This window comes from Lagenorhynchus albirostris, chromosome 14 (assembly GCF_949774975.1).
Source record: "Lagenorhynchus albirostris chromosome 14, mLagAlb1.1, whole genome shotgun sequence".
NCBI classification, from domain to species: domain Eukaryota; kingdom Metazoa; phylum Chordata; class Mammalia; order Artiodactyla; family Delphinidae; genus Lagenorhynchus; species Lagenorhynchus albirostris.
Window position 1 is genome coordinate 82,241,487 of NC_083108.1, and position 288,358 is coordinate 82,529,844.

A 288,358-nucleotide genomic window follows, 5' to 3' on the forward strand; every position below is an offset into this window, starting at 1 on the left:
TAACGGTATAAAAGACGGATTGTCAGTCCTAATTTTTGTGAAAGAACTCTCTAGAATTACAGTTTGATGGTGTCTTTTAGGCACCAAGGTAAATTTTCTTTCTTAATATAAAGCTGCTGGTTCCAGTGTCATGTTACCAGAGCAGTTGCTCTGTTTTGTTTGTTAAGCTGTTTGGTAGAACTATTATGTGTACAGTTTTTAAGACATAACTTCATGCCCTTGATAGCAAGCATCCAGGGGAAGAATGCTCAGTTGTCTGGATGATGCTAAGTTAACCTGTTTATTTTCCTAACGCGAAAAGTCACGACTGCCACGTCTTCCGGTTTTCATTCAGGTGTGCATCCTAAAATAGAAATCCAAGGGATTTCTTCAGAAAAATAGAGTTTGCTTTCGGCCTGCAAGGGGGAAGGAGGTCCTCGTGGTGATGTGATTGTGCTGAGTTAAGGGGGTTTGATGGGGGTCACGCTGAGCCCGTGGCCTGGCAGCTTATCGCGGCTAGGACGTTGAGGGGACTCACCTTTCACTGAGTGCCACTCTGTCCTCATTTCTGGAATGGGTATTTTATAACAACATTCTGATCTGAATTTTCATTCTGCAGCAGTTTAATAAGGCGTAGACTATAGGATAGGTAACTCTTATGTTTACGAATTAAAAATTCAGACACTTTAGGGCCTGATTCATTTTGGAAAACAGAAATAAAAATAACTTCAACTGTTCTGCAGTCTGCATTTAAAAACAACTTTATTAAAAATTTAAAAGCCAGGTTTGCTTGCATGCCATCTGGTATATCTCCAGCAGGGTTATTAAGAAATCTTATTCAAGATGATGAAAATAAGACAGGTCGGAGTAGTAATTTTCCAACAGCCAGGCCAATGATGCTGAACTTTGGTTTAGAATTTTAAGAAATACTTAGAACATTCTGCCTGTTCCTTGATGGGAAAATCCAATAAGAAGGCTAGGTTCTTAGGGTCAGCCCAGTAATCTCTAGGGGCTCAGTGAGGGAAAACGACTGAACAAGTTAAAGAACCACAGATGTATGAAGGGACACATTTGCATCTTCCTATCAGTATTGAACTTCCCTTTATTAATGAAAAATAAATTTATCTCTATTTTTGAAACGTGGGTGTTTTGCTTTATTATGCTTTGGATTGGCTACAGAGCTGAAGAGCTCGGCTTCTCCTACTCTGTAGCCAGTGTCCCTTCTTGGGGCTCCCCCTTCCCTGATCCTGGTACACCGGAAGGAGCTTGCCCCTTCTTGGGAATCTTCGCTGTATATTTGCTCTTCCGACGCCCTTTGATCCATAGCGACCCGAGGGCTCAGACTATAGTGCTTTTGCCTCGCGTCCAACTTTGCCTCTACCACCTCCGAGATACCGTGACTTTGTCACGTATCTTGCCACTGTTTCCTTATCGACAAAGCGGGCAGGACAGTCCCAGACGCCGTGGCGGTTAAGAATCACAGGAGGCCTTGCGCATGCAGCACTTAAAAGGATCCTGGCGCACCTCCAGGTCTGCAGTCGGCTGCCTTCCTACACGTCTTTCCGTCCCCGGGGCTTGCGTGCGGCCGTCCAGCTCATCTCGGTCCTCCCAGGAGGAAGGGGGCGCCCAACCGGGGGAAGAGCCCCGACCCTCCTCCGCGCGCAGGCTGGGGCGCCACGGCCCCTCCCCAGGGGCTCCGCGCCACCCTCCCGAGTCCCGCTTCGCGCCTCTGAGAGCGCGGGGCCCGGGTGCAGGGGCGCCCGGGGACCGTGGGGCCCCGTGCCCGCGGCGGCCGTTGCCGGGGCGCCCGTTGCTAGGGGCGCCGTTACCACAGACGCCTGCCCGGCGCTACACTCCCTGAGCCCGGTGCTGCCGGTTCTGCGGCGCCATGGACGACCTACGGGTGCTGTGGATGCGTGACCGAGTGTACACCGCCTTCGGCATCACAGACCCCCAGATCTTCGAGGAGTTGCTGAACCGCAACGACGGCGAGGTCGAGGACCTCATCCTGCACTTCCTCAACCAGACCAGCGACGAGGAGGGCGCCTCGACTCTCTTCTTCTACCGCAAGGTGGTGCCCGAGGAAGTGGAGGTGGAGATCGGTGAGCCCCGCGGCCGCCCTCTCGCCGCGCCCCCTCCTGCCCCGTTCCCCACCTCACCACCGCGGGGACTGCAGACCCCCGCCCAGCCCGCTCTTGGCCTCACGTGCAGTCCGCAGATGCTTATTGTCGCCCACCGTGTGCGGGCACAGTCCAGGCACTGGGCGAACTGGACAAGCCCACTTGGAAGGTCAGACCTTGAGTGAATAATCGCAACGAACACTCATTTAGCGCTCACTCTGTGCCAGGTACAGTTCCAAACGCGCATATCAGCTGCTAATCCCATGAAGTGGGTGTATTGTTATCCCATTTTACAGATGAGCAAGCTGTGGCACAGAGAGGGTTAACTAGCTCATCCACACAGGTCACATAGTAAAGACTCAGAAGAATATGTGTCGCTGTCCAATGACGTCTCATAGACGGATAGAGAAATGGCCCAGGGGCTGAGAGGGTCAGTTCATCCTCACTCTCTCAGATGGTGACAGGGTCTCCTAGAGGTGGAGAAGCATGCTCCCCTTCCTATCTTCCCAGGCTCCCGACGTGCTACTGTAAAGTAACACCAAAACAATTTTTTTAAAACAATTTAAAAAATTACATTAGATTTAAACGTTTATGTTGAACAATTTAGCATTTTAAATAAAAATAATGACAGTGACTGATGCCCAGAACCTTCTGTGGAGGTGGCCGGTCCAGCCCAGGGACACAGAGACAGCCTGGGGTGGGGGGAGAGGGAGACAGGACAGAGTGCAGGGGACACTCAGAAAGGAGATTGAGAGACACAAGTTCTCTCCCAGTAGGAACACCAGTGTCAGCGCAGCTGTCATGGACCGGGTTTGTGTGATGTGTCCCATCAATGTCAGTCTCCTGTGCTAGTGTCACATCTTCACGAGGCTTCTGGATCCCCTCCAGGACCTTTCACAGGGTGGGATGGCAGAGCCAGGCAGAAGTTTTTTTTCTTAAAAGGCTGTAGGCACATTTATTTTAAATGTACATTCTTTGCACAAAATAATACACATATTCACTGTAGAAAAATCCAAGCCCATAAACAAACAATAACAAATTGCAAATGACACCCAGAGAGATGACCCTTGTAACATTTGGAATCTAACTCTATCCCCACCTCCCTTCCCCGGAAGACCTTTGGACCTGGATGTTACATTATAATAGGACCTTGAATTTAGACTCTCATGATCACCAAGTGAAATTCTGATACACTAACAGGATTGACTTTTACATTGTACCATATTTCAGTAACCCTGATTTTGTATACTTGAACATATAATATATATATATATATATATATATATATATATATATATATACCAAGACCCTAAGAAATGAATGCAACTTGGACTTCTTGTGACCTCTGAGGGCTTCTGTTAATAGTTCGTGGCTGTTTTCTGTGCTGTGTATACTACCACATGTTCAGCCCAGTGTCTCCTGGCAGGATGCCCCTGTTCTCTGTGAAAGGAGATTTTAGTCTCACTTCCGAGGGTCCCCTTGCTTAATTCCTCCAAAGCGTCCTCGGAAATCCCCCGAGCACTATGTCTGTTTCTGGTCTGTCTCTAACCCCCACCCCTCAGCCCACCCCAACGTTCTTCCCCTCCTTTTCTGGGTCTTCTCACTGTCATCACATCTTGAGAGTGGCAATGTATTCCCTGCTGAGGATGCCGTCCCCAGAAACTCAAAGCTACTGCTCCTGGGGGCACTAGAATGGTGTTGAGTGTTGGGGGTTGGGTTCTGGACAGAGGTGGGGAGACGGGACCTCCTCCCCAGCTCTGGGTTTCAAGTTGTCACTCACCCTCTGCTTATTAAGCCTGCAGACTCACAAAGACCCTTGGTCAGTTTTATTGGATCCTTTATGGGGTCTCTGGTTTGTCCAGAGGACCTGGAGTGGGGTCAATGCATGTCCTTCATCCCTCTTTTCTCTCTATTTCTGCCTCTCCCCTGGTCAAGACTTCTCTCTGCTCCTAGTTAAAAATTATTTGAATGGAGACAGATGCTGGCAGGGTGGTCTTGAGGAAAGAGAGGTGTCTAGACCAGCAGCAGCTAGTCCAAGATGCTGTTCTAATAGCTAAGCATGTGTTGTTTCTTGAAATAACAAAATGGAACCATCCTGTCCATATCACTTGATAACTTGCTTACATTTTTACACAGTAATTTTTAGAAATTGCAAAATTACACAGTATTAAGTATTACACGGTATTAAGTAATTAATACTTACTTCCAGTAAGTATTACTGAAAGATGTTCTCTTAAAAATTCACATAACATAGAATTTAGAAACACAGAAAATAAAAAGTGAAAAAATAATCCTTCACTCTTCCCTCAGCCCTGTTCCCATTCCTATAGGCAACCACTAGTGGTAGTTTGGTGTATATCCTGCCAGAGCTCTTCTCAGATCTATCTGTCTGTCTATCTATCTATCATCATTTATATCTTTCCAGATAATGGTATGTATATAATGATAATATGTAGATATATATAGAGAGTTCCTGAAATCATAAATAAGATCACTCTTTATGTAGTATGTTGTGACTGGTCCTCCCTCAAAGATATCTTGCAGGATTTTTCATGTCAGTACCTATAGATCTATATAACTTTATAGATGTACCGTATTTTATTTATCCATTCCCTAATGAACGGACATTTATCTTTCCACAGTGTTTTATTTTACACACGTCACGATGTGCGTCTACCTTTGTACTCTTGCGGTATTTTGTGGGAGAGATTTCCAAAAGTGGAACTGTGGGCTTGGCGGGTGTGTGCATTTACAGTTTGGATGGGTCCTGCCAAACTGCTCTCTAGAGCAGTTTGGCCCTCCCACTCCACACCTGGCAACGGTGATGAGGTGTCCGTTTGCCAACATCCTTGCCAACATTGGGTATTATCGTTAAAATTTTTGCCAACCCCACAGATGAAAGGTGGATGCACTTCCTCGTTCTCATGTACATTTGTATCATAATTAGTGGAGTTGAGCCTCTTTTTTTATGCATGATGGTCATTTATATTTCTTTGGGGTGCTTGTAACTATGTGATCATCCTGTGTCCTTCATCTCATGGAGAATTTGCACAGATCTTTCTTTCATGTCCCTTAAGGCTGTTTCCAGTAACTGGGAGTTTCTGTGGGACTGTGTGTTGGTTCGCAAACCACCCCCATACACGGAGGGCAAGGAGAGACCAGAGAAAGAGGCAGCCAGCCACTCCGGATCAGTAGGTGGCGGTCTAGGGCGTGGCTGGCCGAGATCACTGCCCTCCCGCCGGCATCTAAGAGTTTATAGAGAGGCCTTCCCGGGGTTCAGGCACCCACACTGTCTGGCAGTCTCAGCCACACCTGATCTCTCCAGGTGCATTCTTGAAATGGCTTCCACGGTGGGCATGGTGGGCAGGGTGGACATCCCCAGGACAGGGCAGGGGCAAGGGGCCTCCGATTGCCCGGGGTCAGCTCGCAGGTCGGGCAGCGGTCCTGTCTTCTCGATGACCTCCTCCAGCCGACTGTAATAGGCACGACTCTCCCGGGGCCACGGACCAACCCTCAGTGCCAAGGAGAGCAGTGGAACAATTATGTTTTTTTTTGTTTCTTTTGCTTTATGTGGCTATAAAGACGGCGAGTTTCCTGGCCCGTCTGAGGAGGAAGAAGAGGAAGAAGAGACCCAGTCGGCGGATAGAGCATCAGGTCTGGAATTGGGGGTGAGCGGCACCGCGGGGAGGGGTCCGCGTGCCCAGACGAGAATCAGTTTCTGCTTTTTACTTTTGTGAAGCTGCGACTTGGTAAGAAGTACAAGGAGAAAGTGCTGGGTGTGCATAGGTTCATTATTAACTACCTGGGGCTGCCATAACCAAGGACCACAGACTGGGGGGCTTAGAACAACAGCACTGCCTTGAAGGAGGCAGTGCCCGAGGCTACAAGTTCAAAATCAAGGTGTGGGCAGGCCCTGGGGCCGGATCCTTCCTGGCCTTTCCCAGTTTCTGGTGGCTGTAGGCTTCCTTGATGTTCCTTGGCTTGTAGACACATCCCTCCAATCTATGCCTCTGTCGTCACATGGCTGTCTGCCCTGTGTGTGTGTGTGTGTGTGTGTGTGTGTGTGTGTATGTGTGCGTGCGCATGTGTGTATGCATGTGTGTGTATATGCACGCGTGTGTGTACATGCACGCATGTGTACGTGTGTATTTGCGTGTGAATTTGTGTGTATACATGTGTGTATACATGTGTATGTGTTTTTATATTGTGTGTGTGTGTGTGTGTGTGTGTGTGTGTGTGTGTGTGTGAATCACCTCCTTTCTCTCATAACAGCACCAGTCATTGGAGTCAGGGACCCCCCTCTCCACTATGACCTGTTGACGAAAATAATAAACACTCAATAATAAGAATAGAAAAGATTTTTATTCGAGCCAAACTGAGGACTACGGCCTGGGGGCCAGCTTCCCATGTTACTCTGAGAAGCTGCTCTGGAGAAGCAGGGTTTTCAGCACAGTTTTATATCTTGTCAGAACAAAGAACATTAAACAAGTCAGGAAACCTTTCTTCAAGGTTTCAAAAAACAAACAAACGAAACAACAGACCAGCACGTACATGCACAGCACATACAGCAAGGCCTTGGCACCTGGGAAAGGAGTCGTATTATCAAGGGAGGACCAGCATTGGTGTCCCAGGAAGGGAGGCTTTTAATCTTTATTTTTTATTTATTAAAAAAAAATTTTTATTGGGGTATAATTGATTTACAATGTCGTGTTAGTTTCTGCTGTACAGCAAAGTTAATCTGTTATACAAACACGTATATCCACTCCTTTTTAGATTCTTTTCCCCTATAGGCCATTACAGAGTATTGAGTCGAGTTCCCTGTGCTCTACAGCAGGTCCTTATGAGTTATCTGTTTTATGTATAGTAGTGTGTATGTGTCAATCCCAGTCTCCCAGTTTATCCCTCCCTCCCTCATGCCCCCGGTAACCATACGTTTATTTTCTACATCTGAAACTCTATAATCTTTATTTTCAACGTGGACATTCTTTACTTCTGGTCAGTGCGCCCTTTTCTTTAATAATTAAAGCAGATGTACAATGTCGGTCTGATAGGCCACATACAAGCTATTTAAATTAGCATCAAATCCAAGTGAACTCATGTAGAAGCCAGAACGACTTCTCTGTATCTCAATATGTGAACGTTTCTTTTATCAGACCTCATCTCAACTAATTATATCTGCAAAGACACCGCTTCCAAATACGGTCACATTCTGAGGTTCTGGGTGGACACGAATCGGGGCGGGGGGGTGGCACTCTTCCACGCAGAACAGCACATAACATAAAAACACCCAGGCTTGTACGGCAGTGTCTCCGACAGCTCAGCCGAGAGCGCACGGTGTGGGCTACGTAGAGGAGGCTGCCGCTGTACCAGCTACAGGTGCCATTTCTTGGGGCGAATCAGAGGCGCGAGTCAAGGCTTTTGCTGCTAAGGAATTGAAATGTCTACATTAGAGAGGTTGCTGTGACACTCCTGGCTGGGCCGCGACACTCGGTCCCCTGCAGGCTTTGAGTTACTTTCCTGTAGTGATGAAGCAGCCGTGGCTACCTGCGTTGGCCCTGGGCTGCGTTCTCAACCAGGGGTGATTTTGGCCCCCAGGGGCCTTTGGTGATGTCTGGAGACATTTTTGGTTGTCACAACTGGAGGGCAGGGGCTTCTGGCATCTCATGGGTTGAGGCCAGGGATGCTGCCAAACGTCCTACGATGCTCAGGTCTGGCCCTACAACACAGGATGATCCAGCCCCAAGTGCCGGAAGTGCTGAGATTGAAACCCTGCTCCAGACCATCACGTCGCCAGCAGAGCTAAACAGCCCCCTTTCTCCCGTAACTCACCTTCACTTACAACAGCAGAAGCTGTGGGTTAGGTACCGCACTTTACCAAGATCCTGAGTATTTGAAAACCAGAGGGGAAAGAGGATTGGGGCGATGTGCAGTGTTTCCTATAGTCATCTTAGTTTTTTCAGAAGAATTTATTTTTAACCACAAAATAATCCCCTCCCTAGTAAAGATTGGGGGAGGGGAGAGAGAGAACTACAGGTTTAGAAATACAGACCATCCATTGTTTTTTTTTTTTTTTTTGCGGTACGCGGGCCTCTCACTGCTGTGGTCCCGGACGCGCAGGCTCAGCGGCCATGGCTCACGGGCCCAGCCGCTCCGCGGCATGTGGGATCTTCCCGGACCGGGGCACGAACCCGCGTCCCCTGCATCGGCAGGCGGACTCTCAGCCACTGCGCCACCAGGGAAGCCTGACCATCCATTCTTACTGAGACTTGTCTAGTTTGGATTTTGCTAAGACAGATGGTGGTCATGAGGGCCACAGCCATGTTTACTGATGGCTTCCTGCCTTGGTGCCAATAAATCCGTGATCAGGAAAGACTTGGAAAAGAGGAGGCTGCTTGAGGAAAAGGTCAGGAAACTCTTCTCTGACACAGCAAATTAACGTTCCTTCCAAGTGTATTTTTTTCTTTTTTCTTTTTATCGTGGTAAAACGCATGTAACGTGAAATACCATTTTAACCATTTCTAAGCATACAGCTCGGTGGCATTGAGTACACTCATCAGTGTAGTTTTGAGTCCAGGCTGTTGCTCTTGCTGTAATAAGGCTGCTTCTCCCGGCCGCAGACTGTTTCCTCTGCCAGCCAGCGTGCCCGACACTCAGCCAACCTATAATCGAGTCCTCCTGAGTCTGACCCAGTAGATGTTATTGTCCCAGTTTATGGATGAGAAAACCCGTTGCAGAGCGGATTCCGACCCCACGTGTTGATTTGATTCCAGGATCTCACTGACTTTGTCCAGTGCCTTCCGAAGGAAGAGCCACACAGTTGGGGAAAGCTCCCCCTTCTCTGCAGGCTTCGTCAGCAGCTCTCAGGGCTGTGCCTGGCCGGCTGTGAGGTTTCCAGGTCCACATCGATAACCGTAGACTTGCAAGGTGTACATACGTTCATTTTATTTAGATTACTTTTCTTTCCATCCCCCATCCGTTTCAAGTTTTATAGTGAAAAAGGAGTAGATGCTAACATGTTAACTCTAAGTCTCATCCTAAGGATAAACCCCCCCTTCTAAGTAAAAATCTCAGAGAAGTCACTCATTGGACCCTGTAGCTGGAACACGCACACACACGCACACATGCACACACGCACATGTTAAATTTCCGACTGAGGACCCTTCAAAACTGCAGCACCACTCTCCTAATGATAACGTAAGTCAAGGCTTCAGTAGGATTCGTTTGTGAGAAATGTACATTCAGCTTTTTGATAACACGCCGACTGAATGAAATATGCTGTTGTCCAAGATGCAGGTCTGGTCTTGACGGTAGGAAACCTCATTTTCCAAGTATTTCATCTCACGCATTGAATCATGTTTTGCAGCTAAGAATTTGCAGCTGAGAACGTATTCCGTACCTCAGCCTTCCACCGGCCTAGAGGATGAAGAAATGGACCCAGAGAGGGTAGAGAACCCCCATGTCAAAGTACGCACGGCTCTTTCTCCTCTTGGGTGGGGTAATGGGAATTTCACGCCCTCGGATGAGTCTGGGTAACCGCCACAGCTCATACAAGGAGTGTATTGCATTGGAGTGGAGATGATAGAATCCTGTGTCTGGGGGTCCCCGAGATCACCCTCGGATTGAATGATTTGCCACAATGACTCACAGGACCCAGGAAGGCTTTTATACTCATGGTTATAGTTTATTTCAGTGAAAGGATGCAGATGAGTATCAACAGAGAACAAGGCACACAGGGCAGAGTCCAGGAGAAAATAGGCACAAGTTGTCCTTTCCAAGTGGGGCTTCAGGGACAGCATTCATTCTCGCAGGAGTCATGTGTGACAACACGCAGGACATTGTGCCAATCAGGGGGGCTCACCCAAGCCTTGGTGTTCAGGGTTTTTATGGGGGTCAATCACGTAGGTGTGAAGTGCCCACAGTTAGTCTGCAGTGCCCCCCGGCTGCCCCAGAGGACAAACGGATGCGGTGTGACCCGGGGCCCCAGGCAAACAAAGACGGGCATTCAGCATAAATCACGTTGTTAGTATAAACTCTGCAGCATGAGCCAAGGCCCCAGGTATACAGAGATGCTCAGATCAGCCAGGATGTTCCAAAAGCTTAGAGGTTGTCACCCAGGAGCTGGTTCCGGGCTAGTCTTGAGAACCGTTGGAATGTGCAGGGTTTGGACAGCCCAGGCCTGCTGAGTTAACCATTTACTGCACAGATCCCAGGGAGGGAGCATAACGTTAGGATGTAGACATTTGGCCTGAGCCGTGCTAAATGCAATTAGGTTCAGCTGCTCTGTGAATATGCCTCCCCACAAAATACCCGAATTCAGAACAGGTTTGTTGCAATTTGTGGCCCAGAAAAGCTCGATCTGGACATTTCCCAGGTCACTTTATTCAAGTGTAGCTGCAGTGGCCGGTGGGTGAAAGAGTCAGGCTTAGAGTTCAGCATCTGGGTGAATTTCAGCTCCTGTGTGTGGTCTGCTGGGAAATGAGCTCAGCAGTGCGTGGAGTGGAGAGCTCAGGTGTACGTGAATATTAGGGGATTTGGATGCACGGTTGTATCTCCTCATGACTTTTTTGTTCCCCGTGTTTCAGAAAACTGTTAAGCAAACCGTGGAAAAGACATATCTCCATGTTCTTTGTACTCCTGTTCCTGAGGAGTTTCTGAACGAGAATGTGGTATATTTTCTCAGAAATACAAAAGGTATCTTTCCAGCATGAGTGTGTGTGAGTGTGGGTGTGCGTGCATGTGCGTGTGTATATGTCTGAGACTCTTTAATTTTTACATGTCCTTGAGAAGATAGATTTTTTTTTTTTTTTTTTTTTTTGCGGTACACGGGCCTCTCACTGCTATGGCCTCTCCCGTTGCGGAGCACAGGCTCTGGACGTGCAGGCTCAGCGGCCATGGCTCATGGGCCCAGCCGCTCCGCGGCATGTAGGATCTTCCCGGACCAGGGCATGAACCCGTGTCCCCTGCATCGGCAGGTGGACTCTCAACCACTGCGCCACCAGGGAAGCCCGAGAAGATAGCTTTTTTATCAGTACTGTCAATCCTCATTGTTCACGGATTCCATATTTGCAAATTCACCGACTCACTCAAAATTTTTATAACTCCCAATCAGTATTTCGATGCTTTCATGGTCATTTAAGGACACATACAGAGTGGGGAAAATTTGGGTCACCCAACACTCATGGACCCAGCTGAGGTCAGGCAAGGCCGTGCACTGCCTTCTTATTTCATTGAATGCTATAAACAAGTGTCTTTATCGTGCTCTGTTTAGTACCACAGTTTTCTAATTTTTGTGGGGGTTTTGGGTGATTTCGCTGTTTAAAGTGTCCCCAAGGGGGGGAAAAATGTCCCCAAGGAAGGTGCTGAAGCGCTGGCTAGTGCTCAGAGAACAGGAAGGCTGTGATGTGCCTGGCAGAGAAAACTCGTGTGTTAACGTAAGCTTCGTTCAGACGTAAGTGATGGTGCTGTTGGCCATGAGTTCAATGTTAGTGAATCAACAGTAATGTTAAATAAGTTGTCTTTAAACGGAAACACACATAAGGAAGGTTATATACAGGCAGACCTCATTTTATTGCGCTTCGCAGATACTGCATTTTTTTTTTTTTTTTTACAAACTGAAGGTTGGTGGCAACCCTGTGTGCAGCAAGTCCATCAGGGCCATTTTTCCAACGGTATTTGCTCACTTTATGTCTCTGTGTCACATTTTGGTGATTCTTTCAATATTTCAAACTTTTTCGTTATTTATTATATTCGTGATGGTGATCTGTGATCAGTGATCTTTGAAGTTACTCCTAGGATGCACTGAAGGCTCAGACGATGGTTAGCATTTTTTAGCAATAAAGTTTTTCTTTTCTTTCATTTTTGGCTGTGCCACACGGCATGTGGCATTGTAGTTCCCTGACCAGGGATCAAACCCGTGCCCCCTGCAGTGGAAGCGCGGAACCCTCACCACTGGACCGCCAGGGAATTCCCAGCAATAAAGTATTTTTAAATTAAGGTATATACATTGTTTTTTTTAGACATAATGCTATTGCACAGTTAATAGACTACAGCATAGTGTAAACATACTTTTGCACTGGGAAACCAAAAAATCCGTGTGACTCGCTTTATTGCGATATTTGCTTTACTGTGATCTGGAATTGAAACCACAGTACCTCCGAGGTCTGCTTATATTGATGGTTGATGAAAATGTGACCAGAGGTTCACAGGAACCTAGACCCATATTTCCTGTAGGAACAATGGCTCAGCATCCACTAATTCTGTGTTCGTGGTGACCTCATAGAACATAAGTACTGCAAATAATGAGAATTGACTGTATTGATGTCATCTTAGTTCTATTTATAACAATTAGAGGAAGATTCAAAATGACGTCACCCTGAGTTATAAGACGAGTTTTGGTGGGCTTTCTCCACGTTGCTGTGTGATTTTATTTTATTTCATTTTTTTTAATGTTTTGGCTGTGCCTCGTGGCAGGTGGGATCTTAACTCTCCGACCAGGGATCGAATCTGCACCCCCTGCATTGCAAGCCCAGTCTTAACCACTGGACCGCCAGGGAAGTCCCGGCTGTGTGATTTTATTTTATTTATTTTTTTACATCTTTATTGGAGTATAATTGCTTTAAAATGTGTGTTAGTTTCTGCTTTATAACAAAGTGAATCAGTTATACATATACATGTGTTCCCATATCTCTTCCCTCGGCTGTGTGATTTTAGACAGAGGTGCCACTCAGAAGCCAAGTTCATCCTTCAGGGTAACTTCTTGGCTGGATGTTCCCGCTGTGCATTCCCACTGCACTGCCCAAGTGATTGTTCTCTGGTCTCTTCTGACCCTTTGCTCTTCCTCTTGCCGTATTCCATCCAGGCTGACTCTCCGCTCTCTCTGACTGTGCTTCCCCCATTTCTTCTGCCGTTGCCTCTACCTCCCAACCTGTGCATAGCATACCCTAAATTCTAGAACAAACATTCTGTTGCTTTTCTTTTCCTTTTTTGAACTTTGATGGCCCTTTGGATCACGACCTCACCGCTAAGCTCTGAGCTTCTGTAATTCGTTCTTCCCAAGTGAGTGGGAATAAGAAGAAAGATGACAGATAGAGGCTCAGTATTAAACAGCTACTTCCGTTACAGTTCTTGTCTGGGGAGGGGCCAATCTCAGCTCAGTGTTTCCCTTTTTTATTTTTTAATTTTTTTTGCGGTACACGGGCCTCTCACTGCTGTGGCCTCTCCCATTGCAGAGCACAGGCTCTGGACGCGCAGGCTCAGCGGCCATGGCTCACGGGCCCAGCCGCTCCGCGGCATGTGGGATCTTCCCAGACTGGGGCACGAACCTGTGTCCCCTGCATCAGCAGGCGGACTCTCAACCACTGCACCACCAGGGAAGCCCTCCCTTTTTAAAATTTATTTATTTATTTATTTTTGGCTGCACTGGGTCTTCGTTGCTGTGCGTGGGCTTTCTCTAGTTGTGGTGAGCAGGGGCTACACTTCGTTGCGGTGCGCGGGCTTCTCATTGCGGTGGCTTCTCTTGTTGCGGAGCACGGGCTCTAGGTGTATGGGGTTCAGTAGTTGTGGCACAGGGACTTAGCTGCTCCGCGGCATGTGGGATCTTCCTGGACCACGAATCCGTGTCTCCTGCATTGGCAGGCGGATTCTTAACCACTGCGCCACCAGGGGAGCCCAATGCTTCCCTTTTAACAGTAATCACAACCCAATACAGTAAGTCCCCTACATACGAATGAGTTCCGTTCTGAGAGCACGTTCGTAAGTCCGGTTGGTTCGTAAGTCCAACAAGGTTAGCCTAGGTACCCAACTAACACGATTGGCTGTATAATACTGCACTGTAATAGGTTTATAATACTTTTCACGCAAATAATACATAAACAAACACAAAAAATAAAGAAAGCAGTTTTAATCTGTACCCTTGAAAAGTACCGTAGTGCCCTACAACAGCTGGCATCCAGGGGCTGGCATCGAGTGAACAGGCAGGAAGAGCTACTGACTGGAGGAGGGAGGGGGGTGGGAGATGGTAGAGCTGAAGGATCGTCAGCAAGAGGGGACGGAGGGCGAGCTGCAATGTCACTCACGCCTGACGCTGATGGCACTGGTTCCGGTTCCTTGCTGGAACCAGATGCACGTTCGCACCTTTGAAAATTCTCCACCTGAAGGTTCGTATGTAGGGGGACTTACTGTAACAACAATAATCAGCTTTGGGCGGGGCGGGAACGGCATTTACCCCGACTTTATTACTGTTTACTCTCATCATATTTTTTTTACAGTTATCTTTCACTGATGTCAAGCTTTCTTTCTTTTTTCATACTTAGTTTTTACAGTTTCCCTTTAAGTAAATTTATTTCAGTAAAGAAGCATCTGATAGAAACCTATTAGGCAAAGAAGAGTGCGCGTCTACACAGATGCTGGGAAAGGCATGTAGACTGAAGCTTGTGAAATAATTGCAGTTGATATGTTTGCTGTGTTTCCCAGTTAGATTGAGAGAAGGGTCCAAGGGACCTTTAAAGTGTCTACCGAAATAATTGCAGTTGATATGTTTGCTGTGTTTCCCAGTTAGATTGAGAGAAGGGTCCGAGGGACCTTTAAAGTGTCTACCGAGCTGACTGGTGCTGACTGATTTTTTGATCAGGGGGCCAGTGGGGAGACGGGGAGGAAGGGAGTGCACATCAAAGAAAACCTGGCCGAGAGGTAGACTGTTCCCAAACTTGTCTTTTAAAACCACATGACTTGGGAATTCCCTGGTGGTCCAGTGGTTAGGACTCTGTGCTCTCACTGCCGGGGCCCGGGTTTGACCCCTGGTCGGGGAGCTAAGGTCCTGCAAGCTGTGCGGTGTGGCCAAAAAATAAAGAAAAAAACAACAAAAAGACCCCCCAAAAGCCCGTGACTTGAAAGGTACTTTCGTGATGAATTGGGGAGGCATGGCTGGGAGTGGGGAGACAGAGCAAGCAAGGAGCCCAAGAAACGTTTCTAGAAAATCCAAAGTGTTTCTATCCTTGTTCAGCTGTAGACGCTCCAACTAGATCAGCTCATGTGTGTGGCTCCTGGGTGTTGCTTTTGTGAACCTCTGAACCACAGCGCGACCCTCAGCATGTATTTGTTTCTCAATGAGCGCGTATCCTGACCTGTGCCTGGAACATTCCTTTGTAGTTACTTGTGAAGGAGGAGCTGGTTCCTGTACACTTGGAAATGTTATCTGTGTCCACTTCCCTCCTCATTTCATTCCCCAAATCTGTTCCTGTTTAGAGACCATCTCTGAGGCGACAGACATGAAGGAAGCTATGGAAATTATGCCCCAAACACTGGAGTATGGAATTATAAATTCACATGTGCTTGGTCTCCTGAAGGATATTATATGTCAGGTAAGTACGGACGGAAAAAAGAATCTCAGCACTGTTTAAGAGTAAGGCCATCTAATTCATTGATTCCACAAAGAGGTGGTCAGCAGCTCTTAGATTCCAGGTGCTGTCATGGGCCCTGAGGACAGTGGAGCAGTGAGCAGGACAGATGACAGCCCTGTGCTATGGGAGGTTATACTGGGGGAAGGACACCAAACACCAACACATAAACTGGAAAATATCAGGTAGTGACAGGTGGCATTAGGAAAATAAACCCTAGTAATGTGATAGAAATGACCTGTTCATGCGTGTGTGCATGCGTGTGTGTGTATGTGTGTGTGTGTGTGTGTGTGTGTGTGTGTGTGTGTGTGCAGGGGGTGGTGGTAAGGGACGACCTTGCTGGGGAGGTGACATCGGAGCTTTCTTTATAGACAACCAATAAAATAGCCCATAAGCAGCCTTGTTCACTAATGATAAGTTATTAGGGATATGTAATAGGGTGGGACTGAGGTGGTCAGGAAAGACCCCTCTGAGGAAGTGGCATTGAATTGAGGGGGGAATGAGGTGAAGGCATCAAACGTGAGGATCTGCAGGAAGAGCATCCTGGGCAGAGAAAACAGCACAGGCAAAGGTCCTGAGGCAGGAGCAGACTTAGCTTGCTCCAGACACAGAAGGATAACCAGTGCAGCTGGAGAGTAGTGAGGGAAGTTTGGAGAGGAAGGTAGGTTTGAAGCATGGCAATAAAATGATCTGGCTTGCATTTTTCTTCTGGCTGTTGTGTGAACAACATATGCAGCGGCAAGAGCGTATGGGACCAGTAGACCTAATAGCAGGCCGTGGAAATGTCCAAGTGGTGGATGATGGTTGTTTAGCCTCCGGAATTCAATCAGGGGAGGGAGCGGGAAGCAAACAGCATCAAGAATATGTTGGGGGGCTTCCCTGGTGGCGCAGTGGTTGAGAGTCCACCTGCCGATGCCGGGGACATGGGATCGTGCCCCGGTCCGGGAAGATCCCACATGCCGTGGAGCGGCTGGGCCTGTGAGCCATGGCCGCTGAGCCTGTGCGTCCGGAGACTGTGCTCCGCAACGGGAGAAGCCACAGCAGTGAGAGGCCCGCGTACCACAAAGAAGAAAAAAAATATGTTGGGCATGGAGCCAACAGGACTTGCTGATGACTTGGATATGGAAGTTTAGGAAAAGAGCATCCAGAATGATTCCTAGGATTTGTGTTTGAACAAGCAGGGAGATTTGGGGGTCATTACTGAGATGGGGGGGTGGAGGAATCTGGAGGAAAACCCCAGAACTCTATTTTGCACATGTTAAGCTTGAGATGCCTCCTAGACATCCAAGTTGAGGTGTGCAGCAGGACGTATAAGTCTGGAGCTCAGGGGAGAGCTCAAGGGGTTCTTCCAGAAATATTTATTGAGCATTTACTGTATTCTATAGCAGTAATCAACACAGTCAAGGTCTGTGCCTCACAGACCTTACATCCTAGTCAGGAAGATTTACGTTAAACAAGATCAATGAGAAAATATACAGTGTGTTAGATAGTGACAGGAGTTCAGGAGAAAGATGAAGCTGGGAAGGGGCTTAGGAAATGTTGGCAGGTGGTAAAAGTAGGGCTTTTGAAATTTTGGATAGGGTGGCCAAGGAAGACCTCAATGTTGTCTTTTGCTGGGACTGTTGCAGTTGGCTCCTGATAGATTTCCCAGTTTCTGCTTTTGCTCCTACACTATACTCTCCACATGCCAACCAGAGAGATCCTTTACAAAATGGGAGCCACTGACATGGTGTCAAGCCAAGGGACTGGATGAAACAACCAAGGGAGAGGATATAGAAGGAGGAGAATGAGATGAGAGGGAAACTAGGGGGCAGGATGATAGGGGGCCAATTTATTATTTTTGAAAATTGGGCAAATAAAGGGAAGGCTCTAACCATTTATTCTGCCTTCTCTATATGAACCGGATAATCAAATAGTAGATAAGAGAAGTGTCTCTTTATAAAAGCATTTCAGCTATTTAAAAAAGAAAGTTTAGAATGAGACTCTTTCAGTAGTGCAGCTCTCAGTGTGTTGAAGGATCTAGGTATTGAACATCAATGGACGCTAAAATCAAAAAAAAGAAAAAAAGGAAGAGAGAGGACTTCCTTGGCAATCCAGTGGTTAGGACTCTGCACTTCCACTGCAGGGGGCACAGGTTCGATCCCTGGTTGGGGAACTAAGATCCTGCATGCCTCATTGGGTGGCCAAAAAACCCCCCAAAACCAAAAAAACAACCCCCCCAAAAGAGAGAAAAACCAAACATTAATTATTTGTCTCCTGATAGAAGAAACACCAATAGTCTTGGCAAAGGGATTCTGAGCCAGTCTCTGGATCCAGCTGCCAATTTGCAGGAAAAGACAAGAGGAGCTTGTTGAGTTCTACCATGAGTGTGCAGTCAGCAAAATCCAAGCTGGGAGACTCAAAACATTCTGGGTTCTTCAATAAATTGGAAGTACATGTAGATTAAAAGAATCTTAAAAGACGTGTCAAATTTTAAGAAAAATGGGCAAAACTAAAAATCAAAACCCAGCCCAATCAACCAACCCACCAAACAAACAAAGAAGCCAACCAACCTGTGGGCATTTGTACATCACTTTCTATGTGAGGGTAAGTTATGTAATTGTATTCAAGTGATTTCATAAATTCATGCTTCTGTCAACTGAATTTCCCAAAGACCGCGTGCTCAGTATCTTCTTTATTTTCACCTTCACACAAACTTGGAGCTTAGCTGATGGGTTAACACACAGTTCTCGCTTCCCTGTGCCATAGTTTCTAACTCAGCTGCCCTGTGGCTGGCGGCAGCTAAAGAAATACAGTATTATCTTCTGGGTAGTCACATCAGGCTTGGTTCAAACTCTTTACCCTTGGGCCATTCTCAGTCAAATATAATTTCTCTTTCTTTAGGTCTGTGCTCCGGGCTGGAGTAGTTCACTTTGTCACTGTATTGTTACTTTCTATTATCGCGTATTCAAAGCCAGAGGCAACTTAAGTGCATGAATTGTTGAATATGACGTGTGATTTGCTTCTTTTTAAAAAATTTTTTATTACAGTATAGTTGATTTACAGTGTTGCGTTAGTCTGCTGTACAGCACAGTGACTCGGTTATACATATACATGTATCTACTCCTTTAGATTCTTTTCTCATATAGGTCATTACAGAGTATTGAGAAGAGTTCCTCCCTGTGCTATACAGTAGGTCCTTATTAGTTACCTATTTTATATAGAGTAATGTGTATATGTCAATCCCAATCTCCCAATTTATCCCTCCTCCCTCTGCTTTCTCCCCTGGTAACCATAAGTTTGTTTTCTACATCGGTGACTCTATTTCTGTTTTGTAAATAAGTTCATTTGTACTCAACCATAAAAAAGGACGAAATAATGCCATTTGCAGCAACATGGATGGATTGAGGAATTGTCATACTGAGTGAAATAAGTCAGACAGAGAAAGACAAATACCACATGATATCGCTTATACGTGGAATCTAAAAAAATGGTACAAATGATTTGATTCGTAAACTCGGCTTTTCAGGTTTTCTTGCCAGCCTTGTCCTTCAGTCAGCACAAGGATGCGAGCCTGGGATTCACCTCTGGAGAAGTCTTGGACTCCTCTGAGTACGACATAGACCTACCTAGCATGCCCGGGGAAGCAGTAGAATATCACAGCATTCAATTAATACGGGATGAATTTTTAATGAACATCCAGAAATTTGCAAGTAATATTCAAAGAACAATGCAGCAACTTGAAGGTAAGGCTTTATTTTTCTCCTCCTTAGTTAAGCAGGATACGTTTACTTTAAGTAGAATTTTAGAGTTCAGGAGGTTTTTTTTATTGTTTTAATTTATGATCGTTCTTGTTTACCTGCTCGTGATATGAAAGACACCAAGCTGGACATTGTAAGAAACACAAAGAGGAATGAAGAATGACGAATCCTTGTCCTCAAGGATCTTATAATCCGGTGCCCAAAGAACTATGGCAGAATAAGGAGCTTGAGAGAGATATTAGGGTCTTTAGGGCTTGGAAGAGTGAGACCATATTGGAGAAGTGGTGGGGGAATCAAAGAGGACTTCCTGAAGGAGGCAGCATTTGACCTCATCTGAAAGGATGAGCAAGGCATTGGAGTAGGTGGAGTTGGGGAGCAAGGGCATTTTGGGCAGGGAGAATGATGGACCTTTGGTGGTTCTTTTTCCATTCATTTTGCTAAGTACTCTATGAGATTCAGTTTGCTAAGCATTCTGTATTTTCAGTCTGAAGACCTAGCCTTTCAGTATGAAAAATTCTCTTGATAATTTCCTCCACTATTTGTCTTTGTTTTCTCTTGTTAATATTCCTGTTGGATATGTGCTGTTGATTCTGTTTCCTATCTTTTCACTTGCATTTTCCATCTCTTTGTCTGTGTATTCTACTTTCCTGAAGAGTTCCTTAGCTTTTACCTTCACAAATTTTGATTAGGCTTTTCACATCAGCTATCGTCTTTTTAATTTTTAAGACCTCTTATTCTGTGATTGTACCTTTTCCATACATTCCAAACTTCTGTTCTAGTTTGCTGGATGCCATGTTGTCTCAAATCTCTGAGACTAATAGTTGGGATTAAAACATTTTTTTTGTCCTTTACATTCTGTCAGTTTCCTCTGGAGTCATTGTTTCTGATTTATTCTTGGACTGTCTGTTTCATGCTGGAGGCTTTCTCGAATATCTGTTGAGCTCTGGTTGTTTGTTCAATTTTTAATTTAATTTTATTTTATTTTATTTGGCTGCATTGGGTCTTAGTTGCAACACGCGGGATCTCCATTGCGGCACACGGGATCTTTCGTTGTGGCGTGTGGGCTCTCTAGTTGTGGTACGCAGGCTCCAGAGCATGCAGGCTCAGTAGTTAAAGCATGTGGGCTCTCTAGTTGTGGCGCATGGGCTGTATAGGGCGCAGGCTCAGTAGTTGCGGCACGTGGGATCTTAGTTCCCTGACCAGGGATCAAACCTGCATCGGAGGGTGGATTCTTACCCACTGGACCACCAGGGAAGTCCCTGTTTGTTCAATTTTTAAATTGACATCACTTAGGTTGTAAACTCAGGACCATCTTAAATAGCTAAATCATTTTGATCGAGCTTAACACTGGAGCAGTGATCTAATTATCTAAAGTGTTTTAGTTACATTCTAATGAAAGAGAATGAGATATAGAAATATTAGGACAGGGAAGTACCAGGCCATATACTGATGTCTGGAGAGACGAGCCAGCTGATTAACTGGAACATACATTGTCTGTAATCATTTTCCCCAAACTAGTGGCTGACTGACCATTTTTATTCTACTAGGTGAGATCAAGTTAGAAATGCCAAGCATCAGTGTAGAGGGAGAGGTGTCTGACCTGGCAGCTGACCCAGAAACCGTGGAAATTTTGGAGCAGTGCGTGATAAACTGGTTGAATCAGATATCGGTAGCTCTTGAGGTCCAGATAAAAAAGACGCCTCAGGTAATGTGTGCAATGCTTTTGACGATCCCTGATCCAGTTCATGTTTGCCATCCCGAGAACGAGCCAGGAGTCTGCGGATCTGAGCGATCTAGCCTCTTTTCTTACTGTTTTGTGACCTCCTTAAAAATACCAAAGTAAACATACCCAAGATGTCATTCTTGGGCTTTCTGACGTTAGTGTGCTAATAGATGACTCTCTGCTGTTGATAAAGATAATACTGTGTATGGGTCAGGATGTTTGGGCTAAAAATAAGAAAAAACAAACCAACCAGGAAACCCAACTCAGCTGGCTTAAATAAGAGAGAGGATTTGCTGGCTCCCGTAACTGAAAAGTCTAGAGGCAATGCTGGATTCAGGTATGGTTTGATCATGACTCTGGCACTCTAGCTGTGTTGCTCTGTTAATTTCTTGGTTCCAAACTCCTCTCTGAGGGGGCTTCCTCCTCAGACTGGTTTCCTTCATGGTGGCAACTGGTAATAGTTTCTGACCCCACATCCACATACCACCTTGTCCAGAGAAAGACAGAGTGTCTACCATTCCCGACTGGAGTCCTGAGGTTTCACTCTGATTGGATCATCCTAGGTCAGGTGCCCACCCCCGAAGTCCTTGTATGGATTAGCCCCTAACTAGAGCGTTTGGGAGGAGAGGCCTGGATGCTGGAGGAGCAACCACAGGTGTGGACTCCCCACTAATGATGATGCTGTTTGTGTGCTCCTGTCATCTCTCAGGGTAATGGTCCTCTGGCCGAAATTGAATTCTGGCGAGAAAGAAATGCCACCCTAAGTGCACTCCATGAACAAACAAAGCTTCCAGTAGTCAGAAAAGTCTTGGATGTGATCAAGGAATCCAATTCTATGCTTGTGGCCAACCTGCAGCCTGTCTTAACTGAATTGTTCAAGTTGCACATGGAGGCCTCAGACAATGTGCGGTTTCTTTCCACAGTGGAACGTCATTTCAAAGTATGCCGGGTGCACTGCACTTTGGAAAGTCAGCTCTGTAAACTAGATTTCACACGGATTTAACTTCCTTTTGTTTGTTCAGCATTTAAAAAATTGTAGTAAAATATATATAACGTGATATTTATTATTCAGCCACTTGTAAGAGTTCAGTAGCATTAAATACATAACTGGGTACCCCTTATCACTATCTATGTGCAGAACTTTTTCACCATCCCCAACATAAACTCAGCATCCCTTTAAACAACTCCGACTTCCGCCAGCCCTTGGTAACCTCTTTTCTAATTTCTGTCTCTCTGAATTTGCCTGTTCTAGGTATTTCATAGAAATGGAATCATACCATCTTTGCCCCTCTGTGTCTGGTTTATTTCACTCAACATAATGTTTTCAAGATTCATCCATGCTGTAGTTATATGTCAGAATCTCATTGCTTTTTAGGGCTCAATAACATTCCATTGTATGTATACACCACATTTTGTTTGTCCATTCTTCTGTTGATGGACATTTGGGTTATTTCCACCTTTTGGCTATTGTGAATAATGCTGCTATGAATATGGGTATACAGATATTTGTTTGAGTCTGTGCTTTCAGTTCGTTTGGGCATATACCCAAGAGTAGAATTGCTGGGACATCTGGTGATTCTATGTTTAACTGTCTGATAATTCTGTGTTTAACCATCTATGAAGATTCTATGTTTAACTCTTTTCCTCAGTGGCTGCACCATTTTACATTCCCACCAGCAGTGCGCAAGTGTAATTTCCTTTTTCGGGATTCCCCTCCCCTCTGATTTATCATACACAGTACCATATTCCAAGGCCAGGAGTCGTTACTCTTGTCCCAATAATGAGACCAGTAAAAGTCCTGTTTGTGTTGCTGAGGGGTTAATATGTGTGTGGTGAAGCGCTGTAGAGGTACAGGCCCAGGTCCCGAGTATCCCACATCTGCATACGTGACCTCTCTGAGCCTGTTTCTTTCTCTGGAAAACTGGGATCATGAGAGAACCTACCTCAAATGGTTGCTGGAAGGTTCAAATGAACTTATGACTGCAAAGCACTCAGCACGTCAAGAGTAGTATCGGGGAAGCAACTGTCCAACAACTGTATGAGTGGTCCACGGATAAGGATCTATGTGGTCCTGTATAAGTGGTACAACAAGTGATCAAATCTGAGGGCTTGAGGTCCAAGTGGAATCTGCCATGGAGTTGATGTTAGTGGCAACATCATCTCCTTCTCTGAGATTTATTTATCGTCTCTGCAAAATGAGTGGCTTGCAGAGATCAGTGAGAGTCAAGCTTACATCACTCATGCATCACTTTTGTAATTTTTCCATCCCTCTGTGCATCTGAAACTTACTTTTCTGTAAGTTGACTTTTTAAAAATATGTATTTTATTTATTTACTTATTTTGGCTGTGCCAGGTCTTAGCTGTGGCATGAGAACTCTTAGTTGTGGCAGGCATGTGGGATCTAGTTCCCCGACCAGGGATCGAACCCGGGCCCCCTGCATTGGGAGCATGGACTCTCACCCACTGGACCACCAGGGAAGTCCCTCTTTAAGTTGACTTTAAATTTGTACGTGTGTGTGTGTGTGTAATTTAGCCTCAAACAATCATACCTGTGCAGTCATGGGTTTGATATACCAGTTGTTTCTAATACGCAGTAAAATAAGTATATATATATATATATATATGTATATTTATTTAAAATTTTTTTTCTTGTGTCATTTGACTTTTGATATGGTTTGTGATATTTAAAAATTTTTTTTTAAAAATTAATAATTTTATTTTTGGCTGCATTGGGTCTTCTCTGGTTGCGGTGAGCGGGGGCTACTCTTTGCTGCAGTGCACAGGCCTCTGCCTCTCATTACGGTGGCTTCTCTTCTTGCGGAGCATGGGCTCTAGGCGTGCGGGCTTCAGTAGTTGTGGCACGCAGGCTCAGTAGTTGTGGCTCGCAGGCCCAGTTGCTCCGAGGCATGTTGGATCTTCCCGGACCAGGGATTGAACCTGCGTCCCCTGCATTGGCAGGCGGATTCCTAACCACTGCGCCACCAGGGTAGTCTCCATATTTTTTAAAAGTTTTGAGTGCTGTCAAAATCATCTCCCTTCCTGCTGGGGGACACATACCCTGGAAAACACTGGCACCTCTAGAATGCCAGCTTTGATTCATTCAGTGGCACTCTTGCCACTAAATATAGTATAATTATATATGTATATAATATGTATATACACACCATACTTCATATACGTGTCTGCAAATTGCTTTATTAACTTTAATTGTAAATCTTATCTTTCCATGTCAGCACCTACAGACCTATTTCAAACTTCTTTTCTTTGTTAAACATTTTATCCCATAATGAGGACTTTTTTAAAATTAAGAAGAATGTCCTACACTGTTGGTGGGAATGTAAGTTGGTGTAGCCACTGTGGAAAACAGTATGGAGGTTCCTCAGAAAACTAAAAATAGAGCTACCGTATGATCCAGCAGTCCCACTCCTGGGCATATATCCAGACAAAACTATAATTCAAAAAGATACATGCACCCCTGTGTTCATAGCAGCACTATTCACAACAGCCAAGACATGGAAACAACCTAAGTGTCCATCGACAGATGAATGGCTAAAGAAAATGTGGTACATATACACAATGGAGTCCTACTCAGCCATAAAAAGGAATGAAATAATGCCATTTGTAGCAACATGGATGCAACTAGAGATTATCATACTAAGTGAAGTAAATCAGAAAGAGAAAGACAAATGCCACGATATCACTTATATGTGGAATCTAAAATATGACACAAATGAACTTATCTATGAAACAAACAAAATCAGGGACATAGAGAACAGACTGGTGGTTGCCAAGGGGGAGAGGGTAAGAGTGGGAGTTTGGGATTAGCAGATGCAAACTGTGTGTATACAGAATGGATAAACAACAAGGTCCTACTGTACAGCACAGGGAACGCTATTCAATATCCTGTGATAAACCAGAATGGAAAAGCATATGAAAAAGGATGCAAAAAAAATTTTTTTTAAGTTGAGAGACCTTAAACAGAAGCCCATTTTTTCCTGAAAGTACTAAAACCCAGAAATACCCTTGCGTTTAATTAAAATACCTTTTAAATACAAAAGAAAAGAAAAAAAAAGAAAGAAAAAAGAAGAGGGGAATTTCCTGCACACTACTTGCTTTCTTACACGGTTGGCCCCAAGGCGAAGGTGGCTTGCTTTGCTCTCTCTCTTACATGTGCCTCTCCGGCTAGAACATAACGCATGGATCCAGCTTTCACGTTGTCTTGGAAACAATCCCCTCCATGATGAGTGCCCTGAGGATGGTGTGGATCATCTCCCGACACTACAATAAAGACGAGAGGATGATTCCGCTCATGGAGCGCATTGCCTGGGAAATCGCGGAGAGAGTCTGCAAAGTGGTGAATCTTCGGACTTTGTTCAGGTAGGAAGGAAAGGCACTGTGTTTTTCTTAAGATCTGAAACCACTTTGTCGAAACATAATTCACACACCATACAAGTCACCTGTTTAAAAAGTACAATTTAATGCTTTTAGTATATTCACAGAGATGTGCGTCCCTAGCCATCCATGATTTTAGAATATTTTCTTTATCCCAGAAAGAAATCTTGTCCCCTTGAGCCTCACTCCCACCCTCCCCAGCCCCCCAGCCCTGGGCAACCACTGATCTACTCTCTGTCTCTGTGGATTCGCCTCTTCTGAACATTCATGCACATGGAATCCTACAACACGTGGTCTTTTATGACCGGCCCCTCCCCCTCAGCATCATGTTTTCAAGGTTCATTCATGGTGTAGTTTGCATCGGTGTTTCATTCCTTTTTATGGCCAAATAATACTCCACGGTGTGGATTACTCAGGACCGTCTTCCTTGGTTATCCTCGGAGAGACCGAGGCAGATCGTCCAAGGGAACCTTACTCCTGGACCCCAGACCCCCTCAGGTGGAACAGCCTCTGAAGATCAAATGTGGAAGGAGACACAGATCATTTTTTTACCTTCTTTTTTTTTTTTCTGGTCGGGCTGCTCGACATGCAGGATCTTAGTTCCTCAACCAGCGAACGAACCCGTGCCCCCTACAGTGGAAGCATGGAGTCCTAACCACTGGACCACCAGGGAATTCCCTTTTTTTTTTTTTTTTTAACTTTCTTGAAAAACAATCTATATAAGTGAAATAGGTACCAAAATCTCAGCATTATCATTTTACTCCGCTGTTGCTTCCGGCTTAGGACCCAGGGCCACCTGCTCCCCTTCCAGCTCAAACAGAAAGCTTACCAGGCTTTGCACACTGCAGTTTGGGGCAGCTGCATCAAAGGTCAGCCTGGGCCGCGGCTTGGAATCCTGCCTGCAACCCCACCAATCACATCCCTGCCAGTTTCATCAGAACAGCAGCTCACCCGGGAAGGTTTCTGCAGTGAGACCATGACATCAGAGGGGCTCCGCTCCTTGCTTAGAATTGTCCCCCTAGAAGCCTGCTTCCCCCGGGGAGCGGGGAGCGTGGCTCAGATCCCCTACGGCTCAGACCCTCCTGCCCATCACAGCATCTCTTTGCTTCCCAGAGAAAACCGAGCGAGTGCGCAACACAAAATCTTGGAGGCCAGAAACACCCTCAACATGTGGAAAAAGGCCTATTTCGACGTCCGGGCCAAGATCGAGGCTTCGGGGAGAGAGGCTCGGTGGGAGTTTGATCGGAAGCGGCTGTTCGAGAGAACAGATTACATGGCCGCCATCTGCCAGGATCTCTACGACGTCCTGCAGGTGGGGTGGGGGGCTTGGTGGTGGCGTCCTCTTCAATGCATGCAAAGGTGGTTAGAGCTGGGATTTGCCCGATGGAAGGCAGTTTGGCTTTTTGACAGTGGGCCTCTCCGTGTCAGGTGGGAGGCAGAGAGGGTCTGGCCAGGAGAAAAGCCTGCAGAGCAGACAGCATGTGCCGGAATGTCCCAGAGCACACCTGACCTTTGCAGCTCTCCCTGGAGTTTTGTGACAGCCCTCTTTCTCCCCCTGCTTTTGGTTTCCTTTCCTTTTCTTTTCTTTTTTGGCTGCACTGCAAGGCTTGCGGGATCTTAGTTCCCCGACAAGGGATTGAACCCGGGGCCACGGCAGTGAAAGCGCCGGGTCCTAACCCCTGGACTGCCAGGGAATTCCCTTGGTTTTCTTTATCTTTTAATTAAAAAAAAATTGAAATATAGTTGATGTACAATGTTCTATAAGTTACAGGTGTACAGTATAGTGATTCACAGTGTTTAAAGGTTACACTCCATTTATAATTATGAAATATTGGCTATATTCCCCATGTTGTACAATATATCCCTGTAGCTTTTTTTTTTTATTATTATTTTTTTTGTGGTACGCGGGCCTCTCACTGCTGTGGCCTCTCCCGTTGCGGAGCACAGGCCCCGGACGCGCAGGCTCAGCGGCCATGGCTCACGGGTCCAGCCACTCCGCCGCATGTGGGAACTTCCCGGACCGGGGCACGAACCCGTGTCCCCTGCATCGGCGGGCGGACTCTCAATCACTGCACCACCAGGGAAGCCCCTTGTAGCTTCTTTTAAACCTAACAGTTTGTACCTCTTACTCCCCACCTCTAGTAACAGCTAGTTTGTTCTCTGTGAGTCTGTTTCTTTTTTGTTATATAGTCACTAGTTTGTGGTATATTTTAGGTTCCACATGTAAATGATTATCATGTAGTATTTGTCTTTCTCTGTCTGATTTCATTTAGCAGAATACCCTCCAAGTCCATCCATGTGGCTGCAAATGGCAAAATTTCATTCTTTTTTAGGGCTGAGTAGTATTCCATTGTATATATATGTACCACATCTTCTTTTTTTTTTTTTTTTGCGGTACGCGGGCCTCTCACTGTTGTGGCCTCTCCCGTTGCGGAGCACAGGCTCCGGACGCGCAGGCTCAGCGGCCATGGCTCACGGGCCCAGCTGCTCCATGGCACGTGGGATCTTCCCGGACCGGGGCACGAACCTGTGTCGCCTGCATCGGCAGGTGGACTCTCAACTGCTGCGCCACCAGGGAAGCCCCCACATCTTCTTTATCCATTCCTCTGTCGATAGACATTTAGGTTGCTTCCATGTCTTGGTTTTCTTTTGACTCTGGCCACGCCTTCTCAGTGTCTTCTGCAAAATCTTCCCCCTCTGTCTTTCCGTTAAATGTTGGAATTCCTCAAAGGCGGTCAGAGACCTTCTCTCCGCTGAAGCCATGCCATCCCTGCCATGGCCACAATGACTGCCCGTCTATCTGCCAGGTCCATCCATTCATTTATTCTCTAAATATTTATCAGGCACTCACAACGTGCCATGCACTTGTCCTTGCTGCTAGAGAAATGATGAGCAAAGACCAGGGCCAGCTCTGTGACCGCAGTGCCCAGTGCAAACAGAAATGTTGACTCCTTATTCAATAAGCAGGAAAAAAATGCTGTTAAAAGTCTTAAAATATAAAACCTTTTCCTTCTGACATGTCTCGCCTTGGCATGGCCTTGTTTGTTGGTTTGTTACGACTGTAGCAAAGTAAAGAAAAGAAAGTAAAAGAAAATTAAACGTTTAAATTATTTGCATGAATTTTACGGTTCTTCTTTATATTGTGCAGTGTCAGCTTAACAGGCAAAGAGAAGGGTATTTGTCTGGTGTGTGGAATCACTGAAATAACACAGTTTGTATTTTGCAGCTCTTTCTTTTTTTAAAATAAATTTATTTATTTATTTCTGTTTGGCTGCATTGTGTCTTTGTTGTGGTGCACGTGCTTCTCATTGCGGTGGCTTCTCTTGTCACGGAGCACGAGCTCTAGGTGTGTGGGCTTCAGTAGTTGCGGCATGCGGGCTCTAGAGCGCAGGCTCAGTAGTTGTGGCACACGGGCTTAGTTGCTCCGCGGCGTGTGGGATCTTCCCGGACTAGGGCTCGAACCCATTGGCAGGCGGATTCTTAACCACTGCGCCACCAGGGAAGTCCCTATTTCGCAGCTCTTAAGTGCAGATGTAAATGCTTCATGTGACTAACTTGGCTGGTTTCATTTCACTTCTTGATGTGTGCAGTTCCACCAGCGTTCTCTGCTTCAGCTCACTGATGGGGAAGGAAGGCTGAGAGGAAAAGGAGTTGTGGGTTTTCCTATCTCCATCATTCCTTCTGTGTCGTCATTTTCAGCGTGAATAGTTGGCCGATGCGGTGAAGTACAGGGGTGAGGAGCAATATGGTAGGTAGGGTTCCTTGGTCGGGTATGTTTCTTAGCCTTTTTTTTCTGCGTTGGAAGCGAGCTCTGTTTTGAAAGGAGAAGGTGGCCTCTCTGAGCTGTTGGTGTCCTCCTTTACTCACTGTAGCTGCCACACGCTGACTGGTACTCGTTCTGAGTCTCCCTGAACTCTCGTGCATTGTGGCTCCACCGGGATTCTCTGCTCATGGGACCTCACACGCTGCATGTCAGTGGGATGTTGTGAACAGCACACACGCAGACTTCATTTATCGCCTCTGCTCACACGTGTGCCCGATTGTCCCCTGAGACTTCATTTACAAAACACAAGTTCAGAGATAAAATGACTGAGAATTTCAAGACGGTAACAGCAGAGCCTTAAACCCAGCACGGGACCCTCTGGAGCCTGGGGCCCTGTGCGCCTGCCCGGGTCCCACACCTATGAAGCCAGCCCCGTCTGTACGTAGTCTATGGCTCATGGAGCTTACAGTCCAGTAGAAGAGAAACATGGTAGACAATAATCGCACAGATGCATAGCTACAGCTGAGGTGAGTGCTAGGAAAGAAGACTAGAGGGGGCTGTGGAAGTGTGCACAGGGGCATGGCCTGTTCTAAAGGGTCGGACTCGATGAAGGCATATTTAATAATGAGTAGTAGGTATCTGGCATTTCACACTGCAGGTGCAAAGGCCCTGAGACAGAAAGGAACGTGGGATTGAACGAGGCCCGGGGTGGCTGCCAGGCGGCAGGGGGATAGCAGTATGGGAGGACATGGAAGCAGTAGGTAGGGGCCTGAGCATGCAGACTTTGTAAGCTGTGTCAGGCCATCTGGAACAGGTCCTTTGTGCAGTGGGCATAGTACCAAAGGGATTAGGCTTTGGTACTCCAAAGGGAGGAGGCTACCTGTGTGACCAGATTCTTGCCCTCAGGTAAACCTAGATATGCAACCCGCTGGTCGTTAGAGCAAAAGCATAAGAAAGCCAAGTGGTGACCTCCTCATGTTTTGTTTGATCGGACAGGTCAGGGAGGAATTCCACAACATATTTGGTTCAGAGCTAAAAGCAGTGACTGGGGATCCCAAGCGCATCGACGATGTGCTGTGCAGGGTGGACAGCCTGGTCACCCCCATGGAAAGCCTGACCTTTGACCCCTTCAGCATCAAGTGCTCCCAGGACTGGAAATACGTGATGGACGACTTCAAGATCGAAGTCCTGGTAAGTAACACATCCTTCGATTCGATTTTGGAAGTGGATACCATGTTTTCTCCATGTTAAATCTGTTGGGTTATTTAGTTATGTTTAGCGTTTTTGGTTTTTTTTAAAAAAAAAATCATAAAAAGGGATACCTGCTTTTTGGTGAAAAATGGAAACAATGCAGAAGAGCATAAGGTAAAAACGAATATTTCTCAGTGTCCTCTGTCCCCACCCCTACTCCCCAGGTGGAATAAGTTTGAAGCGAGCTAGACACCCTAGAATGGCTACCAAGGTGGGTTGGGTGTATAACTGGAGAGGATGTAGAGCGGCCGGGGTGAAGAATGGGACTTAATTTAGTAAGCAGTAGGGAGCCATTGAAGGTTGTTCTCCAAGGCAGGGATGTCATCAGACTTATACCGAAGAGGGTTTTTCTGGCTGCACCGTAGGTGGATCAGAGCTAGGGAAGGAGAGGAGGTGGGGAGGTGGTATAAGAGCTTGTGGCCCTAGGTGTGTGTGAGTCAGGGCCGGTCAGAGAGAATACGACCTCCCTGCATACGGCACAGACAGGATGGCCCACCACACTCACCTTTTCGGCCTCCTGTGCGGTACACCATCAGTAGCATCCCCATTTTATGTTTCAAGTAAGTGTTTTGATAACCCCGGAGCATCTTTCATATTGTAACTGAAAGTGGGATCCCCTGCTCACTGTGCAAAAGCCGATAAAGAGGCAAGGTTGGTGGAAAGGAAAGTTTGCTTTATTTTGGCTGCCGGCGACCAGGGGTGGGGGCGGACTCCTGTCCAAAGGCCAACTCCCCCCGACTGAGGGTCAGTGGGCAAGAGCTTTTATAGATGGAGGAGGGGGCTACGTGCAGAAACAGCACAGTCAGCCCTGGCAGGCAGCTTTTTAAATTTTATTTATTTTTATTTTAAAATTTATTTATTTAATTTAATTTTATTTTTGAGTCTTCGTTGCTGCGCGCGGGCTTTCTCTCGTTGCGGTGCGTGGGCTTCTCATTGCAGTGGCTTCTCCTGTTGTGGAGCACGGGCTCTAGGCGCGGGGGCTTCAGTAGTTGTGGCTTGCGGGCTCAGTAGTTGTGGCTCATGGGCTCTAGGGCTCAGGCTCTGTCGTTGTGGCGCACGGGCTTAGTTGCTCCACGGCATGTGGGATCTTCCCGGACCAGGGCTCAAACCCGTGTCCCCTGCATTGGCAGGCAGATTCCTAAGCACTGCACCATCAGGGAAGCCCTAACACAGTTTTAAATAACTTTTGGTTACATTAATGTTCAGCATTTAATCATTATGTCTATGCAGATATTTTCACTGCTGAGCCAAGAAGCCCATCATAACCATGCAACCTGTCTTTTCTTTTTTAATGTTTATTTGTTTATTTTTATTTTTAAAATTTTTATTTATTTATTTTGTTTTTGGCTGTGTTGGGTCTTCGTTGCTGCGCGTGGACTTTCTCTAGTTGCGGTGAAAGGGAGCTCCTCTTCATTGTGGTGCTCAGGCTTCTCACTGCAGTGGCTTCTCTTGTTGCGGAGCACAGGCTCAAGTGCATGGGCTTCAGTAGTTGTGGCACACGGGCTTAGTTGCTCCTCAGCATGTGGGATCTTCCCGGACCAGGGATCAAACCCATGTCCCCTGCATTGGCAGGTGGATTCTTAACCACTGCGCCACTAGGGAAGTCCCACCATACAACCTTTCTTGTCCAACCCTTCATTTTTCCTGGAGTTAATCATTGCTTTTATTTGCATTTGCTTGGTTAGTTACATATACACTGTTAATTTTTCCAACTGCCCTAACATCTTTTTCACACACCTATCAATAGTGGGTTCCATCTGCTGAGACATATCGGTGCTATTATTTTTCTAGAGACCTTTCTTCCAGAGCTTGCTGTCTTTCTGCTCCAGTCTAGATTGTTTGCTCCTCAGACCTGTTGTGAAGCAGTTGCCCTAGGACTTCCTATCTTCTGTCATCTGTGTTGGATCCTACTTTCTAGAGTTCACAGCTTCCCCTCTCCTTGTTTGCTCTGTTGTTTTGCTGGAGTGCATTTTTTAGTAGCTTTCTGAGAAAGGTTTCATGGGACATGCATTTTTTTTTGAGCCTTGCATGTGTGAATTCTGAAATAGTAGGTATAGAGTTCAAGGTAGAAAATAACTTTTCTTCAGAAATTTGAAGATGTTCTTTATCGGTTTCTAGTTTCCAGTGTTATTAGAAGTCTGATATCACTCTGATTTAATTTTTCTAGAATTAACCTTCCACTCTGCATAGGGTGGGCTGGGGATGGAGATATAGAGTATGTGTACTGAGTGGCCTGGCTGTGTGGGGTGGAGAAGGGATCCTCTGTTTGCCCCTCCCCTTCCTGGTGCCTGGTGCCTTCCAATGCTCAGCCTCCCAGAGGTTTCCATGGGACAAACAGGTACCCCCCGCCTCCCCCACCCATTGCCAGTGTTAGGTAGTAATTCTCTGCCTTCTGTAAAGTTAGTTACTCTCCTTCCAAAAATTCCTGAACTATCTCCTCTCCCGTTTCTTTGTCTATATGAGTTAATACTTTAAAGATTCCCTTTTCTATCATTTTGAACTAGTGGAGGAGAGAGAGCAGAAAACCAATGCAGCCGGTCGGCCATTTTTTTCTTTTAATATTTATTTATTTAGGTTACGCTGGGTCTTAGTTGTGGCATGGGGGATCTTCACTGCGGCATGCGGACTTCTTAGTTGTGTCATGCATGCTTCTTAGTTGTGGCATGTGAACCCTTAGTTGAGGCATGCAAACTCCTGGCTGTGGCATGCATGCGGGATCTAGTTCCCCGACCAGGGATCGAACCTGGGCCCGCTGCATTGGGAGCACGGAGTCTCACCCACTGGACCACCAGGGAAGCCCCCAGTCTGCCATTTTTAACTAGATCTCAGCTTCCACCAAAGCACAATGGAAATCCTTCTCAAGGCACTGATTTGGTATTTTGTGAGGTAATTTGTTATTTTTGCGGGGTAATTACAGGGTCATAAGGGTTTTTTTCTGGGCTTTTTTTGTTTGTTTGCTTGGCAGGTTATTGAGAAAGAAGCAAAAAATTTTATTGACGAATCTTTTAAGACTCTTCGATCAGCTGAAGCAGCATTTGACATGCTTTTAAAATTTAAGCATATTCGTTCACGGGAGGCCATTAATCGACAAATGATGAGGAAATTTAATGATATTCTTGCACAGTACTGTAAAGAGGTAACTGAAAAATCTATGGCTGCTGTAGCAGTAAAAATACACTTGGCAAAATGTAAACAGTTGGATCACACTGTTGTCTTTCTCATCTAAATTCAGAGAAACTGTACTTTTCCCAAATAAGCATGTCGTATAACCGAAACGAAGTGGGTTTGTTTGTTTAGTGGAGAAATTCAGTAAGAATTTATGAAGTACAATATTGTATGCCTCACGTTGTGATGGACCCTGAGTGAGTTAGTCATAGGCATAATCACAGTAACAACAGTGTAGTAGTCACAGCTACCCATGTGTGAAGGTCACGGGTGTGTTCACATACACATTCCTGTTGTAAGGACGCTTGTTATACAATGGACCCACCCAGATAATCCGGGATAATCTCTTTATTTTAAGGTCAGCTGACTGGCCACCTTAACTCCATCTGCTACCTAATTCCTCTTTGTCAGGAATGGATCAGGACCGTTAATGGGGCAGGTATCGTTTTGCCTCTGACACCTAATTACTCACATAAGAGTGCGAAATACTTATTTTAAAATGCAAGCCCAGACCATATGATCCAGCAATCCCATTTTGTGTATATACCCAAAAGAATTGAAAGCAGAGTCTCGAAGAGATATTTGATTATCAATGTTCGTAGCAGCACTATTCACAACGGCAAAAAGCTGGACATCACCCAAGGGTCCATCGATAGATGAATGGGTAAACAGAATGTGGTCTATCCCTACAATGGAATATTATACAGCTTTAAAAAGGAAGGAAATTCTGCCATATGCTACACCATGGATGAACCTTGAGGGCTTTGTGTTAATTGAAAGAAGCCAATCATAAAAAGACAAATACTCTATGATTCTACTTATATGAGGTACTTAGAGCAAAGTCATAGAGACAGAAAGTAGAAAGGTTGTTCCTAGGGGCTGAGGGAGGGAGGAATGGGGAGTTACTGTGTTTAATGTGTACCCGGAGTTTCAGGTTTACAAGATGAAAGAAGTTGTGGAGGTGGATGATGGTGCTGCATGCACGACAACATGAATGTAGTTAATTCCACGGAAATGTCCACTGAAAAATGGTTAGGATGATACATTTTATGTCATGCATATTGTACCACAATTTAAAAAATATTACGTGATAGATAATTATAAAACCTCAGTGGCACCTGCACACACACACACACACACACACACACAATGCAGGTCTGGCCACCAATCATGTCTAGAACAGATTTCAGAATTTCCAATAGGTTGGTCAAATGATTGTACACAGTCTATAAGTATAAGGCAGTTTGGATCATTGCATGTTTTTTTTTTTTTTTTGGTACACGGGCCTCTCACCGTTGTGGCCTCTCCCCTTGCGGAGCACAGGCTCCGGACACGCAGGCCCAGCGGCCATGGTTCACGGGCCCAGCTGCTCCGCGGCATGTGGGATCTTCCCCGACCGGGGCACGAACCCGTGTCCCCTGCATCGGCAGGTGAACTCTCAACCACTGCGCCACCAGGGAAGCCCGGATCATTGCATGTTTTAAACCAAACAAAAAAATTCCTACAGAGTATAGGAAAACGTAGTAAATAATAGGTAGTAAAAACCCTATTCTGTACCTCAGACTATTTCTTGACGTTCCATGTTCATTTCTTTAAAGATACAAATCTCAAGTTCAGTCTTTTCTTGGCTCACAGACTGATGCTTATCACTTACAGAATACGTTTGATTGCTTTGCAGATTGACATTGTTAACAAAATCTTTGTTCAGAACCTTGACAACCCACCGCTGTATAAGAATCACCCGCCCGTCGCAGGTGCCATCTACTGGGAACGGTCCCTGTTCTTCCGGATTAAGCACACCATCCTCAGATTTCAAGAAGTAGAGGAGATCTTGGACAGTGATAGAGGACGAGAAGTACGTTGCTTCTGCTGGAAATGTCCCCTTTTGTATTTCATGGTTCAATTCTAGATGGGCGGCCTCCCTGGGCGCTGATCCTTCAGTCCAGGTGGCTGCCAGCACGGAGTGGGCTACGCAGAGTTGCCTGCGTAAAAACAGCTCAATTTCAAACCCATGTCTGCAATTTAGAAGGTCTTTTCTGTGGTCCCTGGGGACCACATCTCCATACCTACCTGTGACATCTTCCAGGTGGCAGTCACATGACTTCCCCTTGACCTTGATCTTCAGCCTCTCCAGAGGGTGACCAGCAACTTTCCGATAATACTCTCCCTCCCCCACCCATGCATTTTTGTCTGTTATATCACAGGGGGTGGGAAACCTTTTCTTTTATGGTCCAAGAGTAAGTATTTTAGGCATTTGAGGGTCGGATGGCCCCTGTTGCAACTACTCAACTCTGCCTTTGTAGCAAGAAAGTGACCATCGATAACACGTAAACAAACAGGTGTGACTGTGTTCCAATAAAACATCACTATGGACGCTGAAATTTGAATTTCGTATGCTTGTTACACGTCATGAAGCACTGTTGTTCTTTTTGAGTTCCTTCATTCTTAGCTCCTGGGCTGCAGCAAACCCACGGGCTGAGGTCTGTGAGCCCAGTTAATCAGCCTGGATTTCAAGCCCTACCATGGCAGACCACCCCTCCAACGTTTGTGCAAATCTGCCTGCTTTCTTTTGCAAAATGTGTTAACTCATAATTTTTTTTTTAAAGAGAGACAAAAAAAATGTTATTTTCAATGACAAAATGACCGTTGCCTGACTTCTTTGGTAGGTAAAGCAAAAATATCTGGAAGTGGGTAGGACAATGAAAGGCTACGAAGATGAAAAGTATAAGCAGTGGAAAGAGACGACAGAACAGGTCCTGCCGACTCTCATGAGGAAGAGTCTGCTCACTAAGGTGTGTCTTTCTAGATCCGCGTCCTAGATTCCGGGGCGGCCTCGTAATGTGGTGGTGACTACTATTTCCTTGAGATCTGATGTGTTGACTCTCATGAAGTTGCGAGGTATTTCCAAAATCAAAGGCACAGAAGGGCAGAGGCTGACCCGGGAGAAGAAGAGAGGCAGAAAGAGAATAGATGGAGGAAGCAAAATGTCACCGTCAGGGAACACGCTGGGGTTAGGCAGCCCTCCTGACTCCTTGGGCAAGTGGCTTAACTCTGAGCTCCAGTGACCCAGTTTGTAAAATGAGTTGGATCAGAAACATGCAAAGTATTAGTTGAACCGTATATGAAACAGCTGACAGTTGATCATTTTTAACCTACAGGAAAATGTCACTTCCCATGATTCAGCCGCATCTTTAGCACAGGGTCCGGCACATAGCAATTGCTCAGTAAATAAACACTAGCTAGGAGGTTCAAGGGAAGACCTGGGCCTGGCAGTTTTCGGTCTTCGGTACTAAAAGGAGTGAAGAGGCCAGGTAGGGCCTGTCAGGAACTGGACACCTTGTGTCCTATTCAAAAGGGGCAGCTGCTACCCAGCTTCAGTCTGTTCTTTGCCATTTATCATCAGCTTTTCCAATTTTTCAAGGGAAACCAGATTTCTGGATTTTTACCTTCCGTTGCCCAAATTTCGAACGTGGGTGACTAAATCGAATTCTTTAAAAACTCTGTTCACCAAACAAAATATGAATTCTAGCTAGTTCTGGCCAGCTCCCCAGTCTGTCAGGGCAGGCCATTGATCTTTTTCAAATTCACGTTTAACTTGGGTTGCGTTGATCTAATTGCTTCTTGGACCGCCCTTCCCACGATGTTTTGTAAAAACACCGTCTCTCCCACAGACTTCTGCTGCTGGTGATGAAGCCCAGAACTCTGACAGGGGGCTTGGTTTTGCAATCAACTTTTCACCTGCTCTCAGGGAGATTATTAATGAAGCAAAGTACCTGGAACAGCTGGGGTTCCCTGTCCCGGAATTAGCAAAGAGTGTTGCCCTCCAGGAAGACAAATTTCTTAGGTAAGAAGATTCTTCTCTTAAAACAACAGTAAACATTTTTTGTCTTGGGACCCCTTTGCGCTCTTCAAAATTATTGAAAACACGCCCCCTACCCATGCCAGAGCTTTCATTTTTGTGGATTTTATAACCGCCAATATTTGCCAATTAGAAATAAAAACTAAGAAATGTTTAAAATATGTGTTTATTCATTCATCTAAAAATAACAACGATAAATCTATTTCATGTTAACCTAAATAACATTTTCACTTTTTCATTTTTTAAATTAATTTTTACTGGGGTATAGTTGATTTACAGTGTTGTGTTAGTTTCAGGGGTACAGCGAAGTGAATCAGTTCCACATATACATATATCCACTCTTCTTTAGATTCTTTTCCCATGTAGGTCATTACAGAGTATTGAGTAGAGTTCCCTGTAAGTAACATTTTTAAATAAAAAGTAACCAATATTTTCCAAAAAGAAAGTTAGTGGGAAGAGTGGCATTCTTTAAAATTTTTAGTCTGGTTAATGGTCTTTTGTATCCTACCTGTAAGGTTATTAATCTTTTTATGAGCTCCATTGTATTTTTCTCACGTCAGTGACTTTCCTGTAATGTGCAGGTACACGGATGGGATACAACGTATGTTGGATCATTATCACGTGCTCATTGGAACCTTAAATGAGGCAGAGGCTCTTCTCCTTGACGACCGTTCCCAGGAATTAGTAAGAGTGTTTAGGTCTGGATATAAGAGGTTAAACTGGAACTCACTAGGTAATATAATTCATCTATCTATTGCCTTTTAGACTTTGGGATATAAAAAATCATTCTTTTAGATTGTCTTAGTTGAATTATAATTTTTCTATATATGTAGATATGGTTAACAAATACGTTTTCAGCATCAGTAAAGTACACTTTGTGGAACATGGAATCCATCTCAAGGCTTTAGTTAGGGGTGAAGGTGAGTAGACAGGGTGCCGTTTTGACATTCGACTGACCCAGAGCTTTCTCCTCCAAAAATAAAGTGACTTTTACTTTTTTCCCTTAAAACTGAAATTTTTTTTAAACAAATTAATTAATTAATTTATTTTTGGCTGCATTGGGTCTTCGTTGCTGCACGCAGGCGTTCTCTAGTTGCAGCGAGCGGGGGCTACTCTTCATCGCAGTGCGCGGGCTTCTCACTGCGGTGGCTTCTCTTGTTGCAGAGCACAGGCTCTAGGTGCACGGGCTTAAGTAGTTGTGGCACGCGGGCTCAGTAGTTGTGGCTCGCGGGCTCTAGAGCGCAGGCTCAGCAGTTGTGGCACATGGGCTTAGTTGCTCCACGGCATGTGGGATCTTCCCAGGCCAGCGCTTGAACCCGTGTCCCTTGCATTGGCAGGCGGATTCTTAACCACTGAGCCACCAGGGAAGCCCTAAAATTGAAATTTTAATTTCGAGATAATTACAGAGTCACACACAGTTGCAAGAATTAATACAGACAGATCCTGGGTACCCTTTGCCTGGTTTTCCGCCAACAGCAACTTCTGCAAAACTGTAGTGCAAACCACAGCCCAGATTTTTACATCGATATAGTCAAGACACAGAACATTTCCACACCACAGTGATTCCTCATGTCGCCCTTTTAAAGTCACACCCACTTCCCTCCTATCCCCATCCTCTACTGAACCCCTGGCAGCCACTAATCTGTTTCCTGTTTCTATAATTTTGTCATTTTAAGAGTGTTACATAAAATATTATATGACCCTTTTGGTGTTGGCTTTTCTCACCCAGCACAATTCTCTGGAGATTTTTCCAAGTTCTTGCCTGTTTCAACAGTTCGTTCTTTTTTATCAGTGAATAAAAAGCAGTATGGTATCAATGTTTGTTTCACCATTCACCTAGATATCCTAGAGAATATATAGGTTGTTTCCAGGTTTAACTATTACGAATATACATTTGTGCTGTAGAATCACTTGTGTACAGGGTTTTATGTGAACATGAGTCTTCATTTCTCTGGGATAAATGCCCAGGGTTGTGTGGTACTTGTGTGTTTAGTCTTTTTTATTTTTTAATTAAAAAAACTGAAGAATAGTTGATGTACAATGTTATATAAGTTATATATACAGTATAGTATACAGTATAGTGATTCACAATTTTTAAATGTTATACTCCATTTATAGTTATTATAAAATATTGGCTGTGTTCCCTGTGTTGTAGAATATATCCTTGTAGCTTATTTTATACATAATAGTTGGTACCTCTTGATCCCCTACCTATATTGCCCCTCCCCATTTCCCTATCCCTCTGGTAACTACTAGGTTGTTCTCTATATCTGTGAGTCTGCTTCTTTTTTGTTATATTCATTAGTTGTTTGTTTAGTCTTTTTTTTTTTTTAATGTCATAGTGTTGTCCAGAGTGGCTGTACCATTTTACATTCTCACCAGCAATATTCATTTCACTGTCTCTAGATCTTGGCCAGCCTTTGGTATTGTCACTATTTTTAAAAATTTAGCCATCTGATAGCTGTGTAATGATAGCTCATTGTGGTTTTGATTTGCATTTTTCTGTAATGGCTAATGATGTGTTTGTTTGCCTTTATATATCCTCTCTGGTGTAATGTCTTTTTTTTGTTCTTTTGCCCATTTTCTAATTGTATCACTTGCTTTTTTACTGTTGATCTTTGAGAGTTCTTTATATATTGTAGATACTAGTCCTTTATTGGATATGTGGTTTGGAAATACTTTCTCCCACTCTGTAGCTTGTCTTTTCATTCTCCTAATAGCATCTTTTGCAGAGCTATTTTGATGAAGTCCTATTTATCAGTTTTTCCTTTTATGGATCATGATTTTGGTGTCAAGTCTAGGGACTCTTTGCCTAGCCCTAGATCCCAAAAGTTTTCTATTTTTTCTAAATATTTTATAATTTTATGTTTTACAGTTAAGACTGTGATCAATCTTGATTTTTTTTTTTTTTTGGTACAAAGTGAGAGACTTAAGTTGCGGTTCATTTTTTTTCCCAACTGTTGTAGCATTGTTTGTTGGAAAGGCTAACTTTTTCCATAAAATCACTTTTACACCTTTGTCAAAAACTAGTTGAGTGTATTTGTATGGGTCTATTTCTGGGTTCTCTATTCTGTTCCATTGATCTATGTGTCTGTCCCTCTGCCAATATCACAGAGCCTTGAAGCCTTAATTATTGTGGCTAGAGAGTAAGTCTTAAAATTGGGTAGACTGGTAACCACTGATCTTTTTATTGTCTCTATAGTTTTGCCTTTTCCAGAATGTCATATAATTAGAATCATACAGTGTGCAGCCTTTTCAGATTGGCTTCTTTCACTTAGCAATAAAATTTAAGTTTCCTCCGTATAATTGTGCATTTCTTTTTATTACCAAATAATATTCCATTGTGTGGCTGTACTGTAGTTTATCTGTTCACCTGTTGAAGAACATCTTGGTTGCTTCCACATTTTGGCAATTATGAATAAAGCTAAAAATGTTCATGTGCAGGTTTTTGTGTAGTGATTTCTTCTCTTTGTTCTTATTTTTTTTGTTTGTTTTAAAATTACAGATTCAGTTTCCTTAATAGTTATAGGACTATTCAAGTGATTATTTCCTATTGGGTGAGTTGTGTAGCTTGTGCTTTTCAAAGAAGTGGTGCATTTCATCTAAGTTGTCAGATTTATTGTGCAGAGTTGTTCTTGTTGCTCCCTTATTATCTTTTTAAAGACTGTACATCTTTAGTGATCCTTCCTATTTAATTCTGGATATGGTTAATTTGTGTCTTCTCTTTTTTTCTTTTCAGTCCTGCTAGAGACTAGTCAGTTTTACTGGAGCTCTTTGTTTCATTGATTTTATCTGTTGTTTTTCTGTGTTTAATTTGACTGATTTCTGCTTATCTTTATTATTTCCTTCTGCTTGCTTTGGATTTATCTTACTCTTCTTTTTCAAGGTTCTTGAGGTGGGAACTTAGATCACTGATTTGAGATCTTTCCTCTTTTCTAATGTATGCATTTGGTGCTATTAATTTCCCTGTCAGCACTGCTTTAGCTGTGTCCCACAGATTCTGATAGTTGTATTTTAAGTTTTATTCAATTAAGTGTATTTGAGAAATTTCCCTTGAGACTTCCTCCATGACTCAGGGATTATTTAAAAGTGTGTTGTTTAGTTTCAGAGTGTTTGGAGATGTCCCCTGTTATCTTTCTGTCATTGTTTTGTAATTTGAGTCTGCTGCGGTTGGAGAACATACTCAGTATAATTTCAGTTCTTTTAAATTTGTTGAGGTTTGTTTTACAGCTCAGGATATAGTCTATCTTGTTTTATGTTCTGTGGCCACTTGAAAAGAATATGTATTCTACTTTGCTGAGTAGAACGTTCTATAAATGTTGATTAACCTTGTTGGTTCATGATGTTGTTGAGTTTTGCTATATCCTTGTTGATATTCTGTCTAGTTGTTCTGTCAACGACTGAGAGAGGAATGTTGACATGTCCAATTATAATCATGGATTTACGTATTTCTTTTTTCAGGTCTATCATTTTTTACTTCACATATTTTACAATTCTGTTGTTTTGATGCATACAAGTTTAGGATTGCTATGTCTTCTTATGAATTAAACCCTTTAATCATTATATAATATTCAACTCTCTCTGATAATTTTCTTTGTTCTAAAGTCTTCTTTACCTAATATTAATATATCCATTCTGGTTTTCCTTTGATTAATGTTTGCACAGTATATGTTTTTCCATCCTTTACTTTCAACTTGCTGATAGAATTGTATTTGAAATGAGTTTTTTGTAGACAACATATAGTTGGGTCATGTTTTTAACCTACTCTGTCTTGGTGCATTTAGACCATTTACATTTCATGTAATTATTGGTTTGTTAGGGCTTAAGTCTGTCAGTCTTTTTGTTTTCTGCTTGTTCTTTTTGTTTCTCTGTTTTTCTTTTACTTGCCTTTCCATGGGCCACTTGAACACTTTCTCGAATTCCATTTTGATTTATCTGTAGTGTTCTTACAGCATTTTTTTAGTGGTTGCTCTAGGTTACATATACATAACTTTACAGTTTACTGGTTTGAGTGAAGTATAGAAATCTATAGAATTTTACCAGTTTGAGTGAAGTATAGAAACCTTAACTCCCCTTACCCTCTCCCACTTATGGTATAATTATCTAAATATTTCTTCTAAATACATTTTGGACCACAACAGACAGTGTTATAATTTTTGCTGCAACCATCAAACCTAAGTTAGGAAGCTCAAGAAGAGAAGGAAAAAGCTATTGTGTTTTCCTCTATTTTTACCTACTGTGCTCGTTCTTCCTCCCTGATGCTCCCAGGGTCTTTCTCTCACTGGGTCCTTTCTGTTTACAGAACTCCCTGTGGCCATCCTTACACCCTATGCTGTAGCAGCATAGGTCTGCTGGTGACGTAATCGCCTAGTTTCCCTTCTGAGAATATCTTGATTTCCCCTTTGTTACTGTCAGGTGGAAGTAGAAATCCAGGTTCCCTAGTCAGCCTTCACTGACAGTCGAGGGGAAGCTCCACATGACTGCTGGGAGGGGTGGGGGTCCCAGCCCCCCGGCAGTCTCCACTGACACTGTGGGGTGGCAGGGGGCGGTGCTCGTGGCTGGACCGTGGAGGTGAAAGTCCCATCTACCTCCATGGCCTCCTCTGATGCCAGCACGGCAGGCATAAGGGGACAGGGGCTTGGGGCACCTCATTATAACATTCTGAGGGTGGAAGTCTAGGCCCCCTCCACCTGGCCCTTCTGGCATGGGTGAGGGCAGGGTCACATTTTTATCTGTGGTGTTTGGCTGGAGCAGAGCAGTTATTGTCTAAAATTTTGTCTTGCTAGGGTGTCCCTCTCCTGGTCCTTTGGTCAGAGAAAACAGGATTTTCTTGAGGCCTTTTTTGGGTGCATGTGTGTCTGTACCCATGGGCACTTATGGGTCGCCGGCTCCTTCAGCTCCAGGTCTGGGATACAGATCCCAGGGCCCTCATCACCACATCATTCCTCGGATCCTGGGGTCCCTGCTGGTTGGCTGTCTCTCCCCCTTTCAGCGTCTTATATTTGTTTTATGGCTAATGTGCAGGGTTCTTAGTTGTATTTAGCAGGAGTAATAAGGAAAAGTACATACTTCTTCTTCCTTTACTTTTAAAAATAAACAAGGCATTTATGCTATTTTTTTTCCTTCTTCCTCTTTCCCTTCCGTTGCTCCAAATCTTCTCCCCGTTTTTCGTTGTCATTTCCTTTTCTCCCCTTCCTCCCTTCTCCTTTGTACAGAGAACATGTGTGTTTGGACTGTGGCTTCCAGCGTGAAACCTCTGGATTAAAAGTCCAGCTTCTACCCATGTGACTCAACTTCTTGGAGGCTCCGTTTCCTCATCTCTAAAATGGGCATAATCTTAGTACCCAATTCATAGGGCTGTTGTAAGGATTCGATCATGTAATCGACGTCACATGCTTAGGCCACCGCCCAACTGATCATAAGTGCTTAACTTGGGTTTACTATTCACATTCTTGCTGTTTACTTTTCTAAGCAACAGGCCAGAGGGTTGCCTAACTGTAGGCAGGGTTGCATGTAGTGGAGGGTTTGTGTTGCCATGGCAATGAGAAGGCAAGAGGGTTGTACCTCCTCTTTCTCCCCACCACGCTTCAGATACGATGATGCTAAAAAGCAAACAGAAGAAATGTATCGTTTGCTTGATCCTGAGCACTGGCTCCTTGTTCCAGTCCCCAGGGACCATGTGGATCTCTGTCACCTCAAAAACCCAAGGGGATGGAAGGAGCACGATCCTTCCTGTGAAGGGATGTTGGCGGGAGGGATATGGAAAGGAAGAGTTGAAAGCCAGCTATCTTTCTTTTGTTCTTTGTCTTTTTCTCCAAAGGTATTGCTGACTACATAACTCGGTGCAAACAGGCCGTTGGGAAATTTGAGTCCCTCATCCACCAGATTCATAAGAATGCAGATGACATTTCTTCCAGACTTACCTTAATAGAATCCATAAATCTCTTTAAGTATCCAGCACCTAAAAGTGAGGAAGAACTCCCAGGTAGATCTGACTTCTTGTTTCTTTGATTATGGAAGGAATGGAAAAACCTCTTGGGTATGATTGTGCGCGCGCACACACACACACACACACACACACACACACAGAGTTTATTCCACAAATGGAATAAAAACATGCCTCATAATCTCAGGCATTTACTTGAAAAGATCATGGGTAATTCTTAGTTTTTGCTGTGTTTTATGTATTGCTTACATAGTTTTACAAATTCCTAAGTCTATGAAAATCAGTAGTACTTTTGTCAATAACTTTGTAACAGTACGGTGAACTGTGTTTTATGGGCTCACATTTACTTGTTCAAACAGGGTATTTTAAGCTGTCTTGGACTAATCACCAAGGAGTTCAGGATTAGTTAACAAGCAATTTAAGACAAGCAAGATCGCCCAAAGGCAAAGCATGTACAAGTGGCATTCATTCCCATGTTGTCATGTATTTTTTGCTTTGGATGTGTCTCGCTTCAGGTGGTGTTGATTTATTTTCTGCTTTTGATCAAGATTGGAGGCTGCTTTCATATTTGCAAGATATACAGCTAATGTTTGGGTTGCTTCTTGAGTAATGTCCCTTCCCGTGTTTGTGAAGAGCTGTAACAGGTGTCTTCCACTGCAGGCATGAAGGAATTCTTTGAGCACATTGAACAAGAAAGGGCCAAAGATGTGGACCACATGGTCAGGTGGTATCTTGCCATTGGGCCTCTACTGACCAGAGTCGAGGGGCTGGTTATCCACACCAACACGGGCAAGGCCCCCAAGCTGGCCTCCTACTACGAATACTGGGAAAACAGAATTTATGAGGTCTTGACAAAGCTCATCCTGAAGTAAGTTAATGTTCATATTGCATGTTTTTGGTTTTTTTTTTTTGCGGTACGCGGGCCTCTCAGTGTTGTGGCCTCTCCCGTTGCGGAGCACAGGCTCCGGACGTGCAGGCTCAGCGGCCATGGCTCACGGGCCCAGCTGCTCCGCGGCATGTGGGATCCTCCTGGACCAGGGCACGAACCCATGTCCCCTGCATTGGCAGGCGTACTCTCAACCACTGCGCCACCAGGGAAGCCCAGCAGGAGGGTTCTTAACCACTGCGCCACCAGGGACGTCCCAACAAATAACCTTTAAAAGAAAATAATATGAAATTCTGGTGAATAAGAGGTTCATTATGGGCGGAATTGTAATTTGTGGTGATACTATAGTACAAAGTGTCATATTGGCTCATCTTCTTGTTAGGTCCCTCAACATCCAGAAAAGGAAATTATCCCTCTCCCCACTGTCTGAAAGACATACACATGTTTGTGTTCAACTGGCAACAGAGAATTGCTGTCACTCAGTATTTAACAAAATCCCAGATGACACCTTCACTTACACTGAGAGAGGCTGATTTGAAGGATATATGATGCATGAACTCTTCCCGAAGGTCTAAAGTAACCCCTGGCCAGAATGGGCATCACGTATGTGTAGAATGCTTATTGTGTGTGCTAGCCTCAGACACATGGAGGCTGTCCCTTCCCTCCTGGAGCTCCACAGCTCTGCAGCTCAGACTGGCCGAGAGCTAAGTGCCTGGACTTCACATTGGCTTAGGGTCCTTCTAAAAAACCGGCCTATGAAATTCATCACTGTTGCTATTACCTCCATATTGACAAGGGTGGTGTTCATTTTATCATGTGTTTTCTTTTTTTTTAATAAATTTATTTATTTTTATTTTTGGCTGTTTTGGGTCTTTGTTGCTGCGCACAGGCTTTCTCTAGTTGCATTGAGCAGGGGCTACTCTTCGTTGTGGTACGCAGGCTTCTCATTGTGATGGCTTCTTTTGTTGCGGAGCATGGGCTCTAGGCGCGCAGGCTTCAGTAGTTGTGGCACGTGGGCTCAGTAGTTGTGGCTCATGGGCTCAAGAGTGCAGGCTCAGTAGTTGTGGCACACAGGCTTAGTTGCACTGTGGCATGTGGGATCTTTCCGGCCCAGGGCTCAAACCTGTGTCCCTTGCATTGGCAGGCAGATTCTTAACCACTGAGTCACCAGGGAAGTCCCGTATGTTTTTTTTATGAAGAACCCCAGAAGAAGTTTCTCTAATTTCTCTTCTGATCTTAGCCTCCTGAAAAAGTATATTTCCTCTTCTCTTTCCTCTTTCATTTTTTGTTGTTTTTAAAAAACTTCTTCATTATGATTTTAAAATTTTTGTTATTATTATTATTCAATTTAAAAAATTAAAAAAAATTGTTTTGTCTGCGCCACACAGCATGCAAGATCTTAGTTCCCTGACCAGGGCTCGAACCCATGTCCCCTACATTGGCAGGTGGATTCTTAACTGTTGCACCACCAGGGGAGTACCCTGGATGCAGTTTGACAAACTTCACTTCATTGATCCTTTAAATAAATCTGTTTTCTACATATTTCATTTGCTTTTTAATGTTGCTTCTAACTTTGACTCTTAAAGCAGCCCCTTAGGAGTTCCTGGGAGGTCGAGTGGTTAGGACTCCACGCTTTCACTGGCAAGGGCCCCGGTTCGATCCCTGGTTGGGGAACTAAGATCCCACAAGCCGCCTGGCACAGCCGGAAAAAAAAACCAGCAGCCCCTCGTACAGGGCTACCTCCTGAGTTTTCTCTTTCTAATACACTACGTTTTCCCTTGATCCATTCATCCATTTACCCATCAATCCATCTATTCACTCATTCATTCATTCCAAGGTTTATTAGAGCCTGGACTGGACCAGGCACTGGACCAGATAAAGCCCCTCTTTTTCTGGAGCTTCTCCATCCTCATAGGAGAGAGATGCAAGACTCAAGGAAATAAATATTCTCTGTGAAAGAAATAAAGCAGAATAATGTTCCAGGGAGAGACTGGAAGGGCTGTTGTGATTGGGTGGTCAAGAAAGGCCACGGAGAGGCCATGCTGTAGCGGAGCCCTGAAGCTAAGGAGCAAAGCTGGAAGGGGAGGAGCTTCCTGGGGGAAGACAAAGGCCAGTGTACAGACCTGGAGGCCACGTGGGAGGAACAGAAGGAAGGAATAAAGAGAGTGAAGGGAGTGCGTAGGAGAGGAAGCTGAGCAGGCGGGGACCAGATCGTGAAGAGCCTGGAAGCAGCTTGCATTTATTCTCAGAGAGAGAAGAGTTGCATGGTTTTTTTTGGTTTTGTTTTTTTTTTTTGCAGTACACGGGCCTCTCACTGTTGTGGCCTCTCCCGTTGCGGAGCACAGGCTCCAGACGTGCAGGCTCAGCGGCCATGGCTCACGGGCCCAGCCGCTCCGCGGCATGTGGGATCTTCCCGGACTGGGGCACAAACCCGTGTCCCCTGCATCGGCAGGCGGACTCTCAACCACTGTGCCACCAGGGAAACCCGAGTTGCATGTTTTATATGCTCTCTGGCTGTAGGAATCACTGAATTGGGGATGGGGGGAAGAGGAAGACTGGTTTGCAGGCTAATGAAGTGTCCATCCCTGTGTTGTCCCTGGTGTAATCCTGGAAAGGACAGAGTCTGGTGGGCCAGGCGGAGTGGGGACATGAGTGTTCATTTTTCCTGAACCAGAGTCAAACAGCTTTTTGGAGTTACCATTACTAAGTATCTTCCAACTAATAGGTATTCTAACTTCCCCAAAGTAGAAATGAACTATTTGTAAAATTTGGGCCATAAAAAGGGTACATAATGAAACTCATCCCACACTGTCCATTACAGCCATAGAATGTGTTATTCCTTGTCGCAGGCTTTTTATAGGTGGCGGCTGGGACTCTAGCCATTTTCACCCGCTGTCGGATATCTTTCACGCTGCTGAGTACTGAGTCTGTTTTATTAACCCCTCCTAGGAATTTGCAGTCTTTTAATTCTTTAATCCTTGGAAACGTCCCTTTGTTCCAAATGGAAACCATTTTGACAGCGCCCGAGATCATCCTGCACCCCAGCGCAAGCGAGATTGACAAGATGTGCGTCCACTGTGTCCGAAGTTGTGTGGAGGTGACCAAGGTAGGATCGGAACTGTGTGTTGTTTCCTGGTTGACCCCTTGTCACAGAGGGCTGGGCCTGCCAGCTGCGGACAGCAGGGGTCCCAGGAGGTCAAGAACACAGGCTCCACCCTGTCCTTTGTCCAGACCACTTTAGTCTCTTCCTGGCTCCTCCTCTGTAAATCTCTGAAGTTTGGGGGTGTCCCAAGGCTTGATGCCGGCTCCCTTCTCACCTCTCTTTATCTTCTTTGTGCATCCTCATGACCGGTCCCGTGGCCGTTATTACCAACCCTATGGAGGCAAGCCCACCACATTTCCATCTCCAACCCAGAATTCTCTACTACACAACACATGTTTCTAGTCGCCGACCGGCTGTCTCCCCTTGAACCTTAGACCTGGCGAGTACAAGATGGAATTCTTGGCTTTCCAACGTGCAGCCTGGTCCTGCCCCCATTTTCCCTACTTCAGGCAACGGCGCCAACATCCACCCAAGGGGTTGAGTCAAAACCCTGGGAGCCATCCTTGATCCCTCTTTTCTCCCGTCCACCCATATCCAGCCCGTCGGTAAGTCTGGTTGACTCGCTCCCCCAAACACGCCTCTGATCTCCCCGCTTCTCTCCTTTTCCACGTTACCAGTCCATCCCAAGTTCATCGTCCCTCACTTGAACTATTGCAGTAATGTTTCCACAGGTGGTCAGGATTATCCTTTAAAAACGTGAATCGTTTCATGTCATCCGTGTATAAAAGCCCCCGATGACTTCACGTTGCACTTAGAACATAATCCAAACTCCTCATTCTGGTCTATGAGCCCCTCTGCAATCTAGCACCTGCCTACCTTTCTGATCAGCTCCTACCTGTTCACACCCCACTGTGCCCCAGCCTAATGCACCTCCAGCAGGTAACACCACTTCCTCCTTGAAATAGTGGCACCCCTGTTCCCTCTGCCTGGAACCTTCTGCCTCCCAGACCTTGACCTGCTGGCCCCTTCTGGTCCTTCTCTATTACATCACCCTACTCCATCTTCTTCCTAGCCCATATTACCATCTGACCTTTTCTTATTTATTTACTTGCTCGTTCATGCATTGACTAGCTCATGCCACTAGAATGCAAGTTCCACAACACCATGAACTTTGTGTGTCTGTTCACTCTGGAGTCCCTAGCACCTCGCACAGCGCCTAGCACATAATTGTCACTCAGTCAGTGCTTGTCAAATGACTGTCAGTTGGCAAATAACTCAAAGTTTACGTCTTACCAACATGGGGAAAATAGGGCCATCTTTGTGCATAAGAGATGTCACACCCCCTCAAGACACTAATATCTTTCTTTTCACTTGGTTTGTTCAGAAAGTCAAACATATCTCAGGCATTTAAAAAAAATTTTTTTAAATTAATTAATTAATTTATTTTTGGCTGCACTGGGTCTTCGTTGCTGTGCGTGGACTTTTATCTAATTGCGGCGAGCGGGGGCTACTCTTCATTGCGGTGTGTGGGCTTCTCATTGCGGTGGCTTCTCTTGTTGCGGAACACGGCCTCTAGGCGCGCGGGCTTCCGTAGTTGTGGCACGTGGGCTCAGTAGATGTGGCTCGCGGGCTCTAGAGCTCAGGCTCAGTAGTTGTGGCGCACGGGCTTTGTTGTTCTGTGGCATGTGGGGTCTTCCCAGACCAGGGCTCAAACCCGTGTCCCCTGCATTGGCAGGCAGATTCTTAACCACTGCGCCACCAGGGAAGCCCTCAGGCATGTTTTTTAGCGTAAAACTAAGTGTAGATATTACAAATAGGGAATTTCATTTCACTATACTTGGAAATTAATGAATAAATTGCACATGTTTTATAATCTATGCAAATACGTCATTTATTAAACCTCGGTCATATACATTCTCTTAACTTTTAGGTGTTACATTACCAAGTCTTTGAACAGGAAAACAAAACAATCTCCAAGGGATAAATAAATAGGAGAGACTCTTTGTGAAACATTATGGATGTTAATCCTAGTTTTTCTTGCCAATTTATTCCCACCCCTGCCATAGATGGGCTTGAGGCTTTGTGGTGAAGACTGTTATTTTATCTTCATAAATGCTTTCTTTTATTTATTTTTATTATATTTTTATCAGTGCTTTGTTTTAAATGAAAAGAATTTTTACCTGTCCTCTTGGAAAGTGTTGGAAATGCCTTTCATTAACAAACATCTCTGCAGATAAACACTTACGGCGAAGGTGACTTAAGTCGGCCTGACTGCACTATTTGAGCTTCAGGGTTCATATTTCATGACTGAAAACAATGAGCAAAAGTTTTAAACTAGGACCGAATTACCTCATCTATTAAGTGGAAATGATAATACGATCCATGTTCTAGAGTGGGTTGGGAGAATTAAATGGCATAGCACGTAGAGCACTTGACACAGCACTTGGCAATTAGCTCTCAATAAACGTTAGCTATCAGTTTTGGTATTAGTGTTACAGCGAGCAGTAGAATTAGTAATTGTTGTTATTCCCATTCTACAGGTGGCCAGACTACGGTTCAGAGATGTTATGTATAACCACCCATGGTTTGCTTGAAGGAAGAGGGGCTCTTGACTGTACAGCAGGGAGACGTCCAATGACAGATTTGTGCTGGGACACTGGAAACTAATGTGGTTTTATACACCCGAACTTGGCTGTGCTCAGGCACATGTCTGATGATTGGCTGGCTGTTGCCTGGGGAGCCTCGGTTCTCCTGGGGCTCCATCATCACGTAGGCTAGCTGAAGCTCGTGCATCTGGTGGCTGCAAGGTTTCAAGAGCATGAGAGTAGAAGCTGCTCGACTACTTGAGCCCCGGGCTTGGACCTTGCATAATGCCACTTCCCCTATCTGTTGGTCAAGTCACAGGCTAGCCCAGAGTGGGAAAATAGGTACTCCCAATAGACCATTTTGTCAACAGACAGAATCTCTTGATGGAAGGAACAAAGGATTGTGGTGATTTTTTGCAACCTAGCACAGCTTATCAATAATAAAGTGAGATCCCTTACTAGCAAGACTTATTACTGAACATGATATGTACATAGGAAGCAAAATAGATACTGAAGGACTGTCTTTTTTCCCCCAATTCTTATTTTGCCAGAATTTTGTTCGCTGGATGAATGGCAGCTGCATAGAATGCCCCCCTCAGAAGGGAGAGGAAGAAGAACTTGTTACAATCAACTTTTACAATGATATTTCTCAGAACCCTCAGATAATTGAGCAGGCCGTTATGATCCCCCAGAACATCCACAGGATTCTGATCAATCTTATGAAGTACCTGCAGAAATGGAAGCGGTACCGACCGCTCTGGAAACTGGACAAAGCCATCGTGATGGAGAAGTTTGCTGCCAGGAAGCCCCCTTGTGTTGCCTATGATGAGAAGTTGCAGTTCTATTCCAGGATCGCCTCTGAAGTGATGCATCACCCCTTGATCAAGGATGAGCACTGCATCCGCCTTCAGCTTGGACCCCTGGCGAACACTGTACAGGAAAATGCCAAGTCCTGGGTGGTTTCACTTGGGAAGCTCCTTAATGAGTCAGCCAGAGAGGAGCTCCATAATCTGCACGAAGAGATAGAGGTAGTAGGGCCCCGGGTTTCATGATCTGGGCTTCATTCAGCGCTATATTTTTTTCCTCTATGCTTATTCAGTGTCACTTTGAACTCTCTTTTATAGTTCCTGACCAAAAACCTGAAGAAGAGCCCCAGTACCCTTGAAGATCTCAAGTTTGTCCTTGGAACAATCGCAGAAATTAAAAGTAAATCTTTAGTGATGGAACTAAGATACCGGGATGTCCAGGAGAGGTACCGCACCATGGCGATGTACAGTCTCTCTGTAAGTGAACTCTTTCCTTTTCTCCCTCCCTTCCTTCCTTCCTTCCTTCCTTCCTTCCTTCCTTCCTTCCTTCCTTCCTTCCTTCCTTCCTTCCTTCTCCTTCCTCCCTCCCTCCCTCCCTCCCTCTCTTCCTTCCTTTGTGTGTTTTTATTTATTTATTTATTTATTTAAAAATTTTTTTGGCTGCACTGTGCGGCATGTGGGATCTTAGTTCCCTGACCAGGGATCGAACCTGTGCTCCCTGCAGTGGAAGCGTGTAGTCCCAACCACTGGACTGCCAGGGAAGTTCCTATTTTATTTATTTATTTTTTTTGCGGTACGCGGGCCTCTCACTGTTGTGGCCTCTCCCGTTGCGGAGCACAGGCTCCGGACGCGCAGGCTCAGCGGCCATGGCTCACGGGCCCAGCCGCTCTGCGGCATGTGGGATCTTCCCGGACCGGGGCACAAACCCGTGTCCCCTGCATCGGCAGGCGGACTCTCAACCACTGCGCCGCCAGGGAAGCCCTATTTTATTTTTTAAAAATACAACATGATTATATTTCAATACACAACCAAAATGCAAAACACCATATTAAATTGATGGCAGTAAAATATGGTATTTCATTTGTATTGCATGACAAATGGTTAACATCCTTAGTCATAAATGAGTTCTTACAAACCAGTAACAGACACTGATATACCAAGGGAAATGAAAAAAAAAACGGAAGAAAATGAAATAACACAAGTGACTAGTAAGGATTAAGCATCTATGAAGATGACTGAGCTGAACAATAACAGAAGAAAAGCCATTTCTTTGTAATATCATATTACCAAAGATTAAAAATCTAACATTTATACAGTTTTAGGAAACAGACCCACATAAACACTGGGGGACAAGATTGATGAGGTCCCATCTATATATTAATAGTAGGGGAAATCTAGTTTGAACTCAAACTATAAATTTTGGATAGCCTTAGTCCTAGCAGTTCCAATTCACTGGAATTATTTCAATAAATTAGTTGGATAAATTTACATTTTATATATAAACCATGTTTACTACATAGAAAATTTGTAGTATATAGACCCACCAAAAATGACTTGCATATTAATTTTTTTCTCAATACACCCAAAAGGATATGCACAAAATTTCTTTAATAGTTGTTTTTATTTTATTTTAAGTGAACTCTTTTCTGAAGCTTTTTATGGTTGGGTTGAATTCTAAGGCCCTTTTCAGAAAGACTTCTCAAATATACAATAAAGTCAATTGTTTATGACTTTAAGTAATAAAATTTAAATGTAAAGCATGGTTATTTAGAATAATGACAACTTAAGAGATTATTTCTCGATCTTGCATGGATCAAATAGTGTTTTTTGTCGACTGGTCTGTAACTGCACACTATTTTGGTTTTTCCCTCTTTCTTTCTTTTTTTTTTTTTTTTTTGCGGTACGCGGGCCTCTCACTGTTGTGGCCTCTCCCATTGCGGAGCACAGGCTCTGGAAGCGCAGGCTCAGCGGCCATGGCTCACGGGCCTAGCAGCTCTGTGGCATGTGGGATCTTCCCGGACCGGGGCACGAACCCGTGTCCCCTGCATCGGCAGGCGGACTCTCAACCACTGCGCCGCCAGGGAAGCCCCTCTTTTTTTTATGTTAATTTTCTTTTATAAATAAATGGCTGTTGCAAAAATGATAAGGGGGAAGAAGAGAGATAAGACGATAAAAGAAACTGGTAGAAGATAATAATTCAATTGTCTTTATTTAGGGTTGTTAAATGTGTGTTTCAAAGACCTTTAGAAAGTCTGTGGATGAGTTTGAGGGTATCTGGGATCTCCTTGAAATTGTATGCAAAATTTTGCGTGCTCTGCATCACATGATACCTAGAAAAGAATCCACTGGAAAAACAAAGTAGAAGGGAGAAACAAAGAGCTGTTATAAGCCTGAATTTGCATAAAATTTGTATTTCAGAATTTACACTGCTTGAGTGCTTTAATCACCTTCACTGAGCATTAGCCTTGGCTGAAAGCTAGAGATCGTCTCATCAGAAAATGCACAGTAGTGGCGATCATTTTGTAGTGTATAGAAATAACGAATCCCTATGTTGTGCACCTGGAATTAACATAGTATTGTCAATTATACTTCAATAAAAAAATAATAAAAATGAAAAAAGAGAAACTTTTCCTTAAAAACTATCTGTTTACCCTGAGATACAGTTTATATAACAAGGGCAGGTTATTTACCCTGTAATTACATGTTTTCAGAATAATAAATTAGTTCTCTAGCATCCTCCAAAGGTAAAAAGAAAAATGCACAGTATGCAAAATTTATATTTTTATAATTAAAATAAAGTCAAAATTTTCAGTTCTGTCTTTTGTTTTCTTTATCAAGTAACATTATTTAGAATTCTATGTCTTAGAACTCCATTACTGTCTGCTTATACTGTCTGTGTATCTCTTGGTTTCCTTCAAGTCATTTGTATCCTTATTGTCCTGTTATTTCTGATTGAGTTCTGGACATCATATATGACAAATTGTAGGGAGAATTGGAGGCTCCAGATGATGTTATGTTTCATCATAGGAGATTTAGTTTTGCTTATGACAACACAGCTGGGTGTGTTAACAGCTCAAGATAACCTTATTTTAATCAGAGATGAGGTTGATTTGAAGCTCGGTTTTACTTTATGAAGGGTTTTTCTCTCTAGGTTATTTCTCTCTCTTTCTGCCTATGTCATCTATCTCTTTTAAAAAATTATTTTCTCCTGATTTTATTTTTATTATAAATATCTAATTTGTATAATTCAACCAGCATTTGTTCAAATGACCTAGCCTGCCATTACGCAGAAGCAGAAGTCCTGGAAAGCAGAAGCTTTGACCGGAAATTTCATTTCCAAACTGCTGATCATTTATTGTTTGTTCAATTTTTTTTTTTTTTTTTAGCCTTCCGATGCAGAGAAAGAACTGGTTGACAAGACTGAGAGCATGTGGTCAAATCTGTTTAATGATGCATTGAATGTGGAGCATACTCTGGGAGGTATAAAGAGAACATTCACAGAGGTACCTTGAAACGCTTTACTTTCCGAGTAAAGATGTTGAAAAATATCCAGTGGGCTAAACTAACGCAACCCTGCTTTTCTCAGATCACTCGAGGTGAAATATTAAACTACAGACAGCAGATAGAGGGCTTTGCAAGATGTTTTTATCAGGAAGGCCCTAGCTCTGTTGGTGAAGATCTTGATAGAGGTAAGGGTATTCACGTTGGTCTTACTGAGGCATTTGAATGTGTTTTGCTTAAGAATTTTATGGGAAGATGGGATGGAGCAGTGGTGTGTAACCTTGCCCGTACACTGGGTTCCTCTGGGGATCTCTAAAAACCACTTCTGCCTGGGCACCAGGTCCACAGAGTTGATTCCACTGGTCTGGGGAGTGGTCTGGACTTCAAGGTTTTTAAAGCTCCCGTGGGGATTCTAATCTGCAGACCAAGCTGAGACCACTTAGAGCGAGAACGCTCAGGAGACAGGACTTTCTAACTGGAGGAGCTTGCACAAGTAACTGGCCCTCTGGTTTTAGTTAGAATGATGGCAAGATAAAGTCTGGTCATTCTAAGTTTGTCTTCCTGGTTGGCTTCTATGGATGAGATGATAGTTTTGCATATTGTTCATGATTTCTTATTCAATTTTGTATACCTTAAAATTGTATGTATTCAAAACGAACTTATTTATAAAACAGAAACAGACTCACAGACTTCAAAAACAAACTTATGGTTACCAAAGGAGAAAGTTGGAGAGGGGAGGGATAAATTAGAAACTTGGGATTATACACACCACTATATATAAAATAGATAATCAAGGACCTACTGTATAGCACAGGGAACTCTACTCAATGCTCTGTAATAACCTATATGGGAAAATAATCTGAAAAAGAATAGATACATGTATAACTGAATCACTTTGCTGTGCACTGAAACGAACACATTGTAAATCAACTGTACTCCAGTATGAAATAAAAATTAAATTAAAAAATTTGTATGCATTCATTTATCTGCTTATTTACTAGGAGTAAGCCTTTTAGCCACTTTTGAAAAAGAGCTGATGAGACACGAAAAGAACCGTCAGGAGCTGGCGAATGCTGAGAAGCTTTTTGATCTTCCAATTACGATGTACCCGGAGCTGCTAAAAGTGCAGAAGGAAATGAGCGGGCTGAAGGCCATTTACGAGCTCTATGAAGCACTAAAGGTAAGCATCCACCCACAGACTGGGCCTCGCTGGAGGGAATGCAACTCAGCGGACTTTGAGGCCGCAATCGTACAGAGCCTGGGGCAGATTTCATAGAAACTCTCACTTTGGCTCTCGGGAGGAGGTCATGGGGAGTGACTGCTAATGAATACGGGGTTTCCATTTGGGGTGTGGAGAGAGCTCTGGAACCCGATGGAGGTGAGGCTGCCCAACATTGTGAATGTCCTGGTTGCCACTGTACATGTTCCTGGCAGAAAGCAGGTCAGTGGTTGACTAGGGGTGGGGTGGAAGGAGAAGGGTGGGAGGGGGTGATTACAGAGATGCAGGAGGAGACCACCCAGGGTGATGGTGATGGATACGTTCCTTATCTCGACGGAGGTGATGGTCTCACGGTGTGCACACATGTCAAAACTTACCCAGCTGTACACTTGACATATGTGTGGCTTATTGTACACCCGTGAACCCTCCATAAAGCTTAGGAAAAACAGAGAGAAAGAGAAGAGAGGCATGAGAAACGCCAAGTGTAGATGACTCCTCCAGTGAGCCTTGTTACGGAGGGAAGCAGGGAGATGAGGAGTGATGGGTGGAGGGGACGTGGGGTCGGGATACATTTCTTTTAAGGTGGGAGAAATTACAACGTGAGTTTGTGTACTGATATGAGTGATCCAGTAAGGAGGGGACGCAGGTAATAGGAGGGAGAAGGGAGTCTTCATGTCTGGTGTCCTTGAGTAGGTGGGAAAGGGATGGGATCAAGAGGTGGCCTCAAATAAGAGGCAGACTCATCGACCGTCATATGGGGAAGACAGAGCCTACGCACAGAGATGCTTCTAGCGGGAGATGTTGGACGTTCTGTTCTGATCGCGTCCGCTTCCCCAGGGTTGTACACAGCAAGGTCATCAGCAGAGGGGACCGTGGGTGGGGATGCTGGCTGGTTGAGGATGGTGGAGTGGGGGTGAAATGACCCTCTAGAAGAATGGGGAGCAAGAGGCCAAGGAGATGCGGGGTGACAGATGGTGCCCACACGGTCCTGGATTTCGACTGAGGCCGTGGGCAAGGTTGAGTTTTGAGCAATCGTGGTTGGCCGCCCGGGTGTAGGTGTTGGGTCCTGATAAACGTGGGGTAGTGGGCCTAACCATAGTTGTGGTTTTAACAAATGCGCCCGGTGGAGAGAGTGTCAGGCAAAGGCATGGAGGGTGGATGAAGGAAAGGCATTATGATAGTGACTGACTGGTTGTATATTTAGGGGTAGAAACTCCAAGAGGTACTTAATTTCATGATGATTTCTTTCTAATTTGTTTCTCATTAAATTTTTGCAAAAAGGAGGTAATGAATCATGGGAGTCATCTCAAAATAATCCAAAAAACAGTTGGAGCTTTTAATATCTTTCTAGAAGGCAAGAAAAGAAGAGAAACGAAAAAATGTAAATACATCATAGGTAGTGCCATCTACACTTTAAAGAATTATCATACACGAGACTTCCCTGGTGGTCCAGTGGTAAAGAATCCGCCTTCCAATGCAGGGGGCGTGGGTCGTATCCCTGGTTGGGGAACTAGGTTCCCACATGCCGCAGGGCAACTAAGCCCATGCGTCACAACTACTGAGCTCACGCACCTCAACTAGAGAGCCCGCGCGCCACAACTAGAGAGAGAAAAAACCCCGAGCACACAACTAGAGAGAAGCCTGCGCCCCGCAACGAAGAGCCCAAGCGCCTGTGCATCACAATGAAAGATCCCACATGCCTCAATAAAGATATCCTGCACGCCGCAACTAAGACGCGACGCAGCCAAAAAAAAAAAAAAAAAATCATACACGTATTTCATCAATTAACATAATTTCCTGTCAAATATATTTCATGACTCAAGCACCTCTGTCAAGCCTGGATGTCACAGGTTGCGAATGCCAGCTCTACAAGATGGTAAATTTTACACGAGATGGTACTGTTTACGTTAAATCCCAGGGAGCTGGAATACAAAGTCTTTTCTTTATGATAACCAAGCAGGATTATCTAAATTGTAGGTATTTTGTAACCTTAGCTTCTTTTATCAGTAAAGGACAGCGCCTGAATGAAGTACATATTTAAGACCCAAGTGACTCCCTGATTTAAAAATACCTGTTTCTGACATCCTGCTTCTTCCTTTTCCCTGAAGGAAAGGAAGACATGTTTCTGGGTCGTAAACATCCTCGGATACAGCATTATTTTTGTGAGGGCTTCAAAAAGTTGGAATGTTCTGTTTACGTTTTAGAGCCTTGGAATCGATCTTTCTTTTGCGGATTTGAGGTTGTTTTGGGGAGCTGGGTGATGATATTTGGAGAGAAGTGAGAATAACCAAGGGTTAAGAATGCGCTCTCCCGGTAGACCCACCTTCGAGTTTCCAAAGGGGTCTTGTTGATGGGAGTATTTCTTGCCCGTTTCCAGGTTGCAAAGGAAGAATGGTCTCAGACACTCTGGGTCAACCTCAATGTTCAGTTTCTCCAGGAAGGAATTGAAGGTTTTCTCAAGTCCCTCAGAAAGCTGCCCCGGCAGGTCCGAAGTCTATCAGTGGCCTACCACCTGGAAGCAAAAATGAAGGCGTTCAAAGACTCGATTCCTTTGCTGCTCGACTTGAAGCACGAGGCTTTAAGAGACAGGTTTGTGGGAGGAGCTTGTACTTTAAAATATGTCTTTGCTTAGCTCTGATGCTGAAGGACAAGATTCCAACAGCAACGCAGGGCTAGAAATACGCAAGTCATATTTCTATAATATCGCTTCTATGTAAAGTTTCCATTAAATTATCAACCACAAGGATTCTCCTATATCAACTCCTGCACTAGACCTGGGACTAGAGAGAGAAAAAACGGTAGATTCTCCTTTCTGACCATCTCTGTGCACAGCAAAAATCAGTGATTCTGCGGTTACTGCTTGTATGCTGGGTACCTGGCATTCTGCCGGTCCAGCGCCATGTTTAGCTGCCCTATTGCATTCATCCCATATACATGGGACCATAAAAGTGGGCAGATGTGACCCTTCAAAGGAGGCCAGATTGGGTCAAGAGCAGCGCTGCTTGGTGCTGTGTCTGTCCTGTTCCCCCTTCTTAACTTTATCACTCTGCGTTTTTTTTCACAGTGCTCGAAACAGTGTGCGGTTATTTAATTTATAGATTTGTTTTATCGGTCCCTGACTGTCTCCCCAAGTCTGGCAGTGTTCCCCAGGGCAGGGGCCTTGCCTCTGAGTCACTCTGAACCCCCAGCAGCCAGCCCACTGCCTGCACAGCGTTAGTGCTTGCTGAATGTTTATCCAATACACGAGTGCTCATAATTTGCACCAGGGTCTCAGACGGGCTGAGTGATCCAGGAGAGGTCAGGATCACCCGTCTAGAGACCGTGCAGAGGCAGTTACCAACAAACGAAAAGTTGTGTATCTTCTTAGGTGGTAGTGAAGACTAGCCATCTAAGAAAATATCTTCTAGATGTTGTTTCCTGGGTTTAATTCCAGCCAGTGGGATCTTGGAAAACTTTGGACAGATAATTCCAGTGATGTCCTCTTATTTCCAAATTCCATTACAAGAAGTGTTTATAATGGGATTTTATCCTGGGGTTAAAGAGGGAATAATTGAATCCATCACTAAAGTGAGTAGGCAAAGGTTTTAATGTGGATGCACCTTTAGGCATTGGAAAGAGCTGATGCAGAAAACAGGCGTGATGTTTGAAATGACTGAAACATTCACCTTGGAAAACATGTTTGCTATGGAGCTTCACACACACACGGATGTTCTCAATGAGATTGTGACGTCGGCCGTCAAGGAGATAGCCATTGAGAAGGTAGGACTATTTTTAGTTGTAAAACGGTACAGAAAAAAAAGAGAATTTTTTTTTTTAATTCAGAGAGAAGACCCGTTTGCCCTGATACCTGTTATGTTTGAGCAAGAAAGAATGATCTGTTCTAGAAATAGAATTTCTGCCCCAGTTAAATGTTGTAGTTCTTAATTATAGTTTCACTCTTGACTTATTTATTAAAGAAATAATGGGTGGGGGCTTCCCTGGTGGCGCAGTGGTTGAGAATCTGCCTGCCGAAGCAGGGGACACGGGTTCAAGCCCTGGTCTGGGAAGATCCTACATGCCGCGGAGCAACTAGGCCCGTGAGCCACAACTACTGAGCCTGTGCATCTGGAGCCTGTGCTCCGCAACCAGAGAGGCCACGATAGTGAGAGGCCCGTGCACCGCGATGAAGAGTGGCCCCCGCTTGCCGCAACTAGAGAAAGCCCTCGCACAGAAACGAAGACCCAACACAGCCAAAAATAAATAAATAATTTTTTTTTTTTTTTTTTGCGGTACGTGGGCCTCTCACTGTTGTGGCCTCTCCCGCTGCGGAGCACAGGCTCTGGACGCGCAGGCTCAGCGGCCATGGCTCACGGGCCCAGCCGCTCTGCGGCATGTGGGATCTTCCCGGACCGGGGCATGAACCCGCGTCCCCTGCATCAGCAGGCAGTACTCTCAACCACTGCGCCACCAGGGAAGCCCAATAAATATTTTTTTTTTAAAAAAAGAAATAATGGGTGTTCCAGGTAGAAAACTGACAAATCATTCATAATTCTACCACCTGAAGATAAATTGTCTTTATTATTTTTATTTTTTTATTATTATTTAAAAAAAATATTTAATTTTTTGGCTGTGTGGGCTCTTAGTTGCAGCATGCGGGATCTTTAGTTGTGGCATGTGGACTCTTAGTTGCAGCATGCATGTAGGATCTAGTTCCCTGACCAGGGATTGAACCCGTGTCCCCTGCATTGGCAGGCAGATTCTTAACCACTGCTGCCACCACGGAAGTCCCTCCTTTAACACTTTAAAATGCATATACAGGGAATTCTGTGGTGGTGCAGTGGTTAGGGCTCTGCGCTTCCACTGCAGGGGGCCCAGGTTTGATCCCTGGTTGGGGAACTAAGATCCCGCATGCCACAGAGTGGCACAACCAAACAAAAAAATGCATACACACATGTATACACATATGTACACATATATCCATGGATACACATACACACGGATGTATAAAATATACACGCACATCCACATACATGAGTAGTATGCCCATGTACATACATGCCCACACATATATACACATAACATGCACCTATATACATGTACATAAACACACATGTATCACATACATATATGCACACGTATGCACAGACACAATATACACATACATATACCCATAATATACATACATACATATGCACACATATACACCACCTATATACACACATACTTTTATATACACATATGCATAAATATTGACAGGGTGTTTTTGAAAATGTCATAAAAATAGGCATATTAATTTGTAATTTGATTTTTTTTTTTTTTTTTTGTGGTACGCGGGCCTCTCACTGTTGTGGCCTCTCCTGTTGCAGAGCACAGGCTCCGGACACACAGGCTCCGGACTCACAGGCTCAGTGGCCGTGGCTCACGGGCCTAGCCGCTCCGCGGCATGTGGGATCCTCCCGGGCCAGGGCACGAACCCGTGTCCCCTGCATCGGCAGGCGGACTCTCAACCACCGCGCCCCCGGGGAAACCCTGTAATTTGATTTTCTTGCTTAACAGTAGAGTAAACAGAGGGGCAGGATCTCATGAGGATGTAGAGTGGAGGCAGATTACAGAATTTAGACCCTGGTTCTGACACTCAGTAGCCGAGTGAACGTGGCAAGCTGACCCCTCTCTGAGCCCCAGTTCCCACCTCTGTAAAGTGTGGGTAATAATAATCCCTCCCTCACTGAGGTGCTTTGAGGACTAAGGAGATCGTGAATGGCATGTGCTTACCAGAGCAAGTGCTTGGTAAATGATGACTAGGATTACCAGAATCTCTGCTTATTTGGAACACTGACTGGAAGTCTGGGTTTGAGTTGATCCATGGCAAACTCAGGAAGTTGCTGTTGGGTTGGGGTTCTGTTTTTTCAATCCTTGTGCCTGAATCATTCTTTTCATATTCCTGGCCAGGCTGTGAAGGAAATCCTGGACACATGGGAAAATATGAAATTTACCGTCGTCAAGTATTACAAAGGCACCCAGGAGCGAGGCTACATCTTGGGGTCTGTTGATGATATTATCCAGTGCCTGGATGACAACACTTTCAACCTGCAAAGCATCTCAGGAAGCAGATTTGTGGGGCCTTTTCTGCAGACTGTTCACAAATGGGAGAAAATGCTTTCTCTAATAGGGGAAGTCATTGAGGTGAGAAAAAAGACGCACGAAAGATGGAAAGGTGCAGATTCAAAGCAGGAAGGAAACTTTGTATGAGAATATTTTGTGCACAGAAACTAATGATCCTCTTTCATACTTTTTCTGTCTTTGATTTATTTTGGGGGGAGGGATGATTAGAAGCATCAATCTGAGTTTTAATTTCAATGAATGCATTTTTAATTTCCACAACTCCTAATCAGTGCTTTTTCATATGTCCTTATTCTTGTTTAATTCTGTCCTGTTCTTGTTGCAAGAATGCTTTCACCTCTTGTATCACATTGAAGAATTTAAACATATTTAAAGCTCTTTTCTGATTTCCTTCTACTTTTTATTTTCTTAGGACAGAATCCCCCCCACCACTTTTTTTTTTTTTTTTTGGTGACTCTCTTTCATGGTAGGGGTTTTTTCTCTGTGTGACTTTGATTTTTCTTATATTAGGGGGTGTAGGGCTTTCTTGCTTTGTGTCCAGACCTCTGTGAGCAACCCAGGCTCATTTCACCAGTTTTGTGTGGCTGCCTTGTTTTCTTCCTCAGACCTAGGCAAGTGCCTTATACTTGCCACACCCTGAGCTTGGGGTGGGATGGAGCCAGGCCTGCTTCCCTGGCTAGGAGTGTGGTCATGCATGGGCTTCCGTCACTTGCTTTTTTAAATTTGTTTTTTGTCTATTACTGAAACTTTTTTTTAAACTTTTAATTTAATTTTTTAAATTGAAGTGTAGTTGATTTACAATGCTGTGCGGATTTTCTATTACTTTTTAGTAGTGGCATCTGTTAGCCTGGATATAGTACTGCTTTTTTTCTTTGTTAGGACAAAATTTTTTTAATTGACATGAAATTTATGGAACATACAATTACCCGTTTTACAGTCCACAATTCGGTGGCATTTAGTCGATTCACAATGTTGTGCGACCACCACCTCTATCTAGTTCCAGAACATTTTCATCATCTCTAAAGAAATTCCCATGCCCATTAAACAGCAATTACTCCCTACTTCCCCTCCCTCCAGCCTCTGACAACCATCAGTCTATTTTCTGTCTCTGTGAATTTACCTATTGTGGGTACTTCACGTAAATGCAATCATATAGTATGTGGCCTTTGTGTCTGGCTTCTTTCACTCAGAATCATATTTTCAAGGTTCATCTATGTTGTAGAATGTGTCAGTGCTTCATTCTTTTTTGTGGCTGAATCGTATTCCATTTTGTGGATGGACCACATTTTGTGTATCCCGTTCACCTGTTGATGGACATTTGGGTTGTTTCCACCTTTTGGTTCATGAAATAGTGCTTCTCTAAGTGTTGGTGTACAACTACTTTTTGAGTCCCTGTTTTCAGTTCTTCTGGGTCTATGCCTAGGAGTGGAATTGTGGGTCATGTAGTATTTGGATCAGTTTTTGCTTGGGCTTCTGCACAGTTTGTCCTTTGGGTCACGGGGCTCCAATCCCTGCTCACAACTAGAAGCTTCCTCCCTGTCCCAGGCTGGGGTGGAGAGTTTTCTTTTGCTTTTGAGTGTAGCTGTGTATTTTAGAATATTTAGCTATGCTTCCTCTATCATTCCTATATATTTGGAAAGGAGTGTATGCACTCACTCTGCCCTCTTGCCTGGAAAGTCTTATGACCTGAGTTGGTTTAAATCTCTCCCGTGTTAAGGTGGGATTTTGCCATACACACCTCGAGGTACCTGGGAACCTGTGTTGATGATAACATTGTGCATTTACAGGTTTGGATGTTGGTTCAGAGAAAATGGATGTATCTGGAAAGCATCTTTATTGGTGGAGATATCAGATCACAACTTCCAGATGAAGCAAAGAAGTTTGACAACATTGATAAAGTATTTAAAAGGGCAAGTGACTGGCTTCTGTTTTAGTCTTGAAAGAAGAACAGTGATTTGAGATACTTTTACTTACATATTTGCATGTAGTATTTTGTCTATTAGTAGCTTCTCAATTTTTTCTGTCATTATATATGAACTTAATCTCTTCAGTAAAAATTTCTGTTTGATCTTAAGCCACTGGCCTATGAAAACAGAAGGTTTTCATATTTATTTTTTATTATAAAAGTAGTACTTGTGGGAATTCCCTGGTGGTCCAGTGGCTAGGGCTCCGCGCTTCCACTTCAGGGAGTGTGGTTTCGATCCCTGGTCTGGGAACTAAGATCCCACATGACGCATGGCAAAAAAAAAAAAAGGAAAAAATAGTACTTCTGTAAAAAGCTTGGGAAAATGTAGAAAAGCAGGGGAAAATGTATCTTCCATAGTTCTATCGCCTTTAATATATATTTCTTTTATCTTTTTTCTATGTATATGGGTTAAAAACACGCTAATAAAGATATTTTATATAATCCTATCTTATCATTTTCTCTTAATATTATAAGAAACATAGTTTATATTATGAAACTATCTGAGAAAATGTTTTAATGCCTTTATATGTTCTGGTGAGTGGCTTGACATTAATTTAGTTGATTATTGTCTAGTAACTGGACATCTTGTTTGAAGCGAAATTCTTTGCTTTCATAAATAATTTGCAGTTTGTGTCTAAAGTTTTTTCCATATTTAGGGTATCTTACGATAGATTGTTTACAAGTAAATTACCCATGAGAGACTATGCTCATTTTAAAGTCCTTCCAGAAAGGGTGGTACCAGTGGTCACTGCTGCTAGTAATTAGTGGGGCGAGGATTTTCACCCAGCCCACCTGACCTCAAAGCCCAGGTACTTTGCTACTCAGCGATGCTGTTGTATTCTCCATTTACGGGCAGCCAGCTCCCGTTTTGGATCTCTTTTGTCCATTAGAGTTTATGATTTTTTTTCTTATCCATCTGCATAAGCTTTTTTTGAAACTTAAAAAAGTTATGCAACAGATATGCAACAGATACCTATTCATTATATAGAAGGACTTAGACATTATAAAAAAGCAAAAAGAAAGAAAGAAAGAAAAAGAAAGGAAAAAATAGCTACAATCGCACGCCCAAGATAAACATTTCAATAGTTCAACATGTATCTTTCCAGAATTTGTTAATTCCTATGTAAACATATCAATAAATATGTAATTATTCTATGAAATAGGATCATTCTTATCAGTATGATCTTTTTAAAATTTAACATCCTCATCATATATGTCAATAAATAAACATCTAAATTGTCACAGCAAATTTTGCCCTAATTCCCTCTCGTTGGACATTTAGACTATTTCCTTTTCTTTCTTTTCCTTTCTTATCATTATGTTTTTGCCATTATATAGAGTGGGGAATATTCAGGTGCATACAAATTGCTCCGAGTGAAACTGCTGGCTTTATTCACCCAGCAAATGCTGATGGAGGGTCAGCTGTGTGCAGACACTGTTGTAGGCACTTGGGGAAACACTGAACAAAAGACAGAAAGATCTCTTCTCAGGGCAGCTGACCTTCTAGCGGGAAGATGGAAAAAAAATAAACATCGGAAATAAGTAAGTTATGTATATATAGTATGTTAGAAAGTATTTACTTATTTATTTTGAAATTTTTAAATAGATATTTATTTATTTAGCTGCTCCGGGTCTTAGTTGTGGCACGCGGGATGTTTGTTGCCACATGTGGGATTTTAGTTGCGGCACGTGGGATCTAGTTCCCTGACTAGGGATTGAACCCCGGGCCCCCTGCATCGGGAGAGTGGAGTTTTAGCCACTGGACCACCAGGGAAGTCCCTGAAGGTGCTTATTTAAACACTTAACAGTTTTTGCCAATTTGGCCTCCCTGAAGGCGGGGTTCTGGTTTGTCGGGTTTGCTCTGTTGTGCCTGGACCCTGGCAGATGCCCACCCGGGACAGGGGCCGGGCTCCTGCTTCCCTGGCTTGACAGCTGTCCTCTTGACTTTGTCCAGATCATGGGCGAGACCTTGAAAGACCCCGTGATCAAGAGATGCTGTGAGGCCCCGAACCGCCTCAAAGACCTGCAGAACATCAGCGAGGGCCTGGAGAGGTGCCAGAAGAGCCTGAACGACTACTTGGATTCCAAGAGGAACGCCTTCCCCAGGTTCTTCTTCATTTCTGATGACGAGTTGCTCAGCATCCTGGGCAGCAGTGACCCCCTCTGCGTCCAGGAGCACATGATCAAGGTCGGCCCCCCGGGGCTCCCAGGGGAGGGGTGGCGTAAGCTCTGTAACTGCAGCTTGTTGTATTCAAGTCTTCTACACAGTTCGGTTCAACCCAGGGGTTTAAGACTGTGAACCGCTGCTGGGGTTTTTATTTGAAGCATAAATCTGATGAAATCCACTGTAGTCTGAAGTCACACCAGCACTCAGCTGCTATCTGTTGCTGTTTTTCCACAGTCCCCCAAACAACATTTTTTAGAGAAACTAAAACAATACAGAAATACACAAAGACTAATATAGTAAGCAGAGAGACAATACAGGATAGTGGTATAGCACATCCAGCCAGGTTGTCTGAGTTCGAATCCTGACTCTACATGGATTTGCTGTGTGACCTTTGGCAAGTTACTTAACCTCTCTGGGCATCAGTTTTCTTATCTGTAAATGCAGATAACTCCAATTATAAAAATTTATAACGATAAAGATTAAATGGGTTAATATTTGTAAAGTACTTAGAACAGTGCCTGACTTACAGTGTTGGCTAAAGAACCTTATCTGCCACCCAGAATTGACACTCTTATTACCAGTTAGTCATATTTGCTTTGTCTCTTTTTTTGTAAAATAAATTTGTAGAGATAAAGTTGACATACTCTTCATTCCATCCCCGTTCACAGTTCTTCCTCCACTTTCAAGAGGCAGCCACTATCATGGCTATGATGTGATTCCTTCCAGCCCATGTTTTCATACTTTTACATAAACTTATGTGTATCTGTGAGCGATATTGAATGGCAGGAAACACAACAGACAAAACTATCTCTTATGATAGAGAATCAGAGCTGGGCCAGGAGTAATCTTTGGTCAACTAATCAAAGCTCTATATTTAATATCAGCCCAGAGCAAGGTTTCTCAGCCTTGGCACTATTGGCATCTTGGGCCAAATAATTTTTTTCTCTCTCTGTGTGTATATGTGTGTGTCGGGGGTGGGAGTGGGGGGCTGTCCCGTGCATTGTAGGATGTTCAGCAGCATCCCTGACCTCTACCCAAAAGATGCCAGGAGCATCCCTCTCCAGCTGTGACGACCAAAAATGTCTCCAGACGGCGCCCAGTGTCCCCTGGGGGCAAAATCATCCGTGGTGGAGAACCAGTGTTTTCGAGCAATTCCTTTATTCCAAATAAATAAAGCACTAAGGATCAAGTACTTAATGCAACACTTTTCCTTCGGTGAATGCTGATTTCAGCTGGTCCGTATATCCAGATACCTCTCTATATCAGCATATACCCTAGAATCTCAAGTGTGTGTGTTGGGGGGGAGTCTGTCTTCTCTCTCTTTCTTTTTGTTTAATCTACCACCGACCTTTGCATAGTTCAGGGTAAGCGAAAGTACCCAATGAACGTTAGTCATTGAATGAATGGACATCTATTTAGCATGTGGTCTCTGATGCTATTGCTGGCATCCTGGCAGCGCTGATGTGTGATGAGGCACTGCAGGCTGTTCTTTGATTCCAGAACCCAGGGAAGGTATTACAGGGTGGCTTCTCCCACTGTATTGCAGATGTACGACAACATAGCACTGCTGAGGTTTAATGACGGGGACAGTGGAGAAAAACTGGTGTCTGCCATGATTTCAGCAGAAGGAGAGGTCATGGAGTTCCGGAAGATCATCCGGGCCGAGGGGCGCGTGGAAGACTGGATGACAGCAATTTTGAATGAAATGCGAAGAACTAACAGGCTAATTACCAAAGAGGCTATCTTTAGATACTGTGAAGACAGAACCAGGTAAGATTGTAAATGTGATTGTGTGTTACTTTCTCATATTTATGGTCATAATGAATCAATTTTCAAAGTTTGGAGTCGATCAACTGACATTTCAAATGAGGTTTTCTTTTCCTGCCGTAGCTAAATAAGCTGATGTATAGCTGTCCTGTAAGGATCACCTCATATAGCACGTCTCAAAGTGTGGTCCCCGGACCGGCAGCATCAGGGTCCCTGGGAGCCTGTTAGAAATGCATATTCCTGGGCCCCATCCCAAACCTGCCCCAACAGAAATTCTCGAGGGACTTCCCTGCTGCTCCAGTGGGTAAGACTTCATGCTCCCAATGCAGGGGGCCCGGGTTCAATCCCTGATTGGGGAACTAGATTCCACATGCATGCCGCAACTAAGAGTTCACATGCTGCGACCAAGAAGTCCACATGCTGCAGCTAAGATCCCGCGTGCTGCAGCTAAGATCCCGCGTGCTGCAGCTAAGACTTGGTGCAGCCAAAACAAACAAACAAGCAAATAGATATCAGAAAAAAGAAAAGAAATTCTCAGGGTGGGGCCCAGGGATCTGGGTTTTCACAATATCCCAGGGGATTCTGAGCTCAGGTGTGAGAACCTAGTGACCCACCAGAGACCAGGTGTTCATTAAGGTGGATTCTATGTGTAGGTTAACGGGTAAAGTTGTTTCTAAAGTAGTTGATGAATTTCAACCATTCTTTGATTTTTGTGGCCTAGAAGCTTCCAAGCACCGAGCTGAACCACGCCTGATCCTAGTGGCTAAGAGGGCTGAACTCAAAGCCCGCAAAGCATCTTTGGGTAACTTTCCAGGAGAGCTGTATATTTGGCAGGGCCTTTGTGCAGACACAAAGTCTTTATTATCATGAGAACACCGTCCTCTTGGTTTCGCCTGCTGCCTTTTTGATTTTGCAGACTGAAAATGTCTGTTTAAATAAGTTATTAGAACAGAGCATAATATTTGTCTGATTAGGATCTTGCTTTTTCTTAGGTTCTGCACCATGTAAAAAAATTGGTACCTCTTTATATAATCAGGTGTCCATATATATACATACATACATACATACATTCAGTGGTGTATTAGTAAACTAGCTCTCTGGGGGAAGAAAAGCTTTGCTGTAGAGCCTTTCCCAATTCCCATGGTGTAAATACTCCCACATGTCTGGTTTCAAGAAGGCTAAATGGAGGGAATTCCCTGGCAGTCCAGTGGTTAAGACTCTACCCTTTCACTGCCAAGGGCCTGGGTTCGGTCCCTGGTTGGGGAACTGAGAGCCAGCAAGCTGCGTGGCATGGCCAAAATTAAACAAAACAAAACAAAACAAAACAAAACAAAAACACTGTATGGAATAACGGTAAGAAGTTTAACACACCGCTTGCAAAATTCCTGAATATTTGTCAGTTACCTCTCATGAGCTGATAGGAGGTGGCCTTAACCCATCATGGGCTGTATTCATTCATTTTACTAGCGTTTACTGGATTCCTGCTCTGGACTAATTACTGTGCTTGATGTTGTTTCAACACTGAACTAGACAGAAACCGCTGCCCTTCAGAAGCAGAATACCTAAAAATCTCTGCAATGTTTCCAAATTGCATGAATTTTATATCCGCATTTATTCATTTTATTTGCCTCATAACTACTACTTTGCCAGGGTGTTGCTATGTGTGACAACGTGTGGTTGGTGGAAGACAGAGTTAAGAGAATTCAACCTGATTAATTGGGAAATGTCTGAGCCACCCTTTCCTCACCTAAATACCGCTCTGCTAAAGCACACTTGTTGCTCCTAATGAAGGGGGTGAGTCACTGAAATGATAATATTGATTTACGTGAGCGGACATGTTTCAGCATCACTGAGAGCACAGGCCCAGGTGTATGTAGCCCCAGAGCACACCCGCTGTCCTGGGATTTGCCAGACACCATCACGTTCATCTTAGCTCTGCCCTGAACCACTTGATTTTCTCTGGTTATAGTGTTTCCACCTCTCCTGATTTCCTACTTCCCAGGTTTGTTGCCTTTCGCAAGATCCACCTTTGTTCATTTCAGTACCGTCCTCTGGACCTCCATCACCTTTGTTACATCTCTCTTGTGTGTCGGGAACATAACTATACATACTATTTAGGTTTTAGAGGCACTGCACAATTTTAACACAAGACGTTAAAGCAAAATGCTTTTTATTGTTTTAAGTATTCTTTATAATTTATTTTGCCATTAATTGCCCATCATCAAGATAATGACTCGTCATTTGCAGTCACTTTTACTGGATTGGAACTTATAGCTCTGGGTCCATTATTTTTTTAGGTACGATTTAGAAGAAAAGTTTACCCTAATGTGTTTCAAGGCACTTACCAGCTTTGGAAATTAGTATGTCAGTAGGGGAAATCCAAGCGGCTGATAAACATGTGAAAAGAGGAAAGACTTCACTGGTCATCCAGGATCTGCAGATTAAGGCCGAATGAGATATTGTTTTGTTCACCTTTCAGATTGGCAAAAAATTCAAAAGAATATAACGCCTAGTGCTGGAGAGGGTGTGGTGAGAAGGACAGCAGTATGCATGGCTGGTGGGGGGATGGATTGCTACAATGTTTTAAAGTAATTTGACTTTTCCTATTAAAATAAACTATCAGAAAAGTGCTTTTGTACTGGTCGCCCTGCACTTGGGATTCTGGTGCATAACACTAGAAGCCGCTCTGACTCCTCAGGATGTGCATAAAGCAGGGTTTCTCGCCATCGGTGCCGTTGACATCTGGGGCCGGATAATTCTTTGCTGTGGGAGACCGTCCTGTTTATTGTAGGATGTTTACCAGCATCCCTGGCCTCTAGCACCTACTAGATGCCAGCAATACCCTTTCCCCCAGTTGTGACGACCAAAAATGCCTCCAGACAGTGCCAGACAATGTAGAGAGACGTTTACTGTGGTATCGTTTGTATTGGCAAAAGAACTGGAAGCAACTTGAATAGACATCAGTGCGGAAATGTCTGCTTAAATTGCGATCCTTTGATGCTCTGAAATATTGTTTAGCTTTGACGAGGACCTGGTCAGACCTATGTCCGTTGACCTATACGCATGCCCACTAGAACCAATAGGTGAGAAAAGCAAGGTGCAGTGTAGCTTGTGTTCCCTGATGCCGATTTTGGAGAAACAGCCCTCACAACCCCTTCTCCCCATATTTGTGTATCTTGAACTTTGAACAGGTTTGTACGAGAATGGAAAAGAGTGCCGAGTGACACTCAGGAAACTATAACAAGGAACCACGGGGGTGTGTGGTCAGAGATAATTAATTTTTTTGTTGGAATTTTTTTTTTTTTGCGGTACGCGGGCCTCTCACTGTTGTGGCCTTTTCCGTTGCGGAGCACAGGCTGCGGACGCGCAGGCTCAGCGGCCATTGCTCATGGGCCCAGCCGCTCCGCAGCATGTGGGATCTTCCCGGACCGGGGCACGAACCCGGGTCCCCTGCATCGGCAGGCGGACTGTCAACCACTGCGCCACCAGGGAAGCCCGGAATTTTTAAAAATTAAAAAATTCTTACAGTATGCCCATAATGTTAAATAATTTTTAAACATCTGTAAAGACACATCTTTAAAGTGATCTGGCATCTTTTACACAGTCATGCACCTGTAACTTTTTCATGTGCATGTCTCTGTTGGCCTGGTGTTTTACTATCTGACCAGAAGAGTTTTATTCTCCTTTGCTTACCTACAGCTCATACTTTGCCTTCCCTATTCCAGATCAAAGAAATAGATTTTTTTTTAAATGAAGTATAGTTGATTTACCATATTGTGTTAATTTCAGGTGTACAGCAAAGTGATTCTATATACACACACTCATGTGTACATTCCTGATTCTTTTCCTTTATAGGTTACTACAAGATATTGAATATAATTCCCTGTGCTATACAGTAAATCCTTGTTGCTTATCTATTTTATGTATATTGGTTCGTATCTGTTAATCCCATACTCCTAATTTATTTCCCACCTTCCTGTTTAGTAACCATAAGTTTGTTTTCTATGTCTAAGTCTGTTTCTGTTTCATACATAAGTTCGTTTGTATTATGTTTTAGATTCCACATATAAGTGATATCATATGATGTTTGTCTTTGTCTGACTTACTTCACTGAGTATGATAATCTCTAGGTCCATCCACGTTGCTGCAAATGGCATTATTTCATTCTGTTTTATGGCTGAGTAGTATTCCATTGTATTAGGTTGCTTCCGTGGCCTGGCTGTTGTAAATAGTGCTGCTGTAAACACTGAGGTGCATGTATCTTTTTGTTTTGGCTGCACCGTGCAGCTTGTGGGATCTTAGTTCCCTGACCAGGGATCGAACCCACGCCCGCTGCAGTGGAAGTGTGGAGTGTTAACCACTGGACCGCCAGGGAAGTCCCCATATATCTTTTTGAATTAGAAGTTTTGTCTTTTCCGGATATCTGCCCAGGAGTGGGATTGCTGGATCATACGGTAACTCTAGTTTTAGTTTTTGAAGAAGCCTCCATACTGTTCTCTGTAGTGGCTGCACCAGTTTACATTCCCACCAACAGTGCAGGAGTGTTCCCTTCGTTCCACACCCTCTCCAGCGTTTATGTTTGTAGACTTTTTGATGATGGCCATTCTGACCGGTGTGAGGTGGTACCTCATTGCAGTTTTGATTTGCATTTGTCTAGTAATTAGCATTGTTGAGCATCTTTTCATGTGCCTGTTGGCCATCTGTATGAAAGAAATAGATTCTTTTTTTAATATTTTAATTTTATTGGAGCATGGTTGATTTACAATGTTGTGTCTACACAACATTGTCGTTTTAGTGTGTACAGGAAAGTGATTCAGTTATACATATATTCATTCTTTTTTAGATTCTCTTCTCATATAGGTTATCACAGAATATTGGGTAGAGTTCCCTGAGCTATACAGTAGGTCCTTGTTGGTTACCTGTCTTACATATAGTAGTGTGTGTATGTTCATCCCAAGCTCCTGACTTATCACTCCCCCACAAGTTTCCCATTTGGTAACCGTGAGTTTGTTTTCGATATCTATGTCTGCTTCTGTTTTGTAAATAAGTTCATTTGTATCTTTTAAAAAAATTAGATTCCACATATGAGTGCTGTCATATGATATTTGTCTTTCTCTGTGTGACTTGCTTCGCTTAGTATGATAATCTCTAGGTCCATCCATGTTGCTGCAAATGGCATTATCTCATTCTTTTTATGACTGAGTAATATTCCATTGTATAAATGTACCACGTCTTCTTTACCCACTCCTCTGTTGATGGACATCTAGGTTGCTTCCACGTCTTGGCTACTGAAAATCGTGCAGCAGTGAACATTGGGGTTCATGTATCCTTCTGGATTATGGTTTTTTCCGGGTATATGTCTAGGAGTGGGATTGCTGGGTCATATGGTAGTTCTATTTTAAGTTTTTTAAAGGAAGCTCCATACTGTTCTCCATAGTAGCTGTACCAATTTACAACCGTGTACAGCAGGATTTCCTTTTGAAAGAATTAGATTCTTGACAGGACCGTTTTCGGTCCCAATCCTGGGAAAATCTCGTTGAAGGTGTGCTTTTCCCTTAGGGTCGACTGGATGCTCCTGTACCAAGGGATGGTGGTGCTGGCCGCCAGCCAGGTGTGGTGGACCTGGGAGGTGGAAGATGTCTTCCGCAAAGTGCAGCAAGGGGAGAAGCAGGCCATGAAGAACTACGGCCAGAAGATGCACCGGCAGATTGATGAGCTGGTCACTCGGATCACCATGTCCTTAAGCAGAAACGACAGAAAGAAATACAACACCGTCCTCATCATTGACGTACACGCCCGAGATATAGTTGACTCTTTCATACGGGACAGGTAGGGACCTGCCTAGGGCACTGGCGTCTCGAAACCTGTCTTTTGTCGTCCTCTGGCCTCTCTCAGCATCTCTCCTTCCTCCCCCTTGTCCACCTTCTTCTGCATCTCTTTCTCTCTTCACTTATCCCCCGTTGCTCACCTTCCAGCATTCTCGAGGCCCGGGAGTTCGAATGGGAAAGTCAGCTACGGTTTTACTGGGACCGAGAACCAGATGAGCTGAACATCCGCCAGTGCACGGGGACCTTCAGCTACGGCTACGAGTACATGGGTTTGAACGGGAGGCTGGTTATCACGCCCCTTACGGACCGGATTTACCTGACTCTCACTCAGGTGATTGGCAGCCTGGGTCTCTTGGTGATCGTTCACCTGGGGTTGTGTGTTTTTCTCTAAGGGTGACTATGTTAATTGTGATGGTGTACTGGGTTGACCAGTGTCCCCTACCCTGCCCCAAATTCAGGTCTGCTCGGAAGCTCGGATGTGACCTTATTTAGAAATAGGGTCTTGGCAGATCGAATTAGTTAAGGATTGGGGTGAGAACATCCTGGATTAGGGCCCTAATACCAGTGACTGATGTCCTTGTAAGAAGAGAAGAGAACACAGAGACACAGAGAAAGTGATGTGAAGACGGAGGCAGAGACAGGAGGGATGCGGCCACAAGCCAGGGACACCTGGGGCCACCAGAAGCTGGAAGAGGCCAGGAAGGATCCTCCCCTGGAGCCTTCGGAAGGAGTGTGGCCCTACCCACACCTTGATTTCAGACTTTTAGCCTCCAGAACTGTGAAAGAATACATTTCTGTTGTTTTAAGCCAGCCAGTTTGTGGTACTTTGTTACGGCAGCCCCAGGAAGTTAATGCTGAGAGTAAGGGATGTTACACTTCAAAATCTATATAAAAGAGTTTCCATTTGGAATATGACCTACGTGCCACCTTTTGGGATTGGGCTGTTGCAAGTTCAGGCGGCCCCTAAAACCACCCTCCGGTTCAATAGTTTGCTAAAAGAAATGACAGAATTCAGTAAAGCCATTATGGTCCTGGTTATGGTTTTCGCAGCAAATGGATACAGATCAAAATCAGCAATGGAGGAAGGCATAGGACAGGGTCCAGGAGCTTCCAGCCTTCAGTTTCCTCTCTGATGCAGCTGTCCAGACAGCATCATTTCCTCTGGCAGCTCTGTGTGGCCGCATGTGTGAAGTCCTGCCACCCATGGAAGCCCACCGAGCCTTGGTGGCCAGCGCTTTAACTGGGGGCTTGTCATGCAGACATGACTGACCCCCTGAATGACTGACCTTAGTCCCCAGACCCTGCGGAAGTTGACCTGATGATACCATGTGGCCCAAGGCTCCCACCATAAATCACATTGTTAGACTGTCCAGCATGGCCCAAGGTCCCCAGATAAACAAGAACACCCTTCTCAGGCAGGGCATTCTGAGGGCTTAGAGGTCAGCTCCTAGGATCTAGAGACAAAGGGCCAAACCTTTCTTTGGGCACATTTAATCCTTCCCTGCACAGATGTCCATGTTTCCATGAGCCTCAGCTCTGGGAACTGCTATAGGCACTGTGCTCAGGGTGGGTACAGAGTCCAGCATATTGCAGAGTCCCTGGTTCCTATATAATGGGGGGCCGGGTGGGCGGTGGTCAGTGGAGGTCCACGGAGAAAGACAGAAAAGAAATGTTAAACATGGTGACTGTCAGGGACTTCCCTGGCGGTCCAGTGGTTAAGACTTCACCTTCCAATGCAGGGGGTGCAGGTTCGATCCCTGATTGGGGAGCTGAGATCCCACATGCCTCAGGGCCAAAAAACCAAAACATAAAACAGAAGCAATATTGTAACAAATTCAATAAAGACTTAAAAAAAAATGGTGACTGTCAGAAAAGGTGAGTGTGAACTGGTCCATTGCCATTTATATACTCCTGCACAGACTGTCACAAACTGGGAATTGACACCTGTTTCTTTCCGTGAATCAGACAACGTATGTTTTGCATTTGGCTTCTAACAGGCGCTGTCCATGTATCTGGGTGGGGCCCCTGCTGGCCCAGCAGGTACTGGCAAAACTGAGACCACCAAGGACCTGGCCAAAGCCTTGGGCTTGCTCTGTGTTGTAACCAACTGCGGCGAAGGCATGGATTACAAAGTAAGGCCCTGGTGTCACTTCTGGTACGGTCTTCTTAGGCGGAGAGCTAAAAGGGGGACAGCGTGGGAAGGCATTTCACCCCATACGCTTCCATGAGATGACATGGTGACAGCTGGAGGAACATAGTAGGAAACGTTTCACCATCACAGTCTAGGAACTTGGCTGTATCTCTTTGTTAGCAGCATGTAGGGCAAGAGTCCCAAACTAAATGCCCACTGGAGTCAGCTAGATAGTGTAAATGAATAAAGCAGCAGACAGACGATAGAGAGTGGTGGGGACTGCGGCCAACTGGAAAGCAAAGCTCCATCTAAAGGGGGAGCCGCTATTGCGCTTAGGTCAATTGTTGCCACTTGGAAAAGTGGACCCAGTGTTAGATTTTCCAGCATCTCAAGAGAAGCCAGAAATCTGGGTTTTTACGTTAAAATCCTTAATTTGTGAAATCCTTGAACTTAATTACAAAACAAAAATAGAGTCACAGATGTAGAAAAACTTACGGTTACCAGGGGGAAAGAGGAGGAGGGATAAATTGGGAGATTGGGATGGACATATATACACTACTCTATATAAACTAGATAACTGGTAAGGACCTACTGTAGAGCACAGGGAACTCTACTCAATACTCTGTAATGGCCTATATGGGAAGAGAATCTAAAAAAGAGTGTATGTATGTATATGTATAACTGATTCACTGTGCTATACAGCAGAAACTAACACAACATTGTAAATCAACTATAGTCTAATACAAATCTTTAAAAAAATCCTTAATTTGTGAAATCCTATGAGTGGTAGCTGGCCCATGAGAGGCCTTGGAAGTCTTGCCAGGAAGACCCACTCCTGGGGTGGCTCTTCTCTGCCAATCTGATGAGCGTCATTTGCTTTTTTTATTTTTTATTTTTAAAATTTTTATTGGAGTAGAGTTGCTTTACAATGTTGTGTTAGTTTCTGCTGTACAGCAAAGTGAATCAGCTATACATATACATATATCCCCTCTTTTTTGGATTTCTTTCCCATTTCGGTCACTACAGAACACTGAGTAGAGTTCCCTGTGCTCTACAGTAGGTTCTGATTGTCGTTCGCTTTTAATTTAGAAAATGGTATCCATACATGGATTGCTTGCAGTTTTCAAGACGAAAATTGCCCTTGTCCTGACACTTCTTTCATCCCAGGCCGTCGGGAAGATTTTCTCGGGCATGGCTCAGTGTGGGGCTTGGGGCTGTTTTGACGAGTTTAATCGCATCGATGCCTCCGTGCTCTCAGTCATCTCGTCCCAGATCCAGACGATCCGAAACGCTCTGATCCATCAGTTGACCAGGTTCCAGGTGAGGATAAGTGTGAAGCCAGCCCGGATCATGGCCCCAGGCTGGGAACGTGCTGACATATCAGGTGGTGGACAGTCGTCTATCCAGACCAGGTTCCCCCTAGATGAAGATTTGCCCAACTTCTGCTTTCAAATGGAGATAGTTGGGTTTCCCCAAATTATCAACATCTTTGATAATTAAGGACTGTAATAGTCTAAGAACTTCAAAATAATTCCAGACATGTGATCCATAGTTACAGACGGGTAGGGCAGGATTCTCAAATAAGTGATGTGTAAGGCCCCCTTTCAAGGTCAAAAAATATTCTTCCCAAATTTGAGAAAAAACGACTTAAAGAAGAAAAATCAACGTTCCATTCAATCAAAATATCTTCAGTAGAAATTATCACAGTGAACAAGAAAATTTGCCTTCGTACTTGGTAAAATTACGGCATTGTAATGAGGAAGATTATTAAGATTGTTATCAAAGTGAAAAGGCAAACTTAAAAATTTTTTGAGAATTTACTAACCTCTCCCCGTCCAACAATACATTTGTAGACTCAAGTTTGGGATGTCTGTATGAAGTTACATCAGATTAAACTGGTTGAGAGTTTGGAGAAACAGAACCTTATGTAATTTAGGTAGCCCAGAGTGAGTTCTCCGACAACAGAGACCAGAATGGCTGGACCGTTTCCCTACACTGTGATCCCAGCTTGCTCTACTGCTCCTCCGGCCGCTGTCCTTGCCCCTGCGTGCCCTGAACACTTGTCACTTTACGCCACTTGCTCCACAGACATTCCACGCCCTGGGACACCATATGCATCCCTATCTGCTTGGAATTGTCCTTTTTTCTCCTTCACCTGAAAACACCTGTACATCCTCCAAGGCCCCACAGAGCCTCATTGGGAGATTCAGGACCCAAATTCAGCATGGGTTGGTGAGGATTCCATTGTGGGCACCTCTGCGGCCCTGCACCCCACCTGCTTTCTCCCTGGACCTCAGGGCTCATGGTCAAGAGATTATGTAAACTGGGTACTGTTAAACATTTGAGGATTCTGGATGGATTTCTATTAATTAGTTCTTCTGAAACATTTTAGGGCTGAGCTTACTACTCCCATGGGAGACACATTGAGCCTGCAATGTGTTTGGGTTTCTAGAAGCTGTTTTGTTTTGTTTTGTGTTTTTGGCTGTGCTGTGTGGCATGCAGGATGCGGGATCTTAGTTCCCTGACCGGGGACAGAACCCACTCCCCCTGCAGTGGAAGTGTGGAGTCTTAGCCACTGGACCGCCAGGGAAGTCCCTAGAAGCCTGTGTTTTTAAGAGCAGGGCTGTGTCTTGTCTCCAGAGGTTGATCTGGGACTCACATGAGATACTGAGGCGTGGGTAAGTGTAGTCTCAGTGCAGACTTGAGAGACAAGACAGCAGCCTCCATCTCTGGGGAGCATCAGCTCTCAGGCTGGGCTGCCCTCTTGTCCCTGAGGCAGGCTGTGCCTCATAAAAATAAAACATCTGTCGTCTGTCTCTCTGGTGGACCATGAAAAGAAATAGAATTGTAAAATCTTAGTAGAGAGGAAAGTTAAGACAGTTGAAATTCAACTGTAGGCTAAAGAGACTCAAAATATAGAGATTTCTGCATTTTGTTGGTCCATGGGGCCCCTGGAGGACACAGGCTGGTTTCTTGAAGGATGCTGAGGTAGGATTCTGTCGGAAGGGTCCAGGTGACACCCAGGCAGCCGGACCAGCATGAAGGTGGGAATGGGGAGAGAAGTGACAGCTAACATGAATGAAAGTCCACTTTGCACGAAGCAGTGGGCTGGGTGCTCTTGAATATGTTGTCTCGTTTAACTGCCACAGCCTTGCAGAGAAGGAAACAGAGACTCAGAGAGGGTAAGTGACCTGTTGGAGGTCACACAGTGCCTCGAATCAACCCCCGGCTGCACACTTTCCCAACATCAGCTACTTCTCAAGTGGATAGACCCTTGATTCACATCAGAGTTTGGGGGTCGGCTGAGGCTGGCACCCCAGAACATTGAGGCCGTAAGCACGAGGACTCTGCATTTATCACCGGGAAAGGGCAAGAGACAGATGGTGGTGTCTGTCTTGTACCCATGAAAAGAAGAGCCATGTGGCTCCCCAGGCCTCCTTGCCCCATGGTAGGCTGGCCAGCAGCATAATCCTTCCTTCCTTTCCTCTTGTCCCCTAGTTTGAAGGGCAAGAGATCTCCCTGGACTCGAGAATGGGCATCTTCATCACCATGAACCCCGGCTACGCGGGCCGCACGGAACTGCCCGAGTCAGTGAAGGCCCTGTTCCGGCCCGTGGTGGTGATTGTGCCTGACCTGCAGCAGATCTGTGAAATCATGCTGTTCTCCGAGGGCTTCTTCTGGGCCAAGGTGAGGTCCCTTACTGCCAGGCGTCCCTGCACCTGCCTGGGTCTGCTCGCAGATGGGGGCCCTGGGACACTTTCATTCCGTGTGGCTTTTCAAATTGTTTTGCTTTATCTCTCTCCCTTTTCTCTCTCTCTGTCTCTTTTTCTCTTTTTTAAAGCTGGGAGTGCATCATTTCTTAAAATTAAATTAAATTAATTTATTTGGCCACATTGTGCTGCATGCGGGATCTTAGTTCCCTGACCAGGGACTGAACCTGTGCCCCCTGCAGTGGAAGTGTGGAGTCTTAACCACTGGACCACCAGGGAAATCCTCCCTTTCTCTCTTTTTAAAATTATAACTTTTATTTTGGAATCATTTGACTCACAAGAGATGGCAGTGGTAGTCCAGAGAATTCCAGGTACCGCTCACCCAGCTTCCCGCAGTGATAACATCAAAACCAGGAAACTGGGACTTCCCTGGTGGTCCAGTGGTTAAGACTTCGCGCTCCCAATGCAGGGGGCCTGCCTGGGTTTGACCCCCGCTCGGACAACTGGATCCCACATGCAGCACCTAAAAAATAAGATCCCGCATGCTGCAACTAAGACCCGCTGCAGCCAAATAAATAAATAAATAAATAAATAAATAAATAAATAAATATATATATATATATATATTTTTTTGCGGTACGCGGGCCTATCACTGTTGTGGCCTCTCCCGTTGCGGAGCACAGGCTCCGGACGCACAGGCTCAGCGGCCATGGCTCACGGGCCCAGCTGCTCCGCGGCATGTGGGATCTTCCCGGACCGGGGCACGAACCCACGTCCCCTGCATTGGCAGGTGGACTCTCAACCACTGTGCCACCAGGGAAGCCTGCAAATATTTTTAAGGTAAAGGATTGTTAGGTTGCTTCTCTGCAGTGTTTTGGTAAAGGCTCTTATTGCCAATCCTATTGTCTATGGATTTTGAGCTGGAGTGGAGAGATCTCTGGTTCTTAGTTTCAATGAGCAAAATCCCCATGCCATCCATAGGGACCAGCAAGTGTTGAATCCTTGATGTAGACCAGGTGGATGACTTGTCCCCAAAAACAGTTACAAGAAAACTTCAATAACATGTTTAGGTTAAAGGAAGCAAATTTCTGGAGTGTAATCTCTATGATTTAAAAAGTTGTATGAATTCTGTTCTTTAAGGTGGTTAAGCTTTTCCTTGCCTTTCAAGGACTGTCATCCAACTCTGTCTGGTAAGGCTGGTGTTCTTTTAAATTAGGTCGTAATTTGTCACCGTTAAAAACGGAGGACCCATCCTGGTATTTGTTGGAGGCAAGATTTGCTGGTTTGTAGAGCAGCTTCATCTGAACATCTTTATGTCAGTTTTCTTTGTGTCATGATGTTCTGGTGTTTTCAGGGCATTTTCTTCATTTATTTTTCATTGTCTTTTATCACAAAAGACTCTGGCCAAAAAGATGACCGTTCTGTATAAGCTGGCCCGGGAGCAGCTCTCCAAGCAACATCATTATGATTTTGGACTCAGAGCCGTTAAATCAGTGTTGGTGATGGCTGGTGAGCTGAAGAGAGGTTCTTCTGAGCTTAGGGAGGTAGGGGCCACATGCTCTAAGTTCTCTGGTTTTTTAATTTGGTTCATGTGTATTGACTAAATGCTGGGATGGAGGTGACGGGGAGCACAGGTATCAAGAGAAAGTTTTATTCTTAGCTGTCACTTCATTTACTTGTCTGGCCTTCATTTGGTCTCTTCTTCATTACATTGTCCTCTTTGAATTTGGCATATTACCATAAGGTCCAGTTCAGTGTCTTCATGGTGCCAATGTTTGTGATATTTCAATGATAATAATCAATCTACAATTGCAGGATGATGGGCTGGAGGGGTGGGGGTGAATAAAATTCTCTAGAAAGCACGAACATGAGTTATTTCCTCTTTGCAATAAAAGCCAGAGGGGTGGTCATGTTTCTTTCACACGGGACTTACTCCAGAACAGAGTCTGATCAATGCCACTCTGTGGGCAATAGACTCGTGTATCTCTCCAGAAACTGTACTTGGAATGCTTTATGTTTTGTATTTCATATAAAATTTCATTGTCTACTTCATAAGACGATTTCTAGACTAGCCCTGGGGGCTTTCAGAAACATCTTTGAAGACGTCTGTTTCGTTCCATCCAGGATGTGGTGCTTATGAGGGCCCTTCGAGACATGAATCTGCCCAAGTTCGTGTTTGAAGACGTCCCTCTCTTCCTTGGTTTGATTTCCGATCTGTTTCCTGGACTAGACTGCCCGCGGGTTCGCTACCCCGATTTCAATGATGCTGTAGAACAGGTGCTCCAGGAAAATGGCTACATTGTCTTACCTGTCCAGGTAAAATGCTGCTGAGGATGAGAGTTCACTGGCTTTTTCTGGGTCCTTTCCATTTTTTTTTTCATTTAAAAATAATTGTGGTAAAATACACATAACATTTACCATCTTAACCATTCCCCACCCCCATTTTCTTTTTCTTTTTTTTTTATTGTGGTAAAGTACACATAAGATTTACCATTTTATCCATTTTTAGTACAGTTTAGTAATGTTAAATATACTCATGTTGTGGTGAAAGAGATTTGCATCATGCAAAACTGAAGCTCTGTCCCCATTAAATACTAATTCCCCCTCCTCCTCCCTCAGCACCTGGTAACCTCTATTCTACTTTCTGTCTCTAGGCATTTGACTCCTCTGGGGACCTCATGTGAGTGGAATCATACAGTGTGTGTCCTTTTGTGCCTGGCTGATTTCACTCAGCATAGCGTCCTCAAGGTTCATCCGTGTTGTAGCATGTGTCAGGATTCCCTTCCTTTTGGAGGCTGAGTTATATTCCACTCTATGGATATCTCACCTTCCAAAATGTTTTTGGCATAATGTGATCAGATAAATTAAGTATTTTGTTTTGGGGCCCAACCGTCTAATCTTCTCTCCCCACCCCACCTTTTTTTCCCCCAGAGTCACACTTGAAAAAATTTTAAATTAGATATTACAAGTAAAATTTTGATCATCTGAAGCCTGTGAGATTGTATATGTTGTCTGTAAGCCATACATTATGGCCAGAGTGTTCTGCTCAGGGCGTAAATGCCCAAAGCTGCAGGTTTGGGGTGGCTGCCTCTGGACGGGCCACCTTGGGGCATCAGGCTACCCAGAGGCCTCAGGCCAGGGCAGCGGGTACTGACCACAGATGAGAGATCTCTGTGCACCTTTCCTGGCCCTGGTGGTTTCCTCTAGAGGTGGTTGTTTAAAAAGATGTGTTTTTCGTGGGAATGTAGAATGGTGTAGTGTAGCCACTTTTGGAAAGAGTCTGGTGGTTCCTCAAGAAGTGAAACATAGAGTTACTATATGACGAACAGCAATTTTATTCCTAGGTATAAACCCAAGAGAAATGAGAATGTATTTATCCACATGAAAATTTGTCCACGAGTATTCATAGCAGCATTTTTCATAAGTGCCAACAAGTGGAAATAATGCAAATATCATCAACGGATGAAGAGATAGACAAAATGTGGTCCATCCATACAATGGAACATTATTTGGCCATAAAAAGGAAGGAAGTACTGACACAGGCTACACTGATGGGTGAACCTTAAAAACATGATGCTGAGTGAAAGAAGCCAGACACCCCAAACTACATACTGCACAATTCCCTTTATATCATTCCATTCTTTTGTCAAGAATGGGCAAATCCATAGAGACAGACAGTAGATTAGTGGGTGCCAGGGGCTGGGGGCAACGGGCTTGGGAGACATGACGAATGAGCACAGAGGTTTTTTTCTGTGGGGGGTGATGAAAATGTTCTAAAATTGAACGTGGTAATGGTTTCACAACCTTTTAAACATACTGAAAACCACTGAATTGTTGAAACACTTTAAATGCGTGAGTTGTACGGTGTGCAAATTCTAGCTCAATAAAGCTGTTTTTAACAAAAAGCTATGTTTTAACCCAGCTGCCGCTGCTTGTCCCACAGGTGGATAAGGTAGTTCAGATGTTCGAGACCATGATGACCCGCCACACGACAATGGTGGTGGGGCCCACGGGAGGGGGCAAGTCCGTGGTCATAAATGCCCTGTGTCAGGCCCAGACCAGGTGAGTATGGCATCCTCGGGGAGGGCTTTGTTGCCACGGTGGTTTCACGGTGAGGTCGGTGGCGGTATTACCTAGTCCCACTTTGCTCTCTGATTTCCTGGGAGGTTACGTTTGTCCCAGACACCCCCCTTTAAACCCGGAGCATCTTTTTTTTTTTTTAACTTTGGCCGCGCCGCGTGGCTTGTGGGATCTCAGTTCCCTGACCAGGGATTGAACCTGTGCCGCCTGCAGTGGGAGTGTGAAGTCCTAACCACTGGACGGCCAGGCAAGTCCCAAACCCAGAGCATCTTAACTTGTTTTATTGCTGATTTAGTCGATATATTTTAGAAGGCAAAGCAGTTAGCCTTTTGTGCATCAGACTGTGAATAGGTTTATTTGTGAAATGAGTATTTCAAAAACTATCTTATAAGGATGTTTTGAAAATTAACTTAGGTCGTATTTTCTTGGCGTTCAGATTGCTCCTGTAAAGTCGGTCAGGACCCCTGGCCGTTAGGCGACACTGTTATGGTATCAGAGTGGCCAAAAAAGTGTTCCCTCCCCAAATGCCTTATCATCACCAGCCCTGCAAGAGCTATACTACTCGAAGGAAAAAGTGATTTCACACTCCTAATATAGAATATCACAAAGACCTGTGGTGAATCGATGCCCTTATACTGAATATGGGTTTTCTGACTTCTCACCTTTCTCCTAAGCAATAGCTGCATTCCGGAAAGATTTCAGTGCACGCTGACATTCCAGCAAAAATCTAAATCAAGCCTTATAATCTTTGTGACTTTACCAGTTCTAGTAGGCTGTAAAATCCAGTTGAGTGACTGTCGTTCCTTCTTCCTTCTTATGTTTCTCGTGAGATAATCAGTGGACGATGGCTTACTGATTTTAAGAGGGTTATTCCATAGCCATCCTGTATTTCATTCTTTAATTAATTCATTGTTAGATAATTTATTGAACTGTCATGTACAGTTGTGAGTATAGGTATGCCACGATTATTTTTATTTATTTATTTTGTTAATTATAAACTATGTTTTGTGTGAACTTTAGTTTTCTATAGATGAATTAATCCCACGGCACTGCGGGAATTTACAGGCATTATACTGGGAAATACCCTGTCTGCGTGATTTGTAAAGCCAGCAACGCAGAGCAGATGTCGTTCTGTAACTATGAGGGATTGAACATCGGGAGTTCAAAGGTTTTACGTTATCCTGGTGACTATAATCTCCTAACACTAGTTGTGAAATATTTGCATGAGTGTGCCATATGCATGAATATGTAAATACACAAACATGAAATATACATGAAGGTTAGCGTCTGTTGCCCTCAAAAGTCAAAGCCGTGTTATCAGTTCAGACCTCACTTGTGTTGGGGCCACGTTCCTGGTGAAAGGTGGTTCCCTTGTGTTTAGCATAAGTCATTAACAGAGAGTGGGAAGCCCAGTGCAGAGTTTGGATGGTTTGCATTTTAAATTTTGGATTGGATCGAAAACACAGGGGATCTGATCCCCCACATGGGTGACCTAGATTGTTCTCCTAATGCGTTTAGTCTGCCCGAGCCACGGCTGAAGCCTCTCCTTCGATTTAGGCTCGGGCTGGTGACAAAGCTGTATGTCCTGAACCCCAAGGCGATGAGTGTCATAGAGCTCTACGGCATCCTGGACCCCACCACCCGAGACTGGACAGATGGGGTGCTGTCCAACATCTTCAGGGAGGTCAACAAGCCGACGGATAAGAAGGAGCGAAAGTGAGTATCTTTGTAGGGAGGGAAGAGCCTGGGTGGGTTCATAGTGAGTTAGCCAAAGCTTACAAAGAAACAAATGATGTATATAGTATTGTAGTTTCATGCTTGGAAGCAAACAGACTCAGGGGGCTCTGCTCACGAAGGGCCAGGTACCACCTCAGTGCTGTTTATGTGTTGTCTAAATCACGCTCCTTGACTACGATGGATCCCAGCTTACCATGGAGGAAGCTGAGATCCAGGGAAGGGGAGGAAAGAGCTTGCCCCAAGGCCAGGGATTTGAACTTGGGACATCAGGGTCCAAGCCCTCAAACGGGCACCACACCAGGCTGCCTCTACGGCAAGGTACGTCAAGGAGAAGCGACAAAGCATCGTGGAAAGTGCTGGAACACCCTTCAGAGCTGCACTTTCTCACCTGCAGGCGCGGTTGAGGCTGCCTGCCCTGCTCCAATCACTGCCCACTGCGGTGAGGGCCTGGTGAGGCCGGGAGGGGAAATGCTCTAGTGGAACATCCGGTAAAAAGCCTTCTCCGGTGTTAGTTGTTCCCGTGACACCTGTCAGGTAAACCCAGGGATGATCCTGATTGTATATTCTAGTCCAACCCCATTAATTAAAAATCCCTTAAATAACGAGTCTGACGTCTCAACTGATGACTTTTGGAACAGCCTCTTTTTAGCAATCCTCCCCTGATTCTGGATCAGACCAGGATTTCACACTGTGCTCGGTTGTCCTATCGCTTTGACGTCTTCTAATTTCAAGCAGTTCCTTAGGTTTTCTTTATCTTTCATGGCCTTGATGTTCTGAAAGATTCTAGGCCAGCTGCTGCACAGAATATGCCCTTAGTTTGGGTTTGTCTGTTGCTTTCTCGTAACTGGATGCAGGCTACATGTCCTTGCAGGAATCTCTCAGAAGGGACATGGTGCCCTTCTCAGCGTCTCATCGGAAGCACGTGATACTGGTTTGCCCCCTTATTGGTGACTTTAACTTTGATCATCAGGTAGGGTAGTATCTGCCATTTTTCCTTCTGCAATTGATATGCAAGGTGTGGGGAGATACCCTAAGACTATGTAAATACCCTACATTCCTCGTCAAACCTTCACCCGACGGTTTTAGCATCTATTGATTGTAGCCTGAATCTAGTCTTCCTACGATGCTATAAAATGGAGACTTTCTTTTGGGACAGTTGGTGAAATTTGAACATGGATTGTATATTAGCTAGCAGTAGTCTATCGATGCTAAATGTCCTGATTTTGATAACTGTACTGTGGTTATATTAGAGAAGGTGCTTGTTCTTAGGAAACACGTGCTTAAGCATTTAGGAATACAGGGCATCATGGCCGCAACTTATTTTCAAATGATTCAGGAAAACAGAGAGAGAGCAAAAGAGCGTCCACAGGGCAAAATTAACAACTGGAGAGTCTGGTTGGAGGGCATATGGTACTTCTTTGCACTCGTCTATTCTTGCAACTCTGTAAGTTTGAAATTATTTAAGATAAAAAAAGTTAAAAAAAAATACTGGAAGAAAATAAACCAAAAGGTTAATGCTGGAAAAATCCAACTACTCATATCAGTGAATTAAACGGAAGCAATATCAAATCAGCATTCCAGCACAGTAGAATCCCCCTGTCCAACTCAGTCTCCCTCGGAGCTGGGCTTTACTGTGATGTGACCCACTATAGCCACAGAACTGAAGGGTCACGTAGCTTGAACACCGGAGGCCCTGAAGCCAAAGTAGATCTCCTGCCAGGAAGGATGGTGTGTAAACCAGGGCTTTGCAAATGCAGATGCTCCTAGGGGCCCAGCAGGTAGCATCAGGGAGTGAAATGGGCCAAGTTACATGGTGTATTAGCTTCTGCAGGGCCTCTGTAACAAATTACCATTAACTGGGTGGCTAAAACAATACCACCCAGAAATTTATTCTTCATCATTTCTGGAGGCCAGAAGTCTGAAACAAAGACGGGGCAGCACTGCCTCTGAAGATTCTAGAGGAAGGTCCTCCCTTGCCTTTGACAGCTTTAGTGACCCCAGGCATTGCTTGGCTTATGGCCGCATCCCTCCAATCTCTGCCTCCGTCTTCATGTGGCTTCCCCCGATGTAAGGATACTTGTTGTTGGATAATCCAGGATGATCTCATCTCAAGATCCTTACCTTAATTATATCTGCAAAGACCTTTTTTCCAAATAAGGTCACACTCACAGCTTCTGGATAGACCTATCTTACGGGGGCCACCATTCAATCCCGTACACATGGGTATATGAAATCCTTTTAACTTGACCATAAGAGGACTAGGTGTCCAAACCACCGGTAAGTAGCAGCTGATGCTCAGATTTAAGAAAAGAATGAGGTGGACTGGGACACTGTGTCTTCATGGGCAGCTACTACCAGCAGCAGCGCATCGTTCCCACGCGGGAATGCAAGTCTGTACCGTCAGACCTTCCTGTTTGCCAGGGAAGAAGGGAATCCAGATTGTTGGGTCAGGTTTCCTGATTCTTAAATGTTGGTGACTAACTCGAATAGTTTATATATATATAAACTATTGTAAGCACCAAGTAGGGTGCCCTATCTCAGATCCTGGTTAGAAAACCCTGTGGGACTTCCCTGGCGGTCCAGTGGTTAAGACTTCGCCTTCCAATGCAGGGGGTGCAGGTTCGATCCCTGGTCGGGGAGCTAAGATCCCACATGCCTCGTGGCCGAAAAACCAAAACATAAGACAGAAGCAATATTGTAACAAATTCAATAAAGACTTTTAAAATGGTCCACATCAAAAAAAAAAAAATCTTTAAAAGAGAAAAAAAGGGGCTTCCCTGGTGGCGCAGTGGTTGAGAGTCCGCCTGCCGATGCAGGAGACACGGGTTCGTGCCCCGGTCCGGGAAGATCCCACATGCCGCGGAGCGGCTGGGCCCGTGAGCCATGGCCGCTGAGCCTGCGCGTCCGGAGCCTGTGCTCCGCAACGGGAGAGACCACGATAGTGAGAGGCCACGTACTGCAAGAAAAAAAAATGAAAAGAAAAAAAGGAAACCCTGGGAAAAGACGTTCAACATGAACAGGGAGGTTGCACCAAGTTCCATAGTTGGAAGCCTTACATGGCTCACTTTTCTCTGGTTGCTGCAGGTATATTTTATTTGATGGTGATGTGGACGCTCTGTGGGTGGAGAACATGAATTCTGTGATGGACGACAACAAGCTGCTCACGTTGGCCAACGGTGAGCGTATTCGGCTTCAAGCACACTGTGCCCTGGTCTTCGAGGCAAGTAGTGATGAAAAATAATTTCAAATATGTCTTTCTTTTAATTAAAATTTAAAATGTTTATTTTTTAACTTTTAATTTTTTATTTACATTTGTAATTTTTTAAATTTATTTTTGGCTGCTTCGGGTCTTCGTCGACACGCGTGGGCTTTCTCTAGTTGCATCGAGAGGGGGCTACTCTTCGTTGCGGTGTGCAGGCTTCTCATTGTGGTGGCTTCTCTTGTTGCAGAGCATGGGCTCTAGGCATGCAGGCTTCAGTAGTTGTGGCACGTGGGCTCAATAGTTGTGGCGCACGGGCTTAGTTGCTCCACTGCATGTGGGATCTTCCTGGACCAGGGATCAAATCTGTGTCCCCTGCATTGGCAGGCAGATTCTTAACCACTGTACCACAAGGGAAGTCCCTAAAATGTTTATTTTTAAAAAAATTTATTTTATTGAAGTATAGTTGATTTACAATGTTGTGTTGATTTCTGCTGTTCAGCAGAGTGATTTAGTTATACATTTATATACATTCTTTTTCATATTCTTTTCCATTATGGTTTATCACAGGATACTGAATATAGTTCCCTGTGCTATATAGTGGGACCTTGTTGTTTATCCATCCTATGTATAATAGTTTGCATCTGCTAATCCCAAACTCCCAATCCATCCCTCCCCCATCCCCCTCCCCCTTGGCAACCACAATTCTGTTCTCTATGTCTGTGAGTGTGTTTCTGTTTTGTAAATAAGTTCACTTGTGTCATATTTTAGATTCCATGTATAAGTGATATCATATGGTATTTGTCTTTCTCCTTCTGACCTACTTCACTTAGTATGATAATCTCTAGGTCCATCCATGTTGCTGCAAATGGCATTATTTCATTCTTTTTCATGGCTGAGTAGTATTCCATTGTATATATGTACCACATCTTCTTTATCCACTCATCTGTCGATGGAAATTTAGGTTGTTTCCATGTCTTGGCCATTGTAAATAGTGCTGCAGTGAACACTGTGGTACATGTATCTTTTTGAATTATAGTTTTGTCCAGATATATGCCCAGGAGTGGGATTGCTGGATCATATAGTAGCTCTATTTTTAGTTTTTTTAAGGAACCTCCATACTGTTCTTCACAGTGGCTGCACCAACTTACATTCCCACCAACGGTGTAGGAGGGTTCCCTTTTCTCCACACCCTCTCCCGCATTTGTTATTTGTAGACTAAAATGTTTATTAAAATAGCTATAAATATAGATGATTGAAGAAAACCCAAACAATGCAGAAGAATTTATGATGAGTACAACTCTGTTCTTCTACCTGCTGCCCTCATCATCCCTCCTTACTGTATCCCAGAGGTAACTCCATTTCACACTTGAGTTGTTTCTTCTGATGGTTACTCTACTGTCTAAAGGAACCCACTTTGCGTGCTATTTCTTCCTTTATCAAGCTTACACATTATCTGTTGACTGACTGCTATGAAAGTGAGGGTTCATCTTTTATACCATCAGCCCACCTCCCCTCCATAGAATACTATACTGCTAAGTCAGTTAAACCAGTAAACATATTTACATCATTATGAATTAGGAAATATTTACTGTAGAGCCAACTAGTATACTGTGATATACTTGCTGGCGAAGCAAGAAATCCAGGAACTGTGATACATTTACTTTCTTTTAGAGCCATTTTTTTTTTTTTACTGGAGTTTATAGTTGCCTTTTTTTCCTCTCTCTCTCTCACTATTTGCCTTTATCTTATCTTCATTTTTCAAACTTTCTGTCATATCCTCTGAACCTGTTTCACAGCTGTGGTCCTGAGACTTGCTTTCACTCTAGCTTAGTGCTAATACCGTTCCTAGCTTGGCCTGCAAAATTTGTCGATGTATGAGTATTTATGCATATCATTATTTTGTTGACTGACTGAACTGTGTCTTTTTTTCAGATAAAGAGAGACTGGTGTGTTGATATTGCTGTTAGATGCATACTTATTAAGTTTCATATTCCCTGATCTCAATTATGTTATAAAAAATAAAGAAAAAAGACTGAAAGGAAAACACCCCAAAACAGTGTTTGTTTCTTGGTGGTGGGATTTTGGTTAACTTATTTTCTTCTTTATACTTTTTAATTTTGGCCAGATATTCTACAGCATGTTAATTTTCATATTAATTTTATGGTAAAAGAAACTTAAAAAGTGCTACATCAGAGATGCATAATCTTCCCATGATAAACCTAAGTGTTCAATTAGAAACCTCATAAAAGCTGTGTTAACTGGGGTATGACTTGGGTTTTATGCATTTGTAAAAACTTTGTACAAGCAACGGCTTTAAAACACGTACTCCAGTTGTCTGTAGCTGTAGAAAACACTGATCTTGTTTATTTCTCCAGGTTGGAGATTTACAGTATGCCTCCCCTGCGACTGTGTCTCGGTGTGGAATGGTTTACGTGGATCCGAAAAACTTGAAATATCAACCATACTGGAAAAAATGGGTTAATCAAATACAAAACAAGGTGAAAATTATTCCCAAAATGAACTTACCAGTTACTAGTATTGGTGGCTAGTTGGATAAAAATAACTCAGAGGGATGTTTGTTGTTGAAGGCCATGACCTTGACCTTGACCTGCCCAGGATCTTGAGCACTTAATGTTATCAATAAGTTGGATAAAAACATGGAAGACACTCGGGGCTTCCCTCGTGGCGCAGTGGTTGGGAGTCCGCCTGCCGATGCAGGGGACACGGGTTCGTGCCCCGGTCTGGGAAGATCCCACATGCCACGGAGCGGCTGGACCCGTGAGCCATGGCCGCTGAGCCTGCGCGTCCAGAGCCTGTGCTCCGCAACGGGAGAGGCCACAGCAGTGAGAGGCCCGCGTACCGCAAAAAAAATAAAAATTAAAAAATAAAAAGTAAAAAACATGGAAGACACCCTTATTAGATTTCCAGATAATTCACAGCAGGTGGGATAGGTAGTGATTTTGATAGTCTAGACCAGGGAGCGACAAATTTTTTCTGTGAAAGAGTAGAGAGTAGATAGTTTAGGCTTTGCGGGCCATGTGGTTTCTTTGCAACTACTCAACCCCGCCATTGTGGTATGAAAGCAGCCACAGTACATGAATGGGCATAACAATATACCAATAAAACTTTATTTACAAAAACAGGTGGCAGGCCAGATTTGGCTTATGCGTTGTAGTTGGCAAGCCCTTATCCAGCCAAGCCCAGGAGTTGGGAGACTTGTCTCTATTAGGTGCCCAGCACCTCCTGCTTTGCTCAGTTGGATGAATACAGTGTGTGAAGGACCTAGTTTGTCATGGAATTGAGATCCGATGGTTTCAGTTGACCTCAAACCCTGTGACGTATCACATGGCTGCTCAAAAATGTGTATTGTCTTAATGGTAGGCTTCCTTGAAAGCTGCAGAGATAGATGTGACAGTCATGTGAACGTTGTGGCTTGACCACACCTGGGACACCATGACCACACAGGATGCGTCTCTAGAAGGACCACTAGGCTGATGGTGAATTGGAAACCAGGACATAATTACCCCAAAGAAGACCAAGGGAAACATGATGGGACCATTTGAGGCACACTGTCAAATGGGGGATGACCGCCCATGCAATCCCTGGTGGTCATCAATGCCTTGGTAGGGAGAAGGACCTTCCACGGCTTTGCACGCTTTGCTCAATGACTGTGGCCATGTCGTTTGAGCTCTAAGGTAACCTGCGCTTTTCCTATCAAATGGGACCTTTTGTGGCACCTCCCTCCCAGGTCAGTGAAATCAAAGGCTTCATGATGAAATGAAAGAGCATTATAAAGGACAAATTTCTCTACAAATATATGAGTTATCAGAGTTTACTCATCTGCCAAATTTCTCATTCATCAGAAAATATTTCTCACCCCCTCTTTTTTTTTTAATATTTATTTATTTACTTGGCTGCGCCAGGCGGGTCTTAGTTGTGGCACACGGGATCTTTAGTTGCGTCATGCGAACTCTTAGTTGTGGCATGTGGGATCTAGTTCCCTGACCAGGGATCAAACCCTGGCCCCCTGCATTGGGAGCATGGACTCATAGCCACTGGACCACCGGGGAAGTTCCCTCTCCCCCCATCTTTTTACAAGCAAAGCTTCCCACGAACTTCCATTTAAATAAAGGAACCCTTGAAAATGCTTTGAAATTCTGCTCTTTTATAGGTGGAGCAAGGTGATTTACAGAGTCTGTTTGAGAAATATGTACCCTATCTGATTGATGTGATAACGGAAGGAATAGTGGCTGGAAAACAAGGAGAGAAGCTGAAGACAATAGTTCCACAGACAAGCCTAAATATGGTAAGTAAGGATCTTTGTCGGCAAAAAAGAAACTCTTCCCTAAAGATGGACCCCCCCCCACAGTGGGCTTTCAAGGGGAGCAAAGATGCCAGATGGGTAAGTTCTAACATTGCCAGCTACTGACAAGGAGGACACAATACTTCCTTTTGTGACCCTGTGCAAGACAAGATACTGGGCTCCATCTGTTGAAACCAATATGGTGGGTCATATAGTTCCCACTGCTTTGGGATCTGGGATCCCGGGATTTATGACCAGAACTCACCCTGGTGGGGGTGTGTGGAATATATGGACGGACCCAGGTGTTTTCCTGTGAACCAGGTAACCCAGTTAACCAAGATGCTGGATTCGTTACTAGAGGGAGAAATCGAGGACCGCGATGTTCTGGAGTGCTACTTCTTAGAGGCTCTGTGCTGCTCTCTGGGCGCTGCCCTGCTCGAGGATGGAAGGGCTAAATTTGATGAATGCATTAAACACATCGCTTCTTTGCCTACTGCTGATACGGAAGGGGTTTGGGCCAACCCTGGGGAACTGCCAGGTAGGAACCAAAGGTAGCTTGTTTTCCTGCTCAGAATGTTTTTGGTTAGGTTTTTAAGAGGACGTGACCTTGCTTTTCCATATGTATGCCTGTATGGGTTTTCCAGGTTGTTTTCTCCTGTAGAGAAATGTGCAATGGTCAGAGCACCCAGTGGTACCGTCAGGAGATGTTCAAATGCGTGAACTGCTATAGCAGAGGCCAGCTCCCTGGGATGGCCTTTTTTGCTAAGTCTACCCTTTTCCCCCCTAGCTTAGGCACTAGCTTCCTTTACTCTGTTTAAGCTCTTTAAAATTTTCACATTGTGCTTGCCTTTGAAGTTCTTCTCCTTTGGGCTTCTCTCTCTTTTTTTTTTCTCTCTAAAATTCCACCGCTTAATTCATCTGCTCTATTCCTGAGTATTTGCACAGGAGACAATCACGTGTGGATTTGCAGACCATTCATAGGAAATCATTATAGTAAGGTTTAACTGTTTGCATGAAGAATGTGCATCCTCAAAGAACCATATATGATGAAAATGTGGCATTCTCCAAGAACTATAGCTGACACTAGGATCCTTCTTTGTCTGTCTCTTAATGACATTTGAATATGGCTTGGCAGGGAGACCCAAGTTGTATCCTGTAATCATTACCTGGGCTGTTCTTTTTAAAGCGCAAAGTAAAATGATCGTAGGTCTTTCTAGTGGAGAGTCATTGAGCAAATAAAAGATGTTTTAAAAGTCTTTGGTCTTTGTTCAGACACCAAGGGAGGAAAGGGGGGGATGGGATGAATTGGGAGATTGGGACTGACATATATACACTAATATATATAAAATAGGTCCTAATGAGAACCTGCTGTGTAGCACAGGGAACTCCTCCACTTCTCTGTACAGTAGAAACTAACACAACATTGTAAAACAACCATACCCCAATAAAAAAAACTCTGTGGTCTTTTGGGGAGTAGTTTGCTTGTACTTTCTTGGGACCCTGAGTCTCCTTTGGCGGCGGGCTCGGGGGGTGCTTCCCAGCTATGCATACCATGCCGGCTACGTGCTGCTGCCATCAGAGACGATGCTGGTCCCGGTCTGGTCTTTCTCCCTAGTTTGCTCTCATCTTGGGGACTTGAATGGCCGTGTAGACAACCCCCTTCCAGATGCCTTCTGCACTCAGCTCCAGGATCCGGGTCCCTCGACATTATCCTAGCTCATAGCACCTGGCACAGTTCTGTCTGCATCATAAATGCATACCTCCCAATCCCTGCTTCACAGTCGGCTCCTGTGATTCCTGCCACACGTGACCCCAGTTGGCCTCGTGGGGACTGTCCCCCGCCCCCCGCCATTCTTCCTCCCACCTTCTGAACCTTCTGAATCCTCTTCTGCCGCCCTGTCGCTTCAACCCCTCTTGCCTAATTGCCCTTCTGTCGAATCTCTCTGAGAAAACCCAAGCCTGCTTTCTCTGCGTCTCCAGGGGCTGAGGGATACTGAGACAATCACACAACCACAAAGTCTGGCACCTCCATAAATTCAGTCTTGAACTTGAACTCCCTCTCCTGTCCCCACGGGGGCAGTTCATCTCCCTTTTTCTCCAAATCTCCACATGGCCCTCTCCCCTCTCTCTGCAGGTGACCTTCCTTCTTCCTGCAACAGGAAAAATGGACACCGTCAGATAGGAATTTTTCCAGCCCCCAACTTCTCCTGTCTCCTTTCTCAGGAGAGAGGAGACCAGCTCCCAGCTGGACCCGCCCTGTGCTTTGAGGTCTACCCACACCCTCCTCATCAGGCTCCTGGCTTCACTGGTTTTCTGCTCTTTCTCCTATATTTTCCATCTGTCCCTCTCTACCAATCCCATCCCACAGGCTCTCAGACATCTCTACCCAAACTGCTCCTCCCAAACTGCACATGCACTGCCTTCTCGTTACCGGATCTGGTGACCCCTTCTGGTCTTTGCTTCCCCAACCTTGTCCCAGCATCGGACATGGTACCACTTTCTGCCTTCTGAAAACGTTCTTCCTCCATCCTGCTCCATCATGGCCATGCCCTCAAAGTCTCCTTTGTTGAGTCTCCTTCTTCTGCCCCTCCCTCACATCAGGATTTGGTCCTAGACCCTCTTTTCACTCTTAATGAGACTTTTCACCATGTCCACAGCTCTGACTTCCAATCCCCTCCCTTCTGAGCCTTTTCCTGGGTTCCCTAGCCCAGTTATATTTAAATCTATCTATCTATCTATCTATCTATCTTTATCCATCCATCCATTTTTATCTATCTCTATCTACCCATCCATTCATCCATCCATCCATCCATCCATCCATCCATCCTTATCTATCTATTCAATTAAGTTTCTGTCCAGGGAGCAAATAGCATTGGTTCATTTCAAGCATGAGCCAAAGCTGATCCTGTATTTCCATGTTCACGATCAAAGTGAAACAGACCACTGTTTGTTACAGGTCACCTTCCAACCTTGTTTGACTTCCATTTTGATCCCACACAGAAGAAATGGATACCATGGAATAAATTAGTTCCAAAGTATGTTCATTCCCGTGAGAGGAAATTTATTGACATCCTGGGTAAGTGAGAACCAAACCCTCGGTTTAAGCGTGTCTGGTTCTCGTTCTGTGAGGAAGGGAAAAAGATTCTGAGGTCCCTGTGGTACTCTGAGTCCCACCCGGAGTGCTGGTTGGGAGAAACTGAGGAACGTGAGCCGTGGGCTTTTCCAAGAGGGCGGCACTTTGGATTCCTTTTATGTGCTGCTGGCTGTGCCTCTCAACTCTTTCCCTGGGCAGGCGGATCCTGACAGGTCGGGGCAAGAGGTAGGGTGCCGGTCTGCTTCCCGTTGCTTTGCACAGGCTCCCTTCTGCCCCATAGAGCTGGCTGGGCGTGGGGAGGGACGAAGGAAGGAGTGAAAGTGGAATGAACAAGGCAGCGTTTTGTAAGAGATGCCGCCTTGAGGGGTCGCGTACCATGGGCTTTGTGTATTGAGTCGTATTTTACGTGCACACCTCTGGCTATTTGGATAACATAGAGGCTGAAGCGTTTCACATAACGAACATCTGGTTTTGGTTTGTATGGAGTTCTTTTAGAGTGAGGTGTACGTATTTTCTCAGGAACCAATCAGGATTAAAAATTGCCAACGCAGGAGTAAGCCGGACCTGACTTTGAGGCTTCATGCTCTCGTCAGAGGAAATTGTTGGTCAGGAAACCAAATCCTGATAAGTGATAAGTGAGTGACATATGCAGTGGAGAAGCTGAGTTTTTAATATCCTGAGTATAAATCAGAATGGGATATTAAAACCGTTTGGGTGTTCTACACCTGGATGTGGTGATGATGACACAGCTGTAGAAAGGTATCAAACTCATCAAATTGTACACTTAAAATTGGAGTGAATTTTACGGTATGTGGGTTATACCTCCATAAAGCTATTAAAAATAATGGTTGAGGTAGTGAGGTTCTCCGAAGATGATTTCACCCATATATACGTTTTCAAGGTCACCTCTTGGGTTTTTGCTGATGCTTTTTATGGGATTTATGGGACCCTGTGAAGCTCCAGGTTGCCCAGTGCACACCTTGTTGGCATTTCTGTGATGCTCCTGTTCTTCATATATTCCTTAGTTCACACAGTGGATACAACCCGTACTACCTGGACGCTGGAACAAATGGCTAAGATTAGGCAGCCTGTTATTTTGGTTGGTGAATCTGGCACCTCCAAGACAGCCACTACCCAGAACTTCCTTAAAAACCTGAACGAGGAAACTAATGTAAGTCATTATTTGTATCTGTTATCTATTGCCACGTAACAAGTTACCCCAGCATGAAGCAGCTCATACAACAAACACTATGTCAGTTTCTGCAGGTCAGGAATCTGGGAGTGGGTTAGCTGGGTAGTTCTAGCCCAGGCTCTCTCATGAGATTGCAAGGTTGACCGGGGCTGTGGTCATCTGAAGGCTTGACTGTGGCTGGAGGACCCTCTTCCGAAATGGTCGGCCTCAGTTCCCCACCATGTGGGCCTCTCCAAGGGCTGCTGGTGTCCTCTTGACATGGTAGCTGGCTCCCCGCAGAATGAACGTACAGGATATCAAAGCAGATGCTGCAATGCTTCATATGACCCAGGAAATCACACACCATCGCTTCTGCCACATTCTGTGGGTCACACAGAAACCACCATGGCCCACCCTGATACAGCACGGGAGGGGGCTACACAGGGTGTGGGTGCCTGGAGGTGAGGGCGCTTGGGAGTCGTCTGGAGGCTGGCATTCACATTCCTCATCACCACTTTGGGGTTTCTCCCCTCCTTCCTCCAGCCACATGTCAAACGTAGGAGGGTCTGGGCGCCCCAGGGCAAACGACAGTGAACAAGGCTGTTAAGGCCCGGTCTTGTGAGGAGGGGAGACAAAACGCGAAAATGAAACACGATCGTGCAGAATGCGCCAGGTGCACCGAGACGTTATGAAAGAGCGCGGCATTCCTCCTCTGCGTACTCAGAGTGGTCCTGCGGGGCCCACCTGCTCACCACTGCAGCTCTCTTGGCTTTAAACAAGTCCTACTTTATGTTTAATAACCATGCAAAGACTCTTATCTCCTCCAAGAAGCTGCCTGTGACTCAGGATCTCCAGCTGTCATAGATTTGTCCCCAGTCCACACACTGACTCAGTTCCTTGTTAATGTTGCCCGTCATTTAAGTTCCCAATTCCTGTTCTGGCCTTCTGGAACCTCAGAGGGGAGACAGTTCCCCACTGCTTTCCTCTGACTCTCCCTTAGGCTGGTGCCTCCAGGAGCAAAGAGGCTCCGGGAAGCCACGTGGCCCTCTGGGCCGGGGAGTGGTCAGCCCAGCTTGGCGATGGGCACGTAAGGGATGTGGGCGGGACTGGGTTGCACTGCCCACGAATGGATGGTCAAGGTCACTCACATACCAGCACGTGCAGGCATGGTTTATTTAGCTCTGAGGATGCCATTGTGGAGGGCACACGAAGGATGTTTACGGCCAGAAGGACCTACCAGTTTATGGAGCAAAGGGAACCCGTGTTCAGAAGCCCCCCCCCCGCTGTGACCCTTCCCACCGGGACTCAGCAGCTCGTGCTTATCGGCCCAACAAGACATATCTGGATACGTTCATGACAAAGAGAAGCAGATTCACCTTCAGATGTTCAGCTCAGGTGCACCTGCACTTGTGGACACCTTGTAGAAGGGTGTTATCTAAGGCAGCGGTTCCGAAAGTGCGGTCCCTGGACCCACAGCATAAGCATCACCTGAAAACTTTCTTATACCACTGGGACCTACTGAATCGGAAACTCTGAGGATGGGACCCCATCAGGCTGCCCTCCAGGTGACTCTGATGCATAATTAAGTGTCGGAGCCACTGATCAGTGAACTCTCACCCATCGCTCTAAGAAGGGGCAGAGGAAAAGCCCCAAGTACGAGTGCGTGAGGATGTGCGCCCCACACAGGGATCGGGGGGCCTCCCTCACCTTTCTCTCAGTGGTTACCTCCAAGGACTAACTAGTGTTTGTTCATGCTGTCTTTGACTTATTTATTAAGATGTAGCAGGCATGATAGTAACTTATGTTTGAATATTGCTTTGTCGTTTTGAAAACACCTTGGTGTATTTCATCTCACATGATAAAGTCACTCTATGAAGTAGTCCAAGAAGATTTCATTAAAATCATCTTTCAGATGAGAAGAACGAGGCTCTGAAAGGTTAAGTGATGGTTCTGAGGTCGCCTGGTTAGAAGTCCACGCTGTCACACCTGGCAACCAGTTATTGCTTCACACAACCTGCCAAAAGGGAAGAGGAATTCTTGCTTTAGCGCTACAAGATAGAATGAAGTTCAGACTCACGTTGGGTTATAAAAAAGTTAGTTCAGATACCAACGAATTTGCAAAAGAGATGCTAGCTTACGATCAAACATTCCCTGCAGGTACTGTGAAAAAAAAGACCACCTTTGGAATAATCTCTTTCTGTTTCAGATTGTGTTAATGGTCAGTTTCTCCTCCCGCACCACGTCCATGGATATCCAAAGAAATTTAGAAGCCAGCGTGGAAAAACGAACCAAAGACACGTACGGCCCACCCATGGGGAAACGCCTCCTGGTGTTCATGGATGACATGAACATGCCAAAGGTTGGTGGGGTTAACGGCAGGGGCGGGGCAGTGTGCTGTGTTTGTGTGGCCGTGTGTGTGCGTGGAGTGGGTGAGCGTGAGAACGCCTGTCTTTATTTTGCACAATGTCTGCAGGGCCCAGGTTACGAGGAGTCAGCTTAAGGGACAGTGTGACAGGAAGTGTCTTCTTAACCAGAGAGACCCTTTCCTTAGATTGTGTTCCGTAGTTTCTCAAAGGAGGGAAGTAGGTATCACGGCAGCCTCTGAACTATATTCAGCATATGTTTGAGCGAGAGATTTCCAAATGAGCTGTACTTCGGGTAGTAATGCTGCTCTCGGCCCGAAAGCATGGGCTTCGGGAAGCATGGGGGCAGGCGCTTCCTCAGGATTCCTCTGGGTTTACCAAGGAAAGGGAACTTTAGCGTGCACAATGGGTGTGTTTCTGGGGCCAGAGCCTGAGAGGTGCACAGTTTTCTTAGCACTGGGATATAGATTTGTATCTTTTCTGCAGAACCATGTTTTCCCTGAAATATCTGTCTTCCAGATGGACTGTTTGCAAAGCCAGGATCCATCCATCCATCCATGCATCTGTGCATCCATCTTTGCCTCTGTCTATCTGTGCATCCAGCCAGCCATCCACACACTTGTTTTTCCATCCATCCATGCAACTGATATATTTATTGAGCACCTCCTATGGGACTGGTGCTGTGAAGTGATGAGCAAAACGTATATAGTTCCTGCCCTCAGGGAGCTTACAGTCTAGACAGGGACACAGATTTCTAAAAAATTACACATGAGTATATAGAACTGCAAACTCTGAGGAGCCCAATGAAACTCAAGCCAGAGCGCTCCGAGAGAGCGAGAGATGAGATTTAGTTTAGGTGGGCAGCAGAGGCGTTGCTGAGTTCTGCTTTATGATACCACTGTTCTTCCTTTTCTTTAAAAAAAAAAAAAAATCAAGGTGGACGAATATGGCACACAGCAGCCGATCGCCCTGCTGAAACTGCTGTTGGACAAAGGCTACCTGTACGACCGGGGGAAGGAGCTGAACTGTAAAAGCATCCGAGACTGTGGCTTTATTGCCGCGATGGGGAAAGCGGGGGGAGGCCGCAACGAAGTCGACCCGAGATTTATTTCGCTGTTCAGTGTCTTCAACATTCCATTTCCTTCAGAGGAGTCTTTGCACTTAATTTATTCCTCCATCCTCAAAGGCCATACCTCGGTAATTCGATTTTAATTAGAAGTCTGAGCCGGAGGGCCGTGTGTTGGGTAGAAACGCGGTAGCAACGTGTGCACCTGGCACAGCAAACACGATGCCTACAGCCCACGGTGCTTCTAGGGGACCGTGGGCATGTTCTCATTGCTTTCAAAACCAGAAGAAAGGAATCAATATAATTCAGCCTGCATCATATTCATCTTTCTACCAAGGCAGTCGTAATATATACGTAAGATAATATATTTAATTATAATTAAATAAAATAATGTATAAATATAGTTTTCTAGAAATAACATGTAATATATTTATATAATATATATAAAGAATATAATATATATAATAAGATATATAAGTAATGTATTTTTATGGAGGAAGGGACCCATGAAGGTGCCTGGGTCCCATGGAAGTTGTGATGTGGCCCTGAGTTACCTAGGCCACCTTGAGTGACAGCAGTGAACCAACTAGAGGACTTGGAACCAACTAGAGGAATTGGGCTCTGGAGTCAGTCCCCATTCTGCTCCTTGGGCAAGTCCCTTGAGAGCTTTCAGTCCCCATCCTCCTCCGGAACAGGGAGATAATTCTGGTACCCCTCACTTAGGGTTTGGGAGAATGAAAGGAGAAAATGCGTGTAAAGTGTGTGGCACAGTGCCCAGCACATGTCCGATACTCACTAGATACTAGTTATTGCTGTTATCATTGTGATTTACGTGACCCCCATAAATGGAACCCGTTCATTTAAATAATGACCTTCTGATCCTGCCATTTGCCTTCTAAAGCAGGCTTGCACACTTAAAGTCCTGAAGGGCCAGGCAGGAAACATAAAGGTGTGGGATCAGTGGTCACCTGGCGTGTTCGTGCCCTACGTTAAGCCATTCGCTTCCACAACAGTGAGGTCTGCGCTAGTCAAATCAACCTCAAACTGAGGGCTGGTTTGGGGCTTTGGTTTCATATCACGTTGACCTGTCAGTTAATGAGAAAATCTAGGGAAACAAAAGCAGATCAGATGATTAGTTTCTCTATTTCTTTAATTGTTTTCTTACCTCCTCTCAAAAAATTATGGTAAAATTCATGCAACATAAGATTAGCTGTTAAAACCATTTTAAAGTATACAGTTCAGCGGCATTTAGTACATTCACAATGTTGTACAACTATCACCACTGTCTAGTTCCAGAATATTTTTATCACCCCAAAAGCAGTTATTCCATTCTATCCTTCAGCCCCCGGCAACCACTGATCTGCGTTCTGTCTCTGTGGATTTTCCTATTCTGGAAATTTCCCATTGATGGAATCATACAATATGTGGCCTTCTGTGTTTGGTTTCTTTCACTGAGTATCACGTTTTCAAGGTTCATCCATCAGTGTAGCAGGTGTCAGTGCTTCATTCTTTTTTATGGCCCAGTCATATTCCACGGTATGGATGGACCACATTTTGCTTATCCATTCATTCACTGATAGACACTTGGGGGGTATCTTTTCATTCTGTAGGTGTTTCATGAGAGCATTGTGGCTGTAAGTGACAAGCTGACATCCTGCACTTTGGCACTTTACAAAAACATTGTTCAGGATCTACTGCCCACCCCATCCAAGTTCCACTACATCTTTAACCTTCGAGATCTCTCGCGGGTTTTTAACGGTCTTGTCCTCACTAAGCCAGAACGGTGAGTTTGTTTTCTCTCACTAAAATGTGTCCCATCGGTACGATGGGTTTTCTTATTCTTTTAAGACAGAGGAGCTATCAAGGAATGTGGTGTGAATCCATGTATCAATTAATTACCCAGTGTCTTTCTGTTTACGTTAAACAAAGAACAGAGTCAAATGCTTGGTTAAGACCTGATGCCTCTTGAGCCCTTGAGTTGAAGGCAGGTGGAGCCAGGAGAGGCAGGTGTGTGGCCGTGTGGACAGGTGTGTTCAACCCCGCGGTAGGACTGCTGTGACAACCATTTGTTCTCAGTTCTAAAGGTGAAATTGGCCCGCGTGGAGCCTTTCCTTCATACACCTGAATTGTTGTCAGTTGCTAACTGGTTCTATTATCAATATATGTGTCTTTGGGAGAAGTTAGGCATGGAGGACAGAAGGGATTTAAGTCTGGGTCTAGAGATTGACTCATGAAAGCTGGACGTATCTGTGTATTTGCATTAATGTAAACTTTCATCTATGTAGGTTTGCAGGGATCCTCCAATTTCGTGGATTCATGTTATGAATCCACAAAATATTGGAAAATGAATTAGGAACTTTCCCCGTACCCACACTGACTCCTGGGTGCCCTTGAAGGTTTCAGAATGGCAGTTCCAGAGAGAGCAGCTCTAGGTATTTAGGGTGGAGTGAGAGCTCTTTGCCAGAAACCAGAAAAAAACCCGGAACTGGGGTCAGTTGGTTCTTAGAAAAAGGAGCTGCCAGTGGCTCTGCTGCTGATTTTAAATTCATAAATTCCAGCAAGTAGGAGTCCTGTCAGGTTCTCAGGTCATTTATGTCACTTATAGACAATGTTCTTTTCCTTCCGTGCAGCAGGATAAGTTATGAATGACAACGTTACGGTCTTTACGATTAAATTGTTAGCTTGCTTTAAATTTCAATTAATGTGAAACCAGGGGGGAAAAAAGGCTATGGAAGTGTTGTCCTTTTCTGCACCCTGTGTACCCATCTGAAAATAGTAGCATTCAGCCTGCTCTTCTCTAGATAACTTTGTGGCTGGTTTTGCCCCTTCCATCCTGTAGGTTCCAGACGGTGACCCAGATGGTGAGAGTCTGGAGGAACGAGTGTCTGAGAGTCTTCCACGACCGGTTAATCGATGAAACAGACAAGCAACTGGTCAGTACATTGAATATGGACCAGCAAATGCAAAAAAATACTCTAACCACAAAATTCTTCTCTGGGTGAAAAGAAAAAGTACAAATCAAAAAAAACCCAATGTATTTTTTTTCAATGTATTTTTTGTATGGGACACTGCAGAAAAATAGAGACTAATAATGAGAGTCAACAGGTAAAGTAGGGTGGATTATTAAGTACCTTGCAGCCAATGGGGAAAAAAATCGAATGCAAATTACTTCAGATAATCCTAGCATACACTCTTTTTCTGACGAGTCTTAGCACGTCCGTGGTGTTGAGTTTGGCTTCCTGAAGTGGTCTTGTATTGTCAGGTTGAAGAGCACATAGGCAACTTGGTCACGGAACATTTTAAGGATGACGCGGAGGTGGTGATGAGGGACCCCATCCTGTTTGGAGACTTCCGGATGGCTCTGCACGAAGAGGAAACGCGCATTTATGAAGACATTCAGGACTATGAGGCAGCCAAGGCTTTGTTCCAGGTGCGGACACGGCTCACCTCTTCCGGGAGCGCATTGCATGGGTGCCCAGGAGGTGGAGCTAGGAAGGGCACCCATGCCTCTGTCTCTTGGTTCAGGATGTGGGCTTGTGTCTGATCCAGTGGTGTCCATGTCCAGTGGTGCGTGGGAATGGTCTGATGAATTTGTTCAACACACAGACCCCTGGGGCCCATCTTTGTGCGTTTCCCTTCATCAAGCCCATGAAGGGTGCCAGGGTTCCGACGCACAGCCAGCTTTGGGAACCACTCGTCTGCCCCCCTAATATTCATCCTCGTCTTAATTCATGAGTCGAACCTTGTAACTAGCATTGTCTCGCTGCTGGCCAGTCACAGACCAGCAGATCGGAATCTTGATCGTAAAAGCTAGTCTCTTAAACCTGAATGATTGAATAATTTCAGCAATTATAGACATTCAGAAAAATCTCTCCTCTGTTCTTAGTCACTCTAGCACAAAAGGAGAGAGTCTGTCTCTTAAAAACCAGTGATTCTTAAAGAAAATTATTTCTTTTTCTAAAATTCAGGAAATTCTTGAAGAGTATAATGAAAGCAACACCAAAATGAGCTTGGTTCTCTTTGACGATGCTTTGGAGCACCTGACCCGTGTGCACCGCATCATTCGACTGGACCGTGGCCACGCCCTGTTGGTCGGGGTCGGGGGCTCCGGGAAGCAGTCTCTGGCCAGGCTGGCCGCCTTCACAGCTGGCTATGAGGTGCGCCGAGCTCCCCTCCCACCCCCCAGAAATGGGTTTGGTATCCCAATTTCCACAGTTAGTAGTTCCTGCAAATATTTGAGCTATCTATAACAGACCATAACACGATGTTTTCGTAGAGTATAAAGTGTTTTTGTTGGGGGGGGGGTTGATATTATTTTAACTGAATATTTGAAGCATCTAACTATTGTATTGTATTTGGAATGAAGAATCTGTCGAATCAAGTTCGAAAGTCAAACACGAGCAAATCCCGTGACCTGTGACCTGTGCTCGTGTGGAGGAGGGGTTGCCCTACAGCTCCATGGACCCGGCGTTGAGGGCCGGCGATGTATCAGCACAACCAGCATGCGTGGTTCTGGTACAGTCTTAGAATCTTTAAAAAAAAAAAAAAAGTTGGGCTTCCCTGGTGGCGCAGTGGTTGAGAGTCCGCCTGCCGATGCAGGGGACGCGGGTTCGTGCCCCGGTCCGGGAAGATCCCACGTGCCGCGGAGCGGCGGGGCCCGTGAGCCATGGCCGCTGAGCCTGCGCGTCCGGAGCCTGTGCTCCGCAACGGGAGAGGCCACAGCAGTGAGAGGCCCGCGTATCGCAAAAAAAAAAAAAAAAAAAGTTTTATTGAGATACATTTCACAGACCATACGGGTCATCCACGTAAGGTGTACAATTCAATAGTTTTATAAAAATATGTTCCAAAGGTTGTGAAACCATTACCACATTCAATTTTAGAACATTTTCATCATCTCAAGAAGAAATCCCAAGCCCTTTAGCTGTTGCCCTCTCTCTTCCTGTCCTTCCAACCACCCCCCAGCCCTAGGAAACCACTACTCTACTTTCTGTCTCTCTCGACTTTCCTATCCTGTATTTTCATACAAATAGAATCAGAGCATGTGGTCTTTTGTGGCAGCTCCTTGCGTTTAGCGTAACGTTTTCAAGCTTCATCTATGTATCAGTGCTTCACTCCATTTTGTGGCTGAATCGCGTTCCCTGTGTGGTAGACCACGTTTCGTTTATCCATTCATCTGTTGACAGTCATTTGGGTCATTTCCACCTTTTGGCTATTATGAACTACACTGCTCTAAGCATTCATGTACAAGATTCTGTGTGGACATACGTTTTCATTTCTCTTGGGTGGATACCTAAGAGCAGAGTTGCTGGGTCATAACGGCAATTCTCTGTTGACTCATTTGAGAAACTGCCAGATTGTTTTCCAAAGGGCCTCACCATTCTGTATCCCCCCAGCACTGTATGAGGGGTCCTGTTTCTCCACGCCGTCTTTAGGCTCTTACAGATAGTCCTGCAGTGCCCACAGGTTAACTCGCCAGCCTGGCCCGTCACCGTGGAGACGTGCGCCGTGCAATGAGAACCAATTTTGAAGAGGAGTCGCCTCCGCAACTCACCCTCCCACACTGTCCTTAGTTCTCTGGTATCCGATCCTGTTCATTACTAGGGTCTTGCATTATCCTCAATGTCTCTGTTTTTGCTGAAAACTAGCCCCAGGTGCCTTGACACCCCCCCACCCCCGCCGCCCCCTGGCGTGCCTGCTTTTCCTGGGCAGAACAGGGTCGTTATTCAGCCTCAGTCATTACCAGGCACTCAGCTACCCCTGATGCCTACCCTGGATCCCTTTGATCCATCCTCGGAGGGGATACCTCTTGTTGGGTTTCCGTAATCCTTCTACTAGCATTAGAAGGTGTCCTTTTGCACAAACTGTCTTATTCGTCTTCTCATGTCTTCTGGAATCAGATTGAACTCAGCATCATTATCATCATCACAGAGTGATCACGGTTGTTATGGGATCACTGGTCTCTATATACACGTAATATGTCCTCGTTGCAGCTATTCGGAAAATGCAGAAACATCTAAAGAAAATAAAGATCATGTAATCTCATCACCTAAGGATTACCGCTGTTGGTTCCTAGTAACATTTTGGTGCACATCCTTCCAGAATTTTCCTATGAGTCTACAAATATATTAACTTATTATTAGCAATGGGTTAATGTAACTTTTTCTTAAGAGGGTCTTGTAAAATTTTATTTTCAAATTATATTGTTCAGAGTATAAAAATAATATATACCTTTTCCATTTAACATGTCAACATCCCTTGTCATTTGACATCTTTCAGAATCCAAATTTGATGAATGTGTAGTACAATATTTTAATTAAAAATTCTTCTTTAGTTAGACATTTAGAAATATTACAATTTTGCAATATTATATAATTAACATCTATATGGAACCTTTGTAATCTGTTTTTTTCCATTTAACTCTAGATCACTGACATCTTTTAAAGTCAATAGCTATATATTTGCATTTTCCTTTGAAACACTGCCCAATGTTCCCTTGGGTAGATATGCCACACATAAGCCTCTCTGTTGGTGGACACTTAGCCTTTTCCTTGTTTTGTTATTATAAACAGTGCGGTGATGAACGTTCTTGTTCTTTGCACACCGATCAGTTTTTTCCATGCAAACATTTTCTTTTGAAATTGGGAAACTGGAGGGTTTAAGGGTATATGTTTTTAAAAGACCTTTGATCTGTGGCGCCAGATTTCACATTAGAAAGGTTGGACCTGAATTCATGGTGGAGTGTGCCTCCTTGAATCAGGAGTAAAAACGGCCTAGGGAATTGCCTGGCGGTCCAGTGGTTAGGACTCAGTGCTTTCACTGCTGGGGCGTGGGTTCGATCCCTGGTCAGGGAACTAAGATCCTGCAAGCCTCACGGTGTGGCAAAAAAAAAGAAAAAAAAAAAAAAAAAAAAAGAAAAAGAAAAGCCTGGAGATGGAGGCTCAGAGGAGAAGCAAAGGATTTTTAATTTTATCCATAACTTTGTTAAAAATAGTTTTGAAGCAAATATGACTTTTGGGTTTTTAGCAAATGTTAAAGATGGGTGGGGTTTACAGTGTCATTCTATTATTCACTGTATTTGGTTTATTTTTTAAAATGTCTTCATTAACAACCAATCAGTCCCAGGACAAAGGACTAAACTGATTTATGCTACCAGCAATGTCCTTTTCTCCCTACTCTGCCAATACCAGGTATTGTCATTCTGATATCTGCCAGGGTTATGGGTGAAAACTATTATAGTTCAAATGAGAATTTATTTCTTTAATTAATAGTGCAGTTTGAATATCTTTTTATACGTTCATTAGATATTTGTCTTTTCCCTTTTTTGAGTTGCCTCTTTATATGCTTATTGATTTGTGAGAACTCTTTATATAGAAGAGGAGTCACAGTTAATTCAATGAATCTAGCTTGCAGTATTTCACAAATATTAACCTTTTGTTGAAAGTATTTCTAAACTAACTTGGTTGATGTACCTTTAAAATTAGATAAAGTATGTAATCAAAATCATCCATTATTCAAATGTAATTGTTTTACTATTGTTTCCTACACTTTTCTGTAGGATGTAATGTTACCCTCTGGGCAAGTTGACTTTTCTGTTGATTATTCCAGGTAAAACTGATGCATTTTTGGGACTTCCCTGGTGGTCCAGTGGTTAAGACTCTGCGCTTCCACTACAGGGGGAGCAGGTTTGATCCCTGGTTGGGGAACTAAAGTCCCACATGCCATGATGCACGTCCAGAAAAACAAAACCAAGAAACAAACAAACAAACAAAAATGGATGCATTTTCCTTTGAGGTAGCGCTTGTGCATCTTGGGCTCGAAGAATGGCGGAGAGGATGTCAGAGGGAGGTGGAGAAGGAGTGGGCTGTGCTGGGCCGTCCCTGTGTCCTGGGAAGTGGAGGGGCAGTTGGGCAGGGGGACCAGGAGAGCTGTCCATGCCAGGGGTGCCGGGACCTGTTGAGGGGGCGCAGTGAAAGCTACACTCGGGGAGGATGAACGGGGTCTGCAGGCGGCAGGTAGAACTGGAGACCTGATTATATGTGGCTGGAGGGCTTCCATGTTGCCCTGAGATTGTGCCTGTGACTGTGTGAGAGGGTGTGCAGGTGTCCACGTGTGTGTAACCGTGTGTGAATGTGTGTGAGGGACTTTGAGTGTGAAAATGGGTGAGCACCTGTGTGTGTACCCACGAACATGGAAGTGTGTCGACTGAGTGCGTGTTTGAGAGTTGACTGTGAGTGTGAACGTGTGTGGGTGTGAAAGTGTGTGAGTGGCTGCGTGTGAGCATGTGTGAGTACCTGTGAGTGTGAAAGAGGCTCTGTGTGTGTGTGTGTGTGTGTGTGTGTGTGTGTGACAGAGAGAGAGAGAGAGAGAGAGAGAGAGAGAGACACTAGAGGTAGAGGGGAGGGAGGAAATGAGGGATCCTTCTGTTTCCATAAATCTGAGCTTTTTCTAAACCGTTGGTCGCAGTTAAACTTCTACACATGTGAGCCGGAGGAAATGCTTGAACAGGAAAGACTTGGCTGACATTTGTGTCCTTATTTCCATTTTTATCTATTTTGTGTGTAATAGGACTTTTGAATTTAAGATTTTTTAAATTGCTTCTTATTCGGTGTTTTTACACATCTTCCCCCAGTTTATCGCATTTTAAATGAGTTCGCACAGTGACTGTACCCACACGCATTTCCTCTGTTGCTTGGCTATCCTCTGCCGTCCCTCCCTCCCAGTAACTCAAATGACTCTTTTGTTTCTTTGGCCACCCCATGTGGCTTGCGGGATCTTAGTTCCCCAACCAGGGATGGAAGCGCCAGGTCCTAACCACTGGACTGCCAGGGAACTCCCATCAAATGACTCATTTTAATGACTGAGGGTGTCCTTTGCATTACCCCCACCCCTCTTTTTGCAGGCCTTGTTCCCTGCATAAGCTCTCACCTCGCACACGTGTGCACCCGCACAGGACGTCCGCTGTGGTTTGTTTGACAAAAAGGGATGTCAGTTTTGTGTGTCCTGCATTTCTCACTCAACCGTATCTTGTGAAAATGGCCCAGGTCATCCAGATTTGCTGTCACTGGTCCCTCTTTGATCGTGGCTCAGCCCGAGCTGCGCTGCCTGGAGCTGTCCTCTCCCTCTGCACTTACCTGGACACCCTCCCTAGGGCCGGTGGTCTCACGGGGATGCTGTGCTCCGTGTCGGCAGGTGTTTGAGATCCTTCTGAGCCGCGGCTACTCTGAGAACAGTTTCCGGGAAGATCTGAAGAACCTTTACCTGAAACTTGGCATTGAGAACAAGATGATGATCTTCCTGCTCACGGATGCCCACGTGGCCGAGGAGGGTTTCCTGGAGCTCATCAACAACATGCTCACCTCAGGTACCAGGACGCTGGTCTCGCACAGGCATTGCTGGTCTCCGCTGCTCAGCTTTCAGCGGAGGCTGTCTGATAAGCGTTACCTTTTTAAAGCACTTCCTACCTGCAGAGGAGGCATCATTCAGGCTCTCACAGGTGGGTAGGCGCATCACAGGCCAAGGGTACAGTGTGTACGGCGGGAGCGTGGTGAGCTGGTGGACGGGATGCAAACCAGCTGAAGGGGCCACACCGCGCAGGGCCTTGTGAGCCATTTAAAGGAGAATAGATTTTTTTTTTTTTTTTTTTTGTGGTACGCGGGCCTCTCACTGTTGTGGCCTCTCCCGTTGCGGAGCACGGGCTCCGGACGCCCGGGCTCAGCGCCGTGGCTCACGGGCCCAGCTGCTCCGCAGCATGTGGGATCTTCCCGGACTGGGGCATGAACCCGTGTCCCCTGCATCGGCAGGCGGACTCTCAACCACTGCGCCACCAGGGAAGCCCGAGACTAGATTTTATTCTGGGTGCGGTGCTGTGGTACGGATTTACATTTTTATTTATTTTTATTTTATTTTTGGTCATGCTGCATGGCATGTGGGATCTTAGTTCCCCGACCAGGGATTGAACCCACGCCCCCTGCCTTGGAAGCGCGGAATCTTAACCACTGGACCGCCAGGGAAGTCCCCAGATTTCTATTTTTAAAAGAGCCCTCTGGCTGCCCTGTGGGAACTGGATTAGATATGCATCAGACCCCGAGAAGGCAGCCAGCTTGGAGCTGCTGCCCAGGTGCAGGTGAGACGTGACAGCGACTTGGACGAGGGTGGGACAGTGGGAACAGAGAGAACTGGTGGATTCTCGAGATATTTTGGAGGTAGAGCCAATGGGACTTGGATGGACCGGACGAGGTGAGGAAGAGAGTGTCAAGTGTGATTCTCGGGTTCCTGGCTTGAGTGAGTGATGAGTGGTTCCATTTACCAGGAAGGGAAGACCAGATTGGGCCTGTGTCCCGTGGGGCTTGTGGAGTCCGCTACACCTACCGGCTGTTAGGTAGTGTGTTTGTTTTCGAGGGCTGCTGTAGCAGAGTACCACAAAAGGGTACAATAGACAGCAAACGTCTATTGTCTCACGGTTCTGGAGGCCAGGAGTCCGAGATCAGGGCATCGGCAGGGCTGGTTCCTTCTGAGGGCTTTGAGGGAGAATCTCCCACGCTTCTCTCCTGGCTTCTGGTAGTTTGCTGCCAATCTTTGACCTTCTTTGCCTCGTAGAGGCATCACCCCGATCTCTGTCTTCGTGTTCTCTTGTTGTTCTCCCTGTGTCTTTCTCTTTGTCCAAATACCCACCTTTTAGAAGGACACCAGTCATATTGGATTAGGACCTACCTTAATGACTTCATTTTAACTTGATTACTTCTGTAAAGACCCTATTTCCAAGGATAGATGAGTCTGATGCTCAGAAGAAGGGCCTCGGGTGGAGATGTCAATTTCAGAGTCACTGGCCTGTAGTTTTTAAAAGCTTGGGGATGGGCAGTCATCCCGGGGGAGAGTGTGAGAAGCAAAGTGAGTCCAGGACTGAATTCAAAGAGGAAGAATGAACCAGAGCAAGAGAACGCAGAGGAGAGCCAGGAGCAAGTTCCTCTTTATATCTTGTCGTCCACACGGCTGTGAGTTATCACAGCAACAGGGCACACAGCACGATCGGCAAGGGGAAAGGCACGTGGGGTAGAGTCTGGGGGAGCCAGGCACAGGCTTCCAGAGCCCCCTCCCTGGGGTGTCGCACAGGATACACTCAGTCCCCCAGCGAGGAGTTGTGATAACACGTGTGAAGTATCCTCAACCAGGGACGCCCTAAAAATGTTTTGTACTAATTTGAAATGGTACAAATAGTGAACAACAAAAAAAGAAAAAACCCAACAGAAACCCCAAAGCCCAACGAGCCACAATCTGGCTGTTTCTCGTCCTCAGGGGGCTCGTCTCCCCTGCCCGTCTCCACGTGTTTAGTTATTCCATAACTCTCATCAGGTCTAAACCTTGGAGCGTGTCGACTCTTAGCCTCTCCCACATTTGCGAATGCTTTTCTGTCTCTAAAGCCTGTCCCTTCCCTTGTGTCCCCTTTACCATCTAAGCCAGACCCTTGTCGTGTCTGACCTTGACTTTTTGCACACATCTCCATATTGCCCTTCCTCCTAAGATACCACTCTCTGCGCATTGCACTTGTGTTTTCTTTGCTCTGGGTCTCCGTGGACTGACTTCTCCTGTCTCTGCAGCCTGGCCGCCTTTCTCTTCTCATTCTCCAGGTGTACTCTTTGCATCCTGCCTCTGCATCTTGCCCATGCCTGGTACACTCTCTCTCTCCATCTCTTTATCAGCCTCCATGGCTGCAAGTGGCAGGAGCTCAACCCAAACAAGCTTACGTAAAATTAGGGAGAAATGAAGGAGATGGTATTGATTCTTGGAACTGAAAAAGTCCAGGTTGGATTCAGGTGCTCAAATGATATCATCAGGAACTGGTCTCTCCCTCGCTCTTGGCTTTACTGTTTTTCTTTTATTTGCATTCTTGGGTTTTCCCAAAGTAGTTTTAAAAAATGGCACTAGAAGCTGCAGACTTGCATCCTCCTTTCTTAGTCCAGTGAATGAGGGTTTCTCTTTCCCAGGAGTTGTGGCCAAAGTGCCTAGCAGGGCCCTCATTGGCTGGCTCAGATCACATGCCCATCCCTGAGCCAATGACTTTGGCCGGGGTCGTGCAGGGTTCTGATTGGTCAGGCCTGGGGTAGTGTCATGACTACCCAAAACCACGTCCAGACTTAGAATGGATGAGAAGTGATTCTCCAAAGGAAAAGAGAGACCTATGACAAGAAACGGGGGGAATGCATGGGGGCTGGGGGCAAAAACAACAGAACTCCACTTTCAAGTCCACCACCAAGGAAACTTTCCCCCCAGTTTTAGCTCTAGTGCCTTGCAGGGTCACCCTCCCCCAAGAAGCCTCCTCGACCGTGCCAACCTCCCGTCTCCCGAATGCCTGGGGCACCTACTGCCTAGGCTATTGATGTGGCCTTTAGCACACGTGTCCTTGGGTTGGCAGCGGACTTTTCATACGTGGGTCACACACTTGTAATCCGGGGTGTCAATGTCAGCCCTGTTCTCTGTCTGTAAACCCCACTGCAGGGCTCGGGGTGTATTTTCTGTGAAGACTGAGTAGGGTCCGGTGGGTCCATTTAATAGTACCCCAAAGGATCGAGGGCAAATAGCTCTGAAGCTCTTATGCTTTGCTGCAGAATGAAGGCTTTGCCTCTCCTCCTTGGCACCGATGACATTAGGGCTGGGATCATTCTTTGTTGTGGAGGCTGTCCTGGGTATTATGGGATGTTTAGTAGCATCCCTGGCCTCCAGATGCCATTAGTACCGCCGCCCCACAACACACACACACACAGCAACACACACACACACACACACACATGTTGGGACAACCAAAAATGCCTTCAGACATCGCCAGATGTCCCTTGGGAAGGGCAGAGTTGTCCCCAGTTGAGAAGCCCTGCTCTGATGCTCACGATAACGCGCCCAGGTAAGCAGGAGGCACTTGTTATTTCCATTTCACAGATGAGGCGACTGAGGCTCAAGGGGATTCACACACACGGCAAGTGAGCCTTGGGTCTCAGAGTTGGGGCCCAAGCCCTGCGCTCTGGACTCGGCATCCACTGCCCTTTCGTGACGCAGTGCTTCTTGCCATTTCAGTGCCGCGAGAGATAATAACCCTGGAACTTAAACAGAATCCTGGCCTTTGTTTTCTAGGAATCGTGCCCACGCTTTTCCCAGAAGAGGAGAAGGAGTCTATCCTCAGTCAGATTGGACAAGAGGCTTTGGAGCGAGGGATGGGCCCGGCCAAGGAGTCCACGTGGCAGTACTTCGTGAACAAGAGTGCGGATAACCTGCACATCGTCCTGGGCATGTCGCCGGTGGGGGACACCCTGAGGACCCGCTGCAGAAATTTCCCAGGTGCCCTTGAGCAGAGCCTGCAAATCCATTTTTCCCCCTTCAGCAGGGCACGTGCCTTAGGGAGGGAATGACATATGAGGTTCCACCAGCAAAGTGACCCATGCCATGGTCATTAGGTTGAAATGTGGGCCCTGCCATGTCGGATGAGCCCCGAGCAGCCCCTCACATCTGCCAACAGGCTCTCGTGTTGCCGCTGGATGGCTGTTATCCTTCTGACACGAGGAAATGCTCACGGTCTCAGGTGCAAGGCCCATAGCGAGTGCAGTGTAGCTCTCCGTGCCCTTCCATCAGGGAAGATTCTGACAGCCTCATGGAAGGTGCAGTACCTGCCCCTAGAGCAGAGGGAGGCCGTTTTGCTCCCCCAGGGGGACATTTCTCAATGCCTGGAGACATTTTTGGTTGTCACAACTCTGGGGGGGGGCGGCCACGTATCCAACTGGTATCTAGTTGATAGAGGCCAGGGGGCTGCCAAACATCCCACAGTGCACAGACAGCCCCACCAGACAGGATTATCCGGCCACGTGTCGATAGTGCCGAGGCTGAGAAACCCTGCTTTTGATCATTATTTTTGTTTATTTACTTATTTTTTAAAATTTTTGGCCGGGCTGCGCGGCATGCGGGATCTTAGTTCCCCGACCAGGGGTCGAGCCCGCGCCCCCTGCATTGGAAGCGCAGAGTTCTAACCACTGGACCGCCAGGGAAGTCCCTCGATCATTATTTTTGGACCCGCCCGGCTCACTCACCAATGTGTTGGGTACCAAAGCCGGCATCCATGTTCTCGAGCATCGCGGAGTTGCAGAGCAATCATCTCGTTTGTTTCTCTCTCTTTTCAAGGTCTAGTAAATAACACTGGTATCGACTGGTTCACGCCCTGGCCTTCCCAAGCTCTGCACGCAGTGGCTAAGTCATTTTTAGGTAAGTGACAGCTAATGTGGGGACCATGTTAACAGTATAACAAAGCAATTTGTTATCCTTTTTCTGACTCTGAATTTTGGTCCAGTAGATTCTGTCACCATTAACCCCCATGGCCGTGAATGGTGTTTGAGTTTGTTAGCGTCTTTTGATTTATATTGTGTTTTCGTCCAAAGAGATTTCGGGGGATTTACAAGGACAACATGGGATAAAAATTGATTCGGTATCATCCAAAGTAGGGGTCAGCAAACCCTGGCCTGAAGGCCAAATTCAGCCCACCGCTTGTCTTGGTAAATGCAGTTTTATTGGCACACACGTAATAAACACACTGTCTTACGGCTGCTTTTATGCTACAACCACAAAGCTGAGTAATTGCCACAGAGACTCTACGGCCCACACAGCCTAAATATTTACTGTTTGGCTCTTTACAGAGTAAGTGTGCTGACCCCTGACCCCAAGGATGCCTGAAGGACCTTTCGGTAAACTGATTATCCATCAATGTTGATTTTGATGTACAGTTTCCAAGCCCCGAGGCCTTGATTATTAATTTTAATCTTCAAAATAAGAAAGCAAGTCAGTTTATCCTCAGGGAAGAACTTTTTATCTGGACCTAACTTGAGCAGATTTATGACACTGGGTGACCTTGTAAATAGCGCCAGCCTTATAAATACGTATTCAATAAATAAATAACTCGTCCCCCTTGGTAGGCAGATCGCAGTCTTTTGGGGAAGGGGGCTAAGAGAATGACTCTTTCCTGATGATATAACTCAGGGATCAGCAAACTTTCTCTGTAAATGACCCGATGATAAACATTTTCAGCTTTGCAGGTCATATGGTCTCTGTTGCAACTACTCAATTCCACCATCGCATCAGGAAAGCAGCCCTAGACGATATGTAAATGAACGGGCGTGGTCGTGTGCCAATAAAACTTGATTTACAAAAACAGGTGGTCGGCCGGATTTGTCCTGCAGGCTGTAGGTTTACCCATAAGTATGGATATTTGTGAGGCAAAGCTTTTCATGCGTGCTGTTAAATTGGCCCATGGCTGTGGTTTGCTAATCCCTGGTATAATTCAAGATCAAATATGCAGAATCTCGATGAATGCATGCAAGATCAAATATGCAGAATCTCGATGAATGCATGCTTTTGGTCATACTTCCTTCCTTCATTTTCTGCTTTGAGGTGAAAGTATTTTGCCATCTGTGAGATAATCCAAGTGATGTGGTTTTGGCACCGGGAGTGATGATTAATTCTTTCAGCAGACTTACAGGAAGACCTACCTTGTGCCCAGTATGTGCTGGGTACAGGGGATACAGCAGGGACACTGAGCAAATTTCTCTCCTGGAATCTCAAGCCCCTCCTACTACACTGCCTTAGCCTTCCTACCAGTAGGGACAGAGAATTGGCTTTCTGTGTTCTTAGAGAAATTACCAGAGCGTGGATCAGTACTGTGGTCCAGAAAAGCCACTGACAAGTGATAACTGCTCTTTTCTATTAAAACATTTTTATATCATAGTTTACTGTGGTAAAATGTACAAAATTTGCCACTTTAACGGTTTTTAACCATTTTGAGTGTGCTCTGTTACACTAATCACATTCACCATGTTGTGCAACTGCTGCCACCATCCATCTCCAGAACCTTTTTCATCTTTAAAACTGGAACTCTGTCCCCGCTGAACACTCACTGCTTGTCCTCCCAGACCTGCCCCCAACCCCTGGTAACCTCTAATATACTTTCTGTCTCTACGAATTTGCCAACTCTAGATATTTCATGTAAGTCAAATCATGAAACATTTGTCCTTTTGTGTCTAGCTTCTTTTACTTAGCGTGTTTTCCAAGTTTATTCATGTTGTGGCGTGTGTCAGAATTTCCTTCTTGTTCGAGGCTGAATAATATTCCATTTATGGACAGACCATATTTTGTTTATCCATCCATCTGTTGATGGACACTTGGACATGGTTCCCACTTTTGGCTACTGTGAATAGTGCTGCTAAGAACATTGGCGTCCAAGAATCTCCTTGTGTCCATTTTTCAGTTCTTTTGGGTACAAACTTAGGAGTGGAATTGTTGGGTCACATGGGAATTCCATGTTTAACTTTTTGAGGAACTGCTCCTTTCCTTTCTTTATGAGCCACCCTTTTCCATTCCTTCCTCTTCAGGGACTAATCCGCTGATCCCAGTAGAAAATATGGAAGATCTGGTAGAACACGTTGTTTTGGTCCACGAATCCGTGGGTGAATTCAGTAAACAATTTCTACAGAAATTGAGGCGCAGCAACTACGTAACTCCCAAGAACTACCTGGATTTTATTAACACGTATTCGAAATTACTGGATGAGAAAACTCAGTATAATATAGGTAAGACTTGGGAATGGGACGGTTAACAGGAATTGTTATTACTTACGAATAAAGATCCAACAGCTGATCTTTTCCTTAAGCGGACATTTCTTAGCAAGATTGGGCACACTCAGGATTGAGGCAAAGCAAAGCACATTTTGGATTTTGCATTTCAGAGTGATTCGTCTGTGTGGGCCTGGCATGCTTTTATTTTTGTTTTTCTGTGCTGGGCCATGCACTTTCTTAGCTCTAAATGTTCATTGCATTAGAGATACTATTTGATGAGAGCAACATGCCCTGCTGGACGATGTTTTTTTAAAATGCTCTGGCTCTGGTTGTTTGCCAAACAAATGGTTATTTTCAGAAATACATTCATTTTGGAAGATGCCATCCCCAAACGGCAATGGAGGTACTGATAGATGCTTGACATCTCATGAAAATGATTTTTTTTTTTCCGGTGAGCCCAACTTGGACGGATCGCTCTGGAACGCTTGTCTGGGTGTGTTGGGAACAGCGCCCCCTGGAGGGTGAATACCTGTGTTCCCTTTCCTCAGCTCAGTGCAAGCGTCTGGAGGGGGGGCTGGACAAGCTGAAGGAGGCCACCATCCAGCTGGACGAGCTGAACCAGAAGCTGGCCGAGCAGAAGATTGTGCTGGCGGAGAAGTCAGCTGCCTGCGAGGCTCTGCTGGAGGAGATCGCCACCAATACAGCCATAGGTGAGTGCGGGTCCAACTGTGGGGGTCGGGACACCCCACGCCCCACCCCGCCAAAAAAAAACCCAAACAGGACAGTGCTCCACTGGGGGACATCGATGGGAAGCCACTTGTAGGAACTGGCATCTTTTGACCCTCGCATTGCTATTTTTTCTGAGTTAGCGTCAAGCCCCCTATAATAGGCACTAAGACGTTACCATAGGCAGGACCCACAGCTGGTAGCTTGAGGATTTGCCAGGATGTGGAAAAGTCATCTCTTTACCCTCAATGAGCTAGTGAACTGGGTCGGTTTAGATGACCTCGGCCTGAGCGTCATTCACTTGGAACTTGCTTGGTTCTGATGTGAGCCTGTCTCCGGGTCCTTTCTTGGGCCCCTCACCTGATCTTCCTGGCCTGGCGGCTGCCCTTGGTCTGGTTCCCTCCTGCTCTAAGAAATTGGCTTTCTTTTTTTTTATTTATTTATTTGTGCCAGGTCTTAGTTGCAGCACACGGGATCTTTGTTGCGGCATGCGGGATCTTTTTTTTTTAGTTGCGGCATGCATGCGGGATCTAGTTCCCCGACCAGGGCTCGAACCCAGGCCCCCTGCATTGGGAGTGCAGAGTCTTAACCACTGGACCGCCAGGGAATTCCTGGAACTGGCTTACTTTACACCACTCTCACACAGGACAACTCCTAAGCTGCAGCTCTGCCACGACCCCTAACCCTCCTTCTCCCTGGGTCTTGGGACTCCCTGTTTCTGTCGTCTCTCAGAATCCCGTGTTCTGACGCGTGTCCTCCTCGGCTCCTCCTCGGATTTCTGCAGAAGCCACTCAACCTCCCTGCCTCTGGGTATTCTCTTCCTAGCCCACGTTTGTGTCGCTTCTGCATAGGACCTCGGTTCAGTTCCATTCCAGCCGTATCGTGTCAGGCCCTATCCACAGGACCCACTTTTCATTACTCTGGTCACAGCACCCCAACTTGGCTTTGGCACCCCGTCTGCTCTTGACCCGCAGTCTGGGCTGCCGGGTTGGGCTTGTTCCAGCCCCGGCTGGATCCATTAGACGTTCTCCTGCAGTTCACATTTTGAATCAGCCAACCTGAACGCTTGCTTGTGGACTTGTGAGGATGAGTCCCGAGAGAACGCCCCATCAGGGAGAGACTGCTGAATTCAGCGTACCTTGATTGAATACCTACTGTGTTCTTTTCCTGGGGCTGCCATAACAAAGCACCGCAAACTGGGCGGCTTAAAGCAACAGGCGTTTGTTTATTCTGTCACGGTTCTGGAGGACAGGAGTCTGAAGTGAAGGTCTCGGCAGGGCCCCGCTCCCTCCACAGGCTCTAGGGGAGGACGCTTCCTGGCCTCTCCCAGCTTCTGGTGGTGGCCCGCGATCCTGGGCGCTCCTTGGCTTGTGGACGCATCCCTCCCATCTCTGCCCCTCCATTGTCACGTGACCTTCCCCCCTCTGTGTCTTCACATGGCCTTCTATAAGGACACAGTCATTGGATTTAGGACCTCCCCTAACCCAGTATGACCTCGTGTTAACTAATTACATCTACAAAGACTCTCTTTCCAAATAAGGTGACTTTCTGAGGTTCTGGGTGGCCATGAATTGTGAGGGGGACACTATTCGAGCCAGTGCACCTACTGTGAGCCAAGCTTTGTTCTAAACGCTGGGGTCACAGCCGTCGGGGAGATGCTTACGTTTCTAGTGAGTGGGGCCGATCAACAAGCCAGGGATCAGATGAAATTTCAGATTGTGATTAGTGTCATGAAGCAAATGAACAGAGTGACGAGACTGAGAGTGACCTCAGGGGAGGGTGGCTTTTGAGCTGGGCTGAATGAATGTAGGAAAAGCTGATGAAGAACCAGAGAGATGTCTGTGAGCCAGAAAAACAGGGCGGGCACTCTGATGTCCTCAGCTAACACTGGCCAGGCAGGGCTGGAGGCTGTCTTGTGGGATGGAGTGGGGCGGGGGGAGGGGGACACAGTCAAGGAGGGTCCGAGTCGCAGCAGCTGTCCCTGTGTTGGGGACCCCAGGCGCCGTGAGGACATCTGTCCCAGTGGGAACGCCCAAGGCCGCCATATTGGCCGAAGCTCATTCAGCCCCCTCCGCCCCGCGCCCACCTTTGAGGGCTGCGCTGCTTTGGCTCGGGAGCGGTGGTCCGTCCTCCCCATGCCCCAGGGGCTTCACTGACCTCCCCCTCCCCCCCATAGCGGAGGAAAAGAAGAAGCTGGCGGAGGAAAAAGCCACGGAGATAGAGGAGCAAAACAAGATCATCGCGGCGGAGAAGGCTGCGGCCGAGGCGGCCCTGGCCGAGGTCATGCCCATCCTGGAGGCCGCCAAGCTGGAGCTGCAGAAACTGGACAAGTCGGACGTGACCGAGATCAGGTAACGGCTGGCCATCCCCCCACAGCGTGCTCGGCCACCAGGGTCACTCCTGACAGTAATTATGAGATAATCATGGCTGTTCGGCATTTCTGTGCCGGCCGCTGTGCCCGGCACTTTCCGTGGTGGGGATTGTCATCGTCTTCATTCGCAGCTGAGGGACGTGGAGCCCAGGGAGGTGAGCTGACTTGCCTCAGGCCTCCCAGCCAGTTGGTACCATGGCCCACTGGCCTTGAACCCAGGCTGACTCACGGAAGGAGGCTGGGTTCCCGAAGGGGCTGGTGGGAGAGCTGGAGCCTTGTAAGTCAGTCCTCTTTGCGGGAAGGACAGAGGAGTGTCTGCCCTAAAAGGGGCAGGGCCCTGGATGCAGGCTAGGCGTGTCACAGGCTGAGAGTGGATGGGGTGTGCCCGCATCCATTTCTAGCCAAATGCTGGCCTTTGACAGGTGGGGAGAGTAGTGTCTTTTGTTTGTTTGGTTGGTTTTGTTTTTTTGCCACACCGCGCGGCTTGTGGGATCTTAGTTCCCTGACCAGGGGTTAAACCTGGGCCCTGGCAGGGAAAGCACTGAGCCCTAACCCCTGGACCGCCAGGGAAGTCCTGGGAGAGTGGGTCTTTACTGTGGCCCCAGACATTCTGCAAATCAGTCTGTAAAATGACTCCATCCCCCGCAGCCAGAGGGCCCATTTGCTGTCCAGAAGAGGGGTCTGGTGTGGCGCTTCTCCCCTCCCCCCGCGGGGCGTGGTCCCCCCAGGGCACCGTTCGTGGCTCTCGCTGGTAAGTTTAGCACCGTGAGGGAAGCCAGGAAGAAACGGTGTCCCGTCTGCCCCCTCCACCACCCCCCGCCCGTCATCGTGCTGCCAGGCCCCCCACGCGTGTCCCTGCATCAGGAGCCTCGGCTCTCTCCTCACTCCCCGTCGCAGCCTCGTTTTCAGAAGGGTTTCCATCCTTCTGGTCCCGCAGTCAGGTCTCCTGTGAGTGAGAGAGACTCCTGTCTGCAGGCTGGGAGCTGCCCTGCGTTCTGCGTTCCTGGCGGGTGGGGCTGCTTCTCGGAGCTCATCGCTTTTGCTAAGGGTTGTGCTCTGGCTGTTGGCTCATTTGTGGAACATGTGGGTTGAACAGAACGTTCAGCCAGTTCCAGGGCAGGGGCCCTAGTCACTCCTGGGGGGTCATCCGGAGCTGCTGCTGCTCTTAGCAAGAGGTCATGATTTCAGAGCTTCGCAGTGTGATCGCAGTGAAGGTATAAGGATGGACGTTTTAAAACTGCAGTAGCACGCGCTGGGAGTTTAGACTGAGCTGTGGGAGAGACCCTCAACATGCACATTTCCAAAGGAAACATCCAACCACTGGTTATACAGATTTGGGGCACTCCTTCCAGGTCAGCAGCATAAAAACGTTCTGAGAGCAGAGAGTTGGGAAGGATTTTTGAGTATTTGTTTGGAAGGAGTATTTATCTAATCCAAGAGTGGATTTCCATGGGACCACATGGAGAGTTTGATATGTGTCCCCTGCAGTTAGATGGGGTGCCTGCATCACCCCCGAGAAAATGAAAGTGGCCTATGGCCCAAAAGGAATACTTCTTAAAATTGTAATTATTGGAACAGGTAATATGTTGATGCATGGCTTTGCTTCTTACTGGCTGTGTGACCTTCGATAAGTCACCTAACCTCTCTGTGCTGCAATTTCCTTGTTTGTAAAATGTGGATGATAATAACTGTCCCCATGGCATCGGGGTTGTTACGAGGTTCCAGTGAGCTATTACGTAAAGAGCTCTCAGAACTGAGTTGAGCACAGAGTCAGTGCCATGTAAACATTAGCTAGGGTCATGGTTCCAACATCAAAATGATGTGCTATGAAAAGCCCCCTCTCACCTGTCCGCCATCAACTTAGTTCCCCTCACCACCCACCCGACAGGTAACTGTTGCCATTCATTACTTACATATCCATTCAGACAGCTTTTGTACATGTTCAAGGCAACCAGATATACAAGTGTCTCTTCAGTTCCCGACGTTGGACTCTAAGGGTTGTAGAACAAGGGATACTTCCGTAGCCTTTTTTCTTTCCTTTTAAAATATAATTGGTAATATACTATACGTATTTTTCTGCATCTTAGTGTTTTTGCTTGAGACCTTGGAGATCTTTTGCATGTTGTTATATGAGAACTTCCTCAATATTTAAAAATAGCTCATCATAATCCATTGGATGGCTGTGCCGTCATTTATTTAATCCACCTCAATTTATGAATTTTTAGCTTATTTCCAGTCTTTTGCCTTTACAAACAGTGTGGCAAAGAATAACCCTGTCTTACTTCACTCTGCACAAGTCCACTGGAAGGACACATTTTCAGAAGTGGAATTGCTGGCTTCCAAGGTGTGTGTGTTTATAACGTCAGTAGCTGTTGCCTAATGCCCACCCGTAGGCGTGGAACGCATTTACACTCCCACTGGCAATACATGCGAGCACCTGCTTTTCCATGGCCTTACCAACAGAGGGCGCTACTAAACACTTGGCTTTTTGCTTGTTTTATAGATGAAAAATGGCATTTGTGTCGTTGTAATGTGCATTCCCCTTTTGCTGAGTGAGGTGGGCCTTTATTTCATATGTGAAGAATGTGTGTCAGAGTCCTGTGTATTTCATTTTCTGTGAACTGTTTATGTGCTTTGCCCATTTATCTTGTGGATTGCTGTTACTGTTGCCTTTTTTTTTTTTTCTTATCCATTTCTGTGGGCTTTTTATATAATGGGAGACTAGCTTTTATTCATGATGCGGGTTGCAAATAGTTTTCCCAGTTTGTCATCAGCCATTTGACTATTTAGGAGGTTTTTGTGCGTGCCTGTGTTTGCCGTGTATAAATTATTAGTTTTACGTGGCAGCTTCTAGCAATATTTTATTTTGTGGCTTTCGCTATTACCTCATACTTAAAAGGCCTTGCAACTGGAAGATTGTAAAACAATTTCCCCATGGTTTCATCCTGTACTTTTATAGTTTAGTACTTTTATAGTGTTTACATTTAGATCTTTGATCTCTTTGGGATTTTTCTTTGGGTTTAATGAGTTTGGATGCAGAGGAGTACAGTCTGGCTTTGTTTAGGCCACTGGGATGTTAAGGGTGATGAGCCAGCATTTAGGTCTTGACAATTTTATAATCCTTTAATTCTTTCAATAGCACTTCCTTTCTGTAATGCTCAATCCCCTTTGCAGAGATCATTAAGTGTTAAGGCAGGAAGATTAGGAGTAATGAAGATTAGCTGTTCCTCTGGAGTACAAAAGGCTCCCTTTGTTACTGGCCTGCAGTTTTACTTTGCTTCCTTTCCTTCATTCAGTATCATTGGGTGCCTACCGCCCGCCCACCCCCTGCTGGCACTGGGGCTGAGAGGCAATGGGCCAGGCAGGGGGTCTTCACCGCATGGAGCCAGCCCACGGTCTGGGGGAGGCACGGGTGTGCACGTGGGACTCTCACGTGTACAGCAAAATTACCCAGGAGGAGGTCAGGAAGGGAGGGTCTTTGTTGCTATGACTGTGGATAATGGGGGAACCTGAACTAGTCTGGGGGGTGGGTAGTCAGGGAAGATGACCCCCAGGAAGTGACATTTAAACTGAGACGTGGGATGGAGGCTGGAGCGGGGCTAGAAGGGGCTTGACTCAGGGGGGAAAAGCGGAGACGGTCAGAGGGTCTGGGGTAGAGTGAGGGGGTGGGGAGTGGGGCTTGTGATGGGTATTCTCCTCCAGGGAAGGCAACATGGCGTCACCTCTGTCTGTCTGTCTCTCTCTCCCTGAATCTCTTTTCTTTTCTTTTTAAAAATTATTTATTTATTTATTTTGGCTGCGCTGGGTCTTAGCTGTGGCATGTGGACTCTTAATTGTGGCATGCGGGATCTAGTTCCCAGACCAAGGATCGGACCCGGGCCCCCTGCAGTGGGAGCGTGGAGTCTTACCCACTGGACCATCAGGGAAGTCCCCCCCTGAGTTTCTTTTGTGATGGAAGAAAGGAATCTAGTGAAACAGAAACGCTTTCATTTCTCAGACTTGTAACCTTACTTTTTCGAGCCCCTCGGCTATCTGGCACCACAACACTGTGTTCTGGATAAACGAGGTTCCTGGGCGTGGTTTGTACACTGGTAACAGAGAACTCCACTCAAAGGCTTTGGGAGCTGAAAGGTTCCGGGTCCGCTTCCCCATTTGATAGATGGGAAAGCTGAGAACCCCGGACCGTTCCTAACTTTCCGGAGGGCTCAGGACGCCACCCCGAGGCTTTTTCTGACTTGTGTCTGAAAACATCTCACTGAGGATAATCATCATCATCATCATCATCGTCATCATCGTCATCATCATCGACATCATCATCCCTCCTCCTCGGATTATTCAGAGAGCGTGGCCGGGCCCTGACCTTCAGCAGCCCCGAAGGGAACCTTTTAAAAACAGTTGGCAGCATGCCTGCTTTCGTGAGCGCCTAAGGCCGCATCATTGAACCTTTCCCTGGTGACTCAGGACCATTACTTTAATCATCAGGCTTGGTGCTGGAGGCATTGCCCTGGCTTGTCCCCAAGCTGTGTGGCTCCTCAGGCAGTGAGCGGGGGTCCCGGGGCCAGGAGGGGTCTGGGGGTTGCCGGGTTCAGAGCCTCCACACTGCTGTGCGGGTCAGGTTGTTCTCGCTCCGTGTCTCCCTCCCCCTCCCTCTGGGGCACTCTGGCCTCTCCCCAGGCCGCTCCCTGCCCTCCGGGGGCTCTTCCTTTCCTTTGCTTTTTCTTCATCGTCTTCTCCACGGCTTTTATAGACTTTGCCAAGTGGGCCCACTGGGTACAGTCAGTGTGCGACTCATTCCTTCTTGGGTCTTTACGCCGATGCAGCCTTTCCGCCTCCTGATCCTTTTGGGTTTCCAGTTCTCCGGAGGGTCGAGGGTGCTGGACACCCGAGTGTTGGAGCAGCAGAGTGATGGTCTAACTTCATCAAAGACAGAGACAACAACTTCCAGAGCCTGAAGGACGCCAGGGTGCGGGATGGGCCATGTGGACACAGGCAGGCCATCCAAACACTTGAGCTCTGTTTCTTTATCTCCTAAGTGGAAAATAGGATGATGATGATAATGACAATAATGACAGCGGCTACCACCTAGAGTCTGAGGAATCACCCCAGGGTGTCCTTAAAAACACAGATGCTCAGGCTCCACCCTGAGCTGCGGATTCAGGGGTGGCCTGGGTTTGCGTTGAACGACACCCTGCTGTGTTCCTGGCGCCGAGTCCGATTCCAGGAGCCTGACGTGGCACATGATAGATGAGACCCAGTCCCTGCCCCTGGAGAAGCCCACCCCCAGGGGCACGAGTCGGTGTTGAGATGTGGCTTCCGTTGTTTCCACGCGGTATCGCATCCAAGAAACGACTCACCAATTTTTCGGAACTCTCATTCAGGCCAGATCCTGGCCACATCCTGCGTCTGACCCGCGTGTGCATCCGTTTCTCCCCAGGTCGTTTGCTAAGCCCCCGAAGCAGGTGCAGACGGTCTGTGAATGCATCCTCATCATGAAGGGGTACAGAGAACTCAACTGGAAAACCGCCAAAGGCATGATGTCCGACCCCAACTTCCTGAGGTCTCTGATGGAGATTGACTTTGATTCAGTTACCCAGAGCCAAGTTAAAAATATCAGAGGTGAGTGTAGACAGATGTAGGAACAGCCAGGCTGGTTGCCAGCCTGGCGGCTCAGTCTCTGGGGCCGGGAGGGAGAGTAAGGAGAGGGCTTGTCGCAGGCAGACCCGCCCATCGTGGTCAGATGGTGTCGCCGTGGCGTTGCCGATGGAAGAGGGGGAATGATCGTCCCCAGAGGAAGACAGCGGCAGGGAGGATGGTTGCTGGTTGGGCAGTGGCAGTGGATGCCCGCTGAATGTGTGGTTCAGCAACGGGTCTGGTTTTCCCTAGTAGGATACATGACTCTCTCATGGAGCCCGCCCTGCCTGGTCTTCTGTGCATCTTGTCCGATGGGCGTAGTGGTGCCAAGAACTGGTCTCGTGGGCAGAGGACTTGAATAGACATTTCTCCAAAAAAGATACACAAATTGCTAATAAGCATATGAAAATATGCGTAACATTAGTCACTAGGAAAACGCAGATCAGACCGCAATGAGGTACCGTTCAGACCCACTAGGATGGTATAATTTAAACAAAACCACACAAAACTACAAGTGTCGGGGAGGATATGGAGAAGTTGCAACCCTCGTACGTTGTTTGTAGAAATGTAAAATGGTGTGGTAAACAGTTTGGCAGCTCCTCAGACAGTTAATCATAGAATTACCATGTGTCCCAACCACTCCACGCCTATGTATAGACCCCAAAGAATAGAAAACAGGTATTCAAACAAAAGCTTATACACAGATGTTCCTGACAGCACTGTTTAACAATAGCCAGAAGGTGGAGACAACCCAGATATCTATCAGTGGATGAATGGATGAACAAGAACAAACATATCCACACATTGGAATATTATTCAGTCATACAAAGGAACAAAGTGCTGCTGTGTGCTACAGCATAGATGAGCCTCAAAAGCGTGATGCTAAGTGAAAGAAGCCAGGCATAAAAGGTCACGTATTGTAATTCCATTTATATGAAGTGTCCGTAGGTAAATAGGTAAATCCACAGGGATGGAGAGCAGATTAGTGTTTGCCAGGGTTTGGGGAGGGGAAATGGGTTGTTACTGCTTAACAGCTCTGAAGTTTCCTTTGGAGATGAGGAGAATGTCTTGGAACTACACAGAGGTGAGGCCTGCAAAATCTTGTCAATCTACTAAATGCCACTTTAGCGTGTTTATTGTTTACCATGTTTATTGAACGTGTTTAATTATACACTTTAACGTGTTCATTTAATGTTATGTGAATTTTGCCTCAATTTTTAAAAATGGGTATTCGGGGAAGAAAAAAAAAAGTTGGTCTAACCTTGACTTCCCTTGTGCCTTTTGCCAGTATGAAGTCTTCTGTAGGTCCTGGAGGGTGGGTGAGGAGGGGGGGCGGCACCACCCACCCCATGCCCGCATTTCAGTTACAGATGCCTGCGTTCCCCCTGAGCCTGGTTCCTGACCTGCCCCAGAGCTTAGCCAGTGAGAATGATGCTAGTCTTTTTCAAAGGCAATAAAAGTTCATTGTGTCACTGTTTATCACGGTGGTTTGTTCAGAACTTGACCATCAGTGCATTTTTTCAGCCACTTAAAAAAAAAAACAAAACAGGGGCTTCCCTGGTGGTGCAGTGGTTGAGAGTCCGCCTGCCGATGCAGGCGATATGAGTTCGTGCCCCGGTCCGGGAGGATCCCACATGCCGCGGAGCAGCTGGGCCCGTGAGCCATGGCCGCTGAGCCTGTGCGTCTGGAGCCTGTGCTCCGCAACGGGAGAGGCCACAACAGTGAGAGGCCCGCGTACCGCAAAAAAAAAAAAAAACCCACAAAAACAAAGCTAATCGAAACACAAAGGATAACAACAACTACAAAAACCCAAGGGACTCTCTTTACCCGATCGTTGGATGGGTTTCCATTTATGTGAAGTTACTCCCAGGGTGAGGGTGCAGGTGGAGGTGATGGTGCCCTGTAGTGACCTATGAACCCCAGTTAGCTGCCAGCTCTGAGCCACCTTGGTGCCCAGTTGGGGGGTCCCCACTGATGCCCTGGGTCTCTGGGGGCTGCTGGGTGTCACACGCAAGTTCCTGTGTCATAGGATGTCCTGGGTGGCAGTAACATGTGCCCCTCACTCACATCTTAAACATCCACTTACACAAAATTCATTCGGGGTTGGACCCACCTGTTGTCCCTGGGAAAGCTGTCCAGATCCCACTCACAGGCTTACCAAGGAGAAGGAACTAGTTACACTTACTTTGTTAGTAGGCAGTTTACTTCCCATTTTATTTTCCCAAGACGAAGCTCACCGCTCATCGAAATCATTGCGTCTTTGACCTTTAGGCCTCTTGAAGACCCTCAATACCACGACTGAGGAAATGGAAGCCGTGAGCAGGGCAGGCTTGGGGATGCTGAAATTTGTGGAAGCTGTGATGGGCTACTGTGACGTCTTTAGAGAAATCAAGCCCAAGAGAGACCAGGTATTGCCCATCTGTAAGACCTGCACACTTCTGCCAAGAGATTGTTTTGGAGTCAGAATGAATGTGTCCACAGCTTTACTGGAGAAATTCTGGCAAGGTTCTGGTTCTAAACTGCATAAACATTTTTTCCCCCAGTAAATGATAACCCTGAATTATAGCTCTCATTTAGATGTAATGTGAACCGACAGAACCAAAGTCTGAAAGATGTTTGAAGAAAAGAGGGTAAAATCATTCTCGAGGGCTAAAACAGAGTTTCTCACCCTGGGTGCTACTGACGCTTTAGATTGGATCCTTCTTTTGGGGGAGGCCGTCCTGGACACTGCAGGGTACTAAGCAGCCTCGCTGGCCTCCACCCACTGGATGCCGTCGTCCCTTCCCTCAAGTTCTGACAACCAGAAATGTTTCCAAACATTGTCATGTGTCCCTTGGGGGGCAAAGTCGGTCCCTGTTGAGAACCACTGGGTTAAAGGAACATGCAGAAGACACAATACAAAGAGAATTGTGTAAGGTTGATTCTATTGTTTTGAGCCATATTTTGACATTGTTTTATAAGTCAGGATTTTATCACTCAGAAAACTTAGAACCCGTAGTAGGACCAATACAGTCTTCAGTGCATTCTTTTGAGTTTTTGGCTTAGAATCACAGGGTCCTCTTACTGGGACCCTAGTACCCACGAAAATTAAGCCGTCTGCTAACTCAGATGCAGGACGTCTTTTTTCTAATGGGATGTAGGGCTTTTGCATCAAACCATTGAAGAGGTCACTAAGAAAAGAAGCCATGTGCCTCGCTATGACATAGGGTGGCCCCAGAGGGTAGGGACAGCATTAGAAATGCAGGTGGAGGACTTCCCTGGTGGCCCAGTGGTTAGAACTCAGCGCTTTCACTGCCGTGGGTCCGGGTTTGATCCCTGGTCGGGGAGCTAAGATCCCACGAGCCTCGTGGCATGGCCCAAAAAAAAAAAAAAAATTGCAGGTGGACATAAGCCCAGGTGTGAGACTGTCTTATTCCCACCTCACTGCTGTGCTTTTCCCTTGTCTTCACATAGCTGGCCAGGCTGGAGCGGAATTTTTCCTTGACCAAACGTGAACTGGAGAGGATCCAGAATGAGCTGGCAGCGATCCAGAGAGAACTGGAAGCTCTGGGGACCAAGTACGAGGCGGCCATACTGGAGAAGCAGAAGCTGCAGGAAGAAGCCGAGATCATGGAGAGACGGCTGATCGCGGCCGACAAGCTCATCTCGGGGCTGGGGTCTGAGAACGTCAGGTCAGCCTGGGTAATGGGCCTTCCCGCTAAGTAGCTCTAAGCCAGACTTTGTGGTTTGTGAGTGAACGTCCACAGCACCATTTCTCGCCATGTGGAGTCTTTATTCCACACTGCATTTTGAGCTGAAAACCGTGTGAAAAAGTTCTGATTTTACTATTATCATGTTTAAAGGTGGCTAATGGCCATTTTATAGATTCTTTTAAAAATAGGTATCGAGTGTTATTTACTGAGTAACTGTTAAGGGGAGGCATGGCAGCAGTGGAGACGGGGGGGGGGGGGGGGAAACCAGTGCCCTAGGGCCTGGGAATGTTTGCTTCTTGATGACCTTTAACCCCAAGTCCCTTCTGGAAGGATCTGGAGGAGGAGCCCACTTCTGTCTCTGGACCCTTGTGGCTGGTTCAGTCCTGAGCTTCAGTTTTCAGTAGGTGGAGCTGTTTGATGCTTATGGGCAAGAGGCCCATTGGGCCATAGCTGGTCCACTGGATGTGACAATAGTTTCTTACCTGACACCTGTAAAAATGGTATGGAAAGCACTGGAAAATATTGTTTGCTTATGGGAAACAAACCATTTTCAATATGTCTATTTTTTTTTTTTTTTTTTTTTTGCGGTACGTGGGCCTCTCACCGTTGTGGCCTCTCCCGTTGCGGAGCACAGGCTCCGGATACGCAGGCTCAGCGGCCATGGCTCATGGGCCCAGCCGCTCCGCGGCATGTGGGATCTTCCCAGACAGGGGCACGAACCCGCGTCCCCTGCATCGGCAGGCAGACTCTGAACCACTGCGCCACCAGGGAAGCCCTGGGCGTGTTTTTAAGCTATTGATTAGATGTTTGGAAACAATGTGATTACTGTTGTACTTTATACATATCTTTGAGACAAAATTCATCCCCCAAACATTTATCGAGGCCCCTGTTAGATGCTGGGTTCTGCCGAGCTCTGGAGTTGAACAAAGCCTTTGAAAACGTTGGGTTCACTAGACAGGGAAATGTCAAAGTGAGCTGGCGATCTCTGTCCTCTACAAGCAAAGAACATCTCAGAAAAGGTTTCCTTCTGGCTAGCCCCCTCCCGGCCGTGTGTCAGGCTGGCTCTTCTAGAAGGTTCCTTCGGGTTGTGCCGGAATGTGACTGCTCATGGCAGCCCCCGCCCACGCCAGGTGGCTGAACGATTTGGACGAGCTGATGCACCGGCGCATGAAGTTGCTGGGCGACTGCCTGCTGTGCGCAGCCTTCCTGAGCTATGAGGGCGCCTTCACGTGGGACTTCCGGGACGAGATGGTCAACCGGGTCTGGCAGAGTGACATCCTGGAGCGGGGGATCCCCCTGAGCCAGCCCTTCAGACTCGAGAACTTGCTCACGGACGACGTTGAGATCAGCAGGTGAGGACGACCCTGGGCTGGGAGGACGGGGCACAGAGCCCGGGGGGCATGCAGCTGACCCACCTGCACAGAGACGGCAGGGAGCTCTGCCCGCCCAGCTCCCCTGCCTCGGAGGCTCCCCGTCGGCTCGCACCTCGGCCAGAAAAATCCCCATTTCCCCTGTCGCTGCCCCTTCCAGGTGGGGCTCCCAGGGGCTGCCCCCCGACGAGCTCTCGGTTCAGAACGGCATCCTCACCACCCGGGCCAGCCGCTTCCCCCTCTGCATCGACCCGCAGCAGCAGGCCCTCAACTGGATAAAGAGAAAAGAGGAGAAGAACAACTTGCGGGTACGGCTGCCCCCGACACACACCCCACACCGCTCCACATCCTGGGGCCCAGCCCCGTGCTCCCCGGTGTCCCCAGGCCTCCACAAGGCCGAGCTGAAATGCCACCACCCTGAGGCCCCAAGCAGAGCCCTCCCCTTCCTGGCCCGCCCACCCTGTTGAGTCTTGGAGGGCGGCTTGAACCACCTCGGATTCCACTCTGCCCTTTGCCTATTCATTGCCCTGTGGGTCACGTGAAGGCAAAGACGGTGCTGTGTTCGTCTTTGCGTCCCCCCTACTCAGTGCAGAGCCAAGTGGCCTTAGATGCTCGGTCACTTTCTTTTTGGAGGGCAGGGGAGGGGCTTGATTGAGATATAATTCATCTACCATACAATCCATCCGTTTGAAGAATACAGTTCAGTAGCTTTTAGTATATTATATGTTGAGTTGTGTAGCAATCACCAGGATCAGTTTTTATCACCCTCCTCCAAAAATGCTGTATCCTTTAGACATCACCACCCCCAGAACATCCATTTCCCCTCCTGCCCCTAACCCCCAGCCTCTGACAACCACTAATATATTTTCTGTCTCTATAGATCTGCCTGTGCTGGACATTAAGTATGAGTGCGATTGTACAGTATGTGGCCTTTTGTGACTGGTTTCTTTCACTTAGCATCATGTTTTCAAAATACATTTTCCCTGCTTAGCGCATCCAACGTTTTCAAAGGCTTCGTTCAATTCCAGGGCTCAGCAGAACCCAGCATCTAACACGGGCCTCGATAAACGTTTGTGGGACACATTCTGTCTCAAAGATATGTATTGAGTACAGTAGTAATCACATTGTTTCCAAATGCTTAATCAACACATATTGTAGCAGGTATCAGGACTTCATTCCTTCTTATGGCTAAATAATAGTGTGTTGCATGGATGGACCACAGTCTGTTTACCTGCATATCAGTTGATGGACATTTGGGTTGTTTCTGCTTTTTGGCTGTCATGAACAGTGCTGCTGTGAACATTCATGTGCAAGTTTTTTGTGGGCGTGTGTTTTTAATTTTTGGGGGTGAAATTGCTGGGGGCCCAGTTACCTTTTACTGAAATAATTAACAATTCATGTTTTTCCATTTTTATCTTTTCCTTGTTTTTTCTGGTCCTTGCTTCCGGGTATGTACATGCAGGTAGGGGAAGCATCCCAAGGTCGGGGCGGGGGGACATCCACTCCCAAAATTCACATAGAACTGTAGTGGGACAGATATCATCAGTGCAGGAATATTCCTTGATGTCCCTCTTCCCTGAGCCTTCCAGAGAGTTCTGCAATTGCCAGACCTCTCCTAGCCCCCCATCCTACTCCTATCCCCATCCTATCTCTTAAAGAGGGAGGGTTCAACTTATGGGGTGAGTGGCTAAGTACATCAATGTAATAAAAGAGGGTGGAGAGGAAGGGAAGAGGAGGTCCCAGGGGCTGGAAGAGAGGAAGAATTTTTACAGATGTTTTGAGAAAAGAGATAAGAAAGCAAGCCTAAGGTTTGGAGGGGAGTGAATTTTTTTTTTTTTTTTGTGGACTCTGTGTTTGGATCCTTTTTGAGGTCTTCTGAGAGATGTGAAGAGATTCTCTCCTAATCCCTTTTGGCTGCTGACCTGTGCTTTTTGAACAAGAGGCTGCTCAGAGCCTGAACCTCATGGTTTATGCAGGTTACGTGCCCTGCTTCTCTCCCTGTTCTGTGTTTTCCCCTCTGCCTCCCTTCAAGGTGCTGACATGTCCCCTGCCACCTCCAAGGATTCTTTTCCCCTTGAATTTGGCGAGTGAGCTGATTTTTAGCATCTGCCTCCCCTCCCTTCCAGGTGGCTTCCTTCAATGACCCCGACTTCCTCAAGCAGCTGGAGATATCTATAAAGTACGGGACGCCTTTCCTGTTCCACGATGTGGATGAGTACATCGACCCTGTGATTGATAACGTCTTAGAAAAAAACATCAAGGTCTCCCAAGGACGGCAATTTATCATACTGGGAGACAAGGAAGTGGGCTATGATTCGAATTTCAGACTGTATCTGAACACCAAGCTGGCCAACCCCAGATACGGCCCATCCGTGTTTGGGAAAGCCATGGTGATCAATTATACTGGTAAGCATGTACAGAGCCGCAGTGCCGAATTTCAGGTGGAGACCACAGTCTGAGCTCAGGGCTCTCAAGGGACGTCACTTCATTCGGTGAATCATTCTCAGAGTAACAGCTTTCATAGTCAACCAATCAGTTCCTTTTGGTTTGCTTTTTGAGGCTTCACCGTGCGGCATGCGGGATCTTAGTTCCCCTGCCAGGGATCGAACCCACGCCTCCTGCATTGGGAGTTCGGAGTCTTAACCACTGGACCCCCAGGGAAGTCCCAACCAATCAGTTCTTAATGAGGAAGCAACACCAAAAGGTTTGGGGGCCTTTAGAAGGCAATGAGTTATGTGTCTTGAGATGTGCTGAGTCTGGACCACGGGGCTCAGACATTCACCCTCGGAGCGAGGTGAGACCCCTTTCTGCCGCAGCAGGAAGTTATACTGTATTTGTGTATCTAAATACACAGTATGATTTTGGATTTCCCTCTTCCTCTCAATTGAATTCCGTTATGAACTTGAATGAACTTCCCACATTTTCTAGGGTGGTCACACGGGTTCCTAGGTAGGTTAATCAGGTTTCGGTACGCGTTAGGAAGCTCCCTGGTGGTCCAGTGGTTAGGACTCCGGGCTTTCACTGCCAAGGGCCTGGGTTCGATCCCTGGTTAGGGAACTAAGATCCCGTAAGCCGCGTGGCTTAAAAAAAAAAAAAAAGTTTGGGTATAAACCCAGATATCTAACGAGGGTCCCCCAAGATGTGGGAGCCCTGGCTTTGATTTTAGTGCATCTTCACACTTGCTGTCCATTACTCCAGGTAACAGCATCTCTGTTTCGCTCTGTCCCATATTTGTCACCTGGGGCTTTAGAATGGCATTGGTGGGAGAGTGAGTCCTCGTGTTCCTGGGATGCCGGGCCCACCCTCCACTTGCCCCAGGCACTGTTGTGCGGGGGAGACGAGATGGTGAGCAGCCTGGCAGGGGGACGTGGTGGTGAGGGCCTCCCTCGTCCCCCCACAGTCACACTGAAAGGCCTGGAGGACCAGCTGCTGAGCGTGCTGGTGGCCTTCGAGAGGCGAGAGCTGGAAGAGCAGAGAGAGCATCTCATCCAGGAGACGAGTGAGAACAAGAACCTGCTGAAGGGCTTGGAGGACTCCCTCCTCCGGGAACTGGCCACCTCCACGGGGAACATGCTGGACAATGTGGAGCTGGTGCAGACCCTGGAGGAGACCAAGTCCAAAGCCATGGAGGTATGAACTGTGTGGAAAAGTGTATCGATCCTGCTACGGAGTCCCAGAGATGTTCCCAGGGACCCCTGTGCACCCAGTCAGCCTCTCTTAATTGAGAGCGATAGAAAATCTGGCCCTACGTGGCTCAAGTCCAAAGGGAATTGATCGGCCTAGAAAACAGAAAAGTCGAGGGATGGCTTCAGGCAGGGCTGGATCCAGGACTCCAAGCATATCATCCAGGGCTCAGTTTCTCTCCATTTCTGGACCTTCTGCTGTGTTGGCTTCATTCTCTGCCTCCCTGTGGAGCCAAGCTCCGCTCATGGTCACAAGCCGGGTCTGGCTTCATGTCCACTGAGGTTCGAGTCCAAAAGAGAAGAATGAGAATCTTTTCCTGTCACTGAAGTCACGTGCTCACCCCAGACCACTCCCATGGGCTGGGGATGCCAAGTGTGGATTCTCTGGACCTCACTCACCCACTCCCCTCCTGGCCTCGGGCTTGAGCCCCACATATGAATGAAAGGAGGAAACTGTAGGTCTCTAGATCAAACTCAGGGACTGTTACTAGAAGAAGGGGGCACGGGGGCAGCGGGGGATCGAGCCACAAATATATACCACATCTCGCGAGAGGCTGGGGGCCCTTCCTGTGAGCGCTGCATGGCTTTCTTGGCTGCCGCCCTCCCCCCCGCCCTCCGCCTTCTTACTTTCTCGCCTGTTTCGTATGTCTTCCTGGTTTCGGCTGTAAGTGGCAACGTGCGCCTCTTCTTCAGGTATCAGAGAAGCTCAAGCTGGCGGAGAAGACAGCCCTGGACATCGACAGGCTGCGGGATGGCTACCGGCCGGCCGCCCGGAGGGGAGCCATCCTGTTCTTTGCGCTGTCGGAGATGGCCCTGGTGAGCTCCATGTACCAGCACTCCCTGATCTCCTTCCTGGAGGTCTTCCGCTTGTCACTCAAGAAGTCGCTGCCTGACTCCATTCTTCTGAAGCGACTAAGGAACATCATGGACACGCTGACCTTCAACATCTATAACTATGGCTGCACAGGTGAGCACCTGTTCGCACCGATTTAGGACCGATGCACTCTGTGCGCTTCTGTCCGTGTGTCCAAATTTCCTCTTCTTATAAGGACACCAGTTGGGATTGCATGGGGGCCCTCCCTAACAGCCTCATTTTATTTTTTTAAATTAATTTGTATTGGCGTATAATTGATTTACAATGTTGTGTTAGTTTCAGGTGTACAGCAAAGTGAATCAGTTATACATATACATACCTCCACTCTTTTTTAGATTCATTACAGAGTATTGAGCAGAGATCCCTGTGCTATACAGCAGGCTCTTATCAGTTATCTATTTTATATACAGTCGTGTGTATATGTCAGTCCCAATCTCCCAATTTATCCCTCCTCCTGCCCTTTCCCCCTTGGTAACAGTGAGTTTATTTTCTACATCTGTGACTCTATTTCTGTTTTGTAAATAGGTTCATTTGTACCATTTTTTTTTAGATTCCACATATAAGCGATATCATATGATACTTGTCTTTCTCTGTCTGACTTACTTCACTCAGTATGACAATCTCTAGGTCCATCCATGTTGCTGCAAGTGGCATGATTTCGTTCTTGTTTATGCTGAGTAACCTAATCACCTCTTAGAGGCCCTGTCTCCAGCTCTGAGGTACTGGGTATTAAGGTGTCAACTTATAGATTTTGAGGGGGACACAGCTCAAAATTGTGTAGGGCAGGAAACAGGTTGAGGGCTATCCTATAGGGCTCACTTAAGTAACCAACCCTTCTAACACGTATAAGATAGAATTCACATCACACATTTTGACTTACGTGGTTTTTTTTTTTCCGTTAGAAAAAAAAAAGAACTCTAATGTTTTGCGTCTTCCTATCCATAGAGTGTGTTGATGGAATGGGCTTACTCTGCAATAGAGATTGGCCAAATCTGTCCCACCGCCTGCTTTTGTAAATAAAGTTATATTGGCACACAGCCACACCCGTTTCTATACAGATCGTCCATGGCGGCTTTCACAGTACAATGGCAGAGTTGAGTAGTTATGACAGAGACTGTCTAGTCTGCAAAGCCGAGTCGATTTACTCTCTGGCCCTTTATAGAAAGTTTGTTAATACCTCTTCTCCACTGTAAGAACTTTTGCTTTGAGTCTGGCAAATGACCAGCACTTCATTCAGGAGGTGGCTCTGAACCTCCATCATACGGTCCTTCATCTGCTGGGGGGGGGCACCCCCCCTCCTCTTCCCATGAGGGCGTGGTAAGTGCCGCCCGGAGATGTGACCATTTCAGATGCGTACGAGTGAGGGTCACTGCCCGTTGCACTTGTGGGCTTGACGTGTCAGTTGAGCTCATAGTTTTTGCAGGTGTTCACGTACACCAAATGCAAAGATGGCTAAATGCAACTGACTGTGCAGTTGAGGTGCTTCAGTTCATTTCTCTGAAATTTAAGCGTGGTGTGCATGAGAAACCCTGGGTTTAAATGCATTTGTTTTATCCAGACCCATCTGTTGTTTCTCTTCAGGGTTGTTTGAGAGGCACAAGTTACTTTTTTCTTTCAATATGACTATCAAGATAGAACAAGCAGAGGGGAGAGTCCCCCAGGAAGAATTAGATTTCTTCTTAAAAGGTAACGAATTTGCCTCGTTTCATGCTTCCCGACTCCCTGGGGAAGTTGCAGGGACACATGTTGCACATGTGTATGAGTTTGTTCACCAAAACAACAGCAGAAATTTGCCTTCCTTAAAACTTGGCTTCCAATAGCACCGCTTTAGTAAATACCTCAGTTGACAGTTCCAGCCTCAGAGATAGTTCGAGTTAACTCAGAGCAGACAGCCTCTGCCTTAAGGCTGCCCCGAGGCTGGAAGCCACGCCGAGCTTCCTGGCTGGAGTTACGGATGGTGACAGGGGAAGCCTAACCCTCTTCTCTTTCCAGCCCCCTTTTGAGAAGTAGATTTTCCCCCAAAGTGAGGGAAGCCCAGGAATGGAGTTGCTTACTCTTCCCCGTGTGTTGGTGTCGGCTGTTTACTTCTCTTATCCTGTTGTGATTAGGAAACATTTCCCTGGAGAAAAGCAAACGGAGAAAACCCTGTGCTTGGTTGTCCGACCAGGGATGGGAAGATATCATTCTTTTATCAGAGATGTTTCCAGACAACTTTGGGACTCTTCCTGATGATGTGGAGAAACATCTGACTGTCTGGCAGGAGGTGAGCAAGTGTCCTCTTTCTCCTCCTTCCCTTCCCCGCATGTCAGTCATCTCCACACTCAATCTGTAGCCTAACTCCCTATGAGTTTGAAGATCTGCCTCTGAGTGGCTCGTGCAGAGTGTAGCCAATGCCCTCTAACTCCCTGGATGGAATTCTCCTTTATCTAGTTCAGCTAGTTTTGTGGGAGAACTATCTATCTATCTCTCCATCTGTCCATCCATCCATTTGTCCATCCATCCATCTGTCCATCTGCCTCTATCTGTCCATCCATTCATCCATTCATCCATCCATTCAAGAAACTTTGAGCATCTGTGGCTGGACCACGTCCCTGATGGGCAGTGGGAATTCAACAGTCCATAAGGCTCAGTCCATCCCTTCCTAAAGTTCAGAGTTTGGGGGGTAGAAAATGACAGATCTGACTAGACGTGGCCTGTCGATTTCATCCCTTTACAGGGGCTCTTGGGACCTTCACATAAAAAGGGGGGCCTATATCATTTCTCAGTTGACGCCAGCATGAATGTTCTTTGCTTTTCCCAGTGGTATGACCTGGATTCACTTGAGCAGTTTCCATTCCCCCTGGGTTATGATGACAACATCACCCCTTTCCAGAAGTTGCTTATTTTGCGCTGTTTCCGTGTGGATCGGGTATATCGGGCCGTGACTGACTACGTGACTGTAACAGTGGGAGAGAAGTAAGTGAGCTGTTTGTGTTTGCTTGGCCCTTTCTGTGGGGTAGAATATCTAATGTCACCCCTTCCTGGACTCACGGATGGCAGTGGGTGGCCAGAGGGGACTGCCTTTGAGCATGATTCGGTAGCCACTCTAGAGCAGCGCTGTTTAAGAAAAATACAGTGTGAGTGACGTATGTCATTTCAAGTCTTCTGGTAGCCACATTCAAAAAGAAGCAGGTGAAATTAATTTTAATAACAGTTATCATAAGCATATAAAATATAATATATTAATATATAACAATATATTATATATATATAATATTTACTAATAATAAGTAACTGTATTTAATTATTAAATGATACAAATGAACTTATTTACAAAACAGAAACAGACTCACAGACATAGAAAACCAATTTATGGTTACCAAAGGGGAAAGGGGAGGGGGAGGGATATATTAGGAATTTGGGAGTAAAATATACACACCACTATATATAAAATAGATAAACAACAAGGACCTACTGTATAGCACAGGGAACTCTACTCAATATTTTGTAATAACCTAGATGGGAAAAGAATCTGAAAAAGAATATATATTTATATTATAACTGAATCACTTTGCTGTACACCTGAAACTAACACAACATTGTAAATCAACTATACGTCAATGAAAAAAGTAAATTTATAAAAAAGGAAACAGTCAAAATTAATTTTAATAACAATCATCATAAGTTATATTATATATATTAATACATCATATCATATAAATAATATGTATTAATAGTTAATTATATTTAACTCAAATATTAAAATACTATCTCAGCATGTAATGGATTGAGATATTTGGCATATTTTTTGATGCCAAGGCTTTAAAATCCTGTGTGAATTCACACGTACAGCTCATCTCAGTTTGCACTCGCCACACTTCAACTGCTCGGTAGCCACACGTGCCTCATGGCTCCCGTATTGGTAGCTCTGGAATCGGGGGCGAGGCCGGATGGGTAACTTAGGGTGACAAACTCAAATCTGCCTCCACGGCCGGCGGGTGATGGAGAGGACTGGGCGTGGCTGGATGAGGACTCGGGCCCACTGGAGAGGTCAGGCCCTGGCCAGCAGCCCCTGAACTCCTGCTGACTGATGCCAGGTGGTGGCGGGGACCCAGATCTCTGACTCTTCAACAGAAACTAGAAATTTGGATTTCTACGTGAAATCTCCCAATCATTATGTGCTGGCAACTAACTTTTTAAAAAATCTCGAGATGCAGGCCGTTCAGGACACGCCTGTGGAGCCGCCGGTGTGGGACCTCTGGGTTCGGTGCCCAGGGCACGTGCACCTGGAAGGCCGGCTTGTCAGGAGGCATGCAGCTCAGTACAGGTCTCCTGAACCACCCAACCCGGATGTACTGGGCTGTGCGGAGAGGTCCCCATCACCCAGGAGCTTATTACCATCCAGTGAACGAGATGTGCGTAACACCTGGATTCCAAAACAAGGAAGGCTGAGCAAAGAGCCATACCAGAGGGACAGTCAGAAGGTTCTGGACACTGGGAGGAAGAGTGCTGGTCGGACTGGCCGGCCCCTGCCTGGCGCTGTCCTCCCGGGAGCGTTTTCCAGTCGTGTTTCTTTCCCCAGGTACGTGCAGCCTCCAGTGATCAGCTTTGAAGCCATCTTTGAGCAGAGCACACCCAACTCGCCCATTGTGTTTATCCTGAGTCCTGGCTCTGACCCTGCCAGTGACCTTATGAAATTAGCCGAGCACAGCGGTTTTGGAGGGAACCGCCTCAAATTCCTTGCCATGGGTCAAGGTCAAGAAAAGGTAAATTGTTGTTGGAGGGAACAAGCCCTAAACATGGGTGAGGTCACCGGCCCCTGTTAGGAATGAATTAACGAATGTTTGGCTTTAAGCCAAGAGTACCGCCCCCCCCCCCCCCCACACACACACACACACACGAGTGCCATGCATTTCCGGTCTACGGAGCAGTAATCACATGTCACAGCGATGACAGTGTGAACAGTAGTATAGTTCTGGAGCTAACCTGCTGTGATTGCCCAGCCTGGTACCGTCGGTGTGTTCTGCTGTTTCCAAAGCCCTTTCACGTCCAGTCTTTATCTCCCTCAGCTCTTGCAAGAGCCGCGTTTCGGATCAGGGCTGTCACTGCCCCAGTGGCAAGGCCAACTGGTCAGGGGGCAGGTGCCACTGAGTCCGAGGTTGGAGCTCTGGGGGCTGAGGGAGGCCAATGAGTGCAGCCCAGCGGACCCCGGTGGCCCCGCGGGAAGTCTAAAGGGTTGCTTCTTCAAAGGCTCCCTCTGTAGCTCCTGGACCGCTGGCTCCTCTGTGGCTTCTGTTGCAGTGGCCAGTAGTTTCCTGGTGCTTGCAGCGGGTCTCTGGGAGAGCACAGGGTGGTGTGGCAGTGGGACGCCGACGCTTCCTTTCTGTCTCTGTCGGAGCAGGTGGCCCTACAGCTGCTGGAGATGGCGGTGGCTCGAGGGCAGTGGCTGATGCTGCAGAACTGCCATCTCCTGGTCAAGTGGCTGAAGGATCTGGAGAAGTCCCTGGAGAGGATCACCAAGCCCCACCCCGACTTCCGCCTGTGGCTCACCACGGACCCCACCGAGGGCTTCCCCATCGGGATCCTGCAGAAGTCCTTGAAGGTCTGGCAGCAGGACAGACAGACGTGCCCACGGCTCGGTTCCTTACCTCACTCCCGTTTTGCTGTGTGCATGTGTGTGTTTAGGATAGAGTTGGACACCCCCGCCTTTCCCAGTTCCATTTCTCCCTCTCCCTTCAGAGGTAAGCACTGTCCGGATAGGGTGACAATTATCGGGTGACAGTGTTGACTCCCAGGCCCGTCTTTATCACTTCTGCATGTCCTCAAAACAATTTCTGGGTTAGTTTTCATGGACTTCACATTTATCCTTTTTAACTCTAATGATCGGCCCTCCCACAGCCCGCAGAACTGGAGTGAGTGCTTGTGTGTGTAAGTTTGAAGGAGTTTACCTGCCCTGTTTAATTTAGTCTCTGGGAACATTTTGGGGAATGGTTTCATCATCTCTCTCTTCCTCCAGGACAGGGAGAGGGAAAAGCTTAGCTACTTCTGTTTTACCCTTGAGGATCCCATGATCAGAGGTGGTTAAAAGAGCCTTCCTGGGGTCATTCGATGCGTCAGGGCAGAGCTGGAACAACGTCTAGTTTTTAACTCATTCACGTGGGCCCTTGGGAATAGGGAAGATAGCTTTGCAAGGACGGAGGGAAAAGCCAAGACGACTGCAGTCTGCACACCCTTCAGAGCCCTGCTCGGGGGCCTGGGGTTTCCGCCACCATCAGTCTTTGCCTCCAACAGGTTGTCACCGAGCCACCCAACGGGCTGAAACTCAACATGAGAGCCACGTACTTCAAGATCTCTCCTGAGAAGCTGGACCAGTGTCCACACCCTGCTTTCAAGTCCCTGGTCTACGTGTTGGCGTTCTTCCATGCTGTGGTGCAGGAGAGGAGAAAGTTCGGGAAGATCGGGTGGAACGTGTACTACGACTTCAACGAGTCTGACTTCCAGGTGAAGAGGCGGCTACTGCCTCTCCCGGGGGACACTCCTTCCTTCGTTGTTCCTGCCCACGTTTTCAGAAAACAGTCAGAACGCGAATGACTTTATGGGTTTTCGGTTACCCAGGCCCGTTCCTCCTCTTTGCAGGTCTGCATGGAAATTCTGAACACATACTTAACAAAAGCTTTCCGGCAGCACGACCCTCGGATCCCGTGGGGCAGCCTCAAGTACCTAATCGGGGAGGTAGGAGCATCCTGGGTACCTGCTGCAGGCCCCCTGGGGCGGGCTGGGCTGTGACCTGGTGCCCCTGGTCCATGGCCCCCGAGTCTTCTGGGACTCCCCTCTTGCTGCTGCCCATCAGCTGAAGGCCCCTGGGTCTCTGTGAAACACCACCCCCCCCGCGCCCCGGTTCGTCACCCTGTTATTCTTTGTCCTAAGTGAGCGACCGTCACCTGGGCGTTTGGACTCATCGCCCTGGGGACTCCTGTTCCTCGCTGAGGATGCCTCAGGCACGTCATGGGAGCCCTGCTTCTGTTCGGCGGGCCTGGAGGTCCACTCTGGAGGCCACGGCCTTATACAGCGCTCGTGGGAAAGCTTCCCCGGAGGCCTGTGTGTGGCTCAAACAGAGACATCGCTGTTCCAAAGACAAAAGCGGCTGCTGGCTCCTTGGGTGGTTTTGTTTGCTCGTTCGCTGTGTTTTGGGGAGTTGGCCAGCTGCACACTGGCTCCCAGCAGTTCATGAGGACTGCTATCACCTTGGGCTCTATGAGTCTGCACACGAGCCCTCTTGTATAGAGTGGCCCGAAGCCTGTGCAAGTCAGCACGGTTTGAGCTGTACAGTGGCCGGGCGGCAGGAGTCTCTCTAAGGGCGCATCCGGGCTTGACCCTGGACTGTCCGCTGGGCCCGGAGCCTCAGGGCCCACCCCGTAGGTTCTGGGTCCCGGCCGGCTCTCACTCCCTGTCATGTCAGGTCATGTACGGAGGACGGGCCATCGACAGCTTTGACCGGCGCATCCTGACCATCTACATGGATGAATACCTGGGGGACTTCCTTTTCGATACTTTCCAGCCATTCCACTTTTTCCGGAACAAGGAAGTGGACTACAAAATCCCCACGGGGGATGTCAAGGAAAAATTTGTTGGTGAGATTTCTCAGCCATCAGGAAGTATGCAGACGTTTTATTCTAAGGAAGTATGCAGACGTTTTATTCTAAGGGCTTCTGACCCCTTCCCTGGTGGGACTCTTTGACGGCTCGGGGGTGTTTTCTTATGCCTTTTAGCGGGGCCCAGTGGGCTCTTCCTAGCCTCAGAGCTGATGGAGTTAGTTCAGACTTCCTGTCCTGGAATGATGGTAAATATATCAGAGTCTCCCTGGAAGGGCAGAGTGGCCCCTGGGAAAGTCACTGAGCCATTTTCATAAAAGATACACGTAGAGGAAGTTCCCTGGTGGCCCAGTGGTTAGGGCTCTGCACTTTCACTGCTGTGGGCCTGGGTTTGATCTCTGGTTGGGGAATTGAGATCCCGCAAGCCGCGAGGCATGGCAAAAAAAAAAAAAAAAAAAAAAAAAAGATGCACACAGGCCTGTATTGGGCATGGCGGTGTAGAATTCTTATTTTAAAAGCACGTCACCCTCTCGGAGGTGGAACGTAGGCTAACGTGTGTGGGGACGTCGAGGCTGTGGGCCCTCGGGAATCGGAGGTGGCATGGCAGTGTAACCGCTGTTCTCTCCCATTACAGAAGCCATTGAGGCCCTCCCTCTGGCCAACACGCCTGAAGTGTTTGGGCTGCACCTCAACGCTGAGACTGGATATTACACTCAGGCAGCTCGAGACATGTGGTCTCACCTGCTGGAGCTGCAGCCTCAGACGGGTAAAGTCCCCTGCAGAGGACTGTGCCCATCGGACTGGGGACAAAGGGCATTGGCGCAAAGTGCTGCTTCGGGTTCTGATAGCTTCCGTACAGTTGGTGCCCTTCTGAGAGCCAGAAGGCACCCCAGTCCTGTGCTCAGATGCCTTGCTCTCTCTGAAAAGTGTCCTGATTTCAGGGGAATGCAGCACCGCCATCAGCCGAGATGATTACACTGGCCATGTGGCCAAGGACATAGCAAACAAGATGCCCAAAGTCTTTGACTTGGACCTGGTCAGGAAGCAGCTGGGGATGGTCGCCTCCCCTACCTCAGTGGTGCTCCTGCAGGAGCTGCAGCGCTTCAACAAGCTTGTCATACGGATGTCCGCGTCCCTGGCTGAACTTCAGAGGGTAAGCCTGTTCCTCGAGTGTAAATTCCTGCCTCGGTGGAGTGCTGGGTTTTCCGCTAGTCTTGCCTGACTGCTCTTGATTCTATAAACAGGCCTTGGCTGGAGAAGTTGGGATGAGCAGTGAATTAGATGATGTAGCCAGGTCCCTCTTTCTTGGGCAAATCCCTAATATCTGGAGAAAGCTTGCCCCTGACACCTTAAAGTCCCTCGGAAACTGGATGCCCTACTTCCTGCGGAGGTTCAGCCAGTACACGACGTGGGTGAGTGAGAGGCAGCGGTCTGCTTGCTGGTTCAAGGCTTGGCCTGGACCCCCTCAAACCACTTCCCGACTCCTTCTCCCCTCCCCAGTGGTACCTCTGTCAGGAGCTGACTGGGTGCTCTGGAAATGGTCTCGGACTCTGCAAGCGTATCTGTTTTTTTTTTCCTTTTCTCCCTTCCCCCCTCCCTTCCTTCCTCCCTTCCTTGGGGGCTTCCCTGGTGGCGCAGTGGTTAAGGATCTGCCTGCCAATGCGGGGGACACGGGTTCAAGCCCTGGTCGGGGAAGATCCCACATGCCGCGGAGCAGCTAAGTCCGTGCGCCACAACTACTGAGTCTGCTCTCTAGAGCCCTCGAGCCACAACTACTGAGCCCGCGTGCCGCAACAACCGAAGCCTGCACGCCTAGAGCCCGTGCTCCCCAACAAAGAGAAGCCACCGCAAGGAAGAGTAGCCCCTGCTCGCCGCAGATAGAGAAAGCTCATGCACAGCAACGAAGACCCAATCCAGCCAAAAATAAATAAATTAAATAAATATATTTTAAAAAGAAAGACTTTGAAGCATACTATGCCCAACTTGATTTATCCATCCAAGAGTCTGTCTTGGCAATTGTTCCATCTAAGTACATCTAGACGTCATTCCTTCTAGGCTACTCCGTCTCACAGATATCCTGTATCCTTTCCCCTGATGGATATTTAGGTGGTTACCATTGGTTTTTTGTTCTCTTTTTGGATTTTTTGTTTTGCTAGTACGAACAACATTCTGGTGCACATGCCTTTGGAGACTCATATGAGTATATTCCATGGGTACAATGGAAGAGTTGGATCCGAGTGTGTGCATTTTAAATTCTGACAGCTCTTGTCAGATGGTTTTCTAGAGAACTTGAAACCACAGCGTACGAGAACGATTATTTCCTCACCTCTCTGCAACATGGTGTGTTCTTAATACTTTGGATCTTTCTCTCCTTCGTAGGCAAAAAGTAACATCAACTATGTTGGTTGTGTATTTCTTTAATTATGGTGAGGCTGAGTGTATTTGACACGTTTATAGACATTTTGTGTTTTTCTGTGAACTGTCTTTGTATCTTGATTTCATTTTTATCAAGTTCTCCACCTTTTTTAAAAAAATTATTTATTTTTGGCTGCGTTGGGTCTTCGTTGCTGCGCGCGGGCTTAGTCTAGTTGCGGTGAGCGGGGGCTACTCTTCGTTGCGGTGCTCAGGCTTCTCCGGTGGCTTCTCTTGTCGCAGAGCCTGGGCTCTAGGCGCGTGGGCTTCAGTAGTTGTGGCTTAGTTGCTCCGCGGCATGTGGGATCTTCCCGTGGGATCAAACCCGTGTCCCCTGCATTGGCAGGCAGATTCTTAACCACTGCGCCACCAGGGAAGCCCCACAAGTTCTCCACCTTCTAAAATTGGTTTTTAAGAGCTCTTTGTACATCAAGGGAATTAAGTCTTTTGTCTGCTGGTGTTACAGATATTTCCCCAGCTTGCCTTAAGCTTTTTGATTCTGTGGTATTTTTTCCATAGGAAAGTTTTACATTTTAATGTAGTCAAAGAGATCAGTCTTGTCTTTTATGGCTTCTGGGTTTTGTATTCCCCACTCCAAGATTCTGAAAACATTCACTGGAGATTTGTACTTTTGTGGTTTATTTATTTAGTTTAGTTTAGTTTTTATTTTTTTGGCCGCGCTGCGCGGCATGCGGGATCCTAGTTCCCCGACCAGGGATCGAACCCGCGCCCCCTGCAGTGGAAGCGCTGAGTCTGCATGTGGTGTATTTTCTATATTTAAATCTTGGCTGCACCTGGAGTTTGGTGATCCCGCTTGTTTTTCCCAGTGGGCTGCCAGTTGTCCCAACACCATCTTCCTGCCCCTAACGTGAACTACATCTTTTGTCAGCTTTGCCCCTGGCATTGGATGGCGCCCCAGGCTCTCACCAGCTGCCTTCTCTCCCCAGGTCACCGAGAGTGAGCCCAGTGTGATGTGGCTCTCGGGGCTGCACATCCCAGAATCCTACCTCACGGCCCTGGTGCAGGCCACCTGCCGGAGGAACGGCTGGCCGCTGGACCGCTCCACCCTGTTCACGCAAGTGACCAAGTTCCAAGATGCAGACGAAGTGAATGAGCGGGCGGGACAAGGTACGGCCAGCTCCCTGCGGCTTCACGGCCTCTCATGTAGGGTCTCCCTCCCCAAGCTACCCTCAGAAGGGCTGAGCACAGTGTGGGCCCGGAAAGTCAGACTGCTGCAAATACTGGCCATGTTTGTGTGCTGTCCACGTGGGGCTTGACGTCTCTGAGGGTGAGTCCAGGTGTTTCTTTTCCAGTTTGTCCATTGAGACGTGGGCTGATGTCAGGGGAGAGCTGAGCCACACTCGCCCAGCTTGTCTGTGGGAAATGGGCTACTAGGTTAGAAAGAACTGGATCGCCAGGTGGCTTCCCTGGAACCCATGAGGGCCCGGGGGCATGGTAGCCAGAGAGCAGGATGGGCCAGGTGGGAACCGTTCAATTGTGCTATAACGTCAAGTCCCTTAGACACTGGTTACTGGCTGTGTGAACTGCGGCTGGAAACTGTGGTTTCCCGGGGGGTCGTGTCTTAGAGGACATCTCGCTGCAAGCACAAAAGCCCTCTTCAGCTAGCTTAGGGAGAGGGGGTTTATGGTGAACATGTGGAGCGCTCAGTCCTCTTTGTAGAAGGCTAGCGAGGTCTCCGAGGGACCGGCAGTGTTGGGGTGGCCCTGGCGCCAGCTGACGCTGGGGCCCGAGGCCAGTTAAGTCTGGGGGCCTTCGTGCCACACTGCTGGGGAGAGGCGGCCACCCCTCTTCCATGGCGCTGTGGCCATATGGAGGGTCACGGGGTCTCCAGGGTGTCCCATCTGGGCTCTACAAAGGGAAAGTGGGCGGGGTAGAAATGGTGGCCACCCCTTTTGGGAAAAGGCGGGGGGCTGTGTATGGGGAAGGAGAATCAGTTAGTTACCCTTTTGTTTGTCCATATGCGCATCTGCTAGAGCTGCCGAATGCTGGGCAGAATGACACTTGCCTCAGCCTAAGTGCGGCTCTCTTCCTGGTGCCTCTAGGATGCTTTGTCTCAGGACTCTATCTAGAAGGCGCTGACTGGGATGTAGAAAAAGGATGTCTTATCAAGAGCAAATCCAAGGTGCTGGCCGTCAACCTGCCGGTCGTGAAGATCATCCCCACTGAAGCCCATCGCCTCAAACTGCAGGTGAAAGGCCGACGCCTGCCCCGTTTCCCCTCTTCTCCTCTGACTGGAGTTAGACACCAGGTGGTTTCCAAGAGTCTTGCCTTTTAGCACAGGGGCTCTTAACCTTTCAGGGCTGGGGGAAGACTTTGAGCCACGTCCCGGGGGAACAATGCACGCGTGCGCGTGCGTGTGTGCAGAGCCTTGCGGGGGCGGCACGGGTTCAAGGTCGGAGGCTGTGGCCCAGACCAGCTTGAGGAGCGACTCCTCCCTTCTGGTGAAATTCTGCGCTCATTGCGTGGATCGGAAGGTAGCTACATCCGGTGTGGACGGCAGGCGCCCCTGCAGGACGGCCTGCTCTGCTGGCCGACCCCGCTTCTCATGGGTGTCAGCAGAGCCCGGCACCTCGTGGGGCCCCTCCGCATCCGTAGCGCTTAGACGAGCCTTCGCCCTCCCCGGGACCCGCGCGCCCCTCTGCCCGCGCCGGCACCTCACGCCCCTTTCCTGTGCAGAACACTTTCCGGACGCCCGTCTACACCACCTCCATGAGAAGGAACGCCATGGGGGTCGGCTTGGTTTTTGAAGCCGATCTCTTTACCACGAAGCACATTTCTCACTGGGTCCTGCAAGGGGTATGCCTCACCCTGAATTCTGATTAACCCTCTGGGTGAAGAAAACGGCACGAGATTCTAAGTCTGTGGCCGGCAACGGATGTGCTGGGAATTCGTGAAGACGCATCATCTGCTGTCCCTTCTTGGGGCCTCTCGAGGCAGGAGGGGGGTTGACACTGATTTTTTTCTTTCATTTGAAATCAGCCATTTATATATGTCTTTCCATATAAGTTAACCTGAATGGTTTTATTCTTTTTAACTTAAAAAAAAAGGATTCTGTGGTATTCAAAAAGTAAATTCAACAAGAGCATTTTAAGACGTGTCGAGTTTGCTTTTCCTTCTCAGGGGAACCACTTAAGCAAAACTGCCTGCATGTCGATGGCACAAGTGAGAATTCTAACGTAAATTGTCAAAGGTGGTTTTTTTGATGGTCCAGGTCTCTTTCAGCAGACGCCTCTCTGGAGCGAGGGCTGCGTGCTGGGGCGCGGGGTAGAAGGCCGAGGCTGCTGCGCGGAGGCAGCAGGGCCCCCGTCCCTGGGCTGATGAGGCCGGAGTCACCCACACCCTTCCAGAACTCTCCAGCCCGGCTCCCCGGGTGCTGGCCTGGCAGCGTGTGGGTGAGGGTGCTGAGCCTGGTGTTTTGATTCCTGCGTGAGGCTGTGAGGGGTTGGGTGCAGACGAAGAACCTGAAGGACCGGCGGCTACCCGGCGTCCCTTCCTCCTGCGCCCCTGGGGCTACTCCGGCCAGGCCCGGCCGGGGGCGAGGAGCGGCTTTACCCTGCGAGGGAGGAACGGGGCTGGGCTGAGCTGAGCACTAGCGGGACACGAGGGCGAGGCCAGTCACGGGGACAACTGGCTTTTGCTAGAACTTCCGAGGCGCAGAACGTTCTAAGGGATGGCTCAGGGCAGTGAGACACGGCAGGGGACTCATCTTTCCGGAAGTGAACCCCCAGCCCGGGACGCACCCCTGGGTGAGCCCACTGTCAGGGCAGCGGTTACTGGGGGCGAGGGGCAGAAGCGGGCGCTATTTCTTTCCCTCCCACTGTTCCCCCCCCCCAGGCCCACCCTCGGGTGGTTTAATAAAAGACACAGAACAGAAAGAAGGCAGGTTTAGAAAATAAAGTTTGTTGGGATCTTGAACATTTTGGATAAAACTAACAAAAAACAACACACATTCAGGTCGTGGTGATATGAGGAGTGACGTCATCTTATTTAGTTCCCGTTACTTAACATACATCTGCTCGGTTATCCGTGCCGCCCCCCGGGGGAGGGTGTGTCGGGAGGTTACGGGGGTCTCCTGGAGGGAGCAGGGCTGCTCCGGACAGGCCGCCCTGGAAACGGGAGGGATGAGGTCAAGGTCGTTATGTGTTGCTCCGACTTTATAATTAGGCGTGTGACTATCTGATGTCGTTAACGTCGAGCAGCGGCGCAGCCTGCGGCCCGTGCTTTGTCCGCGAGCGCGCTGAGATTCCGCGGAGCCGGGCTGGAAGCAAGCGAGTCGGCACACAGGTGTTTGGCCGCAGCGATTAGTAAGTACGGATTCCGTAGCAGGGACACGATCGTGTTTCGGTGTCGGTCAGAGGGCAGGGGGAGCAGGAGAATAATCTGTTGACAGGCGTGAAAACAATTCGGCATGCATGGGAATTGAAAAAGAAAAGAAACAGAGGAGGTGCGGCTGAGTTTTTCCTAGGAGTGATCACAGTGCCTCGAGAGCGCGGGGAAGGGTCGCGGGGGGCCTTCACACAGTTCTGTCCGTCCCTGAGTGCTTCCTCGCCACCTTGCCGCCTCCGTTCACCTGGTCCACCGCCAGCGTCTCCACCTCGGGCGGGGCCTGCGCCGGGGTCGCGTGGTGGATGCGGTGCGCCACGCCCACGTGCGCCCTGTGCGGCTTCTCGCGGGCGGGGCTGGGCTGCTCGCCGGCGCTGCGGTCCGAGGCGATGGGGGGGATGACGAGGGGCCGCTCCTTGACGAGGTGGACCTCGGCCGACTCCCTGGCCAGCAGGAACGGGGTGGGGTCGGGCATGGCGTCCACCGGCTCCCGCAGAAGCAGTTTCCGGCTCTCGGCCCCGAATCTGTAGACCTCCTCGAACTCCGGGTGCAGCGGGGCCGAGAGGCTCTTCTTCATGCGGCGCCGGGGCGTCTCGGGCAGCCTGTCCTTGGGCGGGGCCGGCTTGTAGCTGGCCAGCGCGGGGCTGCCGGCCGCGCTGCCGTCCGAGGTGCCGCCGGAGCTCAGGAGCTTCCTCTTGGTGGCGTGCAGCTGCGACGTCAGGTAGGCGATGGTGCCGGCGCGCTGCTCCAGCTCGCTGCTCAGCGCGCCCAGCTTGTGGCTCTTCACCTTCAGCTCCTCCAGGTACCGCCTCTCGCGCTCCTTGATGCTGTTCTCCAGCACGACGACCATCGCGCTCTTCTGCTCCAGCTCGGTCAGCAGCTCGTTGTTCTCGTCCTCCTTCAGCTTCAGCTGCGCCTCCAGGTCTTCACATCTTTTCTTGAGTTCGCTGCTTCTAGAAGAGCTGTCTCCTGGAAGGCCAAGCCGAGGGAGCGGAGTGAGAACCCGAGGGCAGGGCGGCCAGGCCCTGGGGGGCAGGGAGACCTTCTGTGCGGGGATCGGGGGTCTAGGCCGGCCCCCCCTCCCCACGGTGGCGGTTCCCCTGGCCAAGATGGGTGCGGTGCCCACAGGCCACACGGAGGGTAGGACCCCCATCGCTCGTGCCACCTCCGTGTCCTCTCCCCCCAGGAAAAGGTGGGAGATCAGGCGGTCTTTGAGGCCCCATCCAGCTCTCCAGCTTATTGCATAAAAGGATGTCTCCAAATTTCAAAAATGCTGACGTTAAAATGGGCAGTTTCAGAGTATTAGACCTCTCCAAAGGCTGAGGATTAAACTGTTAGCAGAGCCATCTGTATGCGCCATTCCAAGCACGGTTTGGAAAGGCAAATGTAGACTTCCTTTATGTCTAGAGCACCAAAGCTCTGAAATTGCGGAGGAGGCTGGATGCCAGGCTGCCACCTTTCCCCCGACACGGGTCCCCTCTCTGCACCTCTCAGAGCATGGCATCCTTGGGCCTGAGTTCAGGCCCCTCCTTGGTCCTTGGCCTGCCCCTAACACCACACAGGCCGCCCTTCGGCAAGACTCTCCCTGGCTGTGCTCGTGCTGTGCAGGGCGGCTGAACGGGGCGGGTGGTCCGTGAAGGTAGGAGGCCCTGGTGGTGAGGCCGGAACCAGTGTTTGTGGGTGCCTCTCAGATGAGGATGCGGGTTCAGGGATGTCAGAGAAGCTGCCGAACGGCTCCTCTGAGAGCCGCGTCTGCGTGTGCTTCCACCCCTGGGCGGGGCACAGGCCCACCTGAGAGGCTTGCGCTCTGCCCCCCACAGGAGATGCCCCACGCCAGCTGTTACCACGAGCCCCTGATGAGGGGCCGGGTTGGTGGGCGGGTGGCCTCGGGACTCAGGGCCGAGAACCACGTCTGGAGAGGATATAGGGCAAGAATGGTGTTTCTACAGATTAGCGTGGGCTCAGAGGGGACAGGAAGTAAGGACAGCCTGATTTCGGTGACATGGATGGCGGGGTGCGGGCTGGAGTCCCCGACTGGAGGTGGCCATCCTGCTCTCCTGAACCCCGTCCCCAGGCCCCTCATCCACCACACACAGGAAGAGGGGGTCCTGGCTCCCGGAAGGCACACTTAGGAGACGTGGCACGGGTGGCGCAGATGGAACGTCAGTGCTGGATGGTGCTCTTGGGCTCAGAGGAACGGTCATGAGGACCTAGACACGCTCGTGAATAGTTACTGCTCGTGTGAGGCCTGTTTAGGAAAAGTCATCTCGACTCAAATGCGGTTTCTACACTTTTAAAAGCCTCACCCTGGTCTGGGGAGCAGCTATTTGGGACAGGCCACAGGGGCCCGGCTTCTGTCTCCTCTGCTCCAGCTGCCATCAGGCTGATAGTTTTGGGGGTCCCTGAGGATTCTGGTTTGGGGGGAGCATTTCTGGGACTAGAGTCTAGAGAAAGACCTTCAGCGCTGCTCTGGGGGCCACCCACTAATGTGACCCCTCGCTCAACCAGTCTGTAGAGAGCACACACTTTGTGCCAGGTCCTGTGCTAAGCTTCACGGACACAGAGGAGGTGGGACCCCGCTCCATCTCCTCTTTCCTTCCGGTTTAAATCACATCTATTTCTTGATTACAGAAGGGACACATACTCACTGTAAAAATTCAGAAAACCCAGAAGAACACAGAACAGGCATTCCAAGTACGTGTGTCGATCAGAAGGAAATAAAAGCACTCACCCCTCCCACCCCACCGACACACCGAGGGGTCCAAACTGCCCTCCCACCTTTTCTCAGAGAGCCCTGGTCACACGTGCAACTCTTCACAGCAAGTGTGTTTTCTTCTACGTGTGTAATTAGTGAAAACAGATGGACCAACGTGTGCCTCAACAGGAAACAACAGGAAGCATCAGCTTTTGGGAAGGGAGTTCTTACCTGTCTGATCCGAACTTTTAAGTGTCAGCTCATACGTTAAATCTAAAAAGGAGATCATATATGTTAATTTTGTATGATTACAGTGTATTTCAAGACCTTCATCAACTCTGAAGACGCACGATCAGCCTGCGAGTCCTGCCCGAACAGGGCAGAGGTTGGCAGCATTAGAGGCAAGAGTGAGAACAGCAACTATCAGCGGCCGCTGTCCTTACTCGGGTTCAGGGGGGCCCTTCTTTTCCCTATGACACACTCCAGCACCCACAATTAGCAGGCAGCTTGCTCTGTGTAGTACACTTTGGTCCCTGGTTCCAAGACGCATGGTAGCTTCTAACCATTGCACCTGGATCCTTCAGGTCCTCAGTAAGCTGAGAACTGGCTTCACAGCTTTACGCTCGTGCGTGTGGCCTTGGCAGAGAGGATGAGGTGACGCATTCAAATGGACCCCAGCAATGACAGGGCTAACCAGAGAGAGAGAAGAAGAAGACCCCCTCCTCACTCACCCCGCACAGCTTTTGAGCCAGCCGGTGCGAGGTGACCTCGATGACAGGTCCTGCGTTGCTCTACAGCCCTGGCAGGCCTGGGGCTGCCCCCCGCCCTGGTCCCCGGAGCTCATACCTGTGCAGTGTTGCTGCAGCCGCCTGATCTCAGCGTGCAGCCCCTTGAGCGTGCTGGCGTGCTCCCGCTGAAGGAACAAGAGGTTCTTCTGCGCGCTGTGCAGCTGGTTCTCCAGGTTTGCGGTCGCCATGCTGGCATCCAGATGACCTGCAGGGGACACAGGGCCTGGTGGCTGTCCCCGACAACGAGGGTCTCGGGGTGGCGGGCTGGAAGAGGACGCCGTCTGCCCTCCTTGGCTCTGCGGGCTGGAGGGCGGTGTGAGGCCCCGCTCCAGATGCAGAGGGCTCCCTGATTCCAAATCCTAGGCTCTCCGTGGGCTACCCGACTTCAACAGACTGAGAGCAAAATCTCCCTTGACAGACTTCCCTGAGGAGGTGAAGCACTGCTGCCTCCGCTCAGGAGAACCGGGCGCGGGGAAGTGGAACCTAGAGCTGGCAGGCCAGGAGGACGACAAGCGTGGCGTTTCGGAGGGAAGCCCCGGGACCTCACAGAGTTGAGAGCCCCCCAAGTCCTTCTTTCCTCGGGAATTTCCTGAGAACCATTCTCACCGGGCCACGTGGTGGCTGCGGGCGTCTGGAGGCCGGACCCAGACCCTGCCATCTGCCACCCTCCGCCCCCCCGCCCCCGCCGCCGGCTTCCATCCTCCATCATCAGCCACTCGCTCAGGGCCTTCGCTGTAACTCGAGAAATGTGGCGAAGTCAGTCGGCCATTCTGTAAAAGCTAGCCCAGTAATTCAAGACGCCTTGCGCGGCACTGAAACAGGCTGAGGATGAAATGTGGATTATCTGCCTGTAAATTATTCCTGTGAATACAGAGCCTCGGGTGCCTTTGTCCTAATCTGCTGGGCCAACGAACGCCCCCAAAGGAAATACCACCCCTCAGAGGGCTTCCGGTGAGCGGGTGTGTGGCAGGGTGGCACGAGGGTCCGCTCTGGAGGTGGCAACACGCCGGGCAACACCAAGCACTGTCTGTTACCTGTAAGCCCCGCAGCTTACAGATATTTACACCCCAGCTCTGGAGCTAAGAACGGCGCGTACCTGGAACCCAGGACACGCGTTTTCATTCACACGAGGAGGCTGAAGGAGGAAAGGAAAGTGAGGGAGTGCAGAGGACAGAGAACGTGCCAGACAAGGCCTGGGCGAAGGGTGCACACGGACACGTCCTGGAAGGGACACGCCTGTCGGGGGAAGCTGGCGAGAGACAGCTGTGACTAAGAAGAAACAGCGCAGTTTTGGGTGGGAGTGTTCACTGCACCTATTACAGGAGGCGATCTGGCAGTGTATCTGGAGCCTTAGAATTTAGCTTCCGTCTGACTTAGCGGTTCCACTTCTAGGAGTCCCCCAGAGGGAAATGATGGCCTCCGTGTGAGAAGGTGTAGCTATAGGAGGACGGTCATTACAGTGCAGTTCACAGTCAGAAAAGACCAGAGACAACTCAAAATCCAGCAAGAGGGAACTGGTTGAGTAAATACAGGATCATTTCTATGCAAGGAAGATCAGATTTCCCCAGGCCTTGAGCTCTGCCTAAAGCTGGCTGCAGGCCATGCCAGCTGAGTTTCCATCCACCAGAGCCTTCCCCAGGGGAGCTGAGAGCAGCCTTTCCACAGCAGCGAGGAAGGCCTCCGCCCCCGAATCGTCTCCCTGCTGCAGCCACAAGCTCCTTGTATGGGGCTGCCGGGCCAGACACTAATCCTAACTGGAGCCCCACGGTGCCTGAGACCCCGCCCCTCTGTGGCCAGCACGTGGCCTTGGGAGGAGGACGCTGACCTAACAAGGGAGCCAGCCCGGGACAAGGCAAGTCCGGGGCGTGAGCTGTGAAGGGCTGCCCGAAAGCTGGACAGCCTCGACATCGAACGGAGGCAAATGCAGGACCGCTTCTGGAGCTTCCGGTAGAGACGCCCACGTTTACTTCTGCTCAGCAGACCTGAGTCGGTCACTCTGGCATCAATTCCGTTGTCTCACCGGGAACATCAACTCCCAGGCGCTACGATGGGCTTCGCACGTGGCAACGCCAGAGGAGATGCCTTGTTCTCCTCTTTAAAAGGATGGACCCAAATCTGCGCTCCTGGTGGCTGATGCAGCAGGCAGAGCCTGTGTTTTAGGGGTTTGCCATTGACGAGAAAGAACAATTTACATTTGATCCAGAACTCAGTGTGTCTGGAAGGATGAAGAACGAGCCGGGTGTACAGTTGCCCCCTCGCTGCCCAGCGGCCTGGAGGGTCCACCGCTGCGTCTTGGTGACCCCACTTGGAAAACAGTTCTCAAGTCCACTTGCTTTTCTCCGTCTCTACACCTAAGCCACACCACCCTCACCTGAATCACTGTGGAATCCTCCCTCTGTCCTCTCTCGCCGCCTCGATTCCGTCCCCACGTCGTAGCAGAGTGATTTTCACAGGATCTTCGGGGGCCCCCACGGCTCTGAGTGAGGCTGGTCCACATGGGCCCGGGCCTGGCCCTGTGCCCTCTGTGCTCAGCTGCTCGGTGAGCCTCCAGGGCCTTGGCTGGGCCTCGCCTCCGCACCCCGGGGCCTTGTCTTGGGCTCCTCTGCCCGGAGTGCCCCTCTCGGGTCCTCCCTCGGCCCCACCGTTCCCGTGAGCTGACGTCTGCGTGTCCTTTACTTCTCGGCCCAAGTTCACTTCCTCCCGGAAGCCCTGGCCCCCGGGCTGGGCGACGTCACGCACTCTAAGCCTTCACGGCCTGCCCACAACTAGTTAACGGTCTCGCACCTCCACGCGCAGACTGCAGGCTCGGTCCCCGCTGTACCCCGGGCCCTTGCACGGTGCCTGGCGCCCAGGAGGCCCACCGCCAGCACCTGCTAACCCAGTGGGCCCAGCGCCGGGTTGTCCAGCGTGGGTGCGGCACCAGGGGAGCTTGAGGCCCTCAGGGCTGAAGAGCCTTTGCTTCCACGAGCTTCTGGCTTAACTTACAGGCATGCCTTGCACAGAGAGAGCGCGATGTGCTAAAACTGCAAACCAGTTTCGTCCGGCACTGACGGCACAAAACGAGGCGTCGCCGAGACCAGAAATAAACATGTGTTCTGTGACCTACCGTGGGGGGCAGGGAGGGGAGGGGAAATGTGGCCTCAGCAGGCACCCCAGTCCCATCACAGTTTGGTATTACATTTTATTTGTAACAAATTTAATATGATTTAAATAAGTATTCACATTCTAACGGCCTTGGCGAGTCGGCGACTTGAATGGCACTAAATCTGTAATTCATTAATTCACCGTCATAACTACAGAAATACAAGCGTGCCCTTGAAGCTTCCCATTAGCCTGGGCAGGCAGTCTGGGGAAGAAGGAACATGAAGTGAATAGAGGAGCGCGATTATATAACATGCAAAGCCGGCAAGTGAGCTTTGACGGCTCCGTTTGGAGCCCTGACAACCAGAGGACAGGGGTTTTTCAGCCCCGTGATATTCCGTTTGGAGGTTGGTCTCTCTTCTTCCACACTCTATGCTGACTTAAAAGGCCCAGAGGAGGAGATGCCATCTGTGTGGGGCGTTCTCTGGTTGTTGGATATACATGCACGAGACAGGTTCACTTAGGTCCGAGGAAACAAGTCACACCTCCAGATGGGATCCAAATTACTACAGTATTTTCTCATCAGCTCAAAAGGGTACATAGTATCACTGACTTGCTGAGGACAGGGAGTTGCTGCTGCTTAAAAGAAGGTGATGGTTTAATGTCTTCTCATTAGTTACTGATGACGTGGAATCACTGCAACGACTTAGTCCTTCCCAGAAGCTGACGTGAATGAAGCTACAGAAGCATCCTTTTCAGGCCAAGCAGACACAGCTGAGAGATGCAGATAATATGGAGGAAGGGATGGAGTTGGTTCTGGGAGGCTTGATTCAGAATCTCTGGCTATGGGAGCCAGAGATGTGAAGGAGCATTGACGACCCCTTCCTGAAAGCGTCAGCGTGATGGATGAAGGTAAGGTGCCGGCGTCTGCTGCAGATGAATAATGCTTCCTGCTTGAGTAAGAGGCACTCAGGCCCTCTCAGCCATGTGTCAGCCAGTAGTGCAGCGTGGCTGACAAAACACTGCACTTTCCCTGTCAAAAGGGCATACACTACATGTCGTGGGCGCTTTGTACTGCAGCTCCTTGTCTCGAGGCAAATCCCATTTCGTGTCTCAGTGTCACCGGGAGCCACCGGCAATTTTACAGTTATTTGCTCGGTCAGAGGCAGCGTGGTCTGGACACGGGCCCTCTTCTCTCCCCAGAGATGCAGCCCTCACTGCAGAGGATGGCGTTCCAGCCACGGTGGCAGCCAGAGAGCAAGCCCCACTCTGCCCGCTTCCTCCCGTGGAACCCTGGCAGAAGCAAAGGGCGTGGGCATCTCAAAGCAAGACCACCCATGGGGCAGGTTACCTTGATCGTGACTCGGAGGTTAGGCCACATCCATGATTTTTCCCGTGGCAAATTCACTAGACATTAAATTTCTGTGAATTTACTGTTCCCTCTATATGGTCAGAAAGTTAACACTTGAAAAGGGCCAAGTTCTATAGAGGTTGGCACCTGGCGGAGACAGCTTCCCGGAGCGGGCAGGGATACTAACATCACCTCGTGGTGACAACATGCTTTTAATGACGGTTCTCAGAGAGACGTGAGGACCCCGACCTCACTGGGTCTGCTCTGTATCCGCATGAGGACAAACTGCCTGTCAGTAGCTCACGTCCAGTTCTCAACCCAATTCAAAGTAATGTCCTTTCCTCCCTTTGGGGGCATTAATGTATAAATGATGACATCGTGATCTTATTTATGGACCATCTCCACTTGCACAAGCACAAAGTGCTTCCCCATCACTTACGTCGTTTGTTCTCACAAACACCCAAGGAAAAACAGGAACGTCCTGCCCACAAGTGAAAACATAAATCAAGAAATGCTGCATCTGAACCTTGAGGCTGCTCCTAGCCCTCAGATCCTGTGGGCGAGAATCTGGAGGGCGGGGGTGGCCTTCACCTTCAGGCAGAAATTCAGATGCTTTCCACAAAGCATACACGTGATCTCCAGTGCTCTGAAGCTGAGGGGGAAATGTGCGCAGTCCACTGCAGCAGCCTCTCGGCGGGAAGGTCTGCCGCGTTCCCCCAGCGCAGCGCGGGGCGAGCCCGGAGCCGCACTGCTCAAGGAGGTGGGACCCACCCTCCCTATGCTCCAGGTGGGACAGTCAGCAACCAGGAAGGCCCTGCCGACCACCCGGTACGGCAGAAAGACTCACCAACAAGTCTTGCTTTTTTTTTTTTTTGGCCACGCCGTGCGCATGCGGGATCTTAGTTCCCGCTGCCTCGTCCCTCCGATGCTCTTGGCCCACCCTGCCTGCTCAGCTGCCCACCCCTGCCCCGGCCTCGCCCCATACCACCTACACTGCTGCCCTCTCACCCCTGGCATCTGCCGCAGCCCCAGCACGGGGCCTCTGCACACTGGTTCCCGCAATCCGCACTGCTCTTGGCAAACCACCTCCCCCCCCCCCCCCCGCCTAATCAGCCCCCATTCTTCCTTCGTGTCTGAACTCCCAAATTACGTACGGGCTTCAGTTACTTTTATACGGCTCCCCGATCGTACCGACTGGAGATCTCAACAAGAATTACGCGGCATTAATCAAAAAGCACTGCAGCAGCACTGATTTGAACATGACCTCATCCTGTAATTTCTTCATACGCCAGAAACAATGTTTCAAAGTATCCCTGGACCACATTTCTTAGGCTAAAAGAAATGGAATATCTTTGATAGGAAAAGGTCTCACCATTTAAAAATGGGACACTTCTTTGTTCCTGGGCAATCAAAAGTAGACTTATCTATTCTCTCAACACAAAGCTTGTGGAAATAGGGTAATAATTTTAGAATCTGAAAAAAAAAATAGTACACCCAGTACTCACGTGGTGCTGTGAATTAGTTATAACAAGCTATTTTAGATCCTAGTCATGAATAAGTTATAACCCATTCACATCTGGTTCTCATGCCGTGAACCGTCAGAATGACTGGCGTCCCACTGCCTCTGCGCGTGCTCGGCAGGGCCTGGGACCCGGCGAGCGTCTTGTGCGCAAGGACCTCTGTGGCTGTTTTGTGGGAACTGTCTGTGGCTCTGGTGTCCTCTGGCTGAAGCACTGTCACGGAGTAAATGAAGGTTGGCCAGAGGACAAAGGCAAGTGTAGTGATTAAATGTAAGAGGAGAAGAGATGGTTCCCAGCAGGGAGGTGATGTCCTGAGTGGATTCGTGGACTCAGGAAATGTTGAGGGTGGCAGAGACCTTCAAAATCAACTATTCCAACACCTCTTTATTTCAAGATCAAGACCCTGTGGCCCAAAGAAGATTTGCTTAGCACAACGGGATTAAAAAAAGAGCAGAATGGCCAAAGTCTTGAGGTGCTAGAGTGTTTGGGGTTAAATCTGAACCCTATCTTGTCACCTAAACCATCGTAATATCTAACTTAAAGGGTTAAGTGCTAAATGCAAACACTTATGGTGTCTGGCATGTAGTAAGTGCTCAATAATTGTTACCTATATTATTTTATGTAAATATTGATCAATATATAAATATTGTTTACTTATTCCCACACTAGGGTATTTCCTGAACATCACCTAAGTGTGGAAATGAGCTAGCAAAGGATTCCAGTTACTTCCAAAGAGGGCAACATAAAAGCAAACACAAGCATTTTCTGCTGGCCTTTTCCATTTTTACTGGAGAGGAGCCATTCAGGGAAGCGAATAAAGAGAGTCAGGCAGAATCAGGCACCCTAAGGGACAGTAAAACCTACTTCCTACGTTGAATCAATCTATAGTACTCTACAAGAAGCTAAAAAAAGGTGGATGGCTAATTAGGCCATCAACTCTCAATCTAAAATACCTGCTTGTAGGAAAGGAAACTTACCATCTCTGAAAAATGAAGCCTGATGTTATTCTGAATTCACAACAATCCTGGACAAAGAAACTGTTTTAAGTTGCACGACCCTGTTATTTCTACTTGCACGTGTATTTAAGAAGTTCAGCTGATAAGTTATTTGAGAATCCCAAAGAGTTAGGACACTAAGAAAAAGGACAGCATTTCAAGGAAGCGTAAGCACTCAACAATCACTCCAAAAACATTCTGGTAAAAAGAATGAACACCATTAAAAAGTGGAAGTAAAAAAACGTTGAAAGCAAAAGATGCAATTATTTTTTTGAAGTGACAAAAAATCTTGTTTATTAATCATTCTTAAGCAATTGGGATATTTTTAAAACTAATACAATAGGCGGGTCAAGAGCTTAGCACAGGAGTCAGAATCCTGGGCTCCAGTTCGGACTCAGCCACGTTCGAGCTGCAGCCTCTCTGTGCCCTCACCTTCTTCTCCCATAACATGAGGAACAATAACAGTACCTACAAGACATAGTGACTGGGGGGATAAAATGAGCTATCTTAGATAAAACACTTAGCATGTGTCTGGTCTACTGTGATAAAGTGGTAACTGAACTAAATTTGCACTCATCCAAATGTGGAAACTTCGGATGGAGATGCTTTTTGGGGTCCTGTTCTCTGTCTGGGTGGGCAGTGCACATCACCTTTTAATGGTTGGTCTCTAGAAGCTAAAAGAGGAGAACGCCAGTAGAAACCAAAAGAAGAAAAGCATCTTTTGCAAGATAACCACCTCACAGAGTAATCTGAATGTCTGCCAGTGAGGAGTTAGCGTGGCACATCTGAACTATGACATCATTAAAAATGATAATGTGGATCTATATTTATTGACAAGGAAATACATCTATACTAGGTTAAGTCAAAAGAGTATATTAAAAGCTGTATATATCGTATTTTTGTAGATACAAGTAGAGAAAAAAATTCTAGAAGTATACACAATGAAACATTAAAAGCATTTATCTCTAGATGGTGGATTGTGGGTGATTTTTACTTTAAAAAAAATTCTATTTTGGTACTACCTAAAGCTTCTTTAATGATGAAAATATATTACTTTATAGCCAGAAAAAACTATAAAGCAGTTTCTCTTACAAAACATAACCACTAACTATCCACTAGCAAAGTGGTATCGTATGTTTTAATGATGTTGTTCCAGGGTAGTCTTGGGATGCTTTACCAGAACCAAGGAGAATTAACGGGAAGGCAATTTTTATAAAAGCAACAATTTAGTGTCTCCGAGATATGCAGAAAATGATCATGATGAGCCCTCGAGCGCCTCCCCACCCCCACGCATTGTACATTCCTGTAATTCTGACATTATCTGTCATAAAATACAAGACTCATCACAATTCTTTAGACACTGACAGCCATTTCCTTCTGAAAGAATGTACAGCCTGACATTAAAGTTGTAATAGATGTGATTAGAGGCATCAGCAATTAGACAGGGAGACGCGATATGTGGTCGTTCGGGAAGGCTGCAGTCGCTGGAGGCGTACGTGATGGGTTTATGAACCGTATTTCTCTGCAGTCTGATTATCTCATACTTTAAGAGTTTCTATTTGACTTCTATTTAAAAACCACATCACGTGTCTGTACGCTGGTAGGGGCTCGGTCCCTCTGTGTGTAAACGTCTCAGGAAGAAAGCAAGTCTGTGTTTCAGGTTGTCTAAAAGTGCCTCTGAGTGGGCCGTGGCCAGGTAGAGAAACACATGCACTCCCACAGTCTGAAATCACACAGTACCTTCTGGGAGTGCCCAGGGTCTCCCAGAAAACTGGGCGACTTCATGGCCAGAATGCTCATGCCCTGTGGCAGACCCCACCCCAGGAGGCAGGCGCACCAGCACCCCATCTCCTGGCTGTGAGGGGCTGCCATCCCGGGCATCACGTCAGCACACAGTCGGCTCAGCACTTCCTGTTTCAGGGAAGTTGCTTCTAGGGCAGGGGGTGGCCAGGTGGCCGGCGGGTCTGTGGTGACGCCACTTGGCCCTTCCTGCTCTCCCTGCATCCCCCTCCTGCCCTTCCTGGGCAGCCTCCAGCTGACTGCCCTGCCCCCTGCCCCCCGCCCCCGGCCCGGGATCACCCAAATCGCCTCATTTCAGAAGCGAGGGCAGGAAACATTTGCAACTAAAGAGAGATGCCATTTGTGAGCTCCTGACAACCTTGTCCTTTACCAAGATGATCCTGAGCCAATCATTTAGGGACATATAAAATCTCAAGCCTTCCCACACAAATAGCTCTACCGGGTGATATCTGCCTTTAAATGGAAAGGAAAATTAGCAGGTCATATCTGATTAGTGTTTCCATTTCTACATCTGACTGTGATTACTGCAGATTTTAATTGTCTGCTGGTTGATGACGAAAAGGTATGGTGACCCAAATGCCAAACTGTCCTCTTACACTGACGAAACAGGAGGTACTTCTCAAGTCTTAGCGCCTGACAATCACCACCCTAAACTGTATTTCCGAGGCTGAGATGTGTGCGCTTGCTTTAAAGATCTCTCTCTCTATGGTTTGCCAAACGGATGAACCATTTCAATTGATTTAACTAATAGGGCTTCTTTTATCCATTTTGTGCGCCTGACTAATTAGGCCCCCAAAAAGAAGGAAAGGTATTATTATTATTATTATTGGCCGCACCGTGCAGCATGCTGGATCTTAGTTCCCCAACCAGGGCCAGGGATCGAACCCGTGTCCCCTGCATTGGGAGCATGGAGTCTTAAATCACTGCCAGAGAAGTCCCCCGAAAGGAAGGTATTATTAACCAAAGCTCTATACACTTTAATTTAGCCATACTTTTCCTTTATTACTTATACTAAAGTAAACTAGTCGGTTGTTTCATTAGTGCTAATAGAACATATTTAGCTAAACTCTCGCTAAGCATCTAAGATGATCACTGATAGAGAAAAGAGACTTTATCCTCGTGCTATTCTAGAAAGGACTCTGCCCGGTTCCAGCCATGTCATCTTGGACAGCATTACAATTTGGCTAGGCAACCAAGCAAAAACAAGACACCTCCCGACGTGCCCTTCTACAAAATGGCCCACACGAGTTATTTCAGACAAGTTGAAAGAAGAAGGATAATAGAGAGCTTTGAAATCATTAAAACAGTCCAACAGTAGTCAATTCAGCGACTAAAGGAACCAGGGCCAAGCATTCAGTTTTAGTAATTACATACCCTCTGGTGATCAGTGATAAAATATTTTTACGGGACTTCTTTCCCTATGGAATAACAGCTGGAGTACAAATATTTTTAAAAGAAGACAAACCTATTCTTTTAAAAAGGCATTTACCTGGATCTTCGCTTCCTAGAACGTTTCTGATGGCTCCAGCATGTCCACCTAAGGACGCCTGACCTCTCGACTGCCCATCTACTGCTCTGACAGTCCCAACATACATTATCCACATCTTTAAAAGTTTCCTTTCTGTGAGCCTCCTGTGCCGTGTAGAATAAATGAGGCACGTTTACTGATGACATTTAGGGTGACTCCCATAAAGTTCTCTCTACTCACAATGATTCTTTTATTGTGTCAGGGGTTGGGAGAATTCCCAGAATCCTATACTCCACTTCTTTAGTAAGTCACGCATTGAGTTCCAGGGGAGGAGAAAACCTCCCCACAGAATACTGCTCTATTAACAGGGTCTGGCATTTAAAACAAACAATACTGAGATCCAGATGAAGCTGCCAAGAGTGAGAATGAGGCAAGGCATGCAGGTGCTGTGCAGGTAAGTTAGGGTTTGTCTTTGCAGCCAAGTTTGGATCATATTAGACAAACGAGCCATTAGTACATTAGCCAGTAGAAATAACTAAAAACAAATAAAGGTAAAATAAGAGGGAGGGCAATTGTCTTTCACAGATTACCTGTCACCTGTGGGAGGACAGCAGAAGAAATTGGGGAAAGAAAACCATCACGGCATTTTATATTCATTTGGAATTTTCAAAGAAGGGGATGCAATGCAGTATTTTCTCACTCTTCCTGTCCTTGACACTATTTTTCTTTTGCACTTTTGTCGCGTTTTCCATTTGTACGACAGCCTTTGTTTTGTTTTCCTCTCGTATTTGACCTCATACTCCCACAATGGGATTAATTATAATCATGAAACTCTTTCGGGGCCCACTTTAATTTAGATACTTTTAATAATAAGCATACGATGCATCCGTATTTTTGGAACTTGGCAATTTTGGTTTAGAGTGCCCAGATTTTCCATTTGAAGTCCAAAATCCTGAGGCTGGGTGTTTCAGCTTCTTCTGGTTGATCCAATGCTGGTGGTGTCTATCAGGCAGTTGGGAGCCAGTGGAATTTGTTTTTCCTCCCATTTTTCATAATGGGCAGGATGGTCACCTCAGATCACATGGTTTCTTGCTGGTTGTGTGGGAGGGTGTGAAGCAGCTTCCATCTCAGCGAAACATCTGCGCCAAGATCCTTTTCTGCTGGCTTTACCCTGCTTTTCTAGGGTGTGACCACCGCAGTTTAAAGTGAGCTTGCTAATGGAGATGGTGTTGGTGATAGATAGACCTGTTCCGTCTCCCCCACTCTACCCTGACACAGCCTCTGCGTTGGTCTAAGGCACTTAGACCATACTCAAAGGCATTTTTTTTTATTGTGAAAAGCTGAAAATCATTCACAAAAATCTACATTACGGCTATTATTTACCAAGTGTCTGTGCCAGGCTCATAGGTAACCACCTAATTCTTGAAACAATCACACAAGAGAGGTACGATACCCATTTTTTAAAAACATCTTTATTGGAGTATAATTGCTTTACAATGGTGTGTTAATTTCTGCTGTATAACAAAGTGAATCCGCTATATGTATACGGTACCCATTTTTTGCGGAACTAAGGCTCAGAGGAGTAAGACCTTTGCCTAAGTGTACATGAGGCCCATGAGCCACATGCAAACTGTTTCCAAAGGCTGGCACCTCCTCTGCCTCCAGGCGTGTGGAGTTTGGAACCAGAAGGTCTCATGACAGCTCTGGGAGAAGGTGTCAGTTCTGGGTGCTCTCTGTACCCTGTGGAACGTTCCGTCCCGGGGTGGCCGCTACAGAATGCAGCAGTAGTGACGATGCTGACGGTGACAAGGGTTGCCACGTACCTAGCGTACCGTGTGCTCGGTACTGTGCTGAGTGCTCTCCGTGCCTTCTCATCAAATCCAGCAGCTCTGAGACAGGTACTTGCTATCTTCCCAACCTTATGTACTGAGGCATAGAGAGCTCAGAGCCTTACGGAGATCACACACAAACTGGGTATCCTCCTGGTGCTTTGTAGCTCCCTCTTCCCATTTCTTTTTAAGGAGGGAGAAATTGTGCTAACGTAGGTCTACACTTTTATTAGGAAAGATCTAACCCTTGGCTCAGAATTTCTCTTAGCTGAATCTTAAAGCATCCAGTGACAAGACTTTACCAAGGCGTAACTGTCTCCATCGGCTGCAGTCCAGCTGGAAGTAAACTGCAGAGATGAGCTGTACTCAAGGATGAGCCAGAGCGACACAGCAGGTAGGGATGAACCCCCGGGCTCTGGATCCGGAGCCAGCGTGCTGCAGTTTGATTCCTAGCCCTGCCACTTATTAACGATGCACCTTTGGGCGAGTTATGTATAACTGCCCAAATGGGAAAACTGCCAAATGGGAAAATAGTACCTACTTTATTGGGGTTGTTGTGAAGATTAAATGACTTGACCTAAAGAGGTGCTATCCGGGACTTCCCTGGCGGTCCAGTGGTTAAGACTCCGTGCTTACAATGCAGGGGATACGGGTCTGATCCCTGGTCACGGAACTAAGATCCCACATCCCACGTGGCAAAAAAATAAAAATAAAAAATAAGGAGGCGCTATCCAATAGAACTTCCTGCAGTGGTGGAAATATTCTCTTCTCTGCTGTCCAGTGAAGCTCATAACACACTGAGCCCCTGATATGTAGCTGGTGTGTATTATTTACTTTGATTTGACTTAATTCAAATTTAAGTTGTCCCACGTGGCTGGGGGCGACCATATTGGGCGGCGCAGATTTAAAGTGTTTACAGCTGTGCCTAGAACCACGTACTGGCTGCTGTCGGTGCTCCGACACGGAGAGCCATCCCCAAGCGCTCCCTGGCTCGCAGCTACTCCACTGTGGAGCCCGCCGTGGTTGCTCTCTGCACTGCAAGAACACTTCAACTGGACTTTATTCTAACTGTCATTATCACCATCCCATCCCATCTTGCGTCTTTATAGCATTTATCACTACCTAAAATGAGGTCATTGGTTGCTCTTTCTTACAGGACTAGAATGTAAGCTCCATGAGAAGAAGGGCTTTCTGTCTGTTCCCTGCTATCATGCCAGCGCCCAGGGAAGGCCTCCCTCTAGTAATCTGAGGTGGCCCTTTAAGAAAGCGTTCTCTCTAGTTGAGAATTAGTGGTAATCTCACCCAGTCTCTGGTCTGACACCCCCTGCAATTAGGTAGTGCCTTTTGTATTAGTGACATGAGAGGACTTGGAAATACTTCTCTGACTGGCATGGGAATAAGGCAGAGGAGGAAGGAGAGCTAGTTCATGCATGCCTTTGGGAAGCTCGCAAATAAAAAGGCCAGAAAACTATCAAGCCGTGTAAAAATGAGATACAGTTTCATTTCAGTGGGAGGGAAAGTGTGCGCCTGTTCAGGACGTTCTGCAGAGCCTGTGACACACGGGATCTCACTGGGTGCAGCTTACACACCTGGACAGTTATTCCTGTTAGGGGCTGACTGTGTGGGTTCCTGGCGCTCACATGGGCACAGCACCAAACCCGAGAGGTGGCTCTGCCAGCGTGAACTGGGCTGGCTTTGCGCTTTCTCAATTTTCGGTGGTGGCAGAAACTCAGAAATTCAGGAAATGCGCATGCCGAGCTCTGACGATGCTTTTCCTGGTCAGGGACAGAGAGAGAAAAAAGAGGACAATGCAGCGACTTTTCCATAAAGCTAACTTTATTCAGTTCAAAGGACAAGTTTTTATTTTCATTTTAGAACCTCCCAATTAAAAAACGCACCGTTCCATGAATTCTACAAGCCTAGAAACCACTCGAGTCGCCAAGAGGTTATGGTGATGGCCAGGAGCTTAACATCATCATTGATTTTGTTTTTTAATTTATCTTTTGGAGTTTACGAGGCGCATTGCAACAGGCCTAACCACCAAGCTTCCTTTTACGTATGCACCTCGAGGTTAAAGGTCAAGCCAGCATATGGTCTAAAGTGCTAGCTGTGTACTCAGTCCTGTGCCTATAGCTTATTGGGCATATAAGACTCAGCCACCAAAGTACAAAGAAAACAAAGTATAATTAAATCCTCCCGAGGATGCTCAGTAAGGAGCTAGGGGAAGGGTAACCCGTCACAGCACCTGAAGCTCCTTCTCAATTACCTGCCTGCCTCTCATATGAGACTTTGTGAATCCCCGGCATGTGAGGACCATGCCCCAGTCATTTTAGCGTTCCTGGTACCTTACACATTGCTGGGCACATGGAGGTGCCTAAGGAATGTCGAGTGGCTAAGGACTGCAGTGACCAAGATGGTCTGAAGAGGCTGGGACTGGAGCTGGTCCTTAAGGATGGGCAGGGTTTACACAGGAGGAGGTAAGTGAGAATGAAGTTTTGGAAGTCACAGTGAGACCATTACACTGTCTGACATGGAAAGAACATTCTGGGGAGTGGTGGAAAATAAAATCAGATAGAAAAGCGAGGACTGGATTTGAGTTGCTTATTAAAAGCCGCTCAGAATAGTTGAGATGGAAGAGAGAGGAAATGGGAAAAGTTGAGCTTACCCATTACAACCAAAGCTCTACCAGAGGGAATTGAGTCTGGTGGGGATGATGCAGGGTGAAGGGAAGGGAAGGGAAGGGAAGGGAAGGGAAGGGAAGGGAAGGGAAGGGAAGGGAAGTGCAGCAGCAACACAGCCTGAAGCTCCAGGAAATCAGCATAAACATAGTAAACAACAGAACTGCCTTGTACTGAGGGCTCACATATCCGGGAGCACCAAGCTACACATGGTAGAAGCACTCTGACGACTAGACGTCCTCCTCCTATCTCACACATTAGCAAACAAGCTGAAAGGGTTAAAGGACTTCCTTTAAGTCACAGCTAGCAAGTGGCTGGGTGGGGCTTCATCCCAAACCAGGCTGACTCCAGGGCCACGCCCTTACCCATGAACACCACTGTTCTCCCCAGGTGGAGATGAAAGGCATGCATGCCTTACAGAGCCAGAACATCCTTTGCCCCGTATTCTACTTGTTAAAACATCCTTTGCCCCACATTCTGCTTGTTAAAACTCCTCTTCCGCTCTTTTCTGCTCCTTCCCCCATATTTTAAGTTTTAAGCTTCTCCAGTCTACTCTTTTTCGCTCAGTGCTAACCGGGGGAATTCCAGTGCTTATTCTTGATGCTTGTGAAGAAAACATCTCAGAATAAGAGAGAATGTTTCTTCGCTCCTAAAGCTGCAGAGAAGCAGACACTATTCTGGGTTAAGAAGCTATAGTTCTGGTAAAGAACCATAAGCGTACTCTGCTATTCAGTGTGGAAATGTGTGTAAAGTTATATACTTCTGTTTTATTATCAAACAAGTATTTTAAGACATTTCGACTTCAGAGATTATTTCTGACTCATTTAAAATGTAACTCAATTTCTAAAAGTTTGCTTTTCTAATTGGTTGCCTTACTTGATAATTTATCATCGTAGTAATGTAATTTAAAGAGATATCTCTGTTTTGAAGATACAGAATTTTTTAATTTTTTAAAAAATAATCTTTTATTATTAAAACAGCTTTAATCCCCCCTTTTTTCTTGTATCTTTATTGGAGTATAATTGCTTTACAGTGTTGTGTTAGTTTCCGCTGTATAACAAAGTGAATCAGCGATACGAACACATACATCCCCATATCCCCTCCTGCTTGAGCCTCCCTGCTCTAGAAATTTTAGGGCTTCCTGGTTAGTTAGAGGAGGGGCTTTTGCTCTTCCTACAGAAGGCTGAATTAAGTGCAGACACTAACACACATTCTTTATTCAGATGGAGTTTGAGTCTGCCCATTCAGATCAACAACTGGTGTGACAACCCGGATGGCTACCAGCATGGGGAGGAGAGAAAGAGGAGGACAGGGGCTCCTTGCTGAGATAAATATAATCCAGCAAAGAGGGGCGAAGGTAACGCCCATCGGGTCTTGCTGAGGAGCTGGCCTGCTTCCGCAATCTGACTGACCTGCTTGGAATACCCTCCACGGAGGATTTTCGTTTTCCTCAGAGAATCTACACAGTCACTGTTTTACAGCTGCTGCAAGATGCAGTTGGTTATATTGGTCCAGAGAATACATGGGGTTGGTGTGTAAATTTTATGACTTGAGACAAGTGTAGGCAGTCAGAATTTGAGGGGGAGCATCCCGCTGGTGAACCCCATTTGCGGGTCTGACCGAGTTAGGCAGTGGTACCCCCGGGGAGACTGGAGGTCTGGAGACACTATGGGTTGTCACAGCTGGGGAAGGGGCACATCTGGCACCTGGTGGGTAGAGGTCAAGGGTGCTGCAAAACAGCCTATGACGCACAGGAGGGCCCTCACAATGCAGAATGGTCCTGCCCCGTGTCTCAGCACTGGGTCAGAGTCAACCTAATCTGAGGCAGGCCTTTTGTGCCTTCTGACGAGGTTTACTCTGCTCTCCTTGGGTTTCCGGGATTGCTAGTAAACTGTGGGTGACGGAGTGCTCAGGAGGGACAGGTCCCAGCCACGTGCAGCCTCCTTCCTATAACAGAGGGCTCCTGACCTTGGAGAAAAGGCAACCATCAGTGAGAGACTCCCAGGTTGCCTGCTGGAGATGGTTTCTTCTCCACGTCTTCAACTCTTGGTGAGGCAGGTGTGCAGAAAGGCACCGCTTTACCGGCCTCACTGTCCTGGGTCAGGATGTGTGAATCTCCTTTCTTCGGCTCAGAAGAAAGGGGCTGCGGGTAAAATGTGCCTAAGAATATAAATCATTTTCCTCCTGTTATCGGATGGTATGAGATGTTGCTTTTCCTCTGTGAATGCTTAAGTGAACTGAGAAATGGAGAGGGTGAATAAGAGAATTCTGCAACCCCCAAATAGGGACTCCAGATTCACGGCTATAAAGCTGCATATTTCTGCAGACATTAAATGTATATATCGAAGTTGACCCAATATACGCTTTCAGCAGGAGTGCTCTGATCTAAACCATCAGGGAATCTCTAGGAAATGATGATGTGTAAAGGCTTTAACATTTCTTGAACGCAAAGGAATTCCTGTTTTTAAGAGGACCACTAAATACTTGCATAAATCTTAAGACGCTTCTAAAGACTCCTAAGCAATTTATGAAATCATACCAGAACTCTTAATATTTCACATGTACTGACACTTTAAGATTTCCAGGCTGGGAGAAATGAAAGTACAGGCTCCATGGCCACCCAGGAAACCTGTTCATGAAAAAGGGCCATCATTTAAACTTTGTAATTTGCAGAAATATATTGGAGAAGTTAAAGAAATGTGTTGAGCTGCCAATTTAAAAAGTGGTTTTCTGCTTGGAAAAGGTCACTTCCAGAGTAAAAACAATTACTCAGGTTATAAAATCCCAGTTTGGAAATAAGATACAGGTGCAAACTGAAAAGCTATTTATCTTCTTTAAAAAGCTGCAGTACTAAGAACAAGAAAGAAGGTATTCCAGCAGAACATGGAAGACACATGAAGAATTACATTATTAAAATACTCTTGGGGCAAATCCTTTCGTATATTGTTTAGTGACTTTGGGGATGTAAATGAAGGTTCTGTTTCCCTCTGCTGGGGGATATAAAGGATCACAGTTCACTCTTTCACTGAAGAAAACACCTTTCTCTGAGCCCCTCTGAGCAAGGTGCCTCTGAGGTCATCTGGGAGATGGCAACGAATAAAACAGATGCGAACCCGGCCGCCACAGACCTGACAGGGGAGGGACAGACGATCCCACACATATCAGTTCATACCAAGCAGTGGGATTTCTGCCAAAAGGCTACATTAAACTGAACTTCCTAAATTCCTTACCGACCATTGTTTAAGAGTGGGTAACCCTAAACATGAGCATACAACTAAAACGAGTTACATCGTAAGAAACTGGTACCTTCATCATTTGCTTTTTACAAATCTCAGACAATATTACACTGTGTTAGCCTATGAAACGACTTGCATTAGCTGAGTAATGTTTTAAGATGCCATACTTCTCTGAAAAATTTTTAGTATCAACAACTGCATTAGTTAGTGTAAATTATATGTTATTTTCTAAAATCCCTAATTCTCTTTGGGCTGATAGTGAGGTAGTTAATAATTTATATTTACCTAAAGACTTGTAAAGAGATTAAAATTCAAATAGGAAAAAACACACCTTATCACCTCACAATCCCTGTGAGTCATCTGCTAGGTATTTTTGAACACTTATTCTTAAAGCCCAAATTAACAAGGTAAAATCAATCGATATATAATGGGCATCTGATATGTCTGATAACATTTTAAAACCACAATTTAAAATCTCTAAATAATATACTGTCATTGAAATATACTGTTTGGAACCATGTTATGTATGTGTGAATCGAGGTATATTTAAGTAAATCAGTAAAAACTTGTGTATAATTGAGGAGAAAAGACTAGTAGCGCACAGAAAAGAAAATTATTCTCTGGGATGCAAACTGTTGTCAACAAAGAAGGATCTGTATTCGTCTTGCCTCTGTAGGGTACGTCCAAAGGCAAGACATATTGCCCCCAGTGCAACATGTAATGCTGCTTTTCCTTCTTACTCTTTTTCTGACTCTCGTTCTGACTGTGGTCAACAGTGAAAATAGCGAGGGCGCCTCACGTGGGGAGGAACCCACGTTTCTAATGGTCCTCGTGTTACCCTACGTTGGGGCCATTTTAGAAACATTCTCCCTTTGGTGAATAACATGGTGCAGGCTATCTTTGACCAGGCATCCTTTTCAGACTGACCGGTCCCTTCTGGCAGCTCTTATCCATGCTGCACTTGTCCCAGATCAGGTCCTCCATGGTATAAGGTCGTTTGGAGGCTGGCAGGGAGTCCTTGTAACCAGACATTTTGGCATTCCCCAGACAGCACCTTAGTAGCTCCTAAGGATTTAATTTCCTCATCTTGCTCCTGTGCCCATGGCCTTGTACATGCACATGTAAGGGGATGCTAGGGATAATTCGACAGGAGTGGTACGCTCCAGTTTCCCCAGTGTAGTTCAACAGCATTGTATGAGCTACATTATTTGTCAGGCTCACATCAAAGAGAGCAGCTTAGCTATCCCCTTTGGGGGGGTGGCATTTGTAAATATATTCAAATTTGTCTTATTCAAACAGGGCAATGATTTCCATGTGACCATTTAGTAATCTCGCCAGATGTAGAAGATACCTATGTACCAAGGCTGACAAATGACCATCAAAAAGATTCCTGAAATATTTTATTTCTGGATTTGGCACATTAAATGTGTCTTCTTATAATTGGAGTCCACAATTTACAGGTCAGATTGTAAATAAAGCTGTAAGGCCCTACACATCTGCTGTATCATTCAGAATCAGAAGAGGTGGTTAAATGTCAAGACGAAATTGTGAAAAATAGCCTGGCAGGATTATGCAAAAACTGGACGGAAGCAGCCAGACGCTCTACCTATAGATTGCGAACACGAGAGCTTTAACAAACAAAAAACTGGGACCTTCATCTAAAAGACTGAGTAGGCTTATGAGACTTCTAAAGGCAGATTGTTAATGTGCTGGATGAAGCTGTGCTCTATCACTGGGCAGCATTGATAAAGGGTGTCGACGCATTGCATGCACAGGTGCAAGAAGCCGAGTGACGGGGTTCACTTTAGGGTTCAACAGTCTGCGCTGTCATGTCAACCTTCCCGCAGGGATTTATAGTTCTGTGGGCGACTAACACTAACGTACCGAAGACTCACAGCATCTCTGGTAGAGAGACACTGGCCTCAACTGCTTAACAACTTCTAACTTCACTCGGTTTTCCTCTAAGGCTCAGAGATGGATAATCTGCTTCCCACTTGAGTTTCAGACTAGTGATGATAAGCTGCCCAGGAAGGTCCAGTCCCGGTGGCCCCCGAGCCTACGTGGGAAGGTGCTCTACTCCACCCGCAGCCTGCTGGGGGGGGGAGAAGTCAATGCACCTTTCCAGTCAATGATCATCCTAAACTGCTCTGAGTTCCATCCTACAACTGTGGATGAGACACGAGAACACCTCCTAACTGTCTCCAAGAAGGTCTCACTTCTGGCCATATTTGTTCCAACTCAGATTTTTATTTTGTCTTCCCCCCAAAACCCTGCCTTTGCCCTCAAACAATAAAGTTGGGCTTTGCTCATCTCTGAACCAGGTCCTAATACCACAGCCTTACTATATTGAGAACACTGTTTCTGTCAAAGACTGACTCCAGCACTTTCTTGACGGGAACTAATTCCTCACTTGAAACCCATCACACAATGCAGAGGCTGAGAAGGATGACACAGCCTTTCTCTCTGTCATCAAAGACTATGTCCCCGCCTCCCCTGACCCGGTGCAATAGGGCATGTCTGTGAGCAAGTATCTCAGTAGCTGAAAGCTGCTGCTCTGTTCCACCAGGATTTCTTGTCTGGTCACCAGGACGTAACCAAAAGATAAAGATGACTCACTCTCAAAGACAAGGATTGACCCCTCCTTGGAAAGAACAGGCCCTACCTAATAACCTCTGCTATGTACTTATCTATGGGAACAGAAAATTAAAAAACAACAAAGCCTTTCTTCATCTTTCTTGTCAATGTGCAAGACATATCTCTAAAAACTGGATCTGCTCCCAAATGCCACAGCCACTGAGGGAAAAATAATACCAGTGCCCTTTACCTGAGTTGACACTTGTGACAGTTGGAGAGACAGGGGCAAAAAGAAAGCCTCCTTCAATGTCTGGAGTATGGCAGGAACCTAACCTCCTACACTTGATCATCACTAAAAGAATTAGATAGAAACGATTTGAAAAATATGGCGGTCCCTGGATTATTAAGCCACGACAGTGATGGAACTGTACCTTGGGGAGCTAATGTTTTCACACTGACTTTGCACCAAAGATGGCCCTTTAAGAGTATGGTGCCACTCATTTCTAGGTGGAATGTGTAACTTTAAGAAAAACAGTACTGTAATAATACTGGGAATTATAATTGATACGTAACAGCAATGTGTGAGCAATGTCACATAAGAAATGCCTCATAGGGACTTCCCTGGTGGTCCAGTGGGTAAGACTCTGCGCTCCCAATGCAGGAGGCCCGGGTTCAATTCCTGTTTGGGGAACTAGATCCTGTATGCTGCAACTAAGAAGCCTGCATGCCGCAACTAAGACGTCTGCATGCCGCAACTAAGACATCTGCATGCCACAACTAAAGATCTCGCGTGCCAGCAACTAAGACCCAGTGCAGACTAAATAATTAATTAATTAAAAAATTATTTTAAAAAATGCCTCATAAACCCTCTTACCTACATGGTAAATAACAGGGGTCCAGGGTGCATTTAGAAGTAGGGTGGGAAGGAAATCTCAAGAGCAAAGGATAATGGATCCTATACTGTCTAAATGTAACATATTAAGTGTTGTCAAAGAGGCAACAAAGAGAAACATTGTAGCAGCAGAGTATCACATGCCTAGAATTCCATTTATTAAAAGTGTTCTTCTTTTTCCTCTCCTTTATTGTAAGCTTTAAGCATCTCCGGCTTATTCTTTTGTGCTAGCCGATGGAATTTCACTGCTCAATCCTGAGAATCTGGCTAGGAGAAAGATTCTTGAAAAGAGGAGAACCCTTCTTCCCTTACAGCTCCAGAGGAGTAGAGACTTCTTGCTTCAAATAGTTATTTCTGATAAAGTGGTAAACTGGGATAATCACTAAGGTATTCATTTCAGTCTGCTCCCCAGTGTGGAAACTCCCATAAAAACATAAACTCCTGTTTTCTGATTAACAAAGAAGTCTTTTAAGACATCTGTGAGATGCCTTCAGAGAGCATGGTGAGGAGCTGTAAAATGTAACCTTTCACTTCTAAAAAGGCCACTTTCTAACTGGTTGCCTTACTTGATAATTTGCTGTTCTGCTCATAATATTTAAAGCAGCATCTGTGATTTTTTTCCTTGAAAGAATAAATACTTGTAAGATTTCCTTATTTTATTTTTTGGTTTACCAGAAGAACTTGGTATTCTTCTCTTTTCCTTTCGTGCATAAAGTATAAATAAACGATGCACCTCTGGTTCAAACAAAATTTTAAAATCTTTGTCTTATTTAAATTATCACACCCAAATTCAGCTGGTGGATAAGAGCCACAAAAGTATGGGACAAACTCATCTGCTAGAGAACAAAAGAGAGGAACTATTTTTTTAAGGTTTTTAAAAATTAATTACACGTATATATTAATTGAGAACTGTTTTCCCCCCCTCTAACTTCTTCCTAAATTGGAGAGGTCAGAATCTGGTTTAACTCAACTGGCCTCCTTACCATCATGTTCCACTTAAATCCTTGTGCAGACAGCATTTATTGGGTTCTCTGCTGTTTACAGGAAGCTCTGCTCTGCTCCTGGGCCACAGAGTCCTATCCCCACTGATCCACTTAATACATGTATTGTGATTGACAGTCAATAGCCTAATCTTTGTTATAACAGATAGAGCATCATTCTTATTGTTGATAAATTATCATTCCCAGATTTCACTTAGTACAAATGGGACACGTCTTTTTCTTCTTCAAACACAAAACTCCAATCCACCTAATCTGTTCGGTCCACTGAAATGCTGCTTCTCCTCAGCTGTGTTTTACCTGCCAACATGTATTTAAAAACGAGGTAGACAAACTGAAAAAAGTCCAGTGCAACTTACTGTTGGTGGATATGAATGGACTTTTTGCTGTGAAATTTGAGTCATGTTTGACCAATGAAATAAACAGAAACTAAAATGCACAGCAAGCACAAGAATCAGCCCTTAATCAGTATCTTTCAAAAAATAATTTCAGCTAAGAATCTATTCACCTGCACAACATGCTGACTCTCAAAAGAATGACTGACATCATTCCATTTTTAAAAAGAGCTTAAAAAAAAAAGACTCCTCTGCTTGCCTTCATAGAAAAGGGTAATTTTCTTCTTGATTAAATGTTTATTACAGAAAATAAAAGCCAAAAGAAGAAATACAAATCAGCGTAATTAAGAAGAGTCTTTTAAAATAAAACACTGAATGTGAGGGTGCTTTATTACCTGTAAAGCCCCACGCAAATGCAAAGTAGGATTAGAATCACCTCTGATATCAGGGTGGCCTCTACCCCAGTAAAAGTCTTCCTAGGGTTGAAGTAGGTGTCTGGGATGTTGTCATGCCCACAACTGCAGAAGCCAGAGTAAGAAATAAAAAAGAACCACAATGCCCTCCAATCCAGTTGCCACTGGAGTCCCTCAGTGCCCCCCCTCACGAGGCCTCTCCCAGGCCGGTGTAACACCTCCTAGTAGCCATTCCTGCCCAGCGGGGGACCAGCTTATCCGGAAACTCCACAGGGAAAGAGCAGCCCCTTTTGTCACTGGAGGTTCTAATCATAAGCAACTTGTGCTTTTATGTCAAAGTGAAGTCTCTCTTCCTGTAAGTACTACTTGTCTTCTTTGGAACTCGCGGTAATAGAAAATCCCTCTGCTGCATGACAGACCCTGAATACTTGAAGACAATTAGGACACATTCACTTCCCTACCCAACCTTTCTGCAGGTTTAAATGTCAAAGCTGGCGATGTGAAAATTGGTGTCACTAAGCTAGCACCTACCTAAGTAGTCTGGAACGTCAATCTGAGTCAAACATTTATTGCACCCTTGGTGTGTGAAGCATATAAAGGCGCCTAGTTTCTGCCCTTTAAGGATATCCAATCCAGTAGCTACAATTTATCTTAGTTAATAAACATAGCATGCCCACTATATCTTAAGAACTTTTTAGGGCTGACCTTGTTCCAGATAAAAGAAAAAAGGCTCATGTCTTTCCTTGCCAGAAATATAAGAAAATTATAAATATAATATAAAAATAAGTATTTCTTAAAAGCCTCAACACTTAACATCAGTATTGCTGCAAATGCACTCCATCGAGTAATGATGATGTTAAAATGAATTTATGCAACGAATGACAGATGAAAGAGTTAAGCGCCCACATGAGTGATTTTCTGTCGTAAGTAAAAGGATTCATTTTTTTAAAAAAAGAATTAACAATAAAAATATCTAATTTCAAGAAACTTGTTTGACTGTTGTATTTACATGTGCTACAGTAAAAATCTGATACACACAAATTATTGCCTGGTACTTTAGATTTTAAATATACCTAAACTGAATTTAATTTACTGAGTAATTATAACATGATGCAGAGGAACAATAAAAACTATTTTATTTTAAGGTTTTCCAATAGTGTGTATGTATACGTAAACATATGTGTATATACACATAAACATACCATAAGCTTTAAAACCTTCTCCAAAAATATTTCACGTAAGATGAACATTTAGCCTAAAGAAATAAATTCAGAACGTCTTTGGAGGTAAAAGTCACTTTAAATGTTAGCATTCTTTTCCTTATAATTCAACGGCAAGAAAATGCAAGAGAATTCTTGACAGTGCAAAACAAAACAAAACCCATTTAATAAAACAATAACAATGCTCTTTAAATAAACGTCAAACTTAAAAGTATTAAAACGTCAATTCTAGCTTTAACACTCTTACAGGTTGGTTTCTGGAAATGTGTAATATATTACCGTATGACAGCTTGTATTTTGTTATAAGACCGATTACTGCAACCTAAATTTCAGAGCACGATCATACTTCCTCTCAGACCACTTCATTTGCATAATTGGAATAGATCATACGGCTCAATATCAAAGCTTAAAATTAATACAGGTCAGCATGAAAACGTAAGTTAGATAAACTAGACTAACTCGCTGTAGCAGACGGCAGCTCTGTCGCCGAGCCTGGAGCTCTGCTGCATATTTGCATTATGCTCAGTTTCATGAATCACAAGCAAATCGTTATCTAGGGTAAACTAAAGCCCATATCAAAGCTTTAGAAAGGGGCTGTAAAGATAGAGTACTTACGTAAAGGGTTATCAGGACAGGAGACAATGCAACTTATCTGGGAGGGTCTCTAACGTCCACGAGGTGGTAAAACACATTTAAATAGGCGAAGTGGATTCAGACGGCCTCCTCCCCACAGCATCCCAAACAAAGCAGGACCAGGCCCTCGGGCGCTCCTGGTGCACCTGCAATGCGGATCCCTCACCCTACAATCCCACCCCGGGGCTGGCAGAAGCGGCCCCTGGGCTGTCCTCTCCTCCCCCTTCGGATTGGCTTGGGTGCGCGGTGGGGACGGACTGCAGCCTCGACTGGAGCCCTGGCAAGGGCATCCCCCTCCCCATAACGGGCTGGAAGACCCTGCAGGCAGCCGGCGCGGGAGTCGCTGCGCCTCACTTTTGCCCTCCTTTCCACCTCTTGGTTTTTTCCCCCCGAGATGTCTCCGCAAGGGGACACCCTTCCCCAGCCCGTGGGTCGGGAGCACCCCTCTCCCTGCAGTGAGGGCTTTAAAAATTATCTAAATGAGTTTCTGCCGCCACAGATGCCTCCGCCTCCCCACCGGCGCCCGCAGAGCCTCACTGCAGGTACCGCCAGGTGAGCGGGGCTGGACTCGGTCACACCTCGGGCCCCGCCTCACCTGCGGGCGCGGCCGTCGCGGTCCTTCAGGCGGCTCCCCCCCTCGGCGCGGTCCTCCGGGCGGGCGGCAGCGGGGGCCTGCGGTCCATGGGCGGGGCGGCGGGCGGGGCTGGCTCCCGGCTCCGGCCCTGCCCCGGCCCGGCCGCCGACGGAGGTCAGTGGGCACCGCCCGCCGAGCGCATCTCGCCGGCTCCCACCCGAGCGCTCGCCGCGGTGCACGCTGGGAGCGGGGGCCGGGGCGGCGAGGCCTGTCCGCGCTGACCGGGAGGGCGGCAGAGGCGCCGGCGCGGCGGCGGGTCTGTGTCTGCGGGGAGGGGCGGGGGAGGCCGATCGATACTCACTTCCCGGGGAGGGGGCGACGCCCCCCTCCCGCAGCTGTTAGGGGTTGGGGAACGGACCGAGGGGAAGGGAGGGTCTGGCCGGTGGGACGCAGGCGCAAAGCTCAGGTGCGGCCGCACTGCGGTTGCCCGGGGTAACGCGGGCCCGGGTGGGGCGCGGGGGAGGAGGAGCGAGGCGGGCGAGCGGGAGCGCGCGCGCGCTGGGCGGTGGGGGTTGGGGGGTACCCGGGACCAGCCTGGGATTGGGGGGAGGGCACGCGCGGGCGGCCAACGGGGGCGGGGGCAGGGGAGGGGGGAAGGGGAGAGGGCCGGGCGGCGCGCATGCGTGCGGCCCCCGCTCCCCTGGGGCTCGCTGGCCTCGTGCGTGCGCACGCGCGCTGTCCCCCGGAGGCGTCTGGGTGTGCGGAGCGCGCGCGCGCGGCTTGGAGGCGCACCTGTGAGGTGTCCCTTGAGGAGAGGGAGGGTGGGTGCGCGGAGTCCGCGGCCTGGGGCGCTTCAACCCCTCACTTGGAGTGAGTTGTGGGGCGGCCGAGCTGCAGTCTCTTTATTTCTTCTCTGAGTCAAGGCGGGGGTGGGGGGCGGGGGCCGGGGAGTGGGCTCGGGGTCGGAAGAAGGATGAGTGGATTAAAGAAAAGAAAAACAACCCATCAGTTAGCATGGGCCTCGAGCCGGGGCGGGTGCCCGGGCATCGGTGGGAAAGGTCAGAGCAGCTACCGCGCAGCTGGGCGGCCTGGCGGCCACCGGGCCGGCCCCGGGGAGGGCAGCCTGGCCTCTGGCCTCGGCGAGCCGGCGTGGGCCCGCAGTGCTGCGGAGCGGGGGTTACAGATGGCGGCAGGGTGCGCGGCGGCGGAGGTGCAGCGGCAGGGGCGAGGCCGGGCGGAGGCCCCGCGGGAGCCGGACTCCCGAGCCGGGCTCCATTGTTGTTGGAGCTGAGGGAAGGGGGAGCAAAACAGCTTTAGAAACCCGTGAAGCCGCGCCTTGGAGCCTTTCCAGGCGGGTCCGCGGAGAGGCGGTAATGGCCGCGCCGTGGGATCAGGGAGCCAGGCTGTGTCGTGGAGAAGCTTGGCTGCATGATGTGATGTTGTGTTTTTTTTTTAGAGCGCTTCGCGTCCCAGCAGAGCCAGCCGAGCATCCTACTCAGGTGATGAGGAACCCTCCCGGCACCCAGCGCACATCGCTGCTGCCGCTGGACGCCTCCATTGTTTGACCATAACAAGGGCCGGATTCTCAACCCAGGTAAACTGGATGGCAGCGCCGTCGAGCTCCCTCTCACCTCCCACATCCAAAGGAACCTCCTCTCCTCTTTCAGGACTTTACTCCAGTTTTCTCCCTGTGCCCTGCTTCTGATTAACTCAACATATCCACCTCCCAGACATTTCCCCATCTGGCTTAATCTTCCCGCATCTCTCTGCCAAGTCACCTCTCATTTCCCTCAAAACTCAGCTCCTTTGTGAAACCTTCCTTGCCGAACTCTAACAACTAAATCTCTCTAGGAGGAGCCTGTTCCGGACTTTTCTAGTTGATAGTTGATTGGTTGTCTTATTGCAACAAAGGAGACTAGATGTTTTTTTAAAATTCTGAGCTATTGTTTTTTTTTTTAAAGGAACGTTTTGTGATAGTTTATTGTTTTAAAAGGATCGAACTGTTTTTGTTTCTATATTTTGTCCTTTTTTGGGGGGGCCCTACTTCCTTGGTAGATGCACAGCTTTTTAGAACAGAAAAATGACCTTCGTGTTCAACCCACAGGTTAATTTAAATTTTAAAAATTAGTTTTAAATTAGCAAAGTAAAGCATTTTCTTTGTAAAAATTAAAACATTACAGAGATGGGCTAAAGTCTTTGACTACAAATCTCTGTCCCTAGAGATAACAGCTATTATGTTTGGTGTGTATCCTTCTAGATCTTTAAAAATGTTTTTACGATCTAAACAATGTGTGTACTTGTATTATCTTTGACTGTTTTAACAAGTACAAGTGTACTCTAGCTTTCAGTTTTAGCATGTGATGCATTCACTCATTTTGCAGAACTGCTGCATCATGTTCCATAGTTTGAGTGCACCATAGTTTATTTAGCCATTTCCTGGATTGATGGCAATGGATGTTTTAACTTGATACTTAAACAGCTTCTTTGGTTGTCGTTCTCTAGTGAAATGACATTTTAGTGAAGGGAGCACAAATCTACACTAATTACAGAGCCTAAGCTTTTATGATGGAAGTTCTCTTTGGTTCAGAAATTTACATGTAGGAGCCTCCACCCCTCCCCCCCGTTGTAATTGTGACTCTACTACTTTCAAGTCCTGTGACCTTGGGGAGGACATTCAATTACTCTAAGCCTCAGTTTTCTTTTCTACAAATGATGTTAATACCTGCTCTGTCCCACCAAGTTCAGTCATATGATGTATGTGAAAGTCTTTGTAGAGTGTAAAGTGGTATATAATGTTGATTTAATTGGCCTTTGTGATCTGAAGCAATTTTTAATTTACAATATAATTTATATTTTCTTTTTTGACCAGATATGTATATTACAGAATACTACAGATAGCCAACTTTGAATGCTGTTTAATTTCTGATTTTGCTATATTTTTACCAAGTACTGTTAATACATTAGACTTCTGAAAGAGTATTTTACAAAGCACTTTTCATAGTGCTTTACATACCTTAAAAATAAGGCATAAAAATTAGTTGCCTGAGAATAAAGTATCAGCAACTTGAACACTACATAAAACTCTCATAATATGTAAACAGAACTTACTTCCTAGTGATGTAAATTTGTGTATGTGTTTTTCTGAAGCAGCAGCAGATTCAGGTTAGTTTTTATGTCCTTTGAGTAAAATGGATTCTTATGGAGTTTGCAGGCAGTATCAGAGTTTTAACGGTAAATATTTATTGAATAATGTGATGGGTATCGTTTAAGATGTAAGAGATACCATTAGGGGCTTTGTAGGTGTTTTTCTTTCATTCATATATGCACGAATGTTTGTAGTGTGGTCAGCAAAATCAACTTGACCCTGTTCTCTTGTAATTGATCTATGGGGGGAGAGGAGATCAGAAATTAAACACAATCGCGCAGCTGCATGTAGAATCATAAACTGGTATCTGGTATCTGCTATGAAAGTGAAGTAGCATTGGCTATGAGAGAGTATAAAAAGGGGACCAAATTTTAGATTGCAGAAAGAGGGCCCAGGAAAGACTTTTTTGCAAAAATAAGGTTTGAGCTGAGATCTGAAGGGTGAGTAGGCGTCAGTGTAGAATGAGATGGGGGATAATTTTCCAGGCAGGGGAACAGCCTGTAGGAAGGCCCAGAAGGGGGGAGGCTTTGCCCATTCCGGGAACTGAAAGAATGACGTGTGGATAGATTATGGTGGGTGAGGGGCAAGTGTGGCTAGGCAGGGGCCAGATTGTGTAGGGTCTTGTAGGGCAGGTTAAGGATGTTTTATTTCACCCTGAGTGAAATGGGTTCGGTTTTAAGTAGGGGAGTGACATAATCAGATTTGCATGTTTAAACAACCACTCCAGCAGCTGCGTGCAGAATGTAGGGGTGGAGAGTAAGAGTGGGGGAGACCAGGTAGGCCATTTCAGAGGCCTTTCTAGAAGAGAAGTGGTCTTTCCCGTCCAGTTCACGTTGACTTTAAACTACCAGCTAAACTAAGATCAAGATAGGTATTTGATTTTAAAAATAAATAATTGATTTTAAAAATAAATAATTCTTTATTTCTAAAACGTAGGCATAAAAATGCACTTTTTTAATGCGAAAGGCACACATATGTTAAACTAATTATTCATACTATGCTTAACAGAAAAGTATCAGAGTCAAATTAAAATTTGGGGTATTTAACATGTTTTTGGTAAGTTTTGTCAAAGCAGGAATACATGAAATAAGACTGAGGCAAGGCTCTAAAATGAAAAGAAGGGAAACATTTGTAGATGCTGTTGGCTTAAAAAAATGAGAATAACAGAAAAAACAGACAAAAAAATCGAGAAAGTGACTGGGCGCACAATGTGTATATAAAAGTCATAGCTTTCTGAATACTAAAAATAACCTGGCAGAAACTAAATGGAAAAACAACCAAAACAGCAGGCTCTGATCACAATGCAACAAAAAACAAGAAACAGGTAAGCACAGCCTCACCGAGACAAGTGCGGTCTGCCTGGAGGAGACCAGAAAACATCCTGAAAGATAAGACAATGTCTTAAACAGAAGGACAGGCCGTATTCCTGGATGTGATGTTTAAACGTTATAGAGATGCCCTTTTTTGGGTGAACTGGACAGAATAGTGAGTAATGAGGTGGGACAAACCCTATCTGATTGTTTAAACATATTGTAGAATCATGTTTGTTCTGTACAGGTCGCTGGAACCTATTCAGCACCCCAGAGATAAACTGTATATGGGAATGTAATAAATGACAAACCATCGTGAATGCCCTTCAAATCAGGAGGAAAATATGGAAGTAAATATTAAACATCTGGAAAAAAGAGTTGTGCACGCTGAGGTGGACAGAGCACAGGCTTTGCAGTCACACAGACTTGAACTGGATTATTTTAAGTGAGGAAAGTAATACCCACCGTGCAGCTTTTGTGAGAGAGAGATACAGGTCTTCGCACCTATGGGGCACTCAAATCTGTTGCTAGTTAAAATCAATGTATTAGATTGTGTACACATTTAAAACTTCTTTAAGAAGAAAGAGAAAACAAAACCCTAGGATCAAAAACTAAACCACAAAGTAGGAAAATATTTATGACAAATATAAGTGAAGAGTTAATATCTTCAACATGCAAAGGACTCACACAAATCAATGAGGAAAATCATGAAAATCCACACGTGGTTGCAGGATGTGGATAGTTCACTGGATAGAAGTATAATTTGTTCAACATTTGGAAAGATGTGTGATCTCACTCATAATCAAATAATTGGTAATTACTCCTATAGAAAAGTAAAAGTCTCTTCTCAGTAGCAACAAAACCAGAACACATTTAAGAGTAAAACACAAATGTACAAGAGTTTTATGAAAAAAGTAAAAACCTTTACCTGAAGAATTTAAAAGCTAACCTAAATAAATGGGCAGACATTACATGTTTCTGGAAGGGACGGCATCTTTGTAAAGATTGCAATACTCTACAAATTAAACTGTAACTTCAGTGTTATTCCAGTTGAAATCCCAGTGAGACTTATTTCTGGACACTTGATAAATTGCTTCTAAAATTTGTCCAGAGGACTAAATGTGCTAGAGTGGCCAAGAAATTTTTCAAGCGGAAAAATAGTGATGAACGATTTGCTATGCCAGATATCAAAACATACTGTAATGGTACAGTAATGTAAATGGTGAGCACAAGAATAGACAAGCTGGTACATGGACAAGTAGAATCCAGTAACAGACCCATATATATATATATAGGAATTTATTATATAATAAAGTTGGTATTTTGAAACAGTTGGGCAATGGTTGTTTGATGCATTGTATAGGGAAAAATGACTATTTGGAAAGAAAGATTCTACTTCCCCATATTCAAAAATGACTTTTATTTGAATTAAAGAACTAACTCAAAGACAAAAACACCTATAAAAGTACTAGAAGAAAATATAAGAATTTATTATGTTGGAGGATGTATTATGTTGGGAAAAATGTTTTTGGGGTAGACCATTTAGGTAAGACCAAGGCCCCAAATCGTAAAAGGATGATAAGTTGGAACATCATCAAAGCTGATATTTCTGAGTGACAAAAAAACATCACAAGGTGACAGACTGGGGAAAAAGTTTTGGTAACATGTATAAACAAAGGATAATAGAATTGACACAATTAAGAAATGAATGGAGAATATGAATAGTTCTGAGAGAAATGAAAATATCAAAGCAATGACAGGAAATTCAACCTCACTTGTGATTAGGGGAATGGAAATTAAAACAGTGAGGTTTTTTTTTGCGGGGGGTGGCTCTCAGGCTAAAATTTAAAAGCTGCCCAAGGATGTAGAGAAAAAGGTACCTCGTATATTCTTGGGAACATAAAATTGGTTCGACCTTTCCAGATGACAGTTTGCCCAAACCTGTCAAAATTTTAAAAACACCCATATGCTTTCATGTAGCAGATACACTTCAAGGAATTGATGATATTCTAATAAGAAGATACAAGTTAGTTTGAATGAAGTCTGTCGCAGCATCACTTAGAATGAGGAAAAACTGAAGATGAACACAAAAAATTTGGTACCTGTACACTATGGAATGTTACGTAGCTTTTTAAAAGAGAGGTAGATTTGTATGTATTGACATAGCTTGGATAGATGTCTAGAATATATTTTTGAGCAGGTTTAATTCCGTTTCTTTGTAAGATACAAAACAAAATAGTGTGTGTGGTTGTGTGTGTGTGTGTTCTGAATAAAAATAGAGACAGAGCTAGAAAGATATGTGACGACTACTGAGGGGAAGAGAATAGGGGAGACTGAATTTTTATTTCTGGGACTGATTTTATATTTATTTCACAATGTTTTGGATTGTTGAAGTTTTTTTTTCCTTTTTACAATGAGATTTACTTGTAATGAAGATTTTACAATTTCTCACTTAATAAAGGCCTAAATTTAGACTAAAAAATTTTAAGACCTAGGACTTGCGAGGATGTAGCAAAAATGTCACACTCGTATGTTACATTAGACATATGTATCAAGAGCCTTAAAAGTAATCATATTCCTTGATGTAGCAACCACTTAGGAGCCATCAAAGGAATATTTTTATTTTTATTTATTTATTTATTTAGCGGTATGTGGGCCTCTCACTGTTGTGGCCTCTCCCATTGAGGAGCACAGGCTCCGGACACACAGGCTCAGTGGCCACGGCCCATGGGCCCAGCCGCTCCGCAGCACGTGGGATCCTCCCGGACCGGGGCATGAACCTGCGTCCACTGCATCGGCAGGCGGACTCTCAACCACTGCGCCACCAGGGAAGCCCAGAGGAATATTTTTAAATACAGAGAGGCTTTGCATACAAAAGATATGTATTGTGGAATTATTTTTAAGGGTGCATTTCCTATAACTTTAAGGGTTAAGTTATGGTACATCCACTGGATAATATATTACTGGCCGTTAAAATATTTAGGAAGAAAATGTATTAAAGTGCTTATGACAATGTTGAAGGAAAATCAGGATGCAAAATTGCATACGTGATATGATTAAAACCCTTAGTTAAACAGAAGTCCCAACAACCCTCCACAAAAACCTATGATGGAAAAATGTCTAGAAGAAATTAAATGAAAATCTTAAAAGTTGTGGATTTTGGGTAGTAGGATGTAGGATGATTTAAAATTTTTTGCTTTTTTTATTTTTCAGGATTATGTTATTACATCTATAATTTGTTATTTCATTTATTTTGGAACGTTTACTTTAAAAAAGTACATCATATGTAGAACATGTGTTAGCTGCATGGTTAATAGATACATGCCCTTTAAAAAAATAGATCTGTCTTATATATTAAAGTGTCCTCTAAAATGTTCTCTAAAAACTAATATCTAAACATTTTTTGAGTGATACATTTGGAGTAAGTTTGAATGAATTTTGTCTCTTCCAACTTTTGGAGGAAAATTGCTTCTTAGCAATATGCAGAATAAAAATAGTTCTCGTTTCTTGTAACTGTAGAATAAATGCAGAAACTTAAAACATGGGCCATGGAATTTCCTAGTTTGACTCTTGTTAACTCTTCGTGTTCCTAACACACAGATCCAGTCCCAGAGCAAGTTGCATTTAACTGAGTCAGGATGAGTAGCACTTAGCCAGCTGGACCAAGGGCAGAAGCACTGAGAGCCTGATTATTATGCAGGGCCTGCAAGTGACTCGGCAGAGTGGAGCTCAGGGTGCCTCGGGGTATGCAGTGTAGGTGAGGCTGAAGGGGTTATTCTAAAGGCATGTGCATTTGTTCCCTTGCCAGGGGTTAACTGTGGACCTGCAGTAGGTTCTGTGGACGTGGAGTGGCATGTGGCTTAGTGGAGGACAAAGCCGAGGAAGTGTGATAGTGGAGATAGCGTTGCGGACATGGAAGGGCTCTGGGGGCACATAAGAAGGTACCCTACATGACCCAGATTTGAGGGTAGGGGTGCCAGTCAGGGGAGGCTTTCTAGAGAAGGTGAGCCCCGAAGGTAAATGGCGGGAACAGCAAGTGTGAGGGCCCAGAGTTCAAAGGAGCGTTGGGGGGCGGGGCGGGGAGTGGTTGAGGGCCTAGGAGCAGACAGAACCTGGCGAGTCTGAAGAAGTTTGCTTTGGCTGGAGCTAGAATCGGAGTGGGCAGCTGTGAGAGATGAACCAGGAGAGGTAAATAGTAGCTAACGCTGATCAGAGTTGGAAGGCCTGGGACTTCCGTGGCGGTCCAGTGGTTTAAGACTCTGCACTCCCAGTGCAGGGGGCACGGTGTTCGATCCCTGATTGGGGAACTAAGATGCCGCATGCTGCATGGCCAAAAACAAAGAAACAAACAAACAAAATATATACCATATGAATAAATTTGGAAATTACACTGAGAATTAATGGAACCCACTGAAAAACTGTAAGCGGGGTAATCAACAATCCATTTTGCATTTTAGGAAGATTGCCTTACAGTGGATAATGGGTTAGAGGAAGGCAAGCCTGGAGGCTTTGCAGTGTTCCAGGGGAAGATGGTGGCCTGAATGACAGCTGAATGTCGGTGAGGTGGGTGGATAAATTCAGGAGGAATTGAGGAGATAGAGTGACAGAACTTCGTGAGTGGGAGGAGGGTTGATGGTAACCAGGTTTCTGACTTGCAATTGAGAGACTAGTGGACCCATCTACTATAGTTGAGAACAGAGTTGGCTTTGGTGAAGAGGTGACAGATTGAGTTTTGGATGTGCTGAGTGTATGGGGCTTGTAGGACATGTAGGATCTTCCTGAGAGAATTTGCAAAGAATGATTTTATGATGCAGATACATGCTTTGTTATATGAATGACTGAGTGCTGTGCATAAATCCATTATTAAAAATCAGTGTTTCTGTGTGGTAAATTTTTCTTGGAATATGATTACACATCTATGTATTGTTTAAGATTGGAGTATCTGTCTAGCTTAGACCGGACTGTTGATGTCTTTTATATGGAGTTAAGACTTCATGACCCTGACTTTGGGTAATACTGTGGTTGCCTTTTGGGCTAGACTCTGACTCTTTGAGCAGGTGGTTGTCCTAAAGTCAGTCCTCCTGTTGTCAGTACTGCTGAATAATTGGAGCGATTTCTATTGATGTTTCCAAACTGGTCGTTCCACACGGAGGTGGGCCAGGACGTAGGCAGAGGGGTGCCCTAGGTCTGATCCATCCGCAGGTGCCTACCTGGCCATTAGAAGTTGTCCTGGTCTATTTGGGCTGCCATGACAAAATACCGTAGACTGGGTGGCTACAACAACAAGTATTTATTTTTCTCAGTTCTGGAGGCTGGGAGGTCCAAGATCAAGGTGCCAGTAAATTGAGTGTCTGATGAGGTCCTGCTTCCTGGTTCATAGATGCCGTCTTCTCGCTGTGTCCTCACGTGGCAGAGGGGCGAGGGAGTTCTCTGGGGTCTCTTTTATAAGGACACTCATCCCATTGTGAGGGCTCCACCCACATGACCTGATCACCTCCTAAAGGCCCCACCTCCTAACACCATCACACTGGAGTTAGGGGACACAAACATTCAGGCTGTGGCAGAAGTATGGATAGAGGTTGGAGAATCATTCACAGTGTCCTCACCACACAGCTGGCATGGAAACCGTGGATGGGTGAGATTGTGTAGACCAGAATGAGGAGGAGCCCAGAGCAGAGCTGGGGCATATGACCCATCAAGGAAGAGGTAGGGGAGACCTTGAAATTCTCAAAAGAATTCATCAGAGAGGAGGAGGATGTCTTAGAGAACATTTGGTTAAAAGAAAATGCATTTGAAATGGCTTAAGTGAAGGGGGATTTCTGAGGAGGCCACCATGGCATCCAGGGCTGTTTCTTGGCTGAGACCCAGTGGTGGCTGGAACGTCAACAGGAATCAGTGCAGCTGCTCTCTCTGCCTTTGTCCCTCCTGAGTCACTGTCCCTGCCAGGTCACTTTATAGACCCAGACTTTCCACGTCCCAAGTCTAAACTCTCAGGGAAGAGCATCTGATTGGTTCAGCCCAGCTGATTGGGTTCACTGTTGCAGGGCCTACAGGGGCAGATGCGCCAGGCGGTGAGTGCAGAGGAGGGGCTCAGGAGAGGGCGGTTCCTGGCAGCTGAGGAGGAAGTTCCCAGAAGTGGCAGGGGCAGTAGTTTTAAATGTTCACAGATGTGATAAAGGGATAAGGAGTGAAACTAGATTGGGCAAATCAAAGTGTTTAGCCTAAGTTTAAAGAATTACCACAGCTAATCCAAATTGGGAGAACTACAAGATGGATAACCAGTGGCTATGGTAGATACTCATTTGGACAGAAGTTGGAGGAAGGGAGATTTTAAAAAAAAATGAAGTTTAACTTTGGCGTTGTATCAGAAGAATTCAAAGTTTGATTTTAAAAAGCAATCATTTGTGTTGCTAATACGAAAGCATTTCTACAGCTTTATTCTAACTCTAGAATATGCATTGTCTCTTGTGTCACCTGATATAAGAAATTCAGTAAAGCTATTCTAGAGCTCATTTATTTTTCATAACCTGCAAGTTCATAAAATAATCATAGCTTATTTCCACATCTAATTTTGCAGCGCCTTCCACAGTATTGTGACAGATCTTGTGAGGAAGCCCTTATTAAAGCCAGAGCAAACGTCTGTCCCAAAGAGGTTAGGTAAATGATAAAACAATTCATAAAAATAATCTGAACCCCTTTCCTTCAGAGTAAACCCCATTATGTCCCTCTGGCTTTCAAAATTATTTTTAGATGTGCATGTCAAACGTGTAGGATTAAGCTTCATAGGATTTAAGACTATTTCAATGATTCAAAATACTTGGCGTTGGCCAGCAAACATAAGTCAGGTTTTTAGTTAACCAATATGCAGTAACATTACTTTATCTCTGTATTATGCTAGGATTAGGACCTTGTGATAAGCAAGACCCCAGACTCACAGTTAGGATCAGGGAACCTGCAGAAAGCAGGTTGTACAAATCTTCATGCTGCTTAGCAACGAGTTAGAGGTAGTAATCCACTGTGAAATTCGTTTCAGGTTCTAATGCTGTGGTGTAAATGGCCGTGAAGATTTCTGAGCAAGTGTTTGAGCGCCCTCTGGAGGCGTTCTGCACGGTTAAAACAACTCCTACAAAAGGTTCTCTTTAACAGCCCGAGTTGAGAACGCGTGGACTGGATGGCTGGCCTGATGGGGGTGTAAGTGGGGAGCAGCGAGGGCTGAGGTGGAGCCCACAGGAGCACCGGTGCTTAGGGGGAGCAGGAGTCTTCAGCAGGCTGAGCATAAGACTGTGGTGGTGAGAGCGGAGTCGCAGAGGGAGAGTCCTGCGAGATGAAGGCCGCGCCCGGAGGCTCTTCAGTGGCGTAGTGATGGGTGGAGGAGTAAGTGGGAGGTGGAGCGATAGAAGTCGGGAAGATAAGCCTTGAAGAAGCCTGGGTGGGGAAATGGAGAGAGAGCATGGCAGCTAGAGAAGGCATAGGATTGAATACGGGTTTTCCTTAAGACGGAAGAGGCTTAGCGTTGGTTTAAACGCTGAGAGGAGAAAATAAGCAGAGATCAGATGAAATGGAAAGATGTGTAGGGTGGGGAGGGGCAGAGAGTTGGATTTAAAGCTCCCAGCCTGGGAGACTTGTTGGGGGAAGATGTTGCCTTTTATAGGGACTTCATATGGCGAATTAGTGATTTTCAGTTCATTGTGGGATGATAGGGAAATATTCCTGTTATGAGAGAATGTGGAATTGTCATCATGGAAATGGTTCTCATTCAAGCCAGGCAGGTGGTTGAGCTAAAAAAAAAATGGAGTCAGGATGTACCTTTAGCGGACACTGGTGTTTAGAAAGAAGGAATAAAAGAAATGGTCAATGCCTTCAGCAAGGCCTGAGGAGAGGTGAGAAAGTGCAGGGAACTGGGGACGGAGGAGACGTGTGTAACTTAGGGTCAAAGAGTGAAACAGGAGCAAGGGTCTGGCCTTGCGCTCTGACGAGGAGGGCAATGGTTTTGTTTGTTTGGTTGGTTTTTCAGTTTTGTTTGGCTGCACCACACAGCTTGCAGGGTCTTAGTTCCTTCACAAAGGACTGGACCCCGGGCCCTCGGCAGTGAAAGCCCAGAGTGTCCTAACCACGGGACGGCCAGGGAACTCCCAGGGAACAGTTTTGCAGAAGAGGCGTTGTGGGGGTGGGGTATAGAAGGGGGAGTGGGTGTGTGGGGGGCAGGACCGGGAAGTGTAGAGGTCTGCAGGGAAGGCCAGCAGAGAAGGTGGGGAGAGGGCAGCGGTCGTAGCTGGAACAGACGGTGAGCTTCTCTGTGCTCACCCAGTGAGAGCCCTAATCAGCAGTGACTGTGGAAGGAGAATTATATTTGCCTTTCTGCTTTTACAGGTATAAGATTTAAATCTCATATAACTTCTGAACTACCTCCTGTTTTTCTCAGATTAAGAATCTGGCCAAATGGGAGAGAATGTTTGGATCTGTTCCTGACATTCATGGTGACTCTTGCACAAGGAGAGAGTAAATGTGACCAATTTTTGATTTATTATTCTGACAGATGTCCTTCAAACATACAGGACCATTTGTAGCCTGAATAACATGTTTTCCCTTCTTTTTGGTAAAACTAATAGGATGGCTAGTAGAAGTTGTTTGGCTTCATTTTTGTAAAATATTACATTAAGAAAAAATAATAGACCCCTAATTCAGGAGTGCCAAAGTTACAGTGTGTTTAAATTTGGGAGGTGAGGCTTGAGTTCTAACTTCAGACTGCTCAGTTTTGAGTAGTAAGGCATAATATTTAAGTGTAAACTTCTGCGGAGGGCAGGGTGGGCGGGTTGCAGCTTACACCCAAGCATGTCTCCTTCCGCGGGACTGGTTTGCAGTCCTTAGAAGGCCTCAGCACTCTTATCTTCGGTGGCCTTTACCATGTCACGTATCAAACGTATTAAAAAAATGTACCCACATCCCACATGAAATTAGCTTATACAAAACTGTGAGTTAAGCTTCATTAGACTAGTTGTAGGCATTAAACATTTATTAACTTTGATTTTATGATTTTATTTTCATATTTTACATCCAGTAAGTATTTTTTTCAGGTCTCAAACATTTTCATAGGCCATTGAGATGCTCGTAAGCCCTAGGGTCTGTGCCGAAGGAGCCTAGGGAATGAGACCCCCCCCCCCCAGTTCTGTTGCGACATCTAGGCACGTCTGGCTGGGGTGGACTTGCCAGGAGTCTGTTGGTTGGAGGCACCGAGCTGCCTCCTGGGAAAACTCCATCCTCAGGGGAGCTGAAGTAACTGTTTTAGTTAGCGATTTTCTGTTGCAAGGAGCAGAGATCCATTCCATTTTAGGAAACGGGATATGGCGTAAGGATGCACCTGGGCCAGAAAACTGTCGTTAACTAAGTCAGCTCGGAGACAAGCAGTCTCTCCTATCGACAGTGAGGTCTCAAGGCAGCTGTCTTTCCTTTGTCTTTTTCCTCTTGCTGCCATCTGGTTTTTTCTTTTTTCCTATCCCATCTATCTTTTCTCTACCTTACTTAGAGAATCTACTTCCTCATGACTCTGGTTTGCTGTGATTGCTCACGACCGCTCCAGTTCCTTTGTACCTAGTAACCTTTCAGCTTCATGTCTCCTGGCTAATCACCTCATTTTCAATATTGTTTAGATTCCTGAGAGAGAGAGATTGGGAATACAACTTTGTTGCAGCTTTTACTGTTATTCCAGGCCACAGCAGAGGTCACTGTTAAGCTCATGGGTCAGGTGTCTGCACGTAGTCTAAGACCTTGTGGTGAGGTGAGATGGAGCGGTTATATGGTCTGCAGCAGCTGGGCCTATCCTTAAAGCTGAGGCCGTTCCCATCTGTAGGATTTGCAGGCACCATGACTGGCATGTGTAATTCAGCAAGGAAGAAAAAACCTGGCCCCCTCTCAACCATTTGAAATTCCTGCCCTTTAAAGTATATCCTATTAACAACCTTCATTCTGAGTCAACCCTTTGTTCCCATTTTAGAAACTAAAATCCCTAAATATATTGAAAGCATTTTCGGTTTTCCTTTTTCTCCCCATTTGATTCAGTTTCAGATGTTGCAGGGTCACTCAGGGCAGTCTGTAGGACTCCATTTCTCATGTTAGTGGTTTCTGCTGAAGTGATAGAGCTGCTTCAGATAGATGTTAGCAGAGTTGGCTTAACTCCAACCTCGTATCATTTGCATGTTTCCTTCCCCCCAGATTTCTGGGGAGCTATATAGACATATAGTAACTTAGCACCGTCCCTAGATTCCCCAAATTTAGGAGAATGTTGCATCCGAATGTTAACATGGCAGCAGTTTGATCCCTAACTCCCTTAATGTGTCATCACTTCCCAAGGAAAAGAGATGTTCCCCGAACTTTAAAATACATCTTGGAATCTATACCCAAACTACTCTTAGCAGTTTTAGAATATAGCAGAGGGGGGAGGAAGTAGATGGAATAAATAAAATAATGATAATGATAGCTAAACTTCGTTGAGCCCTTAACAGTTTCTAGACACTGTTTTTTGTTCTTTTGTTTTTTTCTCGCGGTACGCGGGCCTCTCACTGTTGTGGCCTCTCCCATTGTGGAGCACAGGCTCCGGATGCGCAGGCTCAGCGGCCATGGCTCACGGGCCCAGCCGCTCTGCGGCATGTGGGATCTTCCCGGACCGGGGCACGAACCCGTGTCCCCTGCATCGGCAGGCGGACTCTCAACCACTGTGCCACCAGGGAAGACCATAGGCACTGTTTTAAATACTTGTCATGCGTTAATTTATTTAACCCTTAAACTACCTTATAATGTTACCTTTCAAGGTCAGTTGCCTTTTATTATCTCCATTAACCCCACTCTTAATCTCTTAGGTGAAGTTTGCACAGCTAGCGTGTGGTAAAACCAGGGTATGAACTCGTTCACCCCGCCTCTAGTCTCTGCTCCTTCAGCAGCCTCTCACCTGGAAAATAAGTGAGAAAAACAGTATTGATTTTAGACTCTCTAGGATTCCAGCCAATCCGAGTCAGTTACTCAGTATCCAGTGTGAACCTAAAACTCAATTTGGATAAAGTTCCTATCAAGAGGCTACTTATGATACTAGAATTCCTATATCTTGAAGGGCAGTTGTGCAGGCTTGCCTGGAATTTCCTTTCTAGAGTTTCTCAGGCTTTCTCATCCTCTGTTTGGCCCTATAGGCCTTGAATTCCATATTTTTATATAAATCCTAAATATAAGTGGGTCTACCTATCTTCTGAGCTGGGACCCCACATGTATAATAGTCAGCTCTTCAAAAAGCTTTGTGATCCTAAATTCTCCATAATACAAACCTTCTACTTTTCTCTCTGCATGTTTCTAACCCAGCAGGATCCCGAGGCTTTTGTTGCCCTTCAGCCACTGTGGGCCCTGCCTCTGCCTCTTCTTCTGGAATGTCTTGGGGGTTTTGACTTCTGTCACTGTGGTAAGTTTTCCCCTTGTTTGACCGTTTTCCTCGATGGAGAATCGCCCTCAACTATTTCTAAACCGAAACTGTCTCTGGAGTTTTTTCTAAGCATGTTCCCTTTCGGACTCAGTGAGGAAGAAAGTCTCCCTGTCTCATGATTTTTCTAAGAAAGCTCTTGCCTCTCTCTGGCTTTGAGGTCTCTAGGCCTTAGACAACTTTCCTTAACTCTGAAGACAGCAGAAGCACCTTTGTCCCATCTGGAGTTCCTCTTTGTACCTCTGGAGTTTGATTTTCTTGATTTCATGTAAGCCATTGGCTACTAAAGCTTCGCTCTCTCTGTTCCATTTTCCTTTGCTGTCCTGAAGGCCTTCGGGACCAGAAACCTGCTTTTTAGACTGATGCCCTCCTGGTTTTCTTTCCCATTGGTTCTGTCTTCACTGAGATATCACAACTTGTTTTTAAGCTGAGTTTGTTACTCCGTAAGTTTCTGGTGTTTTCTTCCAAAGTCTGAACAGCAGCTTTCTCCTTAAATTTGAGTTCCTGAAAGTCTTCTTACTGGGGACTCTGTTACATCAGTCTCTGTGCAGACATGATTCTGAGAGCAGCGTGTTTCCAGCACAAGCATTTTTTCCCTTCATTTTCTTTTGAGCCTTTGGATTTGTGATCATTTTTTAATAATTTTTTTTTCCTTCAGCTTGACTCAAGAAGACAACATATATTTTACATAGGACAGGTATTTGTTCCTCTTTATTTGGTCATTGCTGAAATCCAGAATACTCCAGTTGAACACGCAGCCTGGATCGCTGTGGTTTACGTTCATGATAAAACTTTACATTCTTGCTATGCATGGCTGGGCAGCAAGAGGAAGGAGAACCCTGTCTCAGTGGTTGTTGGCCTGGGGCATGTGGCTTTTCATCTTTTTCCCTCACTGCCAGAGGTTGAGTTCTCAGCTCTGGGCCTCTCCCTGCCCTGACTTCACGTCCCTCCTGCACGAGGAGAACTGACTCAGTGAGATAAAGGACATTTCAGTGGCCTTTGCCGTAGTGGTTGTAGTTACCGTGCACAGTGAGAAGGTTAAGCCTGTGGGGAGGTGTGGTGTCTTTCTTTCCTGACTCTACTTGGCAGGGTGGGAAGGCTGGGGCTGCTCCTGACCAGCCCAGGGGAAGAGAGGCTGCTCTCCTCTCTTCCTCCGGGTGCTGGGTTGACTTCCAGGCCACGGCCCTGTCTGGAAGCCTGGGCGAGTCTACCTGGGCATGGTGGCAAATGATCTTTCTCTCTTCTCTGTCCCTTTCTGGCTCCATTCTCTCTGGTGTTGTCTTGGGTCCCCTCAGTCAGCCTCCTTTTTTATGAGTAGTAAGACTTGAGATACAGGCCTAGTAGTTTATGAATTCCTGTTCTGCCCATAATTACTTTGGTCTCAAGCTCAAGGTTACCACTAACAGAGGGAAAAGGAGTTCTCCATGTGATCTAGCCCCACTGTGGAATGCTGCATCAGGAATGGGATTCACAGGCCTAGCTAATGATGAAGTATTCATGTGTTTTGTATTTCTGGTTCAGTCCTATGCACATTTCTGCCTAGAGTTCCTGGAGGTGAGGAGTGTTCGCTGGGACCACTGGCCAAATTTGTTAGTAGTGTTTAATAGCGTATGTTTCCAAAATGGCACTGATCACCCTCAGGTGCTAGTCCTACCAGGTCAAAAGCCTGAATGCTGACGTTCTGCACTGGGTTTTGTAACCATTCCCTGGCTCTTTTTGAGAGTGGGGTGGTGATGCATTTCTCTCCATGCTAATCCTGAATTCTGATGGCCATGGCCTGTGCGGTTGTAGGATTATGCTTGTCTCTGTGTGGCTGTAGGAGTCAGCTGCTCTTGCAGTGCGCGCTTCCTGAGTGAGCCTGCTGCGCAGCTCTGTCACGCCCATACGTACCTACCTTGGTTTGCCAGACAGAACAAGTTACAGGTTGTGGCCCAGGTATAAAAATAGCCAGGATCTGAGATATTTAAAGCAGTCAGATTTATAGAAACAAAGCAGAATGGAAGGGGGAGTTGTTCAGTGGGTACAGAGCTTCAGTTTTGCAAGATGAAAAAGTTCTGGAGAGGTTTCACAATAATGTGCACATCACATACTTAACACTACTGAACTCTACACTGAAAAATGGCTAAGATGGTACATTTTATTATGTAGTTTTAACCACAATTTTAAAAATGCATAAAAAAAACAGAATCCCAAATCTCTAATTTTCTGACCTGCCAACTACCGTTATACTCCCAATCCCAGCGTCACTGGGGACAGTCCTGTTAAAAATCCACTTTTCATTTCTGTCGCGGTCTCCTGGGCCCAGTCTGTGTGTATCCTTCCTTTAGCTGGCCAGGCCCTGTGTGACCTTCAGGTATTTCCTTTGCTTCTCCCTGAGGGTGGCTTGAGCTTTCTAGTCTCTGGTCCTTTTTCTTCTAGGCCCGAACATGGATTTTGTCCCTGTAGGTCTTACTCCTCCAGCAGTATGAGGAGGAATCAAGTCTGAAAAACGAGAGTCATTCTCACTGCGCATTAGAGCTCCTCTGACCTGAGCCTGCTGTGCTTGGTGTCCCGGCCCTGCCCCGGCCCCACTCCTGCAGGCCTTGGAGCAGGGGAATCCCCTGGCCCAGTTGTGAAAGGCTGGTCCCCTGAGGAAGACAAAGCCAATGGAATCAGCCAAAGGGAAGGGACAGGAAAAGGCAGGTTATGCAGGCGAGGGCACAGTCTTACAGGCTGTAGTGCTTACGTGCATTGACTCTCTAAGCATCCTTGTTGTGTCCCGAAAAGCTTTTGTTCTCAGTCCCCCCTCCCATACCCCCCACTGCTTCCCGGTCTTTGCTGCTCCTTCCTGGGGACAGAATGAGGCAGAGGCCCTTAAGCCCCGTGATGAGAGCAAGGGTGAGCATCTGTATGACTAACAGTGGATCTGACCATCCATTTCCTGGATGAGTGAGTTGAGGCTGAGAATGAGTGATCTGTGCCCACACAGCTGTTCAGTGTCAGATCAAGAATTTGGACTTAGAACTTCTTACTGCAAGCCCAGTGTTCCACCCACCAAATTATTATGATTCCTAATGTATATAGATGTTACACATTTACTAGATAAGGTAAACTTGGGCCTTATATGTGGTACTCACATAGGGGCTATCAGTGAAGCAAATCACATCGTGTCCCATTCCTTGGGCGTTCCTGTGTACAGTGTCGAAGAGCAGGAAACAGGTGGTGTGGTGGTGGAGTCCAGAGTGTGAGGAAATGTCACTGCAGTCAAGGATTTTAAGACAATCCTATGAATAGAGAGTCAAGAAGGAAAAACTGCTGGGTAGAAGCGGGAGGTGCAGGAGACAGACACGAAGGTGTGAAAGCAGCGCTTGACTTGGAGCAGAGGAGGAACCGTAATTACTGGGAGACACACTGGGGGGTCTTGGGAGGCCTCTGCCTGTGAGATGAGGCAAATGAAGGAGTGTGTCATGCACTAGTCAAAATAAGGGAAATAAGGAAACTCGCATTTATTTGGCTTCAGCCAAGCTGTGGGCACTCTGATAAGTACTTTCACACTTATTATCTTCTTTAATTATCACAGCAAAGGGTCGTAGACACGATTATCCATATTTTTACAGGTCAGTCTTAGATCACCCGGGGTCACAGCAAGCGGCAGAGCCAGGCCCACGCCCCGCTGTGTCATTCCAGAGGTCATTTTTGTGGGAGGACTGGGCTGGAGGGAAGCTGAGGAGTATATACCTATGTCATCCTTTATCACCGTAATCACACAGGCAGTTGTCCTTCTCAGACTTCCTTCTCAGACTCAGAAGAAAACTTGGCCTCACTCCCTCTATACTTTTTGTTGCCCTTCTCCAGACCTAATTTCATAGCCTCTGAGATAATTTCTAGTTAAAGAAAAATCAGGCGCGGTTTCTTTTGTCTTTTATCTTTTTTCCATTAGGAGTCATTAAACCAAGTCACACGAAGAGCAGTTGTCCCAAGGACAGGAGCAAAGCAGCTCGCTTCCCTACGGATCATTAAAACCCAGAGCCCAGATCCTTAGCCACTGAGAACTTTATTAGGCGCGAGGTCAGGGAACCTAGGACTTTCAGGACGTGTGGGCAGGAATAGGGGGCAGGGAGAGAGGAGCCCACACACGTGGGGCCCCAAGTAGGAAATGTGGTCGGGGTAGGGATAAGGTGGCCCCCTGGGAGATCCTGGGTGAGCGGCTGAGGAAGCCAGTGGCAGGGGCTCTCTTTTAGTGCTCAGGGGTCACACTGGATTGGAGTCTTTTCTCGCCCACTGGTGGCAGGGAAGCAGAGAGGAAGGCATCAGAAGTGATGTAAAACCCACTGTTGTCATTAAAGGTGAGTTGGAGACTCCTGCTCAGACTCAGAAACTCCTTTGACCTAAAAAGTTGGCCTCAGTGCCCTCAGGGAAACTGTCCCTATAAATTACCAAGGCAGCTGATTATCAGTGGTGGATTCAGGAAGTGCTGCTTGAGCGCCAGGTCGGGGAGTGTTGGAACAGGGGTCAGGGCAGGTTACTGAGTAGACGCCGCATGAATGGCAGCCAGTGGCCGGTGACTGACGGACTGTTTCAGGAGCCTGCTTTGAGGCCACTGTGGTTTTCCGAAGCGTGTGGTACGCCAGTGAGTAGGTGCAGTGCGTGAGCACCTGAACTGGCCCTTAGGTGGATAGAAGCCTGGACCGTGTTGTGAGGCTGGGCGTTTGGCCCCGGGAGGTTTAGGCCCCGGAGGGAGCTGCGTGCTTGAGCCACTGTAAGCGAGGCTCCCCTCTCAGCTTGGACTGCCTCCAGCTTCCCGTTCCTGAGGTCAGCCTGGAGGATGAGGAAGCCTGCGTTCTCACCTCTGTGAGTGAGAAGCACACCTCAGGAACGCGGCCCGCAGCTGGGCCTTGCAGGGGCTTGTCATTGAGGGCAGATGAGGTGTGGGGAGCGGACTAGCTGGAGGCCTTTGGGGCTGCCATAGAGTGTTGGGGGAAGCCAGCCACCAAGGTGAGAGGGCTAGGACCTTACAAGGTGGACTTCCCTGTGACCCGTTACCGTAGAGGTGGCCCGGGGCCCGTGCAGAGGGACTGTAATGAGGAGAAGCGGCCCTGGTAGCTTGAGAAGTGACGTACTGGGAAAAGTGTGGGAAATAGGAAGGGCCTTTTGGGCAGCCAGCCTGGGTGTCTTCCAGGCCGCTAATATCTTCTATTCAAGGACCGATGGTGATGTAGGAGCAAAATAGAGTGGGCTTGACATTCACAGTCCTAATCGATGCGTTACAAGTGACTGCTATAATCAAGTTATTCTGAGACAGGTAGCCGAGCAGAGATGAGGTGGACTGGGCCTGTGGAGCTTGAGTATCTAGGTCAGCTATACCCTGTTATGTGTAGTTTAGACTGGAATTTTCTGGTAGTGAGATTAACAAGGAGGTAGATGCTGCCTCTGTCGTGTGCCCAGGTCCCTGCAGCACACGGGGGATGGCCTTGAACTTCTTAGCCCTGTTCCTCTGCAGCATGCAGGCACCAGGGACCTGAACAGCCTTTCCATTTATTTTTTGTTGCCGAGGCCTGTAGAAAAGGGCCAAGCAGAGGTTCCTTAGCATACCACTGCCCAATTACTATCTGAGTGAGTTGATTTGTGGGACTTCCTGATGGTTTGTGAGAAGGACGAGTTCCTAGCCATGCTGGGGACACGTTCCATGTTCTCTGTCCATGAACAGGGACATCCATTATGTCCGGGAACCATATAGGATAATAAGAATCACAAGGCCTTGGAACCGAAATCAAGGTCTTAGAGGAACACATTAGTGACTTCTGCCTAATGGGATAATTTCTGAATCCTTTATAAAACATCTCTCTGGGTAAAGAGTTATTTCTTGTAGTGTTCACCTTTTAGTCTTCTCATGTACGGAACTTGACTTTGGGGTTATTGTAGAGGAATTTGGAGGGTATTTTTCTTACAACCAGAATAATGATGGCTGATGATGGAAATTACTAGCTATAAGTAAGTGTTCATCTTACAGTTTGTTCACATACTTTCAGCTTTAAAAAAAAAAGTCGGTTTGAGATGGAATCTCAACCCCTTTTTGGTCTTTGGATCCTTTTACGCTTTAAGAAGTGTTATTTAAGGACCTCAAAGAGCTTTCTGTCTGTGTGGGTTATGGGCATTGATGCTTATAATAGAAATGAAGACTAAAACTTCACAAAAAAATTAATTAAAAAATAATGACAGACTCATTACACATTAACACAAATTACATTTGTATGAAAAATAGCTATTTTCTAAAACAAGAAAACATTTATTAGGAAGAGTGGCAATATTTACATCCGCTTCTGTGTTCAATCTCTGGCAATATGTTGTTTTAGCTGAAGTAGATGAAGACATCCAGCCTCACAGACAAGAGAATTGAAAAAGGGATTTCGGTAGCCTTTTCAGGTAATTGTGAGTTCATTTGTGACACGATACCGAAACTTGACAAGTGGTAGGTTCCTACAGGTTAGTTGCAGTGTGCAGTCCTATCAGTGAACCTTTTGTACTGTGCTATGTTAAAAATCCCTAGTCTCTTTTGTACTTTGAATAGATCTTTTACCCACAATGATTTGTTACCTGACACATTGGTCATTTGGGCAACATTGGTTCACTTTTTGCAGATCCTGAGAATGTTTATATGTTCCATTACATGTAATATCAGAAAATTCATGGTAAGTGTTGCTGTCAGTCTCATCAGGAAAGTCTTCAAGTCTCAGGAAGCTGGAGAGCTCATGGTGACAGGAGTTTTCCAAAATCCCAATTTTCACTTGAAAGCTCGGATTTGACAGTTGGCAGTAAATACCATCAGTTTCCTGTTATCTGAGATGTCTGTCCAGCACCTAAGTCTGCATAGCAAGTGTGTAATCACTCAAGTAAAAATGATGTTCTGTCGAGAAGAAGAGGCGGTTCAGCTTACAGCTCAGACAGTTACATTTGTACAAGTGCTTTTCCTTTAGGCAACCATTGCCCTTGGGTATGCGACCTGGTATGCTTCCATTTTAATCTAGAATATGATAAATATACATTGAAAATATATTTGTATGTATTTCATATCAATGTAATAAACATGTTTAACATAAATGTAATATAATAAAAGGGTCTAGATTTTAGTAAAATTATTTTTTTATTGCTTCTTCAAGGATATTCTTTTTTTTTTTTTTTTTTTTTGCGGTACGCGGGCCTCTCACTGCTGTGGCCTCTCCCGTTGCAGAGCACAGGCTCCGGACGCGCAGGCTCAGCGGCCATGGCTCACGGGCCCAGCTGCTCCGTGGCATGTGGGATCTTCCCGGACCAGGGCATGAACCCGTGTCCCCTGCATCGGCAGGCGGACTCTTAACCACTGCGCCACCAGGGAAGCCCAAGGATATTCTTAAGTGAAACTTTGGCTTACTGTGAGCCCCTGGAGGTGACGAACACTTTGACTACAGGTATCACTTGGTGCCTCTGCCGTAGGGCTCTGTGTGAGGGGCCTGAGGAGTCGGCAGTTTACCAGCCAGTACTTCTGCACCCTCCATGCAAGTGTCAGCACAGTGAAAAAAGTAAACTACATCTTACTGTTATTTTGAAAATCATTTTGATCTTGTTTTATAAGGGTTTTGGAACCCCCAAGAGTCTTGGTTTTTGAGAACTGCTGGTCTACGACAGTAACTGGAAAGAACTGAGCTTCCCGAGGTTGGACAGTTGTTCAGTATCCCGTGCTCACAAGTTGGGTTTTTTGCAAGAGACTCAACTTGTGGCTGGTGGACTGATTTCAGCCTGCTGACGTTTTATTTGTAGGAATGAATGCTTTTAAGGGGAGTAGGTGGGAGGGACCCCCTGGCCCCTGATGTCTTAAGCCGGACACGGTTAAGAGCACACGGTTATGTTCCCTGCTGGATCCCAGAAGGCATCTGACTTAGCGCGCCTGCTGGAGCATGGTTTTAAGGTGAACCAGGCCGTTCGTCAGGCTCTTGGCTTAGTGTGTTGTAGGAGAGGCCTTGAACCTGGAGTGAGTGAGGAAAACAGAATGTGAAGGATGTATTTTAGAGCAGACTTTAACATTTCTGTGCGTAGCAGGGACAGAGGAGAAGGAAGAGATGGATACCACGGCAAACCCAGCTGACTCTGAGCTAGGAAATTGGATACAAGAGGAGTTTTTAGGGAAAAGAATTTCTTTGTCATTCTGTAGCCAGTATTTATTAGCATTTCCCCCAACTCAGGAGGGGAAGGTCTGGGGACTCGGTTTTCACTGTGGGAGGATAGAGCACCCTGATTTATTGGCCCATCAGTGCTGCGTAGACAGGGAGAGGTGATCCCGAACAGGAAGTGAGTTTGCAGTCAGGAAAGCGTATGGACGCTGGGAGGTGACAGGTTGACGGCTGAGCACTGCAGGTTCCTGAAGCCACCCTCCAGTAAACAGCATGCCTTCCCGATGTTCAACGAGTTGAGGGAAGGATGGGGGAGAGTTTATGGGGCCTAGGCTTGTGCATTGTCTCATTTCATTTTCGTAACAGCCCCGAGAGATGGATATGAGTATCAATTCTCTTTTACGTTTGAGGTAATTGAGTCTTAGGCTTAAGTGAGTTGCTTAAAGTCACACTGTTGGTGGAAGAGCTGGCAAATGTGTGTTTTTTGCAGGATAAAAAAGGTTGGCAGAAAGTGCTACTTCTCGGGGTGAGAGGCGGCTTTCAGTGGGCTGAGCGTTGGAAGGAGTGGGGGCAGCTGGGGAAGCGGGACTGGCGCTACACAGAGACTCACGCTCTCAGGATCATGCTGTCGGATTGACTGTAGGTTTTCATCGGCTTTGACGAGTGTAGAGGAAGAGTGGAATCTTATTTCTTCTTGGAATGTTTTCTAGCGATCAGGACTTCTGGGTGAGGCTGGAGCTTTTTCATATTCTTGGCCCGTTAGGGGGCATGTAGTCTTCCGACTGCTCTAGCAGGTGATCCCTTGGCAGGGTTTATGATGATTTCGGGAGATGTGGAGTCACCGTTGCTGTGGGAAGGGGGGTGGCAGGGACGGGTGAGTGGAGTTTTGTATGCTCCCCACCCTGTCCCAGGCTGTGACACGCAGGCAGGCTCTGTCTTGGTCCCGCGGGAATGAGCCACACTCCCTCACTGGCCAGGCTCTGAGGAGGGATTCCTACGGCTGAGGTGGCCACAGCAGAAGCTACAGATCAATTAGAAAGCCTCCCCTCTCACTTCCAGACGGAACATTCTTTTCCATTGCTGCCCACTCCCCTTTGATTTTGAACCTTACAGTTTTATTCTAAGGAAGTGTCCTTTCACATCATAATCTGGTAGAGGTAAGAGAAGGGCAGAGCCCCCCTTTTGCCTTCCACATGCTGAACGTGTGCTCCTAGGCTTGGTGGTCCTGGTTGTCTCTAGACACTTGCCCTTCTCTAGGCCAAGACCCTCTGTCCTCCTACCCTTCGTGGTTAATTCGGTTTGTCCTTTCGGTTTCAGTCTAAAAGTAGAGTTTACTAGAAGTCTTCCTTGTCACGAAAGACTAGTTAGTATGCCCCCCTTCGTGCTGCTGTGTCCCTGGGGCCTGCTCGGCCACAGCACCACTTGCATGATGCTGGGCCTGTCTCCTTCCCCTCCTAGACTGTAAACCACACGAGTGCAGAAGCCGTGGCTGTGTTGTTCTTCATAGGATCTTCCAGAGTGTAGCCCGCTGCCTGACAAATGCTGGGTGCCACATGTTTGTGGAACGTATACCTGCATGCACGCATGTGCCGATCCTGCATCTGAGTTCAATTTCCAGGACTGTTGCATCAGTGGTGACTTTCTTCTAGGCCTGCTTCTGGATTCTCTTGAGTATCATTTATAAATCAAACACTAAACAACATGGCATGAACCAACATGTGTTAGGGCAGCTGGGAACACAGGGATCTTCCCGTAAAACACTTCCCAGTAATTAAGAGACCTGGAAGTTGATTTGGAGTCTTTATATTTCACAGTGACTAGTCTAGGGCATCATCATCTGAGCTACGGCACTTTGGTTATCTTTGAGAATCTTCTCCAGGCCCCATGACACAACGCCTGCTCTACAAGTGGGGGAGATGAGTCACATGGCCGGTGCAGCGCACTGCAGTTGGTGGTGGGGTTTTTGGTTGAGGCTGGAGGCATAGGAATGTCTTCTTTCCTATTCTGTTTCATTTTTATCTTTCCCAGAAAGTGTGCCCTTATCCCTTCGAGTGACAGAACTATAAACCACATGTTCTGGCAGATCTGGTTCTAGATAGGAAGTTAGTTTGATCTCTGTTGACATAGATTTAACTGATGTATTAAAGAGTCTGTTACTCTAGGGTGGGGTTGTTTATATTTAATGCTTTATAGGAACCATAATACTGTAGAAGGACCTGCAGCACAGCACCCAACAGCAGCCGGCCTGGTGCGCGGGTACGGTCTGAGGGCGAGGCTTCTGGTGCCAACTCCTTGACGAGCGTGACTGGATTTCTCTCCTGCTGGGTCAGGGTGGTTGGTCTTGATTTCACGTCCAACCTGTACCGAGTGTGACCCAGATCCGAGTCAGCGTTCTGGAGCGCCTGCTGGTCGCCATTGCCCGGCCTGCGCCTCTGTGTTGGGTGGTTGGCTCTGCTGAGTGCAGCCACACTGACGCCTCCCGTCAGCCCAGCGCCAGGGCCCTGTGGGACAGTGACTCTCGGTGTCCTGCTCGCCTGCTCTTCTGTTCGTTCTTCAACACCTGCCCTGTGCAGCCTGGGTCCTTCTATTTTGCAAGCATCGGATCATTTTAACAAGAAATCTGAAAAACTAGTTCGCCCATTTTTCCTGTGCAGGATCATATTCTGGGGACAGCTGTGTAAAAGAGAGTAATACGTGAAAGGCGTATACAGAAGTAGTTTAAATAATCCTCTTTCAAAATCCACATTAAGAATCTCCCTCCCCAGTGTCCTGAGCTTCCTCCCAGGGTGGAGGGACTGTTACCTTCAAGTTCTGCAACAGATTCAGGCCGAAATTTGGAGAGAAAATCAGCGTCCCCCCTCTGTACCTTCCTCTTGACCTTTGCCCCCTGCAGGTGTGACCAGAGTGGGCTCCTCTCCCTGCAGGCGTATCTGCCTGCAAGGAAATTCAAGGCCACTGCAGCAGATGCGGTGCCTCAGACCACAGTCCAGTAGTAGTGTTACCTCCTGAGCACAGTGGTGGTTGAATCTGCGTCTAGAATTGAGAGCTCTTGGCCCGATCAGCACTCAAAGGGCAACAGCTCCGTTCTCCCAGCCCATTAATCCTGCGTCTCCGTTTCCAGATGACCCTTTCCAATGCCAGGGCCCAGAGCTTTTATTCTCTCAGGGCATAGTTTCTTTGTATTTAGGACTCATTTTTTTACTTCCTCGCATTTCAGCCACAGTTGTTTATTAGCTGATCCCTCACTTTTAACTGTGCTGGGAGATGGGTACAAATTCAGGTATTGTTTGGTGTCACAAGGTTTAGATGAGGCACAGCTGCTAATGGACAAACTACAGCGAGAGAAGAGGGCTCTTTTCATGGAAGGTGGGGACTTGAGGCAGATGGGCAACTTGAAGCTTTCTTCCTGTCACTTCTCAGCCAGACTCTAACCTTCCTGTTTGAGAGGTTCTCCTCAAATATAAATTGAAGGCTTGTACTGCTGAGGGTGCCCCTGAGGTCTCGTGGACAGATGGGACATCGCCCATGGCAGTGCCAGGTGACCTCAGTGCAAGGTTCCTCCCTCCTCAGGTCTCCCAGGTGGCCTCACAGTCAAACAATGGGCTGTCCCCTTGAAAGCCATTATGGGACATTGGATAGGAGACGTCGTCTTGAGTGAGAGAATCTTGGGGACATTGTGCCCTTGGGATCTGTAGAATTCTGTGGCATCTACCTACTCGCTGGGTTTACAGTCTCCTTTGTATGTACGGAAGCAGTGAGGCAGGTGCTATTTTAGGAAAGGCTACAGTGAGGATCCTTGGTAGTGGTTTGTCCTCCTTTTGTTTTTTGGTTGGTCACATGGCAAATTTGCTGGACGTTCTTTTGCTTGAGCTTTTTCCTGCAGAATGTAGCTTGCCCTCATGTGGTGAGACTTACATGTGTGTCCAGGCATTTTACCTGGAAGGAATGGCGGTACCTGACTCCTCGTCCAGAGGAACTCTGGCGGGAGTTCACGTACGACAACTGTAGGAGTTTCACATCACTGAGCTTGGTGTTTCCACCCTTCTCAGCAGAGTCAGCCTCTCCTGAGGCCAGTCTGGATGGATGCCTTGACCCTCACTGCTTCATTTCTGAGGGAGGGCACCAGGAGAACCGCATGGCGTCTCGGTTAATTAGCTCAGGAGGGAAGGAGGGCGGAGTGCAGCACTGCTCCCTGTGTCCCCTGCTTGTCACCGTCACCTTCCCTCTGCTCTCCAGTGACATCTGCGGTGCACACGTTCTCACGTGCTCAGGATTGATTGGGGAAGTCACAGCCATTGGAGGATTGCATCTGTTTAGTTCAGTTTCACCTCTGTGCAATGTACCGGGTTCTGGGATCAGTTTGTCATTGCAGGAGGAGCAGGAAAAGAATGTTTTCCCAACACGAACCAGTTTTGTTATCATGAAAAATTACAGACATACACAAAGGAAGATAGATTAGCTTATTCATCATTTATCCATCACCTAGAAGCAACAGTTACAACAATCCTCCCTCATTTGCTTTGTCTGTCGTTTTTATTTTGGCCAAAGCATTTTAAGACACATCTCAGACATCATGTCCTTTCATTCTTACAAACTTCAGTATAAATCTTAAAAAATACAGACATTTGTTTACACAACTGCAGAGGCATTGTCACACCGAATACAGTGAGCAGTGTTCCTTGTGTCATCTGATACCTAGTCCCTAACGGTGCTTCCCCAGTTGTCCGTTTTAGCAGCTGGCCTATTTGAATCAGATTCTGAAGAAGGTAGGTCTTCAAGTTACATTTGGCTGGTACGGTTGTTCTATCTCAAGTCTTTGTAATCTAGAGCAGCCCAACCCCCCCTCCCCCTTTCTCCATGCCATTTACTTGTTGCAGAAATGGGTAGCTGTCCTGTGGGCTGCGTCACATTTTGATATTTTTCTGCTGGTATCCTGTTAGTTCCTCTAGCCCTCCTAGTTCCTTCAAATAAAAATGAATCCTGGAGGCATGCTTGGCAGGAATGTTGCAGATGACGCTGTGTGTTTCCTGTGGCCCCTTGGAGTTATGCTGACATCATGGATTGGTGGGTTCAGGGGTTGACAGCCAGATCCTCAAAATGTAAAACGTTCTTGATCAGCCTTTCATCTGACGTTTTCACCCATTTCTTACCGGGGTCTGAATCACGCATTTCGTTAGGGTTGCGTGTTTCCTAGCTGGATTGTTGCATCATCTTGAAAGATAGTTCATAGACGAAGGATTTTTCATTCTTTCCATTTAGTTGCCAAGTGTCAAAAAAGGTAAAAATTGGTGTCCTATAACTTTCAGTTTAGTCTAGTGCCTTGAGTCTGTCTCTCTGCCTCTGTCTGTCCCTCTCTTACTTTTTCCGCTCCTCCCCAACCCTTGTCGTCATTGTGAACTCGGGGGTTTTGTATATTTAGTGTGTTTCAGTGGATTGCATTCATTATTCCTTTTGATGCTTAGTTGTCCCATTTTTGGCCAGCAGGAGTCTCTTCATGAATTGGCATCTGTGTTCCTTTGCCATGACTCTCTTACATTCTGGCATGACAAGGTGTCCCAGGCTCACTTCATAAAGTGCTGCTCTGGCCTTGAGACCAGGCATTCTGCAAGGATCCCTGTGCCATTTGGTGGAGAAGGGTCTATAAGGGAAGGGACCATTGCTGTCGGTTGTCATTGCTTCCAGGCCTTTTTGATGGACAGCCTTAAGAAAAAAAAAGATATGAATTCAAACTGATGTTTCTAAGTCAAATTTTACGTTATAGGATTTTTTTCCTTACCTTTGATTTTATATTTGTATCTCATTTGTTTCACCTCGAATCTTGGTTCCTAACCACATTACCGTAATGACTTATTTGCATTATCCTACTTTATAAAAACACCACCGTTATTATAACTAAGTTAAACTATTGAAAGAAGTTTGACTTCTTTGCAGCTTTATTTATCGACAGAATGTCCCCCTGAGTATGTACGATCAGTCTACTGTACTCAAAAGTCATTTGTGACTGTGTCACCAACTTGAAAGTTAAGGTTCATTTTCTTCATTTTGTTTTCAAAATTTAGGGATTGCTTTTCTTGTTTATTTAGTTTTATTTTTTGAATTTATAAACATTCATATGTCTCCAAAGTCAAAACTACATCACAAGTTACATTCAGAGAAACTTTACTTCATCCTTTTCTCCTTCCTCCCATTTAAATTCATTTTGTATTAAACAGAAATAGACTCATAGACATAGAAAACAAACTTATGGTTACCAAAGGGGATAATGGGGATGGGAAGATAAATTAGGAGTTTGGGATTAACGTATACACACTACTATATATAAAATAGGTGAACAACAAGGACCTACTGTATAGCACAGGGAACTATACACAATATCTTGCAATAACCTTTGATGGAAAATGATCTGAAAAGGAATATATATATATGTATAACAGAATCACTTGCTGTACACCTGAAACTAATAGAACGTTGTAATTAACTATATTTCAATAAAAAATTCATTTTGTATTATCCTTCTCCATGTTTACTTTTATACATCATGTAAAGAAATATTTAAATCCCCTCTTTTTTTGCACAGAAGGTAGCATGTTTGAGCTATTATTCTATGCCTTGTGTTTTTTTTTTTTTTTTTTTTTTTTTACTGAACAGTGTTATCTGGGTTCACTCACATCAGTACATCATGCTCTTCCTCATTCCCTGTTTTCAATGGCTGAGCAGTAGTCCCCTGAATGAAGTCCCAGAGTTGATTCAGCCACTCCCCAGTGGACGGGCCTTGGGTTGCTGGCAATGTTGCTGTTACAAGTACTGCCTCAATAAACTGGGCCATCAGTCGTTCCTAGTTTGCAGTATATCTTGGGATAGAGCTCTAGAAGTGTGATTACTGGGTCAGAGGATAGATGCATATATACTTTTTCAGACATTGACTATATTTTTTTTTGCTGAAATTTTGTTTATCTAGTTGAATTTCATTATTCTAACACTTCCATCTAGAAACAGTGCAATTTATTTTGCAGTTTTAATGTTGAAGAAATCTCAATCCCTCGTGTACCCTATCTTTATTTATATAAAACATATTATGGAGAGTGTTATTTTAAGATCTGTTAATTTCATTAATTAATTGAAGTATCACTTACTGAGTATAAAGAACAGGGCATGAAAAGGTGGCTAAGGCATCCTAAACCTCAAAAGATTTCAGATTGAATATTTTGGAATTTTCTTCTGTTTCCTCTCCTTCTGTTTGGTATATATTTTGTCCCATGTTGGTTATCAAAAGCCTGGTAACAAGGCACTGGAAAATGTACCTTTATCTGCTGTAGCAGAAGAAAGCAGGCCACGTCTGCAGGAGAGAGGCGGTGTCATAAAGTACTCTGGAGATGCGTTCAACAAATGCTAACTGAAACACCTCCCCACCTCCCCTTTGCCAGGATGTAACAGTGAGCAACATAAAGAGTTCTTCCCTCCTGGCATTTATAGTCTGGTACGGGACACAGAACAAGAAGCAAGGAAATAAGATAATTACAGGTTCTCTGCGCTTTGAAGGAATCAAGTAAGAGGTTAAAATAGAGCCTTAGCCAGGGGCCTTCTTTACGTAGGGGAGAGGCGGCTCACACACCAAGCCACGCGTGAGGTCAGGGAGCTTGGGGGCAAGGTCATGCAGGACCTTGGTTTTTAGGTTAAGGATTTGGATTTTAAGTACATCAGGAAACCATGGAGGACAGTTAAGCAAGGGAATGACATTTGATGCTGTCATATATTTATTCTTTCTGTGGATTGGGAGGTGACTCGATACTATGTTTCAGCTCCAGAAGCAACATTTTCCCTTCTGAAGTTCCAAGTGGAGTGCGTTTTCCTTCGTGTGCCTTTTATGCAGGACAGCTGCTTCTCATACTCACATGTAGGTCTTCTGAGGATTTCTTTTCTTTTTCAATAGTATTCCCTTGATGTTGCTCAGATAATTACAGTAAGTGGTTGTAATTGGATTATGTACTTGGGCTATGAACAGGAGCATGATATCTACAAATTCTCTTCTTCAGACCTGCAAATCCAAGAGACACGTCTCTCTGGAAGATAAGAGCTCCTTCCTCAAGATCAAAAAAGGTCTGTGTTACTGCTGTCACGTTTATAAAATTAATTATGGAATCCATAGCAATTTTCTGGACAAGAAAGGCATTTTCAGTGTAAGTATTTATGTTTCTGTTATAGGAGACTGCTGGAGTGACACCTGCGTAGGGAATCCTCACCAGGAAGGACTGACACACCTGGACCCAAGGCGCTGGCTTCCCGGGAGGCTCCTGTCTGATGTGCAGGAGGCAGGATGTCATTGTGACTCTGCAAGGGGAGGCTCCTGGTGACCGAGACCAGCACGCAGTATCGCACCCTTGGCTACAGGGGACACTGTGCAGACCTTTTCCTGCAACTGAGAAGTACGAGATTATTCTGCAAGAGGAATATTCCACGGGCTTAAAAACGCAAAGGTTTCTACCTTGGGAGCCCCTTGGAATGTTGGCAGCTCAGGATCTCAAAGAAAGTTCTGTGTTAACGAGTTACAGAGTCCACGTGGAAGTAAATGTCACTTTCTAATCAATAATAATACCGAGTGAGGAGCACTATGCAGGGAGGAACCTTCCATAGAAAGACAGGCAGGGGAGAGCTTAGGCCGGCCTCGAACCTCCCGAGCAGAGCCAGCCTGAGATAAGCACCAAAATGGCCAAGTGAGAGACTCTGTGAAATAGCAGCCCTGTAACTGTAGTAGTTGTGAGGAAATCTTCTCCGCTAAATCACGATACCAAATAGGAAACATGATCTACAAGTGCCCCATGTGTAGGGAATTCTTCTCTGAGAGAGCAGATCTTTTTATGCATCAGAAAATTCACACTGCTGAGAAGCCCCATAAGTGTGACAAGTGCGACAAGGGTTTCTTTCATCTGTCAGAGCTCCATATCCATTGGAGAGACCACACAGGAGAGAAGGCGTATAAATGTGATGATTGCGGGAAGGACTTTAGCACCACGACAAAGCTCAATAGACACAAGAAGATCCACACGGTGGAGAAGCCCTATAAGTGCTACGAGTGCGGCAAAGCCTTCAACTGGAGCTCACACCTTCAGATTCACATGAGAGTTCACACAGGTGAGAAACCCTATGTCTGTAGTGAGTGCGGAAGGGGCTTTAGCAATAGTTCAAACCTCTGCATGCATCAGAGAGTCCACACCGGAGAGAAGCCCTTTAAATGTGAAGAGTGCGGGAAGGCCTTCAGGCACACTTCTAGCCTCTGCATGCATCAGAGAGTGCACACCGGGGAGAAGCCCTATAAATGCTATGAGTGTGGGAAGGCCTTCAGCCAGAGCTCGAGCCTCTGCATCCATCAGAGAGTGCACACCGGGGAGAAGCCCTATAGATGCTGTGGGTGTGGGAAGGCCTTCAGCCAGAGCTCGAGCCTCTGCATCCATCAGAGAGTGCACACGGGGGAGAAACCTTTCAAATGTGATGAGTGTGGGAAGGCCTTCAGTCAGAGCACCAGCCTCTGCATCCACCAGAGAGTGCACACAAAGGAGAGAAACCATCTCAAAATATCAGTTATATAAAGCGTTTTGCTAAGAGATAAAAATCCTAAAACCCATAAGTGCCACTAGGAAGGAAAACCCTGTAAATACCTACATTGACCCAAGAAATTTTTACAGCAAGCCCCAGCAGAACATTGTTTTCCAAGAGGCACGTGTGAGGTTGATTTTTTGGATTCATGCCAAGTGTGTTCCACAGCTTGACTTTGAATCTGGAATCCCTCCGCATGTGTGCCCAGGACAGGCTGTGAGGTCCCAGTCGTGGGTGTGTGTTTCCTGGGATTCTGGCGCGATGCCTCCATAGTTGAAACACTACACAGGAAACCATGATCCTTGCCCAGCCTCCTGAGTCACCTTCTGTCTACACTTTACCTAAAAGTCACCCCAGATACTCCCCCATTTCGGGAGCTCATGACCGACCTTCTCTTGATCCAAGCATACTGGTGAATGCATTTGAAAACGGCCAGCTCCCGCGAAGTAGTGTTCTGGTATTTCTGAGGTCACCACTCGATTCAGCCTCTACGTATCTGTCCATATATCCCGTTACTTCTGAACTCACTGTACCTGTATATCCTCAAAATACCCATAAATATCCACCCCTTCCTAGATGGCATTAAATTTCATTTTAGATTTTAGGTGACTCATAATTTCCATTTACTTTGTCTGTTGGCGAAATCATTGGCAGACATACATGCCCTTGAACTTTAATTTTGTGAATTCTGCTAATCACTGTGTCTCTATGTTAGTCAGACTTAATTTTCTAGTGGCTACATCACATATTTTTAACTTGAATTTTTTTGGAAATAGCTGAATGTAAATAGGGAGGAAGAAGCAAGCAAAGTTAGAACTCTTCTCCATCCAGAATTGCCCTCTCAGGCTCCTTTGGTAACAAGGGGAGCCCCTTACTGGCTTGGGGAGACCATAGGAGAAACGGATGGTAGGAGGCCTCGCTAATAATAGTCTCTGATTCTGTGATTTTGGGGCAATAATGTGTAGGAGTCCTCGATACCTTTTCATTGAGGATTACATATCAGTTCCTTTGTAGGCATGAACTTTCTTCATTCATTCAACAAGTATTTATTGAACACCTCCTACGTGCCAGGCACTGTGCCAGGTACCGGGAATACCACTGAGTAAGACAGACAAGGGCCCTACTCTCGTGGCGTTGACTTCTGGTGGAGGAGACAGATGATAAGCAAGTAAACAAATAAATAATGTAGTTTGAGGTAGTGATTAAGTGATACGGAGAAAATAACCTAGGGTGAAGATTTAGAGCAGTGGGGGTGGGGCGGGGGGCAGCGGTAGGTAGCGGGCAGGGAGGCCTTTCCGGGGGCAGCACAGGGGCAGCTGCAGGGGGCTCGCGGTCCTGCCGGGGAGCTTCCGGAGCAGGAGGTGGCGGCCGGCGGTGAGGGCAGCGGGGAGGGGGAGAGATACTGAGCTGCTCAGTATCCTGACATTTATAGGCCTTTTTTTTTCTTTTTTTTTTTTTTTCTGGCTAGATTGGTATTAAAAACTCATGTGGAGGAACTCAAGGAATGTTTAGAAGACCAAAAGTCCCCAATGACAACAAAAAGCAACTAATTTTTAACTTTGTTTCCCTTCTCATTCCTATTCTCGTTGATTTCCCACATGTAGTCCTTTTGCTCAGGAAGTCTTTGGGGAAATTAAGGCTCTTTGAAAGCTCTGAAATGGGTGTTCAGGTTAGCGGTCTCTGTCCACTGTCTGAGAGGTTGGAAAATGAACTACCCGAAATAGTCATCGAAATACTGAAACGAAGCTTGATTTTCTCTTCATATTTGAATTAATTTCTTCTGTTTGACTGGAAGGGTTTCTTGTATAACTAAAACCTCAATGCATAAAGGAGATTTAAAAGGAGCACATAACTTACTGGGTGAGCCATGAAACTGGAGGTGGGATTTGGGGGTAAATTTGTTACCATCTGAATTTTGATCCAGACATCTCTGTTAACAAGCCCTTGGGAAGTTGCTTCTCATGTTTCCTCATTTTCGCAAAGAGAGGGCTGGCTTAGTTATTTGATAAAGCCCCTTCCAGGCCTGAATTCCTCGACTACGATTTACTGTAGTGTCTTAACACACTTCCATGTCACAGTAGTGTGGAGCGTTAGAGAAAAGCCTAGACTTTTAGTTGATAGAGAGCCAGTTGAAATATCACTGATAGAATTATAGGTTTAGGAAAAATTGGTTTGATTTGTAGCTGTATTACTGTTAGGTATGTGAGCTTGGGCAAATTGCTTAATCTTTGAGTCTAGTTTTCTCACTTACAAAATGAGGACATTAGGCTAAATGATTTCTGAGTTTCCAGCTAGTCCTAGAGTTCTATATTTCTACATAGTTGAATTATTTTATCATGCTGTTGCTGGGGAATATGACTAACACTTTGGAAGCTACTAATTTTATGTCGAGCTTTAAAGTCCATAATTGTTATCTTCGGAAAATATTATTTGACCTACAGTATGTCCAAATCAATTTAATAAAATCACTTTATAACAGGGTTCTGTGCTTGACATGTGGTTGTGTGAATTCAGTGGTCAGCGTGTGTGTGTGTGTGTGTGTGTGTGTGTGTGTGTGTGTGTGGTGGCTTGTGCATTGTCTAGGTGACCATATAATAAGGTGAGGGGGCGATGTTGTTAATACTTAAACAAGGACAATAGGCCTAAACTGGAACTGCCCCAGCAAACCAAGTTGCAAGGACCCTCTGGCCCAGGGGTCAAGCAATTGACAAAGGAGTCGTCAGGTCTGGCAGACTGGAGAGAGCCTGCCCTCCTGAGAGGACAGTGCCTGCTCAGTGGTAGCTGTTTGTTTCCATGTGAGATACAGGCTTAAGGGTCCCGCATCATCTGCTCTTTTAAGGAAACACCAACAATCCAGATCTTTACATAAAATTTAATGATTTTTAAAGGTTGGCAACGAATTCATGTTCCCTGTGTGACCCATTTTCGTCATTTGTATTACCTGCATGGTGCCCATAGGCTTTTCTTTAACTTTGCAAGCTGTGCTCTGGTCCCTGATGGCTGTCTCCCACCCATGCTAAGGCCTGACACTTCTCAGCTAAGCAGTGGTGGCCCAGACCCCACACACCAGTCTCTGACAGCCAGTGGGTCTGGCGTCCACCTGCCTCTCGGGGCGAGTCTAGGCTCCGCTTCCACAGTTGAGGCGGAAGCCATCCAGACGGCCCTTTCGATGTGAGTGGGGTGGGGCAGAGACCCCACATGGGTCACACGTGGCTTGAGCTCTCCCACTGGGTCACTCCTGTGCCTGCTAGGAGTTAGGGTGTGAGCGAGAAAAGCCAGGGCCGACTTCACAGTTTCTAAGGGGAGCCCGAGTAAATGGCAGATTGTATCTTTACGGCCTCTTACCTTAAGGAAGAACTCTTTCAAGAAGTCAGCCCAATAGCCTGCAGTGGTCTGCTCTAGAGAAGGTGGGTGCCCAGGCCAGTCGCGGGCCATCTGGAGGAAGCTGTGGGTGTGTCTTTGGTGTTGCGTGAGGCTTGGACACGATGCCTTCCAAGGGGTCTTCCACCTCTTGGTTCAGTTATTCCCCCCAGATTTAAAATTATTAAGCGAGTCTTTCTGTGCAACCTGCTGTTATCCTCAGGAATTTGAAAATAATAGGTGAAAGCAAGTATCAGCGGATGGAAAAAGTACTCAATGGTAAAATCAAACCCCGAGGAAGAGATGAGAAAGAGGTTGATACCATTACAGGGCAGGAGGCAAATATAAGTAGCACTGCCGAGTTGGTACATGGATTGAGATAAAGAGAGGTAGGAAACACGAAGGTGATACAGCACTTACTCTGTGACCTTACTCAGTTTCTTCACTTCTCTGAATCTCAGGTTTCTCATCTGTAAGATGGTTTTGAAAATACCTAACCTGTGAGACATTTGAGAAAACTAAGTAAACACACATCAAGTGCCTAGCCTTTAGTAATGCAACAGAAGAATTGTTATTAATCCCAGGTGCCTATGAACGAGGATGAATCGTGTTATTTGGAGTTCTTTGGTTCTGCTGAGCCCTGTGGGGGGTTAGGACATCTCAGTTTGGGGTGGGACCTGGAGAGGGCTGAACTGTTCCACGTGGTGAGAAAGCGAAGAACTGCAGTCTCCTGGGATAGTCTGAGACAAGAAAATACAGAGTAGACTTGGAAAGGGAGTCGAAGAGAGGGACCCAGCGGAGTAGAATGGTGTCAGGTTGCACACTTTCCTGTACGAACCCTTATGACCACAGAATCCCTCCCAAAAGGCTTGGGATGCTTGGTCTGAGTGGCTTTCTTATGGAAACTGGCGGAAGGGCCAGGTGCTGTGTCCAAACTGAAGTGGGCAGAACATGTAAGTACAACACTTTGAGAGACGCCGGGGCCCGGAGAGGGCGGCCCTGAGACGTACGCCCCGAGGACCGCACAGAAATTCTGGGAGAGCTTCCGGCTTCCACAGGCCGGGGTCCCCCAAACCCTATGGGCAGGGAGGCCTCTGTGTGTTACCCCTGGGTTCCCACTCCTGGTGTGCATAAGGCAGAGTAATTCTGAGGTCAGAAGGACATGAAAACATTAAAAAAAAAAGTCATTCTCATGTTATATTTTAAAATGTTAAGAGGCACACGAGCAACTCCAGAGATTCCGGGGCCTTGTGTTTGTTAAACGTGTCGGCGGAGGTCTCGGAGGAAGGTGACGGTTAGACCAAAGTGCTTTTGTTGTTCAGATGTAGGTATATGCAAATAAAATACGTTTTTAAAGTAAAATAATAGCATGTGTAAGTTGCTCTTGCTGATTTTCAGGTGAATGTATACATTTTGTAGCCTGTTTTGTGTGCACCCTGCCAGTTCTGCTCCCTCAATGCCACTTCTGAAAATGGGTTCACGCAGACTCCCCCTCCTCCTTTGGACAATGAAGCTGGCCCTGGCCCAGATCTTCTCTGCATCATGAATTATGGTAGGAGCGCCATGTTTAGAGAGCTTTTAAACCTAGCGTCTGTAGATGGTTTTCAGAGAGGTCCAGAACCTTCTTAAAGTGTATGCAGGGGTTTGTGTATCTGTGGGTGTAGACATTTTTCTAGGAAGGCGGGCTTTCCTATTTAATTTGGGACTCTAATGGATAAAGAACACTGATTGAGCCACACTGTTACTCATTGTGTAGGGACCTTGGGCAAAGGGGCATCTAAGAGGTCAGCACAGTGGTGGGTCACTGGGACAAACAGAGAGCAATGGTGTAATGAATGGGAAAAAAGTAACCTCGTGCTGTGCTGTGAAGAAAGAAGAGGCTGTTGGCATAACATGAAAGCTGCGTGTGCATGTGCTGTTACCCTGGGCTCAGTGCAAAGCCGTGTTACAGTATAACGTAATGTGCTCAAGAGAAAAGTCCTGTGAGCAATGTGAGAGAGTGTGTGTGGGTGAGAACAGCTGGGTCCTTCAGAGGCGCTGGCTGGACGTGGGAAGAGTCGGCTCCATGCGCGGAAAGTGCTGGGGCCACAGCTGAGTCCGGCGCTCGGTCGCAGGGAAGGCAATTCTTGCTGTAAAACTGGAGCAAGGTCCCCAGTGCCTGTGTGGGTTGTGTTTGGATTCTCAAATAAACCTGTTCACATCACTTGGTGTCGTGTCCTTCTGTGTTTAATTTCTGTGTCCACTCCACTTGCTTGGCATACAAAATTAAGGAGATATCTCCTTATTAATGGTTAAATCAACCACCTTGAGCCTTCAGCCGGTCTGTCCCCAAAATATCCTTTTTACCCTGGCGTTCCTCTGCCCCTGCATGCCCCCCCTTCTCCCTTTCTGAGATAAACTCAAGACCCACAGGGACTTAGTCCAGAGGGTAAGTCCGGCCTCTAATGTCCTGTGGGGAAGGAGCTGGAGATTTCAGCTGATGACAAGCAGGCCACACAGTGTCACTGTTGACAACAGGTCATGTTTGGAGAGGAATGAATTCTCTACGTGTTGCATGCAAAGACAACTCACTCGATCCAGTAAACATCAGGAAAAGAAATAGAAAGAAGTATAAAATAAGATGGCAGGAGTGAATGTAAACATAGCATTCATCATAGTAAACGTGAATGGGTTAAATTCTGCTGTTTACGGACATTTTCAAGTTGAATGATAAACTTCACCACAAATATGTGTACACGTTGATTACAAGAGACCACCTACAATACAGAGGTGACACAAAAGGTTGAAAATAAGGGAATGGAAAAACATACCAGGAAAATGCTAACAGAAAGAAAGCCAGTGGTGGCAGCCTTGCCAATGAAAATAGAATGCAAGGTAAAAAGCATCAATTTATCAGAGGAATAATTTGTCAAGGTAAATGGTTGTGTACATCTGTTTGGCTAAAAACATAGCTTTGAAAGATACAGTTTATGTTTTTAGAGGTACAAGGAGAAATCAACTCCCAACCACAACAGAATATGTTAATCCTCCTCTCTCAGAAATCTGCAAATCAACTAGACAAAGAAAAATCAACCAGCACTGTTAACAGACTTGATCTGTCAGCTGTCTATGAACTCTGTGCCAACAAACCCTCTTGGAGCATTCATAAAAACTGACCATGTTTCATGCCAGAAAGAAAATCTCACCAGATTTCAAAATGCATAAATCCCACAGGCCACATTCTCTGCCTATAACATCATACATATCAAAGTTGCTGAGAAAGAGACAAAAATCCTATCCCCTTGGAGATTTAAAAACAGAACAAGCAAAGCATCCCCTTTCCCTCAGTTGACAGCTAGAGAGATCAAGACCAGTAAAACTGTTCAGAGATGAATGGCAGTGATGGCATCACGTAACACATCTCGGATGAGACCAAAATGAGTAAAAATTTTCATAGACTTAAATTCATCTATTAGATAAGAACTATTAAAAGTAAACCAAGCCTTTGAGCTTACATGCTTGATCTTTATCAAGACCATTATATACCATCATATATCAAGACCTCTCACCTATCATTGTGCTGAGTCATTTTGAAAAATAAGGATAACACACAACATGTAGCACCGTTAGGTCCCTGGGCAGAGGGCGTGGGGCCCCTGGGTCCTAGGGAGTCACCCTTAGGTAAGGTTGCCTGATAAAGTGCAGAATGCCCCGTCACATTTGAATTTCAGATATTTGACCTACTGATGCTAAAACCTATTCATCGTTTATTCATTGTTAATCTGAAGTCCGCATCTAGCCGAGTGCCGTGTGTTTTTTTCATTTGCCAAGCCCGGCACACCTGCTGGAGGGAAGGATGAGAAGGGGCTCTAGCGTTCAGGGAAGGGGTGTCATAGGGGGAGTGCAGGAGACCCTCACTGGGGTGGGTGGGGAGCCCTTTGGGCTGCACAGGGAGCAGGGAGGCCATGCTGGTTTCTAAAGAGAGGTTGCACGCCCTGGTGACGTGCTCCCCAGGGAGCGGGGAGAGGGAAGAAGGGCCTGGGTTCACAAGAACAATCAGACCCAGGGCTTCTGGGCACCTGCACCTTGGGAAAAAACTGTGTGAGGCTCAGGAATCAAGGCCAGGGCCACCCCGGGCCACGTGGACCACTTTCCCCAGGGTAGACACATGGAACTGGACCGACTTGGGGCCAACCGTCTACGCCAAGGTCGACTCTCGTCCCGGCACTGCCCTGAGGTGATGGGACGCAGCGAGAGCCGTAGGCTGCAGAGCCCGCTGGGGTACAGCTCTTGGGGGGTGGTCTGGGTTTTCCGGGATTCTCTAAGTCTTAGTGGTTTGGAATTATTCAAAGGGGGATGAGGCGGAAATCCTAAGAGGCAGATGCTACTAGGCTTTACGTGCCCTGTAGATGCTCAATTGATACTGCTCACACTGTAGGGTTCCCCTGGATCTAGTCACTTACCAACAAAATACCATCTGTGCTGTGCTCAGAGCTACGTAAGTGAGGAGAATCAGCGGGGCCAGGGGGCGGTGGTACCCAAACACCCTGGATTCAGGGTCCCTCCAGCGTGTCTAAGTGTGACCTCAAAAAAGTTTATTCACCTCCAAGCTTCAGTCTCATCTGTAAAACAGAACTTATGACTGAGAGTCTGTCCCTCATAGGATGGTCCAGGCCTCAGCTCAGTGCCTGGCACAGAGTGGGTGCCCACCGTGTCGAGGGGGCAGCGGTCCCTGGTGGTGTTTGGATCTTGCAGAAAGGATGGCACTGCCCGTCAGAGCTGGGCTGAGCCAGTGCAGGGTCTGGCGCCCCTGGCTCTGCCTGGAAGCGGTGGTGGCGGTGGTGGCACTGGGCAGAATGTAGAGAAACCTGGCAAATGAAGCTCCAGTGCTCCTGGTTCTGGGGCCTGTGGAGTCAGACTGGAACCAGCTCTCCTGGGTGTCCAGCTTGCAGATGGCAGATCATGGGACTTTGCAGCCTTCCTAATCCCCTGAGCCTGTCCCTGTAGAAAGTCTCTTGCTATACATCTGTCTCTATTCCGTTGGCTCTGTTTCTCTGGAGAGCCCTGGCTAATGCAGCCCCTAATTTGTTTGGTGCTTGGAGTAAGTGTACAAATGGGGACCCACACCCCATGTGTCTGTTCCTTTAAAAGTTAGAAATCAAGCTAACGAAGTGTTCGCTGAAATATATTCTCTTCTCCTACTGAAAGCCCGCTCAGCCTTGGAGTTCCATGCTGGCCGTGGTGGGCCAGGAGGGTGGACACCCCAGCCCACGGTCCAAGTGCTGTCCATCCCCTACCTCCACCCCAGAGCTGCCCCCCTTGTGGGTCTTTGGGCTGGGGTATCTCCAGCAGCAGCTCGCTTGGAGGGGCGTGCACAGGAAGAAAGGCTCACATAGACCCTGAGAACAGGCCTGGGCTGTTCGGGAAGGAACATCCGGTGGGGGTGTGTGTGTGGATATTTGGAGCATGGTGTAGAGGCAAGGCTCCAGGTGGGCACATCCCCGTGGCCCCCGAGAGGGTCTGAGAGGGGCCCTCTGGAGCATGGGGCCCAGGGCAGGGGCCCCTCCTGACCAGGTCCAAGGGCTGTCCAGACCATGCATCTGCAGAGATTGAGTTATCGACAGCATCAGGTGAGACCAGCCCAACGGAAATTTCTGCCCCGTGTGAATAAACAAAACTAGTACTTACAGGACAGTCATTCTGAGGAGGGGAAGGACCAGAAACCAGAGCCCATGAACTCCAGCCTTCAATCACGCATTAGGGCATTTGCCAGTCGGTATTCTCAGGTCTTTTCCCGATTTCCCCCGTGCTCTGATCTCACGTCGGCCGAGGTGCTGACCTGACGCAGACCGAGTGTGAATAGCTCTTTCCAGCATTAAGAGTTTCCATCTCAGCGGAAGTGCTAATCAAGATCCTCAGGAGATCCTTGGGCTTCGAGATGCCTGGGAAACACAGACTGTTGTCAACCTCACGTGCCCAGCGCAGGGTGTCCTTGGAGGCTCGAGAGGCCGCTGTCATCAAGGACCCCGGCAGCGAAATGGCTTGTGATCCTCATCAGCTCTGTAGCATCACCTGGGGTCTCTTCTCCCTTCTTTTTCTCACACTCTCAGAGGACATGCACAGAATAGCGTACAAGTCCCCCAGAGTCCTCTGGCCCCTCTGATAACTGCCTCTGAGTATCGACGCAATTTTAATATGCAGACTGATGGGGTGAAGCAATCACTCGGATAACCCCCGCGAATATGGAATAATAAAATAGATAGGTTGCTTTGGAATTAATTATATTTCATTTGCCTTCATGATTTAGTTTTGAATAATATAATCAAATTAGCTGACATTCCTTGAGCAAATGCAAGTTATGTAGGTGATTGGGAAAGAGCCAATCATTTGATGGAAAAAGCCAACCTGGGGTCCTTTTTTTTTTTTTTCTCTGTGTTAAGAATAGTCACCTAGAAGTTGCTGATTCACTCATGCATAGTTGAATATTAATCATACACTGAAGAGTTTATCTTCTCTGGATAGTTTGGGGTATTTTTTAAGACCAAAAAATAGTAAGAGATGTTCATTTTCCCTTTTCCAAACAAAAAAACCTCTAAGACCGAAGAACAGTTTTCTTTGTTATTTACTTTTTACTGGAAATAGTGTCGCTCTTGCCTTTATTGGAGTTGATACATCTAGTTATTTATTATTGAAGTATAATTGACCTGCAACACTATGTTAGTTCTAGATGTACAGCATAATGATTTGAGGTTTCTTTACGTTACAAAATGATCACCAGGTTAAGTCTAGCTACCTTCTGTCACCGTACACAGCTCTTACAATTTCAGCTGTATTCTGCACGCTGTACATTTCATCCCGGAGGACTCATTTACTTTGTAAGTGGAAGTTTGTACCTCTTAATCTCCCTCACCTATTTCTAGAGTTGATACATTTTAGAACAAAATTAATAAAATAAACCTGCTGAGATACATTTTATTAACATGGCAGAGTCAAATGCCAAAGTTATTTTACATAAAGAAATAAGAGCTGCTGGGCATGAAAAACCTGACAGTTTTATGCTGCCTGACTAGAGAGGCCAGAAATTAAGTCCTTGATGGGGTCCACCAAGTTAAAATGGAGTCATTTCGCTTTGGAAAAATGAAGCGGTGATGTGGCTTGAAATACACAGATGGCCCCCTCTAGTGGTCAAAAGCGGGGGTCAGGAGCTGGGATAACAGGTTCCTTGTGATTATCCATCCGGGTCCCCGATTTCCATGCAGCTTTCTAAATATTTTTACCCCTGGGAGGGGAGACCCCAAAACTGCCATCCTCCACTTGTTCTCTGAATTACTTTAAAAAAAGATAGCCACCACTATTCATGTATAACTTCATGGTCCCAAGTTGTAACCCATTCTCTCTCTGACTTATGCCTTTCTTATCTAATTTAAATGTTGAACCTCATGCTCCAAATCCATTTACTTTGTTTCATACGTTTAGTGAATTCTTTCTAAGTTCTGTTAATTACCTCTAGGCTCGTCCTTCAGTGATCACTGATTTAAAAGATCGAAAGATACAATTATTAATGCTAAGAAGACTGTGTGTGCATGTGTGCATGCGTTTACGAGAGGTAGTATTCTATAAAAAGTAGAAGCATTATGTGATTTCATCAGGCAATTTCTCTGAGATAATATAAAATGAAAATTGATAGTCTAGCATATACATCATTGAGTTACAAACCATTACTTCACTTGTGCTGTGGCTTGAAAAAGTGGGTTTCCTTCCAAGGGCTCAGATCATTGCATGTAAATCATACTACAAATGACAATGTTTTTAAAAAACTCTTAAACGACTGCTTGGTGAAGCATGCCAAGAATCATCTCTGATAAGACAGCCTGTTGATAAAGCAATTCTTTTGGCTCTAAATATCCCAAGCGTGTGTGTCAGCAGATTAACGTTATCTTCCCTTTTCATTTTCCTGTAGGGCTCATCAGTGACCATTATCTGACCAAAGAAAGTTCTGCTAAAAATATAAGAATGCTAAAAAGTTAGTTAGACAGCACAGCAGCCCAGGAGGGCAGATTTTAGCTTAGAGAACAGAAAAGCTTTTGAGGTTATGGGTGGTTAAAAAATATTTCTTCTGGGCTTCCCTGGTGGTGCAGTGGTTGAGAGTCCGCCTGCCAATGCAAGGGACGCAGGTTCGTGTCCCGGTCCGGGAAGATCCCACATGCCACGGAGCGGCTGGGCCCGTGAGCCATGGCCGCTGAGCCTGCGCGTCCGGAGCCTGTGCTCCGCAACGGGAGAGGCCACAACAGTGAGAGGCCTGCGTACCGAAAAAAAAAAAAAAATATATATATATATATATATATATTCCTTCTTTGCCTCCTTTTCTCCTCCTCCAGTCAACAATATATGGAACTCATAAACCCCCTTTATAGTTCAGAAGCTGATATCTCTGTCTTAATATACTTATCATTGTCATGGTCATAGTAATTCAAAGGGAAAAAGGTATTCCGTCTTCATTTTATGCATGGGACACTGGAAAGAGTGTTCAGTGACTTACAAAAGTGAGGGGGCAAAGCTAAGCAAGAAACCAGGTCTCCTGGAATCACTGTACTATCTAGCAATCCCACTTCTGGGTACATACCCAGAAGACTTGAAAGGAGGGACACCAACAGATATTTGTACACCCATGTTCACAGCAGCATCATTCATAATAGCCAAAGGGTGGAAGCAACCCAAGTGTCCATTGATGGATGAACAAATAAGCAAAATGGGGTTTATCCACACAATGGGCTACTAGCTTTAAAAAGGAAGGAAATTCTGATGTATGCTTCGACATGGTTGAACTTTGAGGACGTTATGCTGAGTATCGTACAAATATCGTGTGATTCCATTTATATGAGATACCTAAAGTAGTCAAATTCATAGACAGAATGTAGAAGGGTGGGTGCCAGGGGCTGGGGAAGGAGGAATGGGGGGTTAGTGTTTAATGGGGACAAAGTTTGTTTTGGGGAAGATGAAAAAGTTCTGGAGATGGATGGTGGTTGCACACAGTGTGAATGTACTTAACGCCACTGAGCCATACACGTAAAAATGGCTAAAATGGTAAACATGATGTATATTAAACACAGTGAAAACAAAGCAACCAAAAAAGGGAAAGGCACCTTGGAGGAATATTTAGAATGCCGAGTCAGAAAAACAAAACAAAACAAAACAAAAAACCCATCACAGTGGGAGTGGATTTTTTTTTTTTTTTTTTTTTTTTTGCGCTACGCGGGCCTCTCACTGCTGTGGCCTCTCCCGTTGCGGAGCACAGGCTCCAGACGCGCAGGCTCAGCGGCCATGGCTCACGGGCCCAGCCGCTCCGCGGCACGTGGGATCCTCCCGGACCGGGGCACGAACCCGCGTCCCCTGCATCGGCAGGCGGACTCTCAACCGCTGCGCCACCAGGGGAGCCCGGGAGTGGATTTTGAAGGCACTTTTCCTGGCTGTGATCCTGGTCCCCTATTTAGCTTCGTGATTTTGAGCAAGTTGCTTGACCTCTTTGTGCCTTAGATTCCTCACCTGTAAGATGGGAATAGGATCTGTACCTACAGCATATGGCTCTTGTAAAGCTGAAGGGAGATGAACACAGGGCCTTGCAGAGATGGAGCGTTCAGTAAATATTGGCTGTCATTACTACTATTAGAGAGTTTAACCCGGCCAAGGACTCGCTTCTGGTAAATAGCCGCATCTCCTGCAAAAGGCATGTCAGCCAGTCTTTTCTACCATCTGGGTGAACACATCGCACATCATGTTATTGGATCGAATTGAAAGCAAAGTGCTACCATCTTTGGAGGGAAATCATTGCAGCTTAAGGATAATCAGAAAATGCATTTAAGAAATTCAAAGGTGTTACAACATTGCCAATATTCGACTCTTCCTATGAATGAAATTGAAGGATGGATATATATGATTTTCAAATAAAATAAAAGTACACTCAAAGCAAACACCTCCACCAGGTATCCTGAATCTCAAACCGCTGCTCTATCAGTTAGGGAGTTACCTCCTTCACCTGGACAGCTAGTTGGGCCACCAGGCAGCTCAAGCAGGTGAACTTTCCTTGAGTGAAAGGCACTTAGTTGCTAAGGGCTGAAAATACAGAGGATGATATCAAACATGCTCCTTACTACCTTTGTTTAGCCTAGTTGGAGAGAAAGACTTCCAAACAAATAACTATAGCACGGGGTCATAGAACACCTACAGAAGAAGTAGGATCAAGGTACAGCGTTAGTGCAGAGGTAAGCATGAATAACCTTATCTAGGGCTGTGGATCCAGGAGAGGCTTCCTACAGGAGGGCTTTAAGGGATGCATAGGAGTTTGACAGGTACAATGAGAAAGCATACTCCAAGCAGAGGAGATGGAATACCCCAATGGTTCTCACAATTCATCATCCTTCAGAATTAGCTGGAGGACTCGTGAAAAGAGATCACCGAGCCCCACCCCGATTTTCTTATTCCGTGGGTGTGGGGTGGCACCTGAGAATTTTTGTCTCTATCAAGTTCCCAGGGGATGCTGATGCTGGGACCATGGGGACCTGTTGACCACACTTTGAGAGCTGCTGATTTACATGACGACCTGGAGCGTGAAGTTACGACGTGCGTTGGGGAAACTGTAAGTAAGACGTTATTGCTGGAAGTTGAAGCATCTGGGTGATATATTTAGAGAGCTTGGGAGAGGGCTTTAAGTGCCAGGGAGGTGTGCGCAAGGGAAATAAGGAAACACACAGTTGTGTATTCTGGCCGCAGCAGACACACTATGCTATAGTATTCGATCCTGACAACAACTCAGGAAGCAGGTGTCATCATGCCCAGTTTACAGACGAGGTCATTGAGGGGCACAAGGTTAACTGGAGAGAGAGATGTAGGAGGCAGAAGACCCTGGACTTGGTGGCTGATGGGATGTGGCAAGCAGCATCTCGGTCTTGACTTTGGAGGTAGATACCGGGGAATGACAGTGACCAAGACAGGAAGCCTGGGGGGCGGGGCATGTTTGCAAATATTCTGTCTAGAATTATGGGAACAGGTAAAGTCCCTCCTCCTCACAGGCACCTGTCCTCTCCCTTTGCCTTACGTGCTTCCTTGTTAACTGTGTCTTTTATCTTATCATTCACTCATTCTCTTTACACTTCCCTTCTGACGAGATGCTCATCGCCAGATTACACATTATCAACAGATTTTCTTCATCCTCATCATGGACTTAATTTTTAAAAGGAAAAAGATAACAATGCGAGCAGACAAGGGAAAAGGGACAGAACTTTCACTCACTGTTGAAGTTCAAGCTCCTTGAGAGAGCGTGTCTCCTTTTTACTGTGAAACACTTCGAAGACGGAAAATGGAATAATTGACACCCATACATCCATCACATGGATACAACAATTATTAACATTTTGCAATTTTAGCTTCTTTTTTTTTTTTTTTTTTTTTTTGCGCTACGCGGGCCTCTCACTGCTGTGGCCTCTCCCGTTGCAGAGCACAGGCTCCGGACGCGCAGGCTCAGCGGCCACGGCTCACGGGCCCAGCCGCTCCGCGGCATGTGGGATCCTCCCGGACCGGGGCACGAACCCGTGTCCCCTGCATCGGCAGGCGGACTCTCAACCACTGCGCCACCAGGGAAGCCCTTAGCTTCATTTTCTCCCTGGAGTATTTTAAAGTGTGTTTCACACATTATGACACTTCACTCTAAATACTTGAATATGGATCTCTGAACATAAGGACATTTTCCTATTAACCACAGCAGCACCATCATACGTAAAGATGAACAGAATTTATTCAGTCATCTACTGCTCAGTCTATATCCAAATATCCCCCAATATCTTTCCACCCAAGATTTTATCATATTGTTTTTCAAACATCAGACAAGTGGAAAGAATTTTACAGTGAACATCTATATACATATCCACCACCACTAGTCCTGCAATTAACATTCTGCTGTTTGCTTTATCATGTACCTGTCCATCTAGCCATCCTTCTGTTTGTCCATTAATCCATCTTAGCTTTTCAGTGCATTTCAAAGCAAGATGCAGATCTCAGCATTCTTCTCCCCAAACACTTCAGCATCGGCATGTCATTTATAAGATTTAGCATCTTTTTGTTGTCGTTTTGTTCCTTTTGGGGTAAAATTTACATATATAATGATAGACACCCATTTTAAGTGTAACATTAGATGAGTTAAGACAAATGCATACATCTGTGTAACCCAAACCCCTATCAAGTTACAGAACATTATCATCACCCCAGAAAGTTCCCCCAGGCCCCAGTCAAGCCCCCCCGCCCCAACCACAGGCAACCCCTGTTCCAATTTTTCCTACCATTGCCTCTTCTGGAACTTCGGTTAAATAGAATGTACTCTTGTGTGAGCCTTCTTAATGCAGCACGATGTGTAATACTCATCCACGTTGTGTGTGTCTCAGTAGTTTCCTCCTTCTTATCGCCGTGTGTTATCCCATTATATGGATATACCGCCGTTATTCGTTGGTGGACCCTTGGGCTGTTTCTTTTTTCCGTCGCTAATGAACAAGGCTGCAGCGAACATTTGCGTACAAGGTTTTTTTGTTGCTGATTCTCCCTGCTGGTTTGTTTTATTTTATTTATTTATTTTTTGATGTGGATGATTTTTAAAGTCTTTATTGAATTTGTTACAATATTGCTTCTGTTTTATGTTTTGGTTTTTTGGCCCCGAGGCATATGTGATCTTAGCTCCCCTACCAGGGATGGAACCTGCGCCCCCTGTATTGGAAGGCGAAGTCTTAACCACTGGACCACCAGGGAAGTCCCTGCTGGTTTGTTTTAGCCGCGATCCAATCAAGGTCCCCACGTTGCAATTAGTTGGTGGGCTTTTCAAGCGGGAGGGATCAAATTCCCTGATGTAGCCACGGTTCCTGTTACCTGGTTGGCGTGAGGAGGAGCTACATTCTCCGAGTGAGCTACTGAGCCACTTGCGTTGACCTTGGGTTCCTCACGGGAATGGTTTCTTTGCGCCCCTGCCTACGGTCAGGAGGAAGAAAACCCCCAGGTGGGAAATCTCAGAACTCCGTAATTGAACTCTTTTCTGTGATGTGCTGTCATCCTGTGGCCACAAGAGGGCGCTTGCTCGCTTTGAATGATTTAAATTCGTTAGGCCTGGCAAGCAGGGATCAAATGTCCTTCTAGAAAACAAATCTTTTCAGATTTTCCGTCCGTGTTTTCTGTCCTGCTGAATTCAATGGTGACGTTTGTTCAGTTGCTTAATGGGCATTTACTGAATACCCACCACGTCTGATTCATCGGGCTAGGCGCTGTGGGTGGCAAAGAAATGAAACGTTTTCCCGGCTGGTGATTCTCCCGCCCCCATAGGGAAGGTAAGGCAGCCACAGCACATCTCAGCGCGAGCCTGAGCTCAGAGGAGTCAAGCTCAGACATGCAGGTGGGTGTGAGCTGGCACTGGGGATGTTCCAGGATGTCATGATGTCGAGAGCAAAGGTGGAAAGGCCAGAAGGTTCTGGAACATAGGATGTGTTTAGGAAGGCTGGAAGGGATTGGGTGGCCCAGAGCTAGGAGGTCTGTAACGTATCCACTATTCTGAATGCCACGGGGGAGTTTTCAGTGGGGCAGTGACTGGTGGTGTTGGTGGGTTGGAGAGGAGAGGGGACAGTGGGGGGGAGTTGGGGAGAACAGTTGGTCCAGTCGGAAGTGATGGGACTTATGTTGGGATGACATGGGGAGAATGGCTGAGAATCACCTCTGAATTCTGTAGGCGTGAACAAGACCACCTGGGAGAGTAGAGAAAGAAGGCATGTTCTGGAATGCTCTCGGAGCACTCTTACTTTGAATATTGGTTTTTAAATATATGGGTTTTTAATATATTGCATTATATTAATAATACTCTTTCACTCAGATGGTTTCAAGTGGTGAGATGTTTTGCCTGTTAAAAAAAAAAAAGTTATTCTGGGGAGTTCCCTGGTGGCCTAGTGGTTAGGATTCCAGGCTTTCACTGCTGTGGCCCTGGGTTCAATCCGTGGTCAGGGAACTGAGATCCCGCAAGCTGTGTGGCACAGCCACAAAAAAAAAAGTTATTCTGACACTAGTGAAAATAGTACAGAAGACTTTATTTAGGACTGTAGGTGTCAAGACTGTCTCAGTGAAGGAGAGGCCAGCCTCAACTCTGAATACAGCAAAGACAGCTGGGGATTTATAGTCAATGACGGGTCGGGTCGTTGGATAGAAGAGGAAACATCAAGGGCAGGGATTCTTGCTAAACCAACTTAGCGGGATTCTTGCTGAAGGTAGGACAAGGCGATCACATATCAAGGGTAAGAGATCCTTTCTAAAGGGACTTAGCAGGATCCTTGCTACGGCCAGACCAGCAGACAGAAGACAGGGCCCATGGGTGAGGCCTGGGGAGAAGAGGGACCAGAGGAGCCGGACCCAGGTTTAGAAAAGGAGAGGCTCCATGTCCTGCCTCAGGCGCTACCCAGATCTCTAAATGCAAATTTCAATATGTGAAGTGGGAAGTATTTCTCAAGTGGAAAGTCTGTATTTTTTAAAAGTGGGAGGTATTTGTATTATTTAAATAGGAGCATGATAGTGTTGAAATGAAGAAATACATGCTTTTTTTTTTTTTTTTTCTTTTGCGGTACGCGGGCCTCTCACTGTTGTGTCCTCTCACTGTTGTGGCCTCTCCCGCTGCGGAGCACAGGCTCCGGACGCACAGGCTCAGTGGCCATGGCTCACGGGCCAGCCGCTCCGTGGCACGTGGGATCTTCCCGGACCGGGGCACGAACGCGCGTCCCTTACATCGGCAGGCGGACTCTCAACCACTGCGCCACCAGGGAAGCCCCGAAATACATGCATTTTAAGCAAGATGAAACCTGAAATCATTTTCATACAAATAGAAAGCCTTCTTGACATTATAAGTCAGTGGGAGAAGTCTGTTCGATTTACAAAAATAAATGAAGCGGCAGATAAAGAAAGGATTTAAGTGATCTTTCGTTCATACTTTTGAAAGAGATGGTATTAGTGAGTGAAAATAGATGTATTAAATAAAATGAAAATATAAGATGCTTTTGGTCCATTGAAGTAAGGTGGTATCTTTGGTCATGACTAGACCCCCAGTTAATAGGCTGATGTGTGCACACATATACTGACTTACATAAATATTGATCTTTCCCCCAACACACCTTACTAAGTTTAAGGTACAAATGTTTCCCTGAAAATTTATTTATTTTTCCCCCATTCTCCCTTAGACTCCCCTTTTCGTCACCAAGGGGCAGTTAAGTGCATGGGTTCTGGCTTCGAATCAAGAACCATCTCACACCGGCCATGTGGCTTTAGTTTGCCCTCCTGTGCAATGGGGGTGATAATACTGCAGCCGCTCAGGAGTGAGGCAGGGCCGGCACAGTTCCTGGCATCCGCCCAGGCACGGTCCGTGTTTCCGGCTGAGACAGTCTTTGACCCAAGTTTGGTGTAAGGTGGAAGTCCAGCCACTTCACTCTGCCTTGTGGATTAAAAGAGAAATCACTTTTCCAACTTGCCCATGAAGTTTGATACATCCTGAACTTCTTGTATTATGTGGTTAAGGCTGAGTTAGCAGCACGCCCTCGATCCAAGAAAATTCAAAAGACCCTGTTTAATGCTTCTTTTTTATGGGATCGCCCAACTTTAAAAATCCATTTCTCCCTCATGTTTGAGCCCATGGTGTTAAAAATGGAACGCGGTGTACACACCTAGGAAACAAGTTCCATCTTCAACACGGCGCTTGCAGAGATAGAATTAACTCGGAAAGTGGCTGGGAAATTGGCCCTGGAGCCCACAGTCGGAAGTGATCAGCTATGGTTCATTTCTCTGTGCTGCCCACTCAGCAGCCCCGTGATTTGGCCCTGGGTGAGTTTGCAGTAGGGTAGAATGACCTTATCCTTTGTGCGAAAAACATCGTCACCCATGGAACGGTTTATCGGGGGATGGAAACTCCGAAAGAATGAAAGAGGGAAATGGATGAAACCAAGCAGATTTCTTTTGCTCCTGGTGGGGCAGGAAAAGGAAATTAAGAACCAAAAGTTCGTACCATTTTACCTGGGCGGCCAGTCCTCCGACACTGGGCTCTGTATCACACCCTCAGGGTTCAAGGTCCCAAGCAGGGGTGTCTGTATGGCTGCTGTATTTTCAAATAAGGTCACATTCACAGGTTCACGGTGGGCATGAATTTGGGGGGGACACTGTTCACCCCAGCACGGTACCTAGGTGGTCACAGCTCGGCCACGTGCCTGCACCTGGGCTACCAGGGAGCAGGACTGTCTGCGTCTCCACCTTTGCTAACACAGGTGGGCCTGTCTCGAAGCAAGATGCCTGGATGCCTGACAGTCAGAAAGGGGAGGCTTTTCCCAACTGTATGACCTCATTGCAATAATGAGATTACACCAGCTCCATCAGTATAAACCTAAAAGTTAGCAATATCTTTAATTCTTTTTTTTTTTTTTTTTTTTTTTTTGCGGTACGCAGGCCTCTCACTGTTGGGGCCCCTCCCGTAGCGGAGCGCAGGCTCAGCGGCCATGGCTCACAGGCCCAGCCGCTCCGCGGCATGTGGGATCTTCCCGGACCGGGACACGAACCCGTGTCCCCTGCATCGGCAGGTGGACTCTCAACCACTGCGCCACCAGGGAAGCCCTATCTTTAATTCTTAATTGTCTCCTGTTTCTACTTTCATTATCTTTTCAACCATCAATGAATAGAGAGTGAATTTATTAGAACTGATGGATTCAAATTGAAGTGAATCTTTCCCCATATTAGGGCCCTCAAGGCAACCAGGACATGTTTCTCTTCCATGGTGGGTATCCTAGAGTCGCCTGATTGATAAGAAGTTCTGTCTTTGCCCTCATCGGAGGCCAAGAACTCTTCTTACAGAAGCATTTATCTCCATGACGATGAACACAGGAGACGGCCGAGTATCGGCTCTCAGGCGTTTCTTCTTCCCAGGCCTGCAGATTTGAGGGGGTTCCCGCATCCCTAAGTATGACCATCAGAGCTGCCAAGAGACCAGCTCCCCTTCCTTAGCACGTCCTACGTTCACAAAGAGCAGAGAGCACCTAAGTCAAGGACCAGTCAGGGGCTGCCCTCTACGCCCCTCCCTGACCTCTGCCCGGCGCTCTGTGCGGCCGTTCAGAAGAGTAATGCCTGCAGCTCGCTGTACACAAAGCAGTAGCCGTGCGAGGGATACGGGCACCTGGCTGGCTGAAAACACATTCACGCCCCACCTAATCACCACGAATCATATAGAAGGTCCTTGGCATGACTGAGGGAAAAGGCTCTCGGAAAACCAGCACTCCAGTCACCTCTACCTGAGCTTGTAGCCAGGCTCCCAGGTGACCCAGGAGGCCGCCCAGATGCCTCACGCAAAGGCCACCCCCAGCTTCACCATTTCTATTACTGGCCACTGTCATCCTGAAATGCCGCGGGCCTGAGGGCCAGCCGAAAGGCTTTATTTTCAAGTGCGTGTGGTTTTTGTTTTTTGCATCATGAAGTTGAAGCATGCAACAAGACAAAAAGGTAAGAAGCTGCCCGTGTATTGTGTTACTTGAGGCCACGGTTTCTCAGCCTCAGCACCACTGGCATTTGGGATGCGTCATTCTTTGCTGTGGGCCATCCTGGGCCCTTATAGGATGTTGAGCGGTGTCCCTGGCCTCCGCCCATGAGAGGCCCGAAGCATCCTCCCAGTTGTGACAATCAAAAATGCCTCCAGACATTGTCCCACGTCCCCTGGGGGGAAGGAGGGGGCACAAAATATCCCTGGTTGAGAAGCACTGCTCTGGGCCACGGGATTGATCAGGATTCAACCCTAAAAGCAGGAGCGGGGCAGAGAGTGTGTGTGCACGCGGCATGTGGAAGAACTTCTGTGCTCGTGGCAACAGGTCTCGATTTCTCTCCGTCTCTGCCGCCCGCGCTTCATCAAGGGACAAGACACGCAGATCAAATACATTACGAAGTCGCTGTGGACCACAGCCCCGCCCCAGACACAAAGGAGCCAGACTTTCTAAAGCACAAGAGAAGAAAAAAGAGCAGCTCTCCATATTCCTGAATTCATATTTTTATTGTGGATGCCTCAGTTCCTCCACGAAACTTAAATACTAGGAGGAGAGCAGATTTCAAGCAACATTTGAAGTCAGGCCCTGATACAAGTTCTCTGAAAAGATAAAGGAACACACGAGACAAACATCTGCTCTCGGGGTTGGGGGCAGGGGACTTGACCTCCAGCAGTGATGAGCGCGGTGTTATGTGTGATGTTATAAAATGACCGTGCAGCCGCTGCCATCAAACTATCCAACGCTCCTCCCAAGCTTTTACACCCGCGTTTTCTTTTCTCTCTTTTCCTTGGCTTCACATTCTAAGTTTGCGAAGAGCAGAGAGCACTTAAGTCAAGCACACAGTTCTGTGCCTCTCAGGCACCTGAGGAGTGACCTGGGGCTCCTTGGTCCTGGGAGCATCCACACCTGAAGAGTCGGGGAAGCTCTGCTTCTCTGTAACCTCCGGAACCGGAAGCTGTATCTGGGCTTCTCTTGGAGGCTGAGCGCGCGACCTTTCCCACACCCTTCTGGAATGAATAACGCGTTGGGGGATTTTTCAACACGTGGGCGAAGTAAATAATCGTGGAGCCAGATTGGAGACAGTTTTGCAAAGTAGGGATTTCTCCCCTTTTAGGATCCGAAGGATCTTGTCTCCTGGTGGCTCCTTTACTCCAGGACCCAGAGAAGGACAAGATCGGCATGTTAAGTTTGGCACGGACCTTTGTGAGTTTATGTCGTAAAAACTGAAGCGCTAGGGGCTTCCCTGGTGGCGCAGTGGTTGGGGGTCCGCCTGCCGATGCGGGGGACACGGGTTCGTGCCCCGGTCCGGGAAGATCCCACATGCCGCGGAGCGGCTGGGCCCGTGAGCCATGGCCGCTGAGCCTGCGCGTCCGGAGCCTGTGCTCCGCAACGGGAGAGGCCACAGCAGTGAGAGGCCCGCGTACCGCAAAAAAAAAAAAACAAAAAATCCCACTGAAGCGATAGGGTTTTGATACTGCAACTCCAGTTTTAAACAAGTGAAGGCAAAGAGCTGGCCCTGCAGCTCGTGGGGGTCTAAGGAATAATCAGTAGCTGCTGGACACGACTCAGGAAGCAGGAGGGGGAGGGCTCCCCCGGGCCGTGTGCACGGGGCTGTCTGTTTCCTAGGGTGTCGCACACACACACGCACACGCATGCATGCATGGTCACTGTGGAGGTGCGCACTCAGACCTGCCTTCCAGAAAGATCTTGCTCCACTGCAGCCTCCAGCTGTTACATGTGCATCTAGGCTCCATCTTTGCTTTTGAGCAGAGGCAGCCTGCCAGCCAGTGCCTGAGCGAGGCAGGGACCCAGGGCTGGCCATTTCTGCCCCACGCAGGACCTCTCTAATAGGCAGTCTTTGCTCTGCAGCCCCGGTGGGCTGGCTGAGACCCTCAGATCTGCCCAGCCTGGTCCTGCTTCCTCTCCCCTTTGTCTGTCACAGGTGTCACCCCCCGTGAACCTCTTGCCCTCCTAACTCAGCATCCACTTCCGGAAGGACTCAATCGCACAGTGCTCGCGTGGTTTCCTCCTGGGGATGCGTGATTAAAAATATTCAGAGCTCCTGCTGGAGGGGGCGCTGTGGAACAGTTTTGAGGGGAGGGAGGGATTGGAGACTAATCCCTGGCTCAGAGGTGACCTCACTTATCCTCTACCACATGGCCCGTAGGGCAGGAGGGGATGCATTCACCCCTGCTTTCCAGATGCAAAATCTGAGAGCGCAGAGATTTCCCTAACTTGGCATTTTACACACCAGGAGGCGGTGAGCTTGCCTTGGGATCCGGGCTTGGGGAGTTTAGTGAACACAAGAGTAGGCTGGCCTGTTTTCAAAATGGAAATTCTCTCTCTCTGTCTCTCTTTTTGGTAGATCAGGATCCCCAAAAGGACATCAGGAGGCAGAGGGAAAAGCCTCTCTTTGTCTTTTCATTTCACACTGGCAGCTCCCCTTTTCGGGAGCTGCTGTGAGAAAGTAAAAAGCTACTGCAAAGGCTCCGTCTTTGCGTTTGCAAAAATGTCCAAGGTGCCGGCTGCCCTGGAAAAAAGAGTTTTGAAAGAAGTGTCCTCCGCAGCTCAGTCCTTGAATTGCTTTTCCTTAAAACAAACAAACAAAAAACCCGCCAAAACGCTCGTTCTTCATCTGTTGTTTAACAGGTTCACATGAGGCCAGTTAAAGGGGCAGCAAAGCCAGACATCCGGTCTCTTCTTTCTAGCGTTTTTCCAGTAATGCAGAAAGGCAGCTCCTTCATGTTATTTCGGAACCTCCCATGCTTTATGAGCCCTTGACCTCATCCCTTTCATCCTTGACAGCGACCAGCCTCCTCTGAAGAGCCAGGAAGTTTAGTTAAGTATCATTCCCTGACCCTGGGTTGTTGGTGTGAGTCTCCCAGAAAACTGTATGCGCACTGACCCCTAAAGCCATGCTGTCACCTAAACCTACCCCCCGTCTAAGTCACCTCTCTAACAGCCATCCCTCCTTCTTCCTTGCTAACCCCAAATCCTGATTTTGTTTGGGTGGCCAGTGTCCAGCCCTGAGATAGGATGAATCATGACTGAGATAAGTCAGTAAGTCCATGCTGTTACCTTTGACAGTGATTGGTCAGTGAGGTGGGCATGTGACCCAGTCGTAGCCAATGAGACATAAGGCAAATTCTGATGGGAGCTTATGGGAACGATTTTCCTTTAGGACACAAGGGGAGAATAGCATTGTTCCCATAACTTCAGCTACCACTGAAGCTCTAATGAGTCTCCAAACTAGGTTGAACCATATGAAACTGCTGATTTTGACCCACAAAGAAATGACGGTTTTGGACAGTCCACCCTAATCGTCTCTGGCCCAGAGGAAATAGAAGAAAGAAAGTAAAGTAATTAAAAAGAATGTAAGCGCTATGGAGGGCAAAAACAATCCAACATAAGGATGAGTGGAGAAATCAACAAGTGGAACCAAAAAGTATTCAAAGTGGGAAGAAACTTTCCTGGAGATGGAGGAAGTGCTGGATTTCAGCTCAAGGGAGTACACTATGTTCCTGCTAAAATTTAGACAGTTTGGTTGATGCTAAAACTACTTGGGTTCAGTTAAATGAGCATTAAGGAGAATGAAGTTTTCAGGCATTTGGGCATGAAAGGTAATAATATTTAGAAGGGAAAATAGGACCTTAGACTTCTCCACATTAATATTCAGTGCTAGAAAATAGAGGAGGCATATCTATTAAATGCTTTATTCTCTGTTAACACTTATCACCACCTAACATCTTCTGTATATCTGATGATTTCTTCTGGTTATTGATTCTCCCTGCATTCGTATGTAAAGGCAACAGGCTGTCTTTTTCAAATATTGGAGAAGTCTAATGATTCTGAGGTTTTATTTCCTTTTGAAAAAGTTATTTGAAGATAAAACCCAGCAATGGAAACACGGTAGCAAAAGGATTCATACAACATCAGTGCAGGAACACAGTGGAGCAATGTTTACCAAACTCCAAAGAGAAGAACTGTGACTCAATAATTTTATACCCAGACACGTTGTCCTTAGCTTATAAAGGCAACCAAAAAGTGTTCTCAAGCAGGGAATATTCTTATTGAAATCAAACCAACCAAGAAATAAATTGAAATAAAGAACTCAGGAATGGAGAAAATACAGTTTTACAAATAGTGGTACGCACTGAATCATCCACTTAAGTAAGAGGTTTTTAGGGGGCGTCTTATGGTTATTTTGGAAATATTTATAAATCTTGACAAAGCTAAAAAAATACAACCAACAACAATTAAGAGGTTGGAGGAAGGAAAATGGGAGAGGGTTAAAAAGTGTTAATGTTTTCATTGTTCAGAGTAGAGTTGAATGGCACTGCCTGTCAATTCTGATACCAATTCCAGTGTGTTTGTGTGTGGGTTTTGGAGGGGTCCTCATACCAGCAAGCAAGTCCCCAACACCAGCTGGGTGTCCTACAGTTCAGCTCAACTCTGACACTCTCTACCTGGAGACAGCATCAGATCCCACAAGTTAAGGGCCCAGCCCCACAAGACTGCCTCCCCCCACCACACACACACACTTCAGATGTCAGTCATAAGTCCAGGTTGTCACCTGTGCTTCTGACCCACCGATTATAGATTGGAGATTCCAGTGATCCCCTCTTTGAGTTCGGTTAATTTGCTACAGCAGCTCCTAGAACTCAGAGAAACATTTTACCGACTAGATTACCAGTTTATTACAAAGGATATAATTCAGGAACAGCCAGAGGGAAGAGATGCATACAGCAAGGTCTGGGGAAAGGGTGGGGATCTTCCATGCTCTCTGGGCATTCGACTCTCCTGGCATCTCCACATGTTCACCAACCTGGGAGCTCTCAGAACCCCGAACCCTGTCCTTCTGGGGTATGGAGGCTTCATTATGTAGGCATGATTGATTAAATTACTGGCAGCTGGTGACTGACTCAACCTCTAGCCCCTCTCCTCTCCCAGGATGGATGTGGGAGGGGGTGGGACCGAAAGTTCTAACCCTCCAATCACGTGATTGGTTCCCCTGGCAACCAGCTGCCACCCTCAGGTCCTTTTCAAAAGTCACCTCCTTAACATAACAAAAGACACCTTTATGGCTCTCAGCACTTAGGAAATTCCAGGGGTTTTAGGAGTCGGTGCCAGGAACAGGGATGGAGACCGCATACGTGCATGTGGAAAGCTGAATCCCAGCCCTGCAGTAACGTGATGGACAGCCTTTGGCAAATTATTTTACCTCCCATGGATTCAGGTTTTTTTTTTTTAAGTGAAAAAATATTTGCCTCCTTTATTGATGTCGTGGGAGGAGATGAGATGTACAGACGGTCTGAAAAGTAACGGGCGTTGTGAAATGCACGAGGGGCCTCCAAATGTCATTTCCCGATGTCGAGGGCCCTACAGACACCTCACTGCTTCTGAGGTGCCCTTGGCCATGTAAATATTGCCTCAAGCTTAGAACACACCCTCCAAGCTCAGAAATCCCTCTCTCAGGGGCTCTGGTTGGGAGCCTTTTCATGAATTGGATTCTACAGTCCTGGTTTTTAATTGAAAATCCTTAATGGAAGATGTGAAATATAAGAGGAGAGGCATTCCTAGGATGCTCACCCTCCAGAAAATGAGAAAGCCCTGTAGACTATTGATTAGTCTCCTCCCAGCTTGAAAAGTCAATGTCTCTTCGACTCTAGAAGGCAGGACGGAAACAAGTCTTTGCCTTAAAGGAGAGAGTAGAGGGAGAGCTTACAGGTGAGAGAGTAAAAGTGAGCAAAAAAGCCTTCTCTCAGAAAAACAAAGGCAGGTTACAGAGGAAGGAGAGAAGGGAAAACACCCCATCTCCTACTCTGAACAAGGAAATATGATAGAAAACGTTCCCCATGATGTGTCAGTTGAGAATAAACTAGATCCGTTCCACATTTCTCTCTTCTCCTTCTTCCTTTGCACATATTTCCTGTGCAGACAGCTTCAGGAGACATTTCCTGGGAAGGTTATTTCTTCAAAGCCTCCGTCCGTCCCTCCCTCCCTCCCTCTCTCAGCTAGAATAGGATGAGGCTGGTGACATGGCTGTGGACAGCGTCAGCAAGGGGGCAGCCAAGTACAACACATATGGCACGAGGACCCTTTCTGTCCTCAAGCAGGCAGGGCAGCCACACCGTCCATTTCTTTTGAAGGGTCCCTCTCTGTTTTTTTTTTTTTTTTTTTTTTTTTTTTTGTCTAGGATCAAGATGTTTCCTGTAACACATTGGCCTATTTTTAAATCCATTTTCCATTGGCTGGGCATAAAGAGTGGAAAAATATACTGAATTGTGGAAAGAAGTGGGACATAGGTATAAATGTCAATGATGGGGTTTTACAGGCATATGGAAATCTCCCCTTGACAAACCACTGTGATTATTTTTAGAATTAGAATGGGTCTTAGGGTGGCTGGAGAGAAGGAATGGAAGAAGACCGTCCCAACTTTCACCTTACAGTTCAAACCAGAGGTATGTTTGCCATCCCTGATGCAGCAGTTACGCAGGCTGATCACCTGCCATGGGTGGGTGTGGCAGTTGCCACAGGGAATATTGAGGTGACTGAGACGCGGTCTGTGCCGTCAAGAGGGCTCTCTGTGATTAGGGAGGAGCCAACAGCTCACAAATGGCTGTAAAGGAAAGTTAAGCCCGTCACCGTCACCAGGGAAGTGCACACCAAGTGTGAAGAGGGAGGTGTGACATTCTGCAGGGGGTCAGGAGATGCTTCATGGAGTTGGTTCAGAAATGACACTTAGCACCTCTGCATGTGTTTCATTGGCCAAAGCAACTCATGTGACCAAGGCTGTTACCCATGGGGCAAGAAAATACAATCCTCCCTCGGGGAGGGACAACAGACATTTTGGAACAATGATATAGTTTGCCGCAGTTGGTGCGTGGAGAGCACTGATTGTGTAGTTAGAGTTTAACCTGCTGTTGTACGTACCAGCTGATTTCCTTAACGGGGGCCTCCGGATATCCTAAGTAAACCAACTTATAAGTCCACTAGGAGAAAAATCAATTATTTACCAGGAAAGCGATGGACAGACCTAAAGAGTAACAGTGGAAACAAAAAGACATGAACGGATAGAGAATATGTTGGGGGGGTAGAATTGAAAGCCAGCAAGACCCTGTGGGGCCTTCCCGGGGAGAGATACACCCCCATGTCCCCCTGCCTCTTGTTTGTAGAAAAGCTTTAGCCTCTTAGGCCTTTGCCGAGTTCCAAAGAGCAGATTTAATCAGAGAAGTGAGAAATGATGCAGAAACAAAGGAAGGCAGTCAAACAAGACAAAATAATAATAGTTTAGCCAAAAAACAAAGTCAAGAACCTTTAGTTCCTCCTCAAGGGCTGTAGATAATGTCCTGCGGCATATCCTTGAGTTGTTTTGCAGATACTAAAACCCCCAGCAGGTGGGGGAAGTTAACTGCCTGCTGACCACTGGCACTTAGACTCCAGACCATTGGAAGCAGAAGGTTGATGATTGAGATTCCTGAAACATCATCCTGTTACCTCACCACCGAACAGAGAATTGTGCATGAGCTGATCAGTCACCCTACAACCCTCACCCCTGGTGTGCCCTTTAAAAACCCTTCCCTGAAAGCTATTGGGGAGTTTGGGTCTTTTGAGCATGAGCTGCCCATTCTCCTTGCTTGGCGCCCTGCAATAAACACTGTACCTTCCTTCACCACAACCTGGTGTCAGTAGATTGGCTTTGCTGCTCTTCGGCTGAGCAGACCCAAGTTTGTTCAGTAACAGGATTAGTTGAACTAATTAACCTATTAGAGTTTTAGGAACTTGACAAAATGATTCTGAAGTTTCTTAAGAAGAATAAAGACAAGGTAACTGGGAATTTTTGATAAAAGTAATGGGAGGGGACTTACCCTACCAAACAGTAAACATATTATAAAGCTATAATAATTGAAGAGAATGGATTTAAATCAAGAATAAATATGAAGATCAAGGGACAGAAGAGAGAACTCAAAAACCTATCACTTGGGGCTTCCCTGGTGGTGCAGTGGTTGAGAGTCCGCCTGCCGATGCAGGGGACACGGGTTCATGCCCCGGTCCGGGAAGATCCTACATGCCGCGGAGCGGCTGGGCCCGTGAGCCATGGCCGCTGAGCCTGCGCATCCGGAGCCTGTGCTCTGCAACGGGAGAGGCCACAGCAGTGAGAGGCCCGTGTACAGCAACAAACAAACAAACAAACAAAAAAACCCTATCACTTGATAGGTGATACGCGGGTCTCTCACTGTTGTGGCCTCTCCCTTTGCGGAGCACAGGCTCCGACGCGCAGGCTCAGCGGCCATGGCTCACGGGCCCAGCCGCTCCGCGGCATGTGGGATCTTCCCGGACCGGGGCACGAACCTGTGTCCCCTGCATCAGCAGGCGGACTCTCAACCACTGCACCACCAGGGAAGCCCCACATGATATGTTTAATTGCATTAAAGGAAGCACTCCCAAACAACGGAAGGGGAAAGCTTGATTAATAAATAGTTAATGAATAACTTCAGGAAAAATGGACTCTGGGAAAAAAATCAGTTAACGGTCTCACCTCATCCCATATTCCAAATAAATTTTAATTGCATCAAGGAAATACATATATAAATAAAATGAAGAATACAGGAGAAAATATGGGTGATGGTGTTTAGGTGCTCTCTGAATAAGGAAATTCTTTCTTTCCAAGTGTAAAAAACAATAGAAAGAAAGCCCTAAGCAAAGAAATTGATTGACCACCTAAAATTTAAAATTTCCATAGATATATGTATACTTTTTTCCTATAGAAAATGAAAAGCCAAAAATAACCATGAAAGTAAATGCTTGTTCAAATATTTTAGAGTCATAACCTTAAGTGCACAAAGTACTCAAACTAGTAAGAATAGGACTAGGATCCTAAAAGAAAAATGAGCAAAGACTGAATGGACAATTCATGGAAGAGGAAATGTAATTAGACAATAAACACCCCCTTGGTATCCACAGGGGATTGGATTCCAGGACCTCCCGTGAATACCCAAATCCACGGGTGCTCAAGTCCCTTTATGAAATGGCATATAACTTGCACAAAATCCATGCACATCCTCCTGCGTATTTTAAATGCTCTCTAGATGACTTACAATACCTACTACAAAGTTAATGCTATGTAAATAGTTGCTGGCAAGTGGCAAGTTCGAGTTTGGCTTTTGGGAACTTTCTGGATTTTTAAAAAAAATAGTTTCCATCTTCGTGGTTGGTTGAATCCACGGATGCAGAATCTGCAGATACAGAGGGCCAACTGTAATAGCAAATGAAAAATTGAACAAATTGTTAGCCTCAGCAGTAACAAAAGAGATGAAAATGAACAGCCCGAGACCACATGTTTTAACTTATTAAATGCAAAGCTGGGAGTCTGTGTGGGGAAAGGAGCTGCCAGGGGCATCTACGTTTATACCTTCTACAGGGAGAGCTTGGCACAAGCGATGGGAAGCCTCTTTTTGACCCAATAGTCCACTTTTAGGAACCTATCTGGTGGGTCATTGGCTTTCCACTATTTATCCTCAGGAAATAATCAGAGATGTGGCCAAAGATTTGAGCACGAAGAGGGTTGTTGTGCCAGTCATCATAGTGTGAAAACATTGGGGAACAGATAAAATGTCTAACGCCTGGGATTTGATTAAATAATCTGGGGCCAAGAACTGAACAATACGTGGCACATGAAAAACGATATTGTTGAAGTAAAGAGCTCCCGGGGGCAGGGAGCGTGGAATGGTACAGTTGGAATAGGTGCACAGTGCAAAAGGTAGTCATGTCCCGCCAGTACAGCACAGAGTCTTCCTTTTCCTGTCCCCAGCCCTCCAGTCCTTTCGAGAGGCATGTTCTTACTATCCTTTCAGAGAGATTCTGTGCTGGACTGTCAGCTGGAAAGGACAACTGGGTGAAGAGATGTGATTTCCGGATAGGGAAGATCTAAGGATGTTCTCAGGTCGAGGAAAGAAACCAGCAGGTTGCGAGAGGCTGAAAAGAAGAGAGAGGGTCTCTGTATGGCACACGCAGGAGAAAGGAGAAAATAGTGTGATGCTGTTGTTGCCTCCGCACAGCTGGGGAGGGGCGGAGGAGAGAAGATGCAGAGAGAGCGGTGGGGACGGAGGCTGACGGGAGGCGACCTCACAGTTCAATGTGTGAGTGGTTCGACACACTATAATAAAGGAACAAATGCTATTCGATTGCATGTATATATCTTTCTCTCTCACAACTTCTTTATCCATCCGTCGATGGACATATAGGTTGCTTCCAAGTCTTGGCTATTGTACGGAGTGCTGCAATGAACATTGGGGTGCATGTATCTTTTTTTAAATTAATTAATTACTTAATTTGGTTTTGGCTGTGTTGGGTCTTCATTGCTGCGCACGGGCTTTCTCTAGTTGTGGCGAGTGGGGGCTACTCTTTGTTACGGTGTGCAGGCTTCTCATTGCGGTGGCTTCTCTTGTTGTGGAGCAGGGGCTCTAGGCGCGCGGGCTTCAGTAGTTGTGGCTCGCGGGCTCTAGAGCACAGGCTCAGTAGTTGTGGCACGTGGGCTTCAGTAGTTGTGACACGCGGGCTTCAGTAGTTGTGGTGCACGAGTTTAGTTGCTCAGCGGCATGTGGGATCTTCCCAGACCAGAGCTCGCACCCGTGTCCCCTGCGTTGGCAGGCGGATTCTTAACCACTGCGCCACCAGCATGTCCTGCATGTATCTTTTTGAGTTAGAATTTTCATCTTTTCCAGATAGATGCCCAGGAGTGGGTTTGCTGGATCCTATGGTAACTCTATTTTTAGGTTTTTTTTTTAAGGCACCTCCATGAAATATTGCCATTGGCAGCAACATGGGTGGACCTAGAGATGATCATACTAAGTGAAGTAAGTCAGACAGAGAAAGACAAATATCATATAATATCACTTATATGTGGAATCTTAAAAAAAATGATATAAATGAACTTATTTACAAAACAGAAACAGGCTCACAGACATAGAAAACCAACTTATGGTGACCAAAGGGGAAAGGAGAGGGGGGCAGATAAATTAGGAGTTTGGGATTAGCAGATACAAACTACTACATATAAAATGGATAAACAACAAGGACCTACTATATAGCACAGGGAACTAGATTCAATATCTTGTAATAACCTATAATGGAAAAGAATCTGAAAAAATATCTATTTATCTATCTGTCTCTAATCTATCTGAATAACTTTGCTGTACACCTGAAACTAACTCAACATTGTAAATCAACTATACTTCAATTAAAAAGTTTTTTAATTAAAAAAAAGAAGCAAATACTGATGTCTGAAACAACCTGCATGAACCTCCAGAGAACTGCGCTTTGTGGAAGAAAAAAACAGTCCACAAAGTTTGCAGACCGTATGATTCCATTTGTACGATATGATGGAAATGGCAGAAATATAGAAATGGAGAAGGGATCAGTGGTTGCTGGGGGGTGGGGATGGAAGGGAAGAGAGGGTGGTTATAAAAGGGCAACGTGTGGGACGCTGTGCGATGGACAGATTCTGTATCTCGACTGTATCCGTGTCACTCTCATGGTTGTGACACAGTTTTGCAGGAAATTACCATAGGAGAAACCAGGTAAAGGGCACTAGGGAATTTCTGCTTTATTTCTTCTGTGTGGGGATCTACAGTTATCTCAAAATATAAATGTTTAGTTAAAACATTTATGTGTCAAAACGGATGCCAATTCTGCAGTTGGAAGTGTATTTATTCATTTATTTTTCATCATGAGGCTGTCTCCTCTCCCTGGTTGACATTTTTCAGAGGACTGGATTTTTCATCCTTTAATAACTGTGGCCCTTGAGAGAAGCATGTCTATTATTTTCTTCCATTGGCAGTAATACCAGGAGCCCCAACTATCCCAAGTAGCTCAAAACGAATGAGCTCATGCTCAGAGAGAGACTGTCTCCCCCCAACCCCCATCCTCCATCTTTCATCTGTTATTTATTTATTTGCGGTACGCGGGCCTCTCACTGCTATGGCCTCTCCCGTTGCGGAGCACAGCCTCCGGACGCGCAGACTCAGCGGCCGTGGCTCACGGGCCCAGCCGCTCCGCGGCATGTGGGATCTTCCCGGACCGGGGCACGAACCCGCGTTCCCTGCATCGGCAGGCGGACTCTCAACCACTGCGCCACCAGGGAAGCACTCATCTGTTATTTTTAAGATAGAGATGTTGAAACATGATATAGTAGAAAGAGAACATGAGCTTTGGGGTCTGAGCATCTGGGTTTGATGCTGGCTTGAGTGGCTGAACAGAATCAACCTTGCGGAGCCTTGGTTTCCTCATCTGTAAGATGGGAATAAAAACGGCACCTATCTGTCACTGAGAGCATCTAACTCAGGGGCTGACTAACGATGGTCTTGGGGCCACATACAGCCTGCCCCCCCATTTTGTGAATGCAGTTTTATTGACATGCAGCCGTGTCCATTCATTTACTCAGTGTCTGCGGTGCTGTCACACTCCTAGGACAGAGTTGAACAATTGTCACGGAGACCGACTGGTACACAGAGCCACTTACTGTCTGTCCCTTTGGAGAAAGAGTTTGCCAACCGCTGATCTAAATGATTAATGTATGTATGTGGAAATGCTTAGAAATGTCAGAGCGTTGGTCAAAGTTGTTGTCATTATACGTCTCTAACAACAGACCTCTTTCCCTGAGGGGGAAAAAAAATGAATAGGCTGACTCTTCTCACCCATGGCCAGTCTGAGCAGGTGGATTTTAGAGGAACTTGGGTAATATGACCCCCTAATAAGTGTCTCATACTAGACGTTATTAATAGTTTTCCTTGCTGGAAACAGAATTTTACAAGTGCATACATTATCTATCTAGCTAGCTAGCTAACTAGCTAACTATCTTTCTATCTACCTTTCTATGTGTATATGTATCTATTATACGTACATAGATGTAGATACACGCATAGATACATATATATGTGTGTATGTATATATATGTATATATACATATCTATCTATATTGTATGTGCTTATATAATTGTGTTTCCAACAAGGAAAACTATTCATATATATATATATATATATACACACACACACATACACACATTGACATATATGTATATGTATATGCATGTGTATACATATGAGCATACATCTGTTATGTACATGGATGTTTGTGTATGTACATATGTACACATTGATCCAGGGAAACACCCTCCCTCTTCTCTAGATGAACCCCCCCCACCCCCCATCGATATTCTTTTAATCACCCAGTGTTCTGAGTTGGAAATTCACTACCATTTTTAGGATGAGGGTTTCTATCTCCCTGCTCACTTTGGAGGGTTTTTACAGATAAATGAACTTGGGTCTGTTTGGAAAGAGAAGCTACCAGGACAGGAGGGTTTGGGACTTTCATATACCAGTCCCCACCTCTTTTCTATCACATCGTCTGCCTTTGGTCATCATGTTTTCTCTGTTGGAAGAGTCTTTGGATTCTTTTCCTATGTTAATTAGAACATTCCAGGAGACTTGGAAATGGTTTCAGGAGGGAACCTTTGCATATCTGGGGGTCTAGTCAACAGCGGGGAACATCCAACATTATTTATTTGGAAGCTTATAACGCATAGAATTAACATTGCATATTTTGAAGAAAACCTTAAAGTCAGATTTCTGCCCAGTGTTTTGAGCATCGAGAAAAGAGGGAGCTTTTGGCGTGGTGCACTGAGCTGAAAGCCCTTGCCTCTCCTCACAGCCAATAGTAAATCTTTCCTAGAAGTCCCAGTGTGAGCTGGTTTCCAGCCATTGGGGTGATCTTAAAATAGATTGTTAGGTGTAACATAGAAGTAAAAAGCTGCATTTCTGGGCAAGTTGGAAGCACAAGGGAATGCTATGTTGACCGAGACAATTAGAGAGGAATGGAGAGAAAGCAGAGCAGAGCGGAGCGTGGATGACGGGGCAACCTAAGGCTACACCGCCCTGGGAGTATTTGTCTTTACGTGAGATCATGAACGGCTCAGAGAAAGAGCTGGATGATGATGATGGTGGTGACAACGACGGCGATGATGATACTTCTTTAGCATGCTTAGCGGCCCAAGACTCTGAAGCACTTCTACATATTTTGTAGCAAAACCACGTTTCTGTGGTTGTGGTAATAAAATTCTACTCTTTATATATACATTAAAAAATAGCCCCGGTTTTCTGGCGTGGCTCTCCCCCTCTCACACCTCTTCTTCTGTCTCCCCTCCTTCACATCTCTCAGCTTAGCATCCCCTTTTCAGGGCAGCCTTGCTCCATCCCCTAGACTAGGGCGATCCCTCTGACGCAGCTCTTGACACACCCAGCAACCCGTGACAAGTTGCAATAATCAGTTTATTCCTCCCATCTGAAAGCTCTGGGGGCACAGACACCCCTCTGTCTCCCTTGTCTCCATCTATCCCCATGGTCTCCCACTCCATGTGGCAAAGAACAGGTGTGCTCCCATCAGGAACGTTTTAGTGAACGTGCAAATGCAGGAAGAGTTAGAAATGCACCAAGGTCTCTCTATATAAGTGAGCTAAGAATACGGACAGGTAATTGACAAACCTATACCATGGAAAATATAGAAAACACCTTTTATAAGGTCAACCTAAATTGGATTCAAAGAAATGCCAGTTAAAATCACGTTTCATCTGATCAAATCAACAGAGAAGAAAATAAAATAAAAGGCAATACTGTTGCAGTGTATGAGATTCTAATGAAAGAGTGTTCTTTTTGATCTGAACTTTGGAAACAATCTAGCATTAGGTATCAGAGCAGTGAGGAGGTTAACAGTAATAGTAACTAGAGTAACAATCCCAATCATAAGAGTTCACATTTGTTGAGGGCCTACTCAGCTCTTTGTAGCATCTTATATATAGCACATCATTTCATCCTCACAATGTAACAATCCTATGGGTAGGCCTGTTATTATCACTCCCATTTGATAGCTGAGGAAACAGAGGCAGAGGGCAGTAATTTGCAAGATCACCCAGTTAGCAACTGAGGTGAGATTTGAACCCAGGCAAAGTCTATTATACTTCACTAGCCTACCTAAAAGAAGGTTTATGCCCTTTGACCTTCAAATTTCACTTCTGGGAGTCTAGCTCAAGGAATTAGTTCTAAATAAAGTTTATCAAGCACACACGTTTGTAGAAGCATTATTTATCAAGATACCTGTTCCATGGATTATTCTGTTGTCATTTAAAAAGGTGTTTGTGATGGATAGATATTAAATACCACAAAAATATTTTTGATGAAATTTTACGTGGTAACAAATGCAGACTTGTGCCTTTTATGACCTCAAACTGCATACTAGCCACCCTAGCCATAAAGCTTAACCTAAAAAATATAATATTAAGGGGCAAGAGCTGGATCTCTATAGCACGATCATATTGGTAAAAAAAAAAAAAAAAAAAAAATCCCACCCAGCGACACCTACAAGAGACTTGGAAGAAATTCACCAGCCTGAGAACTAACAGTGATCGGACTTACGTGGTGACTAAACAGGCAATTTCCATTTCTTCTCTGCACTTTCCTATAAGTCTCTAGGTTTTCTTTCACAAACCTCAGGACTTTTATAATTTAAAAAATGACTTAAAATCAAGAAAGACAAGGATTGTGGGAGGAGACAGTTTGGGGGAAGCAGAAAGAAAAATTAAGTTAAACCTTGGAGGAAAACGGATTTATGGATATTCCAAGCAAAGTTGAAATCCAAAGAGGTTGAGGAGATGTAGATCTTGCTGCAAATGTGGGTCTAGGAGAGGGTGTGGGTCACTTTACCTGAAAGGCTTTGTGGGTTGAGCAGTTCACTTTCTGGTTGATGGCTCACTGCAATGTCCCGCAGGGCTACTCTTGGGAGAAATAACCCAGCAGTGAGAAAAGCCAGGAAAAGCTTCCCCCACACCGAACAGGCAAAAAAGAGCAAACAGACCATTTTTAGAACGTGAATCTGTTGGACACCTGCCAACCCTGTAAAAGAGGGGTACCTCCTGTGTCCCCACCTACAACTCACGACACGGCAGGGGAGACAGATATATATTCAGAAAATTGTCATACATTATAGCCAGGGCCATCACAGAGATTGCACATGTAAGATTATTTTTTTAATATGCAGGATATGATGTTGTAATTGTCATCTTCGAGTGGTCTTAACAGACAATTAGCCCCTCTCTGTAATTCTTTCCAGAACAAACCAGGATAGCATTTCAACTTTTTTTTTTTTTTAAAGCCCATGTTATTAACTTTGGTGGATGTTTTCCAACTTTTAACAGGCTGATGAATAGCAGTCCCCTGGAGTGGGTCATGTGAGTTAACGAATTCATTGTATAATTTGTAAACACTCCATCTTCGGAGGGTACATGGCTCTTTGGGTCCCTTAAACACAGATGCTGAGACAGCCCTTGGGGGCAGATAGTTTATCCAGGAGGTGATTCTGGGAAGCACATATGAGGGGGCTGGGAGGGGGGAAAACCCCCAAATGCATGCATTAAGGAGGTGGATGGGACTGTGGGTCACTGGGGCTCCGTCCCGCCAGGGGTCCCCTTTAGGACTGCCTCAGAGTTGTCCCACTGAGGGGCGGGCAAGCTGGGCTATTTATCCACTGACTCTCTTTATTAACTCTTTATTTTATTTTATTTTTGGCTGTGCCGCACAGCATGTGGGATTGTTACTGAAAGCTCGGCCTCTCCGTGCACCGGTGCCGAATCAAATCCCGGAGACAGGGTTTTGGGTGAAGTAGAAAAGGATAGCTTTATTGCTTCTGGTAAGGCTTCTGCCTCGAAAAACTGTGTCTCCACCCCAGAGGATTTGGTGAAGGGCTTTATAGCAGCGTTCAAGGGTGGAGTCTCTGACAAGATCAGGGTGTCAGCAGGGCCTGCCCCTCCCTTCATCTCGTCACACAGTGGTCTCTCTTAATCTTGATGCGCTTCTCTGGTCCCTTTAATCTCGCCTCAGGTGGTTTCTTAGCTGCTCCCCCCTTGATTATCAACTGTTCACATCCCTTTGGAACTCAAGGGGGTCATGGAGGCTGGAGTCTTGCCTATAAGAAATGGTGGACAAAAGGAGGCCTCACTCGGTTTCAGGGTCTTAGTTCCCCCACCAGGGATCGAACCCGTGCCCCGTGCAGTGGAAGCGCGGGTCTTAACCACCGGACCGCTGGGGAAGTCCCTCTTTCTTTATTGGTTACGTTTGCTCTGGAGGCATTAAATCCCCAGCCCTTCCAGGCTTCCCTGGGGACAGGCTGAGCGTACCCCAGAGTAAGCTCAGGGTGGGTGAGAAGGGGAGAGGCAGGCATTCGAAGAGAGGAGCCGTCTGCCTGCACTGGAAGTGCTCACCGCAGCTGCAGGTAAACTCAGATGGGCCGAGGGGCTCTGGGCAGCATCTCAAAGGGGCTGTGACCCTTCACGGGAAAGCACTGACCTCAGTGCTGAGCTGTCCACCAGGGCTTTGGGTTGGGTGCGTGGACCTTAAGAAATTTCTGGGCTGAAATTAGCATGGCCATCCTCGGTGAAACAGAAATGGGAGCTTTGGAGAGCTCGCCGACCTGTGCATGAGTGGGGATGCAAAGTTATCAAGATTATTTTTTAAAATATTTATTTATATATCTGGTTGCACCAGGTCTTCGTTGCGGCTCGCGGGCCCCTTAATTATTTTCAGAGATCAACTTGGCACATGGCTGTTCTCTTCTCTGACTGCGGCCCTGGGGTGTACAGGTTCTTATGCAGGCACCTGTCCTTGTCAGGATTCTGAAGGTCAACCCACGACGTTGGCTCAGGCACATCGTCCCATTTATAACCGTCAGAGTCAGGTGCTGCATGCCAGGTACTTGCCAGGAAGTATGACGTTGAACTCACTGCTCTGCCACATCTGTTGGGAACTGGGCTGAGAACAGTCTTTATGGAGGGCTGGCCTGAAGGGCATGTGGTCCTTCCATCCCTCTAGACTGGGGGTTGCGTGTTTTTGCTGTAAAGGGCCAGACGGTAATGTTACGATTTTTGAACCACATAGTCACCTCTATTGACCAAACAGTCAACTACTCACCTCTGCTGTTGTAGCTCAAAAGCAGCCGCAGACAATACGCTAAGCAATGGACGTGACTGCGTGCTAATAAAACTTTATTTATAAAAACAGGCTGTGAGATGGGTTTGGCCCTTGGGCTGTAGTTTGCAGACCCCTGCTCTAGACAGTCTGGAATCTAACACTGGATGGATTAAGGCAACCAGCACAGAGTGCTTTCCGGGGACTGACGTGTGCCAGCCGCTGTAGAATGACCTCAGATGACCTAGTGTAGGGGTTACTGTATGTTAACCTGTAATTATTGCCTTGACAGTGGTGGCGTTGCTGGAGAAACTGCCCCACCAGGGTCACCCTGTGTCCAAACTTAGGATGTTTGGGATGACGTCAGCCCTGACATTTTGGGTCGTTTTCCTTGAGAACACCTGAGAGTGCTGAGCAATTGCCCCATCTTTTGTTAGGGACACTGAGTTAGGCTGTATAACCAGATTTTCATTTTTACTGGGGCTTCTAGAAAAATCGGAGTCAAATTCGTGCATCTGCTTGTTCAAATGTGCAGGGCAATTTGGGCTACAGTCTTGAAGGAGCCTCATTCTTGGACCAGGTCTCTCTTTCTTTTCCATCTTCTCATGATCCACCATGACGAATTGTATGTTGTCTCGTAAGCTGCCTCAAATCCCTTTTGGAACAAGGCAGGAAAGAAAACAAGAGAAGGGAGTGGGGTAGGGAGGGATACCCCTGAGGGTTCTGGGTCTGGATAGCATATTTCTCTTTCATGCCCCGCTAACCAGTGTGAGTTTCCATTCGCTTCACCCAGGAAATCTGGTCTTTTACTAGGTTCCTCACTCTACCTATTTCTGGGAATTCCCAAGGAATATTAGCAAGTGCTATGAATCCTTCCCTGCGGACCCCGGGGGGTCTCTAAAAACTGGGGCTCTGCTCTTTAACAGGTCTCTTCTCACCATCTCGCCCCTTGGTTGGGGTGGCTGAGGGCTCCTCTGCGTGGCTTCTAGGATCCCCCAGTGGTAACCAACTTGGAAGCACTTCATGGGCCACCCTCCCTTCTCTGTGTCACTTCCCTGCTCCCCATCTGGTGCTTCCTGGGGTCACCTCCCAAATAAACCATTTACATTCAACTTCTGGCTCTAGGGGAGCCCAAAAAGAGAGGGAGAGTTTGCAGATGGTGGGTGGACACAGCTCACCAGATGGAGTGAGATTGCAGGAGAGGCCGAGGGAGGCCTGGGGTCAAGGGTACAGGTGGGCCACTTGCTTTTGAGGAGGGACCCTCAGGGTTAGAGAAAAGAACGCAAAGATGGTTGCCGGTGTAGGTAACTTGAACGCAGAGGAAACTGAGATAAGGACTTCCAGGGAGAGAAATCCAGTGGGATTGATTTCTTTACCCTCTTAAAAAACAAATCACAATCAAAATAATGTATGCACATAATTTAAAAAATCAGAGTCTAGAATACTGTTCTCGTGGTGAGTGACAGCTCCTTGCCCCACCTCTCACTTGGCCTCTTCTAGCCCTGGAACCGACCTCTACTGAACAGTCTTGGGTTTTAGTTCTGGTGGGTACCCCACGCCTCTGAATGACAGGCTTCTGTGGTTTATTTTGGGTTTACCAACTTCCAGCGTCGTCTGTTGACTCCCTGCTGTGCTGGCTGGTGTAAGATGATGGAGCAGGCAAAATTACAAGATGGGGCCAGGATTCCAGCCCCTGGTGTACACACACCTTCTCCCAGTTATTCAAAAACGATTATGGGTGCAACTGATGTCATTAAGGTCCCCAGTCAATTGACTTTATATTAGGGAGATAGCCAGGTTGGCCTGATCTAGTCACAGGAGCCCTTTACATCTGGGTCTAGAAATCAGAGACAGAGGAAGTCAAAGATTCGAAGGATGAGGGGGATTTGATGTTGGAGAAGGATTCTCTTGCTGGAGATGGAGGGGACAGTGTGGCAAGGAATTTTGGGTGGCCTCTGGGAGCTGACAGCCAGCCACTAAGGACATGAGGACGTCAGTCCTACGAGCCCAAGGAACTGAATTCTGACACAGCCACGTGACCTTGGTAGAGGACCCTAATCCAGATGACAGTGCAGTTTTTTGTTTTGTTTTTTAAATTTATGTGGCTGCGCCGGGTCTTAGTTGTGGCACACGGGATCTTTAGTTGCAGTGTGCAAACTCCTAGTTGTGGCACATGGGATCTAGGTGCCTGACCAGGGATCGACCCTGGGCCCCCTGCACTGGGAGCATGGAGTCTCAGCCACTGGGCCACCAGGGGAGTCCCAGACAGTGCCGTTTTGATTTAAGCCAAGCGAGATGCTGAGCAGAGACCCCACCCTCACGGAACCCAGACTGCCCACCTACAGAGCTGTGGGCTAATAAACGTTGTTTGAAGCCACTGAGCTTGTGATTCTTTGTTACTCAGTGTCGACAGCTAATGCAAGCAGTGTACGATGGTGTGAGGCTGGAGCTCTGTCTCATCACTCCTTATCATCCCTGTGCCTTTGCCAGCCTGGCTACTGCTACCTTAGTCCCTCTGCTGGCCACTCAGCCATGTTGAACCATGACCTTCCATGTCCTTTTCTTATTCCAGCCACCACAGGGAGTGTCATTTCAGCTCCCCATTTGGTAAGCTGCAGACATCTTCAGCTTTGCGGGCCATCTGTTCTCTGTCACAACTAAACTCTGCCTGTATAACAAGAAAGCAGGCATAGACAGTATGTAAAGGAACGAGCATGACTGTGTGCCAATAAAACTTTATTTACAAAAACAAGCTGTGAAAAAAAAAAAACAACAAGCTGTGGGCCCTCCTGCCCTCAGACCCCATTCACTTCCGGTCCTCTGTCTGATGAACCATGACTCTCACCAGAACAAGGCTGCTAACTTTGGCATTCTTTCTGCTCCAGCCTTAGGAGTCTATTTCCAATTTATGAAAAGCAGATTTCTGATTGATGTGTCCTCATGGGATGCCCTGGGAATATCTAGGCTTATCTCTTCTTGTCACTGACTTTTCAAATGCTTCGGTTCTATTTGATTCCATTCACATGAAAGGTGGAGGCCCCTTGGAGCAGGAAGATGGTGACACAACTCCATCCTTTATAAACAAACTCAGGTCTCATTCAGCCCCTGCATTGCAAGTCAGGGGTCACAGCTGGAAGCATTTTCCTGTGAAGCTCAGAGTTGTCAAAGGCATTTATCTGGTATTTTATTGTAATTGGTTAATTTATGCTTTATTTACCTTGTGGATATGATCTGAAAGTTAACACTGGGGAACGGCTGCCTTATTCTGTTCCACATTGTCAGGAAAATGTATGTCTCTTTGGTTAAAAAGATTTTTTTTTTAATGAGAAATGGAGCTTTGGAATAAATTTTCCATTGCTCACAATGAACCCCCCCCAAACACACACACCCCATGGTCTGTGTTCTTTTAAGTCAAATGAAACTAGTTTCTGCCGAGAACATCCAAATGTTTGACCTTAGACGGCAGAATTTGGAACTAATCTTCCAGGATCAGAGCAGCTGCAAGTCAGGCCGGGAGCCATTGGAATAACCCACCTCGCGGTTGGAAAGCGCTGATTCCTCGGAGGAAACTAACAGAGACCCGGTAGCCCGGCTGCCTTGTGGACGCCGTGAGCCCAGGCCTGCACTCTTCCTTCCCGCACGTGGGCCCGCAGATGGGAAAGGCGTCCCCTGCAGCCTCCGTCAAGGAGCTGCCGAGGAGAATTTGCATTTAATGCCGCTCATCATCTCCAATTGTTCTCCAAATAAAACAGGCCCCAGAGCTAAGGCGAATGCCTTCGAAGGCACTTTTCCACTGGGTATGGGTCCAGAATAAATAATAAAGAGAAATCTGCCCCCCAAGCGCTTCGTGGAGTCAGCTTTTAATTCAGACCAGTTGGAAGCAGAACGGAGCAGGGCGCGTCAAAGCCGAAGGCAGCCGTGCTGCCAGCCCCGCCCCCGCCACGGCCAGATCCCCCTGAAAGCGTCGTCTGTTACCCCGTGATACAGTGCAAGGGCTCTGTCTTTCTGCTCTTATCCCTCTCTTCCTCTCCCCTCTCTTTTTCCAGCTCTCCTCTCTCTGTCTCCCCCTCCCTCCCACCTTCCCCTCTTTTTCAGCGACAAGCCCTTCCCCTTTAAAAAAAAAAACAACAAAACTTTTTATCTTGCCATAATGATAGACTGCAGAAAGTTGCAAAAATAGTATAGACCATCTGGTGTACCCTGTACTCAGCTTACCCCTATAGTTCCATCTTCCATGACAATAGTTCATTATCAAAACCAGGACATCGACCCAGGTACAATGTCTGTGTCTAATTCCATGTCGTTAAGCCTTTCATCTTCGAATGCTCACTTTTTCATGTAAGTTTATTCCATTTTCAGGGTTTTTGAAAAAACATTAAAAAAAAACCCACGTTTATTTATTTATTTATTTGGCTGCGCCAGGTCTTAGTTGCAGCACGAGAGATCTTCGTTGCCGTGTGCGGGATCTTTAGCTGCGGCATGCATGCGGGATCTAGTTCCCTGACCAGGGATCAAGCCTGGGCCCCCTGCATCGGCAGCGCGGAGTCAACCACTGGACCACGAGGGAAGTCCCTAATTTCAGGATTTTTAACTGCTCAAAGAACGCGCATCTAATATTTATATTCTCCGGGGGCTGGGGGCGCTGTCTTTTCTCATCTGCTCACTTCCGGGGCACCCCAAGGGGCCTGGACCCTCCTGCAAGGCACTCCCACGGCCGGGGGGAGATGAATTTGTAGCCTGTGTTCCTGATCTTGCTGGGCACCCTTGGAAGTGCTCTCACATACCTTGTCTCTTTCAGTCTCCATTTATTTTCATTTAATACGTGAAAGGAGATGAAATTGAAACGGGCCCACCTTGCTCCTGGTGAAGAGCTCTGATTGCAGGTTTGATGAGAAAGCTGTTCAAACCTGGCCTGAAATGAATTTCGTGGGCCATCTGCATGCATCCGTCAGACGAGCCGCCGCCGGTGAGGTGTGTGATTGCAGGCGAGTTGCACTGCAGGCTACCAGGCAGGGGCTCCTGCCGGTGCTGAGGAGAAGCTCAGCCTGGTCCCGGGGCCAGATGGGGACTGCCGGTTCGCACATTCCTGCGACCAGGTGTGAGCGGGGCGCCCCCCACCAAGCAGTTCTCCAACTCTCTGACACCAGCTGGGTGTCCTGCAGCTGAACTCACATTCCCACTCTGTTTACCTGGAGACAGCAGCTGATCCCGCAGGTGAAGGGCTCAGTCCCCCGGGACTGCCCCCACCCCAGCTTCAGGTGCCAATCACGAGTCCAGGTTGCCACCTGTGCGTCTCACTGACTGGCTATACATCGAAGGTTTCCACAAGCCTCTTCTGAAGTTCCATTATTGCTAGTGTGGCTCAGAGCTCAGGAAAACAGTTTACTCACTAGATTACTGGTTATTATCAAAGGATACGACTCAGGAACAGCCAGATGGAGGAGATGCACAGGGCAAGGCCTGTGGGAGGGGACTCGGAGCTTCCATGCCCTCTCCGGGTGCACCACCCTCCCGGCACCTCTGCGTGTTCACCAAACCCGGAAGTTCTCTGAACCCCGTCCTTTTGGGGTTTTTATGGAGGTCCGTTACACAGGCATGATTGATAAAATAATTGGCCATTGGTGATCAGTTCAACCTCCAGCCCTTTCCCCTCCTTGGATGTGGGGGGTCAGGAGGTGGGACTGACGGGTCCAACCCTCTAAGCACATGGTTGGTTTCCTTGGCAACCAGCCCCCATCCTTAGGGGCTTTCCAAAAGTCACCTCATTAACATAAACCGTGGTCAAAATGGGCTTGTTAAGAATGGTAAAACTGGACTTCCCTGGTGGCACAGTGGTTAAGAATCCGCCTGCCAATGGAGGGCACACGGATTTGAGCCCTGGTCCAGGAAGATCCCGCATGCCGCGGAGCAGCTAAGCCCACATGCCACAACTACTGAGCCCACGCACCGCAACTACTGAAGCCCATGCGCCTAGAGCCCGTGCTCTGCAGCAAGAGAAGCCACCGCAATGAGAAGGCCCGTGCTCTGCAGCGAAGAGTAGCCCCACTCGCTGCAACTAGAGAAAGCCTGCGCGCAGCAACGAAGACCCAACACAGCCAAAAATAAATTAATTAATTAATTTAAAAAAATTCTAAAAAAGAAGACTAGCACAACAAACCCGTATCTCTCTTATCTCTTAGGAAATTCCAAGGGTTTTAGGAGCCCTGTGCCAGGAATAGGGATGAAGTTCAAATACATATTTCTTATTATAAATCACAGCATCACGAGGTGGAATCTACCCTTTTACATTCTGGTGAGTAGAAGGTGGGTCTGTGAGTTCTCAGGAATTTGAGTGGGTGTAGCTTCAGGCTTCTTCAACCTTAAACTGTGACCTTTATCTTTGAGTGAAGTTCGGGGCAGAACGTAAGGAGACGGGACTGAGGACCTGACCTGACTAGTCAGGCAGATTCAGGGAAGGCGCTGCGGCGGCTCTTGGTTCCTTTTCCGCTGCTCTCTATGTCCTTCACTGGGAATTAGCCAGGGTCAGCTGGGGTGGGGTGTGGGGAAGAGGGATGCCTTATTCTTCCATTTCTGTGGGGCTCAGGGGGCTTCCGACAAGGGGGGGAGCTACAGAGGCTGGAGAAGCCTGCGGGTGATTTGTCCCAAATCGACCTTTCTGGAACATTCAGCTGCAGTGCATGGAAGGATTTGAGGTTTTTTTTCTCCTCCTGAACAGTCTGTATATAAAAACGAAGGAAACCAGGCTACTGGGGAGACAATGCTTAATGGTCTGAAAACAAGCCCTGGTGTTTTTCTTGGCTGGGGTGAGAATGGTTACCTTGATTGGAACTGACCTTTCTGAGGCACATTTCAATCAAGGCTGCCCTTTTCGGGGTGGGGCGAAGGTGAAGAGATGGACCCGATCCCCCTGCGTACGTTATGAGCACCCCAATCCCTTGTGTGCACAGCCCACGGAGAGCATGACGTCGAATATGAATTTTTGCAAAAGACTTTCTTTCAGTGGATGATTCTTCAGAGAATCCATCTTTCTTTACACTTTCTGAATTAATCCATTGGTTTTAAGTAACACGGTGTAAAGCACCCAGGAAATAACAGCTGTAAACAAGCCTGGGATTTGGAAGGAAAGGCTTTGGTGGGCGGATTGGCATCTCCCAAAGTCTAAGGTCAGAGATCCCGCACCGGGATGCCAGCAGTGGGAGTGACATGGAAGGGCTGGGTCTGAAAAGTGTCAAAGCATCAAAGTCAGGGGGAGTTACGGCTGTGTGACCTTGTGTGAGTTACTTAACCTTTCTCTTTCCTTATCCGTAAAATGGAGTGCGAGAGCCAGAATAACGCCCCCTCCCACAAAGACGCCCCCGTCCTAATCCCTGAATCCGTGATGATGTTAGATTATCTGGCAAAGGGGAGTTAAGATCACAGCTGACTTGAAGATGGGGAGGTTATTCTGGATTATCCGGGTGGAACCAACAAAGAGGGAGACGGGAGAGGAGCTTGAATAGATGCAATGGGGGGAGGAACCAGCCCACCATGGCTGGCTTTGAAGACAGAACAAGAGGCCATAAGCCAGGGGAATGCAGGTGGCTTCTAGGAGCTGGGAAGGGCAATGCTATGAATTCTCTCCCAGAGGCTCCGGGAAGGAAGGTATCCTGCTGACCCTGTGATTTCAGCCCAGTGAGACCCGGGGTGGACTTCTAACTACAGGACTACAAGATAATACATTCTGCTGTTTTTAGCCGCTGAGCTTGTGATCATTCGTTACAGCAGCAAAAGGAAACTAATACCTGGGGGATAATCACAGTACCCACCTCTTAGGGTAGCTATGAGTACTCAATGAATTATTACATGGAAAGCACTTGGAACAGTGCACGGGTCAATATCACATTGGTGATGACGATGATGATGGAGAAGATCATTACTACTGTTATTGACCTAAATATACTTATCTTGAGGGATGCCCACGTTTGGAGTGTGAAGAGGAAGGGAGAGCCAGAGTGGGAAGAGGGATGCAAAGGAAAACCCAGAGGATGCAGAGTCAGGAGCACCGCAGGCAGGAGCAGGCGGTGGTGATGCCCAGAGTCAAGTGGTGCGGGCGGTGTGACAGCAGAGACCCCAGCGGCCTCACCTAGCTGGGCGTCGTGGAGAGAGCCCTGGAACAGGAGCCCGGCACTGGAGCTGTAGAGCTGGGCCGTCCAACCTGGAAACCACCAGTCACACGTGGCCCTGGAGTGCTGGGGAGGGGGCTTGTCTGAGTCTGGATGGGCTGCAAGTGTAAATTACACACTGATCTCAAACACCCAGGACACAAAAAGCATGTAGACGATCTCATTAATAATTTTTTTCTTTGGCTGTGTTGGGTCTTCGTTGCTGCGCGCGGGCTTTCTCTAGTTGCGGTGAGCAGGGGCTACTCTTTGTTGTGGTGCGTGGACTTCTCATTGCGGTGGCTTCTTTTGTTGTGGAGCGTGGGCTTCAGTAGTTGTGGCACATGGGCTCAGTGGTTGTGGCGCATGGGCTTAGTTGCTCCACGGCATGTGGGATCTTCCCAGACCAGGGCTCGAACCCGTGTCCCCTGCATTGGCAGGTGGATTCTTAACCACTGTGCCACCAGGGAAGCCCTCATTAATAATTTATATTGATTACATACATGTTGAGATGGTAAGGTTTTGGATATATTGAGTTAGAGGACACCTATTTATTAAATTAATCTCACCTTTTCTTTTTTTCTTCTTTTTAAAATGTGGCTGCTAGAAAATTAAAAACCGTATCTGTGGCTTGCACTAACACAGCACTAGAATGACTATGCCACCAACTATGGCTATGACCTCGGGCAAGGCTGTTGTTCTCTGTGGGTTTCTGTCTCCTTGCTTGTGAAAGCAGGTGACTCCACGGGCATCCTGGGGTTTTGTGGCCAGAAGGTCACTGGGAAGCACAGATAGAATCATTTTAGCAGAAATGTATATTGCAAGGAACGAGGGCCAAAGAGAGGCAAAGGGAAACCGAGACCAGGACTGCATTTCTGTGAAGGTTGACGACGCAGGCTAGGAAAGAGGCGGGGCTGAGAATCATCGCTCGTGCTCTTGCAGAGACCTGGGTAATTTATATCTAAGGAGCAGGAACAGACGTAGGGGGAGAGATTAGATCGACAGGAGACAGGGTGAATTGATGGAGGATCACTGACCGAGGGAGGCGAGAAGACGATTTAAAAGCTGGGCAAGAGGTAACCTTGGAGGGGGCCGGGAGAGAACAAACAAGTGAGAAATAAATTAAACAATTAGCACACTCATCCAAACCACGCCTCAAAGGGCAAATGAAATAGAATTGGGTGCCCACAGGATGGACAGCTAACAGATGCTGTGGCAACAGTCAGGAGGGGGAGACAGTGTTTGCTGCAGGGAGAAAAATGAACGCAGTCGGGCAGAACGCATCCAGAGGGGTGGAGCGCGGCTCCCGGCTCCCCCAGGTGAGACACGGGCCACCTGGGGCGGCATTTTGAAAGGCCTCAGATGCCAAGATAAAGGTAACTGCAACTCACATTCCAAAGGAATGCAAGATCAAGGACAAACATAAGCGTGTTTTGCTCTCTGACCCTCATCAACCTATTTTTTTTCCCCAGTGTTTGCTCCTGCCAAGCCAGAAAGGACTCATATTCTCTTAATTCCCCCCAAATCTTTTGGGGCTGGAGCATCCTTTGCAAATCATCAATTCCCATATCAGGGGTGAGAGGTACTGCCAGAACCCCCCCTCTCTAACTAATACATGGAGAGAGATTTGCAGCTTCTGTTTGAAATCTTACTTCCAGCCTCATCTTTGTCTCTCTCTCTTTCTCTCTCTCTCTCGTTTTTTTAGATACAGTGTCAAGGTATTTATTTATATTTTTTTGGCCACACTGCACAGATTGTGGGATCTTAGTTCCCCAACCAGGGATCGAACCCGCACGCCTGCCAGTGGAAGCGCGGAGTCCTAACCCCTGGATCGCCAGGGAAGTCCCCTTGCCTCATCTCTTAAGTGCGCTGTGAGAAATCACCATTTTTCTCCTATTGTTCCAGCTTCAGACAGAGGCTTAGTAAAGTCGCCACCATTGCTTTCTTATTTTTGACCCTATTACTCATTCCTGTCCGCCCCTGGGGAAAGCACTTCATCTTTGTCTCACCTGGAGGAGGAGAGGGGCGTGGTTGTTTCCACCATCCCTAGGGTTACCTGGTGGGCTAGATAAAGAGACTGAACAACCTCCCGTGACCATGACCGTCTCTTCCATTCTCCTGCCTCTGTGTGGAATCCTCTTACATTTTCTTAATTGGGGGAACCAGCCTTCTAGCCGTATGAACACCGTGTAACAATCCTTCCCAGCTGGGAGCCTTTTCTTCCTTCCTTCTCCAAGAAAGACGGGAAAGCCCCAGCCTTATTTCTTTTCTGCTTCTCAGAATCCAAACCCCGCCTTTCTCCTGTTGCCACCAAATTAAGGACAGACAGTCTGTGTTCCTTTTACTGGCTTCAGCCCATCACTCTGGCAAATAAGACCTTGGCATTTCAGGGGCCAAACCTGGGAGGTTTCTTTTCTCCACCTGCCTTCACCCCGCCCCACCCCCCACCCCCGACTTTTTTAAAAAGTCAGTCTCTGAAGTATTGATTTTCCAGCTATTTTTAAGTTCAATCAGATTGGATTTCGTTTCAGGAAATACCTCACGCATTCTGTCCCTCTCTCTCTCCCCACTGTTCTTCTTTCTCCTCTCTGGTGTGGCTCAGTCTGCTTTGGCTAAAGAGACCAGCAGTCGGACTGAAACAATACACTACTTGGAGCCAGGCATGTAAAATGAGGACGCTTCTCTTTCCAAATAAACCTCGGTGCCCCCAAATGGAAAAATCCAGCTCTCAAAACATGAGCCTGCTGGCTGCTCTCTGGCTGAAAGGTGCTGCCTGTGAGTGAGGGAAAGAATGAGTTTTATTTTGCAAAGACCAAAGGTTCTTTTGGAGGTTTCTTTTGCCCTCTGTGGGGGAAATGGCTGCTCAAAGCCAGAGACAGGCCATAGCGGTGGCACCTGCATTTGGATCCTTGCTGGATTAGGAAACGCTCTGACACGCGGAATCCTCACACTGAGAAAACTGGACCGCAGAGGGTTAAATGGCCAGGGTCACATGGCAGCACGCAGCAGTGATGGCACTAGAACCCAGGGCTTCTGGCCTCTAGGCACACCAGCCTGGGCTATCTGGACTCTTCCATGGGAGAGGGAAGAAGAAGAAAGAAGGTCTCGTGGAATCTGGTCCAGATGCCCTGTGGCTCGTGGAATCTGGTCCAGATGCCCTGGCCTGGATCCCCCTGGTTGTTTCTCATAATTTGGTGCTGCCCCGCCGGTGTCAGCCCAGAGGCATCCACAAGCAGCCGTTACCAGCTGGCCTTTCTGACGTTCGCTTGAGCTGCCTCCGTTGCTGGCTCTGTGCACGGGAAGGCTGTCTATCTTAGATCGTGACCCTGGCTCTCTGATGTGAGGATAGGTCTGGTGTCTTTGTCTTTAGAGGGCGGATGAAGCTGTGTTCTTCTTACCAACCTGCCGGGGCTTCACTTCGGAGTAAAGCCCTTGGAGCGGCCCGTCAACTCCCCGTAATGTGCGAAGTTTTGCCCTTGGCTTCTCTGCAGGGGGCGGATGTGGTTCCACTCAGCGCTCTGACCCACTGCTCCAAGGTCCTAATTTCCTGCCAGACTGAGGTCCTTCTGCCACCCACTTGGGTCTGGTCTCAGGTGTTGTCCTTGCTAATGAGACCAAGGGAAGTTGTCTCAGTCTTCATCTACCTGCACCTCTCGGGTGCTGGTCGTGGGTGGATCTGACGCATGGGCTCTGCTGGTGCCTGGCCCACTTCTGGCTCACTGTCCCCCTCCCCCACCTCCTGGATCAGTTTGTCTGCCCGAGACTCCCCCGCGCCTGGCCACACGGCATTGCCTTTAGGATAAACATCTCTGGGTGACACAAGATTGATGCCCCCTTAAAGACTTCCTGTGGCTCGCACAATGCTCCTTTTGTAGGAATTCATGTTTTAACCGCAGGGCTACAGCTTCCTGAGACTGAGCTGTTCCCTCCTGAGACCACGGCCCCCCTCCTCGCCCCAAAGCTTTCAAGAATCAGGAATCCGGGCTGCCGTTGGTGCCTGCTTCCCTCTTGAGTTTCTGCTCTGAGCCGATTGCCACTGAAGGCTGCCTGGATGGAGTCCAGATTGGAGCCCTGAGCTGGGGTGCTCAGACCCCTTACAAAGGACTCTCCCCAGGAAGGCCATCCAAGGCACAGTCCCCGATCTCCTAATTCGGAACCAGGCGCCCTCACCCGCATCAGCCTCAACTCTGCTCGAGCTCCAGTGACACACACAGCTTGGACACCCCCCATTAAGCAGCCTGGACGTCACCGTCAAGGCAGGGAGTCGGGCCATTTGCTTCTCCATTTTACACGGAAAACGTCTGAAATGTACATCTCACCTTATACACAATCAGGAAATTCTCTGGTGGCCTCTGTGAGGCAGAAGGTCCCGACGGGCAAGGGCAGGTGCCTCACTCCAGTGCTGGGACGGGTGGCAAGGGGCGCGGCTGTAAGCTGCAGGAGAGCAGAAAGCACTCACTAAATTCATCTCCTTTGTGCCCAGAGCTCCCTTGGGAGCCGGGTCCCATAGGAAAGCTGACTCTGCTTCTACCCTCTGAAACTCCTGAGGGTCCCTGCTGAAGATCAGTTGCTCAGTTATCGCATAATTATAAAGTTAATGCGTGCTCACTGCAGAAAATTCAAAAGGGATAATGGAAGAGAAGGATGATAAAAATGATCAGGAGAAGTCATCTCTCTGCCAGCCCTCCCCTTAGACACACCCGTAATTAACTTTCTTTTAATCGAAGTGGAAGTCACTTGATGTAAAATTAACCATTTTACGGTGAGCAATTCAATGCCATTTAGTACATTCACAGTGTTTTGCGACCAACACCTCTATCTAGTTCCCAAACCTCTCCATCACCCCAAGATGAAACCCCGTACTGTGAGCTCTTTGATGTGGTCCCTTCTGGCTTTTTTTCCGCCTTTGTTAATATAGTTAATACTGTTTCCAAGATGGCACCTGAGTTTACCACTTAGGTTTTTTTTTCTTTTTAACACAATTAAAAAATTTTTTTAAATTTGTTTTTGGCTGTGTTGGGTCTTCGTCGTTGTGCACGGGCTTTCCCTAGTTGTGGCGAGCAGGGCTGGTCTTCGTTGAGGTGTGTGGCCTTCTCATCACGGTGGCTTCTCTTGTTGCAGAGCACGGGCCCTAGGCGCGCGGGCCCAGTAGTTGTAGCGCACGGGTTTAGTTGCTCCGCGGCATGTGGGATCTTCTCAGACCAGGGATCAAACCCGTGTCCCCTGCATTGGCAGGTAGATTCTTAACCACTGAGCCATCAGGGAAGGCCCTGCCACCTAGTTTTAAATTTTGTTTTATACCACATTATTGCACTATAATTTACATTTAATAAAATCTATCCATTTAAAATGTATAGGGTTATGGGTTTTAACAAACGTATATACCCGTGTATGTTACACGTGTATACAACATGTGTAACCTCTATCCCAGTCAAGATCTAGAATATTTCCAGCACTCCAGAAAGGTCCCTTGAACGCTTTTTTGGTCAGTCTCCCCTTTATCCATTCTAGGAAACCACTGTTCTGATTTCCATTTCTACTCGTTCCGAAGTTCTAGAACTTGAACTAAATGGAGTCATCCAGTGTCTTTTCTTTTCTGTTTATCATCTTTTGCTCAGCACTGTCTTTCTGAGATTCATCTATGCTGCCTCATGCATCAGCAAGGTTTTTCTTTACTGTTGCTCTACAATTCAATGGTATGAATAAAAATATAGCAGTATGAACAGACCATTTTATGAGTAGACAGTTTATTCATTTGTTCTCCTATTGAAGGATTTTTACTGAGTTCTATTACAAATTTTCTCCATGTGTTTAATAATCTCACAGGCAGTTTTTAATGCCTGTCTCATGTTGTTGGTTGGTTCTAACAGTTTCCTGAGCAGTTTTATTATTTGTGGGCATTTAGGTTCTTCTGTCGGGATGAACATCCTTAAACACAAAGTTTTGTCTAGGGTAGATGCTTGGAAGCGAATGGCCAAACCAAGAACAGTTCAAAGGCTCTTGACACACACGGTCACATTTCTGTCTCGGTGCCCCACGTCTATATAAAGAACCTGTATATTGGGTGGTCACGTGATTCAGTTCCGGCTAATGAGTTCTAAGTGGAAATCCAGTGGAGACTTCTGGGATTGTTTTGCTTTCCTTATATAAGTACCGCCCCTCTTCCTTGCTACTTTTTTTCATTTTGCTTCAACTGAGGGCTTGAGGCTGGAGGTGGAGTAGCCACCTTGGGGCCCTGAAGGGATATTTCCCAGTAAAGACGGGGAAGCAGAAGAACATTCTATCTGAGAGGCTGGGCTTCTTCCACTGGCTTCAGAGGCCAGATCTGGGACCAATGAATGGAAACTTTTATTTGTAGAAAGAAGTTATTCCAATTAGGAAGTCAGTGAATTCCTTTATCAAGGAGATATTCAAACAGGAATGGAATACCCATTTGGGGAGAATGTGGAAAGGGGTACAAGCATCAAATAGTGTAAACTCTGACGTTCCTCGTACTCTGAATTCAGTTTTATGACCCAGCGCTAATGGGCACATTTTCTGCATTTTGATTCTGTCAAAGCAAAGTGGCCATAAGACTCCTAGAGTTCCTCCTATGTTAATAAGGAAGTTAGAATTCATCTTATTCCTTATAAGACTCCAGAAAGTTGATGTCTCCTCTAAAATTAAGCCCAGATTCCGCCCCCCCCACCCCAGTCCCCAGGTACACACTCATCGATCTTTCTTCTGTGGTTTTATTAGAAGGTCTTTCGTGTGTATTAAAAATGCAAAATATCTACCCAATGCCAAATTCCAGAAATGCACAAACATGAAAAGTTTTCGTTTTTAAAGGTTTCTTATGACAGCTGCCACAGTGGTCATTAATATGTAAATTCCATTGGCTGAGAAAGTTGACTTTTGGTCATAAATCGCCCCTTCCCTCCTGATAATCCTGTCTGACTCTCCAGCTGTCTAGACAATGGAAAAATTAACACCACGAAACAGAATAGTTTAAAAACCTTTGGAGCCAAATACTTAGAAACAAATTTTAAATCCATGGTGAGACGTGTGAGACCAGTTAGTTAATTATTCAAGGAATCCCTCCGAGTACCAACCTTGACTAATAATAAGACCTTACGCTTGAATAGCCTTTTAATACTTTGAGGACTTCGAGAAAATGCAACCTCAGCTGATTGGGATAGGTCAATATGGGACCTAGTTGAGAGAAAAGATAAGTATGCATACATCTTTTTTTTCTTAACTCTTAAAATCCTTCACTGGTTTTCCATTGCTTTGGGATCAAAACTCCCCCAATTTTAACATGCTTACCAAGACCCTGCATGATTTGGCCACAGTCAACTTCTCCCCAATCTCATTTCTTGCTAATTTCCCTTGACTCATTTTCCCTCTGTCCAAACTGGCCTTTTTAAACTTCTTCCAATGATGCCTCCCCTTTGACTTGTCCGTACCATCCTTCTGTGCATCCCTTCACCTGGTAAATACCTACTTATTAAAAAGTCGCTTCCTCAGGGAAAGACTCCTCTCTTCTCTTCCCATACCATAGTAGATCAAGTTGCCTTGTTATACATCTTCATAGAACAATGTTCTTTTCGGTACGTGGGCCTCTCACTGTTGCGGCCTCTCCCGTTGCGGAGCACAGGCTCCGGACGCGCAGGCTCAGAGGCCATGGCTCACGGGCCCAGCCGCTCCGCGGCATGTGGGATCCTCCCGGACCGGGGCACGAACCCGTGTCCCCTGCATCAGCAGGCGGACTCTCAACCACTGCGCCACCAGGGAAGCCCCACAGTACATTATTATTAGCTATAGTCACCATGCTGTGCATTAGATATCCAGAACATACTCTCTAACCAACGTCTTCACTTTTCCCCATCCCCTGGCCTCTGGCAACCATCATTCTGCTCTCTGTTACTATGACTTCAGCTTTTTCTTTAGATTCCACGTACACGTGAGGTCATGCTGTCTTTTTCTTCCGGTGCCTGGCTTATCTCACTCAGCACAATGTCCTCCAGGTCCATCTCTGTTGTTGCATATGGTGAGATTTCCCTCTTTTTAAAGTCCGAGTAATATTCCAGTGTAATATATATATATATATATATTTTTCCCCACATTTTCTTTATCCATTCATGCATCCATGCACACTCAGGCTGTTTCCATGTCTTAGCTACTGTGAATAATGCTTATGGTTGTTTTCTTGCTACCATGGCAGAGTTGCAACAGGGACCGTGTGGCCTACTTCCTTCCTTCCTATTGGGCTCTTTATGCAAACATTTGCTGACCCCTGCTTCAGAGCGCTAATCTTGGTTTGCAGTGATGCACTTGGTGTTAAGATTATGTGATTTTCTGTTGCATCTTCCAGACGCGGGCTCAGGATTTGGCAGTTACTCAGTAAATATTCTTGAATGAAAGGAAGAAAATGAATGGAGAGAAATAAAGAGAGGAATTTTAAAAAGAGAATAAAAGGAAGAGGAAAGAGTAAAAAAGGAACAATGGTTGGGCATTATTATGATTATCTGTGATACTAAAAATCCTGATTTTTTTTTTTTTTTTTTTTTTTGCGGTACGTGGGCCTCTCACTGTTGTGGCCTCTCCCGTTGCGGAGCACAGGCTCCGGACGCGCAGGCTCAGCGGCCATGGCTCACGGGCCCAGCCGCTCCGCGACACGTGGGATCCTCCCGGACCAGGGCACGAACCCGTGTCCCCTGTATCAGCAGGCGGACTCTCAACCACTGTGCCACCAGGGAAGCCCCAATCCTGATCTTTTGAGTTAGGTAGTCATGCTCTCTTTTCACGAACTCTCATTCAGTGTTTCCGGCTTCTTTTTTGGCCTTCACACAAAGCTGTCAGCAGGATGGACTGAGGGCAGAGATGGGATTAAACACCAATGATTGGGTCCAGGATTGAGGGTGGTATGACTGCTACCCATCTTGGTTGGGCCTGTTCTCAGGAACTAACTCACCCATCACACAGATTTTTCAGGGATTCAGCTCACCATATCCTCTTTCCATCTGGAAGGGTGTAAAAAAAATTCAAACTGGGCCATGGTATACTAGGTAAAGCTCTCCCATCTTCCTGAAGGACCGGCTCTTAGTCTGTGGAAATTCCAACCCACTGTGGGCAACAGAAGATGGTTAACACTGTGGAGGCAGTTTTAAGACCTACTCGCAAAAGCTCTGACACTCCTTCCATTGAGAGATGGGGTCCAGGTTCTCTTCCCTTGAAACTGGGTAGCCTTGTGACTGCCTTGACCCATAGACTATGGTGGAAGTGACTCCATATGACTTCCAAGGCTAGGTCATAAAAGGCCATGAAGCATCTCTTTTGTTCACTGGAACACTCATGTTTGGAGCCTGGAGCCACCATGGAAGAAATCTGGTTATCTTGCACCTGCCATGCTGGGGAGACCTCATGTGATGGTCCAGTTGACAGTCCATCTGAGTCCAGCCTTCCAGCCATCGCCACCAAGATGCGGCATATGAGTGAAGCCATCTTGGACTTCCCGGACCAGCCTATCAGCCAGCTGAGTACCACTGAGTGATCTGTCAGCACCATGTAGAACAGAAGCATCAGCAAGCCAAGCCCTGCCTGAATTCCTGCCCACGGAATTGTGAGATACAATAAAATGGTTCTTATTTTAAGTGGCTATGTTTTTGGACCCACTTATTACGCAGCAGTAACTCACTGGCAAACACTATGACTGAGCTAGTGACAAAAAGGTATCTCGTGAAGGTTGGTAGTTTATGGAGAGCCCTTGAAATGGCCTTTTTTCTCCCCATGCGTTTCCGGATTGGCAGGTCACACACTTTTATGCTCGTTTTTCCAGATGAGGAAGTTAACACAGGTTAAATCACTTCAACAGATGTACTGGGGACCTACTATGTGCACTGTTTTGTCACTGTACAAACTACAAAGGTACTTTGTTTTATAGCTGGCGGGGAGACATATGAACCTTTTAAAATAGCCGTCTCTTTCCAGGCTTCCAGAAAGCTGTGACTTTCTAACATTTAAGTAGAACATGGAGAGCGTTTTGAAGGAAGTTTCCAAAGACTGGACAGGGCTGTATTCCTGGTGGTGGCTGCCAGGGAACACGTGATGTGGAGAAGGGTGAGTTTGATAAATATATGGAACAGTATTATGGGGCCAAGCTTCCGTTCCAGAAAATAGCAAATGTTGGCAGTACAGATCTAGGCTCTACACTGACTTTCCCCATCTCCACCTCTCTCCCTCCCTCCAAAAAGACTCTTATCCTATTTTATGTTTTTAACAAGGAAATGAAAAGAGTTGGCATGAAATGAATTATGTCTTTCCCATCATACACTTGTCTCCTAGTGGGCAGGGGCCAGGATGCAGCACACTGACGTGTCCTTGTTGAGAGGCCCTGTGTAAGTGGGTGATGGAGGGCCATGAGGGCCAGTGGTTGGTGGTCTGTGAGTTTCCATGAGGGTCCGTGTTTGGAGGTTTATGGTGGGTGGTCCATGGTCTCAGGGTTTGGAGTATGTGCCGATCTGAAGCAAATGTAATAACCCACCTCAGGGCAGTCATATACCCTGTTCCTCCCCTAAAACACAGCACCCTTGACTTAAGTCTGAGGGACAGTTGACCAAGGGGCAAATGTGGATGCAGTTCCTGGTTCCCCGGACACCTCAATAAGAATGGATACCCCTTAAGTCCATAAATCATGATGAAGGAATTTTACCAAAGGTCTAGGAACAGTGGTCATTTTTTCACAGCTGAAGTGTCTGATGGAAGATCCTTGAAAAATGGAGGCATCGTAAATTCCCAACAGGAGGATAATTTTGCAACAATAGTTTGGAGCCCAAAGGAAAAAGAAAGGAAGATCTGGAGCTAAGTGCACGGGGAGTTGGCAGGAATGAAGGCATAAAAATTCAACCCGAAAAGGCCACTGGAGTTTTCCAACCAGAGAGTGATTCTGAGCCGAAATGAATGAACCAGAACTGAAAGTCTCAATTTCCTTCCTGCATTGTAGGAAAATTGGGAATCTCAGTCCTCTCTGGGTTCCAGTGGAAATAATTGTCTGCTCCCTTTAAAACGGTGAAATGAAGATCTGGACCATTTCGTGCCCAGGTATTTCTCTTCTGTCTCCTCCCATAACTGCTCATCACAGCCTTTTCCAAGGCAAGCGTCATCACCCCTTCTCCACGGTCATAGGACAATTTTATTTTAAGTCCCATGAAAGTGACTTTGGTATTTGGCTTAGAAAAAAACGGCTTCTTTAACTCACCTGGAGCATTCCCCAGGACAGCCCCCGAATAAGTGTCCGAGGAAGGTGGGTCTCTGTCTTGACCCCCAAGCAGCACAGTCCTTCCCCCCGTCGGATATGACAGTACGGGGCAGACCCATGGGACACGAGATTTGGGGTCTGCCCCCAGTCTTGCTGTTAAAAATGCCTTATCCCTCATCTGACTGATGTGCAGGTAGGTAAGGTTAACAGAGGAGTGAGCTTCATGTTCCTGGGAAGAACAGAATTTTACAGACCCCAGGCACCGTGATTAGTTGCATTAAGGTGGGAGCCATGCATGGCAGGCATCACCCCGGCCCCCTATCCCTTCCTCCTGGAATCTCAGGCCATGTCAGCCCAGGGTAGCAGAGGGCTCCTTCCCAGCCCCTGAAAGTGGTCAGAGGTTCCTAGAGAAACAGATCTTTGAAAATAGAAGAGGACGGAAGAGATTAAAGTGCTTCTCTGGGACAATTAATGAAGCCCTGGAAGGATCAATTTGTCCCCATGCGTTTGAAGCTGGCTGTGACAGAGGAAGCTGAGATTCTGTTTTTCCAAGTAGTAGGAAACCACTGTGCTCTTCGTGCCTGGTCTGAAAGGCGCTGCGCTTGGGAGAACAGAGGAAGGGGGGCAGCTTCTGCTCAGGGGACCAAAAATAAAGCTCCCAGAGGGGATATTTCATGGATGCTGTGGGGCAAGGGTTGACAGGTGTGCTTTGGGGCTGTGGCTTTTAAACGGTGTTCTATGAGGGTCCTAGGGTGGAGGAGAATGCTCTCTGGGGGCCAGCAATGCCCTGAAGCTTGGCCCGGGGCGGGGGCTGCCCTGGGCCTGGGATTTAGGGAGCCGGCTCGGGCCATGCCCTCCCCTCCGAGGGTGCAAGTACAGAGCTGGGCATGAGAGTGAGCCCCTCTCTTGCCTCACCTGCATCCCAGCCCTGGCCCCAGACAACTCCTGGTACCCGGGACCCCAGGATCCCCTGCCCAAATGGCCTGAGCCTGGGGTAGACCACCCTGCTGGTGTCTGGTCCTCAGACCCGAGGGGTGGCCAGGAAGCAGCTTTCAGGGGACTGTGCGTGGGGCTGGGTGTGCAGGCTGGGGCTCACTCTGAGCGAGCAGGAGGCTTCTTGCAGTGCAGAATATATGACGTATACGCACCATTCGGGACAGGTACACGCCGTGTGTGTGTGTGTGTGTGTGTGTGTGTGTGTGTGTGTGTGTGTGTGTGCGCGTGCGTGCGTGCGTGTGTGTCTGTAGTTGAGAGCATATCCTTCTATTCCCACTTTCCTTGTTTTAAAAAACTTTAGATCAAGAGTTGGGTTTCTCTAATGCCCTGCTGGCATCTTTGCAGATCATTATATGCATCACAGTGGTTTAAAAACTGAGCAGGTATTAGGATTAGAGTTGGATCTACAAACATGACCAGGGGTAGAAACACCAGAAAGCACTTTGAAAGATATTGAATATCACCCAAGATGCAATGTGCTTCCGTTGCTACAGTTTTTCCCTTGGTCACGAAGGAGAACTCTTTTCTTGAAGTTTCTTTAACTTTCCACAGTGGCATCCCAGAAGTTCAGGTGTGGAATGCTGTATGTGCGCGGTCTCTGTTCTTCCCATTGGCGTTCTAAAATGGGGTTGAGGATTTTGTGTGGGTCCAATAAGCCCGCGGTGCCTCAGCTTTTGTGTCCCACTTTCCCTGCACCATTGTGGTGTCCAGCGGGGCACCTAGTCTTTAGGCTCCAGAGAGAAGTGAGTCCTACAGAGGAAGCCTGAGTAGTCTGTTGGATAAGGGGTGTGTGGGGGAAGAGACTTGTGTGTGTGTGTATGCATGTGTGCATGTGTGCATGTGTGCGTCTGTATACGTGTGCCTGTGTCTGTGCGTGTATATGTTTGTGTGCGCGTGCACGTGTAGGTATCATGAGGTTTGTGATCGCTCGTCACAATCCCTAAAATCACAGATTAGACCGTTCTGGAGGTGGCGTTTTAAAGACCACCTCATCTACTTCCTCATTTAGCAACTGAGTTCCAGAGTGAGAGATTGATGGTCCAAAGTCACTCCTGCATCAGACCACAGGGCCTTTACCCTCCAGCCCTGAGAGAATCCTCACCATCCTTCACACAGCATCTACGGCTGAAGAGCGTAGTTGACATAGTACACCTCAGGAGTAACTTTTTTAAAAAAATTTTATTTTAAATGATGTGTGTGTGTGTTTTTTTTAAGTAAATTTATTTATTTATTTTTGGCTGCATTGGGTCTTCATTGCTGTGTGCAGGCTCTCTCTGGTTGCGGCGAGCAGGGGCTGCTCTTCGTTGCGGTGCGCTGGCTTCTCATTGTGGTGGCTTCTCTTGTGGTGGAGCACGGGCTCTAGGCGCACGGGCTCAGTAGTTGTGGCGCATGGATGCAATGTGCTGCAGTAGATGTGGCTCGCGCGCTCTAGGTGCGCGGGCTTCAGTAGCTGTGGCGCATGGGCTTAGTTGCTCTGCAGCATGTGGGATCTTCACATACCAGGGCTCGAACCTGTGTCCCCTGTATTGGCAGGCGGATTCTTAACCACTGCATCACCAGGGAGGCCCTCAGGAGTAACTTTTAAACTTACTAGGGCTCTGCTTTGTTAATTTCCCAGACAAATTGGCTTATGTCCCTTTTGGTTGCAAGTGACAGAAACCCCCACTGGGTTAAGCACTAAAAATACTTTCTTGACTCATTTGTCTACAATTGCTGACTTTGGGCATAGTTGGAAATAGGGGTCTGAACAACATCATCAGGATGCAGTTTCTGGCTCTCTCTTTCCCTCTAATTCTTGGCCCCATCTCTTCCATGTTGAGTCCATCCTTGAGCTCTTCCTGTTGGCCACTGGCACTCTCACCTCTGGCAGTCACAAATGGCAGCCCCAGATCTAGTGCTTTAAAGAAAACAAAGCAAGCTCCTTGGTCCCAGCATTCCCATCAACATCCCAGTGGCTTCTTATTGGCTCTTATTCAGTCACATGACCACCCCCTGAACCAATCACTGTGGTCCTGGGTTCCTGGATCCCTGCATGGAACCCCATCTGAACCCATCGTTATCTGAGTTAGTCAGGGACTGACTCCCTGGAGGGAAATTGAGAGCCTTTCCAAAAGAAAATGCACAAAAGGTGGGCAGCAAAAATAGCAGATGTCTGTTTGACCAAATCCTATTATGAAAAATACGGATATTTAAAGACTCTCAAATTTGCCTAAACCTGGGGGCACCCCAGGCCTTTGTTCATCGATACATCTTCACAAATGATGACCTTGATTTTCTAGGTCTGTAAGATCTATCCCATGTCTCCACATTCTTTGAAATTTATAAACCTTTACACATCCAGGGTTGGGCCCAAGGGCAAAAAAAGTTGCTTGTTTAATTAAATCAATTACTTAATACTCTAAAGCTTTATGATGATGTAAAGCACAAGTTTTACACACAGGGAGCAAGAGGCTTTAAGAGACTCGACTTGTGTTCCAAATTAAAACAATGTTAAATTCTCTAGTAACCCTAGCAGGGGAAAAAAAAAAGAGAAAGAAAGAAAAGGAAAAGAAAACCCCCCTTATTTCCAAATCACTACCACTGGAATTTTAAAAATTATTTACATACTTAGCCGTGAGTCCCTTTATACATGATGGGTTTGGCAGGAAGGCCTGAAGCAATAATTTAAAACAGAGGTTGGGAGTGTGTATAAGGAACTCCCCCTCTTTTCCAAAATAAATGTACCATCAGCTCCACCAAAGAGGTTACTTTTCCTAAGAAAAGACTGTACCTTTGGGAGCCGGGGACCTGTAGGTGCTGTTTGAGGGAAGCTGACAGCACAGTGTGCTTACCTTCTGTGGATTTTAGAATGACATAAATGGTAATTCCTTGATGTACAGTGGAAAGAAAGGCCGATTCCTTGTCCCAGATCATTTCCTTTGAATTTAGGTCGGACTTACATGCTTAAATGGAACTACGAATACATGGCAGCGTTTTGTGGTTTGTTTGTTTAAATTTACCAATCATTATCTACTGAACTTTGTATTGAATTTTGTTCTGAAATACCAAGAAGACTCCATTCTCTGCCCACAGATGTAGACATCCCAAAGGTGACAAAGAACCTGTCACTCGGGAGGAAGATAGATCACCAGGTCCCCTCCAGCAAGGGAAGGGGTCAGTGTTGAATGGTTATTTGGGTTACATGGAAATGGACTGGAAAGGCTCTGCCAGCAGGGAAGGAAGACATAGAGTCTAATCTCCAAGCCCCTGAAATGTTCCTTGCTGCCTCTCACAGTGGACACCTGTGGGTGATGCTGCCAGGGCCCCAACTGTGTCTCTCAGTTGGTCATCAGCTCTGCTCACCATCCAGCCGCCACTGCCTGAAGCCTCTTCCCTGAATCCCAGAAGGGAAGGTCACTTTGCCCACCTGACAAGCTGGAAATGCTAGGGCATCACCAGCCATCACGGAAGCTCTCAACCAGTGGCACTGGGCAATTGAGGTATAAATCCTCAGTTCCCTCCCTCCTCAGGTGGCCTAACTCTTCTTTCAAAATAAATAAATAAACTTTTCTATTTTGGAATAACTTTTTTAGACTTACAGAAAAGTTGCAAAATAGCACAGAGAGTTCTCGTATACTCTTCACCCAGCTTCCGCAATGTTGAAATCTTACACATTTGTAATACAAAGATCAAAACTAGGAAACTGACGTTGATATGATGCGATTAACCAAACGACAAACCTTATTCCATTTTCACAAGTTTTTCCACTAATGTCCTTTTTCTGTTCCAAGATCCCTCCCGGGATCCCACAGTGCAGTGAGTTGGGGGGGGGGGCCTCTTTGGTCTCCTCCAACCTGTGACAGTTTCTCTCTTTCCTTGCCTGGCCTGACCTTGACATCTAAAAAAATAAATAAATTTATTTATTTATTTTGGTGGCATTGGGTCTTCGTTGCTGCACACGGGCTTTCTCTATTTGCAGCGAGCAGGGGCGAGCGGGGGCTCTTCTTCGTTGTGGTGCACGGGCTTCAGTAGTTGTGGCTCTTGGGTTCTAGAACACAGACTCAGTAGTTGTGGTGCATGGGCTTAGTTGCTCCGCGACATGTGGGATCTTCCCGGACTAGGGCTCGAACCCGCGTCCCCTGCATTGGCAGGCAGATTCTTAACAACTTCACCACCAGGGAAGTCCCGACCTTGACATTTTTGAAGAGCACAGGTCAGTGATTTCTGAGAATGGCCCTCAGTTTGGGTTTCTCTGATGTTTTCCCATGTTTAAAACAGAGATACATTTAAATTTAAATGTATTTAAAATGTACATAACTTTAAATTTAGAGATTTAAAATGAGATACATTTTATTTTTATTTATTTTATTGATTTATTTTTTAATTGGCAGCACTGCGCAGCTTGCGGGATCCCAGTTCCCCAACCAGGGATCAAACCAGTGCCCTGGAAGTGGAAGCGTGGACTCCTAACCCCTGGACCGTCAGGGAATTCCCTAAAATGAGATATATTTAAAAATGAGATACATTTTTGGCAAGAATGCCCCAGGGGTGATGTCGGATCACTCTCCATGGCACGATGGCCAGGGCAAATGCTGTCGATAAACCTTCCTACTAGTGATGTTAACCTTGTTCCCTTGGTCAACGTAGCACCTGTCAAATTTCTCCTTTGAAATATCACCATTTTTCCTTTACAGTGAATACGCTCCTGGGGGAGACCCTTGAGGACCTTGCAAATATCCTGTTTCTCCTCAAACTTTGGCCCCGTGATTTTAGCATCCGTAGATGGGTCTTGCCTGCTGCAGTTACTAGTGTAGTTTGCCTAATGGTGATTTCGTATTTCCTTCATGAATTTACTTGGAATTTATGAATGTATTGTCTAATTATATTTACACAATTATTTCTTACATAATGTCGTACATGTATGAACTGGAGTGTGATTTTAAGGAAGAGTTGTCCCTTCCGGGACGGGCTATTCTGGGGCACGTGCTTTGCACCGCTGCCTGGAAGTTTCCTCGTGGGCTTGAGCTCTGTTGCCCACAGTGGTAGCTTGAAATGACTGATCCTTCATTGGCTTTCTTTCCTCTCCTTCCTCACTCCCTAGTGCCGCTCCCTGCATCTTCCAAATGGCATTCCTGCTCTCAATCCTGACCCAGGGTCAGCTTCCGCGACAGCCCAAAGTAAGACAGCTTCTCTCGAGGCAAAAACATTTTCTCCCCACTGACTAGATGGGACAGGTATGAGAGTGACCCCAGGAAGAGCTGTGGTTAGTTGAGCAGCTACTCAGTGAAATCGATTGGGGTAGAATCATGAAATCTGCATGAAACCCTGGACTCCACTTATTCCCCAGCTGACCACTCTTTTCTCTAAATAATCTGGTTAGTTAATTCAACTTTCCCTCCTGGTTTGCCTAATGAATGCAGCCTAACAGATTATATTTTAGAATCTTTGGAAGACACCCAAGTGAATGTGCCAAAGCAATGGGATTCTTTTTGCACAGGCAGATGGCAGCACAAATTTGGCTTCCTGTGGGCAGCCCTGGGTTCCCACCCAGCTGGACACTTAGGCTGTTTTCTGGGAGAACCAAGAGTGTTCAGCAGAGATAGATGGGGAGTTATGGATAGCCAGAGGACCTCCCTTCTGTTACATTTTAGGCAGTCAACTGGTTGAAAAAATAAAAGGCTTCAGAGCTAAATGGAGGTGATCAGACCTTGCACCTGGCTAGAGGATCCATGGATGTAAGAGATTTTGGAATCAGGTCTGGTTGCTGTTGTGCAGGGACATACCGCATCTTCACCTTTGGCTCCCAGAAAACCTGGCTGGCGGTGGAGTAAATGTGCCGAGTGCCATAGTGTTGTTGAACTTGGGGCATCGACAAAGACTAGGCTGACTAGAGAGTCCCATGCCCCAGCAAGGTCACTGGGGGTTGGTGAGAGCTTAAGTCAGGCACCTCATTGTAAAGGGTCAGGGACATGGATAAAACAGCAGGTGATCCAGATTCCCCATGGTGCCTTTTCCCAAGGTTGATATTTGCATGGCATTTTTTAAAAATAAATTTATTTTTTAATTTTTCTATTTTTGGCCGCACTGGGTCTTTGTTGCCATGTGCGGGCTTTCTCTAGCTACAGCGAGCAGGGGCTACTCTTCGTTGCGGTGTGCGGGCTTCTCATTGCGGTGGCTTCTCTTGTTTCGGATCATGGGCTGTAGGCGCACAGGCTTCAGTAGTTGTGGCTCGCAGGCTCTAGAGCTCAGGCTCAGTAGTTGTGGCGCACGGGCTTAGTTGCTCCGCGGCCTGTGGGATCTCCCCGGAGCAGGGCTCGAACAAGCGTCCCCTGCATTGGCAGGCAGATTCTTAACCACTGTGCCACCAGGGAAGTCCCTGCATATCATTTTAAATGAAAAATATTATCGAGGGAAAAGATACTTCAAAAATTTTAGGTTCCTAGGTGTAATCAGAGAGGGAAAATGATGATGCAATGAGAAATGCAAATCTAGTACAAATTCATAATCCGTTATCCAAAACCTCTGTGTTACCCAAATCAAGTGTGTTTAGGAAATCGGAATTTGTTTGGAATTTTGAAAAGTAATCTGTTACATATACTGCATCTTATGGAAACCCCCTGCCAGCAGGGTTTGGGGAAGAACTCTGTAATAACACATTATTTTCTGCAATAAGTTGTAGGAATAGTGACACTAAGCTGGATAAACATCACATCACCTCATGGTGAGTCACTCAGGTTTTGCTGCCAGAGGAGTTATGGGAACACTTTTGGTGTTCAGACCTGTTTGGACTTCAGATTTGTGCATAAGGGGTTGTGGACCTGTTTCTCCTGTCCTGACATTAGAAGTGAGGCTGACCCCGAGAAGCTGACAGTGTGATTCCTCCTTTGCCGGAAAAGTTTGAATCAACATCTTTGATCGAACCAAGCGGAATCTGGTATAAAACACTGCTTCCCTGTTTCTTGGAAGCCAAGTTGTGCTTTTGGGGAGAGAAGCAGGAATGCCTTTGTGGTAGGGGTTGTGGGTGAGTTGGAGAGGTACATAAGCAAAAGTCAAAAGTCATCGTGGGTTTGTCCTCCCTCCTCCCCAGCGTCGGGCCAGATTCCCTGGAGCTGGTTCAACCCCGCCCTTTGTCATCCCTCCAGCTCTAAGGCATCCAAGGTACCCCAAAATGGCCCTGTTTCCTTGGAGGGTGCCTCAGAAACGGAGAAGCGGTTTGGCAAAGAAAGAGATACTTCACTGCAAGGAACAATATACACCCATTGTCAATTTATTTTCATTTTAACCCCACAATCCTCTAAAGGGTGTGCACTGGGGACTAAAATTCGTTCTGCACCATTTAGAGAAGAACTGACTTGAAACATATAAATGGGACTTTGAAAATATAATGGAACGCAGATCCTTCTCTTGCAGAAAAGACACTTTAAATGAGAGGTCTTTCAGGTTCCCCCCTTCCCTCCGTTTGATTTATAGGTTTGTGATTAACCATGACATTGACCAGTGAAATCCAAAGCGGACACCGCTGGAGGTTTATCGGGGCCAGACGGGCAGGCTTTTCATGGAATCAGCAAGGCAGTGCTTGTGTTCCTTTCCTGCCTCGGCTGTAACAAATTCCCACGCGCTTCGAGGCTTAAAAGAACATAACTTTATTATCTTGTGGTTCTGGAAGTCCAGAGTCTGAAATGGGTCTCACTGAGCTAAAGTGGAGGTGTCGGCAGGGTTGGTTCCTTCTGGAAGTTCTAGGGGAGGGTCCATTTCTTGCCTTTTCCAGCTTCTAGAGGCTGCCCCATTCCTTGGCCCCTTTCTCCATCCTCAAAGCCAACAGTGGCCATTTGAGTGTTTCTCACACCGCATCCCTTTGACCGTCTCTTCTTCTCCCCTTTTCCACCTTTTAAGGAGTCTCGTGATTACACTGGGCCCAACTGGATGATCCGAAACAGTGTCCTTATTATTATTTTTTTGGCTGTGCTCTGCGGCACGCGGGATCTCAGTTCCCTGACCAGGGACCGAACCTGTGCCCCCTGCCTTGGGAGTGCGGAGTCTTAACCACTGGACCGCCAGGGGAGTCCCAATGGTGTCCTTATTTTAAGGTCAGCTGATTAACTACCTTAATTCCACGTGTAACCTTAATTCCTCTTAGCCATGTAGCCTAACAAATTGACAGGCTCAGGGGATTGTACCGTGTACATCTTTGGGAGGCCGTTATTTTGCCTCCCCAAGGTGGGGTGAGAAGGTCATACAAGAGGAGTTGCAAGCTGTGGGCGGGGAGGAGAGAGATTACTGGGTACCCAATAAAATTCACCATATTAGTAGCTAACATTTATTAAATGCTTACCATGAACTTGGCCTATTACACTTTATCTCATTTAATTCTGTGAGGTAGATACTATTATTATACCCATGTTACAGAGGGGAAAAACAGAGGCTTATGAAATCAAATGAATTAGCCAATTCAGTTTTAATAGTCACATGTGGTACATAGACAGATGAACGGATAAAGAAGATGTGGTACGTATATACAATGGAATACTACTCAGCCGTAAAAAAAGAATGAAATAAAGCCATTTGCAGCAACATGGATGGACCTGGAGATGATCATACTAAGTGAAGTAAGACAAAGAAAGACAAATACCATCACTTATATGTAGAATCTAAAAAAATGATACAAATGAACTTTTTTTAAAAAACAGAAATAGACTCACAGGCGTAGAAAACAAACTTCTGGTTACCAAAGGGGAAAGTGGGGGAGGAATAAATTAGGAGTTTGGGATTAACAGATATACACAACTATGTATAAAATACATAAACAACAGGGACCTACTGTAGAGCACAGGGAACTATACTCAATATCTTGCAATAACCTATAATGGAAAGAAATCTGAAAAAGAACATATATATGTCTATCTATGTCTGTATATTATAACTGAATCCTGAAACTAATACAACATTATAAATCAACTCTACTCCCGTAAAATAAATAGTCACATGTGGCTAGAGGCTACCGTAATGAACAGCATTTAATTAAATTAAAATGAGCATTAATTAACTAAACTGTGGGCTAGCCAATGTCTCAGGTGCTCCATACGCAGCCCAGCACAGGTACAGAACATTTCCATTCCTGCAGAAAGTTCTACCAGGCAGCGCTGCTGGAGAGGATAAATGTCTTTCCCAATATCACACAATTAGAAAGTGGGAGAGTCGGGGTTTGAACCCAGTGTCTTTGGCTCGAGAACCTGAGCTTGGAACAACCATATTATAGGGGTGTTCAGCATCTGCTTGTATCTGCGGGGGGTTGAAATGCCTCGTACGTTGGGTACACCTTAGTCCATCCTCATTTAACCCCTTCCTGTGAACACACAGTTTCTGGTTCAAATGCTTTTCCGATATTTTTGTTCAGCACTTAAGTGCATGCACCTGCTCAAGCTGACAGCGGAAACCAAACGTGCGTCACCCGAGGCAGTTCTGCTTCCCCGCTAGCTGCGTGGCACAAACTGGGCACCACTGTCTTTCCCCTGCTCTTTTTTATGTGTGTGTGGGGGCTCCAGTACTGGCTATTGTCAGGTGTCTTTATTTTTATTATTTTTATTTATTAATTTTTTTGCCACACCGTGTGGCTTGTGGGATCTTAGTACCCCAACCAGGGATTGGACCCGGGCCCCTGGCAGTGACAGCATGGAGTACTAACCATTGGAACACCAGGGAATTCCCCTCCCCTGCTCTTTCATTAACTTCCCACGGGTGGGCGGAAGCCTTCCAAGGGGAAGGAGATAGAGAGCCGTGAAGGATCACATCAAAGGAAAGAAGTTTTTATCAGTCTCCTTGCCCTGCAACATTTGCTGCATCAGAGGTGCTGGTCTGCTGAGCCCAGTGCGGACACTCATCCAATTTTCCTCCTACTTTTTCTGTGGAAGTTTGCCAAGAAAATGACCTGTGTGACTGTAAGCACCGCGACAGCTCATATTCAACACTCAGCGCTGTTGCTCTAAGTGCACCCAGAGAGGAACCTGTCACCTCGCCTGAGGCAGGGACTGTTAATTCCACCTCCAGTTCCCAGATGGAGACACTGACTATTTCAGCACCTCCCCGGGGTCACAGCCAGGAGTGATGGGGCAGCATTTGAACCCGGGGCCACCTGGCTTCAGGTTCTGGGCCCTTTACCCTGTGCAATCTTCCCCTTTATGTCCTGAATGTCAACCCAGAGGTCATTTTCTTTCCTTCCTCAAGTGCCTGTCACTTGCTGTTGTTACCAGAGGGCCAGTCTGCCTGGTGTAGCGAGGATGCTCCCTCTGCAGGTGAGCTGGGCTAAAGAAGGCGTGGCTGGTGAGCCCAGGCCTGTCTACTGTCACAGGATGTCCCCCATCCCCTCCTCCTGGGTCTCTGCTCTGGGCCCGTGGAGGTCTCCCGGTAGGAGCAGCCTAGTCTGTGCCAAGCTCTGGGTTCCAGGGAATGGAGTCGATGTGTTTTCTGAATCAAGAAGGAAAACCAGAGCTTCCCTGGTGGCGCAGTGGTTGAGAGTCCGCCTGCCGATGCAGGGGACACGGGTTCATGCCCCGGTCCGGGAGGATCCCATGTGCCGCGGAGCGGCTGGGCCCGTGAGCCATGGCCGCTGAGCCTGCGCGTCCGGAGCCTGTGCTCCGCAACGGGAGAGGCCACAACAGTGAGAGGCCCGCCTACTGCAAAAAAAAAAAAAAAAAAAAAAAGAAGGAAAACCAGAGCTAGAAGGAATGTGAGGCACTGTGTGTCCCACCTAGCCCCTCATCCTCAGAGCCGCAGACAGCGGGGACCAGATAAATACAGACCTCATCAGGAAGCATCAGGAAGCTCCGCGGGTTGGGCCGCCCAACCCCAGGGCTCCCGGGGACCCGACCCAATGACATGCGTGTTACAGGCACCACCTGCTGCTTTGGCCACTGGCTTCATTACCATCACCTGTTATGCAGGCCTTGTGGATATTCCTCTTCACTCCAAGAAAGCTCCTTTTGTGCAGCTGCGAATTCCCAACCACAAGGGCCAGTGTACAGAACAAACAAACCGCCTAGAGGCAGACAGAACTTTCCAGAATTCCTGGCCTGGAGAGGCCAGCCTCCTCCTGAGCAGTGTGGTGTGTGCTACATTTCACAGTTTACAAAACGACTTCTTTTTTTTTTTTGGTTTTCACAGGGAAATTTTTCCTAGGAAGGTTTGAGAAAGATAAATGATGCTCCAGGAGGATTTAATGGAAAATGTTCACTCGACTTTCTCAATTGCCTCTGGAGGCTCAATCGGGGCTGGCAAGTCCCTGCGGGCAGAAGGACAATTGTCCAACCTTCAGGGGAAAGTTTCCGGTTGCCTGACGGGAACTGAAATGCTGTCAAGGACAGAGAAAATATTTATTTTCAGCCTAGGGCAAAATGTTTTAATTCATAAACGTGTGAATTCCAGAGTCACAAAAGCAAAGTGTAAATTATTCAGGACTGTCTGCATTCTGCAGATGGATTGTGCAATAAGGGTGTTGAAACCAGAATGATAGGAATGAGAGAGATGTAGTTTATCATATAAGAGTCATGCTAAAATAAATACCGGAGAGGGTTCAGGGCTGGTTAAAATAAGACGCAGTGTTCTACCATGCGGCCACCTGACACTGACGCCCACCGCTGTTTCCACTTCTCCCTCTTGCCGTGTTTTGGCTTTGCTTCCATTTCTGGTATTTTCTTTCGGTTCATTTACTGTTCAAACAGCCCTGACTTTTCCGGTCACTTTCCATATTTAACTTTAACCCTTTCTTCCCCCATCCGTTCATCTGAAAAGCGCTTCTTTATTGCCCTTTTTCTACTTACACGGAGCTGATTTTTTTTTTTAATCTTAAAAGATGTCTTTAACCATTAAGAAATGTATAAAAATTACAAAGAATTAAGAGGAAAGCAAACCCACAGAAATGGTCGAGGGAGGTCTCGTGTAATTCCTGCTTACATTAAAAAATCCTAAATTTTATAATGTTTGAAAGTTCAAACAGTACAGAAAAGTACAACGTGGAAAATGAACGCCTCTCCTCTTTCCTGCAGCCCCTCCTTCCTTGAGCTGCCCGATTTAGCAGATTAAGATACAGGATGCCCAGTTCAATCTGAATTGCAGATAAACAATGTTTTTTTTTTAGTATATCCCACATATTGCATGGGACACACTTATGCTAAAAATTTTTGTTGATCTGAAATTCAATTTTAACTGGGCACCCTGTATTGTGTCTGGCAATCCTATCCCTTCCCCGCCTAGACCCTCTCCCCAAAGCACATCTGTGGGGTAAATCCCTAGCAGTAGGATTGAGGGTCAGAAGAATCTAGCTGAACTGAGACTGGGTGGGAGGAATTTACTGGAGTGAATCGAGCACTGCAGTGAGCTTCGTTCTGCCAGTCTTCCTGTGGAACATTTTTTCAAGTGCTGGCAACAGCTGGATCCTTGCAACAAAGGAAACAATCAACAAACTGAAAAGACAACCTACGGAATGGGGGAGAGCATTTGCAAACCGTCTATCTGATAAAGGGTTAATACCTAAAATATCTAAAGAACTCCTACAGCTCAATAGCAAAAAACCAAATAACCTGATTTAAAAATGGGCAAAGGTCTTGGCTAGATATTTTCCCAAGGGATATATACAGATGGCCAACAGATACATGAAAAGATGCTCAACATCACTAATTATCAAGGGAAGGCAAATTAAAACCCTGATGAAAAACCACTTCACACCTGTTAGAGTATCTGTTATTTCGAAACAAAATCAAACAAACAAACAAAAAACAAATGTTGGTGAGGATGTGGACAAAAGGGAACCTTTGTGCACTGTTGGTGGGAATATAAATTGGTGTAGCCACTATGGAGAACAGTATGTAGGTTCCTCAAAAAATTTAAAATAGAACTACCGTACGATTCAGCAATCCCACTCCTGGATATATATCCAAAGAAATTGAAATCAGGATCTCGAAGATGCAGTGTTATTCTCATTATATGCTCAGGGCAGCATTATCCACAATAACCAAGATATGGAAGCAACCTAAATGTCCATTGACAGACAAATGGATAAAGAAAATGTGGTGCCTAATTCGATGAAATGGTCTTCAGCCACGGGAAAGCAGGAAATACTGCCATTTGTGACAACATGGATGAACCTGGAGGACGTTACCCTAAGTGAAATAAGCCAGATACAGAAGGACAAATACTGCATGATACCACTCACATGATGAATATAAAAGAACAGAACTCAGAAGCAGACAGTAGAATAGGGGTTGCCAGGGGCTGAGGGGAGGAGGGAACAGGAAGGATTTGTCAAAGGACACAAAGTTTCAGTTAGAGAAGGTGAATAGTAAGTCCTAGACACCTCCTGTACACCACAGTGCCTGTAGCTGACAACACTGTACTGTGTGCTTAAAATTTTGCTAAGAGGGTAAGTTTAATAAGTGTTCTTATCACACACCCAAAATAAGAGGCAGGAGGACACTTTTGGAAGTGATGGATACGTTTATGGCATTGATTGTGGTGATGGTTTCAAGGGTGTGTACTTATTTCCAAAGTCATTGAGAGTGGACTTAAAGATGAACAGTTATTTATTTTAACATCTTTTTTGGAATATAATTGCTTTACAATGGTGTGTTAGTTTATGCTGTATAACAAAGTGAGTCAGCTATATGTATACATGTATCCCCATGTCCCCTCCCTCTTGCGTCTCCCTCCCACCCTCCCTATCCCACCCCTCTAGGTGGTCACAAAGCACCGAGCTGATCTCCCTGTGCTATGCGGCTGCTTCCCACTAGCTATCTATTTTACGTTTGGTAGTGTATATATGTCCATGCCACTCTCTCACTTCGTCCCAGCTTACCATTCCCCCTCCCCGTGTCCTCAAGTCCATTCTCTACGTCTGCGTCTTTATTCCTGTCCTGCCCCTAAGGATGAACAGTTTTTTAAAATGTGGGCAGATCATATTTAAGTGAGCGAGTGGGATAGGAAGACAGAGAGTCACAAGATGGGCAGCGTCTTAGGAAATGGATTTTACTTGGAGTCTAAGGTTTGAATGATATTGGCCATGTTGAATTCATGAAAACATTGTCTCTTGCTGAATCTTATCTCAAAACATAAGGTTTATTATTTAGCACGCGAAGAACTGATGTATTTAAAATTCTCATCAGTGCTGGAATCTGATCATGCTGGTCCAGTGGACCAGAGAAGCAGTGTTTCATTTCTGTCTTCTCTCAGTTTCCTCCCGATCTCTGGATCCCCTCTGGACATTGGCTAGTAGTTGGACATCATTATCGTCCCGTTTGATCTGGTGTTCTCACCACCTGCTCTTCCAGTGGTGGGTTTGGCGCGTGTATTTACACACCTCCCACTGTTTGTTTTCAGATTAAATATGTGCAAAAGAAGCAAAGGCCATTCCTCGTTTGCTTTGCCTTGTGAAGCCTGGCCAGGTGAAGGGATGGACATACGAACCTGAATACACCCAGCGCCCAGCCCCCACCCCCCCCGCCCCCGCCACCTTCCCATCACCGGGGTCCTCTGAGAACCCTTGGCCCTTAACCGTGCTTTTCAAACTTTCTCAGTAATTGCAATCCATTTTAATATTCCAATCCGTTATGCTCACACACATGTACAGAGGTGAGAGTCAAAATATTTAACATCTGGGAAGGCCAGGAGGCTGACCCATCAGAATTCGGTCTTAAAGCTGAGCCAGGTTTTGGAAGCCCCCTGCTGTGCCAGAAGTTAACCCTTTTGTTGCTGAATCTGAGTGAGGTTGTGGGGAGAGGGTATCCCAAGACAGCAGGAGGGCACGTGGGCAGGCAACGGCTGTCTCCCAACCAGTAGAAATGCATTTTGGTATTTTAACCACGGGTACAGTTGTAGTGCTGAATGCCAGCTGGATCTCAGCTTTGCATATGTATAACTAAGACAAAAATTCCATAAAGCAATATTTACCTTTTCTGCTGTGACACTCTCTGACGTGTTCTGCCTTATTCTGTTTTGTTCCATTCCATCCCACCCCAACCCATTCTTTCATTTAAAAAAATGCTGACCCAGAACTTCTAAATTGATTTCACAACCCACTGATTGGTCATGACCCACAGTTTGAAACACTTCTCTTTTCTGGTAGCTCTCAGAATTCCCCATGCCTAAGAAATAGCTGGGAAGCTTGTTACAAAGGCAGAGTCCCCATTCTAATTCTGCTCACCTGCAGCCTGCATTTCAGAAGTCCCCAAAGTGACGCTGATGAGGAGGGTGGCTTAAAGAACCACTCGTGCAAAAACACACGTCCACATGTTACCAAGTCCAAGCTCGCCGCACGACAGGCCAATAAACCAGGAGATGAGGTGTTGAGGCAGGAAATAGCAACTTTATTCAGAAAGCCATCTCCAAGAAGATGGCAGACTAATGTCCTAGAGTACCTTCTTATCAGGGTCTGGATCCTAGTTTCTTTTATAGAGCAGAGAGGGGGAGGAGGTGAGGAAGTAAAGTAAAAAGGCCATAAGTCTCACAAAACATCTCCTGGTTTGGCCAGCCTTGGGGAGGGGATGTGTTATTTCTTCTTTCTTGCAGCCATTCACAGGTAAGCAGGGTCAGAATGTTTCCCTGTGAGCTGAACAAAAGTACTTTAGTTTAACGCTTAGGCAGAGGGGCAGGGTTCCCCAAGGGAGGCCATTATGTATGCCGATAGCTATAGACAACACCCTTTTAGCGATTACAGTAACAAAAGCAACAGAGCAAAGGTTAAAGTAAACAGATCCAACATGGAGTCAGATTTTGTTCTTCCCTGTTACACACGCTGGGATGTGAAACACACACACATATACACACACACACACACACACACACACTTTTCTGGATACTCTATGTTATTCCATTTATCTATGTGTCCAATCTGTATCGAAGCAGGGAAGGTATTTTTAGTTGCAAACAAGGAAAAATCAATAGAATGGATTAAAAAAATGCAATGAATTGATTGACTTATAATTGAGAAGTCTGGGGCTTCAGGCAAGGCGGGATCTCACAACCCAGATGACGTAGGCAGGACCTGCCTTCTCTCTCTGCATTTACTGTCTCTGCTTTCTTTGTCTTGGC

The 288,358-nt window shown here is 46.5% G+C and overlaps 2 protein-coding genes and 1 long non-coding RNA gene across 7 annotated transcripts; 2 read left to right on the plus strand and 1 right to left on the minus strand.

The window, feature by feature from the left end:
• The first annotated feature begins 1,867 nt into the window (after nt 1-1,867).
• On the plus strand, nt 1,868-149,075 carry DNAH10 (dynein axonemal heavy chain 10). Its single transcript, XM_060121495.1, has 79 exons — nt 1,868-2,081; nt 5,682-5,753; nt 9,463-9,563; nt 10,682-10,790; nt 15,342-15,457; nt 19,002-19,218; nt 20,781-20,938; nt 21,666-21,896; nt 25,143-25,333; nt 26,462-26,660; nt 30,108-30,302; nt 33,328-33,498; nt 35,206-35,382; nt 36,194-36,319; nt 37,199-37,371; nt 37,968-38,119; nt 44,207-44,371; nt 44,993-45,200; nt 48,168-48,324; nt 51,398-51,874; nt 51,971-52,129; nt 55,039-55,155; nt 55,239-55,341; nt 56,155-56,333; nt 58,750-58,961; nt 59,978-60,131; nt 62,301-62,534; nt 64,259-64,381; nt 66,392-66,625; nt 68,151-68,374; nt 73,931-74,200; nt 74,347-74,530; nt 76,197-76,331; nt 77,498-77,650; nt 79,829-80,017; nt 81,438-81,584; nt 82,165-82,356; nt 83,984-84,102; nt 85,678-85,836; nt 88,942-89,077; nt 91,435-91,557; nt 93,231-93,365; nt 93,684-93,900; nt 96,319-96,438; nt 97,482-97,627; nt 99,834-99,986; nt 100,927-101,187; nt 102,667-102,839; nt 103,896-103,989; nt 104,319-104,486; nt 105,025-105,213; nt 110,246-110,417; nt 114,176-114,379; nt 115,214-115,294; nt 117,451-117,648; nt 118,182-118,343; nt 120,536-120,710; nt 126,165-126,346; nt 128,633-128,769; nt 129,815-130,032; nt 131,184-131,405; nt 131,584-131,731; nt 133,550-133,829; nt 134,824-135,053; nt 135,800-136,073; nt 137,562-137,666; nt 138,089-138,243; nt 138,781-138,935; nt 140,542-140,725; nt 141,361-141,561; nt 142,251-142,460; nt 142,596-142,691; nt 143,419-143,590; nt 144,186-144,317; nt 144,493-144,704; nt 144,796-144,963; nt 146,911-147,091; nt 148,027-148,172; nt 148,661-149,075. The coding sequence occupies exons 1-79, from the start codon at nt 1,868-1,870 to the stop codon at nt 148,805-148,807; spliced, it is 13,758 nt and encodes a 4,585-aa protein (XP_059977478.1). The 3' UTR covers nt 148,808-149,075.
• Nucleotides 149,076-149,863: 788 nt separating this feature from the next.
• On the minus strand, nt 149,864-179,959 carry CCDC92 (coiled-coil domain containing 92). 2 transcript variants are annotated; one of them, XM_060121497.1, is made up of 4 exons: nt 179,409-179,959; nt 153,849-153,995; nt 153,234-153,275; nt 149,864-151,276 (listed from the first exon to the last, which is right to left on the minus strand). In XM_060121497.1, the coding sequence occupies exons 2-4, from the start codon at nt 153,976-153,978 to the stop codon at nt 150,498-150,500; spliced, it is 951 nt and encodes a 316-aa protein (XP_059977480.1). In that variant the 5' UTR covers nt 153,979-153,995; nt 179,409-179,959; the 3' UTR covers nt 149,864-150,497. The 2 variants fall into 2 exon arrangements, with proteins under 2 accessions (XP_059977480.1, XP_059977479.1); XM_060121496.1 differs by lacking the exon at nt 179,409-179,959 and having other exon boundaries at nt 149,864-152,555; nt 153,849-153,889.
• A 175-nt stretch (nt 179,960-180,134) lies between these two features.
• LOC132504281 (uncharacterized) lies at nt 180,135-218,577 on the plus strand. 4 transcript variants are annotated; one of them, XR_009534819.1, is made up of 8 exons: nt 180,135-180,257; nt 180,844-180,981; nt 195,186-195,282; nt 211,223-211,317; nt 211,457-211,520; nt 211,626-211,846; nt 212,355-212,552; nt 214,483-218,577. It is a non-coding gene; the product is annotated as an uncharacterized LOC132504281 (long non-coding RNA). The 4 variants fall into 4 exon arrangements; XR_009534816.1 differs by lacking the exon at nt 211,223-211,317; XR_009534818.1 differs by lacking the exon at nt 211,223-211,317 and having other exon boundaries at nt 195,189-195,282.
• Nucleotides 218,578-288,358: the final 69,781 nt, after the last annotated feature.

Excerpts from the sequence above, each read along its gene's own strand:
- CCDC92 (XM_060121496.1), bottom strand. The coding sequence starts at position 151,460 with ATGGGGGTCCTACCCTCCGTGTGGCCTGTGGGCACCGCACCCATCTTG.
- DNAH10 (XM_060121495.1), top strand. The coding sequence starts at position 1,868 with ATGGACGACCTACGGGTGCTGTGGATGCGTGACCGAGTGTACACCGCC. Across the intron at positions 130,033-131,183 it reads CTGGGGTCTGAGAACGTCAG|GTGGCTGAACGATTTGGACG; the intron begins GTCAGCCTGGGT and ends CGCCCACGCCAG. Across the intron at positions 135,054-135,799 it reads CCAAGTCCAAAGCCATGGAG|GTATCAGAGAAGCTCAAGCT; the intron begins GTATGAACTGTG and ends CCTCTTCTTCAG.